The following is a 273,931-nucleotide window of genomic DNA, read 5'->3' as shown; positions in this document are numbered from 1 at the left end:
CGCTTCACGAAAGTCATATTCCTGGTCGTACTGATGGTGAGTTGACGTTGCTCTTATATTCAGTAGTTCCTTCCGACTGTATGTAATGAAACCTAAGATTACCTGGGGTACCAATGTAAGAAATATCACGTAAAAAAAAAAATGCTGCATAGTTTCCTAGGAACGCGAAGCGAGGTGACCATCTCTGTCGGCACCGGGTTAAGGTTAGGGTTAGGTTTTAGGGTAGGTACGTACCAAGGATTCCAGATAGCACTAACTGTGGGAGAAGTTACAGGGCGGAAAGAAAGGTGGAAGGGGTTAAGGATGTTAAAGAAAGTTGGTCCCGCTTTAAACTATGTTCAGCTTCATAAATGTGGCATAACTGTGAGACATAATCACCAATGTCAATGTGACGTAACCCACTATGTCGAATATGATACAAACTTGTGTTTTATAAAGGGTGGCATGTTGTGCTGAAGGATGCACACTCTTCAACGCAAGTCATGTTAGTCACATTACACCTCGTTTCTTTCCCAGACACTTCCGCCAAAATGCGCAGAAGGTCTGGTGGATAGTGCTGAGCGATTAGGGCTTTTTGAGGGTGGTTCGATTAGATTATTAGAAGATAATCTGTCACTCCCTGATCTGTTTCACATGTCTTTGTGATTGTCTCTACCCACCTCCTGGTGTCACCCGTTTTCCCCATTAGTCCTTGGGTATTTATTCCGGTGTTCTCTGGTTGTCTGTTGCCAGTTTGTCTTGTCATGTTAAGTCAACCAGTGTGGTTTTCCATGCTCCTGATTTTTATTATCTCTCTTTTGCTAGTCATCCCAGTTTTGACCCTTGCCTGCCTTGACTCTGAACCCGCCTGCCTGAACAAACTACCTGCCCTGACCTCGAGCCTGCCTGCCACTCTGTACCTCCTGGACTCTGACCTTGTTAATGATATTTTGCCTGTCCACGACCATTCTCTTGCCTGCCCCTTGGATTATAATAAATATCAGAGACTCAAACCATCTGCCTCCTGTGTCTGCATCTGGGTCTCACCCTGTGCCCTTATATAATCATGGTTTTCGATGTTGTATTACAGTATGTGGGGTTGAATGGTGTAACAACACAGAATATAACAATTCATAAAAGTCCCATGATGGTAGTGACTGCCAATTACTGCTTATCATTTATTAACCATCATTTATTCACATTACTTCAGTTTAATAAAATATTTCAGTTGTTGTGTATATTACATTTGTTTTATCTAACCTCTATAAAGATGCTGCCTATGCTGTCTGACAAAATCACTATTTTGTAGTTCTTCAAAGTAAATAAGGCATACTTTTAGGACTGCTGAATACCAACTATCAATCACTTATATCATCATGTAATTTCAGGTAGAGATAGCGTACGAAGCAACAGCTACTCTCTTTATCACCTCACAATCACGCATCCTTGTCTCTTCCAAAGCAGGCATAAAAGAAAGACAGAAGTAGATGCACAATGGATTATGGTAATTGTAGTTAATTACCACGTTTTATGTGCTAACCTATGTAGAATATTGGTCTGCTTGAAACTACAACTCCCTACTACATCACACAGTTCAGGCTGGATCTGTTTTATCTCTAGAGAAACTGTGCAATGTGCACATTGAGCTCCCAGAAAAAAACAAGAACGAAATGGAATTCAAATAATTGAACTGACGTCGGTCACATAACAAGCCACACCGTGGGGTGCTGGGTCCAGTCAGGTCTTCGACACAACAATATAACAGACCATACTGTGGGGTGCTGGGTCCAGTCAGGTCTTCGACACAACAATATAACAGACCATACTGTGGGGTGCTGGGTCCAGTCAGGTCTTCGACACAACAATATAACAGACCATACTGTGGGGTGCTGGGCCCAGTCAGGTCTTCGACACAACAATATAACAGACCATACTGTGGGGTGCTGGGTCCAGTCAGGTCTTCGACACAACAATATAACAGACCATACTGTGGGGTGCTGGGCCCAGTCAGGTCTTCGACACAACAATATAACAGACCATACTGTGGGGTGCTGGGCCCAGTCAGGTCTTCGACACAACAATATAATAGACCATACTGTGGGGTGCTGGGCCCAGTCAGGTCTTCGACACAACAATATAATAGACCATACTGTGGGGTGCTGGGCCCAGTCAGGTCTTCGACACAACAATATAATAGACCATACTGTGGGGTGCTGGGTCCAGTCAGGTCTTCGACACAACAATATAACAGACCATACTGTGGGGTGCTGGGTCCAGTCAGGTCTTCGACACAACAATATAACAGACCATACTGTGGGGTGCTGGGTCCAGTCAGGTCTTCGACACAACAATATAACAGACCATACTGTGGGGTGCTGGGCCAAGTCAGGTCTTCGACACAACAATATAACAGACCATACTGTGGGGTGCTGGGCCAAGTCAGGTCTTCGACACAACAATATAATAGACCATACTGTGGGGTGCTGGGCCAAGTCAGGTCTTCGACACAACAATATAATAGACCATACTGTGGGGTGCTGGGCCCAGTCAGGTCTTCGACACAACAATATAACAGACCATACTGTGGGGTGCTGGGGCCAGTCAGGTCTTCGACACAACAATATAACAAACCATACTGTGGGGTGCTGGGCCAAGTCAGGTCTTCGACACAACAATATAATAGACCATACTGTGGGGTGCTGGGTCCAGTCAGGTCTTCGACACAACAATATAACAGACCATACTGTGGGGTGCTGGGCCCAGTCAGGTCTTCGACACAACAATATAATAGACCATACTGTGGGGTGCTGGGCCCAGTCAGGTCTTCGACACAACAATATAACAGGCCATACTGTGGGGTGCTGGGTCCAGTCAGGTCTTCGACACAACAATATAACAGACCATACTGTGGGGTGCTGGGTCCAGTCAGGTCTTCGACACAACAATATAACAGACCATACTGTGGGGTGCTGGGTCCAGTCAGGTCTTCGACACAACAATATAACAGGCCATACTGTGGGGTGCTGGGTCCAGTCAGGTCTTCGACACAACAATATAACAGACCATACTGTGGGGTGCTGGGTCCAGTCAGGTCTTCGACACAACAATATAACAGACCATACTGTGGGGTGCTGGGTCCAGTCAGGTCTTCGACACAACAATATAACAGACCATACTGTGGGGTGCTGGGTCCAGTCAGGTCTTCGACACAACAATATAACAGACCATACTGTGGGGTGCTGGGCCCAGTCAGGTCTTCGACACAACAATATAATAGACCATACTGTGGGGTGCTGGGCCCAGTCAGGTCTTCGACACAACAATATAACAGACCATACTGTGGGGTGCTGGGTCCAGTCAGGTCTTCGACACAACAATATAACAGACCATACTGTGGGGTGCTGGGTCCAGTCAGGTCTTCGACACAACAATATAACAGACCATACTGTGGGGTGCTGGGCCCAGTCAGGTCTTCGACACAACAATATAACAGACCATACTGTGGGGTGCTGGGCCCAGTCAGGTCTTCGACACAACAATATAATAGACCATACTGTGGGGTGCTGGGTCCAGTCAGGTCTTCGACACAACAATATAACAGACCATACTGTGGGGTGCTGGGTCCATTCAGGTCTTCGACACAACAATATAACAGACAATACTGTGGGGTGCTGGGGCCAGTCAGGTCTTCGATACAACAATATAACAGACCATACTGTGGGGTGCTGGGTCCAGTCAGGTCTTCGACACAACAATATAACAGACCATACTGTGGGGTGCTGGGTCCAGTCAGGTCTTCGACACAACAATATAACAGACCATACTGTGGGGTGCTGGGCCCAGTCAGGTCTTTGACACATTCACCCAACCACAAAATGTTGGCACCATTGTAACAGGTTGTAACCAAGCCCTGGTCTCCAGCATGGGAACAGAAGAGGAATACCTGGTGCAGTAGTCTCAGGGTTGGACTCCTCCAAATCATCTTGGCTCTGACACTTACACAAGCACAACCTTTGTAGGTCCATTGATTCATTTAAATACCTCTCACACCCTACAGTAACCTGTGGATCATGAGAGAACCTTCATAAATCAGCAGAACGTTAGTAACCTATTTATTGAAACTTCATGTAGTGTCCTGTAATAACTTGTTTGAAGTGAGACCCTTTAGGTCATTAGTAACACATACAAATACAAATGTATTAACACAAAACAATTATCACTAACAGCTAAAACAAATAAACATTAAAGACATGTTTAAATCATACATTTCCTTTTTTTTTATAACAATACAATTACATATTTATTTTTTTAAGTCCAACAATGCAATTACATTGAACATTACACAGGGCTGTGAATAATGTAGCTGGTCCCTGAGCTGCCTATCTGCCTGCTGGAGGTACTGCATGTTGGTTCCAACCTTAAAAGTAACAACAGAGATAGTTAACCTGCTAACTGTATACACACCATTAGGAAATGCCTTTGTCACACCATCTGTACAAGGGTATTTCTGTTCTGCACTAGAAATACTCTAAAATGGGGCGATGGGAAACTCCATTCGATTCATATTATTATATTCCTCTTTCTTTCACAAATCTCATGACATGACTATGAGTTGTGACTGAATGAGTCATGACTGACTTTAATTTAGCTAAGCCTGCTAGCTAGCTAAATTGTGTTATGTAGCTACCTAGCAATTGCTGTGAAGTCACCCAAATGATTTGAAATAACGATTGAGGTAGCTAACTCTTAACTACTACAAATTCATGTAAATTGCACAAATAAAGGTTAACTTGATCATTTTTCACTGTCCAGTGGCATCACAAGTGGGCATTTGATTTGCTAACTCATCACATTTCTGCTTACTGCACTACAGATAAAAAGGGCATCTAATTTACACAAAAAAATAATAATCTCAAAAGTCGTTCACTGATGTGGTTTAAGCATGTTGTGAACACATAAAATCAAATGTTATTTTTTATATATTAAAACAGTGTGAAAAATAGGGAAAACCCAGAAAAAAATTGGGGATATCCGAAACCTGAAAAAACCAAAGCGAGAAAATTGAATAAACAAAATAATAAAAAATAATTTTAACAGATTTTAAAAGGCCCTACCAATGCATTTTGGGGAAAGTTGAGGTCAGGTTCAATTTTGTGTCACGTTCGTCATAACAAGGAGACCAAGGCGCAGCGTGATAAACTAACAAAACGACCGTGAAGCTATAAGACACGAGTGCTGACATGCAACTATACATAGACAATAACCCACAAAACCAAAATGGAAAATGGCAACCAATTCAGGCCACCATAGACCTACATTACCTAGACATACAAAAAAAACATAGATATACAAAAACCCTAGACAGGAAAAACACACATATCCAACCTCGTCACACCCTGACCTGACTAAAATAATACATAAAACATAGATAACTAAGGTCAGGGCGTGACATATTGTCTACGCACCCAAGGGGGAAAGAGGTTTGGCCATCCTAGAAATGTTTAAAGTAACATAATATAATATATACAATTTAGCAGACACTTTTATCCAAAGCAACTTACAGACATGCGTGTATAGATTTTTACGTATGGGTGGACCTGGCAATGCTCTACCAATGTTATGTCAAACAGTTATGCCACATTTATAAACCCTTTATGTAGAATGACATACTGTTCTAGATGATTTGTGACATCTTTATATAGTGTTACTGAAGGTTTTATGACTCCTTTATAAGCTGCACGCCATTTAAAGTGGGTTCGAAAGCTAAAATAAATGTTTTGGAGGAAGGTCTAAGGTTAGATAAATCAGGGACTAGAGGCTCTCCTAGTAAGTAAAGACCACTATCACGCCCACACACACTTGCACAAGCACACATAGTCTCCACTATACTCAATGTGTGCTTGTGAAAGTGTGTGGGCGTGATAGTGGTCTTTACTTCCTAGGAGAGCCTCGTGTCCCTGATTTATTTATATAACCTTTAACCATATTGACTCAGAGAAACATACAGTGCACATTCATACATTGATAGATACATACAGGTACTGGTACACATTGCGAATGCCTCACCTGATACATTGTACATTCACCTACTGACACACCCAAGCCATAAGAACATGGAAGCCCACCCTGAGTCCATGAATGGAATAAGATAGGGGAGCATAGGACATGAGTCCTTTGGGAGTCATGACATACATCACTGGTAAAACGTCTCTAGCGGCCTATCAACATATCTTGCAGTTTTATATGCCAACCTCCATGGCTAACTCCAGTGGCTAAATCCCATACACTAACTCCCAAGGCTGACTCCCATGGCTAACTCATCAGCTCCCAATGCACAGCAAAGCACAGTACACGTACCATAGTTTCACACGCTAACGCTAGCTGGCAGCTCCTCAATTCTAATTCCCAATGCACAGCAGTAGCAGCACGAACACATAGGCCCGCTATCACAAGCTTACTCAATCAAACCATACAGTATATTACAGCGTCACATGTTAGTGCCCATAGCTAACAATAATTCCCCATGCACAAAACAGAATGCTATTGTGTTCCAGTCCAGGCACACAGCACACACAGCACAGCAGGCTCTATCTTCCCGTCGGCTGTGCAGCGACTGCAGCATGAAGCATTGCTGTACCCAGAGGGAATACACTGGATTATTGACAGAGTTCTGCTCCTAAACATGCTCATGCTACAGCTTAGATTCTCCTCTCAATTACAGCAGCAGCAGTGTGCAATAAGAAACACCCTTTGCATCTCTGTCACACACACATGCACACACACAAACACGTACACAGTCGTATAAACAGCCAGAGTCCTTTCCTTCCACATTGAGTAAATTGTTTGTTGTGTTTCCGACTGAGATGGATTAATGACATGGCTAAAGTGAAGTAGGATGAGACAGCAACTACATCTGCAGCATAACATATAAAACACCTTTCTTTTTAAACATGCTATTCACATTCCACATTCATGACTCGCAGTCAGCAGTCTGAATTGATATGCAGTGTAAAAGGGCTCATGGCTGCGTTTCATTCCAGAAAGTGTTCCCCTCCCCGGTCGTCATTCACTCCACACATTAGATCTAAGATGGCTCGATAGATAAGCAATTGCTTCACCTAGTATATCACTGTCATGGTTCTACTATATTGCATAGTCGGCCATGTTGCTTTCACAGACCTATCTATGAGTGATCTGTGATGAAATGAAAAGAGAAAACACATGGTCTTGCCTTCTTTGCACTAACAGCTGCACGGTAACACTTTCTATGGAGGTCTCAGGGCCCGGGCTACATGCATGAATAGTAGCGATGCCAAGCCGTGTGCATCGTGGGGCAATCCTGTTTTGACGTGTGTGTGTGTCCATGTGTGTGTGTGCATGTGTGTGTGTGTATGTTTGCGTTCCACACAGAACAAGAATGAATCACTCAGAACGACAATGTTTAAGCGGATTTGCATAGCATTTACTGGAGTGGAACCTGAACGTGTGTGAGGCTATGAGCTGTCACTGTGATGGGGGACCTGAACGCCTAAGCGTGTGTTTAGTATGACAGCAGTCGATAACACACATGTTCTAATTTGCCCCTCACATGTTGGGTTGTGGTGGCGTGTGTCAGTGGGAGGACACGATGCGTGAATAACAGAAGAGACAGTCTCTCTGTGTGCCTACACACACACACACACATACACACACACACACACACTGGTGCCAGTGACAGATGCTGATTACCATACAAAGGAGCTGAGGTCCTTTGTGTTAACTCATTGTGCTAGATGTGATAAAGTTGTGGCTGAGATAGATTAGCACTGCAGATAGACTCACTGGGAGACTCACTGGGATGCATGTTAATGACTGCACTGATATGGCTAAAATGGCTCTGCATAAATAGTGTTTTATGTACAGTATACTCTGTGTTGGTGTGTGGGATGTATAGCTAGCTATACAATACTGGATGTACACTGTGTGGGTGGCATGTGGATGCATGTATACCCTTGTGGGATGTACTGTATGTAATGTCTTGATATCTACCAGGGGTCTCTAGCACTCACCTCTACGGCAAACAGGGCTGGTACGTGTGTGTGTGTGTGTGTGTGTGTGTGTGTGTGTGTGTGTGTGTGTGTGTGTGTGTGTGTTTGCATAGCCTACTGTGAGTGTGTTAGCTGGATGTACGCTTTGAGCAGGGATGGTGTGAGTTACCATTTTCTCTTGGCAGTGAGCTTGGTGCGTCAGCTGTGAGCAGTGAGCATGCACCGAGTAGTGCATTTTGCAGGGTTGTGTAACTGTTTGAAGTGAGCGATGGGGCACAGAGGCACAGCTGTGGTTGGAATGTTAATGTTGCGGCTATGCTAGCTGGTTGAACGTGGGAGAGGAGGGGAAAAGGCCAGAACCTGCCCACGCTAGACCTTGTACTCCAGAGACATGGCTCAGCCATTCACAGCCCGCCATTCCTTACACTGGTTTACATGTTGTAAAAACAAACTGTTGATTTATGCAGAGAGGGAAACTGCACCCGCTGATTTGGCTAATTTTTTGGGCTTGCTCCTCAAGAAACGGTGGTGGCAATGACAGAAGCCAAACGAGTTGAGTTGGGGGTGTTGTTTGATGTGGGTGTTTCTTGGGTGTGTCTTTGCCACCACCAAGACACACCCATCTGTCAGAACCTTGCCTGCAGCTGTTTCCTCCCACTCAATCAAAACAAACAAACCCCCTGCAGGTTGAGCTCAATAACTACAAGCAGATGAATGGTGAGATGTCGGAGGAAGCTTTGAATAGGTCAATACCATTCAAAGTTTAACAATGTGCAGCTTTCACCTTCCATTGTCATTCCCAGCCTATACACATACTGTGCCTATCTGCATTTTGTATGGTGGTATTGGGGCTACCTTGGCAAACCTGTCAGAGTGAGGCTGGAGGTAAGGTCTTTTCCAGCGCCCCATTGATGGGCATAGCAGCGTAGATCAGCTCCTGGCCCCTCATCAAAGATGCGTGTTGGTCACAAACAAACAAACACACAGACACAGAGCACTGATTACATTATCAATGGTGGTTATGATTCAGTGGAGGCTCCTCAGGGGAGGAAGGGGAGGACCATTCTCCTCAGTGAATTTCATAAAAATGTCGTAAAACATTTAAAAAGTTATCCTCTTTAGATAAAACTATACTAAATATAATCACGTCACTAGACAATTGATTAAAACACGCTATTTTGCAAAGAAGGTCTACGGTAGCCTCAACAGCACTCTGTAGGGTAGCCCCATGGTGTAGCCGGAGGACAGCTAGCTTATGTCCTTCTCTGGATACATTGACTTCAATACAAAACCTAGGAGGCTCATGGTTCTCACCCCCTTCCATAGACTTACACAGTAATTATGACAACCTCTGGAGGACGTTGCCTATCAGAGCTCTTGCAGCATGAACTGACATGTTCTCCACCCAATCAGAGGATCAGAGAATTAATCTAGTACTGAAAGCATAAACTAAACTAACTTTGAGTAGTTGACTCAAAGAGAGAGAAAAACAATAGTTGTTATTAATTTATTAATAATATTAATTTCTTCTAAAATGAAGGAGAAGCAAGAGAGAAATAGATAGATTTTGTCTTTTTTTTCAGTTTCAGTTTCACTTACTTAGCTAGCAAATGCAGCTAGCTAGTTTAGCCTACTGAAACACTCTGCTCAAACAGATGGATGCTATGCTAGCTTGGTGGCTATGACTATCCAACACAACACTTGACTTCTTCCAAGTCGAGGAAAGCTTTTGGTATTTCTAATTTATTGCCACCAGGGCTCACCCATGTAACTGCATACTGACTGTACACTAAAGTTACTGCATGATTATGGGTTTACTAACGAACTAGTTATATTAGCTACGCTGACTTACAACATTTCTTAAACGGAAGCAAACGGAACTGTTACGCCCTGACTTTAGAGAGCCTTTTTTATTCTCTATTTGGTTAGGTCAGGGTGTGACTTGGGTGTGCAAATCTATGTTTCTATTTCTTTGTTGGCCTAGTATGGTTCCCAATCAGAGGCAGCTGTTTATTGTTGTCTATGATTGGGGATCATACTTAGGCAGCCCTTTTTCCCACCTTCAGTTGTGGGATCTTGATTTTGTTAGTTGCTGTATATCCTGCAGAATTTTACGTTCGTTTATCTTCTTCTTTTTTTTTGGTGTTCATCAAAATAAAGAAAGATGTACGCTTACCACGCTGCACCTTGGTCTCATTCCAACAACGGACGTAACAGGAACAAAACAGGGATAAACGTACCTGAATTTGTCCAATAGAAACTCTTGTTTGCAACTGTTGCAACTGACTAATGATTACAACCTAGATCAGCTAGATGCAAGCAAGAGTGTGTAAGGCGGTATTGAATGTCACTGTCTGTCCATGTGTCACTGTCTGTCTCCTCAAATTTGTGTCTTGACTTGTGTGCACCTACGTGGTAAACTTTCATTAGGCTGGCAACCTCATGATGGGTATAGGGAAAATCAGAATATCATGTAGTAGCTTAAACCTATCGCTGTTACATTGAACTGGTTGAATGGAATATGAATGAGAGTTATCCAAGATGCTGTAATAGAAGTAAGGCCATGCTCATGAAAAATAATTGTTGTCACTGACCGCCACTGTTATGATCAGCCTGGTGGAACCAACCTGGTTGCTGCATTCACCTTTCTATTTCACTTCAGATATCATAATATGTGAAGTGAAAAATAATGGTTAACATAGAGATCAGGCTGGTTCCACCAGGATAGGTTATGAAGGTGAATTGGAACAAAACTCAAAACAGTTTTGAACTTTGATCAGTTCAAATGTCACCAACCTGATTCAAGTGTCCTCCCTGTTCCATTTATAGTCAAGTGGTAATTGCATTTTGTTATAAAGATAGGACGAAGCTTTTTGATAATGCGATTCACAACCAAAATGACCACTATTTGTATCCGCTTGGCTGGATAATTAAACTACTAGTTTATATAACCGGGTATGTTTTAATACAACCTTTCACATAACACACATTACCGTTGTTGATGAGGCCATCTGTGTCATCAGGGCAGTAACTCGGATCAAGCTAATACTAGGTTGTTACTAGTTACCACATTCAGAAAAAGTAATGTGGCCTATTTCTACAATTTGTCTTCTTAAAATGTGAACCTTAACCACACTGCTAAACATATGCCTAACCCTAACCTTAAATTATGACCAAAAAGCACATTTTTGTTTTCATTAATTTTTTACATACGATATAGTCAATTGTGACTTTGTGTCTGTAGTAAATAGTGAAACCCTATGGAAGGTGAGGTGAGGGAAGTTGGGTTGGTACTGTATTGCCATTTGTTGATAATGGGGGCACACTTTTAGTTTTAGTTTACTGGTATGTAACCCTATTTGTATTTTCCTAGTATTAATCAAGAAATGATGTGGATGTCCTGTCTTGTCCTTCTATCCAACAACGTTGGTGGAGAGCATTGGAACAGGGTCTGGAGGGGCCCAATCAAAGACATGGATTTTACCACCCCAAGGAAAACACACACACACACACACACACACACACACACACAAAGACGAGTCCCCGTCGTCTGAAATAAACCAAACAACAAACACACACATCTGCAAAGACATTGCAATAATTTACCTCTTGACAACACAAACACACATGCACACTTGCTTCAGTCTTATGGCCATGATACACACACATACCTCCTGCTGTTCCGACTGGCGCTAGTCCATGATCAAATCCAAATGCAATACCAGAATGGTAGTGTGTGTGTGTGCGTGTGTGTGCGTTGCATGCTCATGCGTGTGTTTGTGTTTCTCTGCATGCATGTGTCCCTTATCTAATAACACATTGATACCCATCTGAAGGATAAAATAAATGCATTGACCATGTAAGTTATGCCCTTTATCTTCCATAGATAAATATGGAGGATGAGCCTCATATTTAAACTACAGAACCAAAAGTATGCTAGTCGAACATCTAATTTCAAAATCATGTGGATTAATATGGAGTTAGTCCCCGCTTTGCTGCTATAACAGCCTCCACTCTTTTGGGAAGGCTTTCCACTAGATGCTGGTACATTGCTGAGGGGACTTGTTTCCATTCAGCCACAGGAGCATTAGTGAGGTCAGGCACTGATGTTGGCAGATTAGGCCTAGCTCGCAGACGGCGTTTCAATTAATCCCAAAAGTGTTCGATGTGAGTTGAGGTAAGGGCTCTGAGCAGGTCAGTCAAGTTCTTCCACACTGATCTCGACAAACAATTTCTGTATTGATGTTGCTTTTTGCATGGGGGCTTTGTTATGCTGAAATAGGAAAGGGCCTTCCCCACAAAGTTGGAAGCACAGAATCGTCTAGAATGTCATTGTATGCTCTAGTGTTAAGATTTCCCTTTACTGGAACTAAGGGGCCTAGCTCGAACCATGATTAACAGCCCCAGACCGTTATTCCTCCTCCACCAAACTTTACAGTTGGCACTATGCTTTGGTGCAGGTAGCGTTCTCCTGGTAAAGACAGATTAGTCCATCGGACTGTCAGATGGTGAAGCGTGATTCATCACTCCAGAGAACGTATTTCCACTGATCCAGAGTCCAATGGCGACTATCTTTAGACCATTCCAGCCGACGCTTGGCATTGCGCATGGTGATCTTAGGCATGTTGTAAAGGTGGCATCCTAGGATGATGCCACGTTGAAAGTCACTGAGCTCTTCAGTAAGGCCATTCTACTGCCAATGTTAGTCTACGGATATTACATGGCTGTGTGCTCGATTTTATACACCTGTAGGCAACAGGTGTTGCCGAAATAGCCAAATCCATTAATTTGAAGATGTGTCCACATACTTGTGTATAGACTGTGAATTCGAAAAGTATTCAGACCCCTTGACTTTTTCCACATTTTGTTACATTACATCCTTATTTTAAAATGGATAAAACAGTTTTTTTCCCTCATCAATCTTCAAACAATAGCCTATAATGACAAAGCAAAAACTGTTTTTTAGAATTAAACTGAAATATGACATTTATTCAGCGCCTTCACTCAGTGCTTTGTTGAAGCACCTTTGGCAGTGATTACAGCCTCGATTCTTCGTGGTTATGACGCTACAAGCTTGGCAAACCAGTATTTGGGGAGTTTCTCCCATTCTCTGCAGATCCTCTCAAACTCTGTCAGGTAGGAATGGTAGCATCACTGCACAGCTATTTTCAGGTCTCTCCAGAGATGTTCGATTGGGTTTAAGACCGCGCTCTGGCTGGGCCACTCAAGGACATCCAGAGACTTGTCCTGAAGCCACTCCTGCATTGTCTTGGCTGTGTGCTTAGGGTTGGTGTCCTGTTGAGGTCCTGTCTGAGGTCCTGAGCACTCTGGAGCAGGTTTTCATCAAGGATCTCTCTGTACTTTGCTCCGTTCATCTTTCCCTCGATCCTGACTAGTCTTCCAGTCCCTGCCGCTGAAAACCATCCCCACAGCATGATACTGCCACCACCATTCTTCAGGTTTCCTCTAGGTTTTCTCCAGACGTAACGCTTGGCATTCAGGCCAAAGAGTTCCATCTTGGTTTCATCAGACCAGAGAATCTTGTTTTTCATGGTCTGGGAGTCCTTTAGGTGCCTTTTGGCAAGCTCCAATCGGGATGTCGTGTGGCTTTTACTGAGGAGTGGCTTCCGTCTGGCCACTCTAGCATAAAGGCCTGATTGGTGGAGTGCTGCAGAAATGTTTGTCCTTCTGGAAGGTTCTCCCATATCCACAGAAGAACTCTGGAGCTCTCTCAGAGAGAACATCGGGTTCTTGGTCACCTCCTTGACCAAGGCCCTTCTCCCTCGATTTCTCAGTTTTTCCAGGCGGCCAGCTCTAGGCTGGAAGTCTTGGTGATTCCAAACTTCTTCCATTTAAGAATGATGGAGGCCACTGTGTTCTTGGGGACCTTCAATGCTGCAGAAATGTTTTGGTGTCCTGCCCCAGATATGTGCCTCGACACAAACATGTCTTGGAGCTCTACCGACAATCATGGCTTGGTTTTTGTTCTGACTTGCACTGTCAACTGTGGGACCTGATATAGACAGGTGTGTGCCTTTCCAAATAATGTCCAATCAGTTGACTTTATCACTGGTGGTGTCACGCCCTGGCCTTAGTTATCTTTGTTTTCTTTATTATTTTGGTTAGGTCAGGGTGTCACATGGGTGATTTATGTGTTTAGCCTGGTCTAGGGGTTTTGTATGTTTATGGAGCTGTATCCTTTCTAGGTAGTTTTGTATGTCTATGGTTGCCTAGATTGGTTCTCAATTAGAGGCGGCTGTCTGTCGTTGTCTCTGATTGGGAACCATATTTAGGCAGCCATGTTCTTTTGGTATTTTGTGGGTGATTGTCTTCTGTCTTTGTGTCTATGCACCAGATAGGACTGTTTTCGGTTTTCACATTTGTTATTTTGTAAGCGTTCTCGTTTATCATCTATATTAAACATGTTGAACACTAACCACGCTGCATTTTGGTCCTCCTCTCCTTCAACGGAAGAAAACCGTTACAGGTAGACTCCAATAAAGTTGTTGAAACATCACAAGGATGATCAACTGAAACAGGAATGCACCTGACCTCATTTAAAAAAAAAAAAAAATATGGGTTTTCAGATTGTTATTACGGGATGTTGTTTATAGATGATAAGGAAAAAATGTATTTAATCAATTTTAGAGTAAAGCTGTAACGTAACAAAATGTGGAAAAAGTGAAGGGGTTTGAATCATTTCTGTATATACTGTATCGTGTACAGTATGTCGTAGGGGCGGCAGGTTAGAGCGTTGGGCCAGTAACTGAAAGGTTGCTGGATCGAATCCCTGAGGTGACAAGGTAAAAATCTATCGTTCTGCCCCTGTGCTAGGCAGTCCACCCACTGTTCCCTGGGTGCTGAAGGATTGGATATTGAGTAAGGCATCCCCCTGCACCTCTCTGATTCAGAGGGGTTGGGTTAAACGCAGAAGACACATTTCAGCTGAAGTCATTCAGTTGTTCAACTGACTAGGTCTTTCTTTTATATCATATTTGTTCAAATATACTGCATACCGGCTTGCCTTTCATGTCATAACATATTCATCTAACATTTGCATTCTGTATCTTATGTAATTTGCATTGTGTACACCTTAAGTAACGTTCATCCAGACATATTTAATAATCTACATAATTCAATCTTGAATCTACATAATTCAATTAAATCACCTCTGCCATTCCAAATGCCAATCCTCTTCCTAAAGAGAGACAGAAAAAAGCCAACAGCGCTAAAATATACAGTGTGAATGAAAAGCAGAAATGTCTTGAGCCAATAAGTGTTCAACCCCTTTTATGGCAAGACTAAATAAGGTCAGGAGCAAAAATGATGCTTAATAACAAGTCACATAATAAGTTGCATGACTCACTCTGTCAATAATTGTGTTTAACATGATTTTTGAACAGCTACTTCATCTCTGTACCCCACACACACATGCAATTATATATAAGGTCCCTAAGTCCAGCAGTGAATTTCAAACACAGATTTAACGACAAAGACCAGGGATGTTTTCCAATGCCTCGTAAAGAAGGGCACCTATTGGTAGATGGGTTAAAAAATGAATAAAAAATGGTGAAGTTATTAATTAGACTTGGGATGGTGTATCAATACACCCAGTCAATACAAGATACTGGCGTCCTTCCTAACTCAGTTGCTGGAGAGGAAGAAAACCACTCAGGGATTTCACCATGAGGCCAATGGTGACTTTAAAACAGTTACAGAGTTTAATGGCTGTGATAGAAGATATCTGAGGATGGATCAACAACATTGTAATTACTCCACAATACTAACCTAATTAGCAGAGTGAAAAGAAGAAAGCCTGTACAGAATAAAACATTCCAAAACATGTATCCTGTTTGTAATAAGGCAGGCACTAAAGTAAAACAGCAAATAAATGGAAAATAAATAAACGTTATGTCCTGAATACAAAGTGTTATATTTGGGGCAAATCCAACACAACACATCACTGAGTACCACTCTTCATATTCTCAAGCATGGTGGGTGCTGCATCATGTTATTGGTATGCTTGTCATCGGCAAAGACTAGGCTGTTTTTTAGGATAAAAATAAATGTAATAGAGCTAAGCACAGGCAAAATCCTAGACACTAGTAGACAAATTCATATTTCAGCAGGATAATAACCTAAAACATAAGGCCAAATATACTGATGTTGCTTACCAATATGACAATGAATGTTCCTGAGTGGCCTAGTTACAGTTTTGACTGAAATCATCTTGAAACCACTTGTAAATACTTGTAAATGGCTGTCTAGTGAAGATCAACAACCAACTTGACAGAGTTTGAAGATTTATTTTAATAAAAATGTGCAAATATTGTACAATCCAGGTGTGCGAAGCTCTTAGAGACTTACCCAGAAATGCTCACAGCTGTAATCACTGCCAAAGGGGATTCTAACATTTATTGACTCAGGGGTGTGAATGAGATATTTTTGTATTTCATTTTCAATATATTTGCACAAAAAAGCAACACCATGTTTTCACTTTGACATTATGGGCTAATGTGTGTAGATTGGTGATTAAAAAATATATATGTTTAATCCAATTCAGGCTGTAATAGAACAAAATAAGTCAAGGGGTATGAATACTTTCTGAAGGCACTTTACAGTGAAGGAAATAAGTATTTGATCCCCTGCTGATTTTGTACATTTGCCCACTGACAAAGAAATGATCAGTCTATAATTTGAATGGTAGGTTTATTTGAACAGTGAGAGACAGAATAACAACAAAATAATCCAGAAAAACGCATGTTAAAAATGTTATAAATTGATTTGCATTTTAATGAGGGAAATAAGTATTTGACCCCTCTGCAAAACATGACTTAGTACTTGGTGGCAAAACCCTTGTTGGCAATCACAGATTTTATATGGGATTAAGGTCTGGAGACTGGCTAGGCCACTCCAGGACCTTAATATGCTTCTTCTTGAGCCACTCCTTTGTTGCCTGGGCCGTGTGTTTTGGGTCATTGTCATGCTGGAATACTCATCCATGACCCATTTTCAATGTCCTGGCTGAGGGAAGGAGGTTCTCAGCCAAGATTTGACGGTACATGGCCCCGTCCATCGTCCCTTTGATGCGGTGAAGTTGTCCTGTCCCCTTATCAGAAAAACACCCCCAAAGCATAATGTTTCCCCCTCCATGTTTGACGGTGGGGATGGTGTTCTTGGGGTCATAGGCAGCATTCCTCCTCCTCCAAACACGGCGAGTTGAGTTGATGCCAAAGTGCTCCATTTTGGTCTCATCTGACCACAACACTTTCATCCAGTTGTCCTCTGAATCATTCAGATGTTCATTGGCAAACTTCAGACGGGCATGTATATGTGCTTTCTTGAGCAGGGGGACCTGCGGGCACTGCAGGATTTCAAATCAAATCAAACCAAATCAAATGTATTTGTCACATACACATGGTTAGCAGATGCGAGTGTAGCGAAATGCTTGTGCTTCTAGTTCCGACAATGCAGTAATAACCAACGAGTAATCTAACCTAACAAATCCAAAACTACTACCTTATACACACAAGTGTAAAGGGATAAAGAATATGTACATAAAGATATGTGAATGAGTGATGGTACAGAACGGCATAGGCAAGATGCAGTAGATGGTATAGAGTACAGTATACACATATGAGATGAGCGATGTAGGGTATGTAAACATTAAATTAAGTAGCATTGTTTAAAGTGGCTAGTGATATATTTTACATCAATTTCCATTATTAAAGTGGCTGGAGTTGAGTCAGTGTGTTGGCAGCAGCCACTCAATGTTAGTGGTGGCTGTTTAACAGTCTGATGGCCTTGAGATAGAAGCTGTTTTTCAGTCTCTCGGTCCCCTGCTTTGATGCACCTGTACTGACCTCGCCTTCTGGATGATAGCGGGGGGAACAGGCAGTGGCTCGGGTGGTTGTTGTCCTTGATGATCTTTATGGCCTTCCTGTGACATCGGGTGGTGTAGGTGTCCTGGAGGGCAGGTAGTTTGCCCCCGGTGATGCGTTGTGCAGACCTCACTACCCTCTGGAGAGCCTTACGGTTGTGGGCGGAGCAGTTGCCGTACCAGGCGGTGATACAGCCCGACAGGATGCTCTCGATTGTGCATCTGTAGAAGTTTGTGAGTGCTTTTGGTGACAAACCAAATTTCTTCAGCCTCCTGAGGTTGAAGAGGCGCTGCTGCGCCTTCTTTACGACGCTGTATGTGCGGGTGGACCAATTCAGTTTGTCCGTGATGTGTACGCCGAGGAACTTAAAACGTACTACCCGCTCCACTACTATCCCATCGATGTGGATAGGGGGGTGCTCCCTCTGCTGTTTCCTGAAGTCCACAATCATCTCCTTTGTTTTGTTGACGTTGAGTGTGCGGTTATTTTCCTGACACCACACTTCGAGGGCCCTCACCTCCTCCCTGGAGGCCGTCTCGTCGTTGTTGGTAATCAAGCCTACCACTGTAGTGTCATCTGCAAACTTGATGATTGAGTTGGAGGCGTGCATGGCCACGCAGTCGTGGGTGAACAGGGAGTACAGGAGAGGGCTCAGAACGCACCTTTGTGAGGCCCCAGTGTTGAGGATCAACGGGGTGGAGATGTTGTTACCTACCCTCACCCCCTGGGGGTGGCCCGTCAGGAAGTCCAGTACCCAGTTGCACAGGGCGGGGTCGAGACCCAGGGTCTTGAGCTTGATGACGAGTTTGGAGGGTACTATGGTGTTAAATGCTGAGCTGTAGTCGATGAACAGGATTCTCACATAGGTATTCCTCTTGTCCAGATGGGTTAGGGCAGTGTGCAGTGTGGTTGAGATTGCGTCGTCTGTGGACCTATTTGGGCGGTAAGCAAATTGGAGTGGGTCTAGGGTGTCAGGTAGGGTGGAGGTGATATGGTCCTTGACTAGTCTCTCAAAGCACTTCATGATGATGGAAGTGAGTGCTATGGGGCGGTAGTCGTTTAGCTCAGTTACCTTAGCTTTCTTGGGAACAGGGACAATGGTGGCCCTCTTGAAGCATGTGGGAACAGCAGACTGGGATAAGGATTGATTGAATATGTCCGTAAACACACCAGCTAGCTGGTCTGATTTCAGTCTTTCACGGCGTAGTGTGTTACCAATTGTTTTCTTGGTGACTATGGTCCCAGCTGCCTTGAGATCATTGACAAGATCCTCCTGTGTAGTTCTGAGCTGATTCCTCAACGTCCTTTAATCATTGCAACTCCATGAGGTGAGATCTTGCATGGAACCCCATGCCGAGGTAGATTGACAGTTATTTTGTGTTTCTTCCATTTGCGAATAATCACACCAACTGTTGTCACCTTCTCACCAAGCTGCTTGGCGATGGTTTTGTAGCCCATTCCAGCCTTGTGTAGGTCTACAATCTTGTCCCTGACATTCTTGGAGAGCTCTTTGGTCTTGGCCATGGTGGAGTTTGGAATCTGATTGATTGATTGCTTTTGTGGACAGGTGTCTTTTATACAGGTAACAAACTGAGATTAGGAGCACTCCCTTTAAGAGTGTGCTCCTAATCTCAGCTCGTTACCTGTATAAAAGACACCTGGGAGCCAGGAATCTTTCTGATTGAGAGGGGGTCAAATACTAATTTCCCTCATTAAAATGCAAATCAATTTATAACATTTTTGACATGCGTTTTTCTGGATTTTTGTTGTTGTTATTCTGTCTCTCACTGTTCAAATAAACCTACCATTAAAATTATAGACTGATCATTTCTTTGTCAGTGGGAAAACGTACAAAATCAGCAGGGGATCAAATACTTTTTTCCCTCACTGTATGTGTATAATGTCCCTTGTTATTTCAGGTAATGTTGATTTCATGACAGGACTATGTGTGAATGCCCTTGTCTATTGACCGATTAATGCGTATCCTGTGGAATGGCATTGCCAGTGTTGAACTGTATGGGTACGTTCTTTCATATTGAATAATGATGATCGTGAGAGTCTGTGTGGTATTCCTTTCATCTCTGTTAAATGTCATGGTTCACTCTCTGTTGATGGAGGGGGGGATGAGTGATCTTATTTCGGGTTTGAAGATGATATCTGGGTCCATTCAGTGCGAAGGCCACACCTTACCAAACCCTCTAACATTCCCCTTGCCCCCCTGGGCAGTGGTAATTACATGGACACGCTCCATGACAGGGACCGTCGAGCAGCTCCAGCCAGGGAGGCAAGGCTTCTCTCCCTACCCAGCATCGGACACACCTTGCTTGGCATCCTTCAGCGGGGTGGAGAGTCATGGTGATCTGGATGATGAGTGAGTCTGGGGGGTAGGAACACACCCCTCTCACTCTTCCTCTATCTCGCTCCTAATAGCTGACATCTCCTGATGGATTCCCCCTGACCTTTAGCCTTCCATCCCTCCCTCCGATATACAACTTAATTTCAATTCCTCCATTTCATCCATCCATTATATCACTTTATTCCATTACTGTTACATCCCTTCTTTCCATCCCTAATCTTATTCTTAATTCCATTCCTCCATCTCACTATTCCATCAGTGGCGGTCAGTGCCATTTAATATGAGGGAGAACGATACTTTTTTGTAATGAGCATGGCCTTATTTCTATTACAGCATGTTGTATGATTGTCATTCATATTCCATTTACCCAGCTCAATGTAACATCGATAGGTTTAGGCTACTACATGATACTGAAATGTTCCCTGTTGCTACAACCTAGCCTATAAATTAAAGTTTACAACGTAGGTGCACAGGTCGAGAGAATTTTGTGACACATTCAATATTGCTTTGCACACTCTTGCCTGCGTCTAGCTGAGTTAGGGTGTAATTATTAGTCCAACATTTCCAAATGTAAGTTTTTATTGGACGATATTAGGTATTTTTATCCCCGTTTTGCTCTCTTTGCTTCCATTTAAGAAACGTTTTCAGACAGAATTGGCTGAATGAAAACACCCCTGATCACACGCAAACACAGATCACTTTCATAGCAGCCACATACAAACAGCATCATCACTTTGATCATTGTATATATACAGTAATTCCTTCTCGCAACTATCTACATGCTCTCCCCCTCTCACTTTTTGCCCTCACTTGTGGACCACTACACACAGCCTACATCATTGTCAAGTCATAGTGAACATAGATACTAGAACTAACGCATTACAGTGGATAGTCAGAAAGCAGTTTAGCAGTTACTCCGGCACAATAAATTAACAAATTTAAAAACTTACCTTGACTTGGAAGAGTTCCAGTGTTGGATAGCCATAGCCAGCTAGCTAACATAACATCCCTCTGTTTGAGTAGACTAAACTAGCTAGCTGCATTGCTAGCTAAGTGAAAGTCCAAAAAATACAACCAAATCTCTCTCTCTCTCTATCTCTCTGTCTCTCTCTCTCCCTCTCTCTCTCTTTCTCTCTCTCTCTCTCTCTCTCTCGCTCTCTCTCTTCTCCTTAATTTGGAAGAAATGAATTTGTTGAAAACTTCCACTATTTTCTTTCTATTTTTATGCACTATGGTGCTAGCCAGCTGTAGTTCTTTTTTTTTCCACCTTTATTTAACCAGGTAGGCTAGTTGAGAACGAGTTCTCATTTGCAACTGTGATCTGGCCAAGATAAAGCAAAGCAGTGTGACACAGACAACAACACAGAGTTACACATGGAGTAAACAATAAACAAGCCAATAACACAAACAAGTCAATGACATAGTAGAGAAAAGAAAGTCTATATACAGTGTGTGCAAAACGCATGAGGAGGTAGGCAATAAATAGGCCATAGGAGCGAATAATTACAATTTATCAGATTAACACTGGAGTGATAAATGAGCAGATGATGATGTGCAAGTAGAGATACTGGTGTGTAAAAGAGCAGAAAAGTAAATAAAATAAAAACAGTATGGGGATGAGGTAAGTAGATTGGGTGGGCTATTTATATATGGACTATGTACAGCTCGGTTAGCTGCTCAGATAGTTGATGTTTAAAGTTGGTGAGGGAAATAAAAGTCTCCAACTTCAGCGATTTTTGCAATTCGTTCCAGTCACTGGCAGCAGAGAACTGGAAGGAAAGAAGGCCAAATGAGGTGTTGGCTTGGGGATGGTCAGTGAGATATACCTGCTGGAGTGTGTGCTACGGGGGGGGGGGGGGGGGGGGGGGTGTTGTTATCGTGACTAGTGAACTGAGATAAGGCGGAGATTTACCTAGCATAGACTTATAGATGACCTGGAGCCAGTGGGTCTGGCGACGAATATGTAGCGGGGGCCAACCGACTAGAGCATACAGGTCGCAGTGGTGGGTGGTATAAGGTGATTTGGTAACAAAACGGATGGCACTGTGATAGACTGCATCCAGTTTGCTGAGAAGAGTGTTGGAAGCTATTTTGTAGATTACATCGCCGATGTAATGGCGGTTATGATATCATTTAGTACATTGAGCGTGGCTGAGGTGCACCCGTGACCGGCTCGGAAGCCGGATTGCACAGCGGAGAAGGTACGGTGGGATTCGAAATGGTCAGTTATCTGTTTATTAACTTGGCTTTCAAAGACTTTAGATAGGCAGGGCAGGATGGATATAGGTCTGTAACAGTTTGGGTCTAGGGTGTCACCCCCTTTGAACACCCTTGACCACGGCTGCTTTCCAATCTTTAAGGATCTCGAACGATACGAAAGAGAGGTTGAGCAGGCTGGTCATAGGGGTTGCAACAATGGCGGCGGAGAGTTTTAGAAAGAGAGGGTCCAGATTGTCTAGCCCAGCTGATTTGTACTGGTCCAGGTTTTGCAGCTCTTTCAGAACATCCGCTGTCTGGATATGGGTAAAGGAGAAGGAGGCTTGGACGAGTAGCTGCGGGGGGGTGGAGCTGTTGGCCGGGGTTGGAGTAGCCAGGAGGAAGGCATGGCCAGCCGTTGAGAAATGCTTATTGAAATGTTCAATTATCATTATGGATTTATCAGTGGTGACCGTGTTACCTAGCCTCAGTGCAGTGGACAGCTGGGAGGAGGTACTCTTGTTCTCCATAGACTTTACAGTGTCCCAAAACCTTTTGGAGTTAGAGCTACAGGATGCGAATTTCTGCTTGAAATATCTAGTCTTTGCTTTCCTGACTGACTGCGTGTATTGGTTCCTGACTTCCCTGTACAGTTCCATATCGTGGGGACTATTCGATGCTATGGAAGTCCGCCACAGGATGTTTTTGTGCTGGTCAAGGGCAGTAAGGTCTGGAGGGAACCAAAGGCTATATCTGTTCTTAGTTCTGCATTTTTGAATGGGGCATGCTTATCTAAGATGCTGAGGATATTACTTTTAAAGAATGACCAGGCATCCTCAACTGACAGGATGAGGTCAATATCCTTCCAGGATACCCGGGCCAGGTCGATTAGAAAGGCATGCTCGAAGAAGTGTTTTAGGGAGTGTTTGACAGTGATGGGTGGTGGTTGTTTGACCGCGGACCCATAGCGGATACAGGCAATGAGGCAGTGATCGCTGAAATCCTGATTGAAAACAGCGGGTGAGGGTGCCCATGTTTACGGATTTAGGGTTGTACCTGGTGGGTTCCTTGATGATTTGTGTGAGATTGAGGGCATCTAGCTTAGATTGTAGGACTGCCAGGGTGTTAAGCATATCCCAGTTTAGGTCACCTAACAGAACTCTGAAGCTAGATGGTGGGCGATCAATTCACAAATGGTGTCCAGGGCACAGCTGGTAGAGGAGGGGGGTCGATAGCAGGTGGCAACAGTGAGAGACTTATTTCTGGAGAGGTTAATATTTAAAATTAGAAGTTCAAACTGTTTGGGTATAGACCTGAAAAGTATGACAGAACTTTGCAGTCTTTATCTGCAGTAGATTGCAACAACTCCCCCTTGGCAGTTCAATCATGACAAAAAAATGTTGTAGCTGGGTATGGAAATGGCCTTCCTAAGCCAGGATTCAGACACGGCAAGGACATCAAATAATAAAAGGAGCAGATTTCTGGGCGTGGTAGAATAGATTCAGGGCATAATGTGCAGACAGGGGTATGGTGGGGTGTGGGTACAGAGGGGGTAAGCCCAGGCACTGGGTGATGATAAGAGATGTTGTATCTCTGGATAAGCTGGTTATAATGGGTGAGGTCACCGCATGTGTGGGAGGTGGGACAAAGGAGGTATCAGAGGTATAATGACTGGAACTAGGGGCTTAAAGTATAAAGTAATCACAGGTGTTGATTTGGAGAGCTAGCTAAGACAACAACAACAGCTAATCAGCTAAAACAATAACAGGTAAAATGCCGATGAATGGGCAGAGGGTCGGTTAACTATAGACAGAGCCTGTGTTTGCGGCTGGGGCCAGCAGATAAACAAAAAAAACACACAAAAAAATAATAAAATGCTTTTGGTACTAGATTAATTCTCTGATCCTTTGATTGGGTGGATAACGTCATGCTGCAAGAGCTCTGATAGGTCAGAGGACGTCCTCCGGAAGTTGTCATAATTACTGTGTAAGTCTATGGAAGGGGGAGAACTATGAGCCTCCTAGGTTTTGTATTTAAGTCAATGTACCCAGAGGAGGACAGAAGCTAGCTGTCCTCCAGCTACACCAAGGTGCTACCCTACAGAGTACTGCTGAGACTATTGAGAGCTGCTGAGGCTACCTTCATTGCAAAATAGTGTGTTTTAATCAATTATTTGGGGATATGTGAATATAGTTAGTATAGTTTTATCTAAAAAGGATAACTTTTTTAATGTTTCACTATTTAGATTTTTATGAAATTCCCTGAGGAGGATGGTCCTGCACTTCCTACATTGTTTTTTCCATCCCTCTAAGTCATCCATCTATCCGTCCAAGGAGAGAGAGAGAGCGAGAGAGCGAGAGAGCAAGAGAGAGAGAGAGAGAGAGAGAGAGAGAGAGAGAGAGAGAGAGAGAGAGAGAGAGAGAGAGAGAGAGAGAGAGAGAGAGAGAGAGAGAGGGAGGGAGGGAGGGAGGCATGCAGGGAGCAGGTGTCAGGCAAGCAGGTCTCGCATATGTTAACGAAGCGGGCCAGGGCACCTCAGAGATGGTGGAAAGATTCACAAGTGGTTAGCTAGCTCCAACCTGATCCCTGCCTCCCTCCTGAGGTACACATACAAACACACACACAGGCGGAAACACACACACATGCAGGTGCACACACACATGCCCTAAGGAGAGATCTCACCTGTCGAGTTTGACAGCTTGAGCTTCCGCACACACATAACGCTCTCTCGCTCTAACACACACACAGTCATGGGGGAGTGATGCAGGAGCTCTTCATCAAGTGTGAGTGGCAGGGCATTGGGTCTAGCTGGCAGATTGAACAGGAGTGTTTAGAAAGACAGAGCTGTGGTACTGAGCTCTATCAGCCCTGGCCTCTACTGCAGCTACTGTAGCTATAGTAACACTGGAGCAGGGTTAGATGTTTTTCAGACATCTTCCTGTGTACTTCCTAGTAGTCCTTCTTCCTGAAAGCCACTAAGAGCATCTGCTGGGTGACTAAGTGCTAATGTGACAGAGAGAACAGGAAAACAGGACAAAAGAGCCTAGACCCTAGGGCTATGTCCCTAACAGTGCACTATATTGGTGATAGGGTGCCATTTGGGATGCAACCTCCATCTTCAGCGGTCCAGAGGTCATCTCCGATGTCATTATGTATTATGTGTCCCCAAGCTAAAGCACAGAAGGACGTACTGTGCTCCACAGATGCCTTTTTAATTGATCGCTAACCATATAGCAGTCTTTTTTCATCAACTCAGGCCTTGGGGTCAGTAGCACTATTGGTTCATTATACCCCTCTAATCAGGGAGAGATCAGTAGATATGTTTTATTTATTTATTTAATTTAACCTTTATTTAACTAGGCAAGTCAGTTAAGAACAAATGCTTATTTAAAATGACGGCCTACCCCGGCCAAACCCTAACCCAGACAACACAGGGCCAATTGTGCGCCACCATATGGGACTCCCAATCACGGCCGGTTGTGATACAGACTGGTATCGAGCCAGGTCTGTAGTGGAGCCTCTATATTGACATGGGGATGATAAAATATCCTCAGGCAACATCTTCATAATATCAAATACAAACACGACTGCTTGTGTCTTCCTCAACTATAGAATAGCATATTACATAATTAGTTTTTAAATTTCATTATAAACTGGGTGGTTCAAGCCCTGAATTCTGATTGGCTGACAGCCATGGTATATCATACCGTATACCACGGGTATGACAAAACATGTATTTTCACTGCTCTAATTATGCTGGTAACCAGTTTATAATAGCAATAAGGCACCACAGGGGTTTGTGGTATATGGCCAGTATATCACGGTTAAGGGCTGTGTCCACTCCGCGTTGCGTTGTGCATAAGAACAGCCCTTGGCCGTGGTATATTGCCCATGTACCACACCCCCTCGTGCCTTATTGCTTAATTATATCATCCTCCATCTAGCTCAGAGACAGATGCATTGCCCCTGCAGGGTGGCTGTGACCAACTCTAGTAGACTGCTCCTTCATACACTCTGGCTACATCCCAGGTGGCACCCTGTCATGCCCACTGGCTCCTCTCTCTTCCTCCTGTTTGCTCTCTGCCCTGGATTACTATGGTTTCCCTTTCCCTGTTTTTTCCAGACCAAATACTACTACCCCCTTGAGCTTCCCCGCCGGAATAAGAACTATCGTCTCTCCTCTGACGTCTCTCCTCTGACGCCGTTACCTGCATCGTGGCTCACGCCGCAACTGGTCTGTTAACTATACTACTGGTAGCAAGATTAACTCTCTCTGGTCTCACTCGCGCCCTGCTCCCAATCATCTCGTACTGTAGACCATGACTGCCTACACCCCCTTCAGCCTACCACTATCCATAAACTCAACTCTTGAGCACCACAATACTAACTTTGGTCTCCTCAACACTCGATCCATGAACCACAAAGCCCCCTTACTCCATTGACTTAAAACAAGCTAGACTTCCTCCTCCTAACGGAAACATGGCAACATCCTGGTGATTTATTTTCTCTTAACTAATCTACTCCTGCTGGTTATGGCTACCTTTGTCATCCCCCACTTCACCGGCCGTGGTGGCAGCCTAGCTGTACTGTTCAACTCTAAAATCGAAATAACTGAACTGTCTCTCCCGAGTGTCTCCTCATTTGAATACCTTGCTTACAAATCATCTGTCTCCATGACCACTATACTTGTGTACCGTCCTCCTAAAGATAATGAATCGTTCCTGTCAGAACTATCTGAACTCCTCACCATTGCTGTCCCATTTTAACCCTGCTTACTCCACCCTCTCATTTGACCACCACATAAAACAGACTGTCAAATCCTCATTCTTCCATCTCTGCAACATTGCCAAAGTCAGGTCCTCCCTCTCCTGTCCTGCCGCTGAAACCCTCACATATGCATTCTTCTCCTCACGTCTTGACTACTGCAACTCACTCCTCTCCAGGATCAACTCAAGTTCCCTCCATAAGCTCCAAATGGTTTAAAACTCTGCAGCCCGACTCACCCACACCAAGTCCTGGCAGCACATCACCCCTGTCCTCTGTGAACTCCACTGGCTCCCTGTCTCCCAACGCATTGATTTCAAGATCCTCCTTCTGATCTACAAAGCACTACACCACCTTGCCCACCCTTACCTCTCAAACCATCTTCTCCTTCTACCCCCTTACCTCTCAAACCATCTTCTCTTTCCAACCCCTTACCTTTCAAACCATCTTCTCCTTCTACCCTCGTACCTCTCAAACCATCTTCTCCTTCTACCCCCTTACCTCTCAAACCATCTTCTCTTTCCAACCCCTTACCTTTCAAACCATCTTCTCCTTCTACCCTCTTACCTCTCAACCCATCTTCTCCTTCTACCCCCTTACCTCTCAAACCTTCTTCTCCCCTGCCAATCCACACGCGCACCCCCCCCCCCCTCCCCCAACACACACACACAATCAAAAAGCAGCATTTAAACCTTACCTTACCCTCTGCCCTAAATCTGGTTCATATCCATATCCAAATCCCAATCCTCTCCCCATAGACTGATACATCACACTCTTTCCCTTCTTGAGGCCACCCCTCTCTTCATTTATGTCTTGTTTAGGATGATTTTCTGTTTGTCTTTTTCATTTCTATAATTGTAAAGCATCTTTGGGTCCTTGAAAAGTGCTATATACTGTAAGTCCCATGTATTCTTCTTCTTATTATTATTATTCTCTATATAGTGCACTACTTTTGACCAGGGCCAATAGGGTACCCTAGTAGACTGCTACAGAGTGTATGAAGGAGCAGTCTACTGAGTTGGTCACAGCCACCCTGCAGGGGCCATGCATCTGTCTCTAAGCTAGAGAATGGAAGATGATATTATTGTATTACCCAGAGCAAACGCTTACAGCATCATTAGTACTTTGTTTTGGGCTTCACTATGGGACAACCCGTCACTGAGCTGTGCAGTGCTTTGTGTGCATGCGTGTATATGTATGTGTGTGTATCCTTGCAGGCCCGTTGGTTGACATTAAAGGAGGTCCTGCCTGATGATAAGATAACACTTTCTCCAAGTCTCCGTCCTTCTCTTTCTCCGATCTTCTCTCTCTCCGTCCTTCTCTCTCTCTCCCCCATCCTTCTCTCTCTCTCTCTGCCTTTCTCTCTCTGCAAAATAATAGAACTTTACAAATGGCCCCTGTAGCTAATCAAAACTATTTGCTTAATTTCATGTGACAATGGACCTGTCTTGCTCCTCATTGGAAATATGTTATTGTGAGAGCTTCCTGTTAGCTCTCTAATTTTATGTCACATGCATCATTCTACTACCTTCAAGCACGTTAATCCTCGCAATGCTGCCGGTCCGGATGGCATCCCAAGCCATGTTCTCAGAGCATGCGTCATGTAGCGCTCACTTCTGTCATCATGAAGGGCTTTGAAAGTCAAGGACCATATCAACTAGGACCCACTACAATTTGCATACCGCCTCAACAGCTCCGCGAACAACGCAATCGCCATTGCACTGCACAGCACACTGCCCTATCCCACCTAGACAAGAGGAATACCTATGTGAGAATGCTGATCGTGGGCTGCAGCTCAACTTTCAAAAACCTTAGTGCACAGCAAGCGAGTGTGTGCTGCCCTCTTGTACTCCCTGTTCACCATGACTGCATGGCCACGCACGACTCCAACTCAATCATCACGTTTGCTATCGACATGACAGGGGTAGGCCTGAGACAGCCTAACAGGGAGGACCTCAGATCCCTTGTGTAGCAATGCCAAGAAAATAAGCTCTCCCTCGTCATCAACAAAACAAAGGAGCTGATCGTGGACTACAGCAGACAGAAGAGAGATCCTCATTGACGGGGCAACATTGGGTAGGGTCAAAAGCTTCAAGTTCCTCTACGTGCACATCAATGAAAACCTGAAATGGTCTCAACACACCAACACCGCGGTGAAGAAGGCAGGAACAGCACCCCTAAGAGCCTCACAAACTTCTACATAAGTTAGGCGTTACTGAGAGCATTATGTCGGGCTGCATTACCGCCTGGTACGACAACTGCAATGCCCTCAACTGCATGGCTCTCCAGAGGGTGGTGTGGTCAGCCGAACGCATCATCAGGGACACACTGCCTCCCCTCCGGGACATCTACAGCACTTAGTGTCAAAGGAATGCCAAGAAGATCATTATGGACCTCACAGTCACCTGAGCCAGAGACTGTTCACTGCTACCAACCCCTGTGACACAGCTCACAATCCAGAGGTGGAGGAATCTACTATGTGACGTGTTGCATATTCTCCAGGCAGCGCACCTGCTGATAGCCCACTCAGTAGCACATAATCTACTGTAGGTGGAACAGCTTCTCCTCTAAGGGCCAGGAAAAAGACTGTTGCTTTAATTGTTACCCAGAAAGGATTTCAAATCCAATCAAATCAGTTTATTTGTCACGTACACAGTTTAGCAGATGTTATAGCGGGGTGGAGCGAAATGCTTATGTTAATAGATCCTAACAATGCAAACAAGTATACAAATAATCAACAACAACAACAAAACATCTAGAAATGTTGGAATTAATTAAATGAACTACCCAACTAGCATGGTACCAGTAATCCGAAGGCAATCTATACATATTTATATACCAGATGAATTTGCACAGGATACAGATATATATAGATAAATACGCGGTGTGTAATTTAAAAAAAAACTAAAATACAATATCCTGTATATCTACACTAAGAATGATAGGTACAGCAATAAATATATCAGTGAGCTATGTCAAGAGTCCAGTGTATAGATAAATACGCGGTGTGTAATTAAAAAAAAAAACTAAAATACAATGTACAGTAGAATAATTATTAGAATGAGCTATGTCGAGAATACACTATTTAAATACACAGTGTGAAACGGGAAATGTCCAGTGGTTTAATGTTTCTGTAACACAGGACAGCAGCGTTGGCTGTGTATGTGTGTGTGTGTGTGTGTGTGTGTGTGTGTGTGTGTGTGTGTGTGTGTGTGTGTGTGTGTGTGTGTGTGTGTGTGTGTGTGTGTGTGTGTGTGTGTGTGTGTGTGTGTGTGTGTGTGTATGTGAGTTTGTGTGTGTATGTGCATGCGTTTGTGAGTATGAGGTGTGTGAGTATGATAGCTTGTGTGTGTATTTTGTGTGAGTGAGTGTGCATCACCTGGTAGAGGGCTAGTGATGGCTGTTCAACAGTCTGATGTTCTGGTAATAGAAGCTGTCCAACAGTCTGATGGTCTGGTAATAGAAGCTATCCAACAGTCTGATGGTCTGGTAATAGAAGCTGTTCAACAGTCTGATGGTCTGGTAATAGAAGCTGTCCAACAGTATGATGGTCTGGTAATAGAAGCTGTCCAACAGTATGATGGTCTGGTAATAGAAGCTGTCCAACAGTATGATGGTCTGGTAATAGAAGCTGTTCAACAGTATGATGGTCTGGTAATAGAAGCTGTCCAACAGTCTGATGGGCTGGTAATAGAAGCTGTTCAACAGTCTATTGGCCTGGTAAGAGGTCCATCCAAAAAGTAATAAATGAACCTTTTTCAATTCCATATGTACTAGGATGTTAAGTTTTGGTTTCTTGGGCTTCAGGAATGTGACTGAAAAAGTGCCTCAAGCCTGGAAAAATAAAACATTTTACTGATTGAAAGTGTAAGGGGATACCTTTGAACAAATGCCGTGGTCAAGGCTTCGACGGCGCCAGTACAATGATTGGAGATTACTCAGGTGTTCAAAAGTGCAGATCAGACCGAGAGCCTAATGCTTCTTACCCGCTGACCAAACCGTCCGCGTTGTGTGTGCAAGGACGTTGCGAAATAAATGTACACATACACGTTATTCAATCATTTCAACCAAACTGCTTGTGCGCGTCAACAAGCGTCTGCATAGCCAGTCGCTAAAATATAACTTGGTTTAAGGTATATTACCGCCACCAACTGGACTGGAGTGTGGACCTCGTTCATCTTTCAATCACCCTCATGGATATATGCTCATAAAACCAACGAGGTGGGACTGGCTTGGCAAGTCCCGCCTCTCCCATCTACTCTTTGGGTTTTATGAGCATATATCCATGTGGGTGATTGAAAGATGAATGAGGTCCACACTCCAGTCCAGTTGGTGGCGGTAATATACCTTACAGTTGGTTACCAACCACCATATAAAATCCACAGAAGAAGAAAGATGAACAAGGAGAGATGAATCAAGAAACTGCTTTTTTTATCTGTGGATTAATTGTCGGAGTAGATCACACACGATTTTCTATGAATGGGTCAAAATTCTACAAAGATCCAGCATATTAGGTCAAATACCGAGTCCATATTATGGCAAGTACAGCTCAAATAAGCAAAGAGAAATGACAGTCCATCATTACTTTAAGACAAGCAGGTCAGTCAATCCAAGTTTCGTCAACTGCAGTCGCAAAAACCATCAACAGACATGATCAAACTGACTCTCATGAGGAACGCCACAGGAAAGGAAGACCCATAATTACCTCTGCTGCAGAGGATAAGTTCATTAGAGTTTACCAGCCTCAGAAAGGGCAGCCCAAATAAATGCTTCAGAGTTCAAATAACAGACACATCTATACATCTACAGTTCAGAAGAGACTGCATGAATCAGGCCTTCATGGCTGACTTACTGCAAAGAAACCACTACTTAAGGACACCAATAATAAGAAGAGACTTGTTTAGGTCAAGAAACACGAGCAATGAACATTAGACCTGTGGAAATCGGTCCTTTGGTCTGATGAGTCCAAATTTGAGATTTTTGGTTCCAACCGCTGTGTCTTTGTGAGACGCAGAGCAGGTGAACCGATGATCTCCGCATGTATGGTTCTCACCGTGGAGCATGAACGAGGAGGTGTGATGGTGTGGGGATGCTTTGCTGGTGACACTGTCAGTGATTTATTTTGAATTCAAGGCACATTTAACCAGCATGGCTTCCACAGCATGCTGCAGCAATATGCCATCCCATCTGGTTTGCGCTTAGTGGGACTGTCATTTGTTTTTCAACAGAACAATGACCCAACACACCTCCAGGTTGTGTAAGGACTATTTGACCAAGAAGGAGAGTGATGGAGTGCTGCATCAGATGTCCTGGCCTCCACAATCACCCGACATCAACCCAATTGAGATGGTTTGGGATGATTTGGACCGCAGAGTGAAGGAAAAGCAGCCAACAAGTGCTCAGCATATGTGGGAACTTCTTCAAGACTGTTGGAAAAGCATTCCAGGTGAAGCTGGTTGAGAGAATGCCAAGAGAATGCAAAGCTGTCATCAAGTTAAAGGGTGGCTACTTTGAAGAATCTCAAATATAAAATATATTTCGATTTTTGTATCACTTTTTTGGTCACTACATGATTCCATGTGCTATTTCATAGTTTATATGTTTTCACTATTATTCTACAATGTAGAAAATAGTACAAAATAAAGAAAAACCCTTGAATGAGTAGGTGTGTCGAAACGGTTGACTGGTACTGTAATTGGTTCACAGTTTTGGTATTTAATTAACCTGCATGTGAGGAATGCGTCTGGCGGGGATAGATCAAATCGACGATTGCGCACGCAGAGCCGGTTTGGTCAGCATGTTAGGTTGTTCTTCATGAGTTTTAGTTTAGAAAACGATCTCTCCGCAGATGTACCAGTTGCAGGGATGGGAAAGAAAGCTTGATTGCTGTAGCAATATCAGGAAAACTGAACAGAAGGAAGTGTTGTTTAAAAATTCAGAAGTTCTGCAACATTTTTAATTGAGCCTCACATTCTCCTTAATTTCCGGCCTCAACACATTACGGAAAGGGATTAACTGTATTGGAAGCTCTTAGGTCAGGTCATCTGGGTACTGGACAGACAATAAATTGTCAGATCTTGAGGGCTTGAACAACAAAAAAAATAAAAATAAAATGTCATACTGGTGAACCAGCATTTGAGTTGTGTGGTTGCAATATCAACAGTCCCATATCCCTGGTATATATTGGCATGCATCATTCAAGACTAAGTTTAAATTGTGTGCAGCGCAATGGACATATAATGCACAATGTCTCAGGAAAGACTGTCTGGGTTGGCAATATACAGTATAGGAAAAAGTCGGGCCCGCAACCTGGACCAACAGGCAGTGGTGAAACCATTTGCACACTAAAAAGGAGGACATAAGGAGACCAGGGGAGTGTAGTGGCTGTCTTCCTCTGACGAGGAGGAGTAGTAAGGATCGGAGGACCAATGCGCAGCGTGGTACGTGTTCATGCTCTTTATTAAAACAATCAAACACTGAAACAAAACAATAAAGGACACGTGAAATAACCAACCGAAACAGTTCCGTGTGGAACACACAGACACAGAAAATAAACACCCACAAAACACAAGTGGGAAAAGGCTACCTAAGTATGATTCTCAATCAGAGACAACTAACGACACCTGCCTCTGATTGAGAACCATACCAGGCCAAACGCAAAAATCCCAAATCATAGAAAAAGGAACATAGACAACCCACCCAACTCACGGCCTGACCAACTAAACAAAGACATAACAACAGAACTAAGGTCAGAACGTGACAGGGAGTCTCTCAAGTTGGATTTATTTTGATTTAATTGAATTGACCTTCAATATTGCAGGCCATTTTTGTAGGCTATTAGCCAGAAAAAAACCTGCTGAATTTATCCTCAAGCCGACTAGTTTTTTCCTCACTATCTAGGTTTCCATCCAATTGGCGACAGATTTTCATGCAAATATTCTAAAATCCGCATAAAAACAATATGCACATTTTCCCACCAGAAATGTTTCCATCAAATGGACTTATTGCAGATAAAGGCTGTGCGTGATGATGAAGTGCATATACACATTTATTTTTCCCTTAAATTCCCACTACATTTCCCATTGCATTTTTAACTCTACCGATGGTTTTCTCACCAAAAATGTTTTGCTTTATATAGTGTGTGCCCACAATGGTATTGGCAAGAGCACTCTAGCCAACCGCGCTATCTGCACACTGTTGGCTACAGCGCACGTATCGAACACTGATACGTGCGCTGTCCATCTGTCCATATGATGAGATTATATGGACAGATGGCAGCCAAGCATCATGTCACCAGAACAAGACCCTAGATATTTATTGGAAAGGAGCATGAAGCTCATCACCTTGCACTTTCACCACCCTGTGAAGTTCATCATCACTTATTTCATCTGTAGCCTAATAAACTCTGTGCTTTCCCGACAAGTTGTAGTGGGAGGACCACACGACATTGCATCGCGTGACTCCAGGTTTACTTCGACATGATGGTCATTATGTCAGTATTTGTGCGTAAATGCCTTTCCATCGACATTTCTCATGTGCAAATATTTGTATGAACATGACAAGTTTCAACAATTGAGACATAAACGGAACAAGTCCACAGACATGTGACTAACAGAAATAGAATAATGTGTCCCTGAACAAAGCGGGGGTGAAAATCAAAAGTAACAGTCAGTATCTGGTGTGGCCATCAGCTGCATTACGTACTGCAGTGCATCTACTCCTCATGGACTGCACCAGATTTCCCAGTTCTTGCTGTGAGATGTCACCCCACTCTTCCACCAAGGCACCTGCAAGTTCCCGGACATTTCTGGGGGGAATGGCCATAGCCCTCACCCTCCGATCCAACAGGTCCCAGACATGCTCAGTGGGATTGAGATCCGGGCTCTTCGCTGGCCATGGCAGAACATTGACATTCCTTTCTTGCAGGAAATCACACACAGAACGAGCAGTATGGCTGGTGGCATTGTCATGCTGGAGGGTCATGTCCGGATGAGCCTGCAGAAAGGGTACCACATGAGGGAGGAGGATGTCTTCCCTGTAACACACAGCGTTGAGATTGCCTGCAATGACAACAAGCTCAGTCCGATGATGCTGTGACACACCGCCCCAGACCACGACAGACCCTCCACCTCCAAATCGATCCCGCTCCAGAGTACAGTCCTCAGTGTAATGCTCATTCCTTCGAAGATAAACACGAATCCGACCATCACCCCTGGTGAGACAAAACCACAACTCGTCAGAGAATAGCACTTTTTGCCAGTCCTGTCTGGTCCAGCGATGGTGGGTTTGTGCCCATAGGCAACTTTGTTGCCAGTGATGTCTGGTGAGGACCTGCCTTTACAACAGGCCTACAAGCCTTCAGTCCAGCCTCTCTCGGCCGATTGCGGAAAGTCTGAGCACTGATGGAGGGATTGTGTGTTCCTGGTGTAACTCGGACAGTTGTTGTTGCAATCCTGTACCTGTCCCGCAGGTGGGATGTTCGGATGTACCGATCCTGTGCAGGTGTTGTTACACGTGGTCTGCCACTGCGAGGACAATCAGCTGTCCGTCCTGTCTCCTTATAGTGCTGTCTTAGGCGTCTCACAGTACAGACATTGCAATTTATTGCCCTGGCCACATCTGCAGTCGTCATGCCTCCTTGCAGCATGGCTAAGGCACGTTCACGCAGATGAGCGGGGACCCTGGGCATCTTTCTTTTGGTGTTTTTCAGAGTCAGTAGAAAGGCCTCTTTAGAGTCCTAAGTTTTCATAACTGTGACCTCAATTGCCTACCTTTTGTAAGCTGTTAGTGTCTTGACGACCGTTCCACAGGTGCATGTTCATTAATTGTTTATGGTTCATTGAACAAGCATGGGAAACAGTGTTTAAACCCTTTATAATGAAGATGTGTGAAGTTATTTGGATTTTTACGAATTATCTATGAAAGACAGGGTCCTGAAAAAGGGACGTTTCTTTTTTTATATTCAAAAAAATTAATTGATATGCTGTTGCAGAGAAAATGTATTTTACAATCTGCAATGTTTTAGTTTCCAACTTTAATTACTGAACAAGTAATTACATTATTACCACCAGCCACCAGTCTAAAAATGCCAGCATTGCGACACTGTGTATAGCTTTGTGAAATGTTAGGTTTCACCTGAGAAAATTACAAACATTTATCCATTAGCTAAAGCAAAGCTATACATGCCCTGGCACCACCGAAAGCCTATCATTGATGTCGCAATTTCAGCACCATGGCTATACTTTGTGAGTGGCTGTCTTGATCACCCATTCAAGGGGGGGGGGGGGGTCCTGAGAAACTGCGTTACTCCAGTGGTGACTACATTTTATTTTAAGTGAATATATATTGAAAAAAACTATACTCGAAAGGAAACCTTTAAAGGGAATGTGAAAGACCACCAGGGCTGCATTATGTTCTCGTTGTGTGGTCTCCCTCTCACTGACTCCAGGTAACTATGGTTACTGTGCTTTACATGCAGTTGGCTCTGAGGGATGTTCTGTTTCAGTTTCTTCTCTTAGCAAATACATGTTTAAACACTCTGATTGATGACTGTGTTGTTATACTTGAATTCTTACCAAATGTGTAACTATAAAGTATTTAGATGGTAAGCTTAGGCCTCTAGGGGTACCCTTTCAACAAGCTACAACAGTTCTTCAGTAGGTCAGGGGGATGTCTCCTTCCACCAAAATATAATTGTGATCATTATATCTCTATCTCTCCTTCTTCTTCCTCACTATTTTGGAAACAAGTATTTCTAGGTGAGAAAGTGAAAGTGAAAATGAATGTGTGTGTGTGTGTGTGTGTGTGTGTGTGTGTGTGTGTGTGTGTGTGTGTGTGTGTGTGTGTGTGTGTGTGTGTGTGTGTGTGTGTGTGTGTGTGTGTGTGTGTGTGTGTGTGTGTGTGTGTGTCAGACTTGGTTCAAATACTATTTAGGGTATTTCAATTACTTTCAAAGACATTTGAAAGTAAGTATTTAGACATTCCTTTTTTAAGATAAGTAGTTGAATTTTGGAATGTACAGTGTTTGGAATTACTTACTAAATACACTGACTCAAATACACCCCCATGCATTTAACACAGATATTTACAATTAGATGTGAAATAAGTATTTGAAAATACATTCAAAATGTAGGCTATTTATAGGATTTGTTTTTTAAATACTTTCAAATATGTCCAAAACACATACACAGAGAGAAATGAGAGAGAAACAAAAGGAGAGGGAAGAAAGAGATAGAGGGAGAGACAAGCAAGGGACACTTTTATACCTGAACATAACATGTCTGCTAGAATCTATAAGGGTCCCCAAACCTGGGAACACACTATTACACACCAAAAGCTCTTGGCGTTTTCTATTGACACATCGAGTCAACAAAACCATTGTCTCCAAACAGGTGTCAGTCCTAACACAAGCCAAAAGAAATTCCACAATGAGCTACAGCTGATTGAGGTCTCCTTCACTAGCAAGAGTTATCCCTGATACTGCGTCCTCCCTCCTATCAAATCCTCCTCTACTCTCTTCTCCTAGCCAGCGCTGTATTGACATTAGATACACAAGGCTGTTATGGCAACAAGAACAGAACGAGGGGATATGGGACAGTGCTACCAGCAACAGCCAATCAGGTTTCACCGTTACATATCACATCCCTTCTCTGGAGGGTAGACAGGCAGGGAAAGGAAAGGGTGTGTGTGTGTGTGTGTGTGTGTGTGTGTGTGTGTGTGTGTGTGTGTGTGTGTGTGTGTGTGTGTGTGTGTGTGTGTGTGTGTGTGTGTGTGTGTGTGTGTGTGTGTGTGTGCGAGCGAGAGAGAGAGAGAGAGAGAGAGAGAGAGAGAGAGAGAGAGAGAGAGAGAGAGAGAGAGAGAGAGACGGTTGGGATAACGAAAGGGATAGAGGTGAAGGAGAGACAGTGACAGAAGGAGTGAGAGCACAAGAACTCAAATGCATTTTCTCTATTAACCCAACCTGAGTGGATGGTAACAGTTGGTGATACGGCTGGTGATACGGTTGGTAATGCGCGTGTCTATCCTGTGATCAAGGCTCCAGGTGAGGAGATGAAGAGATGAGTTGTGTACGGTGCTGTAGATGTACTGGTTAATCTGTGTGTTTGTCCAGCTACGCAAAGCTCAGCCCACGGAGGCTTTGTCTTACACAACACAGAGAAGAAGAGAGTAAATAGATGGGGCAGGGAATGAGAGAGAAAGGGAGGGGAATAGAAACAGAGGGGAAACATTTTCAATGTTTTTGGAGAGAGAGGGAGAAAGAGAGAGAGAGAGAGAGAGAGAGAGTCAACAAGCTTGGGGATAGAGGTAATGAGAGACTCTAAAAAAGGGGATAGAGAGAGATGACAGCGAAAGAGGAAGACAGGAAGAGATGGGGGAAAAGAGTAAGAAGGAGAAGACAGAGAGGAGATAGGGAGGGAATGATAGATAAAAGGAGGAGAATAGAAAGAGAGGAAACGTTCAAAAACGTATGGGAGGAAGAGGAGGAGGAGGATGAGAAGGAAGAGGAGGGTTGATACCTGCTCTATCTCTAATGCTGCAGTGCAGGGACCTGTCAGAGGGTGAATTAACCATCTGCACGTGCACGCATGGACACACACACACACACACACACACACCAAGGTTATTATAGTAAACTAAAACTTGAACTAAAACTAATCATGAAAAAACGACTGAGTAAAATAAAATAAAATAATGAATAAACCTGTTTGGAAAACTAAAACTATACTGAAACTATTATCTTTGACTCCAAAACTAACTCAAATCAAATTTAAATAAGACATTCATTATGTTCAGTTTTTTTTCCAGTTTGGTTATCATCAGGCCTCTGAATCTGGCGGCTCACATTGAGATTGACTTCATCATTTAAAGGGAGACTCAGCGAGATGACGTTGCCGCAAGCAACACCGCAGATATTGGGCTTGTTTGAGTGGATAAAGCAACCAAAAGTCGAGGAGTGGAGTCGGGGGAGGTGCATCTGCGACAGCCGAAAGTCAGACACTCATGTGGTTTTCCGACAGCAAGGCTCAGATCAACATGTTGCCAGGATGAAATCAGAAACTGCAGAAACTTGCAGTCGACTGCAGTCAAAACATCGCATGGTTTTTGTAAAGTTAAATGCAGTCGACATTTATGCGCAAGTCGGAAAAAATGTCCCCCCCCAGAATGCAACACACTTTGACGGGCGGTGTCCATCAACTTGACAAAAGTGATCCGCTCAAACGAGCCCATTGAGATAAGCACAATGCAAGACTTTGCTCTTACAAAGTCACACAGAGTATGTGCACAGGTGCGCTTCACGCCGCTACAACGTGGTAGCTACGGGACCAAAACAGTGGAGAACTTTAGCCTCACGCTTCAACACACCTGGTTGTTGTCTGCAGGGAAACCCGACCTTGGTGTTGAACTACCCTTTAAGATTAGGTGTTGTACTATCCCTTTAAGATTTGGTGTTGAACTTCCCCTTTAAGATTTGGTGTTGACCTATCTCTTTAACGTTTGGTGTTGACCATAGAGACAGATAGAGGACTCATATAACCTGTTTTAGCATGGACATCGCCATTGAGGACTACCACCCTTTTAAAGTAGTCAACAGGGTGGGGATTCCTATGGCCTTGGAACGATCAGCCAATGATCAGAGCATTGTCTTCTTCTTCAAATTGTGTTGCCTATGGTATGTCAATGGCTTTAAGCTATATCGCTGACATCTAGTGGCTACAATAAATAAATGACAAGTTTAGATTCAGGACTCACAGCACTGCATGTGTCAGTAAATCGGCAATATTAGCTTCATGCTTTTTTCAAACATAAAAGAAGAAGAAAAATTACTACTTTAAAATGTAGATTTTGTGCTCTATGGTGTTGACCTGTCCCATCAAAATTTGGCGTTGAGTTGTCCCTTTTATATTTGTTTTATAAATGTCCCTCTAATATTTGGTGTTGAACTACCCCTTAAAGATTTGGTGTTGACCTCTCCATTATATATTTGTTGTTGTTCTATCCCTGTAATATTTGGTGTTGAACTACCCCTTCAAGATTTGGTGTTGAATTATCCCTTTAAGTGCAAAGGGAGGGTGTCAGTCACAGAAGAGCTGAGATGTTGACTGGCACCTCTCAGCCTGTAACGCCTACATGTAGAACAGGTGCTCATGAATATCAGATGCAGTGTTTTCATGCGTTGGCGTTTCGTATAGGCCTTGGGCATACATTCTCGCCTCTGTATTCTATCAGGTCTTATATGTAGATGCAGTAAAGGTGGTTTACTGACTGAACTATGTTCAAACTGTCATAAAACTGAAGACTCATGTTAGCTCCCCTAACTAATGCATAGCTCAGTGGGATAACTCAGGCACAAAGGTATGACAATATCGATTTGTGACTTCCTTATTTGTGTCTCTGTTTTTGACCATAACCACAAACCAGGAATCAAACCAAAAATCAAACCCTAACCCTAAGACCATGATGGCGCACAGAGCTAGTTAAATAAAGATTAAATAAAAATGTGATTAATAAAAAGCCTTGGCGTTAACTTTTGTGGTAAAAACAAATCTTCGGGCAAGATTGCTCATTATGCGAGCATAATTATGCGAACACAACTTCACTCTCACGACTCTGCTACACAACTTTAAACACATGTTGAACTAATTTACATTTGAAATCATTGTACTGTATGCTAGAGTCGAGACCATTCTCTCTCTCTCTTTCTTTCTCGCTCTTTTTCTCCTAGCTAATAACATGTTTGTGTTCCTAGAACACTCTGTTATCTACATATGGTCGTTAATATTTTAGCAACTCATCTCATTGTTTCAACCAGACTGCATTTATTTTTCTACCTTTAACCTATTTTTGCTCAGTGTTTACAAATACTAATACAGCACCTGGAACGTTTGAGTCAAATGTCCACTTTCATAAATTCTATTAATTCATCAAATAATTAAATTTTTTCTATGATTTGAGCATAGAGGGAAGATAGAAATGCATGTAAATCTCTTCATATATGTGCTGACAAGTATGACCGGTCGTTTCCATGGCTACCCGTGCACATAATGTGTATTTTTATAGCGAGTTTATTTTTATTTATTTTTATTTTTTTTACCTTTAACCCACTAGAGTCGGATTCCGTGCCCCCGCTGAAATCTAATTAGCATAATACAAAAATCCCCATCAACATCTGTCGGTTTAAACTGAAGATATCTGGGGGCAGAGCCGATGTCGCCCTTCCACATCTGCGGTGAGCTAGAGCGGTGTTTGTCAGACCATGAGACATCCTGTAAATCGGTCTTCTCACGAAAAGGCATGTAGTGTCCGATGTATGAACATTTTAAAATAATTTCATATGTTAGCTTTGTAGAACCCACTGGAGGCCCAGTGCAGTCAAAAACTTGATTTATTGTATATATTTCCACACTATGAGGTTGGAATAATACTGTGAAATTGAGAACATTATAATAATGCCCTTTTAGTGTAGAAGCTGTTTGAAAAGACCGACCTGAAATTTCAGCCTGTTTTGGTGGGTTGGAGTTTTGGCCTTCCATGGTGACATCACTGTGCAGTAAATTTGTTAAATAGACCAAAAGGACACAGAGTTTACAAACCTCTCTGCCAATAACTGCTCATTTTCAGTTGACCTCTCTCCTCTCAGACCACTCCCAGACAGTCTTACCAAAATTCTTGCTTGAGAAAATGCTCTTTGCTAAGAAGGTACTTAAACCGCTACCTTGGAAACAACCACTGCATTCATATAAACCATGTATCATCAGTAGCCTACATAATCTGCTGTATTTGGGCTATACACAATTCACTATGTATTTATTTGGACAGAGGAGCTAAAACTTGGCTATATACTCCAGCATTTTGGATTTGAGATCAAATGTTTTATATGAGGCGAAAGTACAGAATGTCATCTTTTATTTGAGGGTATTTTCATACATATCCGTTTTAGCATTTAGAAATAAATGCACTTTATGTATATAGTCCCTGCATTTGAAGGTGTCATAAGTATTTGGACACATTCACTTAAATGTACGTAGTCAAAAGTTTAGTATTTGGTCCCATATTCCTAGCAAAACTTGCTGGATGCATTTGCAGTTTGTTTTGGTTGTGTTTCGTATTATGTTTTTTTCAAATGTATTTAACCTTGATTTACCAAGGCAAATCAGTTAAGAAACAAATTCTTATTTACAATGACGGCCTTTCCGGACAAACTTCCCCTAACCCGGACGACGCTGGGCCAATTGTGCGCTGCCCTACGTTCGTTGTGAACAAATGTTATGAAACTAGTTTCAGCATCATCTCTGTAATTTTGCCACTCATCATTACTCACCATTCATTCATGATTACCCAGAATCATGGTAGCACCCAGAATAATGTAGATTTGCTCAGAAACATTACATTCTTATTCTAATGACTTGCCTAGTTAAATAAAATATTTAAAAAAAGAATAATAATGTAATAAAAAGTGACTCAAAATGACTAATTTCTATTTGGCCCAACATAATCCGAAACACTATTTAGGCCTATAGGTACATTCTTATTCTACTAAACTTTAGGCTACTTGTGGAGTCGCAATCAAACATGTATTCCTGTATTGGGGACATGTAACCAGGCCTAGGCCTAAATTGAACCATTTCATGAATCACACCGTGGAGGGCAGCGCAGACAAGCTACAACGCAGACCTGGGACGGAAATATGATAATTATATAGGTTTCCTGATGCCATTACGGGACTATTCAGGCGATCATCGATTCAACTGTTCAAGAGAAACGATCATGTCTCCTCAAGGATCCACTTTAAATGGGTAATCCCGATTTTGTCCCTCCCTCTTTCTCCCTCCGCCCGCCTCCCCCTCCGTGGCGGCGCTCGCTTCAGACGCTGTATATCTCTTTCGTTTTTCCAGCCACGGAAATCGGTGAACCGATCTTTCTATAGTTCGGAGATTGGTCGCGTTTATCTGTACTTTTTACCGCGGATGGACGTGAACTCAGTCACAATTTAGCCTAGACAAAACAAGAAACCTTGCGGAGTGAATCTATTGGGACTGCTGCTGTGCATTCGGACCACCAAGAGGATCCTTCCTCTGCGCGATATTTTCCTCATATTTGGAGAGGAAGGGTGTTAGTTTTCGAAGTGAAATCTCAACAGTTGGTTTCCATTTGGAACTCATAACGCGTTGGTCTAGTTTGTCACACACTTCACGTCAAGTTACCGATATCTAAAACAAAAGGAAAATCTACAAAGTGCCACGATCAAGCCCGTCTCTGTGCAATGCCACAGTTGTCACATCTGAGCCCAGATGAGGAAAAAACAAAACCGTAGGCTATAGCTTGCACTTCTACAGCACGCATATTTGCGCTGATCACATAGTGGTAAATCCCATCTCACTGATTTCTTTCCCCATCTCAAAGGCACAATATCAATATAGGCACTGATTTTTTTGTGTATATGTGTGGTGTTTTTCGGTGTCAAACTGTACGCCTACTCACTGAAATACCTTTTGCACTACCCAGCTCTGACAGAAGCGGAAGAAGACTGAGATACGGGATAGTGGATTTACCAGCTAGTGCAGTGTGATTGTGTGTGTTGGTGAGCTGAGAGGAGCGCTCACTTAGACCATCTCCCGCCGTCTGGTTGTCATGTAGGCTACCTAACCGCCTGACTGCCCTCAGCATCCGGGTAAGGACTGCTGCCTCTACCCTTCTCTTCCAAATGTCATGTTAATTTCCACAGGTGTATGAGTGGAACGAATTAATGGTTTCGTGCGATGCGTGTGTTTTGCACTGGCTTTACCAATGCAACCATCCGCTTGTTGTCTGCAGATAACGAGTTCAGTCTTGCTGGGAGAAAATAGTCAAGTTGCAATAAACAACCTCCCCTGGTTTGGTAATAAACACTGATGTTTTATAGGTGGGAACAGCTAATTTCCGGGGGGGGGCGGCGGCTACTATTCAGACAGGGAGTCTGTGTCCTTCACCAATGAGTGTTTGTCGCAACAGTTTGTCTCAGGTAGAAAATGAATGGTTGGTCATGTCTGGGGAGGCATTTTATGCGCTGGTGGGTTTATCCTGTCGTTTTATTTGGAGAATCCGCGTAAATGTCACAGACGGCAATGCGCAACTGACATCAGGGTCGTCTCGTGTGTATTTGATCGTGCTCGCGTGTGCATGTATTTATCTGTGCGTAGCTTTGTGTCTACATTATTGGATATGCCGGTTTAGCTTGATCCATTAGTTGTTCCTAGTTCAGATTCAAATGTCAACTGTAGTGAATGGTTGTGTTTTTTTTTTACTCAAACAGAATGTTTAGCTCGAGCTTCGAAAGAGAAGAGACAACCTTGTTTAATTAACAAGCGCTCGCTCGTTGTGAGAAGTAAATCCTTCTTACATAATTTCCAAGGGATGGGCATCGGCTCTCCTCTCCATTCTCCTGCCTTTTTCTGGGTGTGTCCTCGCGCTATTGCGTTTCTACAGGGGGAGACCCCGCAAAATCTGCTCGTGACTATTTTTCAGATTGTGTGACCTCCAAAGGAGGTCATCTGCGCTGTTATTTTCCTCCGGCAGCGGAGTGTCAGGGACCACGGCTATTATTGCAATATTATTATATTCAGAACATTCAGGTTGATCTCACCCCTTTAAAGCCGGCCTTTATCCCATATACGCACTTTCACCTTCACTCTAGACTAGACTAGGTGTGACTGCTGCAGTAAACTGAAAATGTCTAATCATACTGTAGGCTACACCTTCCCCTCAGGAACAGCCTCAGAAAAACATAACATATTTAACTTATTGACTACTATTTGTTGTGTGTTTTAATGCTGTAACATACAGTACCAGTCAAAAGTTTGGACACTGACTAACTCAAGGGTTTTTCTTTATTTTGACTGATTATACCTTGTAGAATGAAAGTGAAGGCATCACAACTATGAAAAAACACATTGAATCATGTAGTAACCTAAAAAGTGTGAAACAAATCAAAATATATTTTATATTTGAGGTTCTTCAAATAGCCACCCTTTGCCTTGATGACAGCTTTACACACTCTTGGCATTCTCTCAACCATCTTCATGAGGAATGCTTTTCCAACAGCCTTGAAGGAGCTCCCACATATGCTGAGCACTTGTTGGCTGCTTTTCCTTCACTCTGCGGTCCAACTCATCCCAAACCATGTCAATTGGGTGGAGGCCAGGTCATCTGATGCAGCACTCCATCACTCTCCTTAGCCCTTACACAGCCTGGAGGTATGTTGGGTCATTGTCCTGTTGAAAAACAAATGACAGTCCCACTAAGCGCATACTAGGTGGGATGGTGTATCGCTGCAGAATGCTGTGGTAGATCATCCCTTCACCTGCTCTGTGTAACGGATGTGAAACGGCTAGCTTAGTTAGCGGTGCGCGCTAAATAGAGTTTCAATCGGTGACGTCACTTACTCTGAGACCTTGAAATAGTAGTTCCCCTTGCTCTGCAAGGGCCGTGGCTTTTGTGGAGCGATGGGTAACGATGCTTCGTGGGTGATGTTGATGTGTGCAGAGGGTCCCTGGTTCGCGTCCGGGTATGGGCGAGGGGACGGTCTAAAGTTATACTGTTACATCTGCGTCTCACAAAGACAATGCAGTTGGAACCAAAAGTCAGAATTTGAGATTTATCAGACCAAAGGACAGATTTCCACCAGACGAATGTCCATTGGTCGTGTTTCTTGGCCCAAGCAAGTCTCTTTTGTCCTTTAGTAGTGGTTTCTTTGCAGCAATTTGACCATGAAGGCCTGATTCACACAGTCTCGTCTGAAACAGTTGATGTTGAGATGTGTCTGTTACTTGAACTTTGAAGCATTTATTTGGGCTTCAATTTCTGAGTCTGGTAACTCTAATGAACTTATCCTCTGCAGCAGAGGTAAATCTGTCTCTTCCTTTCCTGTGGCAGTCCTCATGAGAGCCAGTTTCGTCATAGCGCTTGATGGTTTTTGCAACATTGAAATCTTCCGTATTGACTGACCTTCGTGTCTTAAAGTAATGATGGACTGTCATTTCTCTTTGCTTATTTGAGCTATTCTTGACAATATGGACTTGGTCTTTTATCAAATATGGCTTTCTTCTGTATACCAACCCTACCTTGTCACAACACAACTGATTGGCTCAAATTTATCAAGATAGAAATTCTACAACTTTATCAAGGTGAACCTTTTAGTTGAATGCATTCTGGTTGAGAGAATGCCAAGTGTGTGCAAAGCTGTCATCAAGGCAAAAGGGTAGCTACTTTGAAGAATCTCAAATTTAAATTATATTTTTATTTGTTTAACACTTCTTTTTTTTAGTACTTGATTCCATATGTGTTATTTCATAGTTTCTGGTGCCTTCACTTCATTCTATATTGTAGAAAATAGTACAAATAATGAAAAACCACAAGAATGAATAGGTGTGTCCAAACTTTTGATTGGTTCTCTATGTATAGCATCGTCTGTCACAGGCATTATTATTAATATAGTGTGTCTCATTCATCTCTTTGACTGAGGGAATGTTCTGTGTCCTGTCTGTCAACTTGATCAATTCAACTCACAGCCTGATCAATAACACTCACATTATCAATATAGTAAATGACACTGCATGCATGCATAGTGCTGTGTGTCTGTCCTGTCTTTCTGTCCCGTCTGTATGGTGATATGCCGGTTATTTATTATCTTGGACTGTCTGAAAAAGGCAGCAAACATCTCTCTAAGTGTTTCGTCCCTCTGATAAAGGGTATCGACCTTTTTTTATAGCAGAAAGTAATTGCAGGTTTGCTGGTTCAAGACGCACTCTGAACTCCATCGTACTCCAGACAGAACAGCAAATGGTGACGTCAGCTTCTCAGTGTGACATTTGTCATATAGATTGCGTTCCCCTCCGCAAACGTCGCCGGCATCCACCAATGGTTGCATGCCACGGCGTCGACTGACGTATTGCTATAATATAGTACGTGAGCTGATACGTAAGATGCCTATCCAGGTGTTGTAAGATCTGGCAGGGGTCAGCAACTTCTGAGCAGAGGATTGTGTCCTTGTCCCATGATCCCGTGGGACATCCTTTTCTGCCTCGTTAATCCACTAGTCACATGCATGAATGACTGCCCCGGTGTCTCCGCCATGCCACTCTCTGGAAGTCGCCTACTGAGTTTTGTCAGCAACACGTGATAATGGAGGTCCCTCAAAGCGAGTTAGTAGGGGCAAGGTGGGTGGTTAGGGATTCACAAAATCTCATCAGTCCCATCATAAAGACATCATGGCTACCGATCCTAATCATTCCCAGCTTCCTACTGGTCCGTCTCTTCTATCTAATCAGCCTCAGCTTTCTTCTTGCTCATCCATCCTTCAAATCTCCACTGTGCCCGAGGGGACTTGTCTACCAAGGTTGATGGGGGAGGTTGCCCCTTTAAGCTAATATATACCCTTGGGACAGTATGCTACTCTTCAGTGCTGGTCCCAGGGGCCCACAAGGATAATAATATATGCAATTTAGAAGACTGGATTGCACTCCCTGTACTGTTATGAATTCCCTGTGGCAATTGAACCCACAACCTTTGTGTTGGTATCATCAACAGAGGGCCACACGGAGGCACATCCTTATTGTCCAGGGTTTGAACACAGACAAAACTCTGTCATACTGCACCTCTTTGTCTAAACTGTGTTATTGTGAATGTGTCTTGCACACGTTGCTACAGGGTTGACGGGCTCTGTGTTACGTGTTTTTATTAGTTTTTATTGGGTTTTGTTCGTCCGTATTGTGGTGTTTGTTTTGTTAGTGTGTTTTTTTTAGGAGGTGTTTGTTATGCAAGTTGGTGTGTATTGCGGACCTGTAGGCCTGTAGTGTTATTGTGCCGTAATTATTCCATATATGTGACTACCATAATTAATATTCTAGTATTCACTATGCTGCATCTTCCCAACTAATTGTACATGTTCTATATTTTGTCTTGCGCTCTGGGTGGGCTTGGGTGGCCTGCCAGAACTGTGTCCCTCTAGGAAACCTCATCAGTAGAGATCTAAATAGAATGTAATAACCTAGCAACTTCCAACGTCCATTATACTCACTTCTCTTGTTACGTTTTTAATTGTATTTTCTTCATGTAACCAACTAACCCATTATTGAAGGTTTTTCTACAGGACTGTTTGTTCTGGGCGGTGATGTTTCAATTCCCGATTTGAGTGGGAAGAGGGGACATCTTCCAAAAGGATTGGGCTCATGCAGAGGCTGACCGGTTTATTTTCCCTCGTTCAAATCCCCCGCTCCTCAACCCTCTTCTTATTCCACTCCTCTCTTCAATCCCCCCCCCCCCCCCCCCCCCCCCCCCATTCCTCCTCATGTTCAGGTTGAGTGAACTAAGAATTGAGTTAGTCTCAGAGTCACGATTCATAGCAGAGGTTAAGCCCCTGAAACCAAGAGCCCCTTTAGCACCCTATCTCATCTCAGAAAGGGCCCCACACACACACACACACACACACACACAAAAAAACACATACGCACAGAGAGTGTTAAGCCTGCATTGCTGGGTGAGTTTGTTCTGAGTCCTATCCCAGCTGGAAAAGAGAGAGGAGATGGATAGATATAGGCCTGTAGTGTTATGGTGCTGCTACACTACATTACCAGAAGTATGTGGACATACGTTGATAATATCATTACAAAATCATGGGGATTAATATGGCGTTGGTCCCTCCTTTTGCTGCTATAACAGCCTCCTCTTCTGGGAAGGCTTTCCACTAGATGTTGAAACATTGCTGCAGGACTTGCTTCCATTCAATCACAAGAGCATTAGTTAGGTCGGGCACTGATGTGGCTCGCAGTCGGCGTTCCAATTCACCCCAAAGGTGTTAGATGGGGTTGAGCTCTGGGCTCTGCAGGCCAGTAGTGTTCTTCCACACTGACCTTGACAAACCATTTCTGTATGGACCTTGCTTTGTGCACAGGGGCATTGTCATGCTGAAACAGGAAAGGGCCTTCTCCAAACTGTTGACACAAAGTTGGAAGCACAGAATCGTCTAGAATGACATTGAATGCTGTAGCTTTAAGATTTCCCATCACTGGAACTAAGGGGCCTAGCCCGAACCATGAAAAACAGCCCCACACCATTATTCCTCCTCCACCAAACTTTACAGTTGGCACTATGCATTGGGGCAGGTAGCGTTCTCCTGGCATCCGCCAAACCCAGATTCTTCCTTTGGACTGCCAGATGGTTAAGCGGGATTAATCAATCCAGAGAACGCGTTGCCACTGCTCCAGAGTCCAATGGAGGCGAGCTTTACACCACTCCAGCCGACGCTTGACATTGTGCATGGTGATCTTAGGCTTGTGTGCGGCTGCTCGGCCATGGAAACCTGTTTCATGAAGCTCCCGACGAACAGTTATTGTGCTGACGTTGCTTCCAGAGGCAGTTTAGAACTCGCTAGTGAGTGTTGCAACCGAGGACAGACGATTTTTACACGCCACACGCTTCAGCACTCGGTGGCCCCCTCCTGTGAGCTTCTGTGACCTACCACTTCGCGGCTAAACTGTTGTTGCTCATTGATGCTTCCACTTCACAATAGCAGCACTTACAACTGACCGGGGCAGCTCTAGTAGGGCAGCCATTTTATGAACTGACCCGTTTGAAAGGTGGCATCCTATGGCGGTGCCACGGTGGAAGTCACTGAGCTCTTCAGTTAGGTCATTCTACTGCCAGTGTTTGTCTGTGGCGATTGCACGGCTGTGTGCTCGGTTTTCATACACCGGTCAATAACGGGTGGGACTGTTAATAACCAAATCCACTAATCTGAAGAGATGTCCACATACTTTAGATATAGTATAACTGCCAGGCACGCAGAGATGCGTGTCGCCACCTGGGTGTATATAATATGTTTTATGTATAGATTTAGTCTTAACACACACACACACACACACACACACACGTGGGTGTGTATATGTCCCAGTTACGCCTACATTCAGCTATCATATCAGCAGTATTTTTGCTTCATCACAAACAAGGTACTAGGGTAGTGAATTTGTTATATTCAGGCTGTAAGCAAGGAAAGTTCATCTACAAAGCTGGAAGCTACTGGTATCTTCTTGCATTGTAAAGTGTTCTAGACTGTAATGGACATTGTTTTGCGAACACTTTCGACATTTCTAGCTACATGCCATATTGCATTATTCAAAGGCACTCAACCCTAATTGTTCCTGTAAGTCACTCTGGATAAGAGCGTCTGCTAAATTACTAAAATGTAAATGTTAGCTTCTGTGCAGCATAAGTGGTGATGCAGGCCAGACTCCATGTGAGTGCAGTGGTTCAGGCTAGAGCTAGCAATGAGTAAGTAGAGCAGGCACGTTGCGCTTTAAGGGGGCATCGGCTGCACTGATAGACTTGATTCTCTCTCAATCAGTAGACGACATGAGACACATTTGATAGAAGTACCGAAGGGGAAAAATAGCAAAATAATTATAGTACCGAACCATTTTTTTTCCTGTTCTTGTATCAAAAAAGTACAGAAGTTTCGGTATACAATGCAACACTCTTCTCTTCTCTCTGCTCTCTCCTCTCCACTCCTTTTCTCTCCTTTGTTTGTCATCGTGGCAAATTGTTTTTAGTGTTTTTGTTCTGTATGTGTGTGTTTAGTCATGATGAACTTCTCGTTAAGGTGTTGCAGACTGCTGCTGAGGATGTGATGAGCTGTAAGCAGGCTCCATCAAGTGTGTGTGTATGTGTGTGGTGAGTGTGAAGTGACAGCTCAGCGCACACACAGCTGCTAGATGTGTTGTGAGTTGTATTAATAGAGCGTGGAAGTGAAGTGTCCCCTGAGAGTCCCTGTGGTGCATTGTGGGATTGTGGCGTGTTGACAGGATTGACACAGAATAGAGGTGTGTGGGGGGGGGGGGCGTGCGGCTTCAGCTCATTATCACAAAACATCACTGGCGTACTCATTAAGACAAACACACACCGGTTTCTGAACACATGAAGTTGTCATTGTTGAGTTCATCTATGGTGCCAGACAATGTGACTCTTTGTCCCTGCTGCAAGGGTGTGTGTGTAGATATTAGCAGACAGGCAAAAAATGTGGAACACTGACGAAGAGGTTGGGTTGATTAGAAAACATGCTAATGAAGGAGAGAACACGATGGCGAGAGAGGCACAGAGCGATAGAGAGAACAGGTATGAGTAAGGGAGGGGGGGAGCGGAGAGGGATTGTGACCGAGAGCGGGAGGAGAGCAAGTCCGAGGCAAGAGGATTATATGGAGACCGTGAAAGAGGGCCATTTAACATATGCTGTCGGTGATGAAACCGGTGTGACTCTAGTCCCCAACCCAGATGGTTGTTTACATTGAGAGCACACCTACATTCATACACACATAGTGAAGCAAGGGACTCTTAGATAGTAGGCTCCTGAGTTATTTCCTGCATTCTTTTATCATCCTCCGCAGCATGGTTACTGCACGCCCGTTTGTTCATTGTGGCTTTATCTATCAGAGCAAATTGTTGACGATCATAAATAGCAAGCCTCTGCATTTTAGTAGCACACTGTCTCACATCTTTTTTATTTTTAGTTATTCAAAGCAAAATATGCTTTTTAGATCATCACAGTAGTGTTCAAAAGAAATGTCCTGTCTCTCGCTATACCTATTATTGTTGCCATAATGATTTGTTGTTTTTAATATCATAGTCTGTCCCACTTTGCTTGGCCTTGCCACTCTTGCTATAATAAAGAGAGAGAAGAGAGGGAGGGAGAGAAGAAGAGGGAGAGTGGTGAGGTTAGGATGAAGTGTAGTCATTTACTGGAACCAATGGAATGTATTTGCACGGAGGGCGGGAGGGAGGGATGCACTGCACTGCACTGGTCGTGGAGCTCACATTGGCTCCAGAGAAGGAGCGCGACGCATTGCACTCGTTTACTGAACTCACTATGTATGGTAACAGTACAGAGGAGAGGTGGATGAGGGGACAGGAGAGGGGGTGGGACAAAGGGGTCTGAGGTGGAGTGTTGTAGGCGCAAAGGAAGTGGAGATCTGGATGGTTTCCTCATGTTCTGTGTTCCTCATGCATATTTTCTCCTCGCCATTTCACTTCCTGATATTTTAACGACACTGGGCTGAGGCCTCTCCCTCTCTGTCCCTCTTACATCTGTTTGTGTTTATGTAGCCAGCTTTTGTGTGTGTGTGTAGCCAGCTTGTGTGTGTGTGTGTGTGATGTAGTTGTGTAGTTAAATGTGTGTTTAAGTAGCCAGTGTATGTAGTTCTAGTGCTGTAGTTGTTTGGAAGTCTGGCGGTAACAGTAACACACGTCAGATGTAGCTGCCGGGCCCAATGCCAAGAGGGAACTCTCTGGCTCACTGCCTCCTCCCCTTCCTCCATCCCCTTGTTTTCTGCCACTCTCTGCTCCCTGTCCTTCCTCGTTTCCCCCGTCACTCCTTATTTTCCTCGTCTATCTCTCGGTTCATTCATCGTTCCCCCTTCTTTCTCTCTCTGGGATGGGGGAGTTGGGGTGTGTGTCGGGGGTCTGATCTGTCCACCCAGACCAGCCTCCAGACAGGCAAGTGTTTTTATAGCGGTCACCGCCTTAACCTCATGTGCACATACACACACACACACACATATCGTCACAGAGATTAACTGCTCTGATATTTATGCGCTACAATAAGCTAGTTTACAAATCACACACAATGCTATTAAAACAGGGTTTTGTATTAAAACTGATTGTGCATCGTTAGCTGTTGGTTATGTAATGAGGTGTGTGTGTGTGTGTGTGTGTGTGTGCGCGTCCTGTGTCTGGAGCAGTGAATGGGGGTTGAATGCTGAATGTTGTATTTGGGTTGAGAAACAGGGTGTGGTGCTGTTTGGACATTATTACTGAACACAATGAGGCTGTGCTGTTCTCTCCTACTGCGGCTGTTTACTGAATATATATATATACACACACACACACACACACACACACACACACACACACACACACACACACACACACAAAACACACACTGAACTTCATTCAGTTGACTGGCCCAACATCAAATCCAAAATGGAAGAAGGAAATAGGAATATTATACTGAAATGAAATGTGTCTGGAAAACCTGAAACAGACCTTACCGAGCTGTTCCACTAACGGAACAGAAGTTATTCCACGTTTTATACAGCATAAACCAACCTACATGTCCGTTCATTCCTCTGACAGAGTTTGAAAACATTTAGTCTGCTGTTTATAAATGCTCAGTGGTGTTAATTGAATTAAACTGGCTAGTCTGTGTGTATCAGAGTTCCTGCTTATTTGAGGTTTAGGACAAGCCTTTCCGTGTGTGTCAAACAATCAAAGGCGCCGTTGTCCTGGACCTAAATAGCTCTGCGTTATGATCATATGAATGCTGTAAATAACGTGTTTTTCCACTGCTGCCCGACGTGCTGGTCCCATTTAAACAAGAGGCCTTACAGAAGGGGAAAGGGAGAGCGAGTGGGTGGGTGCGGAGACCGAAAAGCACATGGATGCATTCATACCGATGCTGTATGTGTTGTGTAGTTCCTACACGCCTCTTTTGTATGGAATGAAACATCTGATCAACTCTATACATCGCGTCTGGCTGCTGAGTAAGCTGATTGTGTCACAGAACCGAGACAAGGAGAGTGGATTCTAGAAGAGCGAATGAGGACGACGCCGTATAGATTGGGAGGACTGTGAGATAGGATTGTGAGATACGCCCGTCCCGTCCCACAAGTATCAATGGCTCTCTGTGTTTGCGTCACTGTCTCAAGCAAACCTGGTTAGCACACATTCCAGTAGCATTAGCATGACTTCATTTCAAACAAGCGGTGGCAGTGAGGTAGGAAGGCTGGTGGTTTGCTGAACACACTGAAAACCACGACATTTGTTGTGCCTCGACATCTGGGACCATCTTGTGACTGCAGTAGAGGAACAACCTTGCAACAGTCATCTGAAGCTGACAAACTCATTTTCCTAAAGAACTAGCACTTCTCTCTCTCTGTGCGTGTGCGCTATTACACAATGTTTGTGTGTTTCCAATGTCTTGAGGGTCGAATGAGTCTCGTTCAGTCTGAACACTTGTCGCTTTAGTAAATCATCGCTAATTACACAATGTGACATTTAGTAGTAGTCAATGTTGGCCAACATTGGATACCCCTGCTGTTTATATATATATATACTGCTCAAAAAAATAAAGGGAACACTTAAACAACACAATGTAACTCCAAGTCAATCACACTTCGATGAAATCAATCTGTCCACTTAGGAAGCAACACTGATTGATTGACAATAAATTTCACATGCTGTTGTGCAAATGGAATAGACAACGGGTGTAAATTTATAGGCAATTAGCAAGACTCCCAATAAAGGAGTGGTTCTACAGGTGGGGACCACAGACCACTTCTCAGTTCCTATTCTTCCTGGCTGATGTTTTGGTCACTTTTGAATGCTGGCGGTGCTTTCACTCTAGTGGTGTGGGTTGTAGACTCCGTCTCATGCTACAAGTGGCTCAGGTAGTGCAGCTCATCCAGGATGGAACATCAATGCGAGATGTGGCAAGAAGGTTTGCTGTGTCTGTCAGCGTAGTGTCCAGAGCATGGAGGCGCTACCAGGAGACAGGCCAGTACATCAGGAGACGTGGAGGAGGCCGTAGGAGGGCAACAACCCAGCAGCAGGACCTACCTCCGCCTTTGTGCAAATGTGCATGTGTCTGCTCAAACGGTCAGAAACAGACTCCGAGGGTGGTATGAGGGCCCAACGTCCACAGGTGGGGGTTGTGCTTACAGCCCAACACCGTGCAGGACGTTTGGCATTTGCCAGAGAACACCAAGATTGACAAATTCGCCACTGGCACCCTGTGCTCTTCACAGATGAAAGCAGGTTCACACTGAGCACATGTGACAGACGTGACAGAGCCTGGAGACGCGGTGGAGAACGTTCTGCTGCCTGCAACATCCTCCAGCATGACCGGTTTGGCGGTGGGTCAGTCATGGTGTGGGGTGGCATTTCTTTGGGGGGCCGCACAGCCCTCCATATGCTCGCCAGAGGTAGCCTGACTGCCATTAGGTACCGAGATGAGATCCTCAGACCCCTTGTGAGACCATATGCTGGTGCGGTTGGCCCTGGGTTCCTCCTAATGCAAGACAATGCTAGACCTCATGTGGCTGGAGTGTGTCAGCAGTTCCTGCAAGATTCAGACCTGAATCCAATTGAGCACATCTGGGACATCATGTCTCGCTGCATCCACCAACGCCACGTTGCACCACAGACTGTCCAGGAGTTGGCGGATGCTTTAGTCCAGGTCTGGGAGGAGATCCCTCAGGAGACCATCCGCCACCTCATCAGGAGCATGCCCAGGCGTTGTAGGGAGGTCATACAGGCACATGGAGGCCACACACACTGCTGAGCCTAATTTTGACTTGTTTTAAGGACATTACATCAAAGTTGGATCAGCCTGTAGTGTGGTTTTCCACTTTAATTTTGAGTGTGACTCCAAATCCAGACCTCCATGGGTTGATAAATTTGATTTCCATTGATAATTTTTGTGTGATTTTGTTGTCAGCACATTCAGCTATGTAAAGAAAAAAGTATTTAATAAGAATATTTCATTCATTCAGATCTAGGATGTGTTATTTTAGTGTTCCCTTTATTTTTTTGAGCAGTATATATATATATATATATATATATATATTTTTATATTTATTTATTTTTTGAATTGTAATCCAGAGTGATGTCACTTGACAGCATGCCTCTGAGTGATTGGTTAGAAGACAGGCTCAGGGTCATTGGCTGACGTGGGGTGTTCTGCCCCAGAATGCAACACTACACCGGGTGTGTAGCCAAGCCAGCATATAACCTACATGAATGGAATTAGAAGTGGAACCCAGCTAGTCATTATGAATGAAACCATGGCACCAGCAGAGGCAGTAGTAACATGCCATCCAACCAAGAGGACCGATCTCCCTCCGTAATATGATTCTGCGCTCTACTGTTCACTCCTGATACGTGTCATTCTCTTCCAGTGCACCGCAGTTCACCATGTCCCATACAAATACATTTTGTACAACTTGTTTCTGTTTAGTGCTTGATTTCATTAGTCTCAAGTCATTGAATATATCGGGGAGTTGGCTGTAGGCCTATACAGCTCAGCCATTGTATCCCAAACAAGACCACCATAATTCTGAATCAATCTTTTGTAAACACCAAAGCAGGCCTGTTGGGGATAGGGCCAGCCCGTGACCACCGGTGTCTCTGGGATCAATCGAACAAGAGGTCAGCTGAATAGGGTCAGGACCAGATGTAGTTTTTCTGTTGCCTCTAACCTCTGGCCACACACACTGGTAGCATGCTCAGTGACACCACGCTCCAGGGTGAGTGGTTCTATAATGGGTCTGTCAGTATAAGAGCTGTTGTGTTACCGTCTCAAAAGTAGACCACTTTTTAACAGCGTTTTGTTTTTCTTCCTCTGTGAAACTGTTGACTTCCTATTGACACAATGTCAAGCTGTTAGTCCAAAAAGACTTAATCCACTGCAAGGTACTTTACTCAAAAATGGAATACTGACAGTAGAGATTACATCCTGTGCATCACATTTAATGTAAAAATATCTCCACTTTTAAAAGCTCCAGTCCTGGAGAGCCCGTTTTTAGAAGTAGTGTGTGTGTGTGAATGGGGAAGCAGGTATGTGAACAGGCGTTCACGCCGAACCCTGATTTGTGTTGGACTCCATACAGGCTGGGATTTGTGGGAGGCTGGTATGGTGCCTCTCTCGTCCTTAAGCACTGGTACGCTCCCTCTCTCTGTCAATTGATGCAGTTAGATGTATCTGTGTGTGAGAGGGAGAAGGGAGGGGGGAGGGAGAGAGTGATAGAGAGAGGGGGATGATATGACTGGCCTTTATCTGAGGGACCTTCTGTGCTATCTAATAATCACTGCTGTAGCCCCCCCCCCCCTGACACACACACACTTTTTTTCCAATTCAGGGGATTTATACACTCTCCTTTCCTTCAGCCACCCATCTTCTCTCTCCCCGCCCAATCTCCTTGAGGTATTGTGTGTGGAACTTGCCGCGAGAGGTGCTATGAGGGAGGGGGGGGATGGAGAATTAGGCATTGGTGGCTAAAGGGCCGTCTCTATTTCTCCCACAGAGCGCTTGGGAAATGAGAGCTTCAACTTTGGTTTTTTGCAATATCATGTCAGATGTTTACTTAGCAGCCTTCACGCTGTGTAATTAGCATAATTACACACTGTCATCTAACCACCTGTTGGTTTTAGTTTTTCATTGTCAGTCTCTGTAGCCAGTGCCTAGACCTACCGGCTCTGTCTCACTTCAGAATTAGTTGTTTCTCAAATGTCAAATTGTTAAGGTTGTGGTGTTTTTAAAGTTAAGTTTAGGCATTCACTCCGAATTCTTGAGGTTAGGCATTAACTCGGAATGGTTAAGGTAAGGGTTAAGGATTGGGATAGGATTAAAGCTAAAATATAAAAACAACTTTTTATAATTTGTTCGAACTTGCAACCTTTGCCTCGAACTTGCCTAGTTAAATAAAGGTAACATTATTTTTTTTAAATACAAAAATATTCCACAACTGAAACCTACTTGAAGGTAACAGCGCTCACTGTTGCCCCTGGTGGTCAGTTTACACATCTCCTGACATGGATGGATGTCGAATACTGACTTGTATCACGGGTGACCTGGCTGGCCTAGACAGCAAGAGATGAAGGGGGGACGGGTAAGGAAAGGGGCGATGGAGGGAAGAGAGAAAGCTGAGGAGGGTAGATGGAAAGGAGATTCAAAGGGAAAACAGGGGTGCAGAGAGGACACTAGATGCGAGATGGTGGTGTTGGAATGGGGAGAATGGGAGTAAGGGAGCGGGGGAGGAGAGGGAGAGTGGAAGACTGTTGAAAGCTCTTCTGAGCGATTCTAATTAAGAGATTAGCATATCCTCTGAGACTGCTAGCGTAACCATGGCCTGCTAGCACTAACGGCCAAGACATGTCGCAATTAGGAGAACAAGGATCCGCTGGTGCTAAAGTAGACCTCTCTGAGCTTGGTCCGCACACATATACACACACAGAGAGGACAAGCAGTCAGCGACGCTTCGCCTGAGCTTGTTTAAGACATGTCCTATAGCTCCAACGACAGACTACTACAGAGCTACAGGCTTACATAGACTGTTTCAATGTTCACCAGAAAGGGCTTCCCTTTAAATTGCATGGGTTTAGAGGCCCCGTCTTTTCTGTACATGGGTGTTCAGGCCAACACAAGCTCATCTGTACCTGGGGATACCTCCACATCTGATCAGGCGCTTATCTGAAACAGGTGACAGTATCTCTTCATCCAGCCTAGATGTAGGCTCAGTCCAGTGGAGGTCAGCTGCCAGCTACCTCATCCGAGGCCTGGTCTAAACCTGGTCTAAACCTGGTCTAAACCTGGTCTAAATCAAAGGTGTTTTCCCCTCCCTGTGAGCCCTCTGGTTCTCATTAGCCATGGGCGCTGATTGAGAAGGCTTTATAGAGCACAGATGTTGATATGCACTTCAAAGGAGTCCCCTTCAAAGTCCCCTATAGGTAAGAGTGCTGAGAGTGGAATGACTTGGTTCATTCATGGAGGTGTAACTATTCATTGATACAGATCTAGGATCTTAATTTGAGCCAGTTTTCTACAGCAGGAAAATAATCCCCCAGCAACAGGAAATTAATTATGTGAATTATAATGAATGGGCATTTCTTTTGTAGGGGTTAGTACATTTCTCGTTAGGGAAAATCAAGTCTGACATTTTTAAGTGGATTTTACAAACCTTTTAGAAGCCTTTTTAAACCTTGAATACACTAAAAGTTTGCATTTCCTCCTTGTCAGGAAAATTCTCAGCAACAAAAGAGTGATCAAATTAAGATCCTACATCTGTAGGTGTTGCAATAGCCTGGACATCCCCAGCTGTAAGAGATATTGGTCAAGTTATTACTATAAATACATTTTTTATCTCTAATGACAAATGAATATATGCTATAAATCTGGGAACCAGTCCGTTTATTGGAAAATAAATTGTACATGAAGACCTGGCTTATAAGTGACCTTAACAATGACACTTAGAACAAACAAAAACATAGGGATATTATTAATAATTGATTTATCTGAAGGTATATTGATGAGCCTAGTATCACATTCATGAATTCGTATGTTTTCTAAAGCTTGTTTTGTATCAGAAAACGACAGATAAAATGATTCAATGGCTACAGGATGAATGATAATGGCATATGATCGATACAGGGAATGTATGAATTTAAAAAAAAAATATTCCAGCAAATTGTTAGATGATATTATTTTGGGGCACCCGAGTGGCGCAGCGGTCAAAGGCACTGCATCTCAGTGTGAGAGGCGTCACTACAGACACCCTGGTTCGAATCCAGGCTGTATCACAACCACAACCAAGCTATAATATAAATTCACTCTTAAGTAACAAGGATCTTAAGCCATATAGCTTTCCAAGATGTTACATTACAATATCGATGTTCAAAAGTTTGATACTTTTTTTGTAGTTCAATTTACAAATTTCACACCATAGGATGGTGCACAATTGGCCCAGCGTCATCCGAGTTTGGCTGGTATAGGCCGTCATTGTAAATAAGAATCTTGTTCTTAACTGACTTGCCAAGTAAAATAAAGTTTAAATAAATAAAATATTAAAACAAATATGCATCCATAGATTCTTGAAGATTGTAACTTTTTTAAATGCCTCATGAGCTTAGTTCAACTGTTGTACCCCATCACACCCCAAAATATAAGCTTGTTTTACTCCGTTTTGTAAACAAACACTATAAAGCCTCAAAACATGGTTAAAACTATAATTTTGATATCATGTATGGCCAGTCCTTGCATCCATAGCCCTGTCTATGAATTTGAGAGTGGTTACGTTTCTCCAGCCCCATCCCTTAGATTTTTACCACAACGGGGCGGGGAATCTAATTTGTTATTGTTTCTACTGATTATTGCTGCTTTAACGTTAACCTAAAGAGCTACACATTACACCTCATGCCAATGCTGGGGCGAGAAAGGCCAGTTTAGTTGTGTAGTTACAGTCAATAGATAGAATGGGGGTCTTCGGATGTTGCGCGCTGACACCGGGTGGTCCTGGGCTGTGCAAGGCAAAACGGTCCGAAGTAGAGGTTTGGTGAGGAACGCTAGCGTTGGCCTTCTGACTGAGCTCTTGGCGGGATCAGTCCGATGCAAGCTGGTAATCTGGAATCCTTAGCTCGGCTTCAATGGGAAAATGACAACTCGCAAGAGGAAGTCCCTTTTTTCGGTAGTTCGTCTAGAAGTCGTCTTGACAGTCACCATCTGACAGCCAAAACATTCACTGGAATGAAAGTGTGAAACATTTTCTGCTGTTCTTTTCTTCCTCCATATTGAGGGGAAGGTTGAAAATGTCCCGCCAAACCATCTGACCCTGCTGATTTGGTTCAAGCTCTGAAAGGGGGAGAAAGCCATGTAAGCCTCTCCTAGGGTTGGTATGTTTGTGCCAATTGGTCCATAAGTGTCCATAGAATGTTCTGCGTGTACCATACACTCACAGAAACAGTCCAATAGTGAATGAAATGAGGTTTGCAGTTCCAAGGCACCAAACCGGCATTGGTTAGGTTACACATTGCATGATTACTTGTGATGCGCATATTATACCTTGCAATAACATAGGAAAAAAATGAAATAATGTCACACAACGTACTTTACACTAACCCCAAGATGTTACGAGTCCTTCATGTTTGATGTGCTCTTAGGAAAGGTGGTCTCGATCTTGGTCCGTTGTTGAATGAGTAGGCCTATTTTCTTAGAAAAAGACTTGTCACTTTCCATGGTCAAGTGGAAGTAGGCCTCTCTGGATCAGGACTTTATTGCCCAGTCATATACTGGAGAAAAAAAGCATTCCAGCTGGGGCTCTTCTGGTTTGTCTATAATATGTTCTATAGCCCTGGATGAAGATAGCGGGCTTGATTGGGGCCTTTTCCTGGTCAAGCCTGGCTTGAAGGGACTTCTTCTGGCCAGTGGGGTCAACGAGGGTTCCTAGTCTGAAGGGGGTTTATAGGCCCCTGTACAGTAAAAGGGTTTTGTGCTGATGTGACGTGAGCGTCCACTCCTACACAGCTATGTCTATGCTACTAATAAACCGTGTGTGTGTGTGTGTGTGTGTGTGTGTGTGTGTGTGTGTGTGTGTGTGTTCATTTAGTTTTTTGTATTTGCACTCAAGAAAATATAAAACAAGATGAGAGATTAATACGCAAATAAAAAGAATGCAGGAGAGGTACAAACTCAAAGGCTTGTAAGTCACCTCCTTTCAAGTATTCATAACACAAACCATACAACAAAAAGAACCTAAGGCAGATAAACAAATAAATAGAGATTTACACACAAAAAAAAAGAAACATGATGAATTACGGGGTAAAAAAATAAATTCAAGTAACATGCAATATGAAAACAAAGTGGCTAATTGTGGCTGACGGTTGGTTGAGGTGTGTTTTGTAGTACCCCTCTGTTCGCCTGCGCTCATCTCTGAATGTCAACCTCGTGTTGATTGGCCGGCTGTAATGGAAGCCTAAGTCATCTGTCAGTGCAGTAAATTCCCACTAACAAGTGTACACACACACACACACACAATCACACTGATCACACGCGCACACATAGCGTAGAGCTGCCAAGAGTAAGGACTTTAATTCAATGACAGCAGTCAACCATGATCAGTGGCAACATTCCCATGTGAGATGGAAAACTTACGCACGTGCGTATTCAACTCCAACCACAACCCAAGTAGAGTTAACACAACTTGTCCTTCAATGTTCAATGCCTTTTACCTGAATTTGCTTAAATGCCTGTTGCAGGAATTAGCTTTTTTCTCGAGCTTTCACCAACTCGGACAGATGGTTGGATGTTGTTTTTAGAGCTAGGTTTGGTTGATCTGTGAGTTGAGGTTTCAACAACCCTTCTTATGGGACAGAGGGACCAGATTCACATTCTAAAGAGTTTAAGATGAGCCTGGGCCAAAACCAACAGGATCAGCTAGAGATGAGACTGTCTGTGTATTTGGCTACTAGTACAAGGGACTGGCTTTTGGCAGTTGTCCATGGACTCACCATCACTATGGCAACATGTAACATATCCACCTTTTCTTCACTTTCTTTCATGTGCACTGCTGTTACTCCCCCCCCCCCCCCCCCCCCCCAGACGTTTCTCTGGTTAGTTTTGTTTCTTTGTCCTTTGGTCTCTGCATGAGTCAATTCTCTCTTTCTGCCCTCTCTTTCCATGTGTTTCATTCTTACTCACCATGTCCCCTCGCCCTTCATCTTCCCTCTCGCTCTATCTCTTCCCCTCTCTTCGATTCTTCTTCTTCCTTCAAACATTTTTAGCTCAGTCTTTCCTCTTGTCTCTTTCCATGTGTCTCGTGCTTACTCACCGTGTCCCTCCCTCTCGCTCGCTCTCTCTTCCCCTCTCTCTCTTCTATCGTTCTTCTTCCCTCAAATATTTTTTGCTGTCTCTCCTCTTCTCTTTCCATGTCTCATGCTTACTCACCAGGTCCCTTCCTCTTCTCGCGCTTTCTCTCTCCCCCTTTTTCTCTCCCCCTCCCTCTGTCTATCGTTCTTCTCTCCTCAAACAATTTGAGCTCAGTCTCCTTGTCTCTTGCCTCTTGTCTCGAACATACTCGCTATATTCCTTCCCCTTCCCACATTTTTTTTTCTCTTGCCTCTTTTGCATAAATCTTTTTCTCACTTACTCTACTCTTTACCTCGGTCTCAATCTACCCCCCCCCCCCCCCCCCATCCCTCCTCCGCCCGCGCTCTCTCTACTCGTTCCCTCTGTCTCGTTCCCTCTTCTCTGAGCGGGCCCTCTCATTTAGTAGCTGACAGCATGGAATAATTTCTAAATGGAACCAGAGCCCACGCACCCCTGGGAGTGGCTCAGAGTGCTTGGGCACACATACAGCTCATTGTTCTGTTCAGTGAAAGAGGGAGGAGGGAGGGAACGACAGAAATAAGGAAGCAAAAAGGTAGGTAGAGGGGAAAGATGGAAGGAGGAAGCATTTGAGAGGGAGGAGAGAGTCCTGCTTTAGCCAAATGTTTCCTCGATAATCTCGCTTTACAACCTTTTAGAAAACACACGGTGTGTAGTTTTACATTCAGACTGAGGAATGTGACTCCACCGTCCACCCGGAGTAAGTCGGCAAGAGGGAGGAATGGAGTACGAGACAGGAATGCCAAGAATGAGCTTAATGCATGTAACTAAAGTGTGTGCGTGCATCTTTTTTTGAATTTCCATGGGTGCTTGTGTGCAAGCCTATGCCTACTTACAAGCCTGTATGTTTGTGTGAGTGTGCATGTGTATGCATGTCTGTGAGAATGCTTGTGTCTTCATGCCTGCCTGTGTGTGGTGGTGTGGGGTGGGAGGGGCAGGGGTGTGATCATGTCTCTGCTTCAGACCCGCCCTCCCAGATCAGTGTGGTGACATTCCAGACCAGGACACACAGAGAGACAGGTCATTTCCTCTTAAAAGCCCCAAGAGCACCAACTCGACTTTATAGGAACATATCACATTTTGTGTCAATTGAAAGCTAAGAGTCTATTTTTGGGAAATGACTATTTTCCATCTTAAAAAAATAAAAAGCAAAGGCTTTGATTTCTGGTCACACAGATGGAGAGAGTCTTTAAACGCTATTAGGACTACATCAAAACACACTCATGTTGAAGAAATGGCCCCTGACAACTAATAGAAGCTTTTATATTTAGTTTTGCAGAAATCATTTGCCTTCTGTAAGTTTAACAAATATTGCCTAGTGTCTTGTCATTCTGTTACCAAAAACACACATCTTTAAGATTTTTTTATGGATAGCAATTTTGTTTATGAATTATTAAGTGACTAAAACATGTCATGATGTTACCAAATTGGTAACAGTGACAGATCAGTAACAGAATGACTGCAATTTAATCTGCCACTATGGGAAATCATTGTCACCAACCGCAGTGGCATTGGAGCACAGTAAAGTAGAGTAAAGAAAGGGATACTAGAGTAGAGTAAAGAAAGGGATACTAGAGTAGAGTAAAGAAAGGGATACTAGAGTAGAGTAAAGAAAGGGATAATACAGTAGAGTAAAGAAAGGGATAATACAGTAGAGTAAAGAAAGGGATAATACAGTAGAGTAAAGGGATAATACAGTAGAGTAAAGAAAGGGATAATACAGTAGAGTAAAGAAAGGGATAATACAGTAGAGTAAAGAAAAAGATAATACAGTAGAGTAAAGAAAGGGATACTACAGTAGAGTAAAGAAAGGGATACTACAGTAGAGTAAAGAAAGGGATACTACAGTAGAGTAAAGAAAGGGATAATACAGTAGAGTAAAGAAAGGGATACTACAGTAGAGTAAAGAAAGCGATAATACAGTAGAGTAAAGAAAGGGATAATACAGTAGAGTAAAGAAAGGGATACTACAGTAGAGTAAAGAAAGGGATAATACAGTAGAGTAAAGAAAGGGATAATACAGTAGAGTAAAGAAAGGGATAATACAGTAGAGTAAAGAAAGGGATACTCCAGTAGAGTAAAGAAAGGGATACTCCAGTAGAGTAAAGAAAGGGATAATACAGTAGAGTAAAGAAAGGGATACTACAGTAGAGTAAAGAAAGGGATACTACAGTAGAGTAAAGAAAGGGATAATACAGTAGAGTAAAGAAAGGGATAATACAGTACTTTTTTGTGTACATATACACCACCATGAATAAAATGACATTCATAACTAATCATTTCTGGAAAGTGCAGATCGAGGACCCATGATGTCATTCTGTTACCATCCACTTCACTTACTGTAAAGTCAAGGTGTCATAATCATAGCTGACACCCCAGTCTTTCCGCAGACATCTTTTGAATCTTTATTTAGAGTAGATGTTTTTTTTACCCTTTTTTCTCCCCAATTTCGTGGTATCCAATTGTTGTAGTAGCTACTATCTTGTCTCATCGCTACAACTCCCGTACGGGCTCGGGAGAGACGAAGGTTGAATGTCATGCGTCCTCCGATACACAACCCAACCAGCCGCACCGCTTCTTAACACAGCGCGCATCCAACCCGGAAGCCAGCCGCACCAATGTGTCGGAGGCTACACCGTGCACCTGGCAACCTTGGTTAGCGCGCACTGCGCCCGGCCCGCCACAGAAGTCGCTGGTGCGCGATGAGACAAGGACATCCCTACCGACCAAGCCCTCCCTAAACCGGGCGACGCTAGGCCAATTGTGCGTCGCCCCACGGACCTCCCGGTCGCGGCCGGTTACGACAGAGCCTGGGCGAGAACCCAGGGACGATGGCACAGCTGGCGCTGCAGTACAGCGCCCTTAACCACTGCGCCACCCGGGAGGCCTTAGAGTAGATGTTTTCCAAAAACAACGTTAAACGTGGTCACGTAAACTTGGAGATTTTACTGTCATTCTGTTGCCAAAATGTACGTCTGTACTCTTCAAGTAAATGTGTTTTAGTAAAATGTTCAGTAGCAGTTGTTAAAAGTAGACTTCTACAGTGCCAGTCAAAAGTTTGGACACACCGACTCATTCAAAGGTCTTTCTTAATTTATTATTATTTTCTACATTGTAGAATAATAGTGAAGACATCACTAGGGTGGGTGATTGTGGAGGCCAGGTCATATATCTCCTTCTTGGTCATATAGCCCTTACACAGACTGGAAGTGTGTTTTGGGTCATTGTCCTGTTGAAAAACAAATGATAGTCCCACTAAGCACAAACCAGATGGGATGTTGTATCGCTGCAGAATGCTGTGGTAGCCATGCTGGTTAAGTGTGCCTTGAATTCTAAATGAATCATGACAGCGTCACCAGCAATGCACCCCCACACCATCGCACCTCCTCGTCCATGCTTCACGGTGGGAACCACACATGCAGAGATCATCCGTTCACCTACTCTGCATCTCACAAAGACATGGCAGTTGGAACCAAAAATAAAAAAATTGGACTCCTCAGACCAAAGGACAGATTTCCAGTGGTTTAATGTCCATTTGCTTGTGTTTCTTGGCCCAAGCAAGTCTCTTCCTCTTATTGGTGTCCTTTCGTAGTGGTTGCTTTGCAGCAATTTGACCATGAAGCCCTGATTCATCACTTCCTCATGAAGCTGTTTGAGAGAATGCCTAGAGTGTGCAAAGCTGTCAGGGTGGAAACTTTTAATTCCTCTAAATTCATTCATATTTGCTAAGGTTGAAAGTGGGAGAGGCCGTAAATAGTGTTTTTGTCCACTGTCTATACCTGACTGTATATGCGCTTGTGAGACCCAAATGTAACCCCAGCAGCAGGAAGACCCTGGAGTAGGAGATAAGTAGTGGTGTGTGTGTTTGCTCTTTATCAATGAGGGTTGCCATGGAGATGTTGTGACTCTGGCTCTGACCAGTGTGAGGGTTAGAGATCCCTGGGTCTCACAGTGGATGGAAAAGGGAACCACTGATCACACACGGAGAAAGAATACAGATCACTGGAAAATATCATTTTTTTTATTTTTTATTGTTTTTATTTTACTGTGAAGTAACTTGCTCTGTACTTGGTTTTTCTAATGCCACTGGTACATTCATGTAATAGTCATCCTAGTTCTGTGAGCACCCTGGCATGTCGTTGTGTTTGTCTGTGTGCCAACATGCCTTCCAGAGCCCGTCCCAGATCGAGCCTCCGTGTTCTGATCCACTCCATCTGTCCTCCGGTGACTCAGGTGGTGCTGTCTGTCTGTGTCTCCAGCTATTTATTTAGTGTACTATATCTCAGATACACTCCGAGAGGAGGAAAATGGTCAAAACCTTCTGGCATTGAGGAGCTGTACAGGAGGTCGTTATGTAAAGCTGTGTGGGGTTGGGTAGGTTACTTTCTAAATGTTACTAGTTACCTGTCCAAAATTGTAATCAGTAACAACTTTTGGATTACCTGAACTCCAGTAATGTAATCAGATTACTTTCTGTTTCTTCTTTCTGAAGAAGACAAAAGGGATCCATCAAACGTATTTGGTGTGTCTTCATAGTGGTCTCTGTTTGTTCCACCTGAGCGTGGTGGAACGAACTTAAACTTGTGCCTTTTTTCAATGCTGAATTGAATGTCATTGAGAGAACAGAAAGGTGTCAACATTTATTTTTTTCAGAAGCATCCTTTATGATTTTAAAAGTAATCCAAGAAGAAATCATCTACTTTTTCAAAAGTATCTGTAATCTGACAAAAATATTTTTGCTGGTAAGGTAACTGATTACATTTACAGGGTAACATAACGGATTCGTTTTTTTTGTAACCAGATTACATGTTTGAATGTGTGTGTGTTTTTAATAGCAGATTTTCTTTGGAATGTTTTACTTGCAATGAATGATATGTGGTTGTCTTACCTGCCTTTTGAAAGAACTGAGTGTAAGTTGCTATGGGAAGCATCTGCTAATGGCTCAACATGTAAAATATGTTTGCATGTTTTTTGTGATTTCCATTTGACTGTTGTCAGCTCCTTATATGGACGTGTGTGTGTGTGTGTGTGTGTGTAGGTTCTTGTTGTAGCTGAGTCCTTATATAGTGCTGTGTGTGCGTGCGTATATTCAGTTTCTTATTGTAGTTGAGTCCTTATATAGAGCTGTATGTGTGTGTGTGTAGTTTCTTATTGTAGCTGTGTCCTTATATAGTCTGGGATGTTGGGGTGTGTGCCACCGTCTTCGCTGATGTTATGTCTTGTTCATACCTTAGGGCCAGGCGCCTACCAGACACACACAGCGGGAGAGAGGGATGAGAAGGAGAGGAGAGGAGTTGGGAGGTGTCTTTGTGATTTGGGCTGGCCAGCTATGGCTCTGCTCACTGCATGTTTGAGAACACAAATGAGTTCAACGTGTCTGAGGAGAAGAGGGAGAGAGTTGCCTCGCCACCAACCCTCGCCCTCTCTCTTCATGTTTTCCCCCTTCTCATTCTTTGCCTCTTACTCGCTGCCTGACTCCACTTGTTGTCTCTCTACTTACATGGTTCATCTATTTTCACTCTCTCTCTCTGTACTCTTAAAATCCCGTCCGTCTGTCTTTTTCAGTTTCTTCTCTCTCTTCCGTCTCTCTTCCGTCTCTCTCTCTACCTCTCTCTGCAGTAAGGGATTTCCTCCTCCAGGCAGGTCATGTGACTGCAGATAGGGTGTGGTCTCCTTCATTCCTGCTTTATCCTTTTGCCACTGCAACAGTGGAACGAGGGAGGGAGGGGGAGAGAGGCGGAGGGGGAGAGATGTTGGTGTGTGTCCTGTTGCAGCTTTTTCATTGGTAAACACCAGCAACTGGTCAGCTCTTTAGAACAGAGGCAGCACAACACTGCATATACAAACACAGACCACATGCTAAGATAATGTTTGTTTAGCTGTGATTTGCTGGATATTATCATCTAGGTTTTTATATGGACTCGTATCTAAAAATAGGGGAGTGGACAGTGTGTTTGAATGCAAAACATTCGCTTATTGAATAACACACTTCAATGCTTCTCTCTCTCTCGTACTCTCTTACTCTGAGATTGTGTATTCTGAGGTTGGGTGGTGTTGTGGTGAGAGTAAGCACAGTTGAACGGAAGCTGGTTCTTTGAGAAGGGCCTGATTTCCCTATGGAGTGTTAAATGTTAAGACCGTTTATTATATTAATTAATCTCTGAAGTCAACTGTGATCTGTGTGCGTGTGTGTGCACACCATACTGGGTGTGGGTGGAGCAAGTGTTGGCAGCGTGCGTGTGCTTACACTTTACATCACATGGGATGTATGAGTCATTAGTAGGCAGTATAGGGCCGTAAGCGATCAGCCAGCTATAGCATGTGGTGCTGGAACTGTAAAGCTGATTTTGAGCTGTTGCTGGGTGCGACTGGGCAAGTTCCCCACTGTCTAGGGTGTGGCCACAGCCACGTTTGCTTAGTGGCAGGGGGGGAGGTGGGGTTTGGTGCAGTCTGTGAGTGGGGGGGTTGCGTGTCTGCTCTGCAGGGAGGGAAGGAGAGGGAGAGACGCAGTCCGTGTTTTAGTATGCAAGGCAGGTGTGTCTGCAGAGGCAGGAAGAGAGGAGGCAAGGAGGGATGATTGGGAAAGGGCAGGGAGGAGAGAGGTGAGGAGGGAGAAGTTGAGGGGCAAGAGAATGATAGAGATGAGGAGTTCTGCCTCCTACCAACTGAACCTTATTCTCTCCTCTTGTTCTCTTTCCCCCTCTCTTCTCTTCATCTCTGCGCTCCCCTTTCTACCTCCATTAGAATACAAATCCAGCTCTTCATCTTTCACCTGTGTCACTAACCTCCCCTTCCCCATCTCCCTTTCCTCCCTAATTTGTTTACCAGTGTTTGTGATCTGTTTCGCCTCCAGCCAATCTGTTTTTCCATCCCCACCTGTTGAATACCCTGACCGCTGATGGATGAACGGAGGGTGTAGGGATGGACATGAGTGTTCGAGTACTCTGAAGGATGCCAAAGCTCGATTTATTTATTTTTTAAAATGTATTTATTTATTTTTGCTGTAAAAAAATTTTTGGGAATTTTTTATGTAAAAACACTGTAAATCAATTTGGGGGAATGTGGTTTGTGGATGCCTGAGCGGGCAAGTGAAATGTTCTTGAAGACCACGTTCATTTTATTTGACATGTGGATATGTGGGGCACAACAGAAAATAATCCATGCCAAACATCACACAGTTCTTCTCCCTAAATTCCCTCCATGGCTCACTCAGTTGCGTTACAACCGTGAGTGCGCGTACAAGCTCCCGTTAGGCCTACAGGTATAAGTTCCTGTTAAAAACTGATGGGATACACAAGCCACATTCCTTGCCAAGTGACGACAGTTTTAGCAACAATTCAAAATGGACTGGTTGATTGTTCCAACAGCGAGCTGCAGTTTTGGAATAAATGTGTCCCCTCTATTTTCCACTTAAACTAATTTGCAAACTGTTAGTGCCATTTAGAATTTGTTAGACTAGGCAGCAGGTAGCCTAGCAGTTAAGAGTGTTGGGCCAGTAACTGAAAGGTTACTAGTTCAAATCCCTGAGCCGACTAGGTGAAAAATCTGCCGACGTGTCCTTGAGCAAGAGCTTCTGCTAAGCGACTAAAATATGAAAAATAAATACCGGTTCAACACACAAGTGTGTGTGTGTGTATATATATTTGTTTTCACTATTTGGACATAGGAGGACCCCAAAAAATACACTGACCCTCTCTCCATCACCAACCCAGCAACTGTTAACCCCATGTTACTCCGAAGAGCTGCTCCCAGGTTGCTGTTGTTGCTGCACTCCACTTTTCTCCCTTATTTGTTTTCTGTTCTAGATACAGGATATCTATATATATCTTAACTATAATTTGATGCCAGTTCATGACGGTATATTTGTGTTTTCTTCTACTAATCATGAAAAGTCTGATTTGGAAAACTCTAAATTTGATCCTGCACTTTTTAATGCCTACTAGACGCTTAACAGTTTAGTATGAATGAGATGTCAAGCTTTTTTTCTTCCAGACATTTTCTATCTCTACTTCTTTTCTTTTTCCTCTCTCTCTCTAGCGGGGTTATGATGCCTTAAATAATATGCTACCATTTAAACCAGGCAGCCATGTCCTGTCAATGTCCTCTTGTTGTCAAGTAAAGGGCTGGAATGGAAGGTCAGTGTTAGAATGGATTTACCTTGTTCACTTTATTCGCTGGTAAATGTTGCTGCCACTCTTCACAGCACGTTGTATTGAAGTGGTACTAGAGGAAGAGAAGTGTGAGAATAGTGGAATGGGAGCAGCAGTGTGTAACTGGGAATTTACACGCTTAACATTCACTTAGCACACACTGCGTATTGTATCATTATTTATATCTCCAGTACTGTAGTAATACTGCGTGTACACTTTGGGTATCTACTGTGGTAGCTGTTTGCTCTAATAGTCGTAAGACAATTTGTTCCTGGTTTGCTATATTTCTGTGCACGCACACGCTCGCACACACACACTGATCTAGCCAGAGGTACCGTGGTCACTAATTTCATCAGCTGGCCGATAGTAAGCAGATGAACAGTAGAGTGCTCTGTCCAGAATGACTAAGCTTATATGGAGTCATTGGCTGAATCCCAAATGGCACCATATGTCCTGTGTAGTACAAATGACCAGAGCTCACTATATAGGGCATAGGGTGTCATTTGGGACACTACCCACAGGGAGAGGGAGAAAGGCAAAGAGACCGGGGTAGAAGGGAAGGGAGAGTGGAAAAGAGAACGAGGGAGAGCAGGTTTTGTTCCTAGCATAGGCTGCCATGTAGCCTCATGGTCTTTGAGCCAGTAGAGCAGCATTTCCCAAACTGGTCATAGCGACCCCATGTGGGGCCACCTGATTTGAAAATGGGGTTGCGAAAGAAACTCTGAAATAAAAAAAAAGCGTGCTGGTTCACAGAACCGGGGTTACGTCGGTAACCTCCGGTAGCCTCTAGATGCGGTTGTAATAAACAGAGCGGTTTCAGTTTTCTTCCTTCAAATGTGGCTCTATCTTTTGAACCGTTAAAACTACAATCACCTGCTGCCCTCCCTCTCTTTAACATGTCATCTACTTTACCTATATTTCTAACTTTACCTCTGTCTGCCCTTCTCATAGAAATCTACTTGGTTTTTCTACTCTCCCTCAATTTGAATTCAATTAAAACATATTTATTGGCATGAAAACCCATACATTGCCAAAGCAAACAAAGGCATTTGTCAAATAAATGATGGTACAGATAGATTTGAGTAAAAAAACAGACCTCAATGGTCCATTGTTAGTAGCAATTTAGAAGGACAACACAGTAATGAGGACTGTAATTTAATGAGACACATGTAGCAACGTTATTGCTCTGGTGGGTTATCCATATTTCTCTTGTTCTACTCTACCTCTCGTTCTACTCTACCTCGCTCCCTTTTGTACGATCTGCCTTTCTACTTACTATATGTGCCTCCTTGTTTTACTGCTCTCCTTTTTCATCTAGCTCATTTCCCTCTCTACAGTATATGCATATCATTCCTCCTCCTCCACCCCCTCTGTTTTTATATCCTCATTTTTCTCTCACATTCTTCTCTCTCTCGCTCTCTCTTGATCTCTCCCTCGCTACATCATTCCATGCCAGAGTTGAGAAAGTGGGGCTCTTCAGTAGCTTGGCGGTGTATTCTGAATAGTATCTAGTGATGATTACAGTGTAAGTGGTGAGTTACTTGACAACAGGCCTGGTAGCAGATCAGGGTGGAGTGGTGTGCGTGTGTGTGTGTGTGTGTGGAGTTAGTCAAATACCCAGCCACGCTGTTAAAACAGAACCTCCCTGTGCTCTGCTGTATGCTGTGTGTTTGTGTGAATAAGGAAGTGTAGGTAGTTGGCCACATGCCTTGTATTTGTGCTGCTCTCACTTCCTTTACTCAGAGGGAATCCCTCAGCTAGTAGTAGCTGGACGCACACAGCCTTTTCTTTGGCTGTTCGCTACTCTGCTCTCTTCCATGTTATCGTCTACTTCTCTAAGGTATTCTGTCTCTCTGTCTTTTCTTTTCTCTACCCTCTCTCTCCCATCGCTGTGGCATAGGCCATAGTTTGGATGTATTTAATCAGGTCGTGTTACTAGAATAATGAGGGTACCCCCCCTATCATTTCGGCATTCAAGTGAATTATTAGATCATTCTCCTCGTCCCTGTTTTTCACATTCTTTCATTCCTCATCTCTCCATCTCACATCCCCTCTCTCCCTAATTGTATCATCACAATAGCTATAATTACTGCATTCCGTATTAATGACATCACCGCGCTGTTTTGCATAATGAGGGAACAAGCAGAGGCATCTGCGTTATTTTCTTGGTGTTGGAGATGCTCCGGCGCTTGGGCTAATTTCACTAATGAAATGACTATTGGTAAAACTAGCGTGCCAGTTGATTAGCTTGTCTTAATGGGTAGCTAGATCCTCACCCATCGACATTAATAAACATCTCTTCTCATAGAGACGTGTCACAGATCTGTGCTGTTGTTCATTTTGGTGGCGGTGGTGCTCATTCTCTCTGGCGATGGATCGAGGATGGTTAATGTGGTTTATAGCAAAGTGACCGTGGGAAACGAGAAGAAGTCGGTAAAAGTCATGCTTACGGCTGTTTTTCATACCGTGTATTCACGACCACGTTAACTAAGTAGAGAGGAAGAGAGAGATGAAGAGGGGCACAGAGGAGGATAAGAGTGAGGGTCAGAACAATACACAGAGAGAGCAAAAGGGGGATAGAGCGAGAGAAGGGGAGAGGCTGGTGACTTGGGGACATACTTTTGGTCATGTAGTGTATGTGGACACCTACTCATCGAACATCTCATTCCAAAATCATGGGCATTAATATGGAGTTGGTCCCCCGTTTGCTACTATAACAGCCTTCACTCTTCTGGGAAGAGTGCTCGGCCATGGAAACCCATTTTATGAAGCTCCCGACTAACTGTTTTTGTACTGAAGTTGCTTCCAGAGACAGTTTGTAACTCGGTGGTGTTGCAACCGAGGACAGACGATTTTTACGCGCTACACGTTTCAGCATTGGGCAGTCCTGTTCTGTGAGCTTGTGTGGCCTGCCACTTTGCGGCTAAGCCGTTGTTGCTCCTAGACATTTCCACTTCACAGTGACAGCACTTACAGTTGAACGGGACAGCTCTAGCAGTGCATAAATTTGATGAACTGACTTGTTGGAAAGTTGGCATCCTATGATGGGGCCACATTAAATGTCACTAAACTCTTCAGTGAGGCCATTCTACTGCCAAAGTTTGTCTATGGATATTGCACGGCTGTGTGCTCGATTTTATACACCTGTCAGCATTGGCTGTGGCTGAAATAGCTGAATCCACTAATTTGTCCACATACTTTTGTATATATAGTGTATTGCAGTGTACTGTATGTTGTCTAAAAGCTCTCACTGTTTGGGCCCCTAATTTAGGGAGCCATTTAGTGGCCCTTTAATGGTCCCCAGGCGACTGCTGACATTTCGCAAAGTCGATAGATTTTGTTTGGAAACTGAGCTCAAGTGGCATTTACACATGCATACTGGTTACATCAGGCTAATGCATTTGTAGACCCGAGCAGCGTCTACCAACTTTTTGTCCAGAAGCATTGCTGAAAACGCCATCATTGAAACTCTAGAGGCCAGGTCACTTCCCCTCTGGAAAGTCTCTCTCTCTCTCTCTCTCACACTCACACACACACACACACACACACACACACACACACACGCACACACACGCACACACACGCACACACAGAGAGAGAGAGGAACACACACTTTTTGGGGGAGCAATATAGATGGCCATTCACTTTGAATGGTAAGCTGTATATACTGTTGAAGTCAGAAGATGACCTACACCTTAGCCAAATACATTAAAACTCTGTTTTTCACAATTCCTGACATTTAATCTGAGTAAAAATGCCATTCCTCCTGACAGACCTGGTGTAACTGAGTCAGGTTTGTAGGCCTTTTCAGTTCTGCCCACAACTTTTCTATAGGATTGAGGTCTGGGCTTTGTGATGGCCACTCCAATACCTTGACTTTGTTGTCCTCAAGCCATTTTGCCACAACTTTGGAAGTATGCTTGTGGTCATTGTCTATTTGGAAGACCCATTTTGCGACCAAGCTTTAACTTCCTGACTGATGTCCTGAGATGTTGCTTCAAAATATCCACATCATTTTCAAGCCTTTCATGCCATCTATTTTGTGAAGTGCGGCAGTCCGTCCTACAGCAACGCACCCCCACAACATAATGCTGCCACCCCCATGCTTCACGGTTGGGATGGTATTCTTCGACTTGCAAGTCTCCCCCTTTTTCTCCAAACATAACGATGGTCATTATGGCCAAACATTTCTATTTTTGTTTCATCAGACCAGAGGACATTTCTCCAAAAAGTACAATCTTTGTTTATGAGCGGCCTATCAGGTTATGATGATATAGGATATGATATAGGGCTGTTTTCATAACAATCGGTATTCAGCATTTTTGGACACCAGTTATGGCCGATTACATTGCACTCAAGGTAAGGTGCTACCTAGCATTTAACATATCTTATAAAAAACAATCAATCTTAACATAATCACTAGTTAACTACACATGGTTGATGATATTGCTAGTTTATCTAGCTTGTCCTGTGTTGCATATAATCGTTGTGGTGCCTGTTAATTTATCATTGAATCACAGCCTACTTCGCCAAACGGGTGATTTAACAAGCGCATTCGCGAAAAAAGCACTGTCGTTGCACCAATGTGTACCTAACCATAAACATCAATGCCTTTCTTAAAATCAGTACACAAGTATATATTTTTTAAATCTGCATATTTAGTTAATATTGCCTGCTAACATGAATTTATTTTAACTAGGGCAATTTTCTCACTTCTTTTGCGTTCTGTGCAAGCAGAGTCATGGTATATGCAGCAGTTTGGGCCGCCTGGCTTGTTGCGAACTGTGTAAAGACCATTTATTCCTAACAAAGACCTTAATTAATTTTCCAGAATTGTACATAATTATGACATTGAAGGTTGTGCAATGTAACAGCAATATTTAGACTTAGGGATGCCATCCGTTAGATAAAATACGGAACGGTTTCGTATTTCACTGAAAGAATAAACGTTTTGTTTTCGAGATGATAGTTTCCGGATTTGACCATATTAATGACCCAAGGCTCGTATTTCTGTGTGTTATTATATTATAATTAAGTCTATGATTTGATAGAGCAGTCTGACCTGAGCGGTGGTAGGCAGCAGCAGGCTCGTAAGCATTCATTCAAACAGCACTTTCATGCGTTTTGCCAGCAGCTCTTCGCTGTGCTTCAAGCATTGCGTTGTTTATGAATTCAAGCTTATCAACTCCCGAGAACAGGCTGGCAATACTAAAGTACCTATTAGAACATCCAATAGTCAAAAGTATATGAAATACAAATGGCATAGAGAGAAATAGTCCTATAATAACTACAACCTAAAACTTCTTACCTGGGAATATTGAAGACTCATGTTAAAAGGAACCACCAGCTTTCATATGTTCTGAGCAAGGAACTTAAACGTTATCTTTCTTACATGGCACATATTGCACTTTTACTCTTCTCCAACACTTTGTTTTTGCATTATTTAAACCAAATTGAACACGTTTCATTATTTATTTGAGACTAAATTGATGTGTTATATTAAGTGTTAATTTGGTATTGGTGTAATTGTCATTATTATATATAAATTAATAATATAAATAAAAATCATCCGATTAATCGGTATCAGCCTTTTTTGGTCCTCCAATAATCGGTATCGGCGTTGAAAAATCATAATCGGTTGACCTCTACTATGGATATAGATACTTTTGTACCTGTTTCCTCCAGCATCTTCACAAGGTCCTTTGCTGCTGTTCTGGGATCGATTTGCACCTTTCACACCAAAGTACGTTCATCTCTAGGAGACAGAACGTGTCTCCTTCCTGAGCGGTATGAGGGCTGCGTGGTCCCATTGTGTTTATACTTGCATACTGTTGTTTGTACTGATGAACGTGGTACCTTCAGGTGTTTTGGAAATTGCTCCCAAGGATGAACCAGACTTGTGGAGGTCTACAATATTTTTCTGAGATCTTGGCTTATTTCTTTAGATTTTTCCCATGATGCCAAGCAACGAGGCACTGAGTTTGAAGGTTGGCCTTGAAATACAGCCACAGATACTTCTCCAATAGGCTTATTGACATAATTTGAGTCAATGAGAAGCTTCTAAAGCCATGACATTTCTGGAATTTTCCAAGCATTTAAAGGCACAGTCAACTTAGTGCATGTAAACTTCTGACCCACTGGAATTGTGATACAGTGAAATAATCTGTCTGTAAACAATTGTTGGAAAAATTCGATGTCCTAACCGACTTGCCAAAACTATAGCTTGCTAACAAGGATTTTGTGGAGTGGTTGAAAAACAAGTTTTTTTTAATGACTCCAACCTAAGTGTGTGGAAACTTCCATTGAGGAGCAGTACATGGCCATGGTGGTTGTTTTGTCTAACTGCTTCAGTGAAAGGCCTGAGGTTAAATCAGTGAGGTGCTCTTTGTTTTATATTTTTATCAAATTCCAGGGAAGATGTCAGAGTATAAAGAAGAGCATATTAACCCAATCTAGGTTAATGCCTTCCTGCAGGTTCTCACAAGCAAACCACCTCACATACACCACTTTCCCATATATAAAATAACCGCTCCTAGGCTAATTATAGTATGGTTGTGTGTGTGTCAGGGTTTTTGTTAGAAAAATTTGCCAAGTGACACTGAATATTTACATTTATCTGACATTTTGAGAAAATGACCCGGTCATCCATATGTATTGGGGTGCGTAACCCATTAGGGGGCGTCCACCCAAGCAGCCAGCACCATCAATTAACAAGCAATGTTGGCCAAATGAGCCACATTTTACGTGTCCTTAAGAACAACCTTAATTACACATTTCTAAAACACTATTCCTTGTGTTTTCGGTGCGTAGCCTATGCAAAAACGTTCTTGCCCAATTGCATTATTGGTTTTTACTTTCCTAAAACAATAATTATTCAGCTGTTGGAGATTTGAGCACTAAACGCACCAGGGCGTTGCATGCATATGCCAATAGGCTTAGGCATTCACTGTACGATATTAATATTTAAAAAAAGATATAAATGAAGATAAAGGTTAGACCTAGAGCTGCAGAGATGCTGGTGGAATGCTGCACTGACATGCCTTTCAGATGGGATACGGCGTCTGCTATGATATAGGCGTACACAAGGAGACTAATTCGTTAATTTTCTATCATAATTAATGATGAGCATTATATTGTTAATTTCTAGGATTCACCCCGGTGAGGCCTAAAACATTCTTCCTCACCTCAAGTTCAACTTTCAGAGTCAGTTGGTGCGCACTGCCACACAACACCAAACCTTCACAAAAGTTTCTAAACTTTAGTTGGGTAATTTCAAAAGTAAGTCAAGCCATTGTTTATAGGCAAAATAAGAGCAGGATATTATATTTTGGCAAACACAATATTACAGTTTGAACTTAATTTGGCCAAAGAAAATGGCCCAACAGAATGAAATAAAACACTTGTGAACTTTTTTAAACATTCACAAATGTTTTGAACAGGCTATATTGCAGCAATTACCAACAAAGTCTAGTGCTTACCGTATCCAACAAACGACAGCAATAGGCAGGTCTACTTGACCTCGGAAACTAAATACGGAGCACACAATTAAAACGGCAGATCGTATTGAGAAAACCGAATGAAACAAAATACTTTTTTTGCATAATAAACTGGTTTATATTAATAAATAGGCTTATAATAATAATAATAATAATAATAATAATAATAATAATTAATAATAATACAACAAATTATTATAAATAGCCCCCCCCTTTCACTATCGGTATACTTTTCCCCCTCTAACTTTCGTTTTACTTCAATGAAAATGGCCTCCATCTTCACAATCAACAGTAACTTAGGCCAAGGCTCGTCTCTCGCTCTCCCTCCTCAGCATCAGGTGCATGTACGTAAGGCAATCGGGGTGTGTATGAGAGGCAGCCCGACAATTTTTATTAATCGGCTTTTCATCATTTTTTATCGGCCAAAAGTCTGCTGTTGCCGGCTAACAGAAGTGTGCCGATGTGCGTGTGCATGAGTGTATTTCTGGCCTGTGAGACAGAGAATGGAAATCCGGAGAGTCACACTCCAGCACATCAGTTCTTATCACATAAGCACACATCAAAGGCAGACCTCCATTTGGGGTGTTTAGTATGTCATGGAGAGCCCAGAGGAGTGGGATACACACACACACACACACACACACACACTGGCTCAGAGGAGTGGTCCAGAGCGTTATCTCACATTAGCATAATGTCCTCTTCCTTCCAGTCAGTTTCAACACAGCGCTGCATTAAAGACTGCTGTATTAGACTTTGTATTGTATGGGAGATATTAACAATCTATTATAGCTCCTCTCTACAGCTAGACACCACTGATAACTACTCTATAGCACTGGTGTCATAGAACCAGGTCACTATGGTGATTCCCATGGCGTCTTTATCCTCTGCCTCCATATAGGGGAATTAGGATTCTATGTGAAAAGCAGTCGTTTTGGGACAAGCAGTTGGATCCACTGCGAGACGGCTAATCTTATACAAACAAAGGGTCTGTGTGTGTCAAGTGAGAGTCAGATTATCCTAAATATGTTTCCCACTGTATGGCCTGTCCAACCTCGATGCAAAGCATGGCTGTCTTTCCCATTCAGAGAATCACATGCTCTCTGCTTTTGAGAATCTCTTTAGCGTTTTGGCATTTTCTTCTCTGATCTCAGTTCCTCCACTCTTGCAATTTTCTTGCAATTCTATACATTTTGCAATGTCGAATGTGTATGCGTGTAGTATTTGCATGACCAAAAAAAATGACAATGGGCAACAACAAAAACTTGATATAAAAACGTTAGCTGACATGGGCTGGTTGATCTGGACACTTTCTGACTAGATATACATCGCTCTCTAAGGTCTGCAATAACTATCACGACGAGGAACTGATGATGCCGTACCCAAATTCATAAATGCACCTTGCGCGTTCTACAATTGTAACTTTCAAGAGTACGTTTCAAACCGGGCTGAGTTCCTTAAATTACAAAGGACCCCCCTCGCCCGCCCCACAGTTTGGGGAACCACTGCCATACTGTTCCTACAATAACAATTTAAGTGTTTTCTTTTTTTCTGGTTATGTGGTGGTGATCTTGTAATATTTGATAGAAATCCTCAATAGCAAGCTATTCCTGTGGTTTATATTCATTTAGACTTTTTCAATGTTTTAACACCTTTTTTTCTTGTCTCTTTCTCCTGCAGTTTTGTGGAACAGATCATGACTCCACTGTTTCCTTGGTAGATAATATGCACTTCCGGGTCCAGACGCTCGTCCACTGATGTTCATCTCCCACACCTGGCAGAGAGACCACCACTCAATACTACTACAATACCCACATTTCCTGTCTGCACAAAGTAAGGACTTAGGTGTTGAAGCCTTTAGGTGACTTGGACTTCCTTGTTGTACTATTTAACTATTTCTGCACTACGAACCAGTTCTTAGTTTACAACTGTCACGCACAGTGATCTTAGAGAGACAGTAGGCGAGTAAAGAGAAAAACAATCAAACAACGACAAAATGGCCAACAACACGGCGGACCACCCTCCCGGGAACTCTGTTGCCGATGGCAACCAGGAGGGGGACTTTGGCATCACGGTGATGGACCTCCGAGAGCTGATGGAGCTGAGGAGTGGAGAGGCCGTCACCAAGATAGCCGACTCCTACGGAGACGTGCAGGGGGTTTGCCGCAGGCTCAAGACATCGCCCATCGAGGGTAAGAGACATTACACACACACACTCACACATTACTGTATCACCCCATTAGCCCTACTGAATGTTATAATGATGATGTCATCATATATCTGACCCTTATTCATAGGTTGCACCTCTGTCACTTGTTATGTCATGCCATTGTTGGTCATGTCATGCCATTGTTATGAACATCTACTCAAGTCGCCCTCTACCTGAGACACTGTAGTGGTGCCCTAAAGTGATGATAAGCGCCCAGTCATTCTGGACAGAGGCTAAATATGGTTTAGTCTAAATTACACAATAGTGCCTGGAAATACGATGACATTGAGAAAGTAGTCAAATGTATAGTTGGAAACAACTTTGCCAGCATTATCATGTCGTCAAATGTACTTTAGACAGATGGCAATGTTGTCATTAGCTAGCAAAGTTCGTCAACAATTGCTAGCAATGCCTCAAGTTAGCTAGCTAAAATCAGGTGACCTTCCATATGTGTAATTGTGGTAAATTGTAGAAAGAATGCCCTCTTAAATGACAATGACCCCTAAAAAATTAACTCGAACATTCAAAACAATATTGTGACAAAACATTTAACCCATGAATAGGGCCCATGGCCAGAGTTAGGCCGCTGGTTGTGCTGAGTCCCAGGGCTAAACTGCTCTGACATGACTGATTTTTAAATCCGTTTGAGCAGCAGAGAGTGAAGGGTTAATTATGGAGGTTAAGTGATGCTGTGTGTAGGACATTTTTATCGTTGCTGTTTCCTACCCAAAGTTTTGAAAATACAGGCTGAAGTACATCATATGTATAATATAGGTCCAGTATGAGCTGTGCAAGTTCAATGACCTGCTAATGCTAACCATTTAACCCAATACAGTATCTATTTCACTGTACAGCCACTCCCCACTCCCCAGTAAGCCTTTAGCTAGTGAAGTATTCCGTTAACTGCTCCCTCCTGCACATGCTATCCATTAGCGCAGGTGTGGCTATGGGCCTACTGCTAATGAGTTAGACATCGTTTGCTAACCAGGCCTTCAAACCATCCCCGGGCTGGCTTTAGAAACAAGGAGATAATCTTTCGCCATCAACAACTTGCACTCTGATTTATCATCAGAACATTTACGCACGTGCACACACGTACATACACGATTGGAATCACTCAGAGTAGATTAATCACATGATATCTGACAGCTGATCAACTATGGGTTGAGAGTAGAACATGGCCACTGCTACTTTCTCTCTCCCTCCCGCCTCCTAACTCCTCTTTCTCTCTCTCTCTCTCTCTCTCTTTCCACTTCCCACCCTCCCTCTCTCTCTCTCCCTCCCACCTCCTTTCTCTCTCCCTCCCACCTCCTTTCTCTCTCGCTTGCTTGCTTGCTCGCTCGCAAGTGCCCCTCCTTGGTTCTGTGGTTCATTCCAGGGTTGGAATTAGTTCCACACTGTAGCCCTAATGACTTCATAGATCATTGCTCTATTCCATTTAGTAATCAAGGGACAGCTGTAGCGCCGTTCTCCGCACAATAAATGACTATTTTTAATGAAGGAAACATAATTATGTTTTCAGTGGACTGACGGGTGGATGGAGGGGAAAGGCTGGTTAATTTCAGTAGAAAACAAGATGGGTTTTCTGCTGGTTGTTTTGTAAGCAAATGGTCCTCAGAAGCCTGGCATCTCATATCACTGTTGTCATAATGCCGCTATTTAGTGCGTGGATTCACTTTCTTCCTTTCACTAGACAAGAAGGGGCCGCTCGGCTCAAATGACTTGTCTAGGATTCGGTTTGCCTTGCCGATACAGTTTTACTTCAGTCCCTTGGCTGTGTGAGGAAGTGTTCTATCCACCGGGGGGCTTCTCTGACAATGACGTCACTCATCTCGCCACAGCACAGTGCATGTTACAAATGTATATCTTTATCCGTCTGTACCGCTTCCGTACACAGTACTGTAGCTAGCAGAACACTTCCTTATTTGATATGGCTGGCTAGTTATCTACCAACTACAATGTGTTTTATCCCAAATGCCACCCTATTCCCTATATACTGTAGTACGCCACATTTGACCAGGACCTATATGGCTCTGGTCAAAAGCATTGCACTGTATAGGGGATAGGGTGCCATTTGGGAACATGTGAATACTGATGCAGTAGCACTAAGTGCATCACCTGATCCAGGATAAATGTGGTTGTTCATTTCCTAGAGATGTATCCAGTCGTTTTATCTCTATGGTTCATTACTCTGTGGTGCATCAGTGGAGGCGGGAGAGGAGAGAAAGATGAGCATTAACCTCCACCTTAACAACACTTTACCACCTCCATTAACACTCACCTGAACTACTACACAGAGAGGAGAGGCACTTTCCCCTTTTCTCCACCCACTACACACACACACACACACACACACACACACACACACGTGCCCGTACACACACAGACACGTGCATGCCTGCGTACACAAACAAAAGTGCGTACAAACGCACGCACACACACACTCTTGGACACACTCAGCATTGCCATAAGTACAGTTTCATCGGATTTGCTCTTCTCTGCTATGTTGTGTTCAGTGTAGCGTTGTTTGCTCCAGAGACACTACTGTTTTTTTTGAAAACACAATGCAATGCTTCTGCTCCTGCTGATTTTGCTGTCCAACCTAGGTTTGAGACTGGATCTGCTCAAGTTATCCAACCAGGGTATCGAGCACGGGGGACCAGGGTATCGAGCACGGGGGACCAGGGTATCGAGCACGGGGGACCAGGGTATCGAGCACGGGGGACCAGGGTATCGAGCACGGGGGACCAGGGTATCGAGCACGGGGGACCAGGGTATCGAACACGGGGGACCAGGGTATCGAACACGGGGGACCAGGGTATCGAGCACGGGGGACTCCATAACAACTTACGTAGGCAAGGCTTACACAGAATTAGAACATGACACATCACTATTTTAGGCAAAGGGGAGAAACTTAGGACAGTCCAGCAAGGTAAAGAAACAACTAGACATTATTACTTAGGATATAAGCCTAGTTAGATGTGTGTAAACACGCCCTAGTTCTCTTGTGGAGGCGTTTAGAATGGCGTGGCATGTAGGCATATATGACACGGGCAGAGCAGTGATTCATCGCTGTGCCTGCAGCTAACGGCCCAGCCTCATTGGCCCAGGATTTCCCTGTTCGGTGGGTGGGGTTGTATGACACATCAGCTCAGTTATGCTGCTAGCGCCATGGCAGGAAAAGAGCAGGATTACAGCATTACACGAGACTGCCTTTACGAGTGATGAAGACTAGAATGGGGTCACCCCTGTATTTTTGAGTGTACTGGTGAGATTCACTCAGAATATATTATGGCGATTAGACCAGGCTTAGTTTGACGTTCTTGGTCTCTGAAGTTATAAATAAATGAGTTTATTTCCAAAGCGCTATATCCACCAATTTTTCACGTGTGTTTTTTTCACCAGAAATGATTGCTTACTTACCTTAGTGTTTGTCCAAAATATTACTGTACTTAGATGTTTTATTCATAGATTCTAGATGTGGATTAAAAGGGAGTTTTTTGTTGTTGCAAAAACCTATATATCCATTGTTAAGCTGGAATGGGATGTTCGTATCCTGTATATTTCATTGTGATACTACAGTATGTGGTTGTCTCACCTAGCTATCTTAAGATGAATGCACTTAGTGTAAGTCACTCTGGATAAGAGCATCTGCTAAATTACTAAAATGTCTAATGTAAATGTTTTACATACAGATCTCATATTGATGGGAAGCATGTTTAGCCACCTTCCAGAGATGTGAAACATGTACAGTGCATTCGGAAAGTATTCAGACCCCTCGACTTTTTCCACATTATTCTAAAATGGATTCAATCATTTCTTCTCTCATCAATCTACACACAATACCCCATAATGACAAAGCAAAAACAGGTTTTTAGAAATCTTTGTGTGTGTGTGTAAATGTCATTATTTTATATATATGTATATACACACACACATGCAGTTGAAGTCAGAAGTTTACATACACTTAGGTTGTAGTCATTAAAACCCGTTTTTCAACCACTCCACAAATTTCTTGTTAACAAACTATAGTTTTGGCAAGTCGTTTAGGACATCTACTTAGTGCATGACACAAGTAATTTTTCCAACAATTGTTTACAGACAGATTATTTAACTTATATAATTCACTTTATCACAATTCCAGTGGGTCAGAAGTTTACATACACTAAGTTGACTGTGCCTTTAAACAGCTTGGAAAACTCCAGAAAATGATGTCATGGCTTTAGAAGCTTATGATAGGCTAATTGACATCATTTGAGTCAATTGGAGGTGTACCTATGGATGTATTTCAAGGCCTACCTTCAAACTCAGTGTCTCTTTGCTTGACATCAGGGGAAAATCAATAGAAATCAGCCAAGACCTCAGAAAAATAATTTGTAGATCTCCACAAGTCTGGTTCTTCCTTGGGAGCAATTTCCAAACGCCTGAAGGTACCACGTTCATCTGTGCAAAAAATAGTACGCAAGTATAAACACCATGGGACCACGCAGCATCATACTGCTCAGGAAGGAGACTCATTCTGTCTCCTAGAGATGATCGTACTTTGGTGCGAAAAGTGCAAATCAATCCCAGAACAACGGTAAAGGACTTTGTGAAGATGCTGGAGGAAACCGGTACAAAAGTATCTATATCCACAGTAAAACGAGTCCTATATCGACATAACCTGAAAGGCCGCTCAGCAAGGAAGATGCCACTGCTCCAAAACCGCCATAAAAAAGCCATACTACAGTTTGCAACGCACATAGGGACAAATATTGTACATTTTGGAGAAATGTCCTCTGGTCTGATGAAACAAAATAAATGTTTGGCCATAATGACCAATGTTATGTTTGGAGGAAAAAGGGGGATGCTTGCAAGCCGAAGAACACCATCCCAGCCGTGAAGCACAGGGGTGGCAGCATCATGTTGTGTGAGTGCTTTGCTGCAGGAGGGACTGGTGCATTTCACAAAATAGATGGCATCATGAGGCTGGAAAATTACGTGGATAAATTGAAGCAACATCTCAAGACATCAGTCAGGAAGTTAAAGCTTGGTCGCAAATGGGTCTTCCAAATGAACAATGACCCCAAGCATACTTCCAAAGTTGTAGCAAAATGGACAACAAAATCAAGGTATTGGAGTGGCCATCAAAAAGCCCTGACCTCAATCCTATAGAAAATCTGTGGGCAGAACTGAAAAAGCATGTGCGAGCAAGGAGGCCTATACAAACCTGACTCAGTTACACCAGCTCTGTCAGGAGGAATGGGCCAAAATTCATCCAACTTATTGTGGGAAGCTAGGGGAAGGCTACCCGAAATGTTGAACCCAAGTTAAACCAGTTAAAGTCAAAGCTACTAAATACTAATTGAGTGTATGTAAACTTCTGACTCACTGGGAATGTGATGAAAGAAATAAAAGATGACAATGAATCTTTCTCGCTACTATTATTCTGACATTTCACATTCTTAACATAAAGTGGTGAACGTAACTGACCTAAAACAGGGAATTTTTACCAGGATTAAATGTCAGGAATTGTGAAACTGAGTTTAAATGTATTTGGCTAATGTGAATGTAAACTTCCGACTTCAAATGTGTATATATAGCTTATCACACCTGTATTTGGGGAGTTTCTCCCATTCTTCTCTGCAGATCCTCTGAAGCTCTGTCAGGTTGGATGGGGAGCGTCGCTGCACAGCTATTTCAGGTCTCTCCAGAGATGTTCGATCAGGTTAAAGTCCGTGCTCTGGCTGGACCACTCAAAGACTTGTCCCGAAGCCACTCCTGCGTTGTCTTGGCTGTGAGCTTCGGGTCATTGTCCTGTTGGAAGGTGAACCTTCGCTCCAATCTGAGGTCCTGAGTGTTCTGAAGAAGGTTTTCATCAAGGATCTCTCTGTACTTTGCTTCGTTCATCTTTCCCTCGATCCTGACTAGTCTCCCAGTCCCTGCTGCTGAAAAACATCCCCACGCATGATGCTGCCACCATTCTTCACCATATGGATGATGCCAGGTTTCCTCCAGATGTGACGCTTGCCATTCAGGCCAAATAGTTCAATCTTGGTTTCATCAGACCAGAGAATCTTGTTTCTCATGGTCTGAGAGTCTTTTATGTGCCTTTGGGAAACTCCAAGTGTGCTGTCATGTGCCTTTTACTTAATGGTAGAGTGGCTTCTGTCTGGTCACTATACGATAAAGGCATGATTGTTGGAGTGCTGCAGAAATGGTTGTCCTTCTGGGAGGTTCTACCATCACAGAGAAACTCTGGAGCTCTGTCAGAGTGACCATCGGGGTCTTGGTCACCTCCCTGACCAAGGCCCTTCTCCCTCTATTGCTCAGTTTGGCCGGGCGGCCAGCTCTAGGAACAGTCAGTGGTTCCAAACTTCTTCCATTTTAGAATGATGGAGGCCACTGTTTGTAGGGACCTTCAATGCTGCAGAAAATTTTTGGGTGCCCTTCCGCAGATCTCTGCCTCAACACAATCCTATCTCGGAGCTCTACGGACAATTCTTTCGACCTCATGGCTAGGGTTTTGCTCTGACATGCTCTGTCAACTGTGGGACCTTTTATATAGATGTGTGTACCTTTCCAAATCATGTCCAATCAATTGAATTTACCACAGGTGGACTCCAATCAAGTTGTGGAAACATCAAATATGATCAATTGATGCACAGGACCAACATTTCAAGTCTCATATCAAAGAGTCTGAATACTCAAGTAAATTATCTTTAATACATTTTCACAAATTTCTAAAAAGCTGTTATTGGTTTGTCATTATGGGCTATTGTGTGTAGATTGAGGATTTTTTAAATTTGTTTAATCAATTTTAGAATAAGGCTGTAACGTAACAAAATGTGTAACTAGTCAAGGGGTCTGAATACTTTCTGAATGCTCTGTAAATTTACTTCCCTTCAATACTAATGTATCAAGATGGTGGCAGGGCAGTTCATTGAACAACACTGAACGCAACAAAGTAATCCAAGTGTTAAAATCGCAAGGAAACCACAGACGTCTGCTGTCTCTACACGAAGAGACCGTGACGGTGTGGTGCCTTCCCTGAAAGCTGTGAGGACATATCTGTGCTGTGACTGACTGTCTAGATGCGCTGGGCTGAGTAGCCTTGGATACTCTTCGAAAGTCAGATTCTTCACCTGTGTTCTGCCAACCTACCGGTGTCCTCTCCTGCCTTGCTGTGCTGGGTGGTGGAAGCCGGAGGTCAGTATCTGCCCTGTGACAGAACATCTAGATGCGCTGGGTTTGCTAGCCCAGGATACGCCCTCCAGGTAGACTCGCCACCGGTGATTTGCTGTTCTACAGGTCCCGCTGCTGCCTCACTGTGCGGGACACTGAAGCGACTGGGTGAATTGACCAGATTCACACACCGGGTGAATTCCGTGTCAGCGCACTCCTCCAGCAGCTGTTGAACGTGCTGGGGCTGCATCTAAGTCACCAACGCTAGGGCACACACTTGGTTTCTGACTTAACTAGACCTGTAGGCTACAGCTGAAAAAGGTTTAATAAGGTTTTAATAGCTGCATATCTGGGTTATAGCTGCCTGTCTCTGCTTTTGATAACTATTTCCTTACCCCAGAAAAGCTGCCAAACCCTACTTTGACTGACAGTACAGCAGGTTTTATCTTTCAGAGAGGTCTGACTGTGTTACCATTTGATTCCTACTGTGACATGCTTTTTAAACTTTCTTATCGACAAGATTTGGTCTGGTTTAAAACGGTTTGTTGCATCAGATTACTTTAGTTTGTATTGTTTTAAAGCTGCAATATGTAACTTTTTGGGTGACCCATTCACATAGAAATGGGAGTTATAGATCTGTCATTCTCATTGAAAGGAAGTGGTAGATGTTCTGTGTGTTATTTCTATGCTTCCCGTTAAGTTTAGTTTTTGTCTTTTTACTTTCAGTTTTGTACACCAGCTTCAAACAGCTGAAAATACAATATTTTGGGTTATGGAGAATATCTTTCACAGTGGTTTAGCTGGAACAATCATTTTCTACACTATACTTGCTTGATTTGTCACATAAACTGAAATTAGTCGAACTATTAGTGTTTTAGCAACCAGGAAATGGCGGAGCGATTTCTGCATCGTGCATCTTTTTAAGTGTTCTAAGTGTAGAGAGATTTGAGGAAGCAGCAAATCAAGGTGTTTTATTACAGGCTTGGCTGGTTATAATGGTTAAGTGACTGAGTATATTAAAGACATACATGTGGTTATTGAACTAAGGTCTTTATCTAAACCAACGTTTTTAGCATCGGCACTGCAGTTATCAAATGCTGTGAAGTTAGACTTAATAGGATGTTATTCCTCCATCTGCAAAAGTAGAATCCCTGGATTCTCTGGCTGAACTACTGCGTGGTTGGGGAAAGCATTAAATGGTGCTCATGGGCGATTTTAAACTAAGACTGGGACTCTCTTGAGGCTATAAGAGGACTGTGCAAACCACTGAATTTTACTCAACTGATAAATGCAGTCACAAGACCCAACCCAAAATACATCTCCAAGTCCACACTTACTGATGTCATTCTAACTAACAATCTGCATAAGTACCAGGCTGTTAATATTTTCCATTAGCTAATGATTTAAGTGATCATTGTAAAGTTGCTTGCATTAGACACTAAAATCCCTAAAGTGCCCCCTCGGTTCATAGTCAAACATCATTTTAAGAAATTCTGTGAGCAGGCTTTCCTGTACAAATGTTCCACCTGCAACTGGGATAGGATTGCGTATATTACTGACGTCGAAGAATGGTTCTCCTATTTTCATTCCATGTTTTCTACAATCTGTGATCAACACGCCCCTCTTAAAAAGTACAGGGAATTATCTGATTTGATCCATAAATGAAATACACAATGGGCCAAAGCCAGAAAGGACAACTCCCAGGCTGAATGGCAATTATTCAGGGCACTGAGAAATAAGTGCACTTTGTTAATAGGGAAATGCAAATTTAGCTTCTATTACGACTCTATCAAGGCAACCCTCAGTAACCTGACGAAATTATGGAAAACCATTAAGTCCATAAATGCTAACACGAACTCCTCTGGTCTTCCGCTGAAGTTGACCTCAAATTCAATGTATGTGACTGACAAGAATAAACTGCTTGACATGGTTAATGAGCAATTTTCTAAGGCTGGGCATTAATTTAATAATGAACTCCATCCTAGCGTCTCGAATGAGGCTGTGCATGAAACTGTCGCAAGCCGACCTACGGTTCATCTATTTCATTTGACCGAGATTGCGCTTTCAGAAGTTGTAAAGGCACTCAAATCCTTTGATATTAAGATAGCGGTCAGCCCGGACTAATTGAACTTAAAAAATTAAAAAAAAAAAAAACTGGTGCAGAGATCATTACTGACCCTCTCACACATAAATTCAATATTTCATTGGCAAGTAATATGATTCCAAAAGTCTGGAAAGCAGCCTTTACATAAGGGTGGAGATCCGTCACGGTTGGATAGCTATCGTCCCATATCTAAACTGTCTGCACTGGAAAAAGTTTTGTAAAACCCGGTGAACTCAAAGTTGAAAGACTTCCTGTTGAATAACTTAGTTTTATCTCAATCCCAGTTGGATTTTAGACCTAGCAGTATTACTTATTTATCTGAGAATGAGGCTGATATATAGCATTTGGTTAAAAAAAGACATGATTATTTTGTCTCTGAAATGAAACCATCAAGTGATAGACATGTATTTTGTTTAAAATCTGTCATTGAACAACCCCATTCCATGATTAGATAATAAAAAAACACACCAATCTCTTTCATAAGTTCTTTAAAGAATAAAAACTCATTTAGAGAGCGAGAGAGAGAGAGAGAGAGAGAGCGAGCAGGTAGATGCTTTTGTCATAATTTGGTTTGGCATCCCCTTTCTTGTCATGCTAATAATGCTTCTTGAATTGAGAAGTTAGGAGGGAGTGAGGGGGAGAGAGAGATGGGTGTTTTTTTCTCGTTCCAGTGTAAATATATCTGGCCTCTAGGCTACTCTAAATTAATGTGGAATGGACAGACCACATGATGGACAATCTGGGCATTATCCCTCCACTGCAGACTGTCACTGAGGCAGACATGCAGCCATCTTGGTTTGGTTGGAAAAACAAAAAAAGTATTCTTCTACTGACAGGGTAGAAGGGTGGTTTTGTTCAGAAAAAAAATACCAATTCAGAAGTAGGCTAATGTTCCAACGTCGTTAGTGAATTAAAGCATTGTTATCTCTTTCAAGGTCATAGTCTGGGGAAATACAGTGTAGCATAGTACAAACCAGTGTGTGCCCTGTGATAGCTTTGATTTGATTGGTTGGACTGGGCTCTATGACTACCAGCTCTGTTGCTGTGTCAACCAGCAGATATGCATTGTAGTGGACAATGCTGATGTCATTATGTCATAGAGGAGACCTGGCCTTAACCTTGGTCCCAGAGGTTCCATTTGGCTCATTCTGCTCCATCCACTTTGGCCCTTAGAGCAGAAAGAGTTTGGAGATTCTGGACATCATGACATAAGTGCCCTTCTTTATTTAGCTCTGTTAGCTTTCAGAGTGAATTAATGCTTTTTGGGGGGTCATTGTCTTTTTAAAAGGACATTCTTTCCACAATTTACCACAATTACACATATGGAATATACTGAGTGTGTGTATGGTCTGTAAGCATGTATGTTCAGGTTAGAGTTTGTTAGTCTGTGGATGCTTTTAGAAATGAGTGATGTGAGAAATTGTGCATCTCCACTCTTACTGGGAACTATGGGTGCGTGACAAGGATAGTCACAGCAATTTCACTTGTTCTCACATACATGAAAACACATACAGTACACACACAACCTAGGGATGGATGCCTGTTGAAGGTGCACCAGCAGTTAAAAGACATGCAGGCCTCTTCCCTGCCAACCACCTAGTATACTGTACATCTTGTCTCTCCCTCTTTCACCCTCATTCCCCTTTAGCTCCTCTCCCTCTTCCCCTATATCTTCTCATTCACCCTCTGACTCCTCATTATCCCTAAACCTCTCTCTCCATATCTACGTCTTTTCACCCTATATCTCCCCTCTCTCTCTTCATCTCCCACTCTCCTCCCTTACTGTGATCTTGTCCCTGCCATTCAACAGTTTGAGGTAGTGGTAAGCTTGAAAAATGTTGTTTGTTAAAAATATAAATGTTTAAACCCTTTGCCCCCAAAGGATATGTAAAGTTCAATGAGTCGTGACTACACCCCTCAACGTACACCCTCGCCATAAGGTGCCAGCTTTAAATTGTTTCTCCACGCCGTCCCCCTTTATGTGAGCTTTTTAATTAGCCACACATTTGCATCATTCTCAACCAATAAGAGCACACCAGTTTCTATGTTCTCTATTGGGACATTGTACACATTCAGTCTGAAGTAAAAGTACAGGTTACTATGCTCTACACAGGGACATTATTTTGTGTGTGTGTATATACAGTACCAGTCAAGTTTGAACACACCTACTCATTTCTCTTTATTTTACAATGTTCTACATTGTAGAATAATAGTGAAGACATCACAACTATGAAATAACACACATGGAATCAAAAAAGTGTTTAACAAGCTTCTTCAAAGTAGCCACCCTTTTGCCTTGATGACAGCTTCTCTCAACCAGCTGTCCTTTAACTGTCCATCAATGTTAGACATGAAGGTCAGTCTATGTGGAACATTTCAAGAACTTTGAAAGATTCTTCAAGTGCAGTTGCAAAAACCATCAAGAGCTATGATGAAACTGGCTCTCATGAGGACCGCCACAGGAAAGGAAGACCCAGAGTTACCTCTGCTGCAGAGAATAAGTTCATTAGAGTTACCAGCTTCAGAAATTGCAGCCCAAATAAATGCTTCAGAGTTCAAGTAACAGACACATCTCAACATCAACTGTTCAGACGAGACTGCTTGAATCAGGCCAGACAAGACTACTAAAGGACACCAATAAGAAGAAGAGACTTGTTTAGGCCAAGAAAAATGAGCAATGGACATTAGACCGGTGGAAATCCAAATTTGAGATTTTTGCAGAGTAGGTGAATGGATGATCTCTGCACGTGTGTTTCCCACCGTGACGCATGGAGGAGGAGGTGTGATGGTGTGGGGGTGATTTGCTGGTGACACTGTCTGTGATTGATTTATTTCCAATTAAAGCCACACCTAACCAGTATGACTACCACAGCATTCTGCAGCAATATGCCATCCCATCTTGTTTGCACTTAGTGGGAATATAATTTGTTTTTCAACAGGACAATGACCCAACACACCTCCAGGATGTGTAAGGGCTAATTGAACAAGAAGGAGAGGGATGGAGTGCTGAATTAGATGACCTGACCTCCACAATCACCCAAACTCAACCCAATTGAGATGGTTTTTGATGAGTTGAACTGCAGAGTGAAGGAAAAGCAGCCGACCAGTGCTCAGCATATGTGGGAACTCCTTCAAGACTGTTGGAAAAGCGTTCCAGGTGAAGCTGGTTTAGAGAATGCCAAGAGTGTGCAAACCTGTCATCAAGGCAAAGGGTGGCTACTTTGAAGAATATATATATATATATATATTGATAGTTTAACACTTTTGGTTACTACTTGATTCCATATGTGTTCATTCATAGTTTTGATGTCTTAACTATTATTCTACAATGTAGAAAAATAGTAAAATAAAGAAAAACCCTTTAATGAGTAGGTGTGTCCAAACGTTTGACTGGTACTGTATGTAACAAACAAATGTATGTGGATATCTCTTCAAATTGGTGAATTGGTGAATGTATGTGTGGCTATTTCAGCCACACCCGTTGCTGACAGGTGTATTAAAATAGAGCACACAGCCATGTATTCTCCATAGACAGCCATTGGCAGTAGAATGGCCTTACTGAAGAGCTCGTCCCAACAAGTCAGTTCGTCAAAGTGGTAGGCCACTAAATCTCACAGAACAGGACCACCGAGTGCTGAAGCACATAGCCCGTAAAAGTAATCTGTCCTCAGTTGCAACACTCACTACTGAGTTCCAAACTGTATCTGGAAGCATCGTCAGCACAATAACAGTTTGTTGGGAGCTTCATGAAATGGGTTTCCATGGCCAAGCAGCAGCACACAAGCCTAAGATCACTATGCACAATGCTAAACGTTGGCTGAAGTGCTGCAAAGCTTGCCGCCATTGGACTCTGGAGCAGTGGAAATGCGTTTTCTGTAGTGATTAATCACGCTTCACCATCTGGCAGTCCAAAGGACGAATCTCGGTTTGGCAGATGCCAGGAGAACGCTGCCTTCCCCATTGCATAGTGCCAACTGTAAAGTTTGATGGAGGATGAATAATGGTGTGGGGGTGTTTTTCATGGTTCGGGCTAGGCCCCTTAGTTCCAGTGAAGAGATCTTATCAGTACAGCATACAATGACATTCTAGACGATTCTGTTCTTCCCCAAACTGTTGCCTTAAAGTTGGAAGGACCTTTCCTATTTCAGCATGACAGTGCTACTGTGCATAAAGCAAGGTCTATACATAAATGGTTTGTCAATATCGGTGATGAAGAACTTGACTGGCCTGCACAGAGCCCTGACTTCAACCCCCATCGAACACCTTTTTGGAACGGCGACTGCACGCCAGATCTAATCACCCAACATCATTGCCCGACCTCAATAATGCTCTCTGAATAGAAGCAAGTCCCCACAGCAATGTTCCAACATCTGGTGGAAAGCCTTCCCAGAAGAGTGGAGGCTGTTATTTATTTAACTAGGCAAGTCAGCTAAGAACACATTTTTACTTTACAATGACGGTCAAACCCTCCCCTAACCCGGACAACGCTTGGCCAATTATGTGCCGCCCTATGGGACTCCCGATCACGGCCAGTTGTGATACAGCCCGGGATAGAACAAGGGTCTGCAGTGACGCCTCTTGCACTGAGATGCAGTGCCTTAGACCACTGCGCCACTGTTATAGCAGCATGTTAATGCCCCTGATTTTGTCTCGATTCAGTCTTATGTAGCAAAATTTGAAATAGTGTTTATTTACATTGGATAAAAGTAGAGACTCAGCTAGAAAATTGTCTTATCGTGCACTGCAGTTGAGGAACAATGAGAAAGAAGGTAATTCTGCTTTGAAAGTTGATAAACTTGTATTCCCACTTTTGAGAAAATGGCCCTTGAATGTTTTGGTACACCTACTCGAGAGCTCTTCTTTGTCTACACCGTTTAGCGTCGTTCACATCCTCTTAAGCCCCACCCATCTCTTTAAGGATTCACATGTGGTAAACACACGCTATATCAAATAAAATATCTACATTTATTTGTCACATGCACAATGTAGAGAAGGTGTAAATGGTACGTTGAAGTGGTTACTTGCGTATATTATAAATATTTGATCCTTATTAGATGATGCTTAACTGACACTTGTCTAAATTAATGGGTCATGTGAAAGAAATGCTATAAACACTCCCCAGCCAAATCTAGATAGGTGGATGTGTCTAGACACATGTTCATGAAATACAATAGATGGTCATAATCTCCCCTAGACACACCTGGCTAATTTCATGGGTCATATAATAATCTGGTCAAAGTGGAGTCATGGAGCTCGCTAACATTAGTCTCTAACTAGTATGCAAATGGTTTTCTGATTTCAAATAATATTACCACACAGATCATAAACGTAACGTTAGCTAGCAAACGTTACAGGACGCTTTAACTTGCAATAAAAATGACTTTCTGGCAAAATTTGAAACATATATATTTCTGAAAATAGTGCTAGACTCTTACCCGTGTACATTGATGAACGCTTCACGGCAGACTGGAACCATTTAACTCTGCTTTGTTTGCAGCTACATCTTGTTTGTGTCCAGTCACTCTGGTTCACACTGACTGTGGTGTGTGCAGAAAGTAACCCATTTCTTTTTCTAACTGCTAATTTCAGTGCATCAATGTTGAGTAAAGTAGTGTTTTATTTTTCAAAAACGGCGCAGTAGAACGGACTGTCAACACATACTGAACAGCTCACGTTATGGAGCATGCTACATGCCAGACCAATCCAAACTCATCTCTTGGCATGTCCAGCCCATCCATTATCTCGGCCAATCATGGCTAGCGGGAAGGTTCTGTGGCTAAACGAACTAGGCTCGTAATTTAACCATTTTATTTGTGTTCATGGATGGAATATGAGTTATATTATTAAGGCACATGAAAGTTTACATGTTCCAAAAAACGCATTTTGATAAAACATTTGTTTACGTTCAAATGCTGCTCCTGTGAAGTAGTGACGTGCTACATATGCCTACTTTCCTGAAACGAGTCATACATACATACATACATACATACATACATACATACATACATACAAACATTATTCAGAACGCTTGACTCATTACACTTTTTGTTACGTTACTGCTTTGTTATGAAATTGATGAGAGAAAAAAAAACAATCTACACACAATACCCCATAATGACAAAGGTTTTCAGACATGTTTGCAAATGTACAACATTTACATAAGTATTCAGACCCTTTACTCGGTACTTTGTTGAAGAACCTTTTGGCAGTGATTACAGCCTCAAGTCTTCTTGGGTATGACACTACAAGCTTGGCACACCTGTGTTTGTGGTTTTTCTCCCATTCTTCTCTGCAGATCCTATCAAGCTCTGTCAGGTTATATGGAGAGCGTCGCTGTACAGCTATTGTCAGGTCTCTCCAGAGATCTTTGATCGGGTTCAAGTCCAGGCCCTGGCTGGACCACTCAAGCCACTCCGGCATTGTCTTGGCTGTGTGCTTAGGGTCGTTGTCCAGTTGGAATGTGAATTTTCACCCTAGTCTGAGGTCCTGCGCGCTCTGGAGCAGGCTTTCTCTGTACTTTGCTGCGTTCATCTTTCACTTCATCCTAGCTAGTCTCCCAGTCCCTGCAGCTGAAAAACATCCCCACAGCATGATGCTGCCACCACCATGTGACGCTTGGCATTCAAGCCAAAGAGTTCAATCTAGGTTTCTCATGGTCTGAGTCCTTTAGGTGCCAAGTGGGCTGTCATGCGTCTTCCGTCTGGCCACTATCATAAAGGCCTGATTGGTGGAGTGCTGTAGAGATGATTGTCCTTCTCTAAAACCTTTTTCCATTTAAGAATGATGGAGGCCACTCTGTTCTTTGGGACCTTCAATGCTGCAGAAATTGTTGGTACCCTTCCCCAGATCTGTGCCTCAACACAATTATGTCTTGGACTGCTACGGACAATTCCTTTGACCTCAAGGCTTGGTTTTTGCTCTGACATGCACTGTCAACTGTATCGACCTTATAATGACAGGTGTGTCTGCCTTTCCAATCAATTGAATTTACCACAAGTGGACTCCAAGTTGTAGAAACATTTCAAGGATGATCAATGGAAACAGGATACACCTGAGCTCAATTTCGAGTCTCATATTAAAGGGTGTGAATACTTGTGTAAATAAGGTATTTCTGTTTTTTATTTTTTTATGCATTTGCAAAAAACAATCTGACGTGTTTTTCACTTTGTCATTATGGGGTATTGTGTGTAGATTGATTAAGATTTTAAAATGTATTATTCTCTTTAGAATAAGGCTGTAATATAACAAAATATACTTTCTGAATGTACTGTATATGCCATTTAGCAAATGCTTTTATCTAAAGTGACATACATTCATGCGTGCATACGTTTTCACATAGGTGTCCACCGCGGGAATCAAACTCTTGATCCTGAAGTTTCAATGCTCTAACAACTGAGCCCCGTAGGACCACATGTATTGCATACATATTCAATCTAAAGTTATTTCGCTACCCAAGAATGGTAAAGTGGCCTTTACTGGATCTAACAGCAGACCTATCAGCTTTCTGCCAGGTCTTAGCAAACTGTTGGAAATAATTGTGTTTGACCAAATACAATGATATTTCTTTGTAAACAAATCAACAACAGACTTTCAGTATGCTTTTAGAGAAGGGCACCCAACATGTACTGGACTGATACAAATGACTGGTGATTGGTTGAAAGAAATTGATAATTAGAAGATTGTGGGAGCTGTACTGTTAGATTTCAGTCAGCCTTTGATATTCTTGACCAAAACCTGTTGTTGAGAACTTGTTATGGGAATTTTCAACTCATTCCATATTTTGCATTCAGAGCTATCTATCTAATATATCTGAGGGGTTTCTTTAATGGAAGCTTCTCTGATGTCAAACGTAAAGTGTGGTGTACAACTCTAGGCCCTCTTTTCTATTTTTATCAATGACCTGCCACTGGCATTAAAGAAAGCATGTGTGTCCATGTCTGCTGATGATTCAACCATATATGCATCAGCAATGGCAGCTAATTAAGTCACTGAAACACAAACAGTGACAGTCTGTTTTGGAATGGATGGCCAGAGCATTGGTACAAATCATTCCCTAAGTTCTAGACCTCAGCTGAATCTGGAAATGAATGGTGTAACTGTTGAACAAGTTGATGAGACAATTACTTGGTCTTACCTTTAGATTGTAAACTGTTATGGTCAAAACATATAGATACAATAGTTGTGAAGATGGGGAGAGGTCTGTCTGTTATAAAGTGATGCTGTGATTTTTTTTTTGACACCACACTCCAAGTCCTGCAGGCTCTAGTTTTATTGTATCTTGATTATTGTCCAGTCATTTGATCAAGTGCTGCAAAGAAAGACCTAGTTAAGCTGCAGCTGGCCCAGAACAGAGCAGCACGTCTTGCTCTTAATTGCAATCAGAGGGCTAATATTAATACTATGCATGCCAGTCTCAATTTGCTACGAGTTGAGGAAAGACTGACTGCATCACTTGTTTTTATAAGAAAAACATACCACCATGGGTCTTTTCAAAGTCCCCACGTCCAGATCAAATTCAAGGAAATGTACACATTATACACAGAGGCATCAGTGCATGGAACTCCCATCGTATATAGCGCAAGTGAACAGCAAATGTGGTTTCAAAAAACAAAGCAACACCTCATGGCACAACTCCTAGCCCCCATGTGACCCTCTTGCTGTGTTTAGGTACTGACATGTATGTTTAAAGTCTTTTGTCTGTAATGTCTTTTTAGTTATGTCGGACCCCATTAAGACTAGCTGTCACCATTGGCGTCGGCTAATGGGGATCCTGATCAATCAAATCAAATCTAGAGTATAGCCTGGTATGCTCTCTACTCGGACAGTGCATATATAGACTGCTGATCTGGAGTCACTGTGATTTACTGTAAGCCCAGGCTTCCCTCGTTACTGTGCTTTCATGTTAACAAGCTTTTTTCAATGGTTGTTGACAAGTGATCTAGATGACGGTGGAGATGGTGTGTGAAGGCGTGGAGTGTGTGATGTGTGATTGTGTGATGCATATGTTCATGCTTCTTTCAGAGCAGGCGAGGATTCTCAGGGGAAGGGGAACAGAAATGTAGTTATCAAGCTGTCTGGAGATGAATGAAGCACATTCACAGTGTGGTAATTAGGATACAAGATTGAGTAAAAGAGGAATATTATGGGGAGAGAGAATACAATATATAAGGGGAGTAAGAGAGAAAGTGTGGGAGACAGATAAAATGACAGTGCAAAGAAGTGAGAAATTGAGGTAGGATGGCAGATTGAGAAGAGGGAGAGAGTGGGACACGGGGTTTGAGAGAGGGAGTGAGGGGGTGAGGGCAACTTGGCCTCCCTCCATGAGAGCTTGTGCCCTGCTGCTGCCCATGTGTTCAGGAACCACAAGACTTCTGTGGTGTCAGAGCAGATTTTGAAATAGTTTATTACTGAAAACAATAGACTAAACAAATGTTGGTGAAGGGATCCCTGGAATAAATGTGGGGGGTCTAATACAATACCATTAATCTATCATTTAATTTCTTAACCCTGGGCCTGGGAGACTCACAGGGATATTGGTATCCACAGTTCACCAATGTATAAATGTGCCAACTTAATATTTATTGTTACCCCCCCCCCCCCAAAAAATGTTTTTATTTTTATAAATGCACTGTAATGTATTATCTTGTGTGTTCTGATTTATGAATTTGTCCCCAGACTCAAAAGATTTGAGAACCCCTGCCTTAGCGAGAACGAAACGTGCATAATGGGAAGGGGCCTCCTCCAGATAATGGGTGTGTCCTGTTTAAGGTGGACAGCATCTGATTCTGATTTATTTTTATTCAGATTTTCTGTCTCTCTCTCTCTGTCGCACAGACGCACACTCTTTATCGCTCTGTATAAACAGTAGGGCCTTTTCTTATATTTTATTACGTGCGTAATTATCAAAATGGCTTCACCGATGGTCTCCATTCCATTCCTGCTATTTCACCCGTTAACCCTTTATACTCATGAGAATTGGTGTATATGGATAGGGCTAAATTGAAATGTTTCTTACACAAGAAATATGAAAATCATATGCATAACCATGGTAGCAATTGAAAGGGAACAGTTTGGAATTCATGGTAAAATGATTACTCCCAAAGTGAAGACCCAACCGTTCACCCGACAAGACTGAATCCAAACATTTCACTGTTGATTTGAGGTGCATTTTTACAGTTGCTGTATTTTTCGTCGTATCTGTTGAGAACGAACTCTGAAAATACTACATTCAGCAACATCATAAAAAAATTCCTGGAAAATGTGGGGTAGGTGCAACATAAGACAAAACAATGACAAGGGTTTTAGTGAGAGGGCTAACTGGTGTCTCTACGTGGCCACATCTCTCCAAAGCATGCACAGTTCCTAAGTCATTTCAATGTTCTTTTTATGATTCAAAGAAGAGTCTTCAACTATAAGGTGTTTTTTTTAGCTCTCCTAGTTGTGAGGAAGTAGAGCAAAGCACACTTGCAGTTGTTTTGTTTGGAACACAACCCTGCATCGCGCCATCACACAATTACAGTTGTTTATGCAATCCAAAATGTACCATTTTATAAATAGCAATCAGGGTCAGGTGAGCATCTTAAAGCTTGTTCTATTGCCAACATGACTAGCTAAGTTATCAAATATGACATTACAGTCTTTCACAATGCAATTCAGGGAAACGGATCATCATTATGGTGCCCATAGAAAGAGTCATGAGTGCTTTCGGGTACTTGTGCCGCAGTGAATTTTCATCACAAAAGACAAACATGACAAACAACTTCATTCTCTTCAGAAAAACCCAGGGTATGACGCCATGTCATCTTGTAACTGTACATTAAACATAGTGACCATAAAGGTTTACACTGTATATTAAATGTGTTTTATTATATGGAAATGTGACGTGCACACACGGGTGTTTGCCTTGCTTATATGACATTAGTGGTATTTATTATAATGCTCAATGTTTAATCTTTCAAATTACATAGTGCTCTTCATTTACAGCATTTCCCTAACTCAGATGTGCCAAGTTGCCCAATTAGCGTAAGGGGTGGGGGCAACTTCTTGTCGCACGAGGTGCTCAAGGGAAGCACTATGATGCACGGAGCCAGAGTTCTGACGTCAAGTACAGATCTTTGCTGTACAGCCACTGAGTTCCAATTTGTTTTTCAGTGCCATTTTCAACCCGGGTACGAGTGTAAAGGCCTACCTCACTATAGTGTGATTATTATTTATTTATTTGAATTACTCTCCTATCGAGTCATTTTGCATTTTCACTCACTCACTCACTCACTCACATATATATATATATATATATCTCAGTCACCTTGACACCCATCGCCCCCGGTAATGGGCCCTTGGGTGTAACTTTGGGATTCCGCCAGTCTGGATGAGTGATTCAGAGAAGCCTGTGTCCTCCAGAAGCCACTGAGGAAGGAAAGGAGCCCGAGGGGGTATTTTGATTGGCTCCCTATGGTGTTTCCCCTGGAGTGGGCGGTCTCAGTGGATGGTATTTGTCATCAGGGCTAGCAGTGAACTATGGGGGCATCTTAAAATGATTTCTTTAATCTTACACCCCTAAAATGTTTTCTGAGAGTCTGTTTAAATTTCTGACGATACATGGTGCACAAGTACAACAATATGGTCTCCATGGTTTCAAACATGGCTCAGGAAGAAGTTTTTAGAGGGAGAAACACCAAAAAATAAATTGTTGTACATGTCTATACAGATAGTGTTGTCTTTTGTGCCGGAGAAGCCTTTGATTTGCAGAGATACCTCTGGGAAGCCTGAGATGCACTTGGACTAATTCCCAATCCAGTAAAAGTGTCAGAGCGCACATAAAAACACTTGGCTGCCTCTGCAGTAGAAAGGCGGCACAGGCCGTTAACAGTAAAACATTGACACACGGGGGGGGGGGGGGCATCAACCCTTATTGGACTGTTCCGGTTTTATCAACTTTAACACTGCTTACAGGAGAGATTGGGGGATGAGATTGAGAGAGGAAAATGAGGGAGGGTGTATTGCTGAGTGATTGGTGATTTTTGAGGTTGGTTCGGTTTTTGGAAAATGTTGACAGTTTTCAATTTCGTTTTTAGATTTTTTTTTACATTATTTAGTACAATAAATGCGTATTTGTTTTAGTATGATGACTTTATTATAGCTATTTCATAAAAAATAGCAAGTAGTGTCTGCCCATTTACTTATTAGCAAGCCACCCTTTATCACAATCCTTTAGTTTAATAAAATAATTAAGTTGTGTTTATTACATTTATTTTTATTTGATGACTTTATTATTTTATTTCAAGTCATCTCATCTCTGCTCGGGCAGTAGCAGCCACCATTTACAGGTAACTGCCAAAATAATGGAAACAATTAAATAAGGGATACAAAGTATTTTGAAAGCAGGTGCTTCCAAACAGGTGGGGTTCCTGAGCTAATTAAGCAAATAACATCGCATCATGCATGTATAAAAAATTGCTGGGTGGGCCACCATCCACAGGGCAAGAGTTTTTATTTTATTTTTTTATTATTATTTATAACAGAAAGCACAAGGAAGGGGTAACATTAAATTATTAGAACATGAAGGACAAACAATACAGCATCAAGACACATGTTTGATAGTATCAGACTTTCCGCAACAGAGCCATCCTTATTGTGTGAGGGTGTTTGTGCATGATAGTGATATAAAATATGTCATAGTTTCCATTTTCATGATCACAATCTTGTGAAACCCAAAACCCCCCAATGCACCAACTAAGAGAATGAACTAAAGAGAAAAAAGGAAAAGACAGAAGAAAACAACAATGCAAAAAAAAATATACAAAATAATACATTTAAAACGAAGGATATCAAGGACACCTGAAATCATAACAGCAATGCCAACTGTATATGTTTGTGTGCATGTCTGGCATTATTACATGTATGTGTGTGTTCTTGTATGTGTTTATTTGAATGATTAGTTTGTGTATAGACGTGTACAAACACCTGTGTCATTCAAATGCACTTTTATTATGTTTTATTTAGACTTTTTTTTATTTTATCTTTTGACCATCATTCTCTCTCTCACACAGCAACTCCACTCCCACTTGTCTCCAATTCCACATACCAACCCTCAGCTTCCCTCAGCCCATCCCATCTATCTCTGCTGGCCACCCACTTCGGGTTTCTACGCAACACATATCTTTCAACTATGCTATGATGTTTAACATACAATTTCTATCTAATCGAATAGAATCTACAGATTGCGTGTTGAAGATAAATACTTTTACTAAGTGTATTAGTAATTGACTGACCCGGTCTCTCCAGATCTCCTCACAGTACTATTTCTAGGGTCAATTTTAGATCAATGCTATGCATTTTCAGCCATTCCTGAACCTGAGAACAGAAACTGGCTACCTTAGGGCAATACCAATTGGTCTATTGATTCTGTATCCTCACAACAAAATCTGCAGAGCTTCCATGATTTTATGGCCCACTGGGCAAGAGTTGTCACTTAATGGTTTAATGAGCATAAATTATGTAAACCTTATGCCATGGCCGTCTCAGTCACCAGATCTCAACCCAATTGAACACGAGAGATTCTCGAGCGCCACCTGAGACAGCATTTTCCAAATTATGGTATTTCTTGAGGAAGAATGGTGTCACATCCCTCCAATAGTGTTCCAGACACTTGTAGAATCTATGTGAAGGTGCATTGAAGCTGTTCTGGCAGCTCATGGTGGCCCTATTAAGACTCTTTATGTTGGCATTTCCTTTATTTGGGCAGTCACCTGTGTATCTCTGTGCTCCCCAATGAGCCATTCTAATTGGGCTTGCTAGCTGGTTATGCTGTCTGACGAAAGCACTACTTTAGTAGCTCTTCAAAGTAGATAAGGCATACTTTCAAGACCGATTTACATTAAACAATCAGATGTATTGTCGACTAGAGATAGGCAACCTCAAAAAGCAACTGTTTCCGTCTCTTTCCCCTATCCTTCCACTGTCTCCCTAACGTCGTGCTCTGCTGTTCCCACCTCTCACGAGGTCTGTGTGTCAAGAGGGAAAAATTGTATTATGGTCATTGTAGTTTATTACCACGTTTTCTACGGTAAATTATGTTGACTATTTTCATTTTTAAAACTACAACTACTGACTAAGTTCCAGATCAGCTAATAATTAAAACTGAAAAGAAATCTCAGCTAATCGCTCAACACTAAGAGGGAGGGAAGTGAGGGAGAAGGAGCGGGGAGATGTTGTGAGGAGAATAAAGGTGACCGAATGATGGAGAGGGAATGATAGAGAAGTGGAGGCAGGGAGAATGAACGAGGGATATAAAAGGAGATGGAGCAAGGGAAGATTGACAGAAGGAAGGAGAGATATACAGTAGCAGGCTTCACAGGCCAGTTGGCACGGTGGGCACTTTATCAGAACCCAGGAAGGGAGAGAGGGTGTGTGTGTGTGTGTAATGGCTGACTTTTATGGATGGAAGAACCTAAGTGTTGCTTCAGCAGGAAGGGAGAGACGGGAGAAGGGGGGGGGGGGCGATGGAGAGAGGAGGGAGGCGAAGAAGAGGTGGGTGGGTGTGACTCTCAATTGGCTAGCTGTTTACCCTGATGAGCGGCCATATGTAGCAGCACATTGAAGTCGGTGATCCACACATAGAGAGGGGGATTGAAAGAGAAAAGGAGGAGATAAGATGGGTAAGACTGAAGGAGAAGAGGAAAGGACGGAAAGGATGCCCTTCTGTGTCATTTTTTTACACAGAAGAGCTCTGCTAAACAGCATCACATGGTGCATCCATCTCCACTCTGACCGAGAACTTCAGTACAGAGTTGCCAATGTCTGCAATTGATACAATCACGTGACGTATACAAATATGAGTCAAATGGAAACTGAGATGACTGCGTTAAAAAATAAAGAGTAGGCTGTGGGCCTATTTTAATCATTTTGAAATACATTTCGTGTTCAATCGAGTTATTATTTTTTTACTACTTGTAGGCTAGGCTACTGTCTGTAATTTGTCTCAGTATGTGGCATGATGTGCCAAATCAGAGGTTTAATGCATTTTTATCAGGTAAGCGTTAGAATAACCTGCATCAAAATGTGCAGCCGTAGGTGGAAATATTTGTCTAGAAGCTCATCTGTCGTCAGTATTGTGAAATAATGCTAAGGTAAGATTTGAATAAAGAATGCTGATCCTAGAGCAACGCTCCCTTTCTTTTGATTCCATTAACAGTTGAAGTCAGAAGTTTACATACACCGTAGCCTAATAGATTTAAACTCAGTTTTTCACAATTCCTGACATTTAATCCTAGTAAAAATGGGTTAGGTTAGGATCACCACTTTTATTATAAGAATGTGAAATTTCAGAATAATAGTAGAGAGAGATTTATTTCAGCTTTTATTTCTTTAATCACATTCCCAGTAGGTCAGATGTTTACATACACTCAATTAGTATTTGGTAGCATTGCCTTTAAATTGTTTAACTTGGGTCAAGCGTTTCGGGTAGCCTTCCAGAAGCTTCCCACAATAAGTTGGGTGAATGTTGGCCCATTCCTCCTGACAGACCTAGTGTAACTGAGTCAGGTTTGTAGGCCTCCTTGCTCACACAGTTTCAGTTCTGCCCACAAATGTTCTATAGGATTTAGGTCAGGGCTTTGTGATGGCCACTCCAATACCTTGACTTTGTTGTCCTTAAGCCATTTTGCCACAACTTTGGAAGTATGCTTGGGGTCATTGTCCATTTGGAAGACCCATTTGCGACCAAGCTTTAACTTCCTGACTGATGTCTTGAGATGTTGCTTAAATATATCCACATCATTTTTCTACCTCATGATGTCATCTATTTTGTGAAGTGCACCAGTCCCTCCTGCAGCAAAGCACCCCCACAATATGATGCTGCCACCCCTGTGCTTCACGGTTGGGATGGTGTGCTTTGGCTTGCAAGCCTCCCCCTTTTTCCTCCATACATAATGATGGTCATTATGGCCAAACAGTTCTATTTTTGTTTCATCAGACCAGAGGACATTTCTCCAAAAAGTACAATCTTTGTCCCCATGTGCAGTTGCAAACCGTAGTCTGGCTTTTTTATGGCGGTTTTGGAGCAGTAGCTTCTTCCTTGCTGAGCGGCCTTTCAGGTTATGTCGATATAGGACTCGTTTTACTGTGGATATAGAAACTTTTGTACCCGTTTCCTCCAGCATCTTCACAATGGGATTGATTTGCACTTTTTCGCACCAAAGTACGTTCATCTCTAGGAGACAGAACGCATCTCCTTCCTGAGCAGTATGGCAGCTGCGTGGTCCCATTGTGTTTATACTTGTGCACTATTGTTTGTACAAATCGACGTGGCATCAGGCATTTGGAAATTGCTCCCAAGGATGAACCAGACTTGTGGAGATCTACAATTATTTTTTTGAGGTCTTGGCTGATTTCTATTGATTTTCTCATGATTTAAAGCAAAGAGGCGCTGAGTTTGAAGGTCGGCCTTGAAAATACATCCACAGGTACACCTCCAATTGACTCAAATTATGTCAATTAGCCTATTACTACAGGGAACAAGCTTCTAAAGCCATATAATGTTCTGGAATTTTCCAAGCTGTTTAATGGCATAGGCAACTTGGTGTATGTAAACTTCTGACCCACTGGAATTGTGATACTGTGAATTATAATCAAAATAATCTGTCTGTAATTAAATGTTAGAAAAATTACTTGTCATGCACAAAGTAATGTCCTAACCGACTTGCCAAAACTAGTTTGTTGACAATACATTTGTGGAGTGGTTGAAAAACGAGTTTTGATGACTCCATCCTAAGTTTATGTAAGCTTCCAACTTCAACTGTATATCGACACATGCTCCAACATTGCACGTAGCGACCGTTCTCTCTCCGCGGTGTTTTGGGAAACGCATGTTAAATATTTGTTCCTTTTTTGAAAAATGCATCATTAAAACACTCCTAAGCCTAAATTCCATCGCTATCGGGAAACTGGGCCCCTGGGTATTCAACTCTTACCTTACGTGGTTCGGAGCCTGCTGATTCTGTTCTACCTGATAATTAATTGCACACACCTGGTGTCCCAGGTCTAAATCAGTCCCTGATTGGAGTAGAAAAATAAAATAAAAAGCAGTGGAACTGGCTTCGAGGTCCAGGGCTGAGTTTGGGGGCTATAGACTACAGAGAATAATCTCATCAACTCAATCCATTTTCCCCTTTCTGAAGGGAAAGTCTGACGTCGTCATCTTTACATTCACAGCGCATTCCTCTGCAAATCTGCTGCCACTAGCAAGTGTCAGGAGAAGGCATGTGTTCCCATAAAACGCAAAGTGAAAATAATAATACACATTTGAACAGAATCCCATGTAATCAGCATGTGGCCATGCTGCTTGATAAGTAATTTGTGCTTTGATTTATGTTTTAGGCTACTCACAGAAATATGTTCTTCTATTCAGAGAAATTACGTTTCATCCACAGAAATACATTATTCCACGTAATACCCTGTTAAAAGATCACTAAGAGATGTGTACCCAAACTTGCAACCCAAGACTATAAAGGCGTTTGACTGCACCTGTCCGGTGCATGTGACAAATAAAACACCTATCTGTTGGTTTTAGCCTCAGACTATTTGGGCCCCCGAGTGGCTCAGCGGTCTAAGGCACTGCATCTCAATGCAAGGTGCGTCAATACAGTTCTTGGTTTGAATCCAGGCTGCATCACGCCGGGCAGTGATTGGGAGACCCATAGGGCGGCTCACAATTGGCCCAGTGTAGTCCGGGTAGGCCGTCATTGTAAATAAGAATTTGTTCTTAACTGACTTGCCTAGTTAAATGTAAAAAATATATATTTTTAAAAAGGCTATAAATGGCGATGATGACTCAACCTGGCAACTTCAGACTGTAAAATTGTGGTTTTTGCCTAGCCTGACAACCCGTTGCTGTGTCATGTTTGTCTGTGTGCAGACGATGCCCCTGAAATCCCAGACACCTCATCATTCGCTTCTTCTGTATTCCACGGCAACTTCTCCCAAATTATTCATTGGCCCCCTCTGCGGCTGCCATCCCATAACCCCTCGACTTCGCTGAACGACGGTTGTCTTGTATGTATTTTCTGTCAGGCTGCGGCAAGATGGATTTCCTTTCAGTTTTCCTCTCTCGCTTTCTCTCGCTCTCTCATTCTTTCTTTCTTTCCATATGGCTTCCTCTATACCTATTTTCCTCTTCCTCTCCACCGACCCCTCCCTCCCTCTGTCCTCCCTCTGCACCTGCTCCCGTATCACTGCCCATGGAAATAGAGGGACGAAAAAGTGACAGCTACGCTTCACATTTATCATGGTAACTGGGAGGCCAGACTAACAGAACAGGACTCTAGGCAGACAGCCAGTGTCCACAGACAATACTCTGTCACTTCTGATAGCACCCAATCTCCTGACTAGACTCAGATCCTGACAGATAGCCAACCAGAGAGCGCTTGGCAGCGGTGCTTTGTTTTGGGGCTTTTTTTTCTCCTTTTTCCTTATTTTATTTGGCCACAGTACATTCCTCCTCTAGCCTCACAAGCCACCTGATCTCGTGAGCTTACATGGATGTTTCCTACACGGTTATCAGTCTGGAAGGGCTGTAAAGCAAGTATGGGTAGCTGCAAGCCAATGTGGCGACCGGCGTATGGGCGCGTGGGTGTGTCGAAAGGAGTGGATGTATGGAATCAGCTAATTGGGCAGATTTGTTGCCACTCAAGACCGTTTTGCGTGGCTGATTGGGCTGCATGACTTGTCAATAAATCAGTGCGAATGTCTAGGTTGTATTGCGGTGCCTGGGAATCTGTATTGCTGGCGGTAGCTAACATGGCGATCAGTGCACCGGTGTTTGTATCGAGGTCCTTGCCAACCTTCCCACTGGGCAGCTTTATCACTGTGTGACAGGCGGTAGCTGTAGCCATGACTTTAGGAAGGATAGTAACCTAAACAAGAAATTTCTAATTGATAACCATCTAGATGTCACTTTGATACATACATGCAGTCTACTCAATGTGGCGGGCATGAACGGCAACAACACTGGGATACAGTGTCCTTAACTCCCTCTTGCCAATCACTACTTGTCCTGCAACGCGTCAGAAGTAGCTACCTAGTGGCTAATATCAGGGTGACAAGCACACAACACTTACAAGCAACAGTACACCCATCATCAGTACTTTAAATAAAACATGAACAATTAGCTATTTTATTTCTGAATATTTACAATTATTTGTGTAAAACTAATAGTGAAATGCAATTTAAACATACACATGGTTAGCAGATGTTAATGCGAGTGTAGTGAAATTCTTGTGCTTCTAGTTCCGACCATGCAGTAATATCTAAAAAAGTAATCTAACAATTTCACAACAACTACCTTATACACACAAGTGTAAAGGAATGAATACGAAAATGTACACAAAAATATATGGATGAGCGATGGCCGAATGGCATAGGCAAGATGCAGTAGATGGTATAGAGTACAGAATATACATTTGAGATGAGTAATGTAGGGTATGTAAACATTATATAACGTGGCATTGTTTAAAGTGGCTAGAGATACATTTATTACATCCAATTTTTAATTATTAATGTGGCTAGAGATGAGTCAGTATGTTGGCAGCAGCCACTCAATGTTAGTGATGTCTGTTTAATAGTCTGATGGCCTTGAGATAGAAGCTGTTTTTCAGTCTCTCGGTCCCCGCTTTGATGCACCTGTACTGACTTCACTACCCTCTGGAGAGCCTTACGGTTGTGGGCGGAGCAGTTTCCGTACCAGGCAGTGATACAGCCCGACAGGATGCTCTCGATTGTGCATCTGTAGAAGTTTGTGAGTGTTTTTGATGACAAGCCAAATTTCTTCAGCCTCGGGAGGTTGAAGAGGCGCTGCTGCGCCGCCTTCACCACGCTGTCTGTGTGGGTGGACCTTTTCAGTTTGTCTGTGATGTGTACGTCGAGGATCTTAAAACTTTCCACCTTCTCCACTACTGTCCCATTGATGTGGATAGGGGGCTGCTCCCTCTGCTGTTTCCTGAAGTCCACAATCATCTCCTTTTGTTTTGTTGACATTGAGTGTGAGGTTATTTTCCTGACACCACACTACGAGGGCCCTCACCTCCTCCCTGTAGGCCATCTCATCGTTGTTGGTAATCAAGCCTACCACTGTAGTGTGGACTGCAAACTTGATGATTGAGTTGGAGGCATGCGTAACCACACAGTCATGGGTGAACAGGGAGTACAGGAGAGGGATGAGAACGCACCCTTGTGGGGCCCAGTGTTGAGGATCAGTGGGGTGGAGATGTTGTTTCCTACCCTCACCACCTGGGGGCTGCCTGTCAGGAAGTCCAGGACCCAGTTGCACAGGGCGGGGTCGAGACCCAGGGTCTCAAGCTTAATGACGAGTTTGGAGGGTACTATGGTGTTAAATGCTGAGCTGTAGTTGATGAACAGCATTCTTACAAAGGTATTCCTCTTGTCCAGATGGGTTAGGGCAGTGTGATTGCGATTGCGTCGTCTGTATTTGATCACTCCAATATGGCATCACAATACCAGATTAATCGTGAACTAGGCATGGCCAGACGAGCATAATCTTGTCGGACTGAACTCAGGGCAGTCATGGTTGCTGTGTCCCTCCATCCCCCTCTAAGCAAGTGGAGGCAACACCCAACACGGCTATCCTGACCTGGTCCGCGGCAGCACCATTGACTCGATAGTACCTAGCAAAAGTGCTAGACGACGCCCAACTTGCCGAGGGGCAAATTTCATCAAGGGAAACTCCTCGGGGCAGGGCCCATGATGTACCTATTCCTCTAGTAGAATGCGCCACTACAGCAGATGGAAAAGGCCGGCCAGCCAGCGGATATGCTGTAGTAATAGTGTCCACAATCCAATGTGAGAGTCTCTGTTTCGATAGGCTCTTCCCCAGAACTCTCTGACCATAACATACGAACAGCTGATCCGACTGTCATTTTGTCTTAGTCTGTGTAACGTAAGTGTCATGTGCCTTCACCGGGCACAGCAAACTTGGGTAAAAACCCAGCCCACTTGCAGCCATGGAAGGTGCGTATGCGGATAAATGCGAGGGCCGGTTCACATGTCTGTCAGACAGGACCTTTGACATGAAAGAGGGGCTAGGCCGGAGGATAACACTGCACTTGTTTGCACCCATTCGGAAACATTCAGCGCTCACTGAAAGAGCATGAAGTTCACTAAGCCTCTTAGTCGAGGTAATAGCCAACAGAAATGCCACCTTTTATTTATCAGTGCTTCAAAGCCACTAACCCAGGGGCTCAAAAGGTGGCCTAGCAAGGTGCTGACAGCACCACGTCAAGGTCTCAGTTTCGCACCGAAGGGGCCTTCACTAGACACAGACTTCTAACTCTCTCCAAAAACCTGGAGAGCAGTATATGGCTATCAAGAGCCGCCGGTGGCCCTTCAAGATGACCCTGTCTAGCGTAGCTGTGATCAGGGGAAATGGTGGAAACACAAAGTGTTGTTGCTGGCCAATCGTGAGCGAGGGCGTCCAAACCCAGAGGGTCTAGAGCAGGGCTGCCCAATCCTCTTCCTGGAGATCTACTGTCCTCTAGGTTTTCAGTCCAACCCTGATTCATAATTTCTGATTCAGCTAGTTAAGATCTTGTTGTCCGACATCTACAACCAGCTGGGACAATGAATGCAAACAGGTCCACCTGCCCTCTCCCAAACCTTTCCCACAGCTCTAACACCAACTGAGGGTGTAGACTCCAGTCCTCCTTCAGCAGGCCATTTCTCAAAAGCATGTTCGCTACACGGTTCAAGACCTCGTGGATGTGCGTTAACCGGGGTCTAAGCCCACAGCAAGAGCTCGGAAGCCATTTTGTGGAGGTGCCATGATCTCAGTCCGCCATTGGTGATTGATATACGCCGCTACCGCGTTGTCTGATCTGACCAGAACATGCTACCCTTCCATGCTTCTGGAGCTATTGGAGTGCCAGGCGAACCGCCCTGAGCTCCAGCACATTGATGTGCTTGCCACTCCATGGGGGGCTCCAGCGTCCGCTCGCTGTCATTCCTCTGAACACTGCCCCCCAATCCGTTAGCGAGACATCAGTGCACACTAGCTCCCTGCGGTGGACTCTGTTCAGTATCACTCCCTCCAACAGGAAGGCGTGAGAGTGCCATTTCAACAGAGTCCACACATGCATTTGTCACGATAGCTGACAATGTCTGTGTCGTCTCTGGTGTAGATGGTGAGAGTTGATCAGATAGGAAGATAGAACCTTTGTGCGAGTAGTTGTTGTAGGTTGTTGTTTTCCATTCAAGATAGATCTTTTAACCATGAAGGAGTTGCAGTTCTTAGCCTTATCAGTGGGCATGCATCTGGAAGGCTGTGTGCATATAGTAGGCCTAACCATCCAAACAGTATGCAAATGGTCTATTATAATCACATAGTATTTATTATTGAACTGTGTTTTTATTTGATATGAATAGCTATTTCTATAGTTACTAGAAAGTCATGGAGAATCCTCCAACGTATCCATTATATATGATGGGTATAATGTTTCCTATGAAATTTGATATATGCTATTAAATTGTGTAAATATACCACTGTTTTTAATGAGGTTGATGATGTTCAAATGGCCGTTCAAGTCTGACAAATGTCCCATGGTAGACATTGTCATGTCCCATGGTAGACATTGTCATGTCTCTCCTTAAATGTGAAGACTGTAATTTTATCCAATCAATTCTGTAATTATTATTACGCAATTAAACTAATCATGTACACTTTAATTAACTAGGATGTCGGAGAACCATGGGACTTTTGTCTCTCTTTCCCGAATCGACTCTTCAGATATTTTCATATCTTATCAATTAGTCTTCCATTCATGATTATTAATTGTTACCTTCTATCAGTCTCATCTGAAGGTTGTACAATTCTTGGTTATCTGCATGAACCCTAGCATTAATTATTAATCAGCAATATACAAATTGGCTTAATTATTTATTTACTAACTAAATAATCACAGAAATACATAAAAACAAACAGTAGATATTGGTTACTAACAATGATGGAGAAATCCCTAGTGGGCTAAGCCGATATGACAGCTTGGTAGACAAAGAGAAAGGGGTGGGACTGAGAGAGCGGGAAAGACAAATGGATTCATTACACAGTCTAATTTTATTCATTGAAATGCTAATCCTTTGCCTATGAATGGCCGCTCATTCGAAAAATAAATTGCAATTTATATTTACGCCCGTATGTCGTTGTTGTCTTCTGTTGGAATCCTCGATCATCCTGTAGGGTTCATCAGTCTCTGAATAACTTTCCCAGAAGTCATAAAGTCTTTCGTGGTGGTAGATGTTTAGAATTCTCTTCCTAGGTTTATGTCATTTCTAGCCGCAGTCTAGTAATCCGTGTCGTCTAGAATTGTTTTTTGCTTATTGTTTTTTAGGTTGTCCTGACCATTTGAAACCACAGCTCACGCTGGGGTTTGCTTAGTCTGACGTGAATTGGGTCATGGGGGCTTTATACTGGGGAGGAGAAGGGCATGTTTCATCCCTAATAATACTAATAATAATAATAATAATAATAATAATAATAATAATAATAATAATAATAATAATAGATGACAGTGATTGTTTTCCTTCACTCTGCGGTCCAACTCGTCCCAAACCATCTCAATTGGGTTGAGGTTGGGTGATTTTGGAGGCCAGGTCATCTGATGCAGCACTGTAACCAGATGGGATGTTGTATCGCTGTAGAATGATGTTGTTGCCATGCTGGTTAAGTGTACCTTTCGAATTCTAAATAAATAACAGACAGTGTCACCAGCAAAGCACCATCGCACATCCTCCATGCTTCACGGTGGGAACCACACAGGCAGAGATCATCCGTTCACCTGCTCGGCGTCTCACAGACACCAAAAATCTCCAATTTGGACTCATCAGACCAAAGGACAGATTTCCAATGGTCTATTGTCCTTTGCTCAAGTTTCTTGGTCCAAGCAAGTCTCTTCTTCTTATTGGTGTCCTTTAGAAGTGGTGTCTTTGCAGCAATTCGACCATGACATTTTCCGAATTGACTGACCTTCATGTCTTAAAGTAATGATGGACTGTCGTTTCTCTTTGCTTATTTGAGCTGTTATTGCCATAATATGGACTTGGTCTTTAACCAAATAGGGCCATCTTCTGTATACCACCCCTACCTTGTCACAACACAATGTGCTAAGAAGGGAAGAAATTCCACAAAATAACTTTTTACAAGGCACACCTGCTAAATGCATTCCAGGTGACTACCACATTATGCTGGTTGAGAGAATGCCAAGAGTGTGCAAAGCTGTCAAGGCAAAGGGTGGCTACTAGGAAGAATCTATCTGAGAAATGTTCTCAAGATCTGTTCGACGGCTGAATTTTTATCTTGCTGAACTTTCTTTATTGCGAAAAATCATAATGGGAACGATTGCTTTTTGAACTCCCCATTTTTATTCTAAATTCCTACTGCTTGCTAAATCTATTTATAAACTATAAAAATAATGCTTCTTTGCAGGACAAGGGTTGTCTGGACTTTCAAGAATGCCTGAATGGCTTCATCTTGATTTTCTGGCTGGCTGGATGCAAGTTTCCCCATGGCACGAACCGGTGGGATACATTGGCACATGACAATTATTAGAATATGGCAAATATGATTCAATTAGTGCATTCTATCCATGCTGTTTTTGCGGTCTTCCTGAGACGTGGAACAGATAGGTGGGAGGGTATACAGACTGTCGACAATGTATTAATATGCAACTTGCCAGAATGGATCATGGAAAGACTTCAACCACTCCATTTTTATTTGACTTAAGGTTTTTGCATAACAATATTTTTTGGGGGGTTTGACGTCATTACGTCCAGCTGTTTTTAGCAACATAAGACAGTCGTCCGTCCGTCCCCCCCCCCCCCCCCCCCCCTCACACTTCCCTCACCTTCTGCCTTTCTTCCCCACTGCCTCACCCACCCCCAGCCCCCCTCTCTCCCTCCATCCCTCCCTCCCTCCGGTTGTCCAGCTGGCTCACAGTAGCGGGAAAGCAATATGATGGTGGTTTTAAGGGGCATCTGTCGTAGAGGGCTGGGACTCTGTATACTGTATTTTGCTTATCCAGCTCGTTCTCACATTTATCCGGTTAGCATAGCTAACTACAGTTCTGCATATCAGCATTGTAATACATCAGCATGTTAGCATAACTAGCTGTCTTTAGTTGTGGATCTACTCACCAGTCATGCACTACCATAACTAGCCATGTCAATACTAAATGTATTCTGAACTTATTGATCTTGTATAACTGCTAGTGTGCTGTACTATCGATGTATCCTATACACCTCACCAGTTACACACTCCGGTTATCCATAGCTAGCCACATATCTCAGTATCTGATCTATTTGAATAGACCTTGAACTACACGAGGGAGATTGATACAACGAGGACATAGTGTAAAGCTGCTGAGTGAAAGATTGAACGAAGCAGGGAGAGTGGTTAAATCCTGGACCAATGTGGGAGTGACTAAAGCATAATTGATTCACTGTCTGATCCTTCCGACATTCAATCCCAGAGGACAGGAAACAGTCATGACAGCTACATCCCCAATGACACCTGATTCCCTATGGGTCCTGGTTAAAAGTAGTGCACTTCATAGGGAGTAGCTTGCCATTTTGGGATGCGTCCAATGTGTTCAACACCCTTGTGATAATTTCAAACGCCTCATGGGTTCTCATTCATTGACCTCCTTTTTGTATTTTTTTTTATTGCAGTTTTCTAGATTTATTTGCAACATTTATGAATCATAAGATTTCCATGAGGTGATGATATCTTACTCAGAATGTATTACAAATACTTTTGATCTTAATAGGACAATACCAGATGATCTGGCGGTTTGATTGATGAAAAATGTACCAAAGGGATGTTATGTTTTGTCGGACCGATGTGTGGTTTTGTCCAACTGAAATTCAAAGTCTTTGGCAGTGGTTGTCTAGCAGCTTGTGACAGCAGCGGGAGGCTGACATGGGGTGTGGATGGGTGTGTTTGGACTGTCAGCTCTACTTGGTTCTGTTTGGTATGGCAACAGCCATTGTTGTCATGTTTATCCTCAGATAAAGAAAGGGTGATGTAGATGTTTCACTACAAAAGTCATTTAAGACGTTTGTACCCAGACTTATACAGCAACCTATAGACAGTGGTTGGAAAAAGTACCCAATTGTCATACTTGAGTAATTTTCTATTAAGACATCTAGACTTTTACTCAAGTATTTGGTTTTAATACTTAATACTTATTTAATACTTAATACTTTAATAATTTTATACTTTTAAGTATCAAAAGTGAAAGTATAAATAATTTCAAATTCCTTATATTAAGCAAGCCAGATGGTTTACTGTCATATGTTTTCATACCTTTTTATAGTAAGTGTATATATTCAACATCTATTGTTTTGATCTCGTTATATGCATTTCTGTGATAACTGGTCAGTCTATTAACTGTCTCTTCTCCTTCCTCCTCCTTTTCTTCCCTCTCCTCCTCCTCCATTTCTCTCAGGTCTGTCTGGTAACCCAGTGGATCTGGAGAAGCGCCACGCGGCATTTGGGAAGAACTTCATCCCTCCTAAAAAGCCTAAGTCCTTCCTTGCGCTGGTATGGGAGGCCCTACAGGATGTTACTCTCATCATCCTGGAGATTGCTGCCGTAATCTCCCTGGGCCTGTCCTTCTACCACCCCCCTGGGGGAGATAGCGAGCGTAAGTAGTACACCCTAACCCGGGGCAGTTTTGGACAGGTGGGAGAACGAAGAGTGTTTGTAAAAGTTTTGGTCCTGTATTATTCACTTGGCCATGTTTTGTTCCTGTTCTATTGACCTTGTCGGGTTTCGGTTCTGTTCCATTGACCTGGTGGTGTTTCAGCTCTGTTCCACTGACCTGGTTGTGTTTTGGTCTGTTGTTATTAAAAATGGTTGTGTTCCGGTTTCCCCAGTGTGTGGTGAGACAGCGTCAGGAGTGGAGGATGAGGGGGAGGCGCAGGCGGGCTGGATCGAGGGCGCCGCCATCTTGTTCTCTGTGGCAATCGTTGTCTTGGTGACAGCATTTAACGACTGGAGCAAGGAGAAGCAGTTCCGTGGGCTGCAGAACCGCATTGAGCAGGAGCAAAAGTTCACCGTCATTCGCAAGGGCCAGGTCATCCAGATCCCCGTGTCCGAACTGGTGACAGGAGACATCGCCCAGATCAAATATGGTAAGACATGGTTCATTTAAAACGCATTAAAACATGGTTTAATTAAAACACGGTAAAACATGGTTCAGATAAAACAAGGTAAGACAGAGGTAAGACCCAGATCAAATATGGTGAGACAGGGTTCTGTTAAAACGCGGTGAGACAGGGTTCTGTTTAAACGCGGTGAAAGATATAACTTGAATTCAACATTCTGTAATATACCCCAGACAGGATACAGTGAACCAATATAATGAGGTAACACATTGACCAAATGCACCAAGGTAGGGTATATGATGAGACGTTGTATATCGCAGTCATATAACTGTGTAACTGTTTCCTAGGTGACCTGCTGCCAGCTGATGGAATCCTGATCCAGGGCAACGACCTGAAGATCGATGAGAGCTCTCTGACCGGCGAATCAGACCAAGTCAGGAAGTCCCTGGAGAAGGACCCCATGCTGCTGTCCGGTGAGAGCGCCTGTTAATAACATCACTATTATCAGACATTCAATATCCCAGTCAAATCAAGTCAAATTGTATTTGTCACATGCGCCGAATACAACAGGTGTAGACCAGTGAAATGCTTAGAAAATACCCCCCCAAAATAAGTAACAAATAGTTAAATAGCAGCTGTAAATAAAAATAGTGTTGCTATACACAGGGGGTTCCGGTACAGAGTCAATGTGCGGAGTCACCGGTGTCGAGGTAGTTGGCGTAATATGTATATGTAGGTAGAGTTTTCAAAGTGAATATGCATAGATAATAACAGAGAGTAACAGCAGTGTATAAGAGGAGGAGGAGGGGGGGGGCAATGCAAATACTCTGGGTAGCCATTTGATTAGCTGTTCGGATTCTTATGGCTTGGGGGTAAAAGCTGTTTAGAAGCCTCTTGGACCAAGACTTGGCACTCCTCTCTGCTACCGCACGGCAAGCAGTCCCGAACAGTCTATGACTGGGTTGGCTGGAGTCTTTGACAATTTTTAGGGCCTTCCTCTGACGCCACCTGGTATAGAGGTCCTGAATGGCAGGAAGCTTGGCCCCGGTGATGTACTGGGCCGTACGCACTACCCTCTGTAGTGCCTTGTGATCGTAGGCCGGGCAGTTGCTTTACCAGGCATTGATGCAACCCGTTAGGATGCTCCCGATGGTGCAGCTGTAACACAGTCCCCTGAGGGGGAATAGGTTTTATCGTGCCCTCTTCATGACTCTCTTGGTGTACCATGTTAGTTTGTTGGTAATGTGGATGCCAAGGAACTTGAAGCTCTCAACCTGCTCAACTACAGCCCTGACGATGAGAATAGGAGCATGCTCGGTCCTCCTTTTCCTGTAGTTCACAATTATCACCTTTGATCACATTGAGGGAGAGGTTGTTGTCCTTGCGCCACGCGGTCAGGTCTCTGACCTGCCTATAGGCTGTCTCATCGTTGTCGGTGATCAGGCTACCACTGTTGTATCATCAGCAAACTAAATGATAGTGTTGGAGTTGTGCCTGGCCGTGCAGTCATGAGTGAACAGGGAGTACAGGAGAGGACTGAGCACGCACCCCTGAGGGGCCCCCGTGTTGAGGATCAGTGTGGCAGATGTGTTGTTACCTACCCTTAACACCTGGGGCGGCACGTCAGGAAGTCCAGGATAAAAAGCTGTTACCACTCTCAAATTCATAGGACTGACCATCCATGATATACCAATTATAGTTTTAAGCATATTTTTATGCTATGCAAATTGTGTTCACATTTACGTTGTTTACAAACATTGGTCTAAAACAATCTTGTACTTTGTGTTCTGATGGGGTACGACAGTTGAAATAAGCTCATGAGGCATTTACGCATAAGTTATAGTCTTCAGGAATCAATGGGTATATATCACTCATTTAGAAGTCCAACAATTGGTGTAGCAACCAAGGATTCTAGCTTGAATGATAACATGAAGCGTGTGATGTAGTATATGGAGACTGAAAATGGAGGACACAATGGAGTAACATACAGTACAGTCATTTATATGTACTGTATACTGTAGCACAGTCATGACCTTTCTGGTTATGTGCTAGTATTCTCTCTTTCTATTTCTCTTTCCTTCCTTCCCTCCCTCCTCCAGGCACCCATGTGATGGAGGGATCAGGCCGAATGGTGGTGTCTGCGGTGGGTCTCAACTCCCAGACTGGAATCATCTTCACTCTACTGGGGGCGGGAGACAGCGACGAGGAAAAGAAGATCAAGAAAGGTGAGAGATAAACGGGGAACAATTGACGACAACACATGTCGCCACGGTCACAGTTCACAGAGAGTCAGTGACTTGCTTTTTACAAGTGGTCTCCTTCCTCTGCGTTTCTTTTCCGCCGAGCTCTCTCGGTCTTTCTACGTGAGTTCTCGGATTGCTTGTTCCCTGAGGTAAGATTCTGGTGCGAGGTTGAGTAACTACACAGTCTGCTGAACTCTAGAATGTTGTAGCGAAGAATGGGATGGCCATGATAGACACTGTACTATGGAGGCCAGCGGTTCTATTCTGAATGCTCAGTGTCATTGACTTCGCTGTCCTACCCTTCTTTAATCGAATCCTTGGTGTTAGATTTCACATCCAAGCCGATGCCCTTTCTAGACCACTCCTTCCCAGAAGGGGTTCTGTTCATGGGTGGTCATTTTATTCTCCACTCCTTCATCCCCCCCCCCCCCCCTTTCGTATCTGTTCTAACTACACTGGAACGCCATTGTCAGAACCCTGTACTTAACCTACTTAAATCTATGACGTCACAGGCGCTGAAGTGAGAAGAGCTAAAGCGGGGACATCACTGTATGTGTTCAACATCTGTCATGCAGCTACCTCTGCTTGACGTGGGGAAGCTCGTGGATAGATATGATTACGTTAAACAACAAAGGCCTGCCAGTACATTCGATCTGTGTATCTATCAATATGGCCTCTAATAAGCGTTCCGTACTAACACTTTGCCACGTCTTCTTTTCTGTTTGCTAAGAGTTTCAGTTCTTCAGGCATTCATTCTAAAGGGGCTGAATGTGCCTGCTCAGAGGAGGGAGCTGCAAGGCAACAACTCATTCCAATTGGCATCTCATGGCGTCACAGAATTAGACTGTGATTTCAATTGTTCATGAAACCGCAGAGCGCCACCATCATGATCTTAATGTTATGGGTTTATAAGAAAGTAGATCAGAGCAAGTACATGCTAGATACAGACACACACAGGCACACACAGGCACACACAGGCACACACAGGCACACACACACACACTGGCTGCAACACAGGCACACACACTAGATGTTGAAATGGCTGTCTTCCTCTGAGACAGGTGTGTGCAGCGAGGATGGAAACAGAAAGAGTGCTGGGTCACCTCCACTCCACACACATAAACTCACCTCCCATGCGTTCACTCATGCACACACACTTCCCCTTCATGCTCACACACACACATGTTCAAAGACACTGACACACACTTCTCCATCTGCATGAAATCTCACACACACACACACACACACACACACACACACACACACACACCTCTGCCAGAGACACATACTGATACAGTTACTCATAGAGTAGATGAGGGGCCAGAGACTTCAGGGGATTTTGCTGACAACTGTTACACACACGCGCACAACTAATCTCCACATACACCCCCCCCCCTTCAGCGCTACACACATCTTGAACTGATATACACCCCCCCGGATTCTTCACCACCACTCTCAGGCAGAAGGAGAAAAACCTGCGGCAATGCAGCCTCTTCGTCTGTCTGACATCAATCTGAAATGACTGCTTCCCTGAATGTCAAGACTGAGGCATGAGTGAATGGATGGGATGTGTGTGTGTGTGTGTCTGTGTGTGTGTGTGTGTCTGTGTGTGTGTGTGTGTGTGTATGTCTGTGTGTGTGTATGTCTGTGTGTGTGTGTGTGTTTCTGTGTGTGTGTGTTTCTGTGTGTGTGTGTCTGTGTGTGTATGTCTGTGTGCGTGTATATGCATGTGTTTTTATAAACTTACTGCCGTTAGTTACACATGTATTGACTGAAACAGACAAGAGCCCAGTGAAACCAGTCATCAGTAACTGACCTGCTGTCTATGGGTGGATGCTCTACTTTATACTCTACAGCCTTAAACCAACTAGTGCTCTCTCTCCTCTGATGGCCCGTTCCAGCCCCCAACACACGTGAATTTCTATTGTTTTGATCTTCTGTTCTGTTTGGCTTTATGATTTTTTAATTTCCTTTTAAGCCATGTTGTCAGCATTCCGCACTCTCTCTCTCTGTCTGAACAGGTAAAAAACAAGGACCCCCCGAAAATCGCAACAAAGGTAACCCCTCCATCCCTCCCTCCCCCCTCCATTCAGCAGCAGTCTGGGAGTCTCGTGTCCGTCTCACTCTGTCTCTCTCACTCTCGCTTCCCTCCACCTGCTGAAAAGGGGAGGTTCTTCTCGTCTCGCTTTACCTGTGAAAGGATGCAACTCTCACCTGCCACTGGCACACAGAGAAAAGTGGGGTAGGCCGTCAATGCCACCGTAGCAGACCCAATCACTAAGCTAGCTAGGGTTAGCATTCAGCATTACTGTTATTGACTACAGTTATATCATTCAGAGCTATTTAACTCCAGTAGATTTTTAACTCTTATAGCGCTAAATGGGTTTAGCTTTATCTCGCTCACAGAGCTGCAAAGGGATTAGTTCTAGAAGTTTCACCATCCTCACATGCTATGTTGAGATTGAAAAGATACATTCCACATATATTTTCATCTCAACAAATAAAGGTTTAATTAAAGTACTTAAAAAAAATGTGTGTGTGTCAGATGTGGAGAGGTCAGATACATTAAACAAAGGACCCGGGTGTTGTAGCTCTTCTCGGCTTTCCTGGCCTGGACGGGTCCACCCTCCCACCCTCTGTGGCGTGTTATTCAGAACTCATCCAAGCTTTGTCCCCCCCCCCCCCCCCCCCACCTCCCCCCTCACACACCATACCGTCCCCCAGCCACCTAGGGCCCGAGCATCTGCTACTTACACCTCCCCAGCCCTCCTGCCCTCTCTTTCCCCTCGCCCTTGGACTTTATCACTAGTGAACAGATTCTCTCCTTTCTAGCATGGAGAAATATTGCTGGAGCAGGAGAAGGTTAAATTAATTGGGACATTCACTTCTGCATTCACTTCACAACATATCATATTCTGAAAATGTCTACATACTTATTTTAATTGCAGTGAACCCAGTGTAGCTTTATGGACGCCAAGTCATCTCTGGCTCTTGAGAGGTAATGGAATGGGAGTCGTAGGACCCTTGATACCATGCTCCACATACATATCATGAATCTGGGAATTTGGCAATAGTGATTGGGCTTAGTGTAAAAGAGAAGGGGTCTTAATAGAATTATAATAGAATAGTAGAATATCTAACACTAGTCTCTAGGGGTTAAGGAGACAGCATTAGCTCTGGGAAGTGGCTCAGTGTGGGAATTGCACCCTGACAGTATCAATTGGCTGTGGATTGTTGTCTGGTCTGTTTCTCTATTGTTTCTCTTTTCTTTCATTTCTCTCACTGTTGCCTCTTTCCAGGATGTTGCTCAGGACCTCATGCTGTCTCGTACTCTCTTATCACTGTTTTACCTCTCTTTCTGTCTCTCTCTGTCTCTCTCTCTCTCCCTCTCTTTCGCAAAAAAAAACTACCTCTGGAGATTTGCAGCCTCCTCTTCTACCTCTTCTTACTACCCTCCTTCTCTTCTTTTTTTGTGGTGGTTGTATCGCTCTGCTTGGTTTTTTGGGTATCTTTTTGCAGTTTGTCGGTTCCTTTGTTTGTTGACATGTTTTTTTTTCGTGACACACACTCGCCCCCCTTCTTCGTCGTGGTGCGTGGTCCGTGCTGCGTTTGTAAGTGCTGTACGTGAGTCAGTCCGTCCGTCTGCCAGTCCAGTCAGTGTGTGGCTGTGTTTATTCTGGTCTGTTCTAATGGGTTTTGTGTTGAGACTGGTGGCCTGTTCTGCTCAGCACAGGGGGACTCATGCAAAGTCATATTATCTAGGCAATAACAACATAAGTAGACGGTACAAAATGATCCTGCTAGATTGTGAATGTACTGCTTTTGTGTGAACTGACTAGTGTTGAGTGTTGCATGTGCCACAAATGGAATGCAATAAGGCACTGATTACCATAGATTCTGATATCTTTATTCATCCATTACTTTATCACCTTTATTATACTCACCCTTAGATATTGTGGATTATTTCTACTGTAAAATAGATAGTGAATTGTTGCAGTGCCAGGTTGTTGGCAGAATGAAGATGAAACACCGAGATCACAATGCTCCCAGAGAACAAACAGAGCAAATCTAAGCTGTTGAAGTGGTGAAATGCAAATCTCATATTTGCGTATGTAAAACATGACTGAGCTCTGTAGCAGAGATGGAAAATGTTAAGTTGACAATCCCCAGACAATGAACCATTGTAAAATGTACAACCTGTATCTCTTGTTCTGAATCTATTCTCTGTTTATATGAATGCTGTAAAAATGTCTCCATAGACTCTGGGACAAGTTGTATATCGTTAAATTGCTGCTTTAAATCCGTTTTGTATCATTAAATCCTTTTATCTCAAGCATTTCCTGCTGAATTCTGTGCTATGTGTTTACTCTTTCCAATACCTTCTTTCATAATGTTTCATTTATGCATAAGAGTACTTAAACAATCAGTCAATTTTAATTTTTTTGAATACCGATTTTCCTTTAATGAAGAATAAATCACATTGCTGAACTTTCCATCAACCTGACAGGTAACAACACATAATAACATCAGTGTTGATCACCTTAAGGGATTTGTTCTGGTGAAAGAGATCTAAGTGATCCACAGCTGAGTTGTTTCAGTGGATCACTGTTCAGGACCGGAGTCTGGTGGTTTGGTGACTGACTGTGTCTGTCTCTCTTTCAACCGTAACTGAACCACAACCTCTGTCTCTCTGCCCTTCACCCCACTACCCCTCCTTGATCCCCTTACTGTTGCTGCTCCTCTCCCCGACCCAACAAAACCTCACCACCGATCATCTTCATCCTCATATCACTATCTTAACCCCCCCCAAACCTTCCCCACACCACTACTAAATGCTTCCCTCCGCTCAACCTCCCACTCCACCTCCCTCTATCCCACTTCCCTTTACCCCCTCCCTCTATCCCACCCATCCCTCTTCCCCATCCCGTTACCCTATCCAATAGCTAAGACCCAGGACGGCATTGCCCTGGAGATCCAGCCCCTGAAGAGTGACGAGGCGGTTGAGTCTGAGGAGAAGGAGCCTGAGGTGGAGGTGAAACGGGTGAAGAAGGTTCAGGTCAACAAGAAGGAGAAGTCTGTGCTGCAGGGGAAACTCACCAAACTGGCCGTGCAGATCGGGAAGGCAGGTGAGGACCGAGGCGGAGACACACGCTTACACGGACACACACACAGATGGACATAAAACGATATACGTTATAGCCGTTTTCTAAAATGTTTTTTTTGTTTTTTTTCATCTTTCAATCTACACACAATACCCCATAATGACAAAGCAAAAACTGTTTTTTTAGAAAGCCTTGTGACTTCTTGGGTACGACGCAGCAAGCTTGGCACACCTGTATTTGGGGAGTTTCTCCTATTCTTCTCTGCAGATCCTCTCAAGATCTGTCAGGTTGGATGGGGAGCGTCGCTGCACAGCTATTTTCAGGTCTCTCCAGAGATGTTCAATGCGGGCTCTGGCTGGGCCACTCATGAACATTCAGAGACTTGTCCTGATGCCACTCCTGCATTGTCTTGCCTGTATGCTTAGGGTTCGCCCCAGTCTGAGTTCCTGAGCACTCTGGAGCAGGTGGCTTTCATCAAGGATCTCTCTGTACTTTGCTCTGTTCATCTTTCCCTCAATCCTGACTAGTCTTCTAGTCCCTGCTGCTGAAAAACATCCCCACAGCATGATGCTGCCACCACCATGCTTCGCCGTAGGGATGGTGCCAGGTGACGCTTGGCATTCAGGCAAAAATAGTTCAATCTTGGTTCAATCGGAGTAGAGAATCTTGTTTCTCATGGTCTGAGAGTCCTTTAGGTGCCTTTTGGCAAAATCCAAGCAGGCTGTTATGTGCTTTTTACTGAAGAGTGGCTTCCATCTAGCCACTCTACCATCAAGGCTTGCAGAGATGGTTGTCCTTCTGGAAGGTTCTCCCATCTCCCCAAAGGAAATCTGGAGCTCTGTCAGAGTGACCATCGGGTTCTTGATTACCTCCCTGACCAAGGCCCTTCTCCCCCCTATGGCTCAGTTTGGCCGGGCGGCCAGCTCCAGGAAGAGTCTTGGTGGTTCCAAACTTCTTCCATTTAAGACTGATGGAGTCCACTGTGTTCTTGGGCACCTTCAATGCTGCAGACATGTTTTGGTACCCTTCCCTAGATCTGTGCCTCGACACAATCGTGTCTCGGAGCTCTACGGACAATTCCTTCAACCTCATGGCTTGGTATATGCTCTGATATGCACTGTCAACTGTGGGACCTTTTATATAGACAGGTGTGTGCCTTTCCAAATCATGTCCAATCAATTGAATTTACCACAAGTGGACTCCAATCAAGATGTAGAAACATCTCAAGGATGATCAATGGAAACAGGATGCACTTGAGCTCAATAAGTCTCATAGCAAAGGGTCTGAATAATTCTGTAAATAAGGTATTTATTTTAGTTTTTGCAAAACATGTGTGTAGATTGATGACGACACTAGTGCTGCACGGTATACCAAACGTCTGTACTCTTTCGATACTAGAACATAGAAAACGGTTCGGTATTAGAATTTTTGTTACTTACTGTACTTCTGTCAAATGTGTCTCACTCCATCTACTGAGAGCAAAGAACAGCATAGAGAAAGTAAAGTATTCACACCCCTTGACTTTTTTTTCACATTTTGTTGTTTTACAGCCTGAATTTTAAATTTATTAAATGTAGCTTTTTTTTGGTCACTGGCCTACACACAATATCCCATAATATCCAAGTGGAATAATGTTTTTGTTTTGCCGTAATATCGTTTTGGTATCTGATATTGTGACGGTATCGAGTATCCTGATATTAAACTCAAAATAAAAAAAAAACTGGTATTGTGACAACACTAACGAGCACACACAGACAGAAAAACCATAGAGAGACACACACAGAGACAGACCATGCAGATTGGGAAGGCAGTGAAGGTCTTAAAAACGTTAGGACACACATCATCGTTCTTATATTCCTTATCCTGGATTTGACAGCAGGATTGCAACTGTCTACTTTGTTTCCTATGCCCAGGTCTGATCATGTCAGCTGTGACGGTGATCATTCTCATCCTGTACTTCGTGATTGACACGTTCGGGGTGCAGGGTCGCCCATGGCTGAAGGAGTGTACCCCCATCTATATCCAGTACTTTGTCAAGTTCTTCATCATCGGAGTCACTGTTCTGGTGGTGGCTGTGCCTGAGGGGCTGCCCCTAGCTGTCACCATCTCTCTGGCCTACTCTGTCAAGGTACACACAGAGAGACACACAGTGTGAGCGCGCACACACACACACTCAATGCTGGTAGTGGCAGTGCCAGAGGGGCTGCCGCTAGCTGTCACCATCTCCCAGACTTACTCTGTCAGGTACACACACACACAGCTCTAACCTCTACTGTCTGTCTTGTCCCCTGTGTAGAAAATGATGAAGGACAATAACCTGGTGCGTCACCTGGATGCATGCGAGACCATGGGGAACGCTACCACCATCTGCTCTGACAAGACAGGCACCCTCACCATGAACCGTATGACCGTGGTGCAGGCCTACTTGGGAGACACACACTACAAGAAAGTACCGGAACCTGACGTCATCAAACCATTCACTCTGGAAGTCATGGTCAACAGCATCGCCATCAACTCAGCCTACACTACTAAGATTCTGGTAAGAGAGAGACCCACACACACACACACAGACACACACAGACACACAGACACAGACAGACAGACATGAAGCACACTCTAATATCATCCCAGTCTTCAGTAATGGTCCATAATGGCATTTCAGAAAAATGTATGCTGCCTTTCATCCATTCATTCATCAGCCCATCAACACCATTTCAGATAATCACACAAGATGGAAGACACAGGCTTGAAATAGCCCTTAGGGAGTAGCCCTCACTCACCTTCAAGCTTGTTCCTTGGAGCGTAGCACCCCGACATATGGCTCACCACCCTACCTCTACACAGTGTGTGCACATCCATACGAAAGCATAGTGTCTTCTTCTCTAGTGCATATCTACATGGTTGCTTTTACACTCTATATGATGCATGTCTCAATGTCCCTTTTGCTGTATGTCTTCATGAAATATACATGTTGGTAGGATACGGTATGTTGGTAGGATACGGTATGTTGGTAGGATACGGTATGTAGGTTATATGTAACGTTTTTGTTGCTCCAGTCCCCAGAGAAGGAGGGAGGTCTGCCCCGCCACGTCGGCAACAAGACAGAGTGCTCCCTATTGGGCTTCGTGCTGGAGCTGAAGAGAGACTACCAGCCAATCAGGGACGAGATTCCCGAAGAGAGTCTGTACAAGGTGTGTAGCTGCTTCAAAATGTATCCATAACGTTAATGGTGCAATCTGTAACTTGTCTATCTAATGTATGTATATGTGTGTTTTGTTCCCGGTGGCCCCAAGACAAAATTTTCAAATAACCTACTACCCATTATTCTTACAGAGAGCTAACTTATACACAAGCTACTGTACTATAATAATATAGTGTAATATGATAGTTATAACTGATTGGTGTGTTTCAAGGTGTACACCTTCAACTCGTCCCGTAAGAGCATGAGCACGGTGCTGAAGAACACAGACGGTAGTGGCTTCCGCATGTACAGCAAGGGAGCTTCTGAGATCGTCCTACGCAAGTACGGAAGGGAGGGAGATTGGTCTTGTCTTTTCCCTGATGAACGGATACACAGAGATAGATAAACAGAAAGATGGAGTTGATCATCTGCGATGTGATGAGTTAAACATCTCTTCCCCCTTCCCTCTCTAGATGTTCTCATATCCTGAACACGAACGGGGAGCCACGTATCTTCAAGCCTAAGGACCGTGACGAGATGGTGAAGAACGTGATTGAGCCCATGGCCTGTGACGGTCTGAGGACAATCTGTGTGGCCTACAGGGACTTCCCTGCCGAGGCAGGAGAACCAGACTGGGACAACGAGGGCGACATCCTTGATGAGCTCACCTGCATCTGTGTGGTCGGCATCGAGGATCCCGTCAGACACGAGGTGGGACACAGAAAGACGCATTCTGCATGAACAAAACACACTGGTGGACACCCTCAGCCTGATCAGAAAGCGATTGGGATTTTTGTAGTTGATCCCGTCAGAGCTGAGGTTGGATATGGCTGGACACTGCTTAGATTAGCTGTGTAGGGTGTTGTCTGGAGGTTGTGTGGAGGTTGTCCACAGTATCAGAGGTTTAGACATGAAACCCAATGTACGGGGGCTATATTTTCAGCTGGCGTTAAGTCTTGTAATTAATTGTTATGTTCTACCTTATTGATTCATATAATCAGAATTATTTGGATTTGTAGCTTTAAAAAAAAAAACTTGTTGTCAATTTCGCCATGTGTAAACTGTCGCTCTGGCATTTTCTGCATCGCAGTGCTTGAGGCATCACTACAGCCCCGGGTTCGATCCCAGGCTGCGTCACAGTCGGCCGTGACCGGGAGACCCATGAGGCATACACGACATGAAAAAATACGAGGTCACCTGCTCACCGAACATCTTATTCCAAAATCATGGTCATTAAAATTGGAGTTGGTCCCCCTTTGCTGCCTAACTTGCCTAGTTAAATAAAGGTTAAATATATATATATATTTAACCTTTATTTAACTAGGCAAGTCAGTTAAGAACAAATTCTTATTTTCAATGACGGCCTTGGAACAGTGGGTTAACTGCCTTCTTCATAGGCAGAATAACAGATTTTGAACTTGTTAGCTCAGGGATTCAATCTTGCAACCTTTCGGTTACTAGTCCAACGCTCTAACCACTAGGCTACCTGCCGCACCGCACATGACCAAAAGTATGTTGGGACCTGCTCGTCGAACATCTCATTGCAAAATCATGGGTATTAATATGGAGTTGGTCTCCCCTTTGCTGCTATAATAGCCTCCATTTTCTGGGCAGGCTTCCACTAGATGTTGGAACATTGCTGCGGGGATTTGCTTCCATTCAGCCACAAGAGCATTAGTGAGGTTGGGCATTGATGTCGGGCACTGATGTTAGGCCTGGCTCTCAGTTGGCGTTCCAATTAATCCCAAAGGTGTTTGATGTGGTTGAGGTCAGGGCTCTTCGAAGGCCAGTCAAGTCCTACCACACCGATGTCGACAAACCATTTCTGTATGTACCTCGCTTTGTGCATGTGGGCATTGTCATGTTGAAACAGGAAAGAGATGTTGCCAAAGTTGGAGGCACAGAATCGTCTAGATTAATTGTATAGTGTCGCTAAGGAGCATGAATCATGAAAAATAGCCCCAGACCATTATTCCTCCTCCACCAAACTTTACAGTTGGCACTATGCATTGGGGCAGGTAGCGTTCTCCTGGCATCCACCAAACCCAGATTCGTCCTTTGGACTGCCAGAGGGTAAAGCGTGATTCATCTCTCCAGAGAACGCATTTCCACTGCTCCAGAGTCCAATGGCGGGGAGCTTTACACCACTCCAGCCGACGTTTAGCATTGCACATCTTATGCTTGTGTGGGGCTGCTCTGCCATGGAAACCCATTTCATGAAGCTCCCGACGAACAGGTCTTCTGCTGGAATTGCTTCAGGCAGTTTGGAACTCGGTAGCTAGTGTTGCAACCGAGGACAGATGATTTTTTGCTACGCACTTCAGCACTCGGTGGTCCCATTCTATGAGCTTTGTGGCCTACCACTTCTCAGCTGAGGCGTTGTTGCTCCTAGATGTTTCCACTTCACAATAACAGCACTTGCAGTTCACTGGGGCACCTCTAGCAGGGCAGAGATTTTACGAACAGACCACTGGCCATTCTACTGCCAATGTTTGTTTATGGAGTGTGCTCGATTTTATACACCTGTCAGCAACGGGTGTGGCTGAAATAGCCGAATCCCCTAATTTGAAGCGCTGTCCACATACTGTTCAAAAGTTTGGGGTCACTTAGAAATGTCCTTGTTTTTGAAAGAAAAGCATTTTTTTTTTTTTTAAGATAACAGAAAATTGTTCAGAAATACAGTGTAGACGTTGCTAATGTTGTAAATGTCTATTGTAGCTGGAAACGGCAGATTGTTTTTATGGAATATCTACATGGGCGTGTTCCAATGGCTCGTTGTGTTAGCTAATCCAAGTTTATAATTTTAAAAGGCTAATTGATCATTAGAAAACCCTTTTGCAATTATGTTAGCACAGCTGAAAACTGTTGTTCTGATTAAAGAAGCAATAAAACGGACCTTTAGACTAGTTGAGTATCTGGAGCACCAGCATTTGTGGGTTCGATTACAGGATCAAAATAGCCAGAAACAAAGAACTTTCTTCTGAAACTCGTCAGTCTATTCTTGTTCTGAGAAATGAAGGCTATTCCATGCAAGAAATTGCCAAGAAACTGAAGATCTCGTACAACGCTGTATACTACTCCCTTCACAGAACAGCGCAAACTGGCACTAACCAGAATAGAAAGAGGAGTGGGAGGCCCCGGTGCACAACTGAGCAAGAAGACAAGTACTTTAGTGTCTAGTTTGAGAAACAGATGCCTCACAAGTCCTCAACTGTCAGCTTCATTAAATAGTACCTGCAAAACACCATTCTCAACGTCAACAGTGAAGAGACAACTCCGGGATGCTGGCCTTCTAGGCAGAGTTCCTCTGTCCAGTGTCTGTGTTCTTTTGCCCATCTTAATCTTTCCTTTTTATTGGCTAGTCTGCGATATGACTTTTTCAATGCAACTCTGCCTAGAAGTCCAGCATCCCGGAGTTGCCTCTTCACTGTTGACGTTGAGACTGGTGTTTTGTGGGTACTATTTAATGAAGCTGCCAGCGTGTCTGTGGGAAAGGGCTGGTGTTGCCATAGCAACTGTGAGTTGAACTCTGTGATATGGACTCCTAAGTATATAGCGCAGTTTGTTTAGGTGATTTGACAGCTAGCTAGCTACTTCACATGCTGGTATTGACTTTGGTGTTATTGTGTGTTGCTTAAGGTGACCAAATTTCTGAAATTAAAACCGGGGACATTTCCAGTTCGGCGGTCAATATGTCATTAAAATATCCAATGTTATTATCTATGAAATAAAAAAAGGGGGACAATTCCACAGGCACATTCTGATAGGCAGAGAAAACAACTATACTACAGAAACACTATAGACAAGACAGAACTGTCCGATCTGAACAGCCATTCTGTGGTCCTGGTAGAATTAGAGCAGAAGAGAACATGAGCAAAATTGAAAAAACAGAGACAATAGTATATGTGAAATACGTTAATAAATAATAAAGAAATAGGATGATGAGGAGATTAGTAACTACATAACATACTTATACCAACCTAATTGTAAATTTCTCAGAAGAATGTATCTTCAGGATTGCTCTGTCTTTGGCTAGCTTCTCCATGAACTCCTGGCAGGGGAGGATACATTTTTTTCTTCACAAATAAGCATGTCCTTGATGGTAGGAACCTATTTCTTGCTGCTGTCCATATATCATTCATTTGGGAGAACACTCTCTCGACTGGTGCGTTACTTCCAGGTAAGCACATGACAACAGATGCTAATCTAGCCAGGTTAGTGTGTGGGATGTCGTTCTCTTTGAAGTGGGTAACCACCGTGCTCCATCTCTGACTAAGCGGTGTCTCAGATGTTTTCCATTCATCAAGCGACCCCCCCTTTAGGAACTCTTGCAGGCCAGTTACCTCGTCACACAATGCATCCTCATTGATGGTCACATTGGGGCATTTTTTTCTGCAGTGTGGCTGCTGCCTTCTGGATCTCTTCACGCTGAGGTTGCCTTTTTAAACGGAGACCATGTAAATCTTTGCTTGCATGTAGTTCACAGCCGTATTGAAGAATGAGTGGGATGTTTTGAGAAACCTCTTTTAGACATGGCTCCATTTTCCTCTAGCTCTCTCAGAAGTCCTCTGACCAAAACTGGAATGACGTTTTCATCACGTCTTGCAGTCGATTTTGCCTCAGCGTTTCTCAGAATTGCAGCTGACTCCACAGCACAGCGGTCCTGGCCTTCAAGCATCTTGATCGTGTCACTGAATACGGTCAGGTTTCCATGGACAAAGGCCAGGCAAAGTTCAGTCAGTTTGCAGGACAACAGGGCATTTGTCTTCAGAAAGAAAATAGGGATTTCAATGGCACATACATTTTCAGCATTCTTTCTAGAGCAGGGAGCATGGACAGCCAGCGAACATTGTTGTGTAATAAAATGTTATGGTACTCCTGGCAAACAAACTCACAAAACCTCTTCAGTCGTTCTACTCTGATGGTAAAAATATGAAAATATCTTTGAGCAGGTACTCAACATCAAGGGGAATCATATGCAAACCTGTTCTGGCTGTGTAATGAATGATGTGGGCAGGACAACCTAAGTCAATCACCTCCCGCTGCAGATTATTTTAAACTTTGGTATAGACATTCACCCTCCCCAGTCTATTCAGTCCTCCAAAGTTGGTATTTGTGTTGTCGGCAGAGAATGCCACAACTTTGTTTTCCAGGTTACATTTTTGGATGAGCACCAGGACCTCCTCTGCAATTCCCTCTGCTGTTTCTCCTTTCAATTCAACAAAATCAAGCAGTTTTGTTTCCACAGATGTGCTGCCATCATGTATCTTACAATATCTGACTACTATTGTCAGCAGCTTTACATGTCTATGATTGGACGCATCAATGGACAGGGACACAAATTCAACCTGATCTAAAGCTTCCGTGTCAGTTGTGCTGTGCAGTCCATATATCTGTAACTATGATTGTGTAGCATCGTGTGGTATGCAAAGACACCCTCCTGCACAGCTAAATCATATTCTTCTTGGGAAGGCTCTACCTTCTTGAAGAATGTGGTGACAGAGGGCATACCAACACGGGCAATCAGAGGCTTTATGTTTTTTCATGTTCTTCCACTGCCGTTCTTCCCCCGCTGCCAATTGAAAAAGAGGAATTACAAAGGGTGCAGTGAACCATTCTTGATCTGAGCGTATAAATGGAAATTCTTTCATCATGTTGTCATTAAAGTGGCATTTCCGTTTCTTGGAGCGAGCTATTGTACCTCCTCTGTCTGCTCTCCTTGTCACTCTTCTTGCTCTCAACTTTTTCCTTCTCCTCCAATCGAGCTCCTCCTCTGGTCTTCAATCGTCTTCCTTCTCTTTCTTCCTTTCCTTCTCTTTACCTTTCCACCTCACTCTTCTGCACTCTCCTCGCTTCACTCTTTTTACTCAATAGGTCCTTCTCACTCTTCTCCTTCTGCTCCAATCTTTAATAATAAATAGTACACGATTAGATAAAATACTTTGGTTAACAGGTTCCCGTTGCTTGACCCATTTTTAAAAATTTAATCTCAAAAACATAGTTTGGAATAATAAATTGGCAGGCTTTGTAACAATATTTTTGACCTTTTCTCCTCTCTCTGTCATTCTTCTTCCTATCCAGTCTTCCTCCTCTCCTTCCTCTCCACTCTCTAACAGAAAACATTATGCTAATATTATAATTTAATCATAACCTAGCTACCATGACAGTAGCTAGCTAACTTGTCTATGTAGACTAACGTTAGCTAGTATAACTTATTTAAAACCTTATAGAGCAGATCATCTATCTATATAATAAATTGTGACATAACATCACTAGCTAGTAACACAAACGATTGTAACTTACTTGCCTGGCTTGAAAAGACATTTGTGGTGATGTTGTGGATTCACTTGACACTTAATAGCTTCTGGCTGAGTTTTCCACAGCAGTTTTCTCTAAAACTAGTGTGAATAAATAGTTAGTAGTAGTAGAAGAAGAAGAGTGAATGAAGCTGCTATAGCGAGCAGCCCCCTCTGTTGGCCAAAACAAGCACAATGTGATTGAGACGTCAACCGGTAGGCTCTGTTGCCTGGTCTTTCTTGCCACCTGAAATATTATTTCACTTTGTGGTCTGTTTTGAACACACAGTTAAAAACGGGGACATTTCCGGGTACAATCTCCAGTCAAGGACAGGCCACCAAAAACGGGGACTGTCCCAGGTTTGGTCACCCTAGTGTAGCTACGTTTGCTAGCTAGTTAGCCAGCCAGCCCAGAGAGAGATCATTGCATTGTAGGTTTTGTAATCAAATTGAGCTGCAACAGATACCCACAACGATTTTCACATGTTGCTACCATCCTTGTTGTAATGACGTAAACAAAATATGTGTTCCCAAAAAAGTTTGTTTAAAGCTGCAATATGTAACTTTTTGGCTGACCTGACCAAATTCACATAGAAATGTGAGTTATAGATATGTCATTCGCATTGAAAGCAAGTCTAAGAACTGGTAGATCTGTTCTATGTGCACTGTTTCTATGCTTCCCGTTCTTAAGTTTTGTTTTTTGTGTCTTTTACTTTCGGTTTTGGACACCAGCATCAAACAGCTGAAAACTCAATAGTTTGGTTATGGAAAATATATTTCACAGCCGTTTAGATGGTACAATGATTCTCTATATTATACTTGCTTAAACTGAAATTTGGCGAACTATTATTTGGCGAACTGAATTTTACTACTATTTTGCAAGCTCCCGTTTTGGACGTGCGTAAAAATAAAAACTCCATGTTGGCTGCCTGTGTACATATGCCCATCATGGAACAAGAGATGAGATGATGATGGTGACCCTTGTATTTAGAAGTAATTTTCTTGCAACAATTTCTCGTTTTCCTTTTTACATGACTAAAAACCAAGCCCTCCCTCCTTTTACATGACTAAAAACCAAGCCCTCCCTCCTTTACTCTGGGCCTAGGCTACAATAACGAAAGCTGATTCAACTGCAATGCGTCGTCTTTTTTTTCAATCCTGCAGATTTTATGATATCATGCTTCTGACCCCAACCTACTAAGAAATATTGTTTTTGTTTAAAAAAAAAATATGGGGAAAAAACACATATTGCTTGTTTCTCGTTTAATTAGAGGAGAGGGATAAGACAGTGAAAGAGAGGAGAGGAAAGAAGATTATAAGAAGCCCAAAGATTAGTTTGAGTCTCTTGACTGTGGAAGGAGTAAGATATTCAATATTAGAGTGAGAGGGAGACAGTTTAATTCAACATGTTGCACATTTCTTAGAATAATTCAGTCCTAGCTTTATGATGAGAAAGTGTTAATGCATTCTGTAAGATGGTTCCATAATGTTTTCTAAAACATATTTGGGAGCAGTGAGTGGACATTCTCCCTTTCTCTTTATATTAGATCTTTGTCCAGCTTCTGTGAAAAGTTTAGATATGCGTCAAACCCTCCATAGTCTGTTGCTTTAATATTTGAATGTCCTTTGAACTAGCTAGCCGACACGCTTGTGTGTGCAGAGTGGCACCAGAATTAAAAACGCGTCTTCTATATTTATTTGTAGTTAATAAATCCAAACTAAATGAAACGTGATAACTAGCCCTATAGTGTCATCAGCAAGCGTTTATCCATTCTTCTAATAGGAAATCTCTCTCCCTGTCTTCTGAATCAAGCTTGTAATTTCAGTAAAGTAGCCTATGATTCGGAGGGGGAGGTGCAGGAAGCCTAAATACGCTTTGCATAGGCGCTTTGTTGCATGTTGTTGTGGGACTAGAAAAAAAATAACTGGAGTGTAAAATAACATTATTAACCGGTTGCCAAGCTTTTAAAAGAACGATTCTGTTTCCGGGAACAGTATGGATAATTTTTATTCCAGGTGCCGTGGACATGCCGTGGACATGCCAAACGTTGTCAATAAGCACGATTAAATTGACTATTGATGAGGTCTAAAATTCTAATCAAAATGAAACCCCAACTTGTTTTAAATAAGCTATGTGTAAATACAGTTACAAGCACTATAATTGCTTACTGGGGCATATGACACTAATGTTAACAGTGTATCAAATCAACATGTTCAAATCAATGTTATAAAGCCAGTGATGCAGTGATCCAAGTTGTGCTGTGATAACTGCGAGTATGATTGAAAAGCTCATCTGCACACACAGACACATGCGTACAGTCTCACACACAGACATACACACAGTCTCTCTCTCTCACACACACACACACACACACATCACATGTAAGTGACGCCCGTTCAGTGAAGCCCAAGTATTTTATTTGGATGCCCCCCAGCTGAACACACCACCTCACTCCACTGTGGCCCTAGAGGACTGAAATGTCCCTGTTGTCTCCTAAAAAAAGTATTCTCTATAGCTCCAGCCAGAGCCATATTGCCCGTAAACCTGATAATTAGAATTCAAATGTAATATCACAGAGCACTGAACTTTGGGGAAAACAGCATTATGTAAATCTAATATAGCCATTTTTGAGAGTGTGACTGTGACATATTCGCTATTTCCTTGCTCCGCCCAACCGCCACTTGCTGTGTTCTTCACGTGACAGACTGATAGTCATTAGAGTTTTGAATGTCAAGCAGCAGCAGATAAGAGTGGATGGAAATAGCTTCGTAGCCAGTGGGTGACTGACTCTACCATTTCCCAATAGAGTTGGAAGGAAAGGGCGGCTAGCTGCTAGATGAAAGATACTGTACTGTAGCCGCCAGTATAATGGCTGTGCACTTTAGTGCTAATCTTTCATGACAGCGGCGTCTCTGAAATGAGCTGCTGGTATGTCGAAGATTTACTCGTATCATCTATTAATTATGGAGATGAAGAACACTTCATTTCCATGATAAATGAGGAAAGGACACCTGTGTCATTTTATTATTCAAATGCATAACTGAGGGGAAGATGCAAAGTATCAGGGATATTATCATGGTTTCGACTAAAGTCCAGAAATGTGAGTGAGTGATTGTAGGTTTGTGAGTTATTTTATATATATATATTTCTTTTTTTCAAGCAATAATACAATACAGACAATAAAAATGGCTGCTCCCATCAGTGGGTGCTCTGGTCAGATGGGGCGGGTGGGGGCGAGCGCACCGAGACACCAGCAAGGCCCTGGCCCAAATGGATTTTCCAAAGGCAGGAAAAACCAAGCACAGCCCGGCGCCCGGGTGGAGCGCACAAATAATTACCAGGACCAGCACACACACAGTTCACAGCATGAAACCAAACCACAAAACATAAATAGCGAAACGCAAAGCGTACAAAAATCCCATTCCCACCCTTTCCCCTGATTGGAGGACCTCAACCATTTACGCTGTACATTTGTGTATATAATTATTCCAACACCCATCAATTCCACCATTCAGACAGCCACAGATCAACCCCTCTTCCCCAATAAGTAATTCTACCATTTCCTATCGCAATTCATCCCGCCATTCTCCCATGGTGTCTCACTAGGGACTTGAACCTCCCAGTTTGCAGCATTTCTGACGAAATTGCCCCAAAAATAAACAATTTAGCCAAGAGCACAATTATATTTCCTATTGACTGTGTGGTCCTTCAAATCCCTCAGCAATACAGTTTGCAGGTCAACCTTACCCTGATATTATGGCATAACAACCATTCCTGGACCTGACTCCAAAAACAAGCTTCTGATGGACAGTACCAAAGAGATGCTCTATTGATTCTCTATTGATTCTGTGGGGCGAGAATTTAATATAATAGCTTAAATTGATGCATCAATTGTTTGGTATATCAGTTCATAAACCCAATGCCATGGTATTGAGACAACGATCTTGAATTTTATGCGGCATATTTGTCAACACTCTTGACCGTAAGTGAAACTGATACATTTTACAATTTACATGAGTGATTTCAAGGATTTGGCATTTTTAATTGGTGGCAGACAAATTACTCCATTGCATTTTCCATTTTTTGTGTCGGAGCTACGATGAGTTGGTTATATTTTCCATACACCTGGATGAATTGGTTGTAATACCGTCGTTGTTCACAATGTCATTCATAAACATACCTTTCTTATACATCTCTCTCAGTACATTGGCGTTTAGCCATATTGTTTGCTGTAATATACCCTACCGTTCAAAAGTTTGTGGTCACTTAGAAACAGACGCCTCACAAGTCCTTAGTCTGTCAGCTTCATTAAATAGTACCCGCAAAACACCAGTCTCAACGTCAACAGTGAAGAGGCGACTCCGGGATGCTGGCCTTCTAGACTGAGTTGCAAAGAAAAAGTAATATCTTAGACTGGCCCAAAAAAAAGATGGCCAAAAGAACACAGACACTGGACAGAGGAACTCTGCCTTGAAGGCCAGCATCCCAGAGTCGCCTCTTCACGGTTGACATTGAGACGGGTGTTTTGCGGGTACTATTTATTGAAGCTGACAGTTGAGAACTGGAGGCATCTGTTTCTCAAACTAGACACTAATGTATTTGTCCTTGTCCTCTTGCTCAGTTGTGCACCAGGGCCTCCCACTCCTTTCTATTCTGGTTAGAGACAGTTTTCTCTGTTCTGTAAAGGGAGTAGTACACAGCGTTGTACGAGATCTTCAGTTTCTTGGCAATTTCTTGCATGGAATACCCTTCATTTCTCAGAACAAGGATAGACTGACGAGGTTCAGAAGAAAGTTCTTTTTCTGGACATTTTGATCCTGTAATCGAACCCACAATGCTTCAGATACTCATCTAGTCTAAAGAAGGCCAATTTTATTGCTTCTTTAATTCGCAGTTTCAGCTGTGCTAACATAATTGCAATAGGATTTTCTAATGATCAATTAGCCTTTTAAAATTATAAACTTGGATTAGTTAACACAACATTGGAACACATGAGTGATGGTTGCTTATAATGGGCCTCTGTACTCCTATGTAGCTATTCCATTTAATACTACTATAATAGTAATTTACAACATTTAACAATGTCTACACTGTATTTCTGATGAATTTTGTTATTTTAATGGACAAAAAATGTGATTTTCTTTCAAAAATAAGGACATTTCTACGTGACCCCCAACTTTTGAAGGGTTGTGTAGATTCTGCCTCTTCTGAGGATAAATTGTAATTTTAGAAAACTGTATACCTTCATTTAAAAATAAGAATACTTTAAACAGGGTTACAATCCACTGGAAATGGATAGTTTTAATCTATATAACAGCAAAGAGCCCCTTTTTAACCATCGGATGTGCCACTTAGTCTCTTCCTGGAAAACCAGTTTGGATTTAGATACAGTTTCAGTATAATATAAGCTTTAAGAGAGAGGTTGAATGTCTTGATATTTATTCATTTTAGCCCTCCAAACTCATAAAAAATACAAATTTTACTTTATATGGATTTCCATTCCAAAACAAAAAGAAAAATTATTGAAAAAATATTCTCCTGGAGTTGGTAGAGCCATGAATAAAGATGTAAACTGTCATATTACTAGAGACTGAATCAGTGTAATTTTCCCATAGATGGACAGATCTTTCCCTTTCCATGGTTTAAAGATCCTATCTATTTTGCTGAGTTTTCTGTCAAAATTGATAGTTGAAAGATCAACTTTTCAGGAACTTGTACACAAAGCACATCAACTGCACCATCCGCTCATTTAATCTGGAGACAACATTGCAATTTAAAGTTTGTCTTTTAGAGACCCAATCTGTAATATAGTACAGTTATCATACATATTTGGATTTTAATCCAGATAAATTGGAGACATTATCCAGGTCCTCAATAAGACTGCTCAGGGTTGAAGATTGTGGACTCTTGAATCCTCAGCATATGTTCATTTCTAAACTCTTTAATTTTATAATTGGATCTGATTTTTATAACTAACAGTTCAATGGCCATAACAATCATGTATGGTGAAAGAGGGCAACCCTGTTTTACACCTCTTAACAATTCCTAATTTGCAGAGAAATAACCATTATTTCTAATTTTACATAAAGGAGTGTTATACATTACTTTTATCCATTTTACAAGAGATTCTCCAAAAATGAAATAATTCAGGCACTTATAAATACATTTTAGCCGTACTTTATCGAAGGCTTTCTCAAAAATCTGTTATAAAGATTATGCCTGGTTTCCCTACACTCTCATAGCATTAGGCAATTGTTAGAAATAATTGAAAACTATCTCCAATACAGTATGTCCTCCTTTTACGAATCCTGTCTGATGTCATGATGAATAATATCCAGTAAGACTTTTTTAATTCAATGAGCAATACATTTTGCAAATTTTTTTTTTTACATCGTTATGTCGATGGGGGAGGGGCGTCACTTTTTTTGTGAGATTGGGTCTTTATACTGTCCCCCTGGCTCCTGCTTCAGTAAGAGAGTAATCAACCCTTATTTTTGTGTGTCAGGCATTTGACCATTTATGTATGAATAATTAAAACATGCTGTTACTGGATCTTTGAGTAATTCATAAAATGTTTGAGAAATATTTCTATTGGAATGCCATCAAGGCCAGGTGTTTTCCAAGTCTGAAAGGAGTCAATTGCCAACCATAGTTCGTCCTTTGTAATTTGTCCTTCGCAATATTGTTTTTGTGTGTTGCAGATTAATATCACAACACTTAGAGGTTAGAAGAACTTGAAAGGAAAACATTGGTAAAAAAAAATGTTGCTTCTTCATTCAAATAGTCCTTTTGTGAGACAATGTTTTCATCATTTTTAAATATTTTTATTGTAGGTTCATTTTTCACAGTTCTCCATCCAATTTGCTAGTTTTTTTTGTATCAATGAAACCAGATCTTTCTTGAATATGTTCCTCAAACTCCTATTGTTTTGTGTCTAAACTATTCGGTATTATTCTGCTGTATATTCTCTCTTGAACGAATCCTTTCTTGTTTTTGGGATGAAAATGGAATTGAATGGCCTCTAAAGACATGCTTAAAGGCATCCTATACCATCAGTGGATCCAATGAACCTGTATTATGCAAGACAAAATCTGTTATAAACTCCTTAGTTTTCGTTATACATGTACTGTCCGTCAATTAACTATGATTAACTTTTCAGATGTACCAACACACGGGTGTGATCATTCTGCAGTGGTCCCTGCAGCGTACGCTCAAACCAGTGTGACTAGAACGTTTATTTAGAATGTCCAGTTTCGATTGACGCAACAGTTGAGCTAGCCACGTTTTTTTTTTTTTCACTTTTTTTTTTTTTTTTCACTTTTTTTTTTTTTTTTTTTGCATAAACACAGTTCTTACTAAGTTGTCTTGAATGTGACCGGTTTATTTTTGGATACAATGTTCAGACATTCACAGAAGTAGCGACAGCATACACAATCATTCGAACCGGAAAATGTAGCCTACTTTAGTCCTAGCGCTAACTGAGGAAAGATCGATGTAACACTAGCGGCCATGTTTAGAGAACTCTCAGCTGACGGAAACCACAATATAAATGAGCTAATAGCAATTACTATTTATAATTCATCACATCACGTGTGAGCTCAACATTGACCAAAATAATTGAGTCAAACACTTTCTCGAAATCAAAAGAAATCCGGCGATGGGTAGTTTGTGCGCGCTGCAAACTACCCATTGTCAACCAAAGGTAATAAGAGTTTGGTCTGTTTATAGTATGGATCTTAAAGGGGGTGTGTAGTCTACAATCATTCACTTCCCTTCATTCACTTCCAGAAGTTTACACTACATTCCTTCACCTCATAACTTCTTTGGTCTGACAGACGTTTACTTGACACCCAGAATGCATTGTATAATGTTAACAAACGTGGCGCCACACATATCTGGAAAATAGCTTAGCATTAGCTCATTATACTCAATACAACAAAATACCAAAAAAGTATTTTACACACATCGTAGGTGTCGATTGTATAGTATACTACAATGTATGCAATAATTGGACTGCATTATTTGTCACCAGTACTTCAAAACGTGAATAAAACAGTCATACGTGCGTACGTACGTACATAGTGTATGCTACAGTAGAAACGACAACACGATATACAGAAAATAAGGAACTTACTTTGATCGGAATGCACACTTGTCTAAAGTTATTATTTGTAAGGAAAACAACAATGCGAGTGCCAGCCAGAAAATGTGCCAGTTCGTGCAAGACTGCACAAATGTCTGCAAGACTGCACAAATGTCTGCATACTTGACGTGCAGAAAAAATGGGGAAGCGCTCTCCTTGAAGAAGGAGGCTACTTCTATGTAAATTAGGGAATTGAAGGCGGAACACACTTCAATTCAAACTGTTGTCAGAAAATACTACTTTTTTAATTCTATGAGCAATACATGTTGCCAATATTTTTGTATCGTAACATTGATGGGAGAGGGGCATTACTTTTTTTGTGAGATTGGATCTTTATACTGTCCCCCCACCCGGCTCCTGCTTCAGTAAGAGAGTAATCCCTTATTTTTGTGTGTCAGGCATTTGACCATGAAAATAATTTGAAATTGACAAGTTGAAACATAGCCTATAGATAATTAGCAGGCAGTGCTTGTTAACTGTCCTGTTGCGTAACAGTCACATTTTGGAACAGTGAGTGCATTCTGATATCACGTGCATAATACAACTCACTCTGGGGCGACCGTTAGAGATAATTGGAACTCGCATGTGAAAAGGTTAAATTTCCAATATCCCTGCCCTTGTGGAAAGTCTGTCATAGCTATATGGAGGGCTATAAGCTGATGGTCTGATCAAGTTCGTTCCTAAATCTGTACTTTTTAAAACTTTTGGCACCATGGAAAAGGACACAAAGTTTTCAATCCGACTTGCTTGATTTAGCCTCTTCCAAGTATATCTTACAAGCTTCATATATTTGAGCTTCTATATACAATGCATTCAAAAGGATTCTGACCCCTTGAATTTTTGCACATTTTGTTACATTACAGCCTTATTCTAAAAATAGATTAAATTGTTTTTGCCCCTCATCAATCTACACACACTACCCCATAATGAAAAAGCAATAAAAGTTTTTTAGATGTTTTTGCAAATTTAGATAAGATTTCAGACCCTTTACTCAGTACTTTGTTGAAGCACCATTGGCAGCGATTACAGCCTCGAGTCTGCTTGGATATGACACTACAAGCTTTGCACACCTGTATTTGGGGAGTTTCTCCCATTCTTCTCTGCAGATCCTCTCAATCTCTGTCAGGTTGGATGGGGACCATCACTGCACAGCTATTTTCAGGTCGCTCCAGAGATGTTCGAGTCCAGACTGGCTGGGCCACTCGAAACATTCAGAGATCTGTCCCGAAGCCACTCCTGCGTTGTCTTGGCTGTGTGTATAGGGTCGTTGTCCTATTGGAAGGTGAACCTTCGCTCCAGCCTGAGGTCCTGAGCACTCTGGAGCAGGTTTTCATCACCTCACTGTACTTTTCACTTTTCCCTCGATCCTGCCTAGATTCACTAGTCCCTGCTGCTGGAAAACATCCCCACAGCATGATGCTGCCACCACCATGCTTCACCATAGGGATGGTGCCAGGTTTCCTCCAGATGTGACATTTGGCATTCAGGCCAAAGAGTTCAATCTTGGTTTCATCAGACCAGAGTATCTTGTTTCTCATGGTCAGTCCTTTAGGTGCCTTTTGGCAAACTCCAAGCTGGCTGTCATGTCTTTCACTGAGGAGTGGCTTCCGTCTGGCCACTCTACCATAAAGGACTGATTTAGTGGAGTGTTGCAGAGATGGGAGAACCTTCCAGAAGGACAACCATCTCCACAGAAGAACTTTGGAGCTCTGTCAGAGTGACCATTGGGTTCTTGGTCACCTCCCTGAGCAAGGCCCTTCTCTGAGATTTCCAAACTTCTTCCATTGAAGAATGATGGAGGCCACTGTGTTCTTGGGGACCTTTAATGCTGTAGAGATTTGTTGATACCCATCCCCAGATCTGTGCCTCGACACAATCCTGTCTCGGAGCTCTGCTGACAATTCCTTTGACCTCATGGCTTGGTTTTTGCTCTGACATGGTGTCAACTGTGAGACCTCATGACCAATCAATTGAATTTACCACAGTTGGACTCCAATCAAGTTCTCGAAACATCTCAAGGATGATCAATAGAAACAGGATGCATCTGAGCTCAATTTGGAGTCTCATAGCAAAGGGTCTGAATACTTATGTAAATAATATATTTGTCTTATTTTTAATACATTTGAGAAATAATCTTTGTCACTTGAGTATTGTGTGTAGATTGAAGATTTTTTTTCTTAAATTTAATCCATTTTAGAACAAAGGTTGTAATGTAACAAAACTTGGAAAAAGTCAAGTAGTCTGAACACTTTCCAAATGCACTGTATATACAAAAATATGTGGACACCCCTTCAAATTAGTGGATTCGGCTATTTCAGCCACACCCATTGCTGACAGGTGTAGAACACAGCCATGCAATCTCCATACAAACAATGGCAGTAGAATGGCCTTTTTGAAGAGCTCAGTGACTTTCAATGTGGCACCGTCATAGGATGCCACCTTTCCAACAAGTCTGCCCTGCTAGAGCTACCCCAGTCAACTGTAAGTGCTGTTATTTTGAAGTGGAATTGTCTAGGAGCAACAACGGCTCAGCCGCAAAGTGGTAGGCCACACAAACTCACAGAACGGGACGACTGAGTGATATAGCGCTTAACAATTGTGTCCTCATTCACCACCGAATCCCGCTTCACCATCTGGCAGTCCAAAGGATGAATCTGGGTTTGGCAGATGCCTGTAGAACGCAACCTGCCCCAATGCATAGTGCCAACTGTAAAGTTTGGTGGATGAGAATAATGGTGTGAGGCTGTTTTTCATTGTTCGGGCTAGGCCCCTTAGTTCCAGTGAAGGGAAATTTTAACGCTACAGCATACAATGACGTTCTAGACAATTATGGGCTTCCAACTTCCAGGCAACAACTTGGGGAAGGCCCTTTCCTGTTTCAGCATGACAATGCCTCATTGCACAAAGCAAAGTACATTCAGACATTTTTGTCGAGATCGGTGTGGAAGAACTTGACTGGCCTGTAGAGCCCTGACCTTAACCCCAACGAACACCTTTGGGATTAATTGGAAAGCCGACTGTGAGCCAGGCCTAATCTCTCCACATCAGCACCTTCCTAATGCACTTGTGACTGAATGGAAGCAAATCCCTGCATTATTGTTCCAAGTAATGTTCCAACATGTAGTGTAAATCCTGCCCAGAAGAGTGGAGGCTGTTATTGGGCTGTTTTGGGGCGGCAGGTAGCCTAGTAGTTAGAGCGTTGGGCCAGTAAACGAAAGGTTGCTAGATTGAATCCCCCAGCCGACAAGGTAAAAATGTCATTCTACCCCTGAACAAGGCAAATAACCCACTGTTCCTAGGCCGTCATTGTGAATAAGAATTTGTTCTTAACTCACTTGCCTAGTTAAATAAAGGTGAAATATTATTATTCTTTTTTTTAATATATCAGCAAAGGGGGGGACCAACTCCATATTAATGCCCATGATTTTGGAATGAGATGTTTTTGGCGAGCAGGTGTCCTCATACTTTTTCATGTAGTGTATGCCTCATGGGTCTCCCGGTCACGACGCAGCCAGGGATCGAACCTGGGGCTGTAGTGATGCCTCAAGCACTGCGATGCAGTGCCTTCGACTACTGCGCCACTCAGGAGGCCCTCTACTGGAGAGCTCTTCTTTGTCTACACCCATTCAGCATCCTTCACATCCTCTTAAGCCTTAGCCCCACCCATCTCTTTAAGGATTCACATGTGAGGCCATGTGCTAAACATGGTGAATAGGGTAGTGAATTAAACAACCAAAGATTTCAAGACTAAAAGTGGTGAGTTGTAGTAAGAAGTAGTAGTAAAAATACACTTTATCTAGTCCTTGGCCTATATCCTAATCTGACTTTGAAGCAGGTCATATTGTTCTTCACATTACCGTCTTTGGTAAACACACACTATATCAAATATAATCAAAGTTTATTTGTCACATGCACAGGATACAGAAGGTGTAAACGGTACAGTGAAATGGTTACTTGCATAGTAGAATATTTTGTTTAGACATGTGGCTAGCTAGCTAAACAATCAACCATAAATTAATCCTAACTCATACTACCATGCACCATGCTTGAATCTGCAGGTGTCTAAAGCTAACCAACTATGTTCAATGTTAGCTAGCTAATTAGGCTATAACTAGCAATGCAAATGTATCTCTGAGATACAAATAATATTACTACATATATCATACAGACCATTTAGCTAGACTCTTACCCGTATGCATGGATGAACACTTCTCCCTCTCTGTCATGGATGCCATGGTTGCCCTTTAGTTTGAAGATGTAATCCGGAGACGGGTGTTTTATACAACAGCCTTCTGTGTTCTTTTTTTGACTCTCCACATTTGGCAATGATCTCACTTCTTCCACTGTGCATTCCACTGATTTCAAAAGTCTGATTACCAGCATTATAGCTATTCATGATAATAACATGACTTAACATATAGATAAACAATGCGTTTTCTGTGTAGGCTAGTATCTGTTTATTATATAGGCTATAACGGATACATCATCAGATGGAATAGTATGTTTGGAATTACCACCGCAAATGTGCGCTATATAGCCCAGTGGCAGCCATTTGGCATAATGGCCAATACAGGTTTATTTTGGTTCATAAACCTATGGCAACAAGCTCAAACTCCTAACCCACGAGTTTAGCCAACTGTTCACATACCCTGGTCCTTAATGCGTGGGTCCCTCTTCCAGTTGTCAAAACTCTCCGGTAGAGGCGACACCTTGCCCACCTCCGGTGACAAAGAATAGCCTAGTTAATTACAACTAACGTCGTATCAGTCCATCATGCCCCTGAGTTGTTCTGCGTTAGGGCGTGAGTGGATGTTTGCATGAGGTGGTCTGCCTGTGTTATTGTGGGATCATTCCACCATAGTGGGTCAAAGTTCTATTGTTTCTTTGCGGTTCTCTGTTACTTTGGGGGTGTGAGAGGGTTACGCAAAGAGTGTTTAGTGGTCATGTGTTTAGTGGTCTATGTGAGGGCAGAGGAGGTGGGAGGTGGGGGTGCCAGGTTGGGGTTCAGCGGTGTGATTGACAGGCAGACAACTGTGGGGGGTTTCTAATGATCTATAAATAAGTAATCTGATTGGTCTAATGAGAAGTGACTCATCACATGCCTGAGGGTGGATAATTACACAGGACTTCAAACGCAAGCTCACATACAAGCACAGACACATATACACACTCACTCAAACACACAGAGAGAGCGTCTCGCATACACAGCGGGTTGAGAGGTCAGGCCCGAATGAGCAAAAGCTGTCAGGGCTTCACATTGTCATGCTGAGAGAGAAACTAAAATAACATCCGACACTTACTGTTACTGAGACTAACCCTGGAGTGGGGAACATATGGAGGGGAATATACATACAGAACCACTCAGATTCAAACATATACCTTACACAGACTGGCCTGAGATCAGCACTGATACTATACCAAGGAGTGTTGTTGTGAAGTGGATATATAACTACAGAATACTGGCTGATCAATGTCCTTGTAGTGATGTTCAAGTCATGACTCTCTCCTCCCTCCCCTAAAGGTACCTAATGCCATCCTCAAGTGCCAGAAGGCCGGCATCACCGTGCGCATGGTTACCGGGGACAACATCAACACTGCCCGCGCCATAGCAACCAAGTGTGGCATCCTGTTGCCGGGTGAGGACTTCCTGTGTCTGGAGGGCAAAGAGTTCAACCAGCTGATCCGTAACGACCAGGGAGAGGTGAGACACACCACAGGACTTTTTTATTATATATTAAAGATGAGACAGGCTTGGGGACTTAAATTATGTCCTAGTAGTAGTACTAACATTGGGAGTGATGCATTTTTTAAAAGTTCATTGCTCGAGATTCAGTCCCTCTGACTCCGTGTCCTCCTGTGCTCTAGGTGGAGCAAGAGCGTCTGGATAAGGTGTGGCCCAAGCTGCGTGTGCTGGCTCGCTCCTCTCCCACTGACAAACACACTCTGGTCAAAGGTGGGTTAAAGCTGTCACACATCTCTCCTTTTCTTGTTTTTACTCCCCTCCTCCTTCCTAAAATGTGTTCTCTTTCATGTGTGATCAACACACACACAGCGGACCCAGGGGTCTCTAGCACTGCCATCCCCTTCAGCCCAACCCAGTTTTCTTCAAAGACTAGCCTGTTTCATCTCAGTTGGGGGTGGTGGAGGGGTGGAGAGAGAGTTACGGGCCAGGTGAGGCATAACGCAGGTGTTGGTCATGAATATGGAGACTCTTGACTAGAAGACTAACTGGGAAAAAAACACTGAATTTCAGTCACTGAAAAAGCAAATTAAATGGGTAAAAGGCCATTTCGAAATATTGGGGGACCGACATTTGTTAGTTATGTTCATCCAACAAAATTCTATTCCTCAGAGAATGTGTATACTGCTGTCCAGTGTACTGATATCTGAGGGGTGTGGTCTTGTTCATCTCCCTCAGGTATCATGGACAGCACCGTCCTCGAGACACGACAGGTGGTGGCTGTGACAGGCGACGGAACTAACGATGGCCCCGCCCTAAAGAAGGCCGATGTCGGATTCGCTATGGTAACACTCTCTTTTCATATCGGTCTGTTTTCATGGTTCCCTTGTAACAAATTTCCTTCCGGTTTTACTCCCTCTATTTTCTCAGACAAGAATTGTTAGCGAGAACTTAGTAAGTATTTACGAATACACAACAGCCATGACAAGCTAATTTTGCCCAAACCTCATCTCTGCAACTCTCAACTCCAATTTACTCCAAGTGCCCCCATTTAAGATGGCTGTGTAATTGGATAATAAATCATTAGAGGGAGTAACGACTGGATAAATCTGCTTATCACCAGACAAGCCCCACTACAATCACACACACACACACTGAACCCCTCGTAGAAAGACCTCTGGGTTTGGGAGTTACAGAATAAGAGTGAGTGTGTGAGTGTACATGTGTAATTATACTGTGTTGTCTATACTGTGTTGTCTATCTGTGTGCTTGGCAGCCCGTGTCAGTATGCCGTTGTGAGGAGCCTTGTTTCAGATTAGCAGTCGTCCTTGTGGTTCAGTTAAATCCCATCCCAATATAGTCCCCTTCACATTCATTCAGACTACACTCCCTCTGCGAGCCTGTGTCACACTAACGGGAAGACCCCACAGCCAGGAAGACCAGTTCATAGAATCAATCACATTTATTTATGAAGCCCTTCTTACATCAGCTGATGTCACAAAGTGCTGTACAGAAACCCTGCCTAAAACCCCAAACAGCAAGCAATGCAGGTGTAGAAGCACAGTGGCTAGGAAAAACTCCCTAGATAGGCTGGAACCTAGGAAGAAACCTAGAGAGGAACCAGGCTATGATGGGTGGCCAGTCCTCTTCTTGCTGTGCCGGGTGGAGATTATAACAGAACATGGCCAAGATGTTCAAATGTTCATAGATGACCAGCAGGGTCAAATAATAATAATCACAGTGGCTGTCGAGGGTGCAACAGGTCAGCACCTCAGGAGTAAATGTCAGTTGACTTTTCATAGCCGATCATTCAGAGTATCTCTACCGCTCCTCCTGTCTCTAGAGAGTTGAAAATAGCAGGTCTGGGACAGGTAGCATTTGGAGCAGCAGCACAGCCAGGTGGACTGGGGACAGCAAGTTATCAGGCCAGGTAGTCCTGAGGCATGGTCCCAGGGCTCAGGTCCTCCGAAACAGGGAGAGAATTGATAGAGAGAGAGCTGCTTGAGGGAGAGAGAGCTGCTTGAGGGAGAGAGAGCTGCTTGAGGGAGAGAGAGCTGCTTGAGGGAGAGAGAGCTGCTTGAGGGAGAGCGAGCTGCTTGAGAGAGAGAGAGCTGCTTGAGAGAGAGCAAGCTGCTTGAGAGAGAGCGAGCTGCTTGAGAGAGCTGGGCCTCCCGGGTGGCGCAGTGGTTAAGGGCGCTGTACTGCAGCGCAGCTGTGCCACCAGAGATTCTGGGTTCGCGCCCAGGCTCTCTCGTAACCGGCCGCGACCGGGAGGTCCGTGGGGCGACGCACAATTGGCATAGCGTCGTCCGGGTTAGGGAGGGTTTGGCCGATAGGGATATCCTTGTCTCATCGCGCACCAGCGACTCCTGTGGCGGGCTGGGCGCAGTGCACGCTAACCAAGGTTGCCAGGTGCACGGTGTTTCCTCCGACGGGTTGGATGCGTGCTGTGTTAAGAAGCAGTGCGGCTGGTTGGGTTGTGTATCGGAGGTCGCATGACTTTCAATCTTCGTCTCTCCCGAGCCGGTACAGGAGTTGTAGCAATGAGACAAGATAGTAATTACTAACAATTGGATACCACGAAATTGGGGAGAAAAAGGGGGTAAAAAAAATGTAAAACAGAGAGAGAGCGAGCTGCTAGAGAGAGAGCGAGCTGCTAGAGAGAGAGCGAGCTGCTAGAGAGAGAGCGAGCTGCTTGAGAGAGAGCGAGCTGCTAGAGAGAGCGCGAGCTGCTTGAGAGAGCGCGAGCTGCTTGAGAGAGCTGACTATAAGAATCCTGTGGATACTTAATTGCAGAAGAAGAATTATTGGAAAAACTACTTGCTTTCCAACCAAAAAGGCCTGTGGTGCTGATGGTATTTGAAATGAAATGATCAAATCCACAAATTCAAATTGGCCATACTCAAACTCTTCAACATTATCCTCACTGCAGGTATTTTCCCCGATATTTGGTTTCAGGGATTGATCACACCAATCTAAAAATGGAGACAAATTTGACCCAAATAATTACAGAGGAATTTGCGTTAACAGAAGCTTGGGGAAAATTCAGTATTATAAATAGCAGACTACACCATTTCCTTGACCAACACAACGTCCTGAGCAAAATGATCTTAAACAGACCACATTTGCACCCTCCACACTCTAATTGACAAACAAGTAAACCAAAACAAAGGCAAAATCTACTCTTGTTTTGTTGATTTCAAGAAAGCATTTGATTCAATTTGGCACAAAGGTATTTTTTACAAACTAATAGAAAGTGGTATTGGAGGGAAAACATATGATGTTATTAAATCAATGTACACTAAAAACAAATGTGCGGTTAAAATTGGCAACAAGCAAACAGACTTCTTCTCTCAGGGACGGGAAGTGAAACAGGGCTGCCCATTAAGTCCAACACTATTTAACATCTACATTAATGAATTAACAACAAGCAAACAGACTTCTTCTCTCAGGGACGGGGAGTGAAATAGGGCTGCCCAATAAGTCCAACACTATTTAACATCTACATTAATGATTTGGCAAGAACATTAGAAGAATCGGAAGCACCTGGTATCACCCTACACAACACTGAAATCAAGTGTCTGCTGTACGCAGATGACCTGGTGCTGCTGTCTCCCACTAAAGAGGGGTTACAGCAGCACCTAGATCGTCTTCACATGTTCTGTCAGACCTGGGCTCTGACCGTTAACCTAAAAAAAAACAAATATAATGATATTCCAAAAAAGGTCTGGAAATCAGGATGAGAAATCTAAATTCTATTTGGACACAGTTCTATTAGAACACACCAAAAAAACGACATATCTAGGACTAAATATCAGCAACACAGGTAGCTTTCACATGGCTGTGAATGAGCTGAGAGACAAAGCAAGAAAAGCATTCTATGCCATTAAAAGGAACATTAAAATCGAAATTCCAATTAGAATCTGGCTCAAAATGTTCCAATCGGTTATAGAACCAATTGTTCTATATGGCAGTGAAGTATGGGGTCCACTCTCTAATGAATTCACCAAATGGGACAAACATCCAATTGAAATACTGCATGCAGAGTTTTGCAAGACTGTATTGCAAGTGCAAAGAAAAAGTCAAAATAACGCATGTAGAGCAGAATTGGGCCAATAACCCCTCATTCGAATAGAAAAAAAGAGCCATCAAATTTTACAACCATCTAAAAACAAGTGACCCCAAAATATTCCACCACACAGCTCTACAATGTCAAGAGATGAAACCAGAGAAGAGTCCCCTCAGCCAGCTGGTTCTGAGGTTCAGTTCACAAACCCAAACCAAACCCATAGAGCCTCTTGACAGCACTCAGAAAATCTGGCCCAACCAAATCATCACAAAACAAAAAGAAAAATATATCACCGATTGGAAAGACACCACAAAAAATCAAAGTAAACTTCAATGCTATTTGGCTCTAAACAGACAGTACATGGTGGCAGACTATCTGACCACTGTGTCTGATAGAAAACTGAGGAAAACACTGACTAGGTACAGAGAGTCTATAGTCCCACATAGATCTTCATGAATCACTCACTGTCCTTGTATGTAATGAGGAAAATGGCCTAAGTGAGTTCAACAAAGCTTTGAGGGAAAGAGAATGAAAATTAAAAGCACAGTAATTGAAAATAGAAAGGATAATGATATAGCCTCGGGTATTAGTGGCCCCAAATGTTCTGTGTAGACGAAGGGTCGCGGAGAGATGAAATACATTTTAATAGCTAGACTTTGTCTCCTTCCCTTTTTTTTCTCCAAAGTTAATTGACTCGCATGATTTAGAGGAGAAAGGGGCAGATGTTAAAGGGGTGGAATGCAGTACCAATATGTAATGAAATGCAGGCGGTTTGCTTGCTAGTTCTTTTCACCGGGACTCAAACTTTGACACTTAACACTGTGGGTACTGGTTACTCACTCTCATCCACCTGGCTTATGCACGGCAGCCATTTTGTGCTGAACCGCTCACCACTCGTCAGCTGTCAATGATGTAGCTGGTTCATGTCCCTGACTGACTGCAACTTTTATTGAACCTTTATTATTATGGCCGGCCGAACTGAGGTCACATCTGGCAAAAAATGGCTGCCGTTATCAGCCTGGCACACAATGTAAAGCAATTGAGATGTAATCGATAGCACTATATAAATGTAATTCATTGTTAATAGGCCTAAAGGGAATATGTAATAACATATATAAAAACAACGATCACGGCCATTTCTATCATCATCAGCCTCATCATCATCCCTATAAACCGAACAACACCATCTCTGTCTCCTGATAGGGTATTGCCGGTACAGATGTGGCTAAGGAAGCATCTGACATCATTCTGACTGACGATAACTTCACCAGCATCGTCAAGGCTGTGATGTGGGGCCGCAACGTCTACGACAGCATCTCCAAGTTCCTCCAGTTCCAGCTCACTGTCAACGTGGTGGCCGTCATCGTGGCCTTCACTGGCGCCTGCATCACACAGGTAACAAACACACTTACCCTTTGATCCTTGACATTCATTTTCAACACCACCTCTCTCTCTCCCACCCTCGTTCGCTTTCTCTCTTTGTCTCTCACGCTTCCACTCCATCCTCCCTCTTTTCCTCCCTCTCTCCAGGACTCTCCTCTGAAAGCGGTGCAGATGTTGTGGGTTAACCTGATCATGGACACCCTGGCGTCCCTGGCTCTGGCCACCGAGCCCCCCACCGAGTCCCTGTTGCTGAGGAAGCCGTACGGCCGCAACAAGCCCCTGATCTCCCGCACCATGATGAAGAATATCCTGGGTCATGCCGTCTACCAGCTCACCATCATCTTCACCCTGCTGTTCGCTGGTGAGACCATCACACACTAGAACACACAGAGAGTCAGACCCCGCTGGAACACACAGAGAGTCAGACCCCGCTGGAACACACAGAGAGTCAGACCCCGCTGGAACACACAGAGAGTCAGACCCCGCTGGAACACAGAGAGTCAGACCCCGCTGGAACACACAGAGAGTCAGACCCCGCTGGAACACACATAGAGTCAGACCCCGCTGGAACACACAGAGAGTCAGACCCCGCTGGAACACACAGAGAGTCAGACCCCGCTGGAACACACAGAGAGTCAGACCCCACTGGAACACACAGAGAGTCAGACCCCGCTGGAACACACAGAGAGTCAGACCCCGCTGGAACACACAGAGAGTCAGACCCCGCTGGAACACACAGAGAGTCAGACCCCGCTGGAACACACAGAGAGTCAGACCCCGCTGAAATCTCGAGACAGTATGCTTAAACAAAAATTGAAATATATTATCCTGTTTGCTCTTCCCCTTTCCCAGGAGAGAACTTCTTTAATATTGACAGCGGGCGTAACGCGCCTCTTCACTCACCACCATCGGAGCACTACACCATCGTGTTCAACGTGTTCGTCATGATGCAGCTGTTCAACGAGATCAACGCCAGGAAGATCCACGGAGAGAGGAACGTCTTCGAGGCCATCTACCGTAACCCCATCTTCTGTAGCGTGGTTATGGGAACCTTCATCCTGCAGGTACACACACATACTGTAGACACACACAAACACACACATACTGTAGACACACACACACATACTGTAGACACACACATACTGTAGACACACACATACTGTAGACACACAAATATGCATACACTCACAAACACCATATACACACACACACACACACACACACACACACTAACATGCACACTCTCACACACACAAGGAAAGGAGATGGTGAAGAGCAGGGGAGGAGAACTCGGATGCACTGCTTTTGGAATGAATGATCACTTCCCCACGGAGATCAATGAAAGAAGAAAAAAAACTGTATCCCATCATGAAAACAAAAAGCATTGCCTGAACTAACGAGTCTCCTTGGTGATGGATAGACTTTACGTCAACGGGCAACGCAATTGCATTGGGACTCTAGAATCACTCCCTGGCAATTTTAAAGCGTCGTTCAAACCTGAGCTTGTGTGTTGTAGTGTATCATCACGACTTCAACTACAACAAATACATGCTCTACTGGTTTTCACTTGACAAGGAAAGGGCTGCATATAGCCCGTGTTCATGTATATAGCCTTCCTAATAAAATAAGTGAGGTTTTGAACTTGGTCAACATAAATAACATTCACATTCTAGCTTTAACCGAAACGCATTTGGATGCATCCGTTAACGATGGGCAAATGAATGTAGATGGGACAGGAATAGAGATGAAGGTGAAGCGTTCAGAATCCTATACCTTTCAAGAGAAGGGATGACTAGGGCTGTTGCGGCGAACCTATTACCGCCACACCGGCAGTCACGAGTCATGAAGGCAGTCAAATCCCACGTGAATGTTTAGTCACAGTAATTAGGCTTCTATAAACTCTGATGCTGCTGATGGACATTAGTAGCCTACCAAACTTGCTAACTGCCTGGTACTCAGCTCTCTATTGTCCCTCTAATCACTCTGACATCAATGCAAATGTAATCGAAAATCGAATCAAACACTACATGAGACCCAATGAGTTCATGTTGCGCAATATTTCTAAAGGCTATGCAATTGCTAGAGAAAACAGAGTGATGGCCTCTTAAAAAGAGGAGGATGCCATCAGATTTCTATAGGCCAGGCCTACTATATTTACAGTTGAAGTCAGAAGTTTACATACACTTAAGTTGGAGTCATTAAAACTAGTTTTTGAACCACTCCACAAATTTCTTGTTAACAAACTAGTTTTGGCAAGTCGGTTAGAACATCTACTTTGTTTAACCAGTTGCGACGAGCAAACCCGGATCCGGGATCCTATTTATAGCCTCAAGCTCATTACCATAACGCAACGTTAACTATTCATGAAAATCGCAAATGAAATGAAATAAATATGCTAGCTCTCAAGCTTAGCCTTTTGTTAACAACACTGTCATCTCAGATTTTCAAAATATGCTTTTCAACCATAGCAAAACAAGCATTTGTGTAACAGTATTGATAGCTAGCGTAGCATTTAGCGTAGCATTTAGCGTAGCATTCAGCGTGCAACATTTTCACAAAAACAAGAAAAGCATTCAAATAAAATAATTTACCTTTGAAGAACTTCAGATGTTTTCAATGAGGACACTCTGTTAGATAGCAAATGTTCAGTTTTTCCAAAAATATTATTTGTGTATTAGAAATCGCTCTGTTTTGTTTTTGGCTACCAAAAAAACCTGTATCCAGGAGTGTAATTATCCCCGCAAGCTCATTAGCATAACGCAACGTTAACTATTCATGAAAATCGCAAATGAAATGAAATAAATATGCTAGCTCTGAAGCTTAGCCTTTTGTTAACAACACTGTCATCTCAGATTTTCAAAATATGCTTTTCAACCATAGCAAAGCAAGCATTTGTGTAACAGTATTGATAGCTAGCGTAGCATTTAGCGTAGCATTGAGCGGGCAACATTTTCACAAAAACAAGAAAAGCATTCAAATAAAATAATTTACCTTTGAAGAACTTCGGATGTTTTCAATGAGACTCTCAGTTAGATAGCAAATGTTCAGTTTTTCCAAAAAGATTCTTTGTGTATTAGAAATCGCTCCGTTTTGTACATCACGGTTGGCTACCAAGAAAAAACGAAAATTCAGTCATCAAAACGCCGAACTTTTTTCCAAATTAACTCCATAATATCGACTGAAACATGGCAAACGTTGTTTAGAATCAATCCTCAAGGCGTTTTTCACATATATCTTCGATGATATAACGTTCGTGGAAGTCTGGTTTCTCCTCTCTATCAAATGGAAAAATACTTGCACCTGGCGTTTGCGTACCAATTTCGACGCAGGACACCAGGCGGACACCTGGTAAATGTAGTCTCTTATGGTCAATCTTCCAATGATATGCCTACAAATACGTCACAATGCTGCCGACACCTTGGGGAAACGGCAGAAAGTGTAAGCTCATTCCTGTCGCATTCACAGCCATATAAGGAGACAATGGAAAACAGCGCCTCAGAAATTTTGCTAATTTCCTGTTTGAAGTTTCATCTTGGTTTCGCCTGTAGCATCAGTTCTGGGGCACTCACAGACAATATCTTTGCAGATTTGGAAACGTCAGAGTGTTTTCTTTCCAAAGCTGTCAATTATATGCATAGTCGAGCATCTTTTCGTGACAAAATATTGCGCTTAAAACGGGAAAGTTTTTCATCCAAAAATGAAATACTGCCCCCAGAGGTTCAAGAGGTTAAAGACAGATTATTTCACTGTATCACGATTCCAGTGGGTCAGAAATGTACATAAACTAAGATGTACTAAGCCTTCAAACAGCTTGGAAAATTCCAGAAAATTGTCATGGCTTTAGAAGCTTTTGATAGGGCTAATTGACATCATTTAAGCCAATTGGAAGTGTACCTGTGGATGCATTTCAAGACCTACCTTTCAAATCATCATTAGTCGCATCATGCAGCTTTACAATGTATTAAGAATCAAAACATACAGCCCAACGTTTGTAGAACAAGTTACATTAAGAACTCTAAATTAAGCCTATAGGGTGACCTATTTCTTTGTTAATCGCTCAACACAGTATAGCCGGATGTGCGCACTCCCTCAAATTCCTATTTTATTCAGCTTTGTTCACTTGTATTCTTCATACTATAAAATAATGCCATGGAATTCTATCCAAATCTGGTCTACTAAATGAACTAGCGTAGCCCACAGCCATATGGCATAGCCAGATCAGGAAAATGTATGTTACGAAGGTCTGCATCAGTGGCTTATAGGCTGGAAGCCAGGAGATGCTAAGTGTGTTTATGCTAATTAACGATCAATTACCGTGAGACTGACAATTATTTGCTTGGCAATCACCGGTAGACAATATTTTGTGACCTCCACAGCCCTAGGGATGACCTTAATGTATGTCAAATAGATACACTATAGCCTCGTAAATCTGCCTCACCAGGCACCCAAATTGATAGGATGTGTGTACAGACCTCTTAGCTCAAAGGTGTCTTATCTGGATGACATAGGCACTGGGTTTGACCAGGCCACACATAGTAACAGAGATATATTTATCTTAGGGATTTTATATAAATTGGATCAGAATAATTCAAATATAACAAAATGATTGAGAGATGCTGAGAGCTGTGGTTTGAAGCAAATGCTTAATGACACTACTAGATCGTCAACCAAGACGTGTCACTATTCTGACACATGCATTGATCTGATATTCTATAATATACCATTGCAATGCTTAGAGGCCAGATCAATGCCTGTCGGCTGGATAGACTATAATATTGTGACCATAACCATGAACACCAAGGTTCCAAAGAAACCCCCAAAGATTGTGGTCAAGAGGGAAAAAATATGTTTTAAATCATGAGCAATTTTAAAATGATTTGGCTGCTGTACCCTGGGAGCGGACTTATCTAGAGGATGATTTAAATCACGCTACAGAATGTTTTATTGATTTGCTCACTGGGGTAATGGACCATCATGCCCCAGTAAGAAAGAGTACAGTTGGGGCTCATCCATCTCCATGGATTGATGATGACCTGGGTGAGGTGTTTTCTCAAATAAATAAAAAACTTCTATACCAAATGGCAAATCTACAGGTTATGATCTTATGGACATTTTTTTACTTTGCTGTGCTGCTCCCCAGATTGCAGCTCCACTGAAATACATATTTGATTGGTCACAATCTTTGGGGGTTTCTTTGGAACCTTGGGAAATGTCCATCCATTTGGGGCTACCAAGTGGCTCAGTGGTCCAAGACACTGCATCACAGTGCTAGAGGCGTCACTACAAACAACCTGGTTCAAATCCAGACTCTATCACAACCGGCCGTGATTGGGATTCCCAGCGTCGTCCGAGTTTGACCGGTGTAGGCCATGATTGTAAATAAGAATTTGTTCTTAACTGACTTGCCTAGTTAAATAAAGGTTACATAACAAATACAAAAAACACATTATTCCTTCCAATAGTCAACCAATCAGTCAACTCCCTTCACTCAGTAAGATTTTGGAGGGTATTGTGAGTAGACAAATATGGGAGTACATGGAAAATAATGATCTGATCACAGCCGATCAGCATGCTTATCGCAAAAACCAATCCACAACCACTGCATTGGTTGACATGACTAACCATTGGCTCAATGCTAGGTTGTAATATTTGTAGATTTCAGATCATGAAATAATTTGGACAAAAATATTGCACCATGGGTTTAAGGAGGCAGTGTTGAATTGGGTACAGTCATATCTAACGGTCAGAAAACAGTCCGCCTTGATCAATTGGTCGTTTTCTTTCCCTCATGCTTTAGACAGTGAAGTACCGCAGGGCAGCTGCATTGGTCTACTTCTTATTAAGTATTCAGTTGTTAAGAGCCAAACGTTCAGTCAATACTAGGAATAGATTGTCCACCATCTGAGCCATTCTGGCAGAAAAGAGAAATAGGCTAAATAACATTTTGATTCAGAGCAATGAAGAAATAGATAAATTAATCTGAGCAAACCAGAAACCTTTCAATATACTTTATAAATTCAAACAATACTTTAGAACAATTTAAATATACTAAATTGGAAGGTTGTGCAGACTAGGGTAGATCTATCAATCTATCTTTTCAGACTGTCAAGAGTATTTATCTGGTCAATACGTCAGTGTATGTCTGTTTGTAACAGTGAACACATGTGAACATGTGATTGTATTATAAATTGCACTTTTATGTGTCAGCACTCTGGAATATTAGTCCAAATGAGGACTAAAACGAACTCAAACACAACCAGGCATACACACACCACATGGCACTCTCTCTTACACACACGGTTTCTCCATCTGTATTAGTGTATATTAGATCTACAGGTACACACACTCACTCTGTGTCTCTGTCTCAGATTGTCATTGTCCAGTTTGGAGGAAAGCCCTTTTCCTGCACGGCTCTGAGCATTGACCAGTGGCTCTGGTGTGTCTTCATTGGAGTGGGAGAGCTGCTCTGGGGACAGGTAAGACACACAAACAATCTCTGTGTGTGCGTGCGTGTGTGTGTGCGTGGGGCAGCTGGTACTATAGGTGCAAGTGAACTGTTGCTAAGTTGAGGCGGGTTCAGGAACACAAAGCAGTTGCATTCCATGGTTACCATCACATACGTCACTGTGGTAATGAGCGCTGGCGCACATGAAAGCAGCATGGCCCACATTTGCCCACACCCCAGAGGACGAGAACCCAGCACAATACTCCCTCTGCGACTATCTATATATATATATATATATATATATATATATATATATATATACACACACACACACACACATACACATACACATACACACACACACACATGTTCAAAGACACGCACACACACTTCTCCATCTGCATGAACTCACACACACACACATTCAAAGACACACGCTCTTCTCACTTTACACCTACACACTCACACCCACAGACTCATATATACAGAGAAAGAGATCTCATACTGTCTATAGACAGGAGATGTACCCTCAAAGACGAGCTTCCCCACACTGAATTCAGCTAGGAGGCGGAGAGAGAGAGATCTCTCTGTAAAACCAGGTAGAACAAGCTAGTGTAAGTCTCCCTGTATCCACCTATAATTAATCGGCTGTCAGCCAATTAGCATTCAGGGCTTGAATCACCCATTTTAAAATATTACATGATGATGCCCTCCAGCATGTGTACGTGCATGCATATACATTTCTGTGTTTGTCTGTGTGTGGGAGTCTTTGAAAGCATAATCGTTCAGAGGTGACTAAATGAATTTGAGTCATCATGACTTGTTACATAAGCGTACCTTGTTTGAAATGCAGACAAGAGAACATAACGCGGCACTGCATTACCTTAGTATCTATATCTCCACCCTAAGGAATGATACAGCAAGAAAGTTTGACACCCTTCTACTGACACTGCAGTTTGTTTTAGGCTGCATCCCAAATGGCATGTGTCTCTCTATTACACACAGGAATAATTGGGAACAGATGTCTTAAATTAAAATCACCTGGAGCTGGTTTCCTGGTGTTTTTACAGTCTTTTATGTCCAACAATGAACAATAAAAAAAAAATTAAAAAATATTTTATTTATTTATTTTTGCTCCGAACTTTGGTGGCCAAATAAAACCACCCGCGGGCTACCAGTTGGGGAATCCTACCATATCTCTCTGCTTAACCAACCCATGTCTTAAAAACAGTCACATGAAGACAAACTGGCTAGCAACCACTTAATTAACTAGAACCATTCAATATAAATAGTCATTGAAATGTATTTTTCTTTATTTCTTGTTTTACCCCAATTTCGTGGTATCCAATTGGTAGTTTGTCTTGTCTCATCGCTGCAACCCCCGTACGGACTCGGGAGAGGCGAAGGTCGACAGCAGTGCGTCCTCCAAAACACAACCCAACCAAACCAACCACACTGCTTCTTGACACAATGCCCACTTAACCCAGAAGCCAGCCACACCAATGTGGCGGAGAAAACACGATACACCTGGCAACCGTGTCAGCGTGCACTGCGCCCGACCCGCCACATATGTGGCTAGTGCGCGATGGTACAAGGACATCCCTGCCGGCCAAACCCTCCCCTTACCCGGACGTTGCTGGGCCAATTGCCCTCCACAATTTGTCCTCTGCCCCATGGGTCTCCCGGTCGCGGACTCGACCCAGAATCTCTAGTGGCACAGCTAGCACTGCGATGCAGTGCCTTAGACCCCTGCGCCACTTGGGAGGCCCATGTATCTCTATGCTGACAACACCATAGAATTACAGTAATTTAGTAAGTTCTCTGTGGACAACCCTTTCTTCAGTTTGGGCCTGGGAAATGACCTTGCTTGGCTTAAGTGGCATTATTGCTGGAAAAAATGGAGGGAATGCTTTAAATTAATGAATTTCAGACCATTAATTTAATTGAGTTACTGAACCGATATACACTGAGTATACAAAACATTAGGAACACCTGCTCTTTCCATGATATTGACTGACCAGGTGAAAGCTATTATCCCTTATTGATGTCACTTGTTAAATACACTTCAATCAGTGTAGATGAATGGGAGGAGACAGGTTAAATAATGATTTTTAAGCCTTGAGACAACTGAGACATGGATTGAATGTGCCATTCAGAGGGTGAGTGGGCAAGACTAAATATTTGAATCCCTTTGAACAGGGTATGGTAGTAGGTGCCAGGCACAACGGTTTGAGTGTGTCAAGAACTGCATCTCTGCTGGGTTTTTCACGCTCAACCGTATCAAGAATGCTCCACCACCCAAAGGACATCCAGCCAACTTGACACAACTGTGGGACGCATTGGAGTCGACATGGGCCAGCATCCCTGTGGAACACTTTCGACACCTTGTGGAGTCTATGCCTTGATGAATTGAGGCTGTTCTGAGGGCAAAAGTGGGTGCAACTTAATATTAGGAATCTTTTTGTACAGTCTGTAAGTTCATATGAAACATTATTAATGCATGAGCCTGCCAAGAAATATGATGGGAGGAGAAACCAGTGGACCGATTACATTACATTTAGATCAGACAAGGTGTTATTTTCAAGTCCGAGCTCTTTAATGGTATACTCAAATCAAATTCTATTCATTACATGCTTCGTAAACAACAGGTGTAGAAAACCCTTCCCAAGAATGCAGAGAGAAAGAAAATGGAGAAATAATTTTAAAAAGTAATAAATAAATAAATGCACAGTGAGTAACGATAACTTAGCTATGTACTGTACATGGGGTACGGAGTCGATGTGCAGGTCTACAAAGTAGTTGAGGTACATATGAACATATAATTAGTGCAAAAAGGGTAAATGCAGATAGTCCGGGTAGTTATTAGGTTAACTATTTAACTAACTATTTAGCTGTCTTATGACTTGGTGGTGAAGCTGTTTAGGGTCCTGTTGGTTTCAGACTTGGTGGCGCGTGGTAGCAGAGAGAACAGTCTATGACTTGGGAGGCTGGAGTCTTTGACAATTGTTGGGGCATTCTTCTGACACCGCCTGGTATAGAGGTCCTGGATGGCAGGGAGCTCGGCCCCAGCCATACACAGTACCCTCTATAGCGCCTTAGAGATGCCAAGCAGTTTCCATACCAAGCTGTGATGCAGCTAGTCAAGATGCTCTCAATGGTGCAGCTGTAGAACCCTTTGAGGATCTGAGGGTCCATGACAAATCTTTTCAGTCCTCTTAGGGGGAAGAGGCGTTGTCGTGCCTTCGCGACTGTGTTGTGTGTGAACCATGATAGATCCTTAGGGATGAGTACACTGAGAAACTTGAAGCTCTCGACCAGCTCCACTACAGCCCCTTCAATGTAAATGTGGGCGTGATCAGCTCCTTTGTGTGGTGCAAGGTTGTTGTCCTCACACCACGCTAACAGGTCTCTGACCTCTTCCCTATGGACTGTTTCATGGTCGTCGGTGATCAGGCCTGCCACCGTTGTCTTCAGCAAACTTAATGATGGTATTGGATTTGTACACAGCCACACATTTATGGGTGAACATGGAGTACAGAAGGAGACTAAGCAAGCACCCCTGAGGGGACACGTGTTGAGGGTCACAGTGGCGCATGTGTTGTTGCTTACCCTCACCACCTGGGGCCGGCCCATCAGGAAGTCCAGGATCCAGTTGCAGAGGGAGATGTTTAGTCCCAATGTCCTTAGCTTAGTGATGAGCTTGGAGGGCACTATGGTGTTGAAGGCTGAGCTGTAGTCAATGAACAGCATTCTCACATAGGCGTTGGGCAGTGTGGATGGGAAATAGAGATTGCCCCATCTGTGGATCTGTTGGGGCGGTATGCAAATTGGAGTGGGTCCAGGGTGTCTGGGAAGATGGTGTTGATGTGAGCCGTGACCAGCCCTTCAAAATATTTCATGGATACAGATGTGAGGGCTATGGGGTGATATTAATTTAGACAGGTTACCTTGGCGTTCTTGGGCACAAGGACTATGGTAGTCTGCTTGAAACATGTAGGTATTACAGACAGCATCAGGGAGATGTTGAAAATGTCAGTGAAGACACTTGTCAGCTGGTCAGTGTATGCTTGTGAGTATGCATCCCGATAATCCATCTGGCCCTGCGGCATTGTGAATGTTAACCTGTTTAAAAGTCTTACTCACATGGCCTAACTTTTATTGACAATTTTGACACTTTTTGGTAACAAAAGATACTCTACAGGGATGATGTACTCCACCCAAACCATCTCGGAGCCTGGACCCGATCTTTCAAGGCCGTGTTAAGATATTGACTCCGAGACGTACCAAGCCCCACTCATATCTCCCATCCTCTCTAAGCGTTACTGTTGGGGGTGTTGTCAGTTGTAATCTTGTACCCATTAGTTTGAATTCCTCTTAGTTCTGCTATTGTTAGCTCAAGAGAGGAGTATGTGGTCTGCTCACCCAGTGCTTTTAGTTCAAATGAGAATTCCATAAACTTGAATACCCCCTCGGTTTTCAAATCACGTAGAGGGCTTGGGCTGTTGCGCAATAGCAACCAAAGCCCATGGAAGTCAGTTTATAACATTCCATCATTGGTTACTCTGAGTTCCTCATATTGACATCAGCTGCGGCCTCAGACCCTATGGCGCTAACCTTGGGAAAGTATCTCCAATTTCTTCTCCTTCCTCTGTTACTAATGGGGATAGACCAAATGGTGCAGTTCTATGCAAACGTATAGCCATACCAACTATTTCAATGTCAACCATCAGACAGGGCCTGCAACCGCCTATTGAGCATAGCTTGTTTGAGCTGGAGTTTCCATGTGACTTGAAAAATTGTAAAGGACCTAGGTTGATGTAGAATTTTATCATTCTATTCTAAATTATATTGGGTTGGATGCTGATAGGAGAAATTTGCTGAATTATCATCTTTTAGGCTATTTAAAAAATAAGTCCTGGATGCTTTGCTAGCAACAGACAACAATAAATCCACAGGGGGCGACCAATTGGATCCTGGTCTGCTAGAGTGTGCAGCGCCCATCAATGTTGGCTCAATAACCCTCATTTTTTATTTAATATTGTTATCAGGAAATCAGTATGGAAATCAGCTTTTGAGCTGCCACTCCATAAGTGAGGCGATAGTAGTGATCTTAATAATTATCGGCCCATTTCAAGACTTTCTTGTCCAGCTAAGATTCTCTAATCTTGGTAAATATACAACTTTTCTCTTTTTTTATCTGAGAAATGTATTTTTAATGTAAACCAATCCGGGTGTAGGCCTGGACATAGCACTATGACAGCAACCTCTTTAGTTGTTAATGATCTTGTCAGTGTTTTAGACACTAAAATGAAAAGTGCTGCTTTGTTTGTGGACCTGTCAAAAGCTTTTGATACTGTTGATCATGCTGTATTTATTGACTAAGTTGTCCTAGATAGGCCTGAGTTCTGATGCCTGTTCATGGTTTTATGATTATCTTTGTGACAGAACTCAGGCCATCGTGATTGATGGGGTTGAGTCTGAATTTCTTGCTACATAAAGGTGTACCACAGGGGTCAATTTTAGGACCTGTTTTCTTCACTATTTATATAAACACTGTTGGTCAATCTGGTAAAAATGGTAAACTTAATCTATATGCAGGTGATACTATTATGTATGCTATTTCCTTGACTGTTGATCTGACTGTGTCAAAACTACAGTCAGATTTTATAGCTATGCAGGAATCCTTTACTGATTTTGAAACTTGTGCTTATTGGGGGGGGGGGGGGGGGGGGGGGAATAGAATGTATGTTTTAAAAGTCTCATAAGAATGTTTTGCATGTTCACTCATTAGATGGTTCTCCAATTAAACGTGTTTCTGCATATAGAGTACCAGTCAAAAGTTTGGACACCTACTCATTCAAGGGTTTTTCTTTATTTTTATTATTTTCTACATTGTAGAATAATAGTGAAGGCATTAAAACTATGAAATAACACATATGGAATCAAAAAGTGTTAGTGATCAAAATATATTTTATAGTTGAGATTTTCAAAGTAGCCAGCCTTTGCCTTGATGACAGCTTTGCACACTCTTGGCAATCTCTCAACCAGCTTCACCTAGAATGATCTTCAATGAACGAACAGGTGTGCCTTGTTAAAAGTGAATGTGGAAACTGGATCCTGGACTTCCTGACGGGCCACCCCCAGGTGGTAAGGGTAGGCAGCAACATATCTGCTATGCTGCTCCTCAGCACTGGGGCCCCTCAGGGGTGTGTGCTTAGTTCCCTCCTGTACTCCCTGTTCACCCACGACTGCGTGGCCAAACACAACTCCAACGCCATCATTAAGTTTGCTGACAACACAGTGGTATGCCTGATCACCGACAACGATGAGACAGCCTATAGGGAGGAGGTCCGAGACCTGACAGTGTGGTGCCAGGACAACAACCTCTCCTTCAATGTGAGCAAGACAAAGGATCTGATCGTGGACTACAGGAAAAGGCGGACCGAACAGGCCCCATTAACATTGACGGGGTTGTAGTGGAGTTGGTCGAGAGTTTCAAGTTCCTTGGTGTCCACATCACCAATGAACTTTCATGGTCCAAACACACTAAAACAGTCGTGAAGACGGCACAACAACACCTTTTCCTTCTCAGGAGACTGAAAAGATTTGGCATGGGTCCCCAGATCCTCAAAGTTCTACAGCTGCACCATTGAGAGCATCCTGACGGGTTGCATCAACGCCTGGTATGGTAACTGCTCTGCATCTAAGGCGCTACAGAGGGTAGTGTGTACGGCCTGTACACAGACTGTTTTTTTCTACAGCACGGCAAGCGGTACCAGGGAGACAATTCTAGGATCAAAAGACTCCTTAACAGCTTCTAACCCCCCCCCCCCCATTAGTTTTTTACACTGCTGCTACTCGCCGTTTACAATCTATGCATTGTCACTTCACCCCTACCTACGTGTGCAAATTACCTCGACTAACCTGTACCCCCTCACATTGACTCGGTACTGATACCCCCTGTATATAGCCTCATTATTTTGTTACTTTTTATTATTTTTTTACTTTAGTTTATTGGGAAAAACTTTTTTTTTTGAACTGCACTGTTGGTTAAGAGCTTGTAAGTAAGCGTTCCACAGTAAGGTCTACATGCACCAAATACATGTTGTATTTGGTGCAGGTGACAAAAAGTTTGATTTGATATGAGAAAGTTGCAAAAAAAATCTTGCACTCTGTTCCTTGCCTCAGGCTGTACATGCTGTTCTCCAAGTGATCACATTTTCACTCATCAGTCTATTCTCAATTGAATCTGGTCTTTGCTGAAAGGTCAAATTAGTTAGATATTTAGAGTGGTCCATTGTCAAATTGGCAGGAACAGGGGCAGGTGAAAAAACACATGTCATCAGTATGCACTCCATTAGCGAATGGAGGCCACTTTCCAGCTGGTTCATTTTTCACTCATGTTAGGTAGGTTATTCCGGTTATTTCACTTCATGCATCAACCACTGTTTGAGGAGCATGCAGCCTCTCACCAACAACAGGTGATATTCAGCCCAAACTCTGTATCCCATGGGCTCTCCAACTCTGTTCCTGCAGCTACCCAGTGCTTAGTTTGGGAAACTAAGCGAAGTCTATCCGGGCACATCAATAGTAATATGTTTTCACAACTAAACATTTAACTGTTGACACACCCTCTTCTGCCCGCTTGAGAAAGGACTGAAGGACATATTCTGTAGTTATAGGTAATGTTAAAGGTAATGTGTCAGCCTATTATTTATGGAATATAAAAATGCCCTATTACTAGGCTATTCAAAATCAAGTACAAATTCACACTCGGCCTAATTTTAGGCTCACTCTGAATTTGTTCAATTTAGGCTACCAGTTATAAACCAAAGATGTTAAATCTGTTTTTCTGCCTTGCTTAATATGTGTAGGCTATGTAATTGTATAATATCACAATCATTCTTTTAATTCTGTTTTTCTTTCGACCTGGGCTCATATATAAGCCTATGCTTAAACTCTTAACATGCATATGGTGTTTTTAATTAATTATCACCTTAGAAAGCACTGTCCAGGTTGTTGTGTTAGGCTTTGAAACAACGTTCACAATGACCATGTTTTCTACTCAGTTTCAACCTGTTGTAGAATTTCTTTCTTCAAATTGATCAATCACAGTGAGGCGAGTTTTTTTAATTTTTTAAATGCATACAGTTTTGATACGTGTTTTTGATGTGATTTTCGATTGCTTTTGCATTGATGTCAATATGGTTTGAGGGACAATAGAGGCATGAGTGCCAGGCCATTACTGACCTGACGATTGTTAGCGAGTTAGGTACTACTACCATGTGCATAAGAGGAGATTACCGTGACTCAACGGCCAAGTGGAATTTTTACTGCGGTCTTGACTCATGACTGCCAGTGTGACAGCCCTAGGTGACAGGTTTTGGGGGCATGATCTGTGTGCATCTGAAACGACTCGATTAAAGTGCATTTGTTTCTAAACGATAAAACATGCTCTCAAATAAAAGGTGAAATGGGGAAAGTAACACCGTACTTTTGATCTCAATTCTAAAATCGTTGACTATAGAGACATTAAGGGTTTTAGCCTCACTGTCCAAATAAATACATAGGGGAGTGTATATACAGTGCCTTCAGAAAGTATTCACACCCCTTGACGTTTTCCACATTTGTTTGTGTTACAAAGTGGGAATAAAATTGCTTTGTCATTTTTGTTCAACGATCTACCCAAAATACTCTGTCAAAGTGGAAGAAAAATTATAAATATTTGTTTAAATAAATGGAATATAAAACTAATCTTGATTAGATAAGTATTCAATCTTCTGAGTCAATGCATGTTAGAATCACCTTTGGCAGCGATTTCAGCTGTGAGTTTTTCTGGGTAAGTCTAACAGCTTTGCACACCTGGATTGTACAATATTTGCCCATTTATTCTTTATTATTGGTTGTTGATCATTGCTAGACAGCCATTTTCAAGTCTTGCCATAGATCTTCAAGACGATTTTAGACAGAACTGTAACTAGGCTACTCGGGAACATTCAACGTCATCTTGGTAAGCAACTCCAGTGAATAATTGACCTTGTGTTTTAGGTTATTGTCCTGCTGAAAGGTGAATTTGTTTCCCAGTGTCTGTTGTAAAGCAGACTGGACCAAGTTTTCCTCTGGGATTTTGCCTGTGCTTAGCTCCATTCCGTTTCTTTTTATCCTCAAAAACTCCCTAGTCCTTGCCAATTACAAGATTTACCCATAACATGATGCAGCCATCACCATTCATGAAAAAATGAAGTGTGGTACTCAGTGGTGTGTTGTTGGATTTGGCCCAAATATTACACTTTGCATTCAGGACATAAAGTAATAATTCTTTGCCACATTTTTTGCAGTTTTAATTTACTGCCTTATTGCAAACAGGATGCATGTTTTTGGAATATTTTGTATTCTGTACAGGCTTCCTTTTCACTCTGTCATTTATGTTAGTATTGTGGAGTAACTACAAGGTTGTTGAGCCATCCTCTGTTATCTCAGCCATTAAACTCTTTAACTGTTTTAAAATCACCATTTGTCTCCTGGTGAAATCCTTGGGTGGTTTCCGTCCTCACTGGCAACTGATTTAGGAAGGGTACCTGTGTCTTTGTTGTGACTGGGTGTGTACCATCCAAAGTGTACAATTACTAGATGCCCTTCTTTGCGAACCATAGGAAAACCTCCCAGGTTTTCGTGGTTGAATTTGTGCTTGAAATTCACTGCTCGACTTAGGGACCTTACAGATAATTGTATGTGCGGGGTACCGAAATGGTGTAGTCATTTCAAAATAATGTTAAACGCTATTATTGCACACAGAGTGAGTCCATGAAGCATATTATGGTACTTGTTAAGCACACTTTTACTCTCCTGAAAAAGTTGTGGAGTGTGAATGCTTTCTGAAGGCACTGTATGTGGCTCTGAATGTTAATGCACCAAATTGACTGTTCTCATGTGCACTGCTCTCTTTCTTCCCAGATGATCTCGACCGTTCCCCAGTACAATCACACAGCGTCATTAGAGGGTGTATAACTACTCCTACTGTTTATTCAAACATTCTCTCTTCCTCTCTCCTCCAGCTGATCACAGCCATCCCCACCCACCGCCTGAAGTTCCTCAAGGAGGCTGGCCACGGCACCCATAAGGAGGATGTTCCCGAAAACGAGATGAACGAGGGGGATGATGAGATTGACCATGCTGAGATGGAGCTCCGTAGGGGACAGGTCCTCTGGTTCAGGGGACTCAACCGCATCCAGACTCAGGTACGCACCAGGGGGTCCTCAACTACCATCACCTGCTCTCGCTTTAGCAGCCCCTCTCTATCTCCCTCTTTTCCTTCCAGTCCCCTCCAGGGGTTCCGCAGGTATAGGAGGAGGAGAAGAGAGGAGAAGACCATCTATAAGGGGTTGACAGGGTTGGATATTCCTCTCCCTCTCTCCCCCACCTCTCTCCCTCCCCTTTCTCCCATCTCTCCCCTCGCCAGCGTTCACAGGTAAAGACCGAGAAGAGATGAGAAGAGCTACAGAAGCACTGCATTGTGATGAGAGGAGGGATATACTTCCCCCTTGTCCTCCCTGTTGTGAAGAGCTTTAACCTGCTGTCTGTTCTCCAAGGGGAAGAATAAGACAACATATTTCTTCACCGTGACCATTTTGATAACTGTTGTGCTGGTACTTTTTTAAATTCAGTCATTCTAATCTGTGTCATGTGCCAAAGATTTCGCAATGACACAGAGTACAAGGAGTGGAATGCCAGCTAAACAGACTGGTACCCAGGCTAGTTCTAAGTCTCTCTGAAAGTTAAGCGTTTTAAGTAAGGGTTTTTCTCTGGGATGTGTTTTGCTGCTGCCTCCTGTGAAGAAAGACAGGTGTGTGTTATTGTCTGAGGGAGACCACAGAGTCTGTGACAGAGTCTGATGTCTGGGCTTTGATTTCCTGTCACTATGCCACCTCTGTCTCTACTGTCTAACTTGTCACCCCTTAGCTGGATAGCTCTCTAACTAAGTGATCCCTAAAATGGTGGGTTGGGAGTCAGGATCCTGATGGGTAATATCAAGAGGAGATCAGATACCAGGGGGCTGTATGTATCAAGTGTTGCAGGGTAGTAGCTGATCTCGGATCAGTTATGCCTTTTCGATCACAATGAATACGATTATATGGATAGAGGGGAGCTGATCCTACGTCAGCACTCCTGAGACGCTTTGTAAATATGGGCCCTGGGATGTAAGGTGTCAGTAGCTCTGGGCCCCCAGGTGGGGGAGTGGAGACCCGCCTCAGACACACTGGAGGCCTGCCTTTAGCGATAGTCACTACCCACCAACACAACTAGACATATCTCTATATAACCTGATGGAGAGTTATAATGGATGACTCTCAGGATCATACTAATACTGCTGTTGCTGCTACAAAGGATCGTCTCGCTCGCTTTCGCTTCCTCTCTCTCGCTCCCTCCCTCCCTCTCTCGCTCCCTCCCTCTCTCGCTCCCTCCCTTTCTCGCTTTCTTCCTCTCTCCAACTATCTCAGTGTACACAGCCTTGGGGTTGAAGAGACTTACTGTGATGGGAGATGGGGAGCAGAAACACACTTACTGCCTGTTGCGCACACACACACCATTGGCTAGCTTATATTTAGAGACTGTATTCAAATAGAGCTTTTCACCAGGTCTCCAATTGCCTTATGTAGTGGGACACACACACACACACCCTTTAACTGCCAGGGGACTCCACTGGGTTTCCTCTGTGGGTGTATCGGAAGGAGACACATACACACCCCCGGGGTGGTCACATACATAGAAAAGTCCAAACTTTTGACGTGTGTGTGTGTTGCATTTAATACATTTTGTGATGGTAAAACAGTTTCAGTGTAAATTTAATTGACTACAACCAGATATAAAGTATGTAGAAAAGATAATGGACCTATATATTTATTAGATCATCTTTGAGAACTAACAGCCTCCAGAATAAAATCTACACAGTCAGGGTGAATCTGAAATTCCCCAAAATGTCATGGAACGGGGCACTTTCATATTTGAGGCACATGGATAGCAAAAAAAGGTAATGGTAAAATGTGCGGAATTTCAAGAAACTAGCTTTCACACTGCAGAATTGTCTCTTGGTTCCATGTAGAATTGCGGGAAATTTGTTGCATGCGCCACCACTGCTTAAAGAAATCAGAGTGGCAAGACTAATGGAGGTGGAGAGGAAGCCGAGGTCCATTGTCTCCATACATACACACACACACACACACACACACACACAGTGCGGTAGAGATGGCACCACTCCCATGCCCACCAGATTTCACAGCTACTCTTCCTGGGGTCCAGCCAAATTAAGGCAGTTCTATATAATTACAAATGTTACAATACATTTCACAACAGATTAAGTGTGTGCCCTCAGGCCACCACTCTACTGTCACATATCTACAATACAAAATGCAACGTTGTGTCTCTTCACAGTCCCCGCTGTTGCATAAGGTGTATTTTTATCTCTTCTTTCTCTCATTTTACTGCTAGCATGAGTTAATTCATTTGGAATAGAGTTTCATGTAGTCATGGCTCTATGTAGTACTGTGCACCCCCCCCCCCCCATATACTCTTCTGGATTTGGGGATTGTGAAGAGACCTCTGGCATGTCTTCTGGGGTGTGCATGGGTGTCCAAACTGTGTGCTAGTAGTTTAAACGGACAGCTCGGTGCATTCGACAAGTCAACGCAAGGAGTGATGAAGTCGATCTCTCATCTACTTTGAGCCAGGAGAGATTTACATGCATATTAGTAATGTTAGCTTTACGTGTACATTTAAGGGCCAGCCATGCTGCGCTGTTCTGGGCCAATTGTACCTGACCAAACGAATGGACAGTAGTCCGTCTGCAACAAAACTAGGGCCTGTTGGATCTGCCTTGTTGATGGGGATGTTTCGAAAGCAAAGCAGCGCTTTATTATGGACAGACCTCTCCCCATCTTTGCTACTGTTGCATCAATACGTTTTGATCATGACAGCTTTTATAATCCAGGGTTACTCCAAGCAGTTTAGTCTCTTCAACTTGCTCAATTTCCACATTGTTCATTACAAGATTCAGTTGAGGTTTAGGGTTTATTGAACGATTTGTCCCAAACACAATGCTTTTATTCTTTGAAACATTCAGAACTAACAGAAGAGAATGTCATGGTTTATTTTCGAGTTGTTTTCCCAAAAACAAACCTAAAAGGTGTCCGGTGTTCCCCTTTTTAGAATACCTCCTCTCTCTCCGTGTGTTTTAGAAGGTCCCGTTCTCCCCGACAATGCATCGGCCAAGTTGGGTCCTTTCTTCGGCCCCGTGAGTGGGATTCCTAGGCCGTGAACGCTACAATAAAGTGGGCCTATGGAGACGTTTCCAGAAGCCGAGCTTTGGTTCGGCAGTGCTGCTCTCCCCTCCTACAGGAGTGAGCTATAGGCAATCATAAGCGCTAGCATGTCCGGAGGCTATTTCTGTGTCCCTATGGGCCTCATTAGCCTTCGCTAACGCTGAAACAATGCTGAAACAACATACCTGCAGCAAAAACCCCTGTAGAGTGGGCGAAGGATGATTAGCTTGTTGTGTTGTTTGGATGTAAATGTATACGTCCCTCTCGTACAGTGGGTCAAAAAAGAGTTCAGTCTTTCTCGGTCTGCCGTTGGGGGTGCGGCTGGAGGGACGTGGGTTGCTTTAACGTTCTTCTTTTTAACTATTTCATTATCTACAGGGCTGTGGAAGACTCCAGTCCTGTCTCTCTAGTGTCTGTTTCTCTCTCGCTCACTTTCTCTCTCTTTTTTCTTTCTCTGTCTCTCTCTCACACACACACACACACACACACACTCCAGAAGCCTATACTGTTTGTGCACCCTGTAACTGACTAACCTTCTACCCTCTTCTTCAACTGAAGTATGCAACTCTTCGTCTCACATTTGTTTCTGAATCTTTCTCTCTTCTTGAATTGGTTGCTCTCTCTCTTCTCGTCCTTTAGCCCTCTCTCCCTCTGCTATTGTCCATTAACTTAACTTTGTAATGATGGAATGACTCTCAATACGGTTGACCAGAATAATAAAGAAATAGATGTTTTGTCTTTTATATTGTGTTTTAAGGTATTTATTCGTATGTGTGTAGATTTAGAACTGAATAACATATTTGACTGTTGACAAATGTTCCTCATTTACTGGGACACAACGCCATAATTGACCGTTCTTATTAGTTTCTTCCAAGTTGGTTTCTGTGTCGTTCGAGACGGATTCTAATTCCCATTCCGACGTTCCACTTCCTCAGTTTAATTTCCCTATTTCTCACCCTCTTCCCGTCCTCTCTCCATCCTCCCTTTCTCCCTCCATCACACTGATAAAGGAAGAGATGCAGTCGAGCATTTCTCACTCTCTTTCTCCTGGGGAGGGAGGATAGAAGGGAGAAAGGTGGGAGAAAGGTGTGTGGGGGGGGGGGGTGATGGAGAGAGGCAGTGAGGTAATTAGGTCCTTATCTGCCCCTCTGACTCCCCTCCCTTCCCTCTGTCTAATCCTGGTGGGCTGTGTGGTTAGGTTGTATGTGTGTCAGCACGGCTCGTTAGTCAAATACAACCAGGACATAATTGGCAAGAGGAGGACGACTTTGCACCAAACTTATCAGTCGCCTGTAGGAACACTCTCTGCCGTCTTCGTTTGTTTCCCTCCCTCGCTCCTACCAGTGCCCTCAGCCTTTTTCCTCTGTCACAAAATATTACCCCTTTCATTCAGTGGCAGGCCTTCCAGTCCTCTCCCTCTCCATTCATTCCACTCTTCCTCAATCTCTCCAATCCCCTGTTCTGTCCCTTCCAACTAACGATTTAGGGATTTTCTAAATTTGTGCAATAACCACTGTCTGCTCTGCCCATACAATGTTTCTTTCTGCTATCTTTCCCTTCCTCTGTTCACTTCCTCTTTTCCTCTCTCCCTTCTTTCTATCTCTCCCTCTCTCCTTGCCCCCTTCTCTCTTTCTTTCTCTCCCTACGTCTCTCTGTTTCTTGTGACTATGCTGTGGGCTGTTGTTTGCAGATGGACGTGGTCTATACGTTCCAGACGGGTCAGGCTCCGGTCCCGGGGGCATTGAGACGCCAGCCCTCTGTGGTCAGCCAGCACAACGACGCCAAAACTGTCTCTAGCCCCACCCACGTAGGGCTTTCCTCTTCCTCCCTGTCTGCCAACTCTGCCGGGGCCCCGCCCCTTCCTGCAGCCGCCGCCGCTGCTTCCCCCTCCACTGCAGGCAGTGAGTGAGCGGTTGCGATGGCGACCCCTTAACAACAAGCTATCTTTTCTCTGCCGCCTCCTCCTCCCTCTCCTCCAGTCAGAATGCTGCATGACTGACTGTTTGATTTCTTGATTGAATTGCTGACATGCCGTCATTACCCCATCCACAGCCTGCCGATGCCTGCTGACTACTTCCTCTCTATGATTGTCTTTCTATCTTTCTCTTGTTCTATGTCTGCTTTGTTCCCTTTCTCTCTCGTTGTTTTATTTACTCTCTCCTCGGTTTCACTCTCTCCTCGGTTCACTCTGGCTTTCCTATGGCTTTCCCAGTGCATCCTGGGGGTTGGAGTTCTCCAAACTCCTAATATATGATCTGCATGTATTAACCCAGGTGAGACCTCGCCGTGAGACGAGATCAACCTAAAATAATTGTCAGGAATTACAAAGAGCCAAATCTGTCTCAGTCCTAACTCTGAAAATCCTATCATCTGGAATCCTGACGTCCATTTTATTTCCCTGGCTGTCCGGCAATACAGCGGCCTCGGTAGAGAGATAATTGGACTGGCTAATCTCACATAGGGTATAATCTGAAAAGGTTAAATCCCGCAGGCAGGCCCTAATCTGAGAGGCTGTTGTCTGAGGCAGGGCCCATGAGGTCTCACGGGGGTTAATAGCGAAGGGTTAATTGCATTGTCTAATAACCGTGCATCACTCCATTTACTGAGCTGCCTCAGCACTTCTCTCTCTGTCACTCTCTGTCACTCTCTGTCTGTATGTGTGTGTGTGTGTGTGTGTGTGTGTGTGTGTGTGTGTGTGTGTGTGTGTGTGTGGGTGCGTGAGCAGTGTTTAGTATTTTTCAGATTCCTGTTTTCTACTTCCAGTGGCAACATATCAGAAAGCATGTATCTTCTACCTTCTCTCCAACTGTTACTAAAGACACACGGGGCACCTTAAAGGGCTATGGTCACAGTTGGTCACTGATAGCTCAGCCATCTCCATGTCCAGCCCTGAGGATACATGTGTGGAGAAGGAGAAAGTCTGTGTATGACTGAATGAGTGTGTGAGTGATTGATTCTGTGTCAGAAGTCATGCAGTCATCTGCGTGGTTAGTGTATAGAGAGTCCATTAGTTCCGGTGATGGTGTTGGACTGTTTTAGTAAGAGAGATGAGCTAAGTCATGTGAGATATGATAGGCAGCTTCCTCTGTACGGATGAGAGGGACAGAGGGATGGGGGATGACCTTGCCCTTTGCTAGAGGGAGGGATGGAGAGGTGAGAGGGAAGAAAAGGGGGACGTCATTCCTCACACCACGACACAGCACTTCCTCCCCCCCTCCGAGACACACACATGCCGTCTGCCCAGCAACAGAGTACTGAGAGAGACACACGCGCACACACACACACTCTCGCACGAACACACACACTCGCTCGCGCGCACACACACCCTCACACCCTCAGAGGGCTGCAGGGAGATGGTTGACAGATGCTGCAGCTACTCCCTTCTCTCTCCTTCCCCCTGTCTCTCTTCTCCAGTTGCCCCCTAACTCATATGTTTGGATGAGGCCCTCTCGTTTTTCTACTTCAAATGCATCTTTCTTTCTCCTTTGCCCTCAATCTCTCTTTCTCCGTCTCTCTCGTCTTGTCGTCTTTCTGTCTTTGTCTTCTTCTCTTCCCTCTCTCTCCTCCCTCTCCCTGTCAGTCCGCTATTCAGGGAGGACTTATGACTCAGTGTGTGTTTTATAAAATAAAAAAAATTAAAGGCTGGCAACCTCAGAGCTGACTTCTTCCTCCATGACAGCCTCTGCATCTCACTGCTTTTTTCTCACCAAAAGGGATTTATGGGGAAGAAAGAGAGCCATATATTTCTACCACATTTTGTTATGTAAAAAAGGGGATGGATGCCTGTGGTACACTGGTGTATCTTCGCAACCGCCAACACGCTCACACGAGAGGCACACAGAGATCAGATGGATATGAGAGGACTTAGAAACCTAGAGAACTATATACAAATGTAGACGCGCACACACACAAACCCATATTAGAGGACTTAAAGCCCTGGGCTTAAGAGGCAAGGTTGCAGAGACACTCGTCACACACTGGGGTTCTGGAGTAAAGGAAGAGGTGGTGCAGGTAACGGATTTGCAAACTAGAACTAAAGTCTCTGGAAAACGTGTGAATATGATTATAGAAAGAAAAGATGGTTAGGACTGAAGAATACAGTGTGGAAAATATCTAAATATATTAAATAGGCCATGTAAGACTGAGAATACAAAGTGGAATTGAAGTAGCTGTTATTTTTTTACCCGTAACTCATAGGAATTTGTATCCGCTTTAAAGGCTCATGCGGTATTGAGGCAAGCGGTCACCTTCTACCTTTCACCCCTGACCCCATCCCCAATCTATGCACACATTTAGAGCTGCTGGATGGTGGTCGTTTAACATGATCACGTCTTTTTTTCACCCATGACCTTTTCTCCTTTCGCTTTCTGATCCAATTGCTGCAGGCCTTGATTCCCAAACCTTTTGCTCTTTTTCTTATTTGTCTTTCACTCTGTTTTCTCTGATACTATTCCCCATGTTGCCCTCCTTCATCTCTTGCTTCTCTCGCTCTGCGTATGTTTCCATCCTCTCCCACTCGTATGTCTCTTTCTACTCCTCCTTTCTGCGTGCGTGCGTGCGTGCGTGCGTGCGTGCGTGCGTGCGTGCGTGCGTGCGTGACTATTTTCTTCCTGGCACGGAAATGGAGCAATGGAAATATCTTTTGTTCGACATCACAATGCTCTCTTAAACACATACACACACACATAGCCAGAGAAGTCTGCCTGAAATAAGAATTTAAATATCAAGAATCATCAGAGGTTGGATGCTGATTGGATAGTCTGTAGAGATGAGGTCCGCATACAGTCCACCAAAGTAGAGCTCATTTCTCGTCATAATCAGCCGCATCATGCCAGAGAATGCTGTGGAAATGGAAATGATTGGATTTGACCCTTTTTAATTTTTTCTTAGTTCTCTCTCACACACACACACACACACACACACACACACACACACACATACTACCGTTCAAAAGTTTGGGGTCACTTAGAAATGTCCTTGTTTTTGTCCATTTAAAATAACATCAAATTGATCAGAAATACAGTGTAGACATTGTTAATGTTGTAAACGACTATTGGAGCTGGAAACGGCAGATGTTTTATGGAATATCTACGTAGGCGTACAGAGGCCCATTATCTGCAACCATCACTCCTGTGTTCCAATGGCACGTTGTGTTAGCTAATCCAAGTTTATACTTTTAAAAGGCTAATTGATCATTAGAAAACCCTTTTGCAATTATGTTAGCACAGCTGAAAACTGTTGTTCTGATTAAAGAAGCAATAAAACTGGCCTTCTTTCCACTAGTTGAGTATCTGGAGCATCGGCATTTGTATCTGGAGCATCAGCTCAAAATGGCCAGAAACAAAGACATTTCTTCAAATAATAGGTAAGGCTATTCTTGTTCTGAGAAATGAAGGCTATTCCATGCGAGAAATTGCAAAGAAACTGAAGATCTCGTACAACGCTGTGTACTACTACCCCACACAGAACAGCGCAAATGGGCTCTAACCAGAATAGAAAGAGGAGTGGGAGGCCCCGGTGCACAACTGAGCAAGAGGACAAGTACATTAGAGTGTCTAGTTTAAGAAACAGACGCTTCACAAGTCCTCGACTGGCAGCTTCATTAAATAATACCCGCAAAACACCAGTCTCAACGTCAACAGTGAAGATGTGACTCCGGGATGCTGGCCTTCTAGGCAGAGTTGTAAAGAAAAATCTCAGACTGGCCAACAAAAATAAAAAATTAAGATGGGCAAAAGAACACAGACACTGGACAGAGGAAGATTGGTTAAAAGTGTTATGGACAGACAAATCCAAGTTTGAGGTGTTCGGATCACAAAGAACATTCATGAGATGCAGAAAAAATTCAAACATGCCGAAGGAGTGCTTGACTCCATCTGTCAATCATGGTGGAGACAGTGTGATGGTCAGGGGGTGCTTTGGTGGTGGTAAAATGGGAGATTTGTACAGAATAAAAGGGATCTTGAAGAAGGAAGGCTATCACTCCATTTTGCAACACCATGCCATACCCTGTGGACTCTGCTTAATTGGAGCCATTTCCGCCTTCTGACGAAGGCCGTGAGGCTGATACATAAGCTTATTAAAGATCAGTGATACGATCGAGCAGTGTGGGGTTTCCTTTTCCCTTCATGTATGTTTTGGAAAACAAGGACATTTCTAAGTGACCCCAAACTTTTGAATGGTGGTGTAGGCAACTAGACGGAGAGACATTGTGGTGTGGTACAGATTATAATCTAATTAAGTTATTGTAGGGAGTGTTGAGTACCATCAGCTTCATAAGTATCTTTGAGTGTGTTTGTGTGTGAAAGGCTGAGCATGTGTGTTTGTGTGTGAAAGGCTGAGTGTGTACTATACGTGTTTCTGTGTGAAAGGCTGAGTGTGTACTATACATGTTTCTGTGTGAAAGGCTGAGTGTGTACTATACGTGTTTCTGTGTGAAAGGCTGAGTGTGTACTGTGCGTGTGTGTTTTATGTGTATGAAGTGCATGTTTTTTCCCCCATTGCAGCGTCAACCTTTCATGCCCTCTACCAACGTCTTCTCATCATCTAGCTCTTCCTGCACTTTCCCTCACCACACTTCCACCTATCACACCAAATATCCCACTCGTCGTTGGTCGTCAACCAGGGAGCCCAACAGGCATCTCCCTCCATCCCTTTATTCATTGAAGAACATTGAGATGCTGCCAGCTAGCTGTGCTGTTCTGTAGCTGTGTGTAGGCTGGTGTGTTGGTGTGCATCCTAGCGTCACAGTGATAAGAGACTGCAGCTTGTAGCCTCAGATAGCACTGTATGTGTCAGGGTGTTTGGGGGAGGGGGGGGGGGGGTGTTGTAGAATTAAGTAGCTGTGTGGTTGTGCTCCTGATGCTTGCTAAATATCCGTCCACCGTCATCATCAAGTGTTCCCACCTCGTAAGTTGGTATTTTAGTATTATTCTGTGTTTTTGTGCTCTATTTGTTTTGCGGTGCTCCTTCTCTATTTTCCACTTCGCTCTTATGTACTGTATTGTAGTGGACTGGAGGTTTTTGTGTGTATGATTTGGGGGTTGTTTGTCTTCCTTTTGCTTGCTGTTTGATTTAATGATCGGTGAGTGATCGAGACTGCAAAGAGCGACCATGACATCCCAGAATCCTTCACATCCCACCTCTCACTGACCACCTTTTGCTCCCCCCCCCCCCCCAGCAGATTACCCATAAACCCCTGCCTGTCTGCCTGACTCCTCTCATCACCATCAACACAGGAAGACCGAGCCAGAACCCTCATACTAACTGTCCTTTTTATTTTTCTCTCTTTCTCTCCATCTTTCCCCTCTTTATCTCCCCTGTCTCTCTCTCTCTCTTCCCCTCTCTCTCTCTTCGGTCTCTCTAAAAGATTAAGGTGGTCAATGCGTTCCGTAGCTCCCTTTACCCGGGGCTAGAGAACCCAGAATCCAGAAACTCCATCCATAATTTCATGGCCCACCCTGAGTTTGTCCCCCTGTCTGAGGAGGAGGCGCAGATCCCTGAGAGAGAGGAGTCCAGCAGCGATGAGGTGGATATGGAGATCCAGCCCATCCCCAGCTCCTCGACTGGGGGGGGAGAAGCTCCAGACGTCAGCCACGAGACCTCCTGCTGATCACCTCCTCTCTTCTCCTCCGCTCTGATCTATCCATCCACCCGTCGGCCAGCTGGCTCCCCCCCTGCAGTTCCTCTCCTCCACCATGAGGAGGACCAGCGGTGCGCCCCTCAGATCCTTAGACTCATCCCACAGAGGGTGCACCCAGAGTGGGTAAGGGGTCCCGGTCCCAGCGATCCCCCTCTTCACCTCTTCCCTCCACTTCCTGAACCCTACGCCCACCTCTCACCTGACCACCCCCACCTTGCCATTCTCATCGGCTTGCACTGACTGTGTCGCGTGTGCCCTTTAAGTCTGTGCAGAAGAGTGACATGCAGAGCATCCAATCACATTGTGCCCCTAACTCATGGGTGGGAAGGACCATTTGGGGTCCACCAATCTGCTCCGTCGAAGGCCGTAGGCTGTCCTTCTGTCCATCTTTGGGGTTTTATATCATTTTTTTTTTTATTTTTTAAACCTCAGAGTAGCCTAGAACTGAAACGCAACATGTTTATCCTTCTGTACTAGCTTATACTCTGCATACACTAACTGGCACAGAACTTTAAGAATATACCCATGTGTACATTAATATTGTATGTACATACATGTAACTGCCAAAATAAAGAAGACACGTAAGTGAGGGATACAAAGTATATTGAAAGCAGGTCCTTCCACACAGATGTGGTTCCTGAGCTAATTAAGCAATTAACATCCCGTCATGTATACAAATACCCAGTTGCCCATTATTTTGGCTTCGATGGTGAGAAGAAGAGGCCTCAAAGGAGCATAGGGGGTTTAAAGTGTGTGTACGTGTCTCAGTCCCTCGATCTCAACCAAACTGAACGCTTATGGGAGATTCTTGAGCTGCGCCTGAGACATCATTTTCCACCATCAACGAAACACCAAATTATTGAATTTCTCGTGGAGGAATGCTGTCACATCCCTCCAATAGAGTTCAAGACGCTTGTAGAATCTATGCCAAGTCGCATTTACGCTGTTGTGGTGGCCCAACGCCCTATTTAAGACACTTTTGGTGTTTCCTTTATTTTGGCAGTTAACTGTATATATGCTTTATAGGCTCAACGCTCCAAGCTGATTGGATGATCAGATGTACATGGCCCATGTGATTAACAGCTTTCAGCTACTAAGTTTCTCTTCTCTATTTCTCAATCTGTGTTTTAATTGTACAGCATGTATGCATTTGATCTGTTTTGAAGCAGGATGTACTAATGGGTTACTCAGTTCAATGCAGGAAACCATGTCTTCATTGATTCTGATACACTACAGCGTTTCAACGATATAGGTTCAATCATCTAAACGTCTCTCACTTTAATTTGGTTCTTCTGGGTCCATTTGACATGATTCCATTATGATGTATCCTGTTTTTGTTGAAGGACAGTGTAAAGAATGCTATGATATTTTAACAGAAAAGTGAATTCTCTTAAAACAACATTTTCAAAGTAAAGCTTGCAGCAGGCTAGAGCCAGAGGGCACCCCCTCTCTGTGGAGCAGGGTCATGGCAAGACGATGTGGAGGTATCTCCCTCATCCAATGACCTCATCCTTATCTCATCCAATCAGGGTTCTGGTTTTCCCCAGCCCCTTGAGAGTAAGTTGACAGCTTATGAAACTGCCTCTATGGAGTACGATTAAGAAAGTCAGAGTGAAGTGAATGATATTTCACCCCCATCGCTCGTATGCATGACGTATATTATCCGTGTTTCATCTGTGTTGAGTAGAATGGGAATTTAGAGATGGGTTATGTGAAACATTATTTGGGGTGGGGTTAGGACGTACGTATTCCTGTGGACAGAAATGGGTAATTGTTTTTGCTTTAGTCTGTCTCAACAAAAAAATCCACAAAAATGAAAAAGTCCACACAAATACATTCTGTACCTTAACAAGACTAATCTAGTCCTCGTTTTACACTGTCGACGAAGGGGCGTTGGGCTTGTTCCTGTTAGCTCCAGTGTGAGTGTGTTGTATGTTGTTATCGAGCATCACTGTGTTGGCTGCAGAGTGACACGGGGGACTATCGATCTCTCCCATCATGCCTCTGGGAGAGCCAACCGTGAGCGGCCCAGATATAAATCCAATATCTCCCCCTCCCTCCTCACCCCGCACCGCTCCCTCCCACCCTCCCTCCTCCGGGCTGCTAGGATAGGGACACAGCACATCCCCACATGTCAACCAACCACAGATAATGGTGTAACAATAAGAGGAATACTCTAACAAGAAGAAGAAGAAGAAGAAGAAAAAAAGACTCAACCAGAGATGTGTATGAGAGCTCCTGTATTCAGTAGTGTATGTTGTCGTCAGAGGTGTCATGCCCGTAGGGGGCACAGGGGCACGTGCTCCCTCAGATTTGTCATGTTTAAAATATCTTTTTTGGGGGCCTTTTTTTTTCTCTCTCTGTAATACTACTAGGCACTTAGCAATTTTATATAACTAGCTACCAAGAAACCATTTCAGGATATCAATACAGTTAGAGTAGCTAGCTTGTCGTCCTCTTAGCTGGCATGCCCGCTGGCAAGGTTGGTAGACTTCAGAAAAGCAAGCAATAACTAAATGTACTGAATAAGACTCACATTCCTTTCAATATTGTACCAGAGATGCAGAGAAGTATATTTCGTTTTTTTTTTTTTTTTTTTAAGAACCACCAGTCAGAAATATACAGACAGCTCAATTAGTATGCGTAAATATTCAGAAAAATATAAAAAAAATTACATAGAATTAAGCATAATGATTATGGCTCTAGATTACAGGAAAAAAAGCTGCTTCAGATGTTTGAAAAATGCTAAATTCTCCAATTTATGGTCGGGGGGCTTACCACCCCTCCGGACCACCACCCCCCCCCAGCCATCCTCACGTACTTTGTGCCCCCTAAGATTGTTGGGGTGCATGATTCCCCTGGTCATTGTTGTATATGATGGTAGAGAGAGTGTTAACTTGGGCTGACCCCCTTTTCCGCCTCCGGCCACCAACTCTGTGACAGAGATTGTGACGCCCTCGACAGGACGTGTGCTATCGATTACCAGTAATGTACTACTGCCATATTTTCAACCTTATTTTCATATCTAGGTTGCTTACTTCGATAGAACCCTCTGGTGATACGCCTTTTCTACTTACTCAGAGCCATATTTTCTAGGTTGTCGTTGTTGTTTTGTATCCCATCGTTATTGAGGTTTCCTTTCTATTCCCCCCGACCAACAAAAAAAAACTAAGACAAAATAATGTGTCACTGCCGATACAGTATATAAGTCATGGACCACTACGATGTTTACAGAACATAGTCAGCCTGATGCAGTAAGCCTGCTCCCGCTGCACTTCACTCCAACCGGCTAGTCTCCTTCATTCCCTTGCTTTCGTGAGTCTTAGTACATAATTATGGGGAAGCTTTCTTGCATGATTTTCATAGAAACTCAATGTTTTTTGTTCATTTTTTACAATTCTTCTTCTGTATTTTTATATTAAGTACTTTTTGGAAATATATAAATATGTATAGGCTGAAGAGTTTTGATGACAGTACAGACCATGAATAAGATCAATCGACAGTGTAACATGTTTTTGCCGTTCTATATATACAGTATATTTATGCCACATTTGTAAACCATGCTTGGTCGTCTGATGCTGGGGCTAACTAAATTAAAATAAATTGTTTACTCACTGTAGGTCATGTGATTGGACATACTCTTTCAGCAATCTAGTCTTGCCGCCCCTTTCCCTTTCACTATATACAGTCTTAAAGAGAGTATCTTAAATTCTGCTATTTCTTTCAATAGCTTAAAGGGATAGTCCGGGATTTTGGCAATGAGACCCTTTTATCTACAGTACTTCCCCAGAGTCCGATGAACTCGTGGACACCGTTTTTTATGTATCTGCATCCAGTATGAAGGAAATTAGAGGTAGTTTCGGGGGCTAATGCTAAAGCAATTGTGCTAACACTAGTTAGCAACTTCCTTCAAACTGCACACAGATACATAAAAATGGTATCCACGAGTTCATCTGACTCTGGTGAAGTAAATAAAGGGCCTCATTGTCAAAATCCCGAACTATCCCTTTAAATCAAATGTGGTCCAATGAAAGTGAGTGAAATAGAACATGGTAGTATACAGAACATTGAAGATTTGCTAAATTAATTGGGGGTATATATATATATTTTTTTTAATCTCTATAAATGTATTTTGTTAATTTTTTTCTGTTCTTTCAGACTAATATGACTGCGAGTTTAACTTATTTTGTGAGCGGATCGGTGCTCTTGGATGCCTGTGTAGTGACGTTAGTCGACTTGTCAAAGAGGGCATGAATTTCATCCAAATTCAGCATTACCCTTTTAATTCTAATGGCTTAGAACACTGTTTATGGGAAGAGAGTAGAGCTGTTAAACTGGTAGTGACATCTCTTCCTGTTTTTGTCCATAAACAGAAACTAGATGCCTTCGTTGTGGTGTCCGTTCGACCATTAGACAGTCTCATTTTGGGGACACATTTTCAATTGGAATCCTTTCTTTTCTTCTGACTTACTCTATTTGGAAGACTGCGCTTATACATTCAGTATGTGTAAATATTGTCATAGGATGATTTTGAACTTAACTTATAACTCTTGGTAATGAACAGGGGGCAACCAGTCAGGGATCACCGAGCATAGCTTTAAGAATGTTCTGCCAAAGTCTTGCTTTGTACAATCGTTGCTTTTTTGTCCTTTTTTATTTTTGCAAAGATTGTTTTAAACGATTATTGTCAGGTGAAGGCGTTTTCCTTGTTTTCCATCTTCCCAAAATAGTTAATGTTTTTGCATGTAAACGTGGACAGAGAATACAAAGAGCTTGAAGCGTCACTAAGATTGTCCCTCTTCTATTGCCATGGCCTTGGTTGTGCTGTTGTGATCTCTTACTGGTTGCCCTCCCATTCCATCCCACAGGTGAACATATACTCCATCCTCTAGAAACACCCCAATGTTTTTGTTTGTTGTTTTGTTTTTGTTTATTTGTACCTTGGCACAACTGTACAACAGAAGCAGACCAACAGGTCTGCATGTCTGAGGTGGAGGGGGAACTAAAAAACGGCTAGACCGACCTGATAAAGCCGATGTTTGGTTTCTCTGATGGATAAGCCCACCGTGGCTTCTGACCAATCTGTAAGATCTGTTCCTTCTCATTGCACAGGTCTCAATAATGACTCATGTATGACAAAATGAAATTGCGAAGGCATTGTGCAATACCTGTCAACTGTAATGGACTGCATTGCTTCTCTAAAGCTTCTCTTTCTTAGATAGCTTTTTATTTCTTTCGATTTGGGGGATTTCTTTGGGGAAGCTTCTCCGCAGTTGTAAATAATAAAAATGTTAAAAAAAAGGTTTGAAAACTGGAATATCACAGTTTAAAGTCATAACCCCTTATTTTACGTAGGACGATATTTACCCGAACCAGTTATTGTGTTTTAATACATTTTCAATTGTATCTAATTGAGAAAAGACCGAAAAAGAACTTTCTGTCATTGATATGATGCACAGTAATAGACACTGGTGTTATTTTTGTATAAACATAATACCATCTATGTGGCATGCATGATGTATAAACAAATTTGTGGTTTAAAGCAATATGTCCGACCTGGTTGATTGGTACTTTCGTGTTCTGTGTAGCTTAAACCACGCTGTACTAAAAGAGGAAAACAATACCTGCATTTGGGGAAAAAAAAGCTAAGTGTTTAATATATGTGTTCAATGTTCTGCATGGTTAAGTATGGCCCAAACGTTGACTTGCTTTCAAAACAAAACTTGCACGTACAAACTCGTACACATTTTGACTCCGTTTCTGTCCCCCGTGAAACATACACTGAGAGGATGCTGCCTTGAAGATATGGAATGGATGGATGTGCGAGTGAATGGGACTTAAATTCAGTTGCACAAAGATCTGTTCAATGAAGGGTTTTATCTGTAGGTAGCAAGTCCCTGTTGGGTGCTTCATCACTAGTGTTGAATGATTCCTACTTGGTTATTAGCTAAGGTACTTCTTGACTGTGTCCTGTGTCTGTTCACTCCCAATGTGTCTCACAGCAGCCATGCAGTCGACCATCCTACTTTACCCCATCTCACCACAGAGGCCTGACATGATAACCAACAAAAACGCCATACACACAACACTGCTGTTTATCATGCATAACGCAATAATAGTTTTGCAGTTAATATTTGTTTTATTTATCCATGAGAGGAGTCATTACTTTGAGATTTTATTGGCATTTTAGAACATTCCTAAATCAGTACCCCCATGCTGAATCTATTTCACCACCAAATGAGAAGTAATTATGATACCACGCTGTTCATTTTTTATTCCATCATCCAGCCACAGCCACGGAGAATCACTCTCTACCAAGGTAGGCATTTGCTCATCAACTCATTTCACACTTATCACATAAATCGATTTCCTCATTGCCCTCCCTCAACTCTCCTCTCAACTCTCCAACTCTCCTCTCTCATTCCATCTCCCTCCATCCAAGGACAGCGCTCATCTGTCAGTGCCAAACAGCAGTCAACCTATCTTCTAGCTGCAGCATCTAGATGCCTGAGATTCTTCACTGGTTTATTCAACAGTTCTATCCATTATGGTTTCTTTTTAGTTGATACTTTGTGGCTCGTACACAAATCGACCACCACAGTTTGTCTTTCTCCCTTTTGATATTTCGCTAGTTGTTTTTTCCTAGAAAGGCTGTTGCTCTGTCGGTGAGACCTGTGTGTTTTGTCTCTGTGTGTCTTGGGGCCCCAGCTTTCCATGTTGATAGTCCTGCACCATCTGCCCAGACTCGCTTAGATTACCAGGGCTCAGATCTCTGTGTGTGTGTGTGTGTGTGTGTGTGTGTGTGTGTGCGTGTGTGTGTGTCTGCGTGCAGTCACCAAGGGCTATGGGGCAGAGCAGAGATGTTTTAGGCCATACGTCTCTTGTCTAGTTAAAAAAACGTGGCCAACTTGCACCAGAGAAGAATTTGATCTCGGTAACAAATGAATGGTATTCCGCTAGTGTCGACCGCAGCCTAGCTTGTCTCTTCTTCTCTACTCTGTGGGTTGAGCTGCTGGTCCAGAGGAGTAAGACATAAGAGAGAGAGAAGGAGAGCTTCTCCTCTGTTCTTCCTCTGAGTCGGTGTCGTTTACATCACCAGCTACTGTGACCATCACAGCTGTGCCTCGTCTTGAACACCGCGTTCAACTGGTGTCTCTCTTCATAGCTATGCTGTTGAAACCAGGCAGTTCCATAGACCGAGAGATGTTCGGAATATTTCTGTTCCCAAGGAGACCTGTCCGAGAAGGCGGCTGATTGGTTGATCTGAGCATGTGGGAGTGACCGCGTTCCATCACTCATTCTGGTTGGCTTGGTGTGAACATAATTGTACAACCATTTCAAAGAGCGCTGTCTTGTTTTGTTATCTTGAACTGTGTTAACACTGACAGCTTTTGAAATGTGTTTTGCTAATTTCTCTCGCACTTTGGATGAGCCGTTGTTTCATCACCCTGGCCTGTGCTGACGTTAATGCAATCATGACTAATTCTGACAGGCACTCGGCATGGTTTGGCGTTAAAGTGAAATGCGTTTTGGCTTCATGGTCATGTTCCCACAGCGCTGAGATACTGAAACAGTCAGGCCTGTTGTTTTTGATTGACGCAGGAGAAACAACCGCAGCATCAAAGATAAGGGAGGAATTAAATTGGCTGAAATTGTTCATTAAATACGTTGCTGTGGTTCCTTGAATTGTGTGTGTGTGTGTGTGTGTGTGTGTGTGTGTGTGTGTGTGTGTGTGTGTGTGTGCGCGCGCACACATAATAATGAAGCTCATTTTCTGTGGGCACAGTAACGGTCTGTAACAGTTCTTGGAGGGCCTTTTGAGCAGCACTTTTCCTCAGTGTGTGTCTCACCTGACAAACATACAGACACAACACACATTCACTGTACTCTCCATATCCCCCTTTTGTAAATAAGATTCATTATCATTCTAAAATGTCACCCATGTTTGCTTCAAACTATGCAACAATATTCTACAATTATAATACTGTTGTTTAGTTATTTTCACAGTTCTTCTCTTAAAGGCCCAGTGCAGTCAAACGTGATTTTCGTGTGTTTTATATATAGTTCCACACTATGAGGTTGAAATAATAGGGGAGAGTGGGTTAAGTTGAGCCTATGGGGTAAGTTGAGCAACCATTGTGTTAAGGAAATCATAAAAATAAAAAAAATGTATAATTTGACTAAATATTTAAGAAAGTCATTTCGTGGAGTCTGAAGGTAGAAACCATATGGAAAAAGTGGTAAGCCAGTTAGATTTTTAAAAAACAACAGATTTTAGCCAAATCAAATGAATTCATTGTGTCAGAGCAGCGTTTCCCAAACTAGGAGTCTTTTGAAAATGGGGTCGCGAGAGAAACTCTGACAATAATCAAAACATTACGTCCGTAGCCTCCGGTAGCCGCTGGAAGTGGTTGTAAAAAAACAGAGGCATTTTTGTTTTCTTCCTAATGTGTGTCTCTCTTTCTAACGGTTTAGAAAGAGTATTTTGTTTCCCTCTACAATGCCCACAATGACTCAATAGAACAGAGTGGACAAGACTAGGCAATAAGAAAATCAAAAATGCGATTTGTGATTGTGTTGAGTTGTAATTTGGGAAACAAAAGATAGGCATGGTTTTAGAAAGGTAGGGATAATATTTAATTTAGTACAGATAATTGTAGGAGGTTTAACTTATCCCATACCCTGGATAAATTGTGCTAAGAGACCACTTTTTTGGGACAAACTATGTTTTAAAAACTGTAATGTTTACAGTACATTAATTCTGACTATTTCCAGGGATACACAACATCCTGAAATACATGTAGATATCTTTGTTAGAAAGAATACTATTTCCTTGACAGAGTGATGCTGAATATAAAAAATGGCTCAATTTACCCGTCTCCCCTACTGTGAAATTGTGAAAATGATGATAATGACTGTTCAGTGTAAGAGCTGTTGAAAAGACCACCTGAAATCTTAGGCTGTTTTGGTGGGATGGAGTTTAGGCCTGCCTGGTGATATCACCAGTAAATGAGTTAATAGACAAATGACAGCTAGTTTTCAGTTTTCCCCTCCTCACTCAAACCACTCCCAGACATTCCTAGCAAAATTGCTCTTTGCTAAGAAGCTATTTGTACTTTATTTTTGACCATTTCAATTGAAAACAATCCCCGTAAGGTACTTAACTGTTACTCTGAAATGATTTGCTATTGAGATAAAAACAGCTGCATTGGACCTTCTAACGCTCTCCTCCTCTCTCCCTCTCGCTCCTTTCTTTTTGTCTGTGTGCTTGTTTATGTCTCAATGGATGCAGTCGTTTCCCATATTTCAATTCTTTATACTAAAAGAAAAGCCGGTGTATTATGTATGTGTGTGCACGATGTGCACGCACCCTGAATTTTTCTTTACTCTTTTGTAATATATGATCATGTGGAATGCCTTGGTCTTTATGTCCTGTTGTTTTGAATTTAACAGAACAAAAAAAATGATAATCAAGCAATTAAGGTGAAAGTTATTATAAATATATATATATATATAAACAAATCTATATACATAAAATAAAGCCATTGGAATTTGAAATACATTGGTTTCAGCGTGATTCTTTTTGTCATGGTTCATTGTCTTGTGATTCAAGTCAGCCAATCTTGTGTTCAATCACTATTTCACTGAAGGTTTTTTTTATTTTTTATTCTCTGATACAGTATCACAATTTATCCTTCCTCTAAACATTCAGGCCTTCTAGTTATGGAAAAAGTCCATGCTGATTTTTCAAGAATAGAGATGATGCTCGAAGAGTTGTAAGAAAGAGTAATTTATTTATCCTCTTAGTCCATTCTTTTCATGTTCATCAATTTATTTTAATTCTGTTTCCTTCTCATTTTCGCAAATATACAGTATTTGTTTCTCTTTCATGAAGTCAAGGTCAGAAAGGGTTTTAATGACATCAAAAAAATGATCAAACATCACCACCGTGTGGGTAACATTGGTATTCCAACATTGGTATTCAATCAAGCCATCAATCAAATTCTCTGTACCATATTTTGTAGCTGAAAGAGGACTGTTCAGATTCCAGCATTAAAACATTTAGGTTTTCCTAGTCTATGGCCTAAGAAATTATGTACATAGCCAATTGATTTTTCAATTGAACTGATATTTGAGCAACAGATGTACAAATCTATCTTTACCTACCAAATGAGAACAACAGCACAAGGTCTTATTCTGTGTTCAAGCGGGCAGCTTGAGTGTGTTTACAGGGTCACTAGGGCCTAGTTTTTCAAAATGAAAATGAATCCAGATCAAAATGATCCTGTGTTGGGTTCAATTCTGTTCCCCTTCAGATGTGGTCCATCCTTACTTTGGATGCAATTTTACTGAACAAAATCTCTAACATATCACATCAAATGATACAACCAAGAACATTTTATATAATCCCATGACATGTCTATGTCTTTCGAAACTGAATGAGGAACACAATATGAGACCTGGATTGAAGCAACACACAATCATTTGATCTGGATTAAATGTTTTGAAAAACTGCGCCCAGGTGGATAGTACTGATAGTATGGTACCGGATTTGATTTGACGCAGTAGAGCCTGGGTGTAGTAAGACCATCACACCACTAGAGGGACTATACTTTCTGAATCAATGGGCGGCAGTAGGTCAGGGCTGTGCAATAATACTGCATACTCCCTTATCAATGGAGCCACAGTAAGTCAGGTCAGGGCTGAGCATGAATACTGCATACTTCCTTCCCTCCTAGAAGTAATCAATGTTCTGAAAAAATGGATTGGTTGAAGAAACGTTGAGACCCAATATTGTTGTTCAGCTAAACTCAGTTGGACAATTAAAGGAAAGACAGAACATTGCTCAAAAATGCACAAATAAGATATACTATTTCAAATGGGTGAATCTTTCATTTAAATCAATTAAAAGTAGCTTTGTTACCTCAACCTGATTTGAAAACACAAGGTTGGCGTCTCACAACAATGGAATCGTGTTGGAACTTTTAATGCCAACATGGTGACCGTTGAGAAATTTAAAGCATTAAGCCAGCTGAATTCTGTCTGCACATTTTAGTGGCATTTTATTGTCCCCAGCACAAGGTACACCTGTGTAATGATCATGCTGTTTAATCAGCTTCTTGATATGCCACACTTGTCAGGTGGATGGATTATCTTGGCAAAGGAGAAATGCTCACTAACAGGGATGTAAACAAATTTGTGCACAACATTTGAGAGAAATAAGCTTTTTGTGCGTGTTGAACATTTCTAGGATCTTTAATTTCAGCTCATGAAACACGAGACCAACACTTTACACTAGTGTTCAGTGTAGTTGGTTGCTGGTCAGAGGTCTTCAACAGTGAGAGAATCCAGCATTATAAACGCATACCGTAACTGCCCAAGCTCTTTTCTTTTTCCTTTTCATTTCTCTCTCTCGCCCACAGACCTTTAACAGCGGGCTGCATTTCTCACCTAGGGAAACCTGGCCCGGAAGGTGTCAAGACGACCACATTTCCAATGGCAACTCTCTCAGTGCCGTGGTAACGGGAGACTCCACTGTGGCAGGTTGATTAGGGGGAGGGTTGTGTTATGTCAGAGAGCTGAAGAACAGAACAGCTCTAAGGCCCAGGCATCTTAACTAGTGGTGAGGTGAGGTGGGTATGCTAACAGAGAAGTTCAATCTACTGCCCACTCAGTCTCTTCTCTGTTTCTTCATGCTTGTGCTACAGTTTGTTGACTGACACTCAAGTTGAAACTGAATGCTCCTCACAATACCCAAGGACCCAAAGCATCAAGATGTTGCTGAATAGCCTTTGTCTTGTACTTCACAAACACTGTAAATAAGATTGATTTGGTATGCATTGGAATGACAAGCACCCCTATTCAAAGCGCTCTCTTTTCATTTAATGGTCTTTCAAAATTGTCTTTGAGAGAAATTGTTGGACAATGCTGATAAATCCTCTCCTCCTCCTACCTTTCATTAAACCAGACAATGTAGACAATACCTCAGCTGATGAAAGCTATCCAAACCCCAAATCCTGAACATCAGAGGAATTCAATTATGCTGATAGAAATAATCTGATGAATTGCACGTTTTCCCCTCACAACCCTACCTCCTCTGGGAAAAACACCAGTCAAAAGAGTATAGACACTAGACAAAAAGCTTTGAAAATCCATTTTGGGATTGGAGTTTATTCCTACATTGACTTGGCAATTTGAACATACTGTATATTAGCATATCAATGGCAGGGAATTATTTGTGTCTCTATTTGAGGAAGGGAAAAAAACGGAGTGACATTTTATCTTTAGCAGTGTGACGTGTGACTGTGTAGCCTAATTAACGAGGGGTGTGGGTGTATGTGTGAGGTCAGCTATGGTGTGTGTGCAGGCGTGTGTCAGGGAGAGGTATAAAAGGTTAATGTCACCCTCTCTGGGGGCTAATACAGTAAGAGTCTGAGGAATCAGGGAAGACTATAGCTGTATCAGGGAATATGTAAGTACACCTTGATACCTTCTCATTTCCCCACAGGTAAACTGGCTAGAGATCAAATTAGAATTGACCATTACTGACTAGAGATTCTTGATTTCCGGGCGTGTGTACTAACTTATGTTGTGAATTGAGTAACTACGTAGTAATCACTTTGGTAACTCATTTTAAATGTGTCAAGTCTGTTATTACATTTCAACATTATTTCACAGTATCTGCTATTACCATGTATGTCTGCATGACATCATTTTATTCAAAAAGAGGTTTCCCAAACTGTGTTCTCCAAGGGCTATGCAAACAAACTCTGTATTACTTTGGTAATTACTAAAAGTCAACATGTCTTTTTTTTTGTGTTTCTGAGAGTTTGATTGATGATGAACAGATTAACACCTAAACGATGGATTAACATTAGAACACCGAAAATGTTGCTCGTTCTCAAAGGAATATGCAAATAGAGGCAGAGAGACAGTAGGATGCAGATGCAAAATACAATTGGGCCATTGCTTGCGAACATTAGAAAAAGTTTCAGTTTAAACAATTTTCTCCGTCTCAAAATGTGCATCAGCTAATTACAATTGTTGACGTAGCTGCAAGAGATCAAATATATTTCCCAACAGAGCTCTGCGCTAACCTGCACAGCTGGCCGGGATTATATCCGGTTCAAATCTCATATCAACCAAATAAAATCGTTGGCATAGTTGGACCTGATCCAACATTCGTTCACGAAAGCGCCCTTAACAGAAGTCCAACGGCACGTTGTGATAATCCGAAACAATGAGATTATGCGCGCTTGACTGACTTCTCCAACAGCGCTCTGTATAGAGTGCCTAGCTCTTTGAAATTGTTGCAGATTGTGGAATGGGCTCAAAACTCATATGTATTTATTTTTTTCTTTGAAATGTAGAATTACATTTATTGTGTTAGTGTGTTGAGAAGAGAAGTGCCGCCAAAACCTTGTAAATGAAGATTACGAATACATTTGATGAGGAGCTTCTTGCTGGAGTCCCTCTTGCAGACCAACACACAGGCTACTGGCAACGCTACCTAAATGACCATCTCTACTATAGGCTATATTACGTAGATGTTTAGGCCTACAATTCCGTATACAACATGTTATATCCATTATTATAATCACCCACTTAGCCACATATACGTTATTTGAATCGAGCGTTGAGGACCAGAAGTGAACAGTGTTTTCCTTTAAAAAAAAGAAAATGGCTGATGGGGGGGGGGGGGGGCTCGAACCCATGGTCAATGATGTACGATACATTTAAATGTTGTATAGACCTTTATGGGGTTTTTTTCTTTCATTAAAGCACATGGATTGTGTACGAAACAGATTTGCAAAAACTTGTGATTTTGTCATATGTGAAAACATGCCTTTTAGAATTTTGTCTCATTTCAGTAGTAGCCTAGTGTAGCGCGGGGTATTTACACCTAAATATCTATTCCCGTAGCCAATACTACACCGCCTTTGTTATACACGAGCGGGAAGTCCTCAGTACTTAACTTCAACACAAGTTCTTCAAATCAGGAGTAGAGCCTGGGAATAAACAGGCCAGGTATAATACACAAATATAGATTTGATTCATAATAGGACTAATAGAACGCTTAGACTGGAACTATAATCTTCAACGCTTAGCACTCTGCACAGAATCATCTGGCCAAGGAATCAGAGTTATACCGTCATCAATATCATCATCATCGTCATTCAATAATCAAGGTATCCCATTTAAGTTCTGTTGAACTCTGGCCAACATACAAAACCAGCATACCAACAACCCAGGAGGGCATGTCAACGGAGAAAGAGAGCGGCACCAATGGAGACGGGCATTCTTGCCATTGAACATTAAACTCCTCCATTTGAGCTACACCGTGGTCACTCCTCCCATGACATGCCAGTCTTTACAATGTTAGGTGAGCCCCTGAAACAAAAGAAAATCACAGTTTTTATACCAACAGCCCCTGTAGGTCGAAGCCTTTTATCCAAGAAGTTAACATATGTAATTGTTTGAAGATGGTCATAAAATGGATCATTTTGCCATTTGTTTTTAAGGACAAAAATGATGAAACGTTGAATTTGGCCTTTACTGCTGTAGCCCATAGAAACACATTGAATACTTTGTACATGGCAAAACAGTCAGAAAATAAATCCTTAGGAATAAGATTTTAAAGTGTCTGTCTTATATCTGCGAGATATGAAAAAAATGGTTTTAAACCCATGTTGGGTAACTTTATTTGTGCCACTTTTGACCCCCTATGCACTTTGCCATATAATGGGTTACCTTCAGTTGACTCCCCTGAATACCTTTCAATATTGGTGACTTATTAGTTTGTAGCTCAAACGGTTCAGATTTTATAGACGATTGTGACAATTTTCTTGTCCGAATCCTCTCATGTGCAGATAACATTGCGCCTGACATGGGGATTGTGAAAGCAATCTTTATATTGGCAAAAAGAGGTGATTGAGCTGCAGCCACTCCATCAAACGGTAAGGCTCTAGCATAAAGACATGGAGAGCTATTCAATATCCAAAATGATGTTACTGTTTGACTCACGGGCCACAGGCGCATCTATCGACTTACTTTTTTTATTATTAGATTGAGGTACACCTGTGACTGACAGAGGCAGGAGGCTGTGTTCAAGAACCACAACAAACTTCAATCCCTTCCACCTTAATTTTGGAATGTGTCCTCATATTCGACACAAAGTAAAATAAGCACTCTACTCAAAATCTCTGAAAGAAATAAGGATAAAATAAGGATAAAGGGTAATAATGCAAAAACACACCATATAAATAAAGGTTTGGTCAAAAAATATAATGCAAAAGGCACACTCAAGAGATACTTAAGGGATAGTAAATATCAAACCACCATGCAAAAAGACAGAGCGAAAAGGTATGAAATCTCATCACCAGTCAGTTGACTTGGGAACCATAACCATATGCAGTACCAGTCAAAAGTTTCATCACTGTCACCTTAGAGAGCCTTTTTATTTCTCTATTTGGTTAGGTCGGGGTGTGATTTGGGTGGGCATTCTAGTTTTCCTATTTCTTTGTTTGGCCTGGTATGGTTCCCAATCAGAGGCAGCTGTCTATCGTTGTCTCTGATTGGGGATCATACTTTGGCAGCCTTTTTCCCCCCTTTAGTTTGTGGGATCTTGATTTTGTATAGGTGCTGTGTAGCCTGCAGAACTTTACGGTCGTTTTGTATTTTGTTGGTTTTTCGGTGTTCATTTTTAATAAAGTAAGATGTTCGCCTACCACTCTGCACCTTGGTCTAATTCATCCAATGAGCGTAACAGAAGATCCCACCACAAATGGACCAAGCAGCGTGGGACCAAGCAGCGTGGCCAGGAGGAGCAGACATCCTGGACATGGGAAGATATCTTGGATGGTAAAGGATCCTGGACGTGGGAGGAGGTCATGGCCGGAAGGGATCGCCTTCCATGGGAGCAGACGGAGGCAGCGAGGGAGGAACAACGACAACACCGGGGTTCGTGTCCACAAAGACAGCCCAAAGGACAGTCCCCCAAAAAATTGTGTGTGTGTGTGGGGGGGGGGGGTCGGTCGACCCAGGGAGAGTGCCAGAGCCCGTATGGCATTCAGTAGAACAGTGCGAGGAGGGATACCGGAGAATGGAGTTGGCGAGGAGTATTTGGAGGAGCGTGTCATCAGTCCGGTGCAATCTGGGCCGGTCCCACGCATCAGGCCTCCAGTGCGCCTCCCCAGTCTGGTACGTCCTGTGTCTCCTCCTCGTACTCGCCCTGAAGTACGTGTCACCAGTCCGGTACGTCCTGACCCTGCTCCCCGCACTCGCCCTGATGTACACCTCCACAGCCCAGTACGTCCTGTGCTACCTCCCCGAACTCACCCTGAGGTGCATGTCACCAGCCCGGTGCCACCTGCCTCAGGCCTCCAGTGCGCCTCCTCAGTCCAGTACGTCCTGTGCTACCTCACTCGCAGTAAGTAAGATATTCGCCTACAACGCTGCACCTTGGTCTAATTCATCCAACGAACGTAACACACACCTACTCATTCAAGGGTTTTCATTAGTTTGACTTTTCTACATTGTAGAATAATAGTGAAGACTTCAAAAATATGAAATAACACATGGAATCATGTAGTAACCAAAAAAGTGTTAAACAAATCAAAATATATTGTATATTTTTTTGATTCTTCAAAGTTGCCACCCTTTGCCTTGATGACAGCTTTGCACAATCTTGGCATTCTCTCAACCAGCTTCACCTGGAATGCTTTTCCAACAGTCTTGAAGGAGTTCCCACATACTGTATGCTGAGCACTTGTCGGCTGCTTTTCCTTCACTCAGCGGTCCAACTCATCCTCATCTCAATTGGGTTGAGGTCGGGTCATTGTGGAGGCCAGGCCATCTGATGCAGCACTCAATCACTCTCCTTCTTGGTCATATAGCCCTTACATAGCCTGGAAGTGTTTTGGGTCATTGTCCTGTTGAAAAACAAATGATAGTTCCACTAAGTGCAAACCAGATGGGATGGCATATCACTGCAGAATGCTGTGGTAGCCATGTTGGTTAAGTGTGCCTTGAATTCCAAATAAATCACAGACAGTGTCACCAGAAAAGCACCATCACACCTCCTCCATACTTTACGGTGGGGAACCACACATGCAGAGATAATCCGTTAACCCGCTCCTCATCTCACAAAGACACAGTGGTTAGAACCAAAAATCTCATATTTGGGCTCATCAGACCAAAGGACAGATTTCCACCGGTCTAATGTCCACTGCTCGTGTTTCTTGGCCCAAGCAAGCATCTTCTTACTGGAGTCCTTTAGTAGTGGTTTCTTTGCAGCAAATTGACCATGAAGGCCTGATTCACGCAGTAACCTCTGAACAGTTGATGTTGAGATGTGCCTGTTACTTGAACTCTGAAGCATTTATTATGGCTGCAATTTCTGAAGCTGGTAACTAATGAACCTATCCTTTTCTGTGGCGGTCCTCATAAGAGCCAGTTTCATCATAGCACTTGATGGTTTTTGTGACTGCACTTGAAGAAACTTAAAGTTCTTGAAATTTTCCAGATTGACTGACCTTCATGTCTTAAAGTAATGATGGGCTGTCGTTTCTCTTTTGCTTATTTGAGCTGTTCTTGTCATTAATATGGACTTGGTCTTTTACCAAATAGGGATATCTTCTGTATCCCAACCCTACCTGGTCACATAACTAATGGGCTCAAATGCATTAAGAGGGAAAGAAATTCCACAAATTAACTTTTAACAAGGCACGTCTGTTAATTGAAATGCATTCCAGGTGACTCTCTCATGAAGCTGGTTGAGAGAAGGTCAAGAGTGCGCAAAGCTGTCATGAAGGCAAAGGGTGGCTACTTTGAAGAACCTCAAATATAAAATCTAACACCTTTTTGGTTACTACATGATTCCATATGTTATTTCATAGCTTTGAAATCTTCACTATTATTCTACAATGTAGAAAATAGTAAAAATAAAGAAAAACCTTTGCATGAGTAGGTGTGTCCAAACTTTTGACTGGTACTGTCGCTCGCCAGATTCTATAATGCATCATACCCTACTCTCTTGCACATACTGGCACAGTTATCTTCATAGATCATTTGTTTCATCTTCATAATTATATTTAAAAAAAATACTTGGTGCATAGGATCAGTTGCCAAATGTTAACAATAGTAGGCCTACTTACTGGAGTTCCTCGTCAGCCACTTGAAGCCAAGTTATGCTTGCTCTGGAAATGCGATCTGGAGGCTCCTTACTTGGGGTTCGTGCTTCGTACTTAATCGCCATGTGCCTCCCACATTTTGTAACAATGCGGCGCGGTCCGTATCGACATGACTGGTTGGTGGTAGATGAGGGCGGGAGGTTCTGTATAAACACAAACTCACTTCCTTGGCAACTCCCTTCGCAACAGATATGCGAAACACAAGAAGTAAGAATGCTCTGACTTCTGCGGATACCGCATCTCAGTAAATGCTACACGGCCACTGCAGACGACGTCAGATTGACCATGTAGCGGCTCTTACGCGCTCATTGGTTACACTGATGGCATGGGCCATTTCTCGGCCTGCACCCCACAGCCGAACCAAACGAAGAGCCCAGTCCCTCTATGCTCAACCGTGTTTTGTCACTGAGGCAGCCATAAACTCTGTAACAGAGAAGCACTCTTCTCAGCAACATCCCCTCCAACTTCCCTCATGGTAGTGACACCTCCAACCTACTTACCCAGCCGCCAGGCCACAAGCCACACACACTGTGATGGAATTATGGACACAACCGTGCCAAGTACCGCTCCTTAGCGCATCTCAATCCCACTCACCCAAACACCACAGGGCACACCAGGCTTCAGAGGCTCCCTAAAACCAAGGCCAACCCAGGGTCGCACACAAAATCATAATGCACCAATACCAGTAGCGACCCGTCATCAAGGGCAGGTGGATCAGAGCACCTGTTTTGAGCCAAACCTGTTTAGTGCCTGTTTTGCACGTTATTTTGGAATTAATCCGTTTGCAAATAATGTTAAAACAATTTTTTTTTAAATCATTGAGTTAATAAAGCTGCATACAAACATGGTCTATTTTTTGCTTTCTTATATAAGGAATCTCCAAAATGCAGGTGTTCCAGCCTAGCTCAGTGCTTTCTGTGGTGGTGGGGCAGCCAGCGGAAATTACAGAGCCTAGGGGTTGGTAATGTTCTATAGTTGCGCTGCGATTGGCTCAGTGTTCTGTCACTCATGGGGACACTATGTCACCACAAAATCTATGGAGAGAGCTCGAAAATGCCCATCCAAGAAGGCTCAAAGTCATTGGCCACATATAAAATGATGTAAAATCACATATCTACAGTAGCTTTGATTGGACATCAAACTTTCAAAATCAAATCTTAGCTAGCAAGCTAGCATTCATCATCATGAATCAAGGCAATCTACTGGCAAATCCTTTTAATTTCTTGTCATATGAAGAGAAATAATAGATCAAATGTATCGGTGCTCATCGGTCATTGGACACAAACAATACACAACAAGTTGGAAATCATAAATTCACAAAGAGTGGTTTGAAAGGAATCATTGGCTAACTACAAGCATTGTAAAGCAATCACTAAAAAAAGCCTGCTATTCAATGGAGTGGCTGTGTGGTCCAAGTCTGGTTTTAAGGGTCTCTTCTCCAAGCTTAATAGGATAAACATTCAACATTGGCCATGCTGTCAATCCAGCATGACTTCTGCTGGATCCAGAGAATGACAGACTTTGATGACAAAGTTTGATGCCAAAGTTTGATGACAAAATTTGCCCACGAAGGACCGCCACCACACCTTCCTGTTCAAGTGAGCACAGAAAAACAATGGGAGTCCAAAAGTGTAGTGTATGCTGCTGCATAAATCATGTAATAAGCCAGGAAGTGAATGAGGCTGAATTTAACTGTTTCGCTGCCAGACAAGGCTCCGCTGAAAGCCAGGTGTAGCAGTGGTAAGGTGTTGGGACTGCTGTTGGGACAGTTTTATGTAAACCCTAACAGTTTGTTGGCACGGTTTGTCACCATTATAGTGCAGTTCATGTATTGTTTAGTGTTGTGATGTGTAGTGTAGTTGCTTTGCTGGTGTGCATCGAAAAAGAAAAAAAAATGCCCCACAAAGTTTTACATGCTAAAATCGCCACTGACCAATACAATAGTTTATATAAAGTTAACTAATAGGCAACCCAAAAAATTATATTCAAATACAGGTCTCAGAAAAACAAATAATATTTTGAATATATTAAGTTATTTGAATGAGAAAACGGTGGCTACCAAAAACTACAACAGTTAGTTGAATTAGTCTAAATCTATTTTATTTTTTTACCTTTATCTAACTAGGCAAGTCAGTTAAGAACAAATTCTTATTTTCAATGACAGCCTAGGAACAGTGGGTTAACTGCCTGTTCAGGGGCAGAACGACAGATTTGTACCTTGTCAGCGCGGGGGTTTGAACTTGCAACCTTCCGGTTACTAGTCCAACGCTCTAACCACTAGGCTACCCTGCCGCCCCTATGATCATAGACACAATTTATGAGGGAAATGGAATCACCTCAACACTAGTACAGACCACTTTTGTAGCTTCAAAATGACTAACAGATATATTTCATAATGAGTGAGACAAAGGTAATGCAGTAACACTTGACAAAGTTACTACACATGTGTAGTAACTTTGATTACAATAGAAACATTGTGGCATAGGACTTTGGAAATTGCATAATAAGGGCATTATTACAGTCACTATTCCTTGTGTACTCTCAGCTCATTGCTATGCAATTACCAAAGTATTATATAACAATGTAAAGTGTTACTGAGAATGCTAACAGTAACAAAGCATGGCTATTAAGTCTTGAAAGGGTGACTGCCTGCTTGAATCAACTACTGCCAGTGCCGGACTACAGCATTTGAGGCCCCGAGGAACAGACCTTTTTTTTTTTTTTTTTTAAGAAAACGGCTAATATCCTGCAATTCTACACTTTTTACCATTGGGCAGAAAAAAAATAGTATTGTTTTATAGCTCATCTCATGCTTTTGTTCACATTTTGACAGGAAGCTGAGAGAGAATTTTGCCATTTTAAAGCTAAGTTTTGGTTCTTCTACACATTTTTCCATGGGGTTGAGAAAGTTGTAATCCTGTAATTTTACACCTTTTGCTAGGGGGGGGGGGGGGGGGGTTGTGGGCCCCCTTGAGGTGGGGCCCCCGTTTGGTAATCCGGCCCTGACTACAGCCAAGGTAGGTTGAAAATCATGTTACTTTGTATTCTGAGTAACCGATCTCTAAAGATGGCATAGTGTGTTTGAAACAAGAACACTTGCCCTCAGATGAACAAGGACTTTCAAAGTGGTTTTTGTTAAACATCCAAATTACTGTTTGCAAATTTTGCAAATGGCTTTGAATTATACTGTTCAGTATGTTCAGGTATCATAAAATGAATTGCAGCTTTCCAGATGTTTTAAAATGTCATGTTCACAAGTACAGTGAAATGCCTTAATTGCAAGCTCCAAACCCAACAATGCAGTAATCAATATCCATTTAGCACTAAAATGAACATAAGGTATAAAAAATATACATGTATAGAGTCTTCTTGGGTATGAAGCTACAAGTTTGGCACACCTGTATTTGGGGAGTTTCTCCCATTATTCTCTGCAGATCCTCTCAAGCTCTGTCAGGTTGGATGGGAACATTGCTGCACAGCTATTTTCAGGTCTCCCCAGAGATGTTAGATCAGGTTCAAGTCCATGCTTTGGCTGGGCCACTCAAGGACATTCAGAGACTTGTCCCGAAGCCACTCCTGCATTGGCTTGGCTGTGTGCTTAGGGTCGTTGTCCTGTTGGAAGGTGAACCTTCGCCCCAGTCTGAGGTCCTGAGCACTCTGGAGCTGGTTTTCATCACGGAGCTCTCTGTACTTTGCGCCGTTCATCTTTCCCTTGATCCTGACTAGTCTCCCAGTCAATGACACTGAAAAACATCCCCACTGCATGATGCTGCCACCACCATGCTTTACCGTAGGGATGATACCACGTTTCCTCCAAACTTGGCATTCAGGCCAAGTTCTATCTTGATTTCATCAGACCAGAGGTGGCTTTTGGCAAACTTCAAGCTGGCTGTCATATGCCTTTTACTGAGGACTGGCTTCCATCTGGCCACTCTACTGTACAGGCCCGAATGTTCAGTTTGGCAGGGCGGCCAGCTCTAGGAAGAGACTTAGTGGTTCCAACCTTCTTCCATTTAAGAATGATGGAGGCCACTGTGTTCTTGGAGACCTTCAATGCTGCAAAAATGTTTTGGTACCCTTCCCCAGATCTGTGCCTTGACACAATCCTGTCTCGGGGGCTCTACAGACAATGCCTTCGACCTCATGGCTTAGTTTTTGCTCTGACACGCACTGTAAACTGTGAGACCTTTATATAGACAAGTGTGTGCCTTTCCAGATCATGCCCAATCAATTTAATTTACCACAGGTGGACTCCAATCAAGTTGCAGAAACATCTCAAGGATGATCAATGGAAAATGGCTGCACCTGAGCTCAATTTCGAGTCTCATAACAAAGGGCCTGAATACATATGTAAATTAGGTATTTCTGTCTTTGCTGCATACATTTGCAAACATTTCTAAAAACCTGTTTTCGCTTTGTCATTAAGGAGTATTGTGAGTAGATTGAAGAGGGGAAAAAAACAAGTTAATCAATTTTAGAATAAGGCTGTAACGTAACAAAATTTAGAAAAAGCCAAGGGGTCTGAATACTTTCCGAATGCACTGTATATGAACAGAAGTATGTGGACACCCATTCAAATGAGTGGACCTGGCTATTTCAGCCACACCCGTTGCTGACAAGTGTAGAAAATTGAGCCCACAGCCATGCAATCTCCATAGACAAACATTGGCAGTAGAATGACCTCACGGAACAAATTGTTGCGTCATATAACAAACGTGCCCACTGCTATTGGCAGGTGCGCTCTAACCAACAGCTTGCGGGTATAACAGGGATGGGCAACTGGCCCCCCTTTTGAAGGCCCTCGGTTCAACCAAACCCCCCTACCCCCAGTACAGGCCTCAAATTACTGTTGCGAGTAAGGAGAGTAGAATAAACAAGGTGCAATTTCTAAATTTGGTTGTGCGTCAGCAGTTTGATTAGTATAGTCAATTAGCCCATATTTTATATAGACAAGTTAGCTGGCCGAAAAACCATCTAAACGTGTTAAAAGAGAGCGAGATTATTCCAATTTATCAAATGGCAGCCAAAGATCAGTTATCATGTCACCAGAATAAGACCCTCGATATTTATTGGAAAGGTGCATCAAGCTCATCGCCTTGCATTTTTACCACCTTGTGATGTTCATCATAATTTAGTGCATCTGTAGCCTATTAAAACGGCATGTCATCCCGAGTCGTAGTACGAGGACCACACAAAATGTCATTAGGTGACTCCAAGTTTACTTCGATATGATGGTTATTATATCAATATTTGCGCATGAAAGCGTTTCCACCGCCATTTCTCACATAATGAATTGTGCAAACCCTAAAAGATCCCACCTTGTCTTTTTTTTTAGATTTTAAACTCTTCAAATAGGACGGTCAGACAGATTGGAATAGCATACTCATTCCACAAATATGTAGTCACCTCAAACTAAGCTATTTGTTCCACCGAATCAATCATTACATTCCACAAAGCATACTTCAAACTATAGTTATCCCATGTCTATACTAAAAAAGATTACCTTCAAATGATTTAATTTAACGCTTAAAATATTCCAATGCTCCGTTCTCTGCCGACTGTCGTCAAACATAAAGTGGGGGATTTACCGAAACTAAAACACAGGTTCTTTAAATGTGGAGCATGGGAATTAACAGACCAGGTATAAAACAAACATCTATGTGATTCACAATAGAAAGTTTAGACTGGAACATCTTCAGCGCCTTCCACTCTGTAAAGAATCTTCTGATCATTTAAATCATCACCACCACCCATTATTAAATAATCAAGCTATCACATTTAAGTTGTTTAACTCCGGCCAACATACAAAACATACCAACAACCCAGGAGGGGACGCCAGGGGAGAAGGAGAGCGGCACCAACGGAGATGGGCACCATAGAACATCACTAATGATTCAAATCTATTTTCGCTACACCATGGGCGCCTCTCCCATCCTCCTATGACATGTCAGCCTTTACCATTGTTAGGGTATACTCTGAAACAAAAGTTAAGCACAGATTTCAGAATCACGCCCTTAAATAGAACGAGGTACACCTTTGACTGACAGAGGCAGAAGGCTGTATTCAAGAACAACAAACCTGTTACACTAGTCAAGGATGCAGAATTTGTTACAGGAAATAATCACTGTCACTGCTCAGGTTAGCATGGGGATACATGTGCCAGGTTATGTAATGGGAACAGCTAACATGTAGCGTTTGAAATGAAACTTTTTCTAATGTTTGTAAGTATGGCCCCAGTGAGTTTTGAGGAATTACATGAAGTTTTTGTGAACGTTCGATCTCTGCAGACGATGCTGGTATCCCAAAAGCATGTGCAGGCCGTTGCTGTCATGGTTCTTGTCGTCTTCACAGTCGGTCACTGTCAGGAGAATGAAAAGTAAGTCTCTGGTTCCTCTTAAGGTTAATTCCTTTATTGTTTTTTATATATACTTTTAAACATGCTGAAAGTTCCTGAAGTCTATTTTTCACACCTTGTATTTGTTGTGAGCAAACTACACACTACAGCTCTCTCCTCCTTGTCTCTCCTCCTTTATCATCTTTCTATCACATTATTTTCCTGAAGATATTACTGTACTCCTCTCCCTCCCTGCTCAATAATACATATCTCTGCCCCCCTCACCCCTCCTCTTTCCTCTACTCCTCCCCTCCTCTCCACTCCAGCAGGCGAGCGGTAACGGAGCACCAGCTGATGCATGACCGTGGCAGAACCATCCAGAGCCTGAAGAGACTCATCTGGTTGTCCAGTGCCATGGAGGGTCTCCACACCGCCCAGACCCGCTCCTCCTCCCTGCTGCCCCCCACCGCACTCAACCTCATCCCGCGCTACACCCCGGGCCTCTCCCCTGCCCTCAAACCACACTCTGCTGGCTCACAATCTGGGGAGGCCAGCAACAACCACAAGGGGTCACTGGAGAGACTTATGAAAAACTTCTTCAGCCCCAACCTCATGGACCTCTCTGAGGGGGAACCATAGACCCCGCAACTCTCAGAACCATCTCTATTTCGCATTCTGTGTCGCTGCTTTGATTGTCAATGAGTATGTTAGCCTACTAAAAGTCTGCACATGAAAATAAAACAGACCATGACTTTTATTCATGGGTATCTGCTTTGAGCCTGCTATTTTTGGCATGTTTTTCACCCATCAGATCTCTCAGCCTGGTCTCATAGACTAGACGTAACATAGTAAATGTAAATCCGGGACACTCAAATAAATTAAAGTAGGGTGGGTGGGGCGTGTAACGCGATTGTCTAGCAACCTTAAGGTTGCGAGTTTGAATGTCATCAAGGACAACTTGAGCATTTTTGCTAATTAGCAACTTTCAACTACTTACTACATTTTAGCTACTTCCCCTAACCCTTTTAGCTGATCGTTCCCCTAACCTTAACTCTTTTAGCTAAACCTAACTATAACCTTAACCCTTTGACATAACTCCTCAACTAAACTCTAACCCCTAACCTCAACCCCTATTCTAGCTAACTTTAGCCAGCTAACTAACGTTAGATACCTGGTTAGACTTCGTAACATATCATACATTTTGAAAAATATAACATATTGTATGTTTTTCAAATTCATAACATTTTGTAAATTCGTAACACATAATATGAATTTTAATTTGTAACAAATTATATGAAATGGGTGATGGACATCCACAAATGAATACATATGATATCAAAGGTAGCATATCATACTAAATGGAGGGACTCGGATTTACATGCAGAATAATACTAAATGCTCTGAGACCAGGTTGGATCTCTGTGAAGATGTACTGTAAATGTCAACTAGTGCTGTATGCAACAATGCATGGTCGTCTCATTAAAATACTTTTTCTTTATCTGCTGATGATGATCGCAATCATTCTTAATTGATTCTTAATTTACTCTAATGTTCTGTTGAATTTCTTTATTAACCGAGACCCAGAAATAACTGCAGATTGCTTTGACTCCCCTGGCTCTGCTGGTCGTTCACATATTCCCAGTGTATCAGTGCTGTAAATATTGTGCGATGAACATTCCACAGTCTTTTAATAGAACCCCTCTATTATAGAACCACTCTAATCTGTGAATAGTGGCTGATTGGCGCTCGGTTGTCCCATCGGGAGACTAGAGGCAGTCCTCTTAAGAGTAGGCTGGAGATAACTCAACAGCCAAGGGTTTCTGCTCTCAAAGTTCCATGGATTCTAACTGGGTTTTCAACCTATTAGTGGAGATGATTATAGGGAAACTTGTAGACCGGGGGGGGGGGGGGAGTATCATTTAAAGGGAAGTAGATGACTTTAGTTGTCACAACAAGAAAAAACACATTTATTTCAAATCCAAATTGTCAGTTCTATTTGTGCTAACAATGACTTAAAAATGAGAAAAAGACAACACTTTTAAAACTCCACACTTCTTTATTTTCACTGTGTATAAATAATGTACTTTGCTTAAATTTCTACAGGCAGATCGATATAATCTTGAAGTTGAAATCGTGTGCTCATGCTCACGCTACAATCTCTATTCATTCTTTCTGTAAGAAATGTTGGATCATTCAATCACTATTTAAAACGAACACCAAGTAACATTCATGTTTTGTTTTTTTTGCTACATTAAAATGTGTAAAAGATATTGAACGTATCTCATAACTCACAAATGTTGAATTACTCCTAATAACAATAACAAACATATCTGTTAATTCTCTAGAACTTAACAGTTTGGGGTATTGTCATTAACAATATATGAATATTCATGCATAGAATATCATTCTAGTCCTCTGGATGACAGAGGCGACACTGGTGCAGTTATGAAACGTCCTTTCAGGACAGAAGGAGAAGGATGAATTATTATAACTTAAATTGTAATAAAATAGCTTTTTATAGTTGAATTATAACCAATAGTACATAATTGCAAAGCTGTTATCTTGAGGTTGAGGATTGATCCACAAATCCATGTGTCCTGTGAGGACAACCCCAGAATAGCGAGTGGAAGCTGGGACAGAGAGTTCCATGTGGAGGAGGTGGTCTGGAACTGGCTTCATAAAGGCAAACAAACACAGCAGGACGGCTTGACGCACAAGCACACAAACTGCCCTCTGATTGGTTGAGTCCTGTGCACATCACTGAGGACCTTAGATAGAGGAGGTGGCAGGTGATGGGATAATTCTGGGCTGACAACATTCCTGACAGAGAGAGCAACAGAGACAGAGAGACAAAAAAGAGAGAGAGAGGAGGGAATGAGTGAGCATTGAAATCCACAGCAACTCAAAAGTTATTGATATCGCTTCATCAGAAAGACAGGAATACTACACATCACGCTCTGTTGACTCTAACTAACCTTTAGGCTTTCTCTGAGGATCAGAACCCCAGGGTTGAAGCTAAACTTCAAGTCTCCAGGCCTTAATCCCACACTGACTGGTTATGAGGCTGATTGATGACTCTTCTACCCCTTCTCATGGCCCTAACATTCAATGCTTATCGACACCCTGCCTCCATGTATACCCCTGCCTTCCCCTGTATCTCCAGCCTCCCTCCCAAGGCACCTCTCTGCTTCCCCTGCCTTCCTCTGCCTCTCCCTGCCCCTACCTGATCTGTCTTTTCCAGCCTTTCCTTACCTTCCTGCTTTTCCCCACCTCCCCTGTCTCCATACCTCCCCACCTCCCCTGTCTCTTCCTTTCTCCTCCGTCTCTTCCAGTCTCCCCAGAAATGTTAGCAGCTGCCCCCATTAGGCAGCAGTGGATCAGCCAGGGGAAAACAGTAGCTGTATCTGTTTGTCTTTCTCTCTGGCGGCATCCTCCTTGGCTTCATTGTTCTGGCCCCTCACTGGTTTTGCATGAGAAATATACACATTTTTGAGATCAATGTCTGCATCCCTGAATACCTGCATGTGTATTTGTGCCTGCATAAGTGTGCATATGTTGGCCTATGGCCTATATGTGTGTTCCTCTCCCTCCACCCAATGTGATCACTGCATGATGTCAGCCAGTTTCTCTTTAGTTATACAGTAATATTACAGTAACTCACTGTGATCACTGCATGATGTCAGCCAGTTTCTCTTTAGTTATACAGTAATATTACAGTAACTCACTGTGATCACTGCATGATGTCAGCCAGTTTATCTTTAGTTATACTACAGTAATATTACAGTAACTCACTGTGATCACTGCATGATGTCAGTCAGTGTATCTAGTTTTACTATAGCAGTGTTCACCGACAATTTCTGAGTCAAGATCACTTTCGCAGTCAAAAAGCAAGGTGAGCTCTACCGCTCAGAAAACAGTTCTGTAGGAATGTGGTTTGTGCAGTAGGCCTCATACATTATCACAGCATATTAACTATATGCCTGGCCTGCCAATATTGTTATTCTCAGACCATATTAAATGTGATAACAAAATAGATCAGTTGGTGTAGAGGCACAGTTGAGCATAAATTGAAATCATTTGCAGATCATTTGCTTTTTTATTTTGCTGGTCTGATGGTACCTGGTCTGATGGTCATGGTGTTTTTAAGACAGCTTGGGAAAAAAACAAAATCATGACAACAGTGAACTTCAGGTCGGTCTGAGTTCCCAGATGTCTTGAATGCACTGAAGTCGGAAGTCTGAGATATCCGAGTTGCCAATCGGGCTCCCGAGTGGCACAGCAGTCTAAGGCACTGTGCAAAAGGTGTCACTCCCTGGTTCGAATCCAGGCTACACCACATCTGGCTGTGATTGGGAGTCCCATAGGGCGGTGCAAATTGGCACAGCGTTGTCTGGGTTAGGCCGTCACTGTGAATAGGAATTTGTTCTTAACTGACTTGACTAGTTAAATAAAAATATATATATAATAATTTGAACATGGTGTCATGACGTTGGCCTCTTCGGGTATAGCAAGCCCATCCCCTCTCCTTGCCTCCTTCAACTAGGCTGCTGTGGTCAGCGGTCGTAAATTCCTGAGAAGACCTCATCGACACACAGTTATAGAGAGTCGTTTTTCATGGAGACAAAGGAAATCCTTCCACCTCACAGAACTCACAGAGGTACGAACACATCTCATGTTTTGGAGAAAGTGTAATAGATCGGTGAAGAATCCAGCTACGAACTGGTCCATTTGTCAAAAGCTCATGGGAGACGGTGTGGCCACATTACCATAACGCTATAAGGTTTACATCTAATTGTTGTATAAGATGAATGAGTGAGTATGATACTGTTTACACAATTTTACAATGTGATTTTGGACTGTTTAATGAAGGAAAACTCAAGAAGGGAATTGGATTTGAACTAAATCAGAGGACCGCCCCTGAGCCCAGTTAGGGTCAGACATCCTGGGACAGCCCTTTCCTGCCATTCCGAATAAAACCCAACTTTGAGAAATTATTACCAGACCGAGCTTTCCTCAATTACGAGATGGCTAAAGGTTGCAGACCATTGCTGAATCTTTTAACCATACCACGTGGTTAAACTCTTAGACTATCGATACCGACAGAATGAGAACAAGTCTTTGATATTAATTACTAGTCTGCAGCTAGGAATTCGGTATCATTGAACGCGAAGAACGACAACCGCCGAAACATCCATTCTATAACGAATGTCACTTTGAACTATCCCCTCTAACCAAGACAGAGAGAGAGAGAGGGAGAGAGACGGACAATTCTACAAAATAAAGACTTTTCACCAGCCATCAAGACGACACACTGAGCGTAAATATATATATTGATTGCAATTGTTCCTGAATGAGTGAGCGTTCATGTGTAAAGGATTAGCATTTCAATTGTTATAATTATTAACTCTGTAGTGACTTCTTAGTTGACCCCCACTTCTCCTTTGTCTAACAAGCCGCCATGCTGGTTTAGCCCACTAGGGCACATCCTCCTATCATTACATTTACCTTGTTTGTTTGTTTATGCATTTCTGTGAATTACATAATTAGTAATAAATAAATGATTTAAGACAATTGATGTATGGGTGACTCATAGTGAAGACTGGGTTTGTGCAGATAACCAACAAATTACGACGTTTGGAATGAGACCAACGTGAGGTAAAGTAAATAATTAATTAATTTGAAGACTAATTGATCAGATAAAATATCTGAAAAGTTATTTTAGGAAATGATAACTTTGTAATCTGAATATTTTTCCTTGGTGCCCCGATTTCATAGTTAATTAGTTACGTGATTAATCAGTTGATCGCATAGTAACTAATTACAGAGAATCTTTGATAAAAACTATCAGTCTTCAGTTAATGATAGTAAAGACACGACAATGGCATTAGTCTCGAGGGAGGGAGAGAGCAGCAGAGGGTCTGCCTCTCACGGTCCCTGCTCTTTCCTCCAGTGAGACTGACTAGAGAGAAGACACAGTCTTCCACCTGAAGGCGAACCACCTCGAGTCACACCGCCTCAGGCACAAATTCATGTTGTTCCTATGACCAGAGAAAGTGAAATACTCCTCGATATTAAAATAGACACGACGAGCTGCTAATAATAATACAAACGCAAGGCTATCTATACACTTGGCTTCGCATACATTGCAGCGGGAGTGGAAGTAGAGAGAAGCTTGGTTTAAGTTTTGTAATAGTGTTGAATAGAAACAGTGTTGACAGTGTTGAATAAAACTCACTCATAAAAACTGCAGCTCTTTGCTATATTTGGCAGGCCCTCTTTGCTGTGCTCTTTGACAGTTACGAAATCTCACGTGGGCTAGCATCACACTTTGCTGTGGACGGGGTCATGGAAGCTGTAGGTATGCACAGTGATTTGAGATATCCAATTGGCCAGCAAAGTAGATGCACTGGAGTTAGCCACAGATCTCCCCGTCTGCCGTGTAGGCAGAGTTTTTCTATTCAGACAAATGAAATGGTTCAAAATGGGAACACTTTGCCTACCCAGTGTGCAGGGCTTCTGAATCAAGTGCACCAACAGTGCAGCACGAAGAACAAAAGGAGAGCAAGCCTTTAATCGTTGGCTTTTCTACAGAAATGTTTGGTGATCTACTAGGAATGCCTTGAAGGTCGACCAGTTGATCGTGTTCGACCGGTTGGTGACCACTGTACCACAGTAATACCACAGTAACTCACAGCGATAATGGCATGATATCGGACAGATTCTCTAGTCATACTACAGTAACACTACATTAACTCACTGTAGTCACTGCATGATGTCTGCCAGTTTCTCGTGGTAGTACTCGTAGTTGTCCTGGCAGTCCTCCCAGGGGGTGAACGTTAGGTCGTCATTCTCCACAAAAGTGTCCCAGACATAGGTGAAGTCCATGGGTTTCATCATCCTCAGCTTGCACCCTGCTTGAGACAGAGCATTCAGCCCCGCCTGGATGTCTTGATCCTCCCACTCAAAGAGCCGGGCTGAGAAGAGAGTCATCTTGATGCTCTTCCTGGCCTGAAGGGCCTCTGCGATCTTAGCTGCACAGACCGCACAGGGACTGGATGACATGTACCTGGGACAGGGGAGAAGGTAAAATTGAATTAGGCACAGATGATGAGGTCATAGTTAGGGTTCTAATTGTTTCATTAAGTGCTGCTAAATTTCTGTGAAACGAGTCACAGCTCTCTGCGGAGATACTGTATGGACGTGACAGTGTATTTGAGAGAGATTTCACAGGTCACGGTATATTTGAGAGATATGGACCAGGTGACTGTGTGTTTGGCCAATAGTTACCAGGTGTATTTCACAGATATGTGTCTGAGAGATATGTACCAGGAGACCATGTATTTAAGCGATATGTCCCAGATTATAGTGTATTTGATAGATATGTACTAGGAGAAAGTGCGTTTGAGAGATAGGTACCAGGTGACAGTGTACTTGACTGGGTAATACTGTAGACATGTCCCAGGTTACAGTGTATTTGAGAGATATGTCCCAGGTTACAGTGTATTTGAGCGATATTTCACAGGTTACAGTGTATTTGAGATATATGCCCCAGGTTACAATGTATTGGAGAGATACATATCAGGTGACAGCGTATTCGAGAGATACTGAAAGCTAACGGTCAAAAGTTTTAGAACATCTACTCATTCAAGGGTTTTTCTTAAAACTTCTTTAGGCTAGGCCCCTTTTTTCTCAATCTCCGCCTGAATGACGTGCCCAAAGTAAACTGCCTGTAGCTCAGGCCGTAAAGCCAGCATATGCATATAATTGGTACCATTGGAAAGACAACAATTTGAAGTTTGTAGAAATATTAAAATAATGGAAGAGAAAATAACACAACAGATATGGTAGGAGATAATCTAAAGAAAAACCAACCAGAAGTTTTTTGAGAGAGACCATGCTCTTACAATGGCAAGTATAAGGGCATACTGAAAATGAGCTCCCAGGATGCAATTCCTATGGCTTCCACAGGGTGTCAGCAGTCTATGTTCAAGGTTTCAGGCTTGTAACTTCCAAAATGAATAAGAAATATCAGTTTTAGTACAGGGACACAGTCTTGTGTTTGCGTGCGCCATCAAGACAGGACACACCTGTTAAAATCGGTTTCCTACTGAACATAGTTCTTTCTGTAAGAAATACTATCGTTTGATAAAATTTTAGGGTATCTGAGGAGTATATAGAAACATATTTTGACTTTTTGAAACAAAGTTTAATGGTAGATTTTCAAATTCCTTTCTCTGCATGTTGAACGAGTGGATTACTCAAATCGATGGCGCCGACTAAACTGACTTTTTGGGATATAAAGAAGGATTTTATCTAACAAAACAACACTACATGTTATAACTGGACCCTTTGGATGACAAATCAGAGGAAGATTTTCAAAAAGTAAGTGAATATTTCATCGCTGTTTGTAAATTTATGAAACCTGTGCCAGTGGAAAAATATTTTGATGTGGGGCGCCATCCTCAAACAATCGCATGGCATGTTTTCGCTGTAATAGCTACTGTAAATCAGATAGTACAGTAGGATTAACAAGAATATAAGCTTTCAACCAATATAAGACACTTATATGTACCTAAATGTTAGGTAATATCCATCATTTTTATAATTATTTAGCTGGCTTCAGAAGTTTTCTTACCACCTTTTTGGTTACTACATGATTCCATATGTTATTTCATAATTTTGACGTCTTCACTATTATTCTACAATGGAGAAAATTTTTTAAATAAAGAAAAACCCTTGAATGAGTAGGTGTTCTAAAACTTTTGACCTGTAGTGTACGTACCAGGTGATAGTGTATTTGACAGCAGGGTCGTAGTCTGGGAGAGTCTGGAGGAAGAAGGCCTGCTCAGCGTGGGCTCCTGAGTGTTCATCCTCCAGGTAACCTCTCATCAGACCGGCATCAGCCTTCCCTTTGTCCACCAGGTAACACAGGAACGTCTTGTTACGACCTGACGAGTACTCCACGTTCTTGAACTGGAACTTGAATTGGAACGGGTCGATGCGGTCCCTGGATGGAGAGGGAATATGGGGATGGGTTTAATTTAACAAATGGGAGAAGGGTTCTCTACCTTCAGGTCTCTATTCAAGGTTATTTAACCTTGGAACATTTTGTCAACCCAAACGTATATATATAGAAGTGTTTGTTCTAAGAGTACAAGTGTTATACAGTTATCATTACAGAATCACTCCTATAAGGGCCTCCCGAGTGGCGCTGTGGTCTAAGGCACTGCATCGCAGGTGCTAGCTGTGCCACTAGAGATTCTGGGTTCGAGTCCAGGCTCAATCACAGCCAGCCGTGTCCAGGGGACCCATGGGGCGGTGTAGAATTGGCCCAGTGTCGTCCGGGTTAGGGGAGGGTTCGGCCGGCAGGGATATTGTTATCCCATTGCGCACCAGAGACTTCCGTGGTGGGCTAGGGACAGTGCACACTGACATGGTCGCCAGGTGTAAGGTGTTTCCTCTGACACATTGGTGCGGCTGGCTTCATGGTTAAGTGGGCATTGTGTCAAGAAGCACTGCGGCTTTGTTGGGTTGTGTTTCGGAGAACGCATGTGCCTCGACCTTTTCCTCTCCTGAGTCCGTGTAACTACCAATTGGGGAGAAAAAGGGGTAAAAAAATGTATATAATAAGAAATTATGTCTTATATCAGACAGACGGGGGTACGCAGGACTAATTTTAGGGTATTGGTGTGGCTTAGCGTGGAATGCCAGCTCTGTATTTTTAGCCTTCTGACTCAATGACCCACATCAACATTAACCATGGCGTCCAGGGCTTTGTGTGGCCCGAGGTGCTCAAGATCACCCCATTGGTACGGTACGTGGTTGGTACTAACTGGACAGGACTACACTATCTAGCTATGGACACAACTCTATTCACAAACCCTGTTCTTAACCTTTATCATCGCCCTAACCCAAAATCAAGAGCAAAAAGCTCATATTTGTGCTCATCTATTTCAATTGTTTTTCCATTTTTACCCTGTCTAGTAATAATCTATGCTACTGTATATTGTGATGTAGTCAGATGGTGAAGGGGAACAGTCGCTTGTTGAATACAATAGTTTTAGTGCCTCACCGTAAACTAGACGAAGTGCATACTACTTTTACGATCATTTATTTCCCAAGCTGTCACAGCTCTTCAGGAGTCCTCTCTGGAAGGCAGGTCCATATCATGACAGGCATTCCGGAAACCTGACCCAGTCCAAATGTTTTGATTATGAGTCAGCTATTTTGTTTGTCTAACCGTAGGCTTTTAATGGATGTCTTGAGTCAACTGTGAAGTGAATACACCAGTAATCACTGAGTAATGCGTAGGCTCTGTCCACAGAAATGGCTGAGGGTTTGTTGTTTGGGCATGTCCTGTTTTAAGAGGGCCGTGTGTTTCAAACTCATAACAGAGTCTTAATCCCCTTTGACTGGCAGATCTCCTGTTAGTCAGGTTGGGCTCTACCAGACGTGACACTCACAGACACAGAAGCCCTGTCCCAAAAATATGGAGAATGACTCTTTTCTTATCACTTGTTCCTTCCTTCCGACATGTTGTCGTGCTGGTTTTGATTGCGTTCCTTTTATGTATATTGTCATGCTGGTTTGAACCAAGTCAGGACACTTTCAAGAAAACAACACATCTGAAGTAATAAAAAAAACATAGCTGAAACGCATACAAAGTGGGTGACTGGGAAGTATTACACTTTATCCCTTTGGTTTCGCAACATATGCGCCGTCTATATTCCATTTGTTGCAGTGTTAACAAATGTAACCCCATCACAGCCATACCCAAAGGATGACAACAGATCCACCAGATGGAGGGGTGATAAAACAAAATCAGAGGGTATTTCCGGGCTCTGGGCCCTTCAGTCCCAAGATGACCTCCGAAACCAAGACCCTTAAATCTCACCCTAAACAGGAACCCAAACACAGATCATCTTAGAATGGAAAAATCCCCCTGAGCTATATCTGAACCAAGCCCCTAACTGCTGCAACATGACCCACCACGCTAACACACAAACTCACAGGTGATCAACCAATGACTGTGCAACTTTACTATCCAGGCCTCTGGTGGATAACCAATGACTGGGCCGGTTGGAATCTGTGGAGGCATATTTAAGCCCTCAGACATCACTGTGAAGGTAATGATAATGGAACTTCCCTACATTTTCTGTCTGGCCTCAATGGGTTGGAAACGATCCAAAACAGTATGCCTTCATTTTGGATTTAATTTGACTTTATGGTAAAACTCAGTGGCTGTGTTCCTACCTAACATTTGACCACTTAGTTAAGAGTTTCACTGCTGTCACAATGTTGAGTCGTATGGACAGACACAACAAAACCACTGTGAACATTCCAGTGTTCAACAGAGTTGTAGAACATTCCACAATGTTCTACAATGTCTTTCAGTGTTTCACAACGTTCTAAAGCCATTTCTTCCTGTCATGTTGGAATGACAGTGGATCTTTCTCTCCAGAGTAGGAAAAGTAACCCTCGCCATCCCTCTAAAGGTCATTTGGCAACACTTTACATTCAGTTCTTTATGCCTACTTTGGTAACAACTACGTTATTACTCAGTTGAACATAGTAACTGCCATATAGAGTAGTAAGTTACTCTGTACTTTGGTAACTACTATGTAACTACTCAGCTGTATTGTAGGAAACAAGACTTGAATAGTAATGATACGAAAGGCAAGTCCCTGGCACTGTATGTATAATGAAATGAGAATGACAGCACACCAGCTGCCGACAACAGACATACAGCACGCACACACATGGTATCTGTTGTCACCCACCCTTCGATGATCTCCCAAGGGGGCAGCTCAATGGGTTCGTACTCCCCATTTTCTCCGTTAGCTTTAGCCGCAGCCGCTTCCCCATTAGCCACGTCTTCGTTAGCTGTGGCTCCCTCTTCCATTGGGACATCTCCGTTCCCCTCCACGTTCTCCCCCACTGCCAGGACCTTCTCCTCCTTCTTCACTAAACTCGACTTAACCTCCCTCTTCACCTCCCTCTTCATCTCCATCTTCATCTCCGTCTTCACCTCTTTCTTGACCTCTTTCTTGACCTCCACAGTCACCGCTGTCTTTGTCGTCCTCTCTTTCTTCCTCACCAACAGTTTGCTGCTGGCAGCAGCGCCCTTCTTGTCGGCCATGGTGACTGGTCCGGGAATGGTAGTCCTGTGTGTGAGGTGTGTGTGATTGTGAGGTGTGCAGTTGAGTGTGTGTGAGAAGGGGAGGTGGTAAGGGTTTGGGGGTTGAAGCAGAGATAGGGGAAAGAGGACAGGAGAGTTCCAGAGAGATAGAGGAAGGGGGGTAGCAGAGAGAAAGAGAGAGAGGTGAGGAGTGGAAAGAAAGAGAGAGAAAGAGAGAGGAGGGGTAGTAGAGAGAGAGAGAGAAGGAATGAGAGGGAACGAGAGAGGGAACGAGAGAGAGAAAGAGAGAGAGAGAGAGAGAGAGAGACAGAGACAGAAAGAGAGAGAGAGAGAGAGAGAAAGCAGGATAAGGGGACAGACAGGGACAGGGGAGAGGTGGTGCAGACACACTCCGGCAGCTGCTGCTCTAACTCCAGCCAGGTCTATTAAAAGACCCAGGGGGAGGGGATCGGCCCTGACTCTCCCCTGATGCCCCCCCCCACCCCCCCCCACCCCCCCACCCCCCCCCCCACCCCCCTGATTCCCCTCTGTTGTGGCAGGAGGGAGGGGGAAGCGGGGAGGGACCCCAAGGGGGGGCAAAGGCTTGATAGGGATTTATTGTGTACGATGTAACATGAGAGCCTTGATTAATGTGTTTGTTATTGCAGGGGGATGGTTATAAAGATGGAAGTGGGGAGCCGGGTTTGTACACTGAGTGCACAAAACATTTGGAACAAATCAAATCAAACTCTATTTGTCACAAGGGTAGACCTTACCATGAAATGCTTACTTTACAAGCCCTTAACCAACAGTGCAGTTCAGGAAGAGTTAAGAAAATATTTACCAAATAAACTAAAGTAAAAAATAATAAAAAGTAACACAATAACATAACAATAACGAGGCTATATATAGGGGGTACCGGTACCGAGTCAGTGTGCGGGGGTGCAGGTTAGTTGAGGTAATTTGTACATGTAGGTAGGGGTGAAGTCATAGATAATAAACAGCGAGTAGCAGCAGTGTACACAACAAATAGGGGGGGGGGGGGGTCGTCAATGTAATAGTCCGTTGGCCATTTTTAATTGTTCAGCAGTCTTATGGCTTGGGGGTAGAAGCCGTTGAGGAGCCTTTTGCTCCTAGACTTGGCGGTCTGGTACCACTTGCCATGTGGTAGCAGAGAAAACAGTCTTATGACTTGGGTGACTGGAGTCTCTGACATTTTTATGGGTGTTCCTCTGACACCACCTATTATATAGGTCCTGGATGGCAGGAAGCTTGACCCCAGTGATGTACTGGGCCGTAAGCACTACCCTCTGTAGCGCCTTACGGTCAGATGCCGAGCAGTTGCCATACCAGGCGGTGATGCAAACGATCAGGATGCTCTCGGTGGTGCAGCTGTAGAACTTTTGAGGATCTGGGGACCCAAGTCAAATCTTTTCAATCTCCTAAGGAGGAAAAGGTTTTGTCATGCCCTCTTCACAACTGTATTGGTGTGTTTGGACCATGATAGTTTGTTGTTGATGTGGACACCAAGGAACATGAAATTCTCAACCCGCTCCACTACAGCCCCATTGATGTTAATGGGGGCATGTTTGGCCCGACTTTTTTTGTAGTTCGTGTACCAAACTCACTAAAAGTGACTAAAAGTGGCAGTAATAAAGCCTCTCTTGAAAAAGCCAAACCTTGACCCAGAAAATAGAAAAAAATATCAGCCTATATCGAATCTTCCATTCCTCTCAAAATTTTTTGAAAAGGCTGTTGCGCAGCAATTCACTGCCTACCTGAAGACAAACAATGTATACGAAATGCTTCAGTCTGGTTTTAGACCCCATCATAGCACTGAGACTGCACTTGTGAAGGTGGTAAATTACCTTTTAATGGCATCAGACTGAGGCTCTGCATCTGTCCTTGTGCCCCTAGACCTTAGTGCTGCTTTTGATGCCATCGATCACCACATTCCTTTGGAGAGATTGGAAACCCAAATTGATATACATGGACAAGTTCTGGCCTGATTTAGATCTTATCTGTCGGAAAGACATCAATTTGTCTCTGTGAATGGTTTGTCCTCTGACAAATCAACTGTAAATGTTGGTGTTCCTCAAGGTTCCGTTTTAGGACCACTATTGTTTTCACTATATATTTTACCTCTTGGGGATGTCATTCGAAAACATAATGTTACTTTTACTGCTATGCAGATGACACACAGCTGTACATTTCAACAAAACATGGTGAAGCCCCAAAGTTGCCCTCGCTAGAAGCCTGTGTTTCAGACATAAGGAAGTGGATGGCTGCAAACTTTATACTTTTAAACTCGGACAAAACATAGATGCTTGTTCTAGGTCTCAAGAAACAAAGAGATCTTCTGTTGAATCTGACAATTAATCTTAATGGTTGTACAGTTGTCTCAAATAAAACTGTGAAGGACCTCGGCGTTACTCTGGACCCTGATCTCTCTTTTGACAAACATATCAAGACTGTTTCAATGACAGCTTTTTTCCATCTACGTAACATTGTAAAAAATCAGAAACTTTCTGTCCAAAAATGATGCATAAAAATGTATCCATGCTTTTGTTACTTCTAGGTTAGACTACTGCAATGCTCTACTTTCCGGCTACCCGAATAAAGCACTAAATAAACTGCATTTAGTGCTAAATACGGCTGCTAGAATCCTGACTAGAACCAACATTTTTTATCATATTACTCCAGTGCTAGCCTCCCAACGCTGGCTTCCTGTCAAGGCAAGGGCTGATTTCAACCTTTTACTGCTAACCTACAAAGCATTACATGGGCTTGCTTCTACGTATCTCTCTGATTTGGTCCTGCCGTACATACCTACACGTACGCTACGGTCACAAGACCCAGGTCTCCTAATTGTCCCTAGAATTTCTAAGCAAACAGCTGGAGGCAGGGCTTTCTCCTATAGAGCTCCATTTTTATGGAATGGTCTGCCTACCCATGTGAGAGACGCAAACTCGGTCTCAACCTTTAAGTCTTTACTGAAGACTCATCTCTTCAGTGGGTCATATGATTGAGTGTAGTCTGGCCCAGGAGAGTGAAGGTGAACGGAAAGGCTCTGGAGCAACAAACCGCCCTTGCTGTCTCTGCCTGGCCGGTTCCCCTCTTTCCACTGGGATTCTCTGCCTCTAACCCTATTACAGGGGCTGAGTCACTGGCTTACTGGTGCTCTTTCATGCCGTCCCTAGGTGGGTTGCGTCACTTGAGTGGGTTGAGTCACTGATGTGATCTTCCTGTCTGGGTTGGCGCCCCCCTTGGGAGATCTTTGTGGGCTATACTCAGCCTTGTCTCAGGATGTTAAGTTGGTGGTTGAAGATATCCCTCTAGTGGTGTGGGGGCTGTGCTTTGGCAAAGTGGGTGGGGTTATATCCTTCCTGTTTGGCCCTGTCCGGGGGTATCATCGGATGGGGCCACAGTGTCTCCTGACCCCTCCTGTCTCAGCCTCCAGTATTTATGCTGCAGTAGTTTATGTGTCAGGGGGCTAGGGTCAGTTTGTTATATCTGGAGTACTTCTCCTGTCCTATCCGGTGTCCTGTGTGAATTTAAGTATGCTCTCTTTAATTCTCTCTTTCTCTCTTTCTTTCTCTCTCTCGGAGGACCTGAGCCCTAGGACCATGCCTCAGGACTACCTGGCATGATGACTCCTTGCTGTCCCCAGTCCACCTGGCTGTGCTGCTGCTCCAGTCTCAACTGTTCTGCCTGTGATTATTATCTGACCATGCTGGTCATTTATGAACATTTGAACATCTTGGCCATGTTCTGTTATAATCTCCACCCGGCACAGCCAGAAGAGGACTGGCCACCCCACATAGCCTGGTTCCTCTCTAAGTTTCTTCCTAGGTTTTGGCATGTCTAGGGAGTTTTTCCTAGCCACCCTGCTTCTACACCTGCATTGCTTGCTGTTTGGGGTTTTAGGCTGGGTTTCTGTACATCACTTTGAGATATCAGCTGATGTATGAAGGGCTATATAAATTAATTTGATTTGATTTGGTCAGTAAACTTAATGATGGTGTTGAAGTCGTGTTTGGCCAAGGAGCCGTGGGTGAACAGGCAGTACAGTATGGGACTAAGTACACACCCCTGAGAAGCCCCAGTGTTGAGGATCAGCGTGGCAGACATGTTGTTGCCTACCCTTACCACCTGGGGGAGGCCTGTCAGGAAGTCCAGGATCCAGTTGCAGAGGGAGGTGTTTAGTCCCGGGGTCCTTAGCTTAGTGATGTACTTCGTGGGCACTATGGTGTTGAATGCTGAGCTGTAGTCAATGAACAGCATTCTCATATAGGTGTTCCCTTTGTCCAGGTGGGAAACAGCAGTATGGAGTGCGATTGAGATTCCGTCATCTGTGAATCTGTTGGGGCGACATGCGAATTGGAGTGGGTCTAGGGTATCCGGGAGGATGCTGTTGATGTGAGCCATGAGCAGCCTTTCAAGGCATTTCATGGCTACCAACATGAGTGCTATGGGCTGGAAATCATTTGTGGACTGGGGGGTGGACCATGGTGGACTGCTTGAAACATGTTGGTATTGCAGATTCAGTCAGGGAGAGGTTGAACATTTCAGTGATGACACTTGCCAGTTGGTCCACGCATGCTTTGAGCACACGTCCTGGTATCCATCTAGCCCCACGGCTTTGTGAATGTTGACCTGTTTAAAGGTCTTGCTCACATCGGCTACCGAGAGCGTTATCACAAAGTCATCCAGAGCAGCTGGTGCTCTCGTGCATGCTTCAGTGTTGCTTGCCTTGAAAGCGTGTATAAAGGGCATTTAGCTCGTGTGGTAGGCTTCCGTCACTGGGCAGCTTGCGTCTGGGTTTCCCTTTGTAGTATGTAATAGTTTTCAAGCCCTGCCACAACCGACGAGCGTCAGAGCCAGTGTAGTAGGATTCAATCTTAATCCTGTATTGATGCTTTGCTTGTTTGATGGTTCGTCTCAGGGCATAGCAGGATTTCTTATAAGCGTCCGGATTAATGTCCCGCTGCGGCAGCTCTAGCCTATAGCTCGATGCAGGCTTCGGGTTGAGATATGTACGTACGGTCACTGTGGGGACAACGTCGCCGATGCACTTATTGATGAAGCCGATGACTGAGGTGGTATACTCCTTAATGTCATTAGATGAATCCCGGAACATATTCCAGTCTGTGCTAGCAACACAGTCCTGTAGCGTAGCATCCATGTCATCTGACCACTTCCGTATTGAGTGAGTTACTGGTACTTCCTGCTTTGGTTTTCGCTTGTAAGCAGGAATCAGGAGGATATAATTATGGTCAGATGTGCCAAATGGACGGTGGGGGAGAGCTTTGTATGCATCTCTGTGTGTGGAGTAAAGGTGGTCTAGAGTTTTTTTTCCTCTGGTTGCACATGTGACATGCTGGTAAAAATTTGGTAAAACTGATTTAAGTTTGCCTGCGTTAAAGTCCTCGGCCACTAAGATCGCCGCATCTGGATGAGCATCTTCTTTTTTGCTTACGGCCTTATAGAGTTGGTTGAGTACTGTCTTAGTGCCATCATCGGTCTGTGGTGGAAAATATACAGCTACAAATAATATAGATGAGAACTCTCTTGGTAGATAGTGTGGTCTACAGCTTATTATAAGGTACTCTACTTCAGGTGAGCAATACCTCTAGACTTCTTTAATATTACACATCGCGCACCAGCTGTTACTGACAAAAAGATGTAGCTTCTCTGTTCTGCCGCTACATGGAAAATCCCGCCAGCTCTATTACACCTGTCCTTTCCATTACATAGACTGACTAGGTGAATCCAGGTGACATTTCTGATCCCTTATTGATGTCACTTGTTAAATCCACTTCAGTTAGTGTACATGAAGGGGAGGATACAGGTTAAAGAAGGATTTTTAAACCTTGAAACAATTGAGACATGGATTGTGTATGTGTGCCATTCAGAGGGGGAATGGGCAAGACTAAATATTGATGTTCCTTTGAACTGTGTATGCTAGTAGGTGCCAGGCACTGCTGGGTTTTTATTCTCAACAGTTTCCCATGTGTATCATGAATGGTCCACCACCCAAAGGACATCCAGGCAACTTGACCCAACGTTGGGAAGCATTGGCGTCAACAAGGGCCAGAATCCCTGTGGAACGCTTTCGACACCTTGTAGTCCATGTCCTGACGAATTGATGCCGTATCTAAGGGCAAAAGGGGATGCAACGCAATATTAGGAAGGTGTTCCTAATGTTTTGTACACTCAGTGCATGATGTGTACCATATGGGTTTGCAAGTGAATATAATAAAATAAACATTAAACCTGTTTACTTTCAATTGCTTTCACAGCCTTAGCCTTGGCAACCTGAACATACCATCAACAGCAAAGTAAACTACAATTTCATATTCACATGTGTCGTAGCTTAAGCCCTACTTTACATCCTCTGAGGTTTTTGTGGGTTTTGTCTAGAAGGGATACAGCTTTTGTCAAAATGTACTTTTCGTAGCAGGTTTAGGAGAACTTACGCAGCAGGTTAAGAGAACTAGCGTAGCAGGTTAGGATAATTAGGTGAAATGCTAAAAAAAATATGCTTTTGAAGTCAAATTTTACAAAAGCTGTATCCCGTCTAGAGTTTTTGTGTTATGCCCGCATTTGGTTGAGACACAACATGCTCTTGAATACAGCATGGGTGTCATTTCAATCATGGAAATATAATTCATAGAATGGATCTATACCTTCAGACCACTGCAATTAAGCTGGTACACCATTGAAATTGAAATGTAACGTTAACTTCTAATTACTGACACAAAGATGGCCGCCAGTTCCCTCACTTTCGGATGTCAAGTTAAATGGTAATGTCTATTCTATTATCTATGTTTCTATGATTTCAATAGGTTTCCTATGGAGGGTTGACATTATAATTTAAAACAAAAGACATTCCCATTCAAGTCAACAGTCTCTGATGTGTGGACCTCCAACCATTTAAAAGACAAAAATGTTTGTACATTTCTCAGGCAAAACATGAAACCCACCAGTATTCAAAAGCTTGTTGAGCATGGCGGACACCACACAAAATCATCAGACGATGTCAAAAAGGGTCTAAGCACCGTGCTTTTAGATAATTGACGTTTAATTAAACAGTTTGACGACCCTGTTTGTAAGCTTTTAAATTATATCAATCGCAACCATGTATCTTTTCCTGTGATGCAGACATCGTGTCTCACGGTGTGATGGGGTATGCAAAACAGGGACTTTGAGCACCTTTATCTCTTGAATGTTTTGTCATTCAGGTCCAAAAAGTCACTTTCTGAGTACTTCTACAACGGGCAAATATGTATGGAAGGTTTTGTTCAAATCAAAAGGGCTGCTGTCAAAAAGTGATTGAATTCAAATGGATTTAGCCTACAGTAAATCTGTCTCTGTGTAACTTAATGCTGAAGGGGTTTTTCCCATCTCCAATACCACCTGCCCTGCTCCCAGCTCCCTAAACGGTGCTCTCAGGGTTATATGTGGCGCTGCAAAATGCCAAATGGCGAACATAATTAGCCAGTCAGTCACCATTGAAACATACAGTCAAATAGTCAACCACTGAATATAGTCCTGATATCAGCTCTATTTTATGCTATGATGATTAAATTATCCTCATATTAAATTCTGCTTTGATGGGATTTGAAGTTTGGAGTTTGATGCCATTACAGCATTAGCGGGTAGTTTAAAACTGTCATGCACTTTCATGACTCTTCCACTAGGGGGGAGTATGAATGTGTCTGTGTCCAGTAGTTACAAGAAGAGGACAGTTCATTGCCTATGATTTAAGGAGCCATTCTCTCCTTCTTTCACTATTTCTCTCTCTCTCTCTCTCTCTCTCTCTCTCTCTCTCTCTCTCTCTCTCTCTCTCTCTCTCTCTCTCTCTCTCTCTTTCCCTCCCTCCCTCCCTCCCTCCCTCCCTCCCTCCCTCCCTGGTTGTTAGCCTCGTATGAACCCTCCTGGTCTCGCCAGCTTTCACTCTGTTAGGATGGTTCGTACGAGGCTAATAACCCACACCTCTCAAGAATGAACAAACAAGATTGCAAATGGAGATTGCTTGATGATGAGTTTGTTACTTGAATCAACTGTGTAGTGCTGGGGGACAGAGTTTGGGAAACCCTGGTCTAGACCATGGTGAGATAAGAGCTCACTAGAAGATGCGTAGGAACGCAGACGTTGATTTTCTATACAATTGAAATTCAATAGAAACTTTGTCTAAGAGCCCGTCTGAGACCAATGTGATTTGACCTTGCAGCAGTTGAGCCTGACTTTTTGAGGCTTCAGGCAAGGTTTCGCCTAAATAATATACATCTCAATTTGATAGAGAAGCACAAAGGAAAGAGAAAGGGAAGTAGGTCACACAGACAGACAGACACACGCACGGACACAGACACACACACACACACACGCACACACACACACACACATTCACACACAAACCAGATGAGGTAATTTCAAACATTTGTGGTTGTGTTGACCATGCTAATCTGTACCGAGATTCTCAGGCATTACACCACATGACTGTGTGATCATTAACCAGGTAGGCATGGTCAGAGAGCTGTAGCCCCCCTCTCTTCTCTCAGGCTAGGTTCTGTTTTCACGGCCCTTTCTTTCTCTCCTTTTCCTTCTTTCATTCTTACTCTCTTTCTCACTCTTGTTTTCTACCTTTCTCTCTCTCTCTCTCTCTCTCTCTCTCATTCCCCCTCTCTTTCTCTCTCTCTCTCTCTCTCTCTCTCTATCTCTCTCTCAATGAAATTCAATTCAAAGGGCTTTATTGGCATGGGAAACATATGTTTCCATTGTCAAAGCAAATGAAATAGACAATAAACAAAAGGGAAATGAACAAACAACACATTAGTAAACATTATACTCACAAAAAGTTTTAAAAGAACATAGGCATTGCAAATGTTATATTATTGTCTCTGTACAGTATCGTAACAATGTGCAAGTAGTTGAAGTATGACGGAGAAAATAAATAAACAGATAAATTCAAGGTTGTATTTAGAATGTTGTTTGTGCTCCCTTTTGTCATGGCAACGGGCCACAAATCTTGCTGCTGTGAAGGCACACTGCAGTATTTCACCTGGTAAATATGGAAGTTTATCAATGTTTTATTTGTTTTCAAATTCTTTATGGGTCTGTGTGATCTATGGGAAATATGTGTCTCTAATGTGGTCTTACATTTGGCAGGAGGTTAGGAAGTGTGGCTCAGTTTCCACCTTATTTTTTGGGCAGTGTGCACATAGCCTGTCAACTCTCGAGTTCTGCCTATGGCCGCCTCTCTCAATAGCAAGGCTATCCTCACTGAGTCTGTACATAGTCAAGGATTTTCTTAATTTAGGGTATGTCACAGTGATTAAGTATTCTGACACTGTAACTCTCTGTTTAGGGTACAGATAGCATTCCAATTTGCTCAGTTTTTTGGTTGATTCTTTCCAGTATGTCAAATAATTATATTTTTGCTTTCTCATAATTTGGTTTGATCTAAATGTGTTTCTGTCCTGGGGCTCTGTGGTGCCTGTTTGTGAACAGAGCCCCAGAACCAGCTGGCTGAGGAGACTTTTCTCTAGGTTCATCTCTCTGTAGGTGAGGGCTTTGTGGTGGAATGTGTGGCCATTGCTTCCTTTTAGATGGTTCTAGAATTGAACAGCTCTTTTCTGGATTTTGATAACTAGTGGGTATAGTCCTAATTCTGCTCTGCATACATTGTTTGGGGCTTTGAATTCTACACAAAGTATATTTTTGCAGAATTCTGCATGCAGATTCTCAATTGGGTGTTTGTCACATTTTGTGAATTATTGGTTGGTGAGTGGACCCCAGACTTCACAACCATAGAGGGCAATGGGTTCGATAACTGATTGAAGTAGCCAGATCCACTATTATGGATTGGGGTAATCAGGCCTTGTTTCCAAATATTAGGGAAGATGCCAAGATAATGCTGAGGATAATGTTGAAGAGTTGAAGAATAGCCACTTTGAATTTGTGATCTGTATAGTTAATCATTTTGTATAGTATATCATCAACACCACAGGCCTGTTTGGGTTGGAGTGTTGTGCACTTGAGTGAGGACCCAAAAGCGGTTTAACAAAAACAGAGTCTTTTAATGTAAACACAGGGAAGACATAGATCCTCTTCAGATGTAGATAATGGAAAAATAGACAACCCGCAGAGAGGGCGACAAATGAAACAAAAAGTCCTTCTGATAATTACAAAAGAGCCCCCTTCTTAGCAGCAGAGGAGAATAGCTGGGTTAGCGGCGACAGGCTGCAGGTCTCTCTGGGTAGGCGCGGGTCGTAGAGGAACAGTGGTACCTGATCTCACGTAGCATCAGATGAACTGGACACAGTACAAACGACAAGACAGTTAGCTGAGTACAGGATGCACTTGCCAGGCGGATTCCGACAGGACGAGACAGGACAAGGGTGAAGCAAACGAGACGATAGTTTGTTTCTGGCATGAGAAACTCAAACGAGAATCTGACAAAGAAAGAAGCAGGAACAGAGAGAGAAATAGAGACCTAATCAGAGGGAAAAAGGGAACAGGTGGGAAAAGGGTGAACGAGGTAGTTAGAGGAGATGAGGAACAGCTGGAGGAGGAGAGAAAGAGAAGGTAACCTAATACGACCAGCAGAGGGAGACAGAGTGAAGAGAAAGAACAGGAACAAGACATAACATGACAAGACATGACATGGAGGGTTTGTATTTTGTCCTAGAACTTATTCAATGTAATTCGAGAAACCAGTGGGTTCTGGTAGTCTTTAATAGCTGAATCTATGTTTTTGTTATTCGTTCCTTGTTATATGCACAAAGTTGGAGAAGTGGTTTATCCATACATCTCCATTTTGGATAGATAGCTCTTTGTGTTGTTGTTTGTTTAGTGTGTTCCACTTTTCCCAGAAGTGATTTGATTCTATGGATTCTTCAATCACAATGAGCTGTTTTCTGTCATGCTGTTCCTTCTTTTTTCTTAGTGTATTTCTGTATTATTTTAGTGTTTTACCATAGTGAAGGCATAATCTAAGGTTTTCTGTTTCTCTCTGTTTCTGATTGGATAGGCTCCTCAATTTCTTTCTCAGGATGTATATTCTTCATCAAACCATTTCTCAGTGTCTTGGGTTTTCTGACAGAATTTCAATTTGATATGTTAGCTGATAGGTCAAATATATTGTCCAGGCTTCCTAAAGCTAATTTTACACGTTTACAGGAAAAACAATAACATTTTGTCCAGGAAGTTGTCTGGGAGGGATTGGACTTGTTGTTGGCCAATTGTTTTTTTGGTATGTTTTTACACTACCTTCCTTCAATCTATAGCATTGCTTAATAGTATGCTGTTTGTTTGGCTTCGATGCCTCATGGTTGATTATTGCTCTGTTCAGGTAGATTGTGATTGGTTGTAATCTGATAGTGGTGTCAGTGGGCTGACTATGAACGCTCTGAGAGACTCTGGGTTGGTGAATGGTGCCGGAGGGGATGGCTGCCATTTTACTGCTCCTAACCAACTGTGCTTTTTCGTTTGTTTTTTCGTGTTGTTTGTAACTTATTTTTAAACTTATTTTTTACATAATGTTGCTGCTACCATCACTTATGATCGAAAAATAACTTCTGTACATCAGAACAGCAATTACTCAAATCGAACTGGACAAATATTTTTTATTTAACGAGTCCGAAGCAAAGGATATACAGTGCCTTGCGAAAGTATTCGGCCCCCTTGAACTTTGCGACCTTTTGCCACATTTCAGGCTTCAAACATAAAGATATAAAACTGTATTTTTTTGTGAAGAATCAACAACAAGTGGGACACAATCATGAAGTGGAACGACATTTATTGGATATTTCAAACTTTTTTAACAAAGCAAAAACTGAAAAATTGGACGTGCAAAATCAGGATGCACCATTAAGTGCATCCTGACTGGTTGCATCACCGCCTAGTATGGCAACTGCTCAGCCTCCGACCGCAAAGCACTACAGAGGGTAGTACATACGGCCCAGTACATCACTGGGGCCAAGCCTCCTGCCATCCAGGACCTCTTTACCAGGCGGTATCAGAGGAAGGCCCAAGAGATTGCCAAGGACTCCAGCCACCCTAGTCATAGACTGTTCTCTCGGTTACTGCACAGCTTCTACCCCCAAGCTATAAGACTCTTGAACAGTTAATCAAATGGCTACCTGGACTATTTGTATTTTTCCCACCCCTTATTTTTACTCTGCTGCTACTCTCAGTTTGTTATCCATACATAGTCACTTTACCTCTACCTACATGTATATATTACCTAAATTACCTCAACTAACCAGTACCCCCGTACATTAACTCTGTAGCAGATCCCCCTGTATATAGCCCCGCTACTGTTATTTATTGTTGCTCCTTAATTATTTGTTATATTTCTTATTTTTTCTTTAAACTGCATTGTTGGTTAAGGGCTTGTAAGTAAGCATTTCACTCTAAGGTCTACAACTGTTGTATAATAACATTTGATTTGATTTGATAAAGTAGTCTACAGTAATACTGCCAAGAGATGAGCTAAAGGTGTACCTACCATAGGTGTTGCTGCTGTAGGAGTCCCCACGAAGCCTACTATTGACTATGTAGATACCCACGATACGCAAGAGCTGTTAGAGTTGTGACCCGATTTTGTTGGTTATGTTGTCGTAGTTCTGTCTGGAGTGGAATATGGGGGAGGGAATGCTGTCACCTTCAGGTAGGTGCTTGTCCCCATGTGTGCTGAGGGTGTCAGGTTCTTGTCCATTTCTGGCATTTAGGTCACCACAGACAAGTACATGCCCATGGTCTTGAAAATGATTGATCTCCCCCTCTAGGATGGAGAAGCTGTCTCCATTAAAGTATGGGGATTCTAGTGGGGGGATATAGGTAGCACACAGGAGGACATTTTTCTCTGTTGAGATCATTTCCTTTTGAAGTTCTAGCCAAATCTAAAATGTTCCTGTTTTGATCAATTTAAGCAGAGTTAGTTAGGTCTGCTCTATACCAAATTAGCATTCCCCTTGAGTCTCTTCCCTGTTTCACACCTGGTAGTTTAGTGAATGGGACTACCAGCTCTCTGTAACCTAGAGGGCAACCAGTGGGTCTATATCCTCTATACCGTACCATGTTTTTTGTAGGATGACCATTTCTGCATTTCTAATTTATTTGGTGAAGTCCAGGTTCCTGCTTGTTAGGCCAATGGCAGATGACCTCCGGCCTTGGATATTCCAGGATGAGATAGGGAAGGCTTTGTGTTCCATAAAGTGTCCAATGTTGTTAATTGTGTGGTTTGGCCTCAGAACAGCAAGTGTGAGCAGAGCCTGCTGAGCATCTGATTTATGTCATTGGCTTGGGCTAGTGTAAGAGTGGGGGTTGGGCCTGTTTGCCTGCTCATTGCCTGTATGTATGTGTGACTTTCATGTGGAGGCTCTTTTTGCGGGAGTTGGGGGGCTGCCTTGTATAGGTGAACCTGGTCATAAAGGCTGTTCAAGTCAAGGGTGTAGTTGTGGGCCAGGTAAACATTTGGTTTTGAGACATAGTCACGGGAAATACTTGAATTGACCCACTGTATTGTAGCAGGATGGTATTTTTGTGTTAGCAGGGAGGAGATAACCACTTGTACGTTGGGGAATGTAGAAGAAGCTTTATCAATCACTCCCTTGAGTGCTGTGGTCTCAGGTCATTTGTGCTTGTGTGTATTATTATGTGGCTGGGTGATCCTAGTTGGTCCCCTCTCTCTCTCTCTCTCTCTCTCAGCCCTCCAGACCACCTCAATGCTGAGATTCCTCAGTGACTCATTGGCCTGTGTGCCAGGGTTAGTGAATGTATAACTGGGGTTTTCTAACGGCCTTTTGCAAAACCACCAACAAACCAAAGCTCACTAACACAGATCTCACAATCACTGTTTAACCTGAATTGTAGTTACATGTTGAAAGGAAATGCTCTTTCAGTAATTATAAGGGGGAAATGATGGTCTCTCTTCATTGGTCTACTACTACTACTAATGCTGCTACTACTACTGTTACTGCTACTACTGCTACGAGAACTACTACAAATACACACACACACTCAAAGATATGACACACACAGGATGTGTAAAGCAGCAGCGCACCCCTACACGCATGCATAGACCTGTCTATCTGCACACTCTTAATCATCTTCCTTTCCAATTATCTTCCTTTCCTTTCTCACTCTTCATCCCTCTTCTAAGGGAAAGCATGGCAACCCAGTCTTTCTAGCAATGACAGTAGGTGTGAGTAATGTCAAAGGCAAGAAAGAAGGAGAGACTGACAAACAAGTCATGGAATTGTTCCTGTTGACGCCACGCCAGTATGCCCAAAGGACACAAAAGCCAGTGTTTCAACACCATCCAGTCCAACAGCATTCCAGCCTATGTAGAAAAAGGAGGAAGGGAAGCGCTGCTAAGGTACACAGTAGTAGATTGTGGTAGACAGAAGGGGCTCTTTGGTAAAAGGGGTAAATTGGTAATCAAAAATAAAGGAGGACCAAGGCACTCTTCGTATAATGAATTCAAATCCCTTTATTTGTATGGTATGTTCAATTGAAATACAGTTTCAAAACTCTGACGTGTTTCGGCTGCATGGCCTTTGTCAGGCAGAATTCCTGCCTAACCGCTGTTTTCTCTTTTAACATGGAAAGGAAGGGGACAATTGGCGTTGTGAAATTTGGGGGAAATGATTACCTTCTTTACAGGTAGAGGTAATCAGCAGAGATCACTCAGGAGGTCACAACTTCAAAGCTGCTATGACATAACTCCTCACCCGCGTAACTGTTTACACACATCAGGCAATAACCATATAGAGTGGCCCATTCAATTTGTGCCCGGGGGGGGGGGGGCATTACTATCTCAGGTATATTAAAAAACACCAGGTCATTCTTGAATGTTTAAAACTAGATATAAAGTATGCAGTAATTATAATGGACCTATACATTTTCAAATACCTGCTCTTTTTCTGGCCCGCAAATTGGTTTTGACAAACAAATCGGTCCCCAAAAAATCTGCGCGGCCCTCTGCTGAATTTTGAAATCTTGATGTGGCCCGCGAGCCGATATTATTGCCCACCCCTGCCATACATTGACACTATAACCTCTGATCAAACTCCTCTACTAAAGCCACTGTATACTGACAACATGCCAATACTGTGACTGGAAATGCTATTTATAATGCTACTTATCTGCTTTCTCAGGAAGGCAAGGATAACCTTTGACCTCTACAGAGCACGTTAAGAACCCTTTCCCTATGCAAAAGAAATGACGCGCAAGAGATTTCATGCATTAACCTGTTACACTGTAAGATAGAAGTAGAACTAAAACCATTATCACCCTTTGAATGATATGAGCTAAGATACTCAGGCCTCTGTCTTTGCGCCGAAGAATCCTACAGTATACGTGTATTGGCCTTTATCAGTCACTAAGAGGTGACAGTGAGCCACAACAACCCCTTGTACCCCGGCTTGACAATAAAAACCACACACCAAAGCCACACGGCTCCAGGCTCTGCAGCACACAATGGAAGGATTAGGTATATTTGAGGGGTGGTTTATTGTCTAATTGCCCATTCAGTCTACAATCAAATGACTGCCTCTGCTCTGTGTCCAAGTTTCGGTGCAGCTCTCTTTGAGCCAGACGCAGTTTCAGCTAATGACACATTGACTAGTTGCCAGCTGGTGCTCACCCTTAGTTTCACGTCTCAGTAGATTCCAGTTAGACTGTTATCAACATGCTGCACCCCAACATGTGTATAAACAGAAAAGCGTATAGGATTATAAATCAAATAAAAGCAATATATATATATATTTTTAAACAATACACATAATCCAGAAAAATAAATTAATTAAGAAATATCAGATAGAGCAATATCAGAGAGCGGAATATAAATATATACTGAACAAAAATATAAATGCAACATGTAAAGTGTTGGTCCCATGTTTCATGAGCTGAAATAAAAGATCCCAGAAATGTTCCAAAAGCTAATTTCTCTCAAATTTTGTGCACAAATTTCTTTACATCCCTGTTAGTGAGCATTTCACCTTTGCCAAGATAATTCATCCACCTGACAAGTTTGGCATATCAAGATGCTGATTAAACAGCATGATCATTACACAGGTGCACCTTGTGCTGGGGACAATAAAAGGCCACTCTAATATGTGCAGTTTTGTCACACAATAGAATGCAACAGATGTCTCAAGTTTTAAGGCAGCGTGCAATTGGCATGCTGACTGCAGGAATGTGTAAGGATTGATGCTGGTAGAGACGAGAAGCAGGTACAGGAAGTGAACATTTAATTATCAACAGACATGGAACGGAACAGGACAAGACAGCGTCTGCACAAGAACACATAACGACATTAATGCAGACACAGGGAAAACACAGAGAAACAGACAGTTATAGACAGGAAAATCAACAAAGGGAAGGAGTCCAGGTGAGTCCAATGAGCGTTGCTGCACGTAATGATGGTGACAGGTGTGTGTAATGAATGGCAGCCTGGCACCCTCGAGCGCCAGAGAGAGAGAGTGGGAGCAAGAGTGACAGTACCCCGGGTGCCACACGGCATCCCACCTGGGCGAGCCTGATGGGCCGGCCGAGGCATGGGTGCTGGACAAGCCGGCTGGGGAGAAGACCAATGTGCAGCTCCTTTGTTTTGTTGAGGGAGAGGGTATTTTCTTGACACCATTCCACCATGGCTCTCACTTCCTCCCTATAGGCTGTCTCGTAATTGTTTTGTAATAAGGCCTAGGCACTGTTGTATCATCAGCAAACTCGATGATTGAGTTTGAAAAGTGTGTGGTCACGAAGTAATGGGTGAAGAATACAGGTGGGGCTGAGCAAGCACCCCTGTGGGGCCCCCATGTTGAGGATCAGCGTGGCAGAGGTGTTGTTTCCTACCTTCACCACTTGGGGTTGGCCAATCAGGAAGTCCAGGACCCAGTTGCACAGGGAGGGGTTCAGACCCAGGGCCCTGAGCTTGGAGGGCACTGTGGTGTACAAGACTGATGAACAGCAGTCTTACATTGGTATTTATCTTGTCCAGGTGGGATAGGGCAGTGTGCAGTGCAATGGCGATTCCATCGTCCTTGGATCTGTTGGGGCGATATGCGAATCGTAGTGGGTCAAGATGGAGGTGATATGGTCCTTAACACACTTAAATGACTTGCTCACATCTGCCACGAAGAATGAGAGCACACAGTCCTTGTAAGCGATGGGGGCCCATGTCTGCGGGCCCCTCGAAGCGGGCGAAGGTGTTTAGCTCTTTCTAATCTGTGACTGTCAGGAGTCCCTGTTACATACGTCTTGCGCCTGTGCCGTTGAATTGAGACTCCACTTTGTCCTTATACTGTCATTTTGCCTCTTTCATTGCCTTACAGAGGTCATAGCAGGTCTGTTTGTACACATCCATGTTCCCAGTCACCTTGCCATGGGTAAATGCGGTGGTTTGTGCTTTCAGTTTTGCTGCCATCTATGAACAGTTTTTGGTTTGGATAAGTTCTAATCGTCAAGGTGGGAACAACATCCTCTATGCACTTCCTGATGAACCCAGTCACAGAGTCAGTGTATACATCAATACTATTATCAGAAGCAATCAAGAACATGTCCTAGTCCTAGTGATCAAAACAATCTTGAAGCACAGATTCCGATTGGTCATACCAACCTTGAACAGTCCTTACCACTGGAGTTTCCTGATTAAGTTTCTGCCTACAGGTGGGGGGGAGTGGGATCTGATTTGCTGAAGGGAGAGTTGGGGAGAGCCGTGTAGCCATCCCAGAAGGGAGAGTAGGAATGATCCAGGGTCTGTGTTGCATGTGCAGTACAGGAGATGTGTTGATAGAATTTCAGTAACATTTTCCTCAGATTTCCTTTAATTAAGTCCCCAGTTACAATAAATGAGGCCTCCAGATATGCAGTTTCCAGGTTGCACATAGCCCAATGAAGTTCCTTGAGGGCCGTTGAGGTGTCGGAATGAGGGGGAATATACCGTCAAAAATGTGGACACCTACTCATTCAACGATTTTTCTTTATTTGTAAAACATGTTAAATGATGGACTGTAGTTTATCTTTGCTTCTCTTTAGGCTGTTCTTGCCATAATATGGATTTGGTATTTTACCAAATAGGGCTATCTTCTGTGTACCACCCCTACCTTGTCACAACCCAAATGATTGGCTCAAACACATTAAGAAGGAAAGAAATTCCATCAATTTACTTTTAACAAGATACACCTGTTAATTGAAATGCATTGCAGTTGAATACATCATAAAGCTGGTTGAGAGAACGCCAAGTGTAAGAACTGATGCTGGAGTAGAGAAGCAGGTACGGAGAGTGAATATTTAATTATAAAAGGACATGGAACAGGACAGGAACAGCGTCAGAACAAGGGAAACAAAAACGACATGACGACAATAATGCTGAAGTGGGGAACAGAGCTGGTGAACAGACAGATATGGGGGAGGTAATGAGAGCAGGTGATTGAGTCCAGGTGAGTTCAATGAATCGCTGATGCGCGTGACGAGGGAAACAGGTGTGCATAATGATTGTGGTAGGAGTGCATAGTGCTGGGCAGCCTGGCGCGCCCTCGAAAGCAGGAGAAGGCATGACAGCTAAGAGTGAGCAAAGCTGAAAGTAGTAGAAAATAGCAAAAATAAAGAAAAACCTCTTGAATGAGTAGGTGTTTCCAAACTTTTGACTGGAACTGTACAATGGCAGTGACGATGACCAAAGACAATTATCTTGGGAGGTAATGCGATCAGCATTTGATGGTGAGGTATTCCAGATCGGGAGAACAAAATTACTTGATTTCCTGTATGTTACCACATTCACACCATGAGTTATTAATCATGAATCAAACCCACCCTCCTTTCTTTTTACCAGACAGTTCTTTCTTCCTGTCTATGAGATGGACAGAGAACCCCACTGGCTGAATGGACGGGGACAATATATCCGGAGAGATCCATGACTCTGTAAAACAGAGTATGTTACAGTCCCTGATGTCTCTCTGGAAGGAGATCCTCGACCTGAGCTTGTCTACTTTATTGTCCAGGGACTGAACATTAGCGAGTAATATACTCAGAATAGATGGATGGTATGCAAGCCACCTGAGTCTGACTAGGGCCCCGCTCCTTCTACCTCTTCTCCGGCATCAGTTCTGTTGCAGCTAACTAGGGAAGTTCAAACAAAGGATCCAGGATGAATTTCTTAAGGCAACATCTCTGCCACCACCTAACAAGTCCCACTATGACCCTGCAAACAAAGCCAATCAGAAAAGTTTATGTTGTGTTTGTTTTGGCAAGCCAGACAATTTCTCTGGGATATCTTATTTAAAATGGCCACTGAACCTGCGTCATGGTAACCATATCAAGTGAATGACTTGCAGTGTCAGGTCCTTGCGTTGGGTAAACATGTGTGCAGCTGTGGCTGAACCAGTCCACTGAGCTAAGGTCAACAGCAAATGTTGGAACAAATGACTTAATTCCTCAGACATAAATGTAAACGTCAGAAGTGGTGATGTGTGTGTGTGTGTGTGTGTGTGTGTGTGTGTGTGTGTGTGTGTGTGTATATGTGTGTGTGTGTGTGTGTGTGTGTGTGTGTGTGTGTGTGTGTGTGTGTGTGTGTGTGTGTGTGTGTGTGCACTCATGTGTGAGTGAGTGTGTGGCAGGTATCAATGTCGGGAAAGTAGCTAAATCTGGTGCGACGCATCGTTTCTCAATACTCTTGAAACTTATGTTTTTGTTGTGCATTGTCACAGCCAAACAAAGTGACGGTAAATATGATATGAACTCATTTGAATGCTGTACCTGTACCCCAGTGGAGGCTGGTGGTAGGAACTATAGGAAGACAGGCTTATTGAAATGACTGGAATGGCATGATTGGAAGAGTCAAAAATGTGGTTTCGATGTGTTTCATGTGTTTGACACCGTCCCATTAATTCCATTCCAGCCTCACTCTCTTCACCCATCAACTCCCCCTCCATTCCACCCCTTCCTTCTGTCTTTGTCTTTCCATTCTACACACCCGCCAACGCTCTTGAGCTTCTTCATGGAGAGAAGGAGCGAGGGAGGCGGGAGGCACTATGTGGAGTGTGTCGGGGGTGGCATAGCGGGAGGGCAGGTTTGTTTTGTTTTTCACTGTTCTCTGGAAGAGAGGGAGAGGGAGGTGGAGAGAAGAGAGAGGGGGGTGTGACCCATGCCATGGCTTAATGGTACCATGGAATTCCCCCCCAGTTTACCCTGACCTGGCCCCTCCCATCTGTCTTACTGGGCTATAAAGCCTTACACAGGTAAATCTAGCAACAGGTACATCTTTTACTTTATAGAGAGAGAGCTAAAGGGAGAGAGAGAGAAGAAATCGAGTTAAGATTAACCGTGTACTGACAAGCTCTCTGAGTGAATCCCAAACACCGGACTCTAAATCAAACTGTGGAGTATTATCATCGCTACCTGTTCATCGCTACCTGTTCATCGCTACCTGTCGGTCGCCTCAGAATCAGGTACGTGTGGAGATGGAGTTGCTCTTTGGGGAGTAATGGGGTGGGTGTTTTGGTCGGGGGTCACAAGCATCTTGACAACATATGTTTTGCGTATATTCATGCACAGCGGAGGAAAGGAAACGAAAACGGTGTATTCATACACAGACAAATATTTCGCATACATGCAAAGTACAACCACAGTGACCCACTTCAAATCAATGAATGTTTCACTAACACATCAATATCCACATGTTGATCGTCCTTGTATACGCACCGAAGGGCTCACTCAATTGTCTCCTAGTTAGAGAAAACATGTACATGTTTGTTTATGAATCTGTGTCCATAAACAGCATTGTAATGTCTTACTAACTGGACTGTCTCCTGCTTGTAGATAGCCCATGTCGTCTGCCAGTGAGCTGTGTATGATCCTGACCGACGCTAACATGACCATGTACCAGACTGGGAGCTCAGAGCCGCTGCAGCCCAGCCTCACCACTGTGTCTCTGCCTGCCGTAGGAGACCTGCTGCACCTCTCAGACCTTTCCTCATGCAGTGCCAATATACTGGGTGAGAACAGTAATTAATACTTTTTTTAAAATGTATTTATTTGACAGGGACAGTGTACAAAAAAAAAAAGAAGAATTCCCAATATACTGAGAAATTCTGCATTTCACCAGATTTAGCTAACAACTCATTTCCATCTACGGTCACCTGGACCCTATAGGCGTCTTATAACAATGCCTCTTCATAATAACTGAGAACACCCAGAAGATGATATAACCATGATGTCTATTGACGGAAGAAACAATAGACACAAACTGAATCATGGCAGAAGAGGAGGATGTGTAACTTTCTCTGCTTTGTTATCAGCATGTGGGATACTTTAGTCCCTAATATGTCATTGTGTGTTGGTCACCTGGGAAACCACAGTATGGATGTGTGTAACGTTTTCTTCAAGGATTTTTATTCAGGCATGAGTTTTGGCGGTTGTTTGGTTTTACTTGTTGTGTCGGCTGGTAAAGTCCGTGGATATTTCCCATTGTCTCACCCTGGATAGACCTATTGGCTGAGCTTGTTGGCAGACACTCAGTCGAAGCACACATTAAACATACTGCATATCCTTAAGTGAAGCTGTCAGACAGACAGGGGATTGGCTGAACTTTGCAATGACCTCATTTAGAAGGCTGTTAAATCATTAACCGGGACAATGTTTAACTTGTATTTAATAGTCTTTTCATCTTTCAGACGTCTCAAGCTTTATTTTATTTGCCGTAGCCTATAGCGAGTGATAAGTGATGACTAGACAGAGCGTCAGCAGAGCAGAGATAAACTAGAGCCAGACATTCTGACTTGGCGAAACCGCAAAATCACATTTTCACAGGTCCAGATCAGGATCTGCGTTCTTGGTGGGTGGTCATTTATTTGGAAAACGTGAGTTAGTTATCATCTTGTGGGTGGTTAGATTGACAAAGGTTTTATATTTTAAATGTTCTATAATAGTTATGACTGAAAACATAATGTGTAATTACTATCTATCCAGATTGAATCTATATCAAATTACTTTATTCTTGCTATGTAACTGTAGTTAAATTTTTTTTTTAAAAAGCCACATAAAATGTAGATGTAACAACAAAAGAAAAAGCTGTAAAAAAAACACACATATGAACGCACACAAACATACACAGGCACACACAGTGCACAAATCTAACTCCCCCCTTCACTTCTGTGTCCTCCTCTAGCTCAATGGTATGACCTGAACCCTCAGTACTGGAGCAAGCAGAACGTTTTGGAGTGGATCAGTTTTCACGTGGAGCGCAGTAAGTTTGATGCCAGCACACTGAGCATGTCCTACTGCTCCATGGATGGACCTACACTATGCCAACTGACCAGAGATCAGCTGTTAAACATGTTTGGAATGTCCCTCGGGACTCAGCTCTACCAGAGCCTGCTGGAACTCAAGGCCAAATATGGTAAGGATCTGATGGAAGTGAAATGAATCAACTTTATTGATGATTGTAAAAGGGGGAATCTTAGATTTGGCTCCAGGAACAGACACAGACATTTTAGTAATTTAATTTAGACAATTGATTTGTCAATATAGTAATGATTCAGTCATTAAATGTATTTTTGTGTCTGTCATTTTGGTTCCAGATCTGAATGAGACCTGTAAGCTTCTGGACAACTTCCTGGAGGAGTTCCCAGACTTCCCTCTGCTCAGCACAGTAGAAGTGAACGAAGGTAAACACCTCCTCTCGTCTTTTCTTCCCACTTCCTACTACCACGCCAAAGCCTCAAGTGTTAGTAGGACACATTTGCTGACACTGTGATGTTACTGTTACAGTTGTGAGAGACACCAGCTACACTGACTTCTCACACATCTTCAAGAACTTCGAAAACATGAAGCCGCTCAGCGATAACGGATACGAGTCCGACAGCATGCACAGCTCCTCGTCAGGTGAGCGGTGTCCCTCTTTCCTCTTCTTCTCCTTTATCATCACTCCTCTCATCTCCTCTTCCCCCAAATCTTCTCACATCACTCGATCAGTGTGTGATTGGTTTGGCCTGTATCACTGAGCCTATGGCCTTATTAATCGATCAAGGCAGGACGAAGGATCGGCCGAGTTGAAAGTGTTTTCCTTCCTCTCTCCCTGCCCCCAGGTGGAATGTTGAGCTTCCAGAACCCCAGCTCTCCAGAATCCAGGAGCAGTGAGTCTGACCCAGAGTTCTCCTACCCTCAGTTCGCAAGTGAGTACAACTTTTCATAAGTGGACGTCACATTCTTGATCTTCAGATGGGTGAGCCTTGAAAGTGCATGTCTCTTTGAAAGCCGGTCTGGTGTTCTAAACTCCAGAACCGTTGTGTTTGACAGAAGTGCACATAAAGACAGAGAGGGGAGAGATGAAGAAGAGAGGCAGAGGAAGACCTCCCAAACTCAGCCGAGACCCCAAACACTTCTACCAGACCTCCACAAAGAGCAAACATGGTGAGTGGCTCTTCTCATTCTAACACACGCACGCACGCACGCACGCACACACACACACACACACACACACACACGTCAACAACTGTTTTCAATGGTGCTCTGTAGAAGCACAGTTTTATCAGTCACGTGATTTGCATACATTTTTGCATCTGGTACTGAAAACAGCCACAGTCAAAACATCACAGGTGCTTTTAGGTCATAGAGCAATAACCACACATGCACACTCGCACGGACACACACACAAACACACCCACGCATGCGCACACACACACAAGCACACCTGCTCTACCTCCTCCTTGCTTGCTTAAGCATACGCACACACCTGCGCTGTCTTACACCCACCTAACGGTAGCTCTCCCTTCTCCCCCTATAGCGCCTCGTGGGACCCACCTGTGGGAGTTCATTAGGGACATCCTGATCCACCCAGAGCAGAACCAAAACCAGGCTCTGATGAAGTGGGAGGACCGCCGTGAGGGTGTCTTCAAGTTCCTCAAGTCTGAGGCTGTGGCCCAGCTGTGGGGGCAGAAGAAGAAGAACAGCAGCATGACCTATGAGAAACTCAGCCGCGCCATGAGGTAGGAAACCATGGTAATATAGTAGACCATCATGGCAATTAGCCATGGAAACCCTAATCCTAGCAACCAAGCTAAACAGAGCTAACCGGTTGAGGATGAAGTTAGATTTGTATTGTGTCAACAATGATAAACCATTGCCTGGTCATAAGAATAACCTGTGGCTCTCCTTCATCCCTCCCTCCTATAGATACTACTATAAGAGAGAGATCCTGGATAGAGTGGATGGTAGACGGCTGGTCTATAAGTTTGGGAAGAATTCCACCGGCTGGAAGGTGGAAGAGACCGAGCTGCATGGCATGTGAGATACAAGGCAGGAGACAGGACAGGTAGAGACCAATGGCCAAGAGTGGCGAAGGTATAAACTGGACAGACCAGTTCCCCTGGGCCCTATTGTAGATAGGATGACCCAGTCTCTGGATGACAGCTCTACTCTACCTGAAAGAATATAAAGACACTTACTTCTCTTCTTCCAGGGGAGGTGTTGCAGAAAATTTAAGCCAGTGTTTTTGGCTCCAGTAGGTTTTATGAACCGATATAGTTATTGTACAGTAATTATGTGTATTTCGATTTTGAATCAGGCATTGTTGTGGACATCGCTCTGGGCCTACCAGTGGTAGGTATGATGGTGTGTCTGTTCATTTGTTTTCAGTTATATTCTAGATAATAGTGGTCCTGTATGACTGGATGTCTCAGTTGGTAGAGCATGGTGCTTGCTAATGCCAGGAATGTGGGTTCAATTCCCGGGATCACCTGTATGTGAAATGTATGCACGCATGACTGTAAGTCGCTTTGGATGAAAGTGTCTGATTAGTATAACAATAAAGGCATTTACATTGTGTGGGTGTAACTCACCTTGTGTGTCACTATGACAACCACCTGGGCATTATGATTTTTACTGTGGCAATGTAAGCACTGGATATGTTTGTATTGCTTTTTTGTTTCTATTGATATTTAACAAGTGACAGTCTATCCCTGTGCAGCCTATCATTTTTCTATGTCTATTTGCAAGACGGCTAGTTGCCAAACTTTTGACTTCTAAATTGAGCCAATGGTTAGAAGAGCCTCATGTTGTGTTTTACTCTTCTGGGAGTTATAGGTATATAAGGTCTTGTGTTAAATTGTAAACCTGATATGAAGGAGGGAGGAGACAAAATGGAGGACAAACAAAAGATAGAGAAGAGAAAACAAAATGAAGGGATACTCATTTATAAACTATCGGTGATACGACGTTGTGTACTTCGCTGTTTCAGCGTGAATGTTGTCTATGAGGTATGTGTCCTTTGTAGCCATATTAATATTTTTGTATCTCACCAGACGGGACCTACGTCAGATTAAAACAAATCAGCGACTCAACTCCTGTTCTTCATGATTTTAATTATGTTATGCAGCTGGTCTGTTTCCTTCTAGATCACTCAATATCATGAGTATGAGAATTCAATCTCAGATTGTATCGTTTGTGATATTTTCACACGCATGTATGTACAGCACATTGTCTTGTTTTGTAAAGTTAAGAGCCTTTTTACGGAAATAAACTGTTTTAAATAATGTAAGTGTCCTTGTGTATTTGGTACAAAATTTACTATGTTTGAAAGAAAATCACATAGTACCCCAACTGAACATAAACTTAAATTAAAAGCACTCCTAATTCAATCGGTGTAATATATATTAAAGTTATATTCTCTCCCTTGACATGTCTTTTTCACGTCTCAACCACCTGTTTAACCTCAGTATAACATCTCATCTGGAGGACAACAAACAACAGAAGTTGGGCCGTTCTGGCTCGGTCAAGGCCTATTTACTTACAGAACAAGACATTTAGCACAGAGGTCACCCTAGGTGTGTAATCAAAATTGAATCGACTGCCGTTTTCAGATCCATGTCAAGTTTCTACTTTACAAGAAGCAGTGCTTTGAACCTGTCTCTCAGTTGCAATTGTCTCTGGTTGGCGCAGGAGTAAGCTTATACTCCTCCTAGAGCTACCATCACCCTGGCGACAGTAATGACTGATTGTCTGTGTTTGCTTTTTAACATCAACTACCCTTCGGATTTGCTACAGCGCAACAGTAAGCTTGCTGTTCAAACATGATCCATCAGTACATGGACAGGCTCAATTCAAATGTATTTACTGAGAGGACATATTGTAGAGTAGTGTGGCAGATGGGACAATTCCCAGCCTACGGACCATAACTGGTGGCTGCTGCTTACAAACACATAGTGTACAGTATGCATGTATGTATATATACACACACATACACACACACACACACATGCTCTCTCTCTCTCATTACACCCACAAACACATAGCATTCTGGATTGATTGGAGATGGCTCGACTGGAGTGTGTTGGTTTAAGGGCTCTATTCAGTCCGTATGGTTAAGATTCAGCGTTACAGCGTGATTGAAATTCAAAGGCAATGTTCCTGTGTTAGCAGAGACAACTTTCACTGTAAACGCTGCAGATGTCGGCTCAATTGGAAATGTCCTTTACAATTCTATCGCGTTATAAGTAACGCTTCAGCAATACAAATTGAATAGAGCCCTAATTCTCTTTTGTGTTAAATGGAACTAAATGGAGCTGAATGGAACTTGCAGCTCTTGTTGTCATGTTGTAAAAACACCATGCAACCGTGACAGACTGTCTGTCTATAGCACGGCCGTTTCACCAAGTCAGTGCCTTTCAGAAGTATAACTTGGTAAAAAAATACGTTGGATTTCACCTCATTTTCACATTCTGTCATAAAGAGCACATGTTCAACTTCATAAATACATGTTCCCCCCTCTCAAGAGGTTAAATAAAAAAGTGCCAAATAAAGTAACAGGGTTGACCGTAACAGGTTTGATGACTTCATCATAAATCAGCCATGAATCCCCTTGTGACAGGGGAAATGGAAGCTTGTTGTGTGCAACAGGGAGTGGTAATCAGATGCAAGCTTCACAAAATCATTCAGTAGTGAAACATTTCTAGCCTGACGTGATATCCTCGACCCACTCAGTATTCCACCACAAAACACCAGAAAATGGCAAAAAAATAGTAGAACCAGCTCATCTGTTTTACACTATGATTTGACTATTAGATGTTCAATGTTTTTTTTGAAAATAAAATAAAAAGGACGTATAAAGGAATAGTTTCACCACATTAAAATGAGAGCTCAGTTCACCTAAGGTTGACCTTAAATGAGGGACTGACGTAAATGAATAACTAATCACAGTAAATAAATAATGAATGACTTGGTCAAAGCAACAAAATAACTAAAGCTTTTGTTGATGATGTGGGGCGGCATGTAGCTTAGTGGTTAGAGCATTGGGCTATTAACCGAAAGGTAGCTAGATCAAATCCCCAAGCTGACAAGGTAAAACAAATCTGTTGTTCTGCCCCTGAACAAGGCACTTAACCCACCGTTCCTAGGCTGTCATTGTAAATAAGAAATTGTTCTTAACTGACTTTTTTTGTTGTTGACATTTTGGGGTTAAGTGGGTTAATATCTTCCAGAAGTCATATAGGGTGCATGGAGGGACATGTCAAAATACATCATTTTGCCACTTTTTCATGTACAAAAAAATCTGATTTATTGAAGTATCCATCAGAGATTGGAACCGGTTCAGGGAACAGAACCGGAAAATAGCATTTTTCAAGGAACAGAATCAGAACCGGGAACGAAAGTGATGTATTCTTTTCTGGAACATAATCGTTATTTTAAATGCATGGTAACCGGTTAATAACGTTATTTTACGTTCCTGGACAAAAAACGCAACAAAAAAAAAGCTCTATGCAAAGCCCTCACTCTGTCACTCAGAAACATATTCTAGTGTCTGCCTGCCAGCTGAAAATGTGTAGACTACCTGTGTGTGCAAGCTACCTGCCCCTGTGAAACATAGGCTACCGTAACCTGCTGACATTACAAGTTTGATTCAGAAACAAGGGAGAGATTTTAAATTAGAGAAGAATGAATTCACTTTTTTAATGCTAGGTAAGGATACTGTAGTTATCACTTTTCACGTTGGATTTATTAACTACATAAAGGTAATATGTGTTTTAATTCCGGTGCCGGCTTTTACAATGCAATATTGGTGCACAATTTCTACTTAAAATATTAGTTAAAAGTTCAAAGTATCAAAGTTCAAAGGCACACTTTTCATTGACTGACGCATGTTTAAGGACACGCGATGCATGTGGATGAGAGTGTATGTGTTGTGTGACGTTTCAGAGACGAGACTATAGATGTTACTTTTTACAAGGGTTCCACTGTTGCCAGGAGAGTGTTGAGGTTGAGTTGGGGTTCACTGCTGCGACATGGTTTACATCTCAGTCTCACAAACGCACGCATGCATGCACGTGCACATACACATACACATTCACACACACTTAAGGAAGACACACCTCCACACTCTGGCAGGGAGTTTCTGGGCATTCCATTCTATGCCAGACTCTTCATTGGGTGAGCTGGGTCATAGGTTCCTGTACAAATCAAGATATTGCCTTATTTAGGCCTGGAAGAATTCGCACTGAAACATCCAGGATTAATGAGAGCAACAAAATCATCTTGTGATTGACAACTGGGCACACACTGGTTGAATCAATCAGAATTGATGTCTGTGCCCACTGCGGGTAGGAATGTGATGTGTTGAAAGCACAGTTGAAACACTGTTGAAAACATGCATAAATCAAAGCGCTGTGGTTTTCCAAGTGCAGAACACAAGACTAAAAGTCCTTTCACCTTTAACAAACACTATAGCGATTTCAAAGCTCTCCCTCATTCCCTCTTCACACTCTATCTCACACACACACACACACACACACACGCACACGCACACACAAACACACACACACACACGCACAACTTAGTGAGGTGACAAAGGGTATCTGCACCTCCCCGCTAGATCAACATACCTGTCTAACAGGTGTGTTTGGCAGGCTGCCAGAATGTGTCTCCAGCACGTAACTTACTGGAAGCCTTCTGTCTGCTGCCAGGAAAAATATAGCGAGGGCGGGGATGTAGCTTTTATTGCCACTCTCTCTCTCCCTCTATGTGTGTGTACAGAGAGACAGTGACCATGGCCTTTCAATAGTCACTCATTAAACCCCTAGAGACTCAAAGAAAGATCAGGAAATTATTTACATATTTTTTTGGACACCTAACTACTTCCATATATACTTCCATAACATTTTTAACTGTTACCGGGCTACCTATAGAACATTTATATGGAGAGAATATTAATACATTTTAGAGTTAATTTTTCTTCAACCCTACACATTTTGCCATGGGGCAGAGAGGAAAATTTGCAATTTTACAGCTAATTTCCTGCAATTCTACAAATTTTGCCATAGGGTGGAGAGAAATATTTGAAGTTTTTAATATATGATATCTGAGTGAGACTGACAAACAAAATCATTGGGGGCCCCTCGGCCTCTAACTGTACCTTGATTACTACAAATATAGATAGCTGGCCACTAGACTATCTTACCAATCTAAAACATGTTAGCTGACATGGGCTAATTGAGTGACTATCACAGAGACTGACATAAGAGAAAAACTGTTGATGCAGAACCAAATTTTCTAAATTGCACCTTGCGTATTCTACTACTCTACCTCGCAACAGTAAGTTGAGCCCACAACTGATTATTACTCTTTTTTGTTGATCAGAGGGCCTCTGACTAGACTGCAAACTCTCCTTCCGGACTCACATTAAGCATCTCCATTCCAAAGATAAATCTAGAATCGGCTTCCTATTTCACGACAAAGCCTCCTTCACTCATGCTGCCAAACGTACCCTCGTAAAACTGACCATCCTACCGATCCTTGACTTTGGCGATGTCATTTACAAAATAGCCTCCAACTTTCTACTCAGCAAATTGGATGCAGTCTATCACAGTGCCATCCGTTTTGTCACCAAAGCCCCATATTCTACCCACCACTGCGATCTGTATGCTCTCGTTGGCTGGTCCTCGCTACATATTCGTCGCCAAACCCACTGGCTCCAGGTCATCTATAAGTCTTTGCTAGGTAAAGCTCCACCTTATGTCAGCTCACTGGTCACCATATCAACACCCACCCGTAGCACGCGCTCCAGCAGGTGTATTTCACTGGTCACCCCCAAAGTCAACACCCCCTTTGGCTGCCTTTCCTTCCAGTTCTCTGCTGCCAATGACTGGAACGAATTGCAAAAATCACTGAAGTTGGAGACTTATATCTCCCTCACTAACTTTATGCATCAGCTGTCAGAGCAGCTTACCGATCACTGCATCTGTACACAGCTCATCTGTAAATAGCCCATCCAACCAACTACCTACCTCATCCCCATATTTGTTTTTCTGCTCTTTTGCACACCAGTATTTCTACTTGCACATTCTCATCTGCACATATACCACTCCAGTGTAAAGTGCTAAATTGTAATTACTTCGCCACTATTGGCCTATTTATTGCCTTACCTCCTTACTTAATTTCCACACACTGTATACAGATTTTTCTATTGTGTTATTGACTGTACGTTTGTTCATCCCATGTGTAACTCTATTGTTGTTTTTTGTCGCACTGCTTTGCTTTATCTTGGCCAGGTCGCAGTTGTAAATGAGAACTTGTTCTCAACTGGCCTACTTGGATAAATAAAGGTGAAATAAAAATGTAAAAAATAAAAAGGGGGCCCGTGAGTCCGCGGGACTTTAGTTGCCCATCCCTGCTTTAGCTTGGACATCGACTAATTCATTCATTCATTTTTTCCATATTACACACCGACACACACAGTACATGCATGCTAGTGATGCACGACTTGACTCATAACCAGGGCAGCCGGGTTTAAGATCATGAAAAATTGTATGGATGAAGGGCGGGTGGCGGTCGGGTCAAATAAACGGAAAACAATACATACAAACATGTATAAATGTATCATTCTTGTGCAATTTATTTCTATAGGCTACATTGAGGTTTTTCTTTCATTATTTTTAGGCTATCTGGCATTAGTGCATAAGCTTAAGCTTCAGGGCATTTCTAGGGCAACATATTGGCTAACGACAGAAGAGAAGCTGCATGTATCTAATTATAGACAAGTTGACTAACAAATAATCCTGCACCACCTGTCAAGAAATCGTTCCACCGTCTCTGACTGTAGCCTACAGTGCATTTTCTATATTTGCGGGTTAGGTTCAGGTGCAGGCCTCAAAATGTTCACATTATTACATATAGTCGGGCGGTTGCAGATGGGTTAATAGCAATTGCAGGCGGGTGCAGATGAACAAACAGATGACCCCAGTTGTGTACCGCAGTTTCTGAGGTCTGAGCAGTTTCTGAGGTCTGAGCAAGGGCCACAAACACTGCATACAATTGAATGTCAATGGCTTTTGATAAGAATATCTGCTAAATGACCTTTTTCATTATCACATCTTATTGCTCCACTATCACTATACCTCTGGTAAACGTGTCAAAGGTTTATTACACCATCAGCAAACTTTACCGTAAACCTACAGTATCTTGACATAACCCTTACCTCTCTTAAAGATAATGGTTTCTGCTAGGACAAGCCCCCTGGTTTGGAAGGCCACACCTCTCCATGATGGATTTGTTGACACTGAGAGAAGGTATAAGTTCCTCCTTACAACTGTTGCAGGGTCAGATTGTTTTCCCTAATGGTTAATGTATTGGATTGGGGATCGGGTTATCTGATCATAGGTAATCTTATGTGTTTAAAGCTAATACTGTGAGACTGATAGCTCAAAGCTCTGATCAGATTGATTCCATCAATCTGCACTCCATAACATGCACAGTCAGAATGGTTTGCTAACTATGTGGACACCATCTACAACTAACATTTGAATAACCCTGCAATCACCCACACAGCACTGGTCAGAAGAAGGGACAGAGATGCCACCATGGCTGCATTGCAAGATCAACCCTTTGCATTGTGGACATTTCTCGTGCTATTTGTTTTATTTATAGTATTCATGGGTGGTTGCGTGTTCCGTCACAATATTGCTTGAAATGTTAATTTTGGACTGATGCCCACTGAATTCTACACAATGCATTGTCAATGAGCACTGATGGAGATTTAATCAAAAGCGCATTGCAATGACATTCAAGAGGCAAATAATTAGTAGAAAAACCTTTTGTCATCATTTTTGCAAGCTATTTTTGACAAACTTTGCTAACTAATGACAACATTGCCATCTGTCTAAAGTAAATTTGATGACATGATAATGCTGGCAAAGTTGTTTCCTACTAAATATTGTGTGATTTAGACCTAACAGTAGTTAGCCTCCGTCCAGAATGACTGGGCTTATCACCACTTTAGGGCACCACTATGGCACCAATAGAGGGTGGCTTGATAATGTTCATAACAATGGTATGATGCGTGTGACGGAGGTGCAGCCTATGAATTCTATTCTAGAAATGTTCTATATGGATTAAAGATTGTTTTGTGATGTTATATATACAATAAATTATATTGTTCATCAGCCTTTTGTGATGTCATCAATTTGAATCAGTTAGAACGTTCAACAGACCTTTGTGATGTCATTGAGTAGAATCAGAATTTTCAACAGCCCTTTATGATGCCATCATTTACAATCAGAATGTTCATCAGCCTTTTGTGATTTCATTGCACAATTACAATTAGTATTTTTTTTTTGTCATCATCTTCAGGCACACAGGGACAGACAGACACAATACAATGATCGGGGATGACACAAAAAAGTTTGAATTGTGGTCCTCTTAAATAAAAGGTCAAAAAAATAAACAAACAACCATAGTAGTCCTAAACTACGCAGTAGACCTAGCCTATGAGGCATACTTGGGTTACACATATAACACAAAACAAAACAAAGGACAGGACGACATTGTCATAGCCTAGAGCATTCCATACAGACATTAACCGTTTTTTTTTTATATTTTGCTTGATCATTAGCCAGCTTTTGGCATTCTTTTTAATGAAGTTATGGTCGGCATGGCTTTGAGTTGCTGTGGGAGTTTGTTCCACTCAACAGCACCGGTATATAAAAAGGTCACATTCTGTCCCACCTTTCATCTTTTATTATGTCCACTGTGTGTTTAGCTGATGTCGGTTTGTTCTCCTCCGGTCATAATGAATGAGCTGCAGGAACACCCGGACTGTACTCCCTCACAGAACTCCCTCACAGAACTCCCTCTTCTCCACCCAGAGGTGCAACACACTAAGGGCCTTATGCTCATCCAGCTCATGTAGATTTCCGTGCATCGGCAGGACAGAACAGCTACATCTGGTAAGACGAGGGGTGGTGGTGTGTGTCCATTTGTCAGTAACAGCCGGTGCGCAATGTCTAATATCAAGGAGGTCTCGAGGTATTTCTTGCCTGAGGTAGAGCACCTCATGATAAGCTGTAGACCAAATCAAATCAAATCAAATTTATTTATATAGCCCTTCGTACATCAGCTGATATCTCAAAGTGCCTAAGAACAGCCCTTAGCTGTGGTATATTGGCCATATACCACACCCTCTCGTGCCTTATTGCTTAAGTATACCACCTCAGTCACCGGCTTCATCAATAAGTGCATCGACGACGTCGTCCCCACAGTGACCGTACCTACATACCCCAACCAGAACCCATGGATTACTGGCAACATCTGCACCGAGATAAAGGCTAGAGCTGCCGCTTTCAAGGAGTGGGACACTAATCTGGATGCTTATAAGAAATCCTGCTATGCCTTCAGACGAACCATCAAACAGGCAAAGTGTCATTACAGGACTAAGATTGAATCCTACTACACCGAATCTGACGCTCGTCGGATGTGGAAGAAGTGACAAACTATCACGGACTACAAAGGGAGACCCAGCCACGAGCTGCTCAGTGACGCTAGCCTCCCAGATTAATAAATGCCTTTTATGCTCGCATTGAGGAAAGCAATACTGAAGCATGCAGGAGAGCACCAGCTGTTCCAGACGACTGTGTGATCACGCTCTCCGCAGCCGATGCGAGCAAGACCTTTAAACAGGTCAACATTCACAAGGCCGCGGGGCCAGACAGATTACCAGGACATGTGCTCAGAGCATGCACAGTGCAACTGGCAAGTGTCTTCACCGACATTTTCAACCTCTCCCTGACCGAGTCTGTAATACCTATATGTTTCAAGCAGACCACCATTGTCCCTGTGCCCAAGAACACTAAGGTAACCTGCCTAAATGACTAATGACAAATAGCACTCATGTCGGTAGCCATGAAGTGCTTTGAAAGGCTGGTCATGGCTCACATCAAAACCATCATCCAGGAAACCCTAGACCCACTTCAATTTGCATAATACCCCAACAGATCCACAGATGCACTCCACACTACACATTCTCCCACCTGGACAAAAGGAACACCTACTGGAGAATGCTGTTCATTGACTACAACTCAGCGTTCAACACCATAGTGCCGACAAAGCTCATCACTAAGCTAAGGACCCTGGGACCAAACACCTCCCTCTGCAACTGGATCTTGGACTTCCTGACAGGCCGCCCTAGGGGGCCCCTCAGGGGTGCGTGCTTAGTCCCCTCCTGTACTCCCTGTTCACCCACAACTGCGTGGCCAATAACAACTCCAGCACCATCATTAAGTCTGCTGACGACACAACAGTGGTAGGCCAGATCACTGACAACGATGAGACAGCCTATAGAGAGGAGGTCAGAGAACTGGCAGTGTGGTGCCAGGACAACAACCTCTCCCTCAGTGTGAGCAAAAATACAATTATAGGACAAAACACACATCATGAAAAAAGAGAGACACCACAACACTACATAAAGAGAGACAACAACAACAAATGACAACACACTATGGTAGCAACACAACATGACAACAACATGGTAGAAACACAACATGGCAGCTGCACATGGTAGCAGCACAAAACATTGTACAAACATTATTTGGCACAGACAACAGCACAAAGGCAAGAAGGTACAGACAACAATAAATCATGTGAAGCAGACACAGCTGTCAGTAAGAGTGTCCATGATTTAGTCTTTCAATGAAGAGATGGAGATGGAGAAAAAACTGTGTTTTTTATGCAGCTCATCTATGAGCACATGATTGTTATCTGTTTAAATCACTTATGGGTTGTTCCACGTGAAAGTGGAATAAAAAAGATTGACCATGTTCGAATACCTGTCCTTGTGTTTTAAATAGTAAGTTTCAAGTTTCAAATGTTATTTGTCACTTGCACAAGTACAGTGAAATGTTTTACTTGCAAGCCCTTCCCAGCAATGCAGTATTCAATATCAAAATAGTTGTACTTTTTTTTTAAACACAAGAAATAAGAAAAAAAAACACGAGAGTAAGCTATATACAGGGTCAGTGCCAGTACCAAATTTACAGTGTGCAGGGATACTGGAGTATTTGATAGAGAGATGTACATGTAGGCAGGGATTAGGAGAAAGTGACAGGTAGCATGAGAAATAAATAATAATAATAATTATTATAAACAAGCAGTGTAAACTGGGCTGAAAAGTGACTGGTAGCAGTAATATGTAAATAATATGGTGATATACTAAAGGTAATAATGTAAACAGGAGTAATAATGACCAGTAGCAGGATAAATATATAGATATTAATGGCAATAATCAATGAATAGCAGCGTAATGGTAGTAATACATTGAATCAACAATCATTTTAGCAGCAGTGTAGGTGTAAGAGGGGTGTGTGGGTGTAAGTATGTGGCGTCATTAATAGGTATGTTAGTGAGGGTGTGTGTGTCTGATGGGCATAGAGTGGGAAAGAGTGGGAAAGGGAAGTGTAGAGTGGTAGGTAGGGAGGTATGTGGGAGGTACGTATGTTTAGTAGGCAATTTTGGGTATATTAAGTGACATTTCTCAAATTGAGTATGCTTTAAATGCCAGGATGTCATACTCATTTTGGATTTATCTAATAGAATTCGCTGCACACTATTGAGGAAGAGAATATTTCGAGACCCACATGTTTGACAACAGCTGATAATCAGCTGAGGGGACGCACTGTTGGATGGTTGTCAGGAGTAACGTGGCTACTCAAATATACGTGGCTACTCAAGGTTTCTCCTAAAGCTTCATTGAACCCTGACCCCTAATCCTAAATCCAACACATATGGCACTTAGCTAGAGTTCATTTCCCAAGCTCTAATTTATTTTCTGTAAAATTGGCATTCAGATAATACCATCAGGAACAATACATTAATTAGGTCATGGCTCAATGCCACCCAACAGTCATGAAGTCTGGAATATAATCCAGTTACTGGCAGAAGCCATAAACTCATGTCACTAAATGCTTGTTAGAGAGGGAGCTTTGATAATGCACCTGATCCACCGCTATCAGGATCTATTAGAGGGAAAGGGGCAGAGGGGGAGGATGAGTTAGGGAGGTCCAGACACTCTTACAGAGAAGTTACGTAGTTGGAACATGATGATATTTCTCCTCTGTATCTCTGCTGCCTTGTAAAATAGTTGTGTGGAAAAGCTCAATCAGTTTGTCATCCTGTCACTGCTTTGGGGGCTTGGATGTTTATTAATATAAGCTGTTCAGTTAAATAAACCACAAACAGAGCTAATGAATAAGAATATGACAATGGAGTCATGATCATCCAATGGTTGGCACTTTTCACCATTTTGTGACAATGCTACACTTGTTTCTGCAGAAGAAGGGTGATTTCTTTGAATAGCCATTTGAGCAGTTGGAGCTATGGTGCTTGCAACACCCGAAATGTGGATGCTCCCCATATCAATTAAAGTCAAGTAAAGTTTATTTTACACATTTACAGTAGGATATTTACACCTGTGCCGGGGAGGGGAGATATGGACAGAAAAGTGTTGAATTGAGCGATAACTTTGTACAATAATAACAGTATAAATATAAATCATGGGGTGTGTTTGTGTGTGCAATCGAGCGCGCGTGTGCGTGCGTGCCTGCGAGAGTGGGTGAGTGAGGGAGTGTGTGAAAGTGTGTGTGTCAATGTGTGTGTAAATGTGTGAGTGAATGTGTGAGAGTGTGAGTGTATGTGTGTGAATGTGTGAGCGCGAGTGACAATGTGTGAGAGCGTGTGACTGAACTTGTGAGAGCGCGTGACTGAATGTGTGAGAGTTTGTGAGTGAATGTGTGAGCGAGTGTGTTGTGCTAAGGTGTGAAGAGTCAGTGCAAAGAGACTGTTGGTGTGGTACTCAATATACTAAAACGAATATACTACAAAAACTTTATACAGGTGCTAACTGAAACTCGTTTTGGATAAAAGTTGGTTCAATGTAATTTCATTGCGATTGCGTGGAAACAACGTTGATTCAACCAGTCTGTGCCCAGTGGGTTGCCATTGACACACAAACTAAATGGGCACAAGGAACAGCACGGCCTCACCCAGTGGAGTTGCTCAATTCTGGAAAAGATAGAAAATATTTACCAGAAAGACCTGCTACACTTAAAGAGACATAGACAAAGACAAACGAGTTAGTTAACACGAGGCAATCCAAGACATAATAACAAATAGACTACAAAAGGCTAACAAGTTTCCACCATGAGGCAGCATTGAGGATAATATATGTTTTTAATAGGTTCTGTGAGTGACGTGCTAACAAATGGCTGCTTTTAACAGCCCCTGGAGCTGGAAAATGATGACATGATGATTAACAGCTGGTGCCTACTGTGTAGGACGGAAGGAGCATGACATGATACAGCGTTTCTGTTTTGATGTTTAGGACAATTGTGAGCGGCGGAAAAGGAAGCGAGACACCCAACTCGCTCTTTTTATCTTGTTCAATGAAAGTCAATTAACTAAGTAGACCAGACCCAGCGACCAAACCCACCGGAACTGACAAATCCCGCCAAAAATGTTTTGCCCTTTTTCTCCCCAATTGTTAGTTACAGTCTTGTGCCATCGCTGCAACTCCCATACGGACTGGGGAGAGGCGAAGGTCGAGAGCCATGCATCCACCCAAACACGACCCTGCCAGGCCGCACTGCTTCTTGACACACTAATCGCTTAATCCGGAATCCAGCCGCACCAATGTGTCGGAGTAAACACTGTACACCTGTTGACCGCAGTCTGAGTGCATGCGCCCGGTCAGCCACAAGGAATTGATAGAGCGAGATGAGACAAGGACATCCCGGCCGGCCAAACCATCCCCTAACCCGGACGACACAGTCGGTTGCACAGCTGTGAGCCTGGAGTCACAGCCGGTAGTCGAAACCCGGTCTGTACTGAAGCCTCTAGCGGCCTCGAGGCAGTGCCTTAGACCACCGTGCCACTTGGGAGGCCGACAATTATTTTTCAATGGTAAATGGCCTGAGTGAACGATCTTCCTTTTTCCACCATCTTTAGTTACACATAGACACACTAATTAGGAGTTGCATTTAGATTAACAATCCCAGTAATCATAATGACGTTGAAAATATGTTTTTTAGACGTCTATTCCAGACGATGACATTAGGTGCATTTTAGGTGCTAAATGAAAGGAATATAAGTTGAATAGATGCACTTTTTGGTCATTGATTCTATATCAATCCTTAGTATAGTAAAGAGGAGCTAAGACTGCAAGAGAATATTTATTATTGCACCCATTAAGCTTTCAAAATCTTTAAAACTGGCAGCAATGATGTTCAAAGTAGTCCATTATACACTGATGAAGCCAGCATGGCTGTCAAAACTTTGGTATTAGATTATTGCATCTGAGCTCCTAGAGTGTGCGGAGTTCCTTTTCTTTTTCAAGTGTTCAACTCCAATAGCCAGCACCTCACCTCACCTCACCTCACCAGGTGTGCATTTCTTTGACTTCCAGATTTTGAACTACTTTACTTTTTTACTTTTTAGCTACTTGCAGCTACTTAGCATGTTAGCTAAACCGTCCACTAACCATAACCTTAACCATTTTAGCTAACCTTTCACCTAACCCTAACCTTAACCCTTTTAACTAACCCTTCCCTTAACCCTTTAAGCTGGCTCACCTTTTAGCTAACCCTTCCCTTAAGCTTAATCCTAACCTTACTAACTCCTAAACCCTATCCTGGATAACGTTAGCGAGCTAGGCTACAAATTCATAAGCTATTGCAAGTTTTAACATATTGTACGTTTTGCAAATTGTAATATATAATATGAATTGTAATTCATTCATAATTCATGTCATAGAAATGCAGCATCTCGGGTTTACATGTTTGGGCCAAATCAAGGCCAGTCCAGACTGGACCAAATCTGAACAAAACATAGACATCTACGATTGGTTCAGGTTTAAAAAATAGACATCCTTGGATGTTGAAATCAAGGCTGGTCCGAACTGCACCAAAAAAAAGACTAAAAAAAGATTTCAGGTCAGGACAGGGCCAAAAGAAGACGTCACCGTCGGTAAATGCTTAGTGGAATGTTACGCACACTGATGATGATATGGTACACTGGATATCCATCCAACTGCTCTTTGTGTTGATAATTGTTGTAATGCACAGACGGCTGGCTATTCATGACTAATGTAGCATTAAGAGGAAGTCAGAAAGAGATATGATGCATGGAATAGATATGTTTCTCTACTTTTCATTCAGCATGCCAAATGAACTTTAGCCGACTGAGCGTATCAACCATTCCCCATTATTTTCCGTCTATCACATTTCTGCATTTAACTCTCTGAGAGGTTGACTTTAACACATTGTTCCTCAGTCCTGGTGCTGGGAACTCACATGGTTTGCAGGCTTTTGTTCCAGACCAGTACTAACTCACCTGGTTCAACTAATGAACTATTGATCAAGCCCTTGATTAGTTGAATCAGGTTTGTTAGTATTAGGTATTAGGTGTCCAGAACCAACACTGCTCTTATGAATATACCCTTGGTCTCTAACGAAAGCAACAGATTCTTATCTCTACACAGTGAATGTGGGATTATGTTTGACTGTGTAATTTAATCCTTATACTGCCCTGCTTGGCATGCAGTTAATGCACCATGCGACCGACCGGTGAGCCCAAAGGCTAAAAAGTTGCCATGAGACAATCAATGGCATAATAGATAGACTACAAAGGCAAACAAGATACCACCATTAGGCAACACAGAGCATAATAGATGTTTTAAAAAGGTTCTGTGAGTGACATGCTAACAGCCGTTGGAGCTTTAAGACAATGAGTGGATGAGACAGCATGACATGACACAGCATTTCTGTTTTGTTTTGTTGTTGTCAGGGCCGGCCCTTCCATTAGGCAAGATTCAGCCGCCGCCTGTGGCGGCACTTGAATTCGGGGTGGCATTTTCACAATTGGCTGCCTCCCTCCGGGCGCCCCTGATCGGCTACTACACCGCCCGCGGCACCCCAGCCACCAGTTTATTGCGATGCTGCAGTTCCCACCCCCAACCCATTCCCACTTCTCCCGAAGTTCAGTCCCACTCTCCTTGGTAGCTATGGTGACGTGTGTGTTTATATGTGTCACGACTCTCATGGGTTGAAGAAGGAGACCAAGATGCAGCGTGGTAAGCGTTCATAGTATTTATTAAACTGAACACCGCAACAAAATAACAAAGTAGAAAATCAAAGCGCACAGTTCTGTCAGGCAACTAAACAGCTAAACAGAAAATAACTACCCACAAAACACAGGTGGGAAAAAGGCTGCCTAAGTATGATTCCCAATCAGAGACAACGATAGACAGCTGTCCCTGATTGAGAAGCATACGCAGCCAAAACATAGAAATAAAGAAACTAGAATGCCCACCCTAGTCACACCCTGGACTAACCAAAATAGAGAATAAAAGCCTCTCTATGGCCAGGGCGTGACAGTACCCCACCCCCAACGGTGCGGACTCTGGCCGCAAAACCTGACTCTATAGGGGAGGGTCCGGGTGGGCATCTACTTCGGTGGCGGCTCCGGTGCGGGACACAGACCCCGCTCCACCTCTGGCTCCCCCCACTTTGGTGGTGCCTCTGGACTGGGGACACTCGCAGCAGGCCCCGGACTGGGGACCCTCGTTGCAGGCCTCGGTCTGGGGACCCTTGTTGCAGGCCCCGGACCGGGGACTCACCAAGCTGGGGAGACATACGGGAGGCCTGGTTCTGGGAGCAGGCACAGGACTCACCAGGCTGGGGAGACATACTGGAGGCTTGGTTCTTGGAGCAGGCACCAGATACACTGGGCCGTGGAGGCGCAGTGGAGGTCTCGAGCGTAGAGCCGGCACAACCCGTCCTGGCTGGATGGTTACTTTCACCCGGCAAATGCAGGGCATTAGCACAGGACGCACTGAGCTGTACAGACGCACCGGAGACACAGTGTGCAGAGCCGGCGCAGGATATCCTGGGCCGAAGAGATGCACTGGAGGCCAGGTGCGCTGAGCCGGCACCATCTGTCCTGGCTGGATGCCCACTCTAGTCCATCCAATGCGGGGAGCTGGAATGTAGCGCACCGGGCTGTGAAAGTGCACTGGAGACACCGTGCACTCCACCGCATAACACGGTGCCTGACCAGTATCACGCTCCCTACGGTAAGCACGAGGAGTTGGCTCAGGTCTGAACCCTGACTCTGTCACACTCCCCATGTGCTCCCCCCCAAAAAAATGTTTTGGAGCTGCCTCTCGTGCTTGCCTCATTGCCATGACTCCTGGTATCGCCGCCGATCCTCCCTTGCTGTTTCCGCCTGTTTCCATGGCACAGTCTTGTCCCCTGCAATAACCTCCTCCCATGTTCATGAGGTCCTCCACTCCCTCTTCTCCCGGGCCCAGGATCCCTGCTCTTCCGGGCCATGCTGCTTGGTCCTTTGGTGATGGGTAGTTCTGTCACGACTCTCGTGGGTTGAAGAAGGAGACCAAGGTGCAGCGTGGTAGGCTGGCCTAACCAAAATAGAGAATAAAAGCCTCTCTATGGCCAGGGCGTGACAATATGGGATTATCCAATTGTGAAACATTAATGAATGAATCTGCCAATTAAATTATTGTATTTTTTTATGTTTGTGTGTGACGAAGAAGATTAGTGATTAAGTCAGTAGCCTAACCTAGCCTTTTAATGTTAGCTAACTACTATTAGTAGATATAATTTTAGCTAAAAGTAATCTATAGAGATTTGAAACAATTTACTAACATATGTAAGAGACAAAAACTAATCAGGAAGCAAATGTTTTTGGGGAACAATGAGAAAAGAGGCACAACCTCTAAACCAAATAAATTCACTGGTGAAATGAATCAGCGTGCAGCAATGTCCATCAGCCAGTGTGGAGAATGACAAGCCTACAAGGACAGGTCATTCCTTCGCCGAGAACGACGAGCCCCCGTTCGCTGATTCTAGCAGCGAGGAGGGCAAACCGGAGGAATCCGTGCCATGCACTTCCACCGATGATGACAGCTCTCTGGCTGGGCAAGAACATGTGGTCGCACCAGGCCTAGCCACACGTCCAAACAATGCCGGAAAAGACCCTACTATCTTGGACCCAGACTCAGATTCGTCGCTCCCTGTCCCCGATGACAGTGGTGGTGCTGCTGCTAAATCCAACTCCCAGACAAAAAAACATAAGATCCTGGTGAGTGGCCAAAATATATGAATAGATCTTTACGGGATATGTTAGTGCAAGCTGGGCCACATCAGGATAAGGAGGGAAATCTCCCAAGAGATGAGGGGCAACGAAAGTGTTCGGTGGCCCACTACAATAGGAGGATGGTGAACAGGGAGAGAGTGGAATAGACCAAGGCTTGTCTATTCCAAGCAAAACCATGCAACCTTCTGTTTTTGCTGCAAAAAAAATTCACACGAGCGCAAATCTGCCCTGGTCAGGGATGGAACCAGGGACTGGAAGAATCTGTGCCACCTCCTCAGCTCACATGAGAAGTCGCATGACTATCTAGATAGTTTACAGAGGTGGAAGGAGCTGGAGATCAGGCTGGTGTCCAAGCAAACGCAGATGATTTGATTTCAGGTCCATGGACAGCTACAGAGAGAAAAAAATCGCTGTCTGCAATGCAGGACCCCAGCAAAGGAAAGAGACCACTCTAGGTGGAGACTAAATAAATATAATAAATGCTGGAACTGATGTTGGACAATCAAATTCGATATGTAAATAAACAAAATTCGTTAAGGCTGGGTCATTGACTTTAAGCTTATTTTACACTGCTCCAGCCCGCCATGCATTTATGAAAGCACTTGTTTCCAAAGTTCAAATACAGTTCTACAAGAATATTAATATATATCTTAAATATGTTATATAAAAGTGTTATTTTTATTGTAATTGTAACAATTATGGGGTCGTGCCATTGTGATAACAGGTGGGATACTATTAATAAGAAACTTGTTTTCCTACTATAGGTAGTATGTTTCATAGTGATAGCAACATTGTAACTATCTAAGGCAGGGGTTACAGTAAAATTCCCTTCTGCCTGGTAAGGGACCGTGTGCACCCAAATGTTTTATGGGCATAATCATGGAATTACACATATAATTGGAGCTATTTCCTTATTTTCCAAAAAATAAGTGACAGACACAATTATCCTATCCATAGATGTTGGTATAGCCAAACGCTCCAATACTGTCGCATGCACTGATGAAATACCTCCGTGTCTGGGAAGGGCTTGGTGTGTTTGACTAAAACCAGGGCTCGAATTGAGTGAGGGTATCACATACCTGTCACGCCCTGATCTGTTTCACCTGTCCCTATGCTTGTCTCCACCCCCCTCCAGGTGTCGCCCATCTTTCCCATTATCCCCTGGGTACTTATACCTGTGTTCTCTGTTTGGCTGTTGCCAGTTTGTCTTGTTTGTCAAGTCAACCAGCATTTTGTCTCAGCTCCTGCTTTTTCCCAGTCTCTCTTTTTCCCTGTCTGCCGTCCTGTGCCTTTGTCACTACTCTGGATTATCGACCCCTGCCTGCCTTGACCTGTTAATTTGTCTGCCCCTGTTGCTTTAATAAACCTTGTTACTTCAACACAGTCTGCATGTGGGTCTTACCTGAAATGTGATAATACCCTTTGTTGAAGAAAAGGGCAAAAAGGATATCTATTGTTTGCTTTATATTTTGAAAAAAAATACATACTTCTTAATAAATACTCTTCTTTCTGAAGAGAGATGTTTGTTTCAACCCAGGCAGCTTTTAGGGAAGCACTTCTGTTGTTGGGTTATACAACGGACAAGTAGCCAGCAGTTGAAGCTTACAGTTTTCTGTGTCAGTAAAGCCTCTGTCTGATTGGAAAGGTAACTTTTGAAAGGGCCATGCTTATATTCATGAGGACGTCTAAGATGTAATTATTTTTGTCTCGCCTAGGGTGGTAGAACGTCCAGGGCACTGGTGATTTAAGGGCACTGGTACTGGGCACTGGTGTAAAAGATTGAAAATATTAGGCTGTGTAATTGACATTGAACTGATTATATAGCCTACTAACCTGATGTGTTAAAATGGTGTTTAATTTGCAGCATAGGCCTATTAACTGGGCTGTTATTATGTTCTGCTCCTCCGACTTTTAGCTGAGAAAAAAATTGGCCCGAGGCCAAACCTACTGTGGGGGCGGCAGATTTTTGTCTTGCCTAGAGTGGCAGAACGTCCAGGACCGGTCATGGTTGTTGTTGTTGTTGTTTTATGACAATCATGAGTGGTGTTCACTTGAATGTTACACGCTGATTTCGGGTGGAATCACGAGTTGCGTTCAAATTAACATGTTCCACACATTGATGATATGGAGCACTGAATTTCCTTCCACCTCTTCTCTTTGTGTTGTTAATTGCTGTCCTAACCCACACAAAAAAATCACGATTGAGGCAGCATTAAAGGTCAAAGGCAGCTGTTTTTATCTCAATATCAAATCATTTCTGGGTAACAGTTAAGTAGCAAAAGCCGTCCGCATACATCGGTTTGGCTGGCACCTAGCTGAACTCGGCTAGGTGAACCGAACGAGTGTGCTAGCATACTCCTTTAAAATATCTTCACTTGAAAAACGAGAAAAATCTGCAATATTACTGTTTGTCCCTCTTGGAAAGCTGTAGCCAGTACACTTCCTCAAAATAGTCAGAATTAAGTACGTTTGATGGAGTATTTCTCAAGTGGAAAAATGTGCATGAAAACTACTCATCTGTCATTGAATGACAACAAACACTTAATTGAAGAATCCATACTGTTGACCAATCACCGACGAAGGGGCGTAGAGTTCGGATGCCGAACTTCGGCTTGCCTCAAGAAAGAAATGTGTAAACACAAACAGCTGGGGGAAAATATACCAAAGACCAAAACGAACAAAAACATTAAAACTAAATGTCATAATATATACACTAACTGTTTTGAACTGTTTCGGATGGGAAGCATGGGAAGGATGCCTTTACTGTGATAAAATAGCTTCTTAGAAAGTCCAGAGTTTCTGGGATAATGGTGTTGATGTGAGCCAAGATCAGCCTTTTAAAGCATTTCAAAGCTACAGATGTGAGTGCTACAGGGCGGTAGCCATTTAGGCAGGTTACCTTGGCGGTCTTGGGCACATGGACTATGGTGGGCTGCTTGTGAAGCATGTAGGTATTACAGCCACGGTCAGGGAGAGGTTGAAAATGTCCGTGAATACACTTGCCAGCTAGTCAGCGCATGCTCTGAGTACGCGTTCTGGTAATCCGTCAAGAACTGTGTTGTTCTGAATTTGAACCTGTTTAAAGGTCTTACTCACATTGGATACGGATGTGAGTAAGACCATCCTCCAACTCAAACTTCTATACCACAGTGCATAAAGGGATTTGAAATGGCACTCCAGACACAGAAACAACCCTAAACTCTGAACCCAGCCTCCAGGATGCTCACACACGGATGCTCAGACCCACATGCACTCCACACCCACAAAAACAAACACACTACCTCAATTACCCTTTGTTTTCCCTCTGTCTGGTTTTGCGTAACAGAATCCCGACACTGTAAACTAAGACCACCCCTCTTCTTCTGTAGAAACAGCCACAACAATCGCTGTCGTAACGCTATTGTTGTCCCCCTTATTGTTGTCAGCCTATGCTACCCGTCTGTCAGGATTAGAGCAGAGTTTTAGGAAAAGGGTTCCTCGTTCATGTTTGTACCATGTTTTGTGCTGCTACCATGTTGGGTTGCTACCATGTTGTCATGTTGTGTTGCTACCATGCTGTGGTGTCGTGTTGCTGCGTTGCTATGTTGTTGTCTTTAGTGTTGTGTTGTCTCTCTTGTCGTGATGTGGGTTTTGTCCTATATTTATATTTTATTTTTAATCCCAGTGTAACGGTTCTCCTCTTCGTCTGATGAAGAGTAGTCAAGATCGGACCAAAACGCAGCGTGGTAACTGGCTGGCTTGCCTAGGTAAATAAAGGTTAAATAAAATTAAAATTCATCCCTCGGTTCCCACCGGCCTCAGAACCGGGTGAGATTACAAAAGTGACAGAATTTTGAGATTGGAATATTTCTGTGAAACCCTGCGAGGTGTGGAAGGAATGGGTTACTCTAGAGGCCTGGGTGGTGAACTCTGGCAACAGTGAGAGAGACCTGAGAAAGAGAAAACAGAGACGAACAATATATTATTCCTTGATTTGATATGTTTGTCTTTGTTATTATATGACAGGGTGTTTCTTTTTATGGTTAAGTTGATAGGGCATCGGTACACCGTAGTGTAGTGAGTAATGGGGTGTTAGATTAGCATTTACAGTAACACAATGAACTGGGCACAGATATAATTTTAATGTCTAGTTTTGATTTACATTTGGTTGAGTTGTCAACTAAAGTGAATTCAAAGTGAATCCCCCAAAAACTACCATGCCATTGGATTTAGGTTCAAAGTGGGGTGGGAAAAAAAAATATGAAATTCCCTTATGTTGATTACTGTTCGCAAATCCATCAGATTTTCCACTATGATTCATCGTCATCACGTTGAATTATTTTTGTTGTAAATGACAGGGAAACAATGTTGATTCAACTCAGGGTTTTTTTGCCCAGTGGGAACACTGTTGACCTGACTCCCGTCATTTGACAGGCAGGCCAAAACCTATTTGGGGCATTTACACTGAAATGACCAACACAATAGGACAATAGTCAAACTGAACAATTTACAGAATGGGACTTACTTATTCCAATAACTTCAATTTAGTTCCCTAAAAAAAAAAAGTGATCTGGACCAACATTACCACTAATCGTGGTGCCCACGGTAATACTTTCAACACTTAACATTTCGGACAAAAGGAGAAGCCTGTATTTAAACACAGTAAGTAATCATGACAGTAATTCTGAATGTCATCCACTATGAACATCTGTGTCTTACGTAATCTATCCATTGACTGTTTGGCAACAACGATACAGAGCAACAAAGTCACCACATGTAACATTTCCTCCAGAAAACATTGGGTTGTCATCCCAACAGAGGATGTGGTTTTGAACGTCAACTGATGGATGCCTCGACTGTATGGCACCAGGTGTCATGACGAAATGTTGGGGTCTGTATTGAAACTAGAGTTGAAACCGTTTTCGGGGAGATGATTTGAAATAGACATGGAGCCTCTCATTGTCCGAACCTGTATTCTGAAAGGAGAATACATGACTGTCTGAAAGCATGACATGGCGAATGGGTCTCTAACACGAGGCATTGATGAATCGTATCTAATGTACGAGGGGTGTTTGGAAACGCTGGTGACAACATAGTCACATTGTTTTTCCATGTACAAATCCATTGTTGTTTGGACCGGTGGGTAAAAGTGTTAGTGGCGTACGTGTGTGTTATGTGTACTTTGGCCAAGTTTAACCAGAACAGGCAGATCAATAGACATTTTTTGTGTGGTGAAAACACGGCCTCTGTTTGTTTCGGAGTTTCCTGGGAATAAAGGGTAGGTCAGGGGAAATCCCTTCCCTTGTGGGTATGCAAAATCAGACCCTGCATTGTGAATCAGTACTTTGCCTGGGATGAACATTAACTTTACTTTGACCCTTTATCAAACCTACAGTGTACCAGCGAATTACCTTACGATTAGACACTTATGTTGACTTGTCCACAAACTCAACAATAATGAAGGCACTTTTACAATCGAGTGGCTTGAGTGACTCTGTACAATGCCCCCCCCCCCCCCCCCCCCAGTTGCTCAATTCTAACGTGGGTGTACGTTTCGAAACCTTTTTGTTTGTTTAACTAAATTCAAGATCGACTAGCTGACAAGAAACATTCCTTAGAAACATAAACTAATGACAAGAAACATGACAATATTGATCACTAACCATCAAATATAAGACCTATTTTTCTTGGTAAGTTAGATCATTTCTTACTGAAACACTTCACTGTAGTGTTTCATGGTGAGAATTTGTACTTCCTGTACATTGTAGACTTGTGACTAACCCTGTGGTACAACAGCAAACAAAATAAAGTGTTACAGGCAGTACATGTCATAACTCACAACCCACACCTCTCAGGTATGAACAAACAAGATTGTAAATGCATAATAATCTAGACTCCATGGTGAGATAAGAGTTCACTGGAAGAGGGGGAGAATGGCGGATAACAGTTTAAGTTCAACAGAAGCATTATAAAAGGGCGTTTTCATATAGTCCTCTTTAAAATAACCAATCTCAGTCCAAAATAGCTCCGTTCTCTTTGTATTCACACTGCCCTTGCCTTTGGATCAGGGCTCAGTTCACTTGACCAGTTCACTTGACCTATTTTGTTGTCCGAGTACTCTTTACATTAATATTGCTATTTACAGAAAGAAAACAAAGTGCACGACAAGCAACTACATCAGAATGTGTTATCGGACAGCTAGATACTGTATGCCTACTTACATTTTGGAAACTAATATATTGCATTTAGTTAAAAGATGAGACATAATAATTGTAATCGTAAAATACTATTAACATGTAAATATGATTGGTAACAAAATAAATAGCAGAAGAATAACTGCAGATGAAATAGTGCTGCAATTGAAAATTGTAAACCCAATGTAGGCTACTGCCCCTTTAAGAGCGAGAATTGATTTTGTGCCCTGCGTTGTGAAGCTCTCTTAGCCTATAGATCAAAATCAAATCAAACTTTATCTGTCACATGCACCAAATAGAACAGTGTAGACTTTGCCGTGAAATATAAATTGTCCGGAGGCGATTATATAAATTGTTCAGCAGTCTTATGGCTTGGGGGTAGAAGCTGTTAAGGAGTATGTTTTGGTCCTAGACATGGTGCTCCGGAACTGGTTGCCGTGCGGTAGCAGAGAAAACAGTCTACAACTGACTGGAGTCTCTGACAATTTTATGGGCTTTCCTCTGACACCGGCTATTATATAGGTCCTGGATGGCAGGAAGCTTGGCCCCAGTGATGTACTGGGCCGATCACATTACCCTTTGTAGTGCCTTACGGTCAGATGCCGAGCAGTTGCCATACCAGGCGGTGATGCAACCGGTCAAGATGCTCTCAATGGTGCAGCTGTAGAACCTTTTTAGGAGGAGGGGGCGGCCTGTCAGGAAGTCCAGGATCCAGTTGCAGAGGGTGGTGTTGAGTCCCAGAGTCCTTAGCTTAGCGATGAGCTTCGTGGGCACTATGGTGTTGAACGCTGAGCTGTAGTCAATGAACAGCATTCTCACATAGGTGTTTTTGTCCAGGTGAGAAAGGGCAGTGTGGAGTGCGATTGAGATTGCGTCATCTGTGGATCTGTTGGGGCAGTATGCGAATTAGAGTGGGTCTAGGGTGTCCGGGAGGATACTGTTGATGTGAGCCATTACCAGCCTTTCAAAGCACTTCACGGCTACCGATGTGAGTGCCACGGGGTGGAAATACTTTAGGCAGGTTACCTTTGCTTCCATGGGCACAGGGACTATGGTCTTCTGCTTGAAATATGTAGGTATAACAGACTCGGTCAGGGAGAGGTTGAAAATGTCAGTGAAGACACTTGACAGTTGGACCGTGCATGCCTTGAGTACACGTCCTTGTAATCCATCTGGCCCAGCAGCTTTGTGAATGTTGACCTGTTTAAAGGTTTTGTTCACATCGGCTACCGAGAGCGTTATCACACAGTCATCCAGAACAGCTGGTGCTCTCGTGCATGCTCAGTGTTGCTTGCCTTGAAGCGAGCATAAAAGGCATTTAGGTTTGAAAAAGGCATTTAGGTTTGTCTGGGTTTCCCTTTGTAGTCAGTAATAATTTTCAAGCCCTGCCACATCTGACGAGTGTCAGAGCCGGATGCTAATCCTGTATTGACGCTTTGCTTGTTTGATGGTTTGTCTGAGGACATAGCGGATTTCTTATAAGCGTCCGGATTAGTCTCCCGCTCCTTGTGCAGCTCTAGCCTTTTAGCTCAATGTGGATATTTCCTGTAATCCATGGCAATGTAATTATGGTAATCCATGGCTTCTGGTTGGGATATGTACGTACAGTCACTGTGGGGACGACGTCGTCGATGCAATTATTGATGAAACCGATGATGGTGTTCTCCTCAATGCCATTGGATGAATCCCGTAACATATTCCAGTCTGTGCTAGCAAAACAGTCCTGTAGCGTAGCATCCGCGTCATCTGACCACTTCTGTATTGAGCGAGTCACTGGTACTTCCTGCTTTAGTTTTTGCTTGTAAGCAGGAATCAGGAGGATAGAATTATGCTCTGATTTGCCAAATGCAGGGTGGGGGAGAGCTTTGTATGCATCTCTGTGTCACGACTTCCTCCGAAGTCGGTCCCTCTCCTTGTTCGGGCGGCATTCGGTGGTCGACATCACCAGCCTTCTAGCCATTGCTTATCCACTTTTCATTTTCCATTTGTTTTGTCTTTGTCTTACACACCTGGTTTCAATCCCCCAATTACCTGTTCATTGTTTAACCCTCTGTTCTCCCATGTTTGTTTGTGAGTGTTTGTTTCTATGTAGGAAGGTCTGTTATTGTGGGCTATGTTTTTGTATTGCATTTATTATATGTTGAGTAAAATATGTTTATTTACTCATATCTGCTGTCCTGCGCCTGACCCCTATACACCAGCTACACACAGACTTCCTTACACTTTGTGTGTTGAGTAAAGGTGGTCTAGGATTTATTTTTCTCTGGTTGCACATGCTGGTAAAAAATTGGTAAAACTGATTTAAGTTTGCCTGCATTAAAGTCCCCGGCCACTAGGAGTATAGCTTCTGTGTGAGCAGTTTCTTCTTTGCTTATGATCCTATAGAGTTGGTTGAGAATGGTCTTAGTGCCAGCTTCGTTCTGTGGTGATAAATAGATGGCTGCAAATAATATAGATGAGAACTATATTGGTAGATAGTGTGGTCTACAGTTTATCATAAGGTACTCTACCTCAGGCGAGAAATACCTCGAGACCTCTTTAATATTAGATATCGCGCACCAGCTGTTATTGGCAAATAGACACACATCCCCACCCCTCTCTGTTCTGCCGGTGCATGGAAAATCCCGCTAGCTCTATATTGTCCGTCTCGTCGTTCAGCCACGTCTCGGTGAAACATAAGATGTTACAGTTTTTTATGTCCCGTGGTAGGATAATCTTAATCGTAGGTGTTCAATTTTATTTTCCAATGATTGCATGTTAGCAAGAAGAACAGATGGCAGTGGGAGTTTACTCGCTTGCCTGGGCCTGTTCCAGTGAAAGCAGGATATCCTTCTCGTCGGACTCGTTAAAGGAAAAAGTTTCTTCCAGGCCACGGTGAGTAATCGCTGTTCTGATGTCCAGAAGTTATTTTCATTCATAAGAGATGGTAGCAGCAACATTATGTACACAATCATTTAAAAAATCAGTTACACAAAACGCAAAAAAATGAACAAAATAGCACAATTGGTTGAGAGAATGTCAAACGTCAGCCATGTTCTCCGGCGCCAGTTACTGGAAACTAAGAACTTCACACATATTTGGACATTTCGGTGCATCCTTGACAATCGCTAAACAATAGGCCTATACAAAAAAATGTGACAAGCGAACCTGGGGAGCTTTGTGTTCACATTTCCCTAAAAAAATAGAACCGGATCGGGTAATTCAAGCGAACGGAACTCAAGCGACTTGTGATGGTGTAAGTTCGGTACGTTTCGGGGACTGTTTGAGGAGTCTGAGTTCCTTTGGAGAGTTCACACTGCACAAAAAATTAAGTGAACCGCACTGAGTTCACAAAAATTGTCTGAAAGGGAGTTAGTGTGAAAACAATAAGAGCCCATCTGAAAGACCAGTTATTTTCACTAATGTGATTTTACCTTGCAGCGGTTGAGCCTGACTTTTTCAGGCTTCAGGCAAGGTTGAGCTTAACAAATATCTGTCTCTATTTGCTAGAGAAGTACATAGGAAAGAGAAGGGGTAGTAGGTCACAAACACACACAAAACAAATGTTGTACCACTAGTGCCACCCATCACAGGCACTCCTAAAGGTCTGTGGGTAAACTAGTAAACATTCAATGATTAAATACATTGAAAAAACATGCATTTTCAGGGCACATGTTTGATGGACATTTTCTGCAGTGCCATTTCACCAGATTTCTGGTTTGACTAAATAAAGCCCTGTCAAGAAGCCCATTTCTGGTGATTTAAGAAAATACCAGGACTGTAAATATGATTATTTTATGATGCAGAGACACAGAAGAGCACATTATGATGTTAATAATCTCCCTTTGACCTAATATCCCTGCATAATGGCAGTACTGTTGAAGTGGATGGCCAAAAAAAAGGCCTGATAATGGCAGTACTGTTGAAGTGGATGGCCAAAAAAAAGGCCTGATAATGGCAGTATTGTTCAAATGGATGGCCAATAAAAAGGCCTGATAATGGCAATGTTGTGGAAGTGGATGACCAATAAAAAGGCCTGATGATGGCAATGTTGTGGAAGTGGATGGCCAATAAAAAGGCCTGATGATGGCAATGTTGTGGAAGTGGATGACCAATAAAAAGGCCTGATAATGGCAGTATTGTGAAAGTGGATGGCCAATATAAAGGCCTGATAATGGCAGTATTGTGGAAGTGGATGGCCAATAAAAAGGCCTGATGATGGCAGTATTGTGGAAGTGGATGGCCAATAAAAAGGCCTGATAATGGCAGTATTGTGGAAGTGGATGGCCAATAAAAAGGCCTGATAATGGCAGTATTGTGGAAGTGGATGGCCAATATAAAGGCCTGATAATGGCAGTATTGTGGAAGTGGATGGCCAATAAAAAGGCCTGATGATGGCAGTATTGTGGAAGTGGATGGCCAATATAAAGGCCTGATAATGGCAGTATTGTGGAAGTGGATGGCCAATAAAAAGGCCTGATGATGGCAGTATTGTGGAAGTGGATGGCCAATAAAAAGGCCTGATAATGGCAGTATTGTGGAAGTGGATGGCCAATAAAAAGGCCTGATAATGGCAGTATTGTGGAAGTGGATGGCCAATAAAAAGGCCTGATGATGGCAGCATTGTGAAAGTGGATGGCCAATAAAAAGGCCTGATAATGGCAGTATTGTGGAAGTGGATGGCCAATAAAAAGGCCTGATGATGGCAGTATTGTGGAAGTGGATGGCCAATAAAAAGGCCTGATAATGGCAGTATTGTGGAAGTGGATGGCCAATAAAAAGGCCTGATGATGGCCATTATGATTTGCCTTTCACTGACAAAGTAGATTTTGTTCAGATGTCAAATAAGTAAGTTAATCAACTTATTCCTGTGATAAAATTCTACAAAATATTTTAGGTTTATCATATGACTCATAACATCCTATTTTGGCCTTGTCTTTTTTATTTTGAATGATTTATAGGCAATACATCAAAAAGGTGATTCTAAAATTGACATTCTATCTATACCGTCGCAAAGCTATTTCCTCACATTTACACAGTGATTGACATTGGCATGCTGAATGGTTTCGAAAACCTTTCGACAATGTTTGTCCCCAAATCCTATGTACATTCTGCCAGGGCTCATTTCTCACCTGGTTCTACAACACAACCTGTCGGGAGCTCACACAGAGTAGTTGACCCGGAGAGTTTCTCCAAATGGCAGCCAGCGAGAAACATTAAGGTTTCAGAGGTGTGGCTTCTTTTACTTCATTTCTGTAGAGAGCAACACGCTGACACCATCGTTGTAATAAACCAAACGTCAAAATAAGCCCAAGCTGTCCGCAGTTTACTAGCTCACACACACACATGCACAGTACACACATACACGCACACACACACGTACGTGCACACAAGCACACACACATTTCACTCTGAGTGACATGACAGTACCTTTTTTATGTCTGTCATTATTCATTTACAGTGTGTGTGTGTGTGTGTGTGTGTGTGTGTGTGTGTGTTTCAATAACCTCCTATTTGCATTAACATTCAAATAATTCAGACAACATCTGCTTGTGTCCTCTAAAGAACAGCCATTTTTCAGTGAGTATTTGGATAGCAAATACATTTTCTATTTTAACAGGCACATGTTGTAAAAGGTAGTTCTGCATGTGATGCTTTTTCAGGGCCAAGGCATGGCGGGAAGATATGCCTAATTATCCAGCCATAGGAATGAAAGCAATATCTCAGAAGGTATTTTCATGGTGTGTAGATTATCGCCGGATAGGACCTCCTTTACCAGAAGTCACACACAATTCTACCATAAGACCAATCATATTGAAGATCTTTCAAGTATTTATCCTCCTACATGCCCAGTCAAAGGGCAAGCAATATGTCAGGAACAGTTTTAGTGAGGTCCACAGGAAAGGAATTGAAAGTTGAAGTTCATTTACTGCTTTACAATACATAAAAGCTATGCTATTTGAAGATTTCGTTGTCATTTTTTTGTCAACGATCTACACAAAGTACTCTGTAATGTCAAAGTAGAAGAAAATATTCTACAATTTGTAAAAAAAAAAATATTTCAAAAAATATAATATAATATAATATATGCGGACACCTGCTCGTCAAATATCTCATTCCAAAATCATGCGCCTTGTTGCAAACAGGATGCATGTTTTGGAATATTCTTCTTCTGTACAGGCTTCCTTCTTTTCACTCTGTCATTTAGGTTAGTATTGTGGAGTAACTCCAACGATGTCGATCCATCCTCTGTTTTCTCATTTCACAACCATTAACTGTAACTGTCTAAAAATCACCATTGGCCTCATGGTGAAATCTCTGAGTAGTTTTCTTCCTCTCCGGAAACTGAGTTAGGAAGGACGCCTCTATCTTTGCAGTGACTGGGTGTATTGATATGCCATTAATAACTTCACCATGCTAAAAGGGATATTCGGCGTCTGTTTTTTTAATTATTTTTACACATCTACCAATCGGTGCCCTTCTTTGCGAGGCATTGAACCCCCCCCCCAGTCTTTGAGGTTAAATCTGTGCTTGAAATTCAAATCAAATTTCAAATCAAATGTATTTATAAATCCCTTCTTACATCAGCTGATATCTCAAAGTGCTGTACAGAAACCCAGCCTAAAACCCCAAACAGCAAGCAATGCAGGTGTAGAAGCACGGTGGCTAGGAAAAACTTCCTAGAAAGGCCAGAACCTAGGAAGAAACCTAGAGAGGAACCAGGCTATGTGGGGTGACCAGCAGGGTCAAATAATAATAATCACAGTGGATGTTGAGGGTGCAACAGGTCAGCAGCTCTGGAGTAAATGTCAGTTGGCTTTTCATAGCCGATCATTCAGAGTATCTCTATCGCACCTGCTGTCTCTAGAGAGTTGAAAACAGCAAGTCTGGGACAGGTAGCACGTCCGGTGAACAGATCAGGATTCCATAGCCGCAGGCAGAACAGTTGAAACTGGAGCAGCAGCACGGTCAGCAAGGAGTCATCAGGCCAAATAGACCTGAGGCATGGTCCTAGGGCTCAGGTCCTCCGAGAGACAGAAAGAGAGAGAGTTAGAGAGAGCATACTTAAATTCACACAGGACACCGGATAAGACAGGAGAAATACTCCAGATATAACTGACTGGCCCTAGCCCCCCGACACATAAACTACTGCAGCATAAATACTGGAGGCTGAGACAGGAGTGGTAGGGAGACACTGTGGCCCCATCCGAAAATACCCCCGGACAGGGCCAAACAGGCAGGATATAACCCCACCCACTTTGCCAATAGCACAGCCCCCACACTACAAGAGGGATATCTTCAACCACCAATTTACCATCCTGAGACAAGGCCAAGTATAGCCCACAAAGATCTCCGCCACGGCACAACCCAAGGGGGGCACCAACCCAGACAGGAAGATCACGTCAATGACTCAATCCACTCAAGTGACGCACTCCTCCCAGGGTCGGCATGGAAGAGCACCAGTAAGCCAGTGACTTAGCCCCTGTAATAGGGTTAGAGGCAGATAATCCCAGTGGAGAGAGGGGAACTGGCCAGGCAGAGACAGCAAGTTGCTCCAGTGCCTTTCCGTTCACCTTAACACTCCTGGGCCAGACTACACTCAATCATAGGACATACTGAAGAGATGAGTCTTCAATAAAGACTTAAAGGTTGAGACCGAGTCTGCGTCTCTCACATGGGTAAGCAGGACATTCCATAAAAATGGAGCTCTATGGGAGAAAGCCAATCCTCCAGCTGTTTGTTTAGAAATTCTAGGGACAGTAAGGAGGCCTGCGTCTTGTGACCGTAGCGTATGTGTAGGTATGTACAGGACCAAATCAGAAAAATAGGTAGGAGCAAGCCTATGTAATGCTTTGTAGGTTAGCAGTAAAACCTTGAAATCAGCCCTTGCCTTAACAGGAAGCCAGTGTAGAGAGGCTAGCACTGGAGTAATATGATCAACAACAACAAAAATTCACTACTCGATTGAGGAACCTTAGAGATAATTGTATGTGTGGGATACAGAGATGGGGTAGTCATTCAAAAAGCATGTTAAACCACTATTCTGGAACAAAGTGAGTCCATGCAACTCACTATGTGATTTGTTAAGCACAGTTCTATTCCTGAACGTATTATTAAGGCATGTCATAAAGTGGTTCAATACTTATTGACTCAAGAAATTTCAGCTGTTCCTTTTTGTTCTACACACAAAATTCCAAATTGACATTATAGGGTATTGTGTGTAGATCAGTGACACAAATCTCAATTTAATCCATTT

At 43.0% G+C, this 273,931-nt stretch overlaps 4 protein-coding genes across 7 annotated transcripts; 3 read left to right on the top strand and 1 right to left on the bottom strand.

Annotated features, from left to right (window-relative positions):
• The first annotated feature begins 43,039 nt into the window (after positions 1-43,039).
• LOC139370864 (plasma membrane calcium-transporting ATPase 1-like) lies at positions 43,040-183,612 on the top strand. 4 transcript variants are annotated; one of them, XM_071110684.1, is made up of 24 exons: positions 43,058-43,565; positions 43,707-43,872; positions 79,979-80,490; positions 116,283-116,480; positions 116,713-116,970; positions 117,291-117,416; positions 119,043-119,168; positions 121,208-121,243; positions 124,130-124,312; positions 126,202-126,416; positions 126,585-126,827; positions 127,345-127,479; positions 127,702-127,811; positions 127,943-128,180; positions 147,431-147,610; positions 147,775-147,862; positions 148,328-148,434; positions 152,862-153,053; positions 153,189-153,402; positions 153,894-154,105; positions 159,410-159,517; positions 169,542-169,724; positions 174,493-174,703; positions 180,172-183,612. In XM_071110684.1, the coding sequence occupies exons 3-24, from the start codon at positions 80,295-80,297 to the stop codon at positions 180,174-180,176; spliced, it is 3,564 nt and encodes a 1,187-aa protein (XP_070966785.1). In that variant the 5' UTR covers positions 43,058-43,565; positions 43,707-43,872; positions 79,979-80,294; the 3' UTR covers positions 180,177-183,612. The 4 variants fall into 4 exon arrangements, with proteins under 4 accessions (XP_070966783.1, XP_070966786.1, XP_070966785.1 ...); XM_071110682.1 differs by lacking the exon at positions 174,493-174,703 and having other exon boundaries at positions 43,040-43,511; positions 180,172-183,115; XM_071110683.1 differs by lacking the exon at positions 174,493-174,703 and having other exon boundaries at positions 180,172-182,653.
• A 9,281-nt stretch (positions 183,613-192,893) lies between these two features.
• LOC139369744 (parathyroid hormone 4-like) lies at positions 192,894-206,342 on the top strand. Its single transcript, XM_071109005.1, has 3 exons — positions 192,894-192,916; positions 204,923-205,011; positions 205,296-206,342. The coding sequence occupies exons 2-3, from the start codon at positions 204,926-204,928 to the stop codon at positions 205,606-205,608; spliced, it is 399 nt and encodes a 132-aa protein (XP_070965106.1). The 5' UTR covers positions 192,894-192,916; positions 204,923-204,925; the 3' UTR covers positions 205,609-206,342.
• Positions 206,343-207,005: 663 nt separating this feature from the next.
• Positions 207,006-217,352, bottom strand: LOC139370863 (C->U-editing enzyme APOBEC-2-like). Its single transcript, XM_071110681.1, has 4 exons — positions 216,750-217,352; positions 213,752-213,976; positions 211,727-212,035; positions 207,006-207,789 (listed from the first exon to the last, which is right to left on the bottom strand). Exons 1-3 carry the CDS (start codon positions 217,106-217,108, stop codon positions 211,732-211,734), a joined length of 888 nt encoding a protein of 295 aa, XP_070966782.1. The 5' UTR covers positions 217,109-217,352; the 3' UTR covers positions 207,006-207,789; positions 211,727-211,731.
• A 19,831-nt stretch (positions 217,353-237,183) lies between these two features.
• On the top strand, positions 237,184-242,629 carry LOC139370862 (E74-like factor 3 (ets domain transcription factor, epithelial-specific)). The gene is made up of 9 exons (XM_071110680.1): positions 237,184-237,546; positions 237,917-238,092; positions 239,265-239,495; positions 239,677-239,763; positions 239,867-239,980; positions 240,184-240,270; positions 240,395-240,508; positions 240,882-241,083; positions 241,271-242,629. The coding sequence occupies exons 2-9, from the start codon at positions 237,924-237,926 to the stop codon at positions 241,383-241,385; spliced, it is 1,119 nt and encodes a 372-aa protein (XP_070966781.1). The 5' UTR covers positions 237,184-237,546; positions 237,917-237,923; the 3' UTR covers positions 241,386-242,629.
• Positions 242,630-273,931: the final 31,302 nt, after the last annotated feature.

This window comes from Oncorhynchus clarkii, chromosome 17 (genome assembly GCF_045791955.1).
Source record: "Oncorhynchus clarkii lewisi isolate Uvic-CL-2024 chromosome 17, UVic_Ocla_1.0, whole genome shotgun sequence".
NCBI lineage: Eukaryota > Metazoa > Chordata > Actinopteri > Salmoniformes > Salmonidae > Oncorhynchus > Oncorhynchus clarkii.
The sequence above is the reverse complement of the archived record's forward strand: the minus strand, read 5'-3'. Positions and strand labels throughout refer to the sequence as shown.

Coding starts and splice junctions, on each gene's coding strand:
- LOC139370864 (XM_071110682.1), top strand. CDS start 80,295: ATGGCCAACAACACGGCGGACCACCCTCCCGGGAACTCTGTTGCCGAT. Junction 121,244..124,129: donor CCCCGAAAATCGCAACAAAG/GTAACCCCTCCA, acceptor CCTATCCAATAG/CTAAGACCCAGGACGGCATT. Junction 147,611..147,774: donor TCCGTAACGACCAGGGAGAG/GTGAGACACACC, acceptor CCTGTGCTCTAG/GTGGAGCAAGAGCGTCTGGA.
- LOC139370863 (XM_071110681.1), bottom strand. CDS start 217,108: ATGGCCGACAAGAAGGGCGCTGCTGCCAGCAGCAAACTGTTGGTGAGG. Junction 213,977..216,749: donor CCTTGGGAGATCATCGAAGG/GTGGGTGACAAC, acceptor CTCTCCATCCAG/GGACCGCATCGACCCGTTCC. Junction 212,036..213,751: donor GTCAAATACACTATCACCTG/GTACGTACACTA, acceptor CCCCTGTCCCAG/GTACATGTCATCCAGTCCCT.
- LOC139369744 (XM_071109005.1), top strand. CDS start 204,926: ATGCTGGTATCCCAAAAGCATGTGCAGGCCGTTGCTGTCATGGTTCTT. Junction 205,012..205,295: donor CACTGTCAGGAGAATGAAAA/GTAAGTCTCTGG, acceptor TCTCCACTCCAG/CAGGCGAGCGGTAACGGAGC.
- LOC139370862 (XM_071110680.1), top strand. CDS start 237,924: ATGTCGTCTGCCAGTGAGCTGTGTATGATCCTGACCGACGCTAACATG. Junction 240,271..240,394: donor CTCCTACCCTCAGTTCGCAA/GTGAGTACAACT, acceptor TGTGTTTGACAG/AAGTGCACATAAAGACAGAG. Junction 240,509..240,881: donor CTCCACAAAGAGCAAACATG/GTGAGTGGCTCT, acceptor CTCCCCCTATAG/CGCCTCGTGGGACCCACCTG.